Source organism: Drosophila ficusphila, unplaced genomic scaffold, assembly GCF_018152265.1.
Source record: "Drosophila ficusphila isolate 14025-0441.05 unplaced genomic scaffold, ASM1815226v1 contig_286, whole genome shotgun sequence".
NCBI lineage: Eukaryota > Metazoa > Arthropoda > Insecta > Diptera > Drosophilidae > Drosophila > Drosophila ficusphila.
The window spans coordinates 2,900,143-3,124,132 of record NW_025064189.1 but is presented as its reverse complement, the minus strand read 5'-3'; the positions used below and the strand labels follow the sequence as shown (position 1 = coordinate 3,124,132).

Genomic DNA, 223,990 nt, shown 5'->3' with positions numbered 1-223,990 from the left:
ATAGGAAAAAATTGTGTTCTGAACGAGAAAGTTATTAAAAGCAGCAGGTAACCAATAACATTGTGTTAACTGTTCGGTTAAAGTTTAACACAATGCCAAACTTAATATTTCCTCGGATCCCTACTGATTATGAAAGTTTTAAATGTATTTTGCAAAATTCCCTGAGTAGAACCTTAACTTGAACTTAATTCAATTGAGGTTGAATGTGCCCCAAAGTAAGGGCTACAATTTGTGTGTTTGAATCCATTGTGTAACTTAAGTGTTCCAATACACCTTGCTTAAGTTTGAACTAGCTTTTTGTGCTATAGAGCTGTTAAATCAAATTGGTGCCTTTGGCATTAAGGTACTTTACTAAACTCCAACATAAGCTATACAAACAACCATGTATTGAATTTAATTTTACAAAAGAGTATTTTACCATTGGTATTAACTGACAACCTTTTAATCTCGATAAAAGTAATTTAACATTCCTAGACCTCCTCATGATTTGTTTACAAATGAAACCCAAGCCGAAGCAATTGGAAATGCAGATTGAATGGTTTTGGACATGGCAAATTAATTAACACCTGCTCTCGGATTACATTTCGGCAGATTGCCGATTATGTAAATCTGTAAGAAGGCGCATTTAATGAGGAAACTTAATTGCTTATTAAATAACTCAGAGGCAAACACGTGAGCCCGGCGGGCTGGCAAAATTTGAGATCCCGCGGCAAGTGCTTCCCCAGCTGAAACTCAAACACGAACTTCTGGGGAAGAAACCCAAGCATAAACAGCACTTGGCCAAAGACAAATTCTGAGATGGAAACTTTTGCCAACAGCAACAAATGCAGCTGCAGAGGAAGAACTTCTCCATCTGGGAACAACTACAAGTGACCCATGTCCCGGGCATCGCAACTCAGGCATTCGCTTATTATATTTACAACTCTCGTCGGGACGTCAAAACAAAGTTCACCACTCTGCCTTTTGTGAACCAACCGCTGAAAAATATATATGGTAGTTTCGCTTTGAAAACAACGTACTTTTCCCCCCATTAAATATCACTAATTGGCCAATTGAAATTTGTCTTTTGGGGGTCATGTTCCCACAGAAAAGGGGAACTAGCTTTTGTTTTCACTTCCATTCCAACTGAATGCAAAACAAATTTGGTTGAAAATCAAACGCGATTCGCAAAGGAGTCAAGCTGTGGCATTGGGAATTAATCATTCAAATAGGATATGGGTCTACAGTCCTTTCCGGCAGAATTTACTTGCTCGTTGGCCGTCAAAGAGCTTACACAGTTCTGTCAGTTGATTTGAAATGTGCGCAGGCTGCTTTTGAATGCTCGTTAAAAGTACCAAGTTTAGAACTTCCCAAATTGTGCCCTAGACTTATTGGAGAATTTCAGCCCCCTCCTAAAACGCCCAAAATAAAATTATATATCATTAAATTGTGATTATGTGCGCATAAGCAATTGTTATTCCATTATCATTTTCTAATCGTATTTATTGAAATGGTGTTTAAATGGTGTCAAATTCCCTCATTGAGAACTTTAGTAATTTGAATTTTATTCATATATAAATGTCATAAGCCAGATCAACAAGAATTAATTTTAAGAAAATATAATAAAATTATTTCAGTTTAATAAGCCTGAAGGAAATAATTTGTATTTAATTACATTTTTATATTTGAAGTTTAGTTTGGCTAATAATATTCTTTCTGCAACATAAAAATTCAACCTTTCTGCTTATATAGCTTTTATTAGTTTTATTTTTCATCTGCATTTCAATTTAGTAGTTGTTCATTCAATAGTGTTCTGAATGAGTTCGAGGGCAATTGAGCAAAACCTGTTGATTTTCAAGTTTTTCATCTGGCTATATATCACTTTCTATGCAAATTGAAAGTGCTTAAAAATGCAATTTAAGTAATCAATTTTGGTTTCTTTATATTCCTTCGGAATAGCCTCTTCTCAGCCATTTAGTCTAACTTTTTAGAACCTGATTACGGCATTCGAGGGTCATTCAGGATCATCAAAGGACCCAACTGAGCACCGAGTGCTTTTCGCAGGCCCCTTGTTGTTCGAGTAAAGGCGCAAGTAGGCGTGACTTGTTTGGGCCCATCTGACATTTATTCGATTATGCCAAGCTCTCTCAACAACGGCCAGGGCCAGACTTTCGCAAATTATCCACTCCTATCAGCCGCTTTTGGTGCGCCAAGGCCAACTGGTGAGCACTAAACAAAAACGGAACCATCACTTAGGCGCTCTGATTTTTGTATGACGGATATGCGCTTTTTGGCTGGATGCACAAACGTTTCGCTGGCAAATGTATTTGTGCTTTTTTCTTTTTTTTTTTTGCCGCCACAAATTCATCCGCTGTTGAAATTTAATTACGAGTGCAAATGGTTTAAAGTGTGCGGCTATGTTCTGCTTGGCAAATGTTCGTCCTGCGGCAACTGGAACCGCGAGATGATTGCGCGGAAACAATTACCCAGCCACTTGCTGGAAAAACGCGGAAAATCGCTAACAACCACCGCGAAATAGCAAGAAATATTTTATTCAAATTAAGTTTCGATTTTTGTTTTTTTTTTAGGACTTGCTGCTCGTTTTGACAAGAAGCTGTCACAATAATTGCATTGCAAATTGTTGGACTTTAAAGGGCAGAATAACAACACAAAAAAGCGGGATTAATTTTAAATATAAAAACGTATGTATTACAGAATATTTTTGTGTTCTTTAAGTTCAGATTGCCTGATAATATTCAAGGGGCTTTTGAACAGATTAAATTATAAAAACAAATTTATGTTATTGAATCCTTTGTGCTACTACGTCACAATTTTTTCCTTGCTTTAAATGGCTAAACATTTATTTTTATATGAATAAATTTAATCTTGACGTTTCACGTTACACAGCTAATAGATTAATTGGCATAAATTCAATTACGAAATAAAAAGTTTTACGGAAGCTATAAAAGTGTTTGGTAAAATTAAATTCAGAGCAGAGCAGAACTATATTGGCTAAGAAATAGCTTAAAACCTATTTCTTAAATTAAATTAAATTTTATTGCTTTGTTTAAAAGCATAACAATTTAATTATATCTTATCTTGATGACAAAATCAAAAGAGTGTTACATGTGGATACAATATATATAGGCAGGGGATAGACAAAGTTAGTAAGTGTCCAAATATTTATTAAAAAAAAGTATAAGGACATGAATTTAGGTACAAATTCAAGAATATGTTTATAAAATAAGCTCTGGCTGAGCAAGCCAATCCACGCATGCAATAACATGTGTCCGGATCAGACATGTAATCTGACACCGCTTTTCCAGCGAATCCTGTACTTGAAAGATAACACCAGTTGGAGGGCCACGTTTCAAAGTCGATCCATAAACATGAAATCGACGGCTTTAAGGGAAAGTAAATCCGAGTTGGGAATATTTTTTCTATGTTGTCTTTGTGCTTTTCTTGCCATGGGAACAACCCATGACCCCCCTTGGGTATATTGATTTATGCTCGCGCAAGTTTTCATTTCACAATTTTCACTTATGTACGGCAGTTTATTGCAGTCCTCATCTGCACTCAGCCTTTTTCCCCTGCGACGTCCCTAAATCCCCCTTTTCCTCTATCCGCAGCTGGTGCTCCGACGGGTCTGCTTTTCCCACCAAATGCAAAACTGGCGCCCCAAGGCTGTGACAGAACAGAAAATTCCATGCCGCCATCATCAACAGGCTCTTAGCGCTTAAACGTGCATGGAACAAAAAATTAGCACCTTGTTTAAAAATTTAAACGTGTTTAGAATATATTTAAAGCAGGTAAACATTTAAAAAAAAAACTATCATTTCTAGCAGAATGTATTCGGAATGTGAGTTTGAATATTTCTATTATTACATTGTTTATTTATGGTTTTGAGACACATTTTAAATGTGAGGTGATATCGTCACCTTTTTTGAATATTTTTATTGTGTAAATATTTGACAGAAAATGTAGGAATGTTTAATAAACTAATATGCTAAAAATCAAAAGTTTGACAGCTGCAAGCATTCCATGCATATATAAAAAGTGTAAACAACATGGTGGAGCAAGGCAATTCACCTTTTCACCTTTTAAATTTAAGGGTCATTCAGTAAAAAAGATTTGTGGGTATCATAAACAGGAAAATGATATATCTTTTAAAGAAATAAATCTTAAAAAATATATTTGATAAAATCTATATTTTGGTTATTATAACATCATTCTTGTAATTTTAATTTCTTTAAATTTTTATGAAATGAGAAAATTTCTTATATTTATTTGCATCACAAAAAGTTATTTTTTAACAGCAGCAAATTTTTCCCCCTGTGTAGCGGCGATGAATACTAATGCTGATGGCTAATGCCGCCGAGATAGGAACAGCACGTTGCTGAAACTGAGATCTGCGCCGCATTAGAGCATGTCAAGTACTCAATCTGGGCCGAATAAAGCCACGGCGCCTTTAAGATGCGAATTCCCATTGTGACCGGCCGGCGAAACATCAACGAACCGTTGGTGCAGCGGCCAGAATATGTAGGCAAAACAGTCAAGAGCACTCGGCACTCGGCTGCATATATGGGATGGGTTGGTGGGTGGTTCAGGGTGGTACAGTTGGCAGGGCAGAAATGGGAAATGGGAAATGAAACGGAAAGGATGAGCTGCATATCTCGGCAAGACATGCAAAGAGCCATCTCCGAGGCCAACTGCTCGAGAAGCGCCCCAAGAAATGCGGCTGACGTCCACTGAAGACCACTTCAGGTGGCTTACAGTTTGGCCAATCTTATGAGCGATGCGAGTTGCGAGATGCCGGGTCCTATTTGCTTGGCAAGTGCCTCACTCAGGTGTGTCAGTGCCTAACAAAGAAACCGGGGGGCCCAAAGCCGAAATGAAATCAGCCAAGAGGACGAGGACTCTGGTTGCCAGAAAGAGAGCAGCCTGCACTTGTCCATTAATTCCCAGGCATTTCATTTTTTCCCATTAAGAAAAGCGGCTTATTGCCACCCCAGCTGCCTCAAGTGTTTTGTCTCAGTCTTATTTCTGCTAATAAAGGTAATCCCCGCCTAAGTAGACCCTAATCAAATTAATATAAATGCAAACAGAGCTTTGTTAGGATAATTTCCAGTAAAAATAAACGATAAAATAATTTCAAGCGTGAAATGAAAATGGGTTAAATCCAACAAAGGGCAAAAATGTCTAAAACATTTCGAAGGGGTATTTCAATAAACGCCCCTTGTCAAAGGAATTTTATTGAAGCTCTCTGGCCAAATTCATTTTCTGCATTTCAATTTAAAATTTGACTTCTATCGTTTGTAACGCATTTTGCCAAACAACAAAGGCAAAGTAATTGGAAAATTTTGATCAACTGATTAAAACTTTGTGTTTGCTCTGCTCGTGATAGTAATATAATTTTTCGAAATCCTTTGGCAAACAAATGCGGGTTAAATTGACAGCTAGTTCGTTAGCGAATCACATTAAATGGATTCAAAAACTTTTCACATTGAACAAAACGTTCACAATGTAAATAATCGTTGAGTTGGCTGATTTACAATACTCTTGATTTTGCGAAAAGAATCAGTGAAGGTAAACAGTTTGTTTGTTGGCAAGTAAATAAAACAACTCCAGTTAAACACACAAGTTCAGAGGAAATTTTGCTAAAATTGTTATGAGAAATGTCGGTGCTCACCTGCCGGGATTATTGAGTTATATTTGTTTTCGCAAAGTTTGAGGTCACTCTATTTCCAGTTGTTTGTGCATTTGTGCACTTGAACTATTTTTCGGAAGAATCGTGCCCTTTACAATTCAGAATTTTTTATTGCCGCGAGCACTTAGTTTTGAAAAGAGCTGAATCTTTGCAAAAGTCCACTTTTCAGTTTATCATCCGTTCGCTTCGAAGTTGGCCAGCGCCTCCAACTGCCAACTGGCGCCAACCGGACACAAAACTTTAACTCAATTTCCGGCGATTACACGGACAAAGTTATACGTCCTGAAATGGTAAGCAGCTTTTAAGCCGTTCCTTTGACGACTTAGCGGCTTTCGGCGCGCAATGCTAAAGCTATTACTTGTTGACACGCGGCGTATACGCAACTTTTAATTAAACCGCCAACGGCTTTTCGGGGATTATGAAGCAACCGAAAAATCCCAGAGCTGCCAACCAACTGACTGAAGACTCGCGTGCGACTGAGTCCCAGGATCCAGCAGCTGGTGTTTTTATCAATGAAAATTGTTGCTTGCCTCCATCGGCATCGGCATCGGCATCCTTTTCCCGAACGGAGGATGCCAACAAAAAAAAAGAGAAATTCCAGCAGCGAGCAGGCGCGAAAGAGAAAGTACTTTCCCCGCTCTTAAATGCATTTTGCGGTTTTAGCGTCCAGCAAAAGTTGGCTTGTTGCCTTGTTGCCTTGCTGGCTCATATTTGCCAAGGCTATTCACATTTCATTACTGCCACTTGTGTGTTGTTCTTGAACTCGTCAGACGAAGACTTCCCCGAGATTGTGGGTCTAGAAACACGATATCGGTCAGTCATTGGCTTCTGTGATTTTCGGGTGGTTCAGGTGATGCGGTTTGGGTGCCTAAGGGTTTTTAGCACCACCGAGTGGGTGTTCATTGATAAATTCGAACTATTTTCAGCGCATTTAATCCATGGGGTCTGTTTAGGTTGAGGTGTGCGTGTCAAAAGAGCCGCAGTCCAACAGCATGGCTCTTAATTTAATGTACCCGAATACCATTATGCTTCTGTTGAGTTCCGAAAAGATGATATTAGTTCGGTCATCAACGAAGTTATCAAAAACGTAAGGGCTTTCACATTGAAGTCTTTCAATTTCTTTTTATGTCTGGTTCCTAATTAGTTACTTTATCCTTTCCTGCGTCATAAATTGATTAAATTTAAATGCAAATAGCTTCAACGTTTTGATCCAAAGTATTTAGCTTATAAATATTTGGTAATTAGCAAAGTGGCGTTAATTTTATTAAATGCAAGACTAGCTTTAATTTTCGACAGCATGTGAATTTTAAATAAGGTAAACCAATTACCATTTTTATAAAATCAAAAACGGAACTAAAGATGTTTATTTGCATTAAAATTTAAAAACATATTTTTTAGCACCAACTAAATTAAACATTCAATTGCACTTCAGCTTAAACTTATTTACGAGGTTGAGTTGGCAAACATATAAAAAAGATAATTACAGAGTATTAACCTGCCCATAAACACCTTGTTCTATTGTTTTTCGAGGAATTTATGCGGTTGACTGCGGTACAAAATAGTAGAGTTCGAACGGCGATGACAAACTGGCAACATTTTTCTGGTTTGGCATCGTCATGAACCATTTGAGAGCCCGTAAATTGAGCAAAGCCAGCCGCAGCCAGTCGGCAGTTGCACTTTAATTAAAAATAAATACGGATAAAGGCCGCCTTCCACCGACCCCACACCTTTTCCCCCCTTTATAGTATAAATGCCAACAAGTCTAATTCTAATGATTATTGATGTGGCTGCTGATGGGTTGCCTGTTTACTGTCGCCTGGTTTTTCTGATCTGAGCTCTCTGACCTGTCCAACAATGATTTTCCGTAGTCTGACTAAGAGGAGACCCGGCCACAATGCCGGTCAAATCTCTGGGTTAGCCACCTTTGCACGACCAAACTTTTTACATTTGTGCCGATTTCATCATTTGTGTATATTTATTTTTTTCGTAGTTGCATGTTGTTTTATTTTTTGTGTTAGCTGTTGGCAAGTGCTCTTGGTTTAACTTGGCCAAAGTGAGGTTGTAATCAGTGAAAATAAAAGCAACCAGCTCTTAATGGATGTGTACTTATGGGTCAGTGCGATATTTCAATACCCTAATATATCCTAAAAAATATTTGTAAGCTTAGAGAAGATATACAAAAATATTCAAAGCTTCAGGAATATATAAACAAATGTTTTAAAGTTTTACCCTAGTTTATTTTTATGCTCAACATGTTCCAAAAACTCCATTACAAAACCCAAATTACATTTTTATTAGCTTAAGATAGCTTAGGAAATGTGACAAAAATATTTATGGCTTTCTGAAAGGGCATCGCAAAAGATTTCGGATTACAAAAACTTCCCAGACACGGGTTCATATTGTGTATTTCACACAAATCTCGCAGGTTATCTTCCCGGGTTAGATATTAAAACTTTTGCTTTGTGGCACTAAATTATACGACATTTACGCATCCGCCGCCGGTTGGTAGTACATTTTGTTTTCAGTTTGTAATGCGAAACACGAAAAAAGCACTTACTCTCTCTCTGTTTTGGATGGGGTCTCTGTCTCTGTCTCGGAGTCTACTACTTCTGGTTCCATCGACATTGCCCTTCCCTTTTTTGCCTAACCCAAAAACCCGAGCAGAGTAATTAGTGACTTGTACGAAAAATAAGAATACAAAAAGAGTTCATTATAAAGCGGGCATAAGCGTAAGCGTAAGTGTTCTGTGCGCAACTTTTCTAGATTGTAGACTTTGTGCTCGGGGAACCAGACATTTATGTATGTTGCTCCCGCCTGACAAATCACGGAGGTCGTTTTAATACACGCCTCACTCGCTCTTTCGAGTCTCCCAGTTTGCCCAGATGAACGACAATGCAAAATGCTTAACAGCTCCGCTAAAAAATTTCCATTGCTGAAGCCGAACTTCGCCGGATGACTCAGTGGGTAAGAGCGCTACAAAAGTACCCACCGATTGTTCCCCAAAAAAATAAACAACCCAAAGATCCCGAGCAACCAACGCTTGAATAATTGATTTCCTGTTTATTAATTCGTTTATTTGTTGATTTTGTTAAAAATTATGATCAACAATTTTGTCGTTTATCTTCAATTTGTTCTTAAAAATTCAAATTCAATTCTTACAAAATTTATAGGATTTATCAATGATTCTGCAATTAAAAGAAATTTTTTAGTTTAACAATTTTTCTGGTTGAGCTTCAATCTGTGTGATAAATAATTCTGATCTCTTTAACTATGTCTCTTAATTTATGCAGGTTTTGCCTAGACTATTGTGATTTTAAATTATATAGATTAATAGTTTAGGTAACACATAAACCTGATAAGTGTATAAATTAAGGGTTACATGTTTAAATTCTAGACAACAAATATATGTGTTAATCCATTTGCCACTTTAGACAGAATGAAGTCGAGATCCTGTTTGGCTAGAATAGATAAGTCTTAATAGAAATTTAGTTCTAAATTCCAGCCCTTCAACAATGGCCCTTAATTTATGCAGATGGCTGTCTAGACGCAGTAAATAACTCAGAAATAAAAAACCATAGTAAAATTCAAACAATCCAAGAGATATCAAAAATCTGTATATAAATTAACATCCGCTTTTTAAAATCCAAAACTATAATAATTGAGAAATTTTGTTGGTCGGAGTAAAATATAAATTTAGTTAGGCTAAAATAGATTTATCGTTTAGCATCATGTAATTATGGTTTAGAATAAAAAAGCAGATCAAAATTCAACCATTTCATTGATCTCCGGCATTCAGAGCTCAATAAGCTGAGTTGTGTACAAATAAAGGGCTCGCTTTTTAATTTACAAAGAACAATTATCGTAATGGCGTTGCGTTAATCTGTTTGCCAGTTTTAACGGAATGAGCATTATTGATCGGTTCGAGTGTCACGGGAATGGGAATTGGTTACGCAGTGCAAAGCAAATAAGCTGCACAATGCGATTAGCATGCAATAGTAATGCCATTTAATGTGCCTTGTGCATTGCCATTGCCCTGCGATTTGTGGCTGCGACATGTGATGCCAAGATAAACAACAAAGCAATCAGGCTAAGTATCGCACAGATGTGAAGATAAGCCCTTCAACACCCTCACATTTCACATCGCCAGCCACATTTCACCAGCCACATTTGAGCAATTGAGTTGATCATCGAAAACCTGCGGTTTTGTAACCTCCTCGACTCAAGTCCTCACTCTCTTTCGATTTCGAGTGTTTGGCCGCTCGATTGTCGCTCAAACACTCGTCATTTCGCTTTCCAGTCGCGTCTTTTGGTCTTTCCCCGGCTTTGGATTACCATCTTCATCATAGTCATCCAATTTGTTATTTACTCATCGCCGCTTTGCCCAAGCACGCACGCAATTAGTCATTCAGCTATAAATTAATGGGGTATTCGTTCACCCGAATAGTTCATACCCTCTGCTACCTCAGATTCCTCGGCATATAGAAGCTATCACAGAGACATAATGATATAGGGCCGAACTAAACTAACGGAGAACTTCAAAAGCTTATAGCGATAGTGTAGAAGTATACCTATGGTTGATGAACTAGAAACCATTTACAAGAAATAAAACTTTCATTAATGTTTTTATTACCTACTTACTTTAGTAATTTGTTTCTAGGAACTTCTTTAAAGATTGTGTAACCGTACAGACCTAAAATACTTTTTGATGGGTAAAAGGTTTTAAGCGCTTTCACGTAACTCTTACGACCAATAAACTTTATAGTTTAAGTAGAGCTATTTCCAGCCTTTTTAAGAGGCCAATATTTTCCGTTCTGTTAATTAAACATTTTAGTAGTAAGTAGTCTATTTTTGAGAGATATAAACGCGTAATAAACGCTCATTAGTAGGGGATGTTTAGAGGTCGATGATTTATAGTAACACTTTCGTGTTGTTGGAAAACTTTACCGTTCATAGAACAAACTTGAGTGGAGAAGCTTTACGAGTTTACCCAAAACCCAGTGATTCAATGGCAAGGTTAGGGCAGCATAAAGTCAACCGGATGGTTAACCTTTTAAATTTTCTTCGGTCGTCGGTTGAATTGGTCGCTTCTTCGGCGGTCGAGTGGATAGGAAAGTTCCGTCCCCCGGGCTCCAACTCGATTGGCAGTCAAACATCAGAGGCAATCGTCGGCAGACACAAAACCCACGACGAGGTGGCGATATAAGTTGCGGGTTCGTCGAGGGCCCAACCGCAGTTGTGTGACCGCGTTCGGCGGACGAGCACGGAAATCAAGACAGCTGGACAGTCGGACAGTCGGACAGCCAGACATTTGGATTTGTGCATTACCTTAGATAGTTACAGTTCGTAATTTAGTCGCGGCCCGTGACAGTGAATCGAAAGCCTCGAAAGATAAGGCCTGTGTTCCGGGAAAAGTGACACCCAATGCAAAGTGAAATCATGGGGAAACCGTGTCGCAACTCTACGTTGGCAATTGTCATTGCCCAGATCTTGATTTGTGGTGAGCTATATGGCAAAATAAAGGTGTAATTTGATAATAAGGCAATGTTGACAAAAGTGCGTCAAGCAAAATACGAGGCATTTGCCGGCAAAGTGTTCTCATAACCAAGTGCAGTAAATATTTAGACAATTGTCAGGATCGTGATAAGCATCGTTACACGCAAAAAAATTTTATAATAACTATATGATAATGGAATTCAACTCCAAAGCAAATGTTATAAATTTTCGTTTTGTGATGTCATACAACAAATATGTGAATAATTTACTGTGTAGACAAATACTTATGATTACACCGTATCTAACATCGTCGTTAACAGTTGTTAAATCCCAAACAATGTGTTGAATATCGTTCGTATCATTATCGACTCATTACTCCCACGATTATCTGTGCTTTAAATCAACTGAAACCCGCAGGAAATCACGGTGTGAAGTTTTAATGATCTTACTATCAACAAGGGCTTAGAATACTTCCACCATGGAATTTTTAATATATTTATAGCCACTTACAAGTTGGTCACCTGATTGATCTTCGACCTTCTACCTGCCATTCGGGTTTCTTGATTATTCGTCACTATAGCCAACGATGATCATCAAAATCAGACATGCCCAAAACACATGATACCTATCGTAAAAAAATCACAATGAGTAAAAGAGAATTTTTTTAATGGGAGGTGTTTCAAATGAGCTTTTCAATTATCCCATTTATCTTTATTTAATAAGGATGGGAGCCGATTTGGGGAACAATACACTAAACTTGCGGCTAATAGAAATTAGCCCATAATTTACTTAAATTTGCCATAAATAAGGTAACTTGTTAATGAGAGATAATTCGGTTTAGAGGTTCTGTTAATTTTGTTAGCATTTTTTGTGGCGCACAATTCGGCTGATAGCCTCGTCGAACATAAACCATTTTTTTTTTTGGCTTTTTGTATGCTAATTAAAACAATTGCAAATCGTGTTTACAACTGACAGCTGCGCCCTTTTCTATGGGTGGAATAGTTCAGAGAAATTCGCCGCAAGCTGATATAAACTTTACACTGTTAATTGTTGCTCGATTAATGATAATTGAATGAGCAATTACCACTGAATGTTTGAACCCGCTGAACTGATTCCCAATGACGACAGACGACGCATTAATAAAAAGTGCAAAATTAATAGGACACACATATAGCATATTTATAGCTTTCGCTGCTACCAAAAATAGTTGATGGCTTGATTAAACAGGTATCACTGATTACACACCCACTCGATGTCGCAAAATGTCACCGAAGATATCTTTCAATTAACACCTGCTGGGGGTTCGATTAACTGTCTCTGTTTGTTTTTCCAAATTTAAATATCATTTTAGATTTGATTTCTGTGATAAAAGCTTAGGTTTCCAGATTTACTTATTTAATTAACCTATTTGTATTTTATTTAATACAAACAAATCTATATTACTCGTATTATTATCATTTGTTTAGCTTCGGTTGCCTTGGCCCAAGATTTTGGCTATGATGGCAGACATGGACCTGCGCATTGGAGCGAAGATTACGCAAAATGCAGTGGAAAGCACCAGAGTCCCATAAATATCGACTTGGTTAACGCCGTGGAGAGAAGATTTCCCAGGCTGGATTTCTATAATTTTCATGTGCAGCCGGAATCCATTCAAATGTCCAATAATGGACACACAGTGCTGGTGAAGATGTCCTACGATGAGGATAAAATTCCGATTGTGAGGGGAGGTCCTTTGGCGGAGAAAACTCCTTTGGGCTATCAGTTCGAGCAGTTCCACTTCCATTGGGGCGAGAACGACACAATTGGCAGCGAGGATCTGATCGATAACCGGGCTTATCCCGCCGAGCTTCATGTGGTGTTGAGAAATCTGGATTATCCTGATTTTTCTAGCGCTCTGGATAAGGATCACGGAATTGCAGTAATGGCCTTCTTCTTCACGGTGAGTGTTGATTATTTGGCAACTAAAAATTATAGGTGCTAAATTGCTTTCTCTTTTTGTTTTAAGATAAGCAATAGGTCCACTGGCGGTTATGAGGATTTCACTAACTTGCTTTCCCAGATTGATAGAAAAGGCAAATCTGTGAATATGACAAACACACTTCCCCTCGCAGAATTTGTCTCGAGTTATTTGGAGAGCTACTACACCTACACTGGTTCTCTGACGACTCCGCCTTGCAGTGAGGAAGTCACTTGGATCGACTTCACAGTTCCCATCGACATTACGGAGCAGCAGGTAAATATTATATTATATAATTTAGAAACTACAAAAAAAAAAAAACCCACAAAAAATCTCATATATGATAAATGTATAAATTTGATCCTACATTTGTGTATAATAGTGCAATGTGATATGATAGTAGTAATACTACTTTAGTAAAGTAATAATACTTTGTAAGGTGCGATGCAATACTAAACAGATTGCCAGGTTAATAAAAATTAGCACCACATTGGCAAGCATCTGATTTAAATCTTATTATTCTCTCACTTATAGGCTTTCATTAAACATTGATTAAGCTAAGACATTAAGTAGACATTAACCAGACATTGACTAATAATTCTGAAACTAATTCTCGACTTTGTTTTTTCCAGCTGAATGCCTTCCGTCTGCTGACAGCCAACGATGACCATCTGAAGAACAACTTCCGACCCATCCAGCCGCTGAACGATCGCACCGTGTACAAGAACTTTATTAAAGTGCCGGTGAACAACATGGGCTCGATTCCATTGGTGAATGCTGAAAACGCGGCAGGAAACTGGAGGCCCCTTTCGCTGGCAGTCCTGCTTTCCGGCTTCGTCCTCGCAGCGCTGTCAAGGACCTCGGCTATTAGTGGTTTTTAATTAGAGTTCTGCGGCGGGGATTCGAAGGTTAAATCGTTAAATGCCTAGCATGCGCTTAGGCGTCCAATTAAGCGCTGTAATTTACATTTTCCGCTTCTGTTCGTCGACGCTCTGTTTGTTGTTTAAACACGGTTGCCGGTAATTTCCCCGGCATGGGCACGAACTCCTGCCGGCAGGACACCAATATATCTACGGGTAAACAAACCGAACGGACGGACGGACAGATGGGGGAAAATTATTAAACGCAAATGGGCGAGGCTTCAGCTGGCACGATACCCTAACTCATCAATTATGCAGCACCTCGCACAGGAATTGTCAACCCAATCGCATCCGAGCAAAGAGACCTGTCAGTGCGAGGGGTTCGGACCCACTTTGATTGCACATTGTGATTTTAAACGCTTGGCACAAGCAAGGCTTTTATTTGTGTACCGTAGGCTTAAGACCTGTAAACATGGCACTGTAATTGTTTTGTTGTTAAAATGTATTTGTTTGAACAGTCAGAATAATAAGAATCCCTTATTATTAGTACTTTTAAATTATTAATAATGTATTATGTATTATAATGTATTTATTTTTATTATTGATAAGCGTAATAAAACCTTTTTTTGTAAAAGTAATTTTATGTATTTGTAAAATAATAATACTTTTAAATACATATTGAATCTTAAAAGAATTGTTTGTTTTTTTAAGTGCCAAAAGTCGCTTTGAAGTACCAGGCAAACAGAATGCAAGAGTTGGTGGCCAATTTTCATATTTCTGACTCGTTCCCTAAATTATGCTACATATTTTAATGGAAAATTTAAACAGCCAAACAACGCCAGCTAATACATTCTGTTGGCCTGGTATTTAAAATCTAAGTTTCACAACATATTCCACCAAACTTCACTTTAAAGTACCAGGCGAACAGAACGCAATAGTAGGATGCTGCTTTTACCTCACTTTAAAGTACCAGGCGAACAGAACGCAATAGGAGGGTGCTACTTTTAAGATTTTCCAAATGCTTCCAAAAGTGTGCTCCAAATATTATTGAAAGTGTGTAAGACAAGAGCAACACCTCATTTTGTACGAGCCCCCAAAAGAATGATACAATTTTGAAAGTTTTAGTTTATTTTACATAAATTTTACCCCTTCCGAAATTCCCCCCTTTCCAAATATCCACCAGTTCTAAGTCCGTAACTTGTCTTATTTTAATCAGATTTTGATGTGACAAACCTCAAAATGTTTCTATTTTTATTCTATAGCAAACTGCATAATTAGAAAAAGTATCAAATAATTTGATAGTCTAAATATAAAAAAAATTAAAATTTGTTTCAATCTTAAAATCAAAATAAGATGTTTCAGGATAATGTAATTAACTTTTAGGATGTGTATGTATCCTCACAATTCCATTTTAATTCCATGTTTATTTACTTTGGCACAATTTGTAGTCGTGAGGGCAAGAGTATTGTGCTGGCAGAGGAGTGTACTTTCTGATGACCCCATGACCCCGGCTGTCAGTTGAAGCCTAATGAATTATTGCAAGCATGTGCACAAATCTATCAGCAAAATATCAACATTTGAATCCAAGTCGAAGAGTTCGTCTGGCGAAAGTCGAGCTCGCCAATATGATTTATTATTCATTACTTGTGGCCGTAGTAAAAACGGTGCGGCCTTCCTACAGTAGAATGCCATAAAAAATATGGGTAAAAGAAAGTCCCAGGATGTTCTACTCAGAGGACACTGTATTTTTAAAAACGGATTGATCATTGTTGTTTGTCATTTTGCGTCTAATAGCCTTGTCCTTTCGGAGCCTTTGAACTTTATGTACGACCCCTGTTTAATTATAGAATAATTTGTGGCTTTTTAATTAGCTTATCATGGTTGTTTGTTAATGTGATCGATCTGCCTGATATAGACTGTAAAACATGGCGATATTGCCCTCGGCCTTCTGAGCAATGCTGCGCAGTGGGAAATCGGAAGTTTATCTAGATATGAAATGAAAATAGCAATACTATTAATAAAGACCCGCCAGTTTCCGTTTGTTTTCTATTGACTTTCAACTCTCTCTCTGGTTGCGATTGCATTCGCTGTTGTGACTTAATTGATGGCTGTGGCACATCGACATCGGAATTGGAATCGGAATCGGTGTGAAATCAAAGTATTACGAAACTTTTCCATTGCCGCCCAGCTTCCCCGGAATGGCCGTACTTTGTGCGAAACGCTCCCCTAATAGGTGATAAGGTTTATTGACGGCGATCGTTACAAACTGACCCCTGATGGTGACGAACGGCGATACTGCGCCTCGGGGAAGCTTTGGAACAAGCCCCTCCGGCCCAAATCCCTATAGATGAGCTATAGATGGGCTACAGATGAGCCAATCCATATGGAAATATTCTCAAGTGGCTGCGATCAGTCCGAACCTTCGTGGGCAGTGTGAAATCTCAAGCTTGTAGTTCGCACTTGAGGCGTGTGCGAATCCGAATCGAAATCGGATTTGGATCGAATCGAATCAGAATTCAGAATGAGAACGGAGGGGATGGGATCGACGTCATGTAGACGGACTGATAACTTTTCTTTAGGCAATCCCCCCTTGATGGCACATTAAGCCGCAGCTTGATGACTGTGTTCCCAGATTGCGGGGCGATGTTTCTACTTTTAGACGTTCGCATGATCGCTGGATCTGGAGCGTTGGCTTTTGGCTACGGATTTGCTACTTTCCTGACGGTTGTTCAAGGTTAGTCCGAGATCTCTACGAGGAATTTTTGGGTGCTTAAGGCGTGACATTTGATCCAGGCCAAAATGATTGCCCGATCTCCAAGGTTTCAAATCCGCCAAAGTCAGGTTGACATTCCTCAAAGTTGTACTGCACAAAAACAAGAAGAACAGGATTTGCTTTGTAAACAAAGTTTTTTTTGTTTTTGTGTAATGAATTTATGAGATACAAAGATATATCATGATAAGAAGGGGTAATAAGAAATATCAATTTAGGGTCTTTAAAAAAATGATATGTTAGTTGATTCCAAATTACTTTTTAATTTCAAGACTACCATAAAAAGGCTTACTAAATGCTTACTAATAGTTGTGTGAATGTTTCTAAAATATTTGTAAATTTAAGTAATAACTTAAAACTACTACTATTCACAAACTGTTCCTTAAAAATCATATTTCCATTCAGTAAATCATGTTCTTATCAGTCGAGTTCCCATAATAATAAAATGCACAAGTCCTCGCGCAACGAACCCAATAATCAGAGTAGTAATTCATTGCCATGGCCTTGCACTTGATCCAGATATTCATACATAAGTGCCACAAAGTCGTTATTTATTTTTATAGTCTGCTCTTCGATGATATCAGAAATGTGCAGCTTCCATTTTTATGATTTTATGGAGAAAAAATGCAGCTGAAGATAATTTAAGCAGACGTTGTGTAGGCGTTTGAGACTCCTGATAAGGCGTAATAAAATGTAATGCAACACATGGCATATAGTAGAATAGTATAGAATACTTGAGCCGAGTTTTAGGCCCAAGATTGATAGTGATTGGGAGAGAAGTACGGGAAGCGGTGCAGGCGACTCTCGTGTTTTGAAAATAACAAACGTACTATAAATCAATTTCGAGTACATTTAGAATAGAAGAGAATGTACTATATGGAATTTGATTGTGAATTCCGTTGAATTTCCGATGGTCGGCAGACTATAAAAGTGCGAGGTCTCAGAGCCAAGCGATTTAAAAGTGTTTTGCTCGCTCAAGTGCGCGGTACTACCTTACAAAATATCAAATTATTTTTTGTTATTAAAAAATAATTTTTCTTCAAAATGAGAATCCTGGCAGAGGTATTATCAAAGTTTTTAAAATGTTTTTGATTGTTTAAGTAAATTAAAAATGTAATCATTAGCACAATGTCCACCTTCTGGATCCTTCGGAGCTGTTGCGCCCTGAGCCCACATTTGCTGACAAGAATCCTTCCAAGTTCCGCGACTACAGTGTGGATACCACAGATCCTTTGAAGGAACGAGTGCGTCAAACATACCGCCAAATGCATTTGAACCAAACCGTGGACTTCGTCAAGGGTATGTTACAAAACAAATAAAAACTAATAATAACAGAGCTATAATAGAAATAAAAATTAATAATAACAGAGCTGTAAAACAAATAAATATTAATAATAACAGCGGTATAAATTTAAGCAATTAAAAATGTATTTAGTAAAATTTAACAACAGCTCAAGGTCTTAAATTTCAATTTTGAAAACTTAGAAATTAAAAAAAGAGATATTTTTACCCAATTTTGAGCTTTTTTTAAAATATTTTCCTCGGAAATCCAATGACACCTAGACAAAAAATTAATTTTAATTCGTGGCTTTACGGATCTGTTGATAAAGAAATAAACAAGCAAGAAATAAACTTTAGTCCTATCGAGTTTGAAAAGTTTAGAGTGTCCATCAAATATTTTAAAATCAAAGTTGCAAAAAATATTCTTTTAAGTGTTTTTTTAGCTCAAGGAAAAAATTTCTTACTAAAGCTTGTTATTTATAAATTTATTATAAAATATTATTCATATTAATAGGGCGCCGCGATCGCTGGCTGAAGTTCGACACGATGAAGATGACGGTTCGCGAGGCCCTGGAGAAGCTGAACGACCTGGTGGATGAGTCCGATCCGGATTTGGATCTGCCCAACATAATCCACGCCTTCCAGGCCGCCGAGCGTGCACGTGCCGAGTTCCCGGAGCACGACTGGCTGCACCTGACGGCCCTCATCCACGATCTGGGCAAGATCATGGCCTTCTACGACGAGCCCCAGTGGGCGGTGGTCGGAGATACCTTCGCCGTGGGTTGTCGGTGGGGCGACAGCATCGTTTACCGGGAGGAGAGCTTCGAGGGCAATCCCGATGGGGATAATCCCGCCTACAACACCGAACTGGGCATCTACCAGCCCAACTGTGGTGTGGACAACCTGCTGATGTCCTGGGGACACGATGAGTACATGTTCAATGTGCTGAAGCACAATAAGACTAAGTTGCCCCATGTGGCCTGCAACATCATTCGCTTCCACTCGTTCTATCCGTGGCACAATGGTGGGGACTACAAGCACCTGGAGGCTCCCGAAGACGAGGAGACCAAGAAGTGGGTCCTAATCTTCAAGTAAGTTAATTACTATATCATGTTTATCCTGTTTATTAATTATCCTTTCTGCAGTCGCTACGATTTGTACACCAAGAGCGAAGTGGTTCCGGATATTGAGGCTTTGTGGCCTTATTACCAGACTTTGATTGACAAATATTTGCCAGGAGTCTTGGAGTTCTAAATTAATAACAATGATGTCTTTTTAAAAAAAATCCTATAATAATTTACCGGAAACCGTTCATTTACCAAACGATTTCCTTTTATTCTTAGATAACAAATATACTTGTAATCCTATATAAGACTTGTTTATATATTATATATATGATTGTGTTAAAAAATTTCGCTAATATATTTCGCCTACTTCATAAAGAAGAATCATAGGCATTAGCTATTTTGGATGCATACTACACATTGTTTGTTGTAACTCCAGAAAAACCTGGTCATCATTACCGTTCTTTCTTCTTTGGAACTTTTTTGGGATTTCCCCAGGCGCAATCAATATTTATTCTGGTTAGATTGGAGAGGTTGGGAGGCTCACCAAGATTCTACGACCCAAAAACGGCCAGCTCTTTTTGCAAAGTTCCTAAACATCGATCGCCCCTCCCTCGGCCAAATTCTATTATGCCGACGAAACATATTTCATTGATAAGAACCTTCATGACTGCACAGCAAAAATTTGGACACAGTTTCATCGTTGCTGTGTCGCGATACGTTTGGTTTCTCCGCTCATTATTTAAAATTTCAACTTATTATATAAATATATATATATATTAATTTATATATATGTATAACTAAAATACGTCAAGTAAACTAAGTATTTTAATTATTATGATAGAGTTAGATAGAGTAAGAGTTAGACCTTCCGTTCCATTTTCGGATGAACAATACAAATTTGACTTTAGATGTACAAATTATTTATTTGTTTGTGATTATCAAATTAAACTTTTCAGCGGCGAGATTCAGCCCTTTTGTTTTTGTACACAATCACCCGCCCATAAATTTTGGCACAGTTTCGGTCTTGTGGTCCAGCGATAGATTCGGTTGCTCCGCTCAACAATATCACTTAAGTCAAGGAAGTACCTAAATATTGCAAAATGACGAAAAAAGTTTGTTGCTTACGGCCGGAAACCTTTGGCGTGGTAATAGGTTGTCTTAGCAGTGTGGCGTCCACATTTGCAACAACCATGTTGCCCTTTTTTTTGGCAGCAAGAGTTATAGGTAAGAGTTAGGGTAAACCAACAGGCGCATATGACCTCGAATGTGTGTGTTAACCTATAACCTTTGTGGCTTTCAGAATTAACGATTGGCGTGATTCTTCTGCTGTTACTAGTGACGAACATTGTGACATCGTTTATACTTTCAATAGCTATTTTAAAGGTAAGTCAGAAAATATACAACAAAATATTTTCCAATCGGAAGTCCAGTATTTGTATCACATTAAAAAAATCTTTAGCCTCTGCGAAACACCAGATAGTCTTTGGTATAGTCATTTCTTATTTGCTTTCAGAAACAATATCATAAAATGCTTCCCTGGTTGATAGACAGTGGATTGCTTTTGTTCTTCCTCACTATTCTAGGAGTTTATGGATTGATAATGTTTATCCATATGAGTGACCGTATATTTTTCATAATTTACAGTAGCTAAATTGGTAAGCTTAACTCTGACCACACAGTATTACGCTCAATCCCAATACACACCGCTCTCCATTTTTCTCTTCACAGTTCTCTGCTGGTATATTTACTATAGCATGTATTCGCTATATAAGATTTTCCAGGCCTCCGAAAATTTACAAGTTCAGAATATTGAACTCGTCGATGTTCCCACAGCATAGCATCATTTTTTATTCATTATTAAGTCGATTTTTTATGCCAGTCTTATTCTATCAGTTCGCACTAGAATTTTGCTTGAATATTTCCTTAAATATAATATAAGATTCTTTTCGGGGTGCGCACTTATTAGGAAGCTGAATTTAAATTTTCTCTTTGTTTAACTTTTGTTTTGATAATATATTTTTGAAAATATACTTCCTAAAAAGCCCACTGTTTTGTAACGAAATATGGTAAAGGTCTTGGTTTCTTGACCTTGAATTTGAACATATTCGTAAATAACTAGAAACAATTTTTTCCAAAGTGTAACTCGCTCTCTCCTTTCCTATAAAGCTTTCTTATCAATAGATGTTATTGCAGCTTAATTGTTGACAAAAATTGAAAACACTTTTTAATACCCTGTCTCCACCTAAAGCTAAAAACAGTTTTTCCTCCAAAACAAATTATCAGTTCTGTACTGAAATACAAAAATGTAATTATATTTCCCACTAAAATTTGATAGGGGAAAAAAAAATTAAATTTACTTTTTTTTTAAATTGGGACAACTTAAATTGCATTACGCAGCTTGCATGATTTTTAAACGGTTTCGCTTAAAAGTGCATTTAATAATGCCATCTGTGTAAATATATAAATAAAAACTACAGCATGCATGTGAAGTAATTAATAAAGTTGACTTGAGTGCTATTGTATAATATAGATAGGCACTTTCGGTTGGGGTGCATGTCTTAAAATAAAATGTAATCAAATCAAATATTGCGCTAAAAGTGGAAATGTAACAAACCTAATTTGTATACGCCTGACAAGGAGGAGTTATGCCAAGTCAAAGTCAGGCATTAGAAATCCAATCTCATGGCGTGCATAGATCTCAAATGGGACTGGTTGTTCAGGTGGCTGATAAGCCAGCAGATCGAATAAAAGCGGTCGCAGTTGCCACTTTTCAAGATAGTTGCGGTTTGAATTCAGCGGAGTGAGCAACATGAACTGCGTGAGATTGTTCTTGGTGATTAATTGCCTCTGGCTGGGTTCATCAGCAAGTGATCCGGATGATGATCCCCTATTGGTAGAGCTCCCCCAGGGCAAACTACGTGGTCGTGATAATGGGAACTACTTCAGCTACGAGTCGATTCCCTATGCCCAATCCCCCACGGGCGACTTGAGATTTGAGGCTCCCGAACCGTACAAACAAAAGTGGTTGGATACCTTCGATGCCACTCAGAGTCCAGTGGCATGTCTTCAATGGGATCAGTTCACCCAGGGAGACAACAAGTTGGCTGGCGAGGAGGATTGCCTAACAGTGAGCATCTACAAGCCAAAGAATAGCAGTAGGATTAGTTATCCGGTGGTGGCCCACATCCACGGAGGTGCCTTTATGTTTGGAGGAGCTGCACAAAATGGTCATGAAAACGTGATGCGTAAGGGAAAATTCATTTTGGTGAAGATCAGCTATCGTTTGGGACCTTTGGGATATATTAGCACCGGAGATGCGGACTTACCTGGCAACTATGGACTCAAGGACCAACGCCTGGCTCTCCAATGGATCAAGCAGAATATAGCCAGCTTTGGTGGAGAACCGGAGAACATTCTGCTGGTGGGTCACTCCGCCGGCGGAGCTTCGGTTCACCTGCAACTCCTGCGAGAGGATTTCAGCCAGTTGGCCCGGGCAGCGATCTCGTTTAGTGGAAATGCCCTCGATCCTTGGGTTGTCCAAAGTGGAGCACGAGGACGAGCCTTTGAGCTGGGACGCATTGTTGGCTGTGGATTGGCTGAGGATTCGGCGACCCTCAAGAAGTGCCTTAAATCCAAGACGGCCAGTGAAATAGTAACCGCTGTTCGAAGTTTTCTTATATTTTCCTATGTGCCCTTTGCTCCATTTGGAGTTGTTGTGGAGCCAGCAGATGCTCCAGAAGCTTTTCTTACCCAAGATCCCAGTGAGGTAATCAAGAGCGGAAAGTTTGGACAAGTGCCCTGGGCTGTGACTTATGTGACCGAGGATGGTGGCTACAATGCCGCCTTGCTCTTGGATGATTGGAACAATTCCGGAAAGACATTGCTTGAGCAACTCAACGATCGTTGGTTTGATTGGGCTCCGTATCTCCTATTCTACCGAGACTCTAAAAAAACCATCGAAGAAATGGATGATTACTCTCGGAAAATTAGACAGGAATACGTGGGCAACCAGAGGTTTACGGACGATTCATACTGGAAATTCCAGCAGATGTTCACGGATATCCTTTTCAAGAACAGCACACAAGACTCGTTGGATCTTCATCGTAAATACGGAAAGAGTCCCGCCTACGCTTTTGTTTATGACAATCCAGCGGATAGAGGAATTGCACAGTTTCTGACAAAGAGAAGGGATATTCATTTTGGTAAGAAATCCCCACTTGTTATTATAATATATGAGTAAACATTAAAATATATATTTTTTTACAGGAACGGTGCATGGAGACGACTACTTTTTGATTTTCGAAAACGTTGTAAGGCATGTGCAATTACGTCCGGATGAGGAGAGGATTTCGAAAAACTTCATCAATATGCTGGCGGACTTTGCTGTTAGCGACAAGGGCACTTTAACCTTTGGCGATTGCGTTTTTCAGGATAATGTGGGCAGTGATAACTTCAAGTTGCTATCCATAACTAGAGAGGGATGCGAGAATAAGGAATATGCAGAATTTCCCTAATAAAAGACAGCCAAAATATGCCCGATTAAATAATTGTTTTATTATTATAAGAAATTATAACAAAAGGCCCACTATACCTTAGAATAATAATAATAAGAATAAGGGATAGAGACAAAAAGTATAGTCAGTGCCGGATTTACGGTGGCGGTTTTTGGGGTTAAACACAGTGGAATATCGTTATGAATATTTAATGATGCAATAATTATAAATATATATGAACTGATATAAAGTTAATTCCCGAGATTAACATATAAATTCCCCAGACGAGATTTACACTGAAACATTTTTTTTCAGTCGAAGTACTGTAATCATTTTTATAAGATTTTAAAGCGGTTAGAGTGTCTTTACCATAGACAGTTTGTAAATTAACAAAAAATAATTAATATATTGAGATGTAAACATGTAAATGATCGCTTTAATCTTGGCTAATTGGCGCTTACCTGTGTGGTTTCTGCTCTCGGATCTGAGATCGCCAATCATCGTGTTGACCCCACTGCAGTTCGCATTTGGCGCTGATCAAGAACGGATGATGGATAGTCGCAATCTGAGTCCCAGTTCCACATCCACCTGTGTGTATCTGCATCTTCTGGTGCTGCTTCCATTGCTGGCAGGTGAGAGAAGATCCTCGAATAATAAATAATACATTTAAGAATAGAACGATTGAACGTTTCAAGTTCGCTGTGGTTAAAAATTGTTTTAAACAAATTTGTAATTACGCCTATCGTTCACCAATATTTATTTTTATATATCATTTATATAAATAATTTGTCTAATAGTTTTCCATATTTTTGACTATTGTTCATATGGCAGCTACAGTTGGCCGTATTTGATCAAATTTAATTCGTAAAAGCAAAAGCTAATATACGTTCCTAGAAAAAAGTGTATCGTGGTTTTTTCTAATTCCGAATAAACTATTTTATGGGATTTCTAGATTATTGTGACTCACATCTATTTCTCACCTAATGGTTTTTTTTGGTTTACAGTTGAGGCCTCACCAAGGCCTCACGGTATCATCTTCCCCAAGTATTCCTTCGATGGGTGCTACCTGGATGAGTCCTACAGTAGGATTGGATGTTGCCGGCGCCTGGAGGACTGTCCTAGTGCCCTAAAGGCTTGGCTGGAGAGGCGCGAGGCACCCAAGACCTGTTACTTTGTCAATTTCGACCAATACGTGTGCTGCGATGTTGCTGCGGAGGCTACGCCGCCACCAAGGGCGCCACCCACTCCCATGCCCTACTCGAGTCCGCTGAAGTTGCGACCCAGTGTGCAATGTGAGTTTAAGTTTATGTCCATAAACATATCAGAAAAGTGAATAATTGCCTTTAGTGTATATTGGGTAATATTATAGGAAAAATATTTATTTTGATCACAAGTTTAGTGGTATTCTTGTACATAAATTAAAGAAGGAAAGCATGTCTTTAATAAAATCACTTAAAATTGTATATTTTAAGGATATTATTAGGGTAGTGAATATATGATTTTTCAATACCATCAAAACCAAGATAAAAACAAGAAAACTTTATAAACACGGTTTTTAACTCCTAAATAATATCTTACACTTAGCCTTCTAACTGATTGATTTCAACACATGTCACAATTCCATTACAAAAAGCATTAAATTTGTTTTATCAAAAAAAAAATCACAATTTTCAGAAATTCCTTGAACAACTTAATGTCAGCATTGTAATCCCGAATTTATTGTAAACAGCATATGATGTAATCCATGACTAACTAACATAAGGTTTTCCCTCTCACATTCGCAGCGTGCTACTGGGCCAACAATGTGCCGATCGTTAATAACAAGCCAGTATTCGTTTTCCCGGCTGTGTTAGCAAATCCCACCGGTTACCGGGAATACCCCTCCATGGCGGCTCTTGGCTGGCGCTCAAACTTCGATGAGCAGATATTCTATCTATGTGGAGGTGCCCTGATCTCCAGCACATTTGTTTTGACGGCAGCCCACTGTGCCGATTTGGGCGGGTAAGAGGAACCCACAATGTTATCTGATAGCTTATGTCTTATATCTTATTTAATATGTGACATTCTTAATTTTGATTGCTTTACAAATGAGAGACTAGTTTACCAAGAAACAGACAGAAGGACAGATTCAGTTCGTGATGCTGATCAAGAGTATATATATTTATGGGGTCTGAGGTGTCTCCTTTACTAGGTTGCAAACAAATAACCGGATAACTAGTTGATAAGAACACTTATAAAATCTAATTAAATACAAAGTGATTATTTCATAAAATACTTATTTTCCCAGGGAACCGCCCAGTCAGGTTCGCCTCGGTGGCGACAACTTAACTTTAACAGAAGGCGAAGACCTCTTCATCCGCCGGGTGTTTGTCCATCCGGAGTACAATAACAAAACGCCCTACAACGATATTGCGCTCCTTGAGTTGGAAACCGCTGCCAAGCCGGAACTCAAGCCCATCTGCCTTTATACGGAGAAGGAGCTGGAGGACTCGCTGGTCACGGCCATCGGATACGGACAGACGAGCTTCTCCGGACCCTCCTCCGCCCAGCTGCTCAAGGTGCGGCTCCAGACCGTGAGCAACAAGGAATGCCAGGACTATTACCAGGTGGACCAGCTGGCCCAGGGAGTGCTGAGCACCCAGCTGTGTGCGGTAGATAAATTCGGTGGACAGGACACGTGTCAGGGTGACTCTGGTGGACCGATGATCATGCAGGACGGGAAACTCGACTACATTGTGGGCATCACATCGCTGGGACAGGGATGCGGGAGTGGACCGCCGTCGGTGTACACCAGAGTCTCGAGCTTCGTCGACTGGATCGAGGGCATTGTCTGGCCAGAAGGTTTTAAGCCTCCTCAGGAAACTCAAATCCCAACCGATACCAAATTAAACACTTTCTAAAAATCAATCAAGTAATTATATAATTTTTTTCTAAAGAATTGTAGTCTTACACAAATTTGTAGCTTCCACATTTTAAAAATCTACATTTTTAAGATATCATTCATAATAGGATATCATTTAGAAAAATTTGATGAAATATAATACTTACTTTATATTTTGAGTTTTCTAATTAAAGAATTGCGAGAATAAAGAATATGTAGAATTTCGTGAATAAAATACAACCAAAATATGGCAGATTAAAAAATTGTATTATTATTTTGAGACATTATAACAAAAAGAAATAATGGGAAGAAAAGTTATATATTTATATAAATTATAAATTTATAAAAGGCTTCATTAACAAACTACTCGTAAAAACAGAGTATTATTTAAAAATTATAATTTAATTGAAATCATATTGGTTGCAATCTTTTCTCGGTGTAATACTAATTGAATGAATGAACTTAGTGCTAATTATATTATTCTCAACTGACCGACCGTTTGTCATCATCATGTTCCCCCAAAATAATCTCAAAACGTGTTTAATTTGGTTGGTCTTTTTGAAGGCTCGTTGCTTGCGGCTATAAAGTACGAAGCGCTCTTGTTTTCAACGCAGTCGCGTTGGTAATTCGTTGGATTTTGGAGCATGTATACTTTTAAATGGTTGATGTGCTTCAGTTTGTTTTGGATAACACTCACGGGCACTGAGGCAGAACTTTCTTCGGATCCCTTGATTGTTGAGATTCCGAACGGAAAACTCCGAGGAAAGGATATTGGCCACTACTTCAGCTACGAATCGATTCCCTATGCCGAACCCCCGATTGGTGAACATCGATTTGAAGCTCCTCAACCATATAGTCATCGATTTGAGGGTATTTTCAATGCCACAAAGCCACCAGTAGCCTGCTTACAATGGAACCAGTTCGGAGCCAAAAAACTGCAGGGAGAGGAGGATTGCCTGACCATAAGCATCTACAAACCGAAAAGCAAAACTCGGAGCAGCTTTCCCGTCGTGGTTCTCCTTCATGGAGGTTGCTTCATGTTCGGTGGAGCAGCTTTAAATGGACACAAGTTCATAATGCAGGAGGGAAATTTGATATTGGTAAAAATAAGTTATCGTGTTGGACCTTTGGGATTCGCAAGCACTGGAGATAAGGATTTGCCAGGGAACTACGGCCTAAAAGATCAACGACTGGCTCTTCAATGGATCAAGCAGAACATCGCTAATTTTGGTGGAATGTCAGATAATATTGTAGTTCTTGGTCATTCAGCAGGCGGTGCCTCAGCTCATTTGCAGCTCCTGCATGAGGATTTCAGCCAGTTGGCCAGGGCTGCGATTTCAGTGAGCGGAAATGCCCTTGATCCTTGGATTTTCAATCAGGGTCACCGCGGACGAGCCTTTGAACTAGGTCGCATTGTGGGTTGTGAACAACCGAAGGATTCTGCGGAACTAAAGAACTGCTTAAAGTCCAAACCAGCTAGTGAAATAGTCTCCGCAGTACAGAGCTTCTTGATATTTTCGTATGTGCCCTTTTCGCCTTTTGGACCTGTTGTGGAGCCAGAAGATGCTCCAGATGCCTTCCTTACTCAAGATCCCGTCGAGGTAATCAAAAGTGGGAAGTTTGCACAAGTTCCTTGGGCTGTAACATACACCACTGAAGATGGTGGCTATAATGCTGCTCTCCTTTTGGAAAAGAACAAAACAACCGGTGAAACCTGGATAGAAACACTCAACGATCGATGGTTTGACTGGGCTCCTTACTTGCTTTTCCATCGGGACCCAAAGAAGACCATCGAGGACATGGATGAAATTTCGAGGAACCTCAGACAGCAATATTTGGGAGATAGACGATTCAGCGTGGAAAGCTATTGGGATGTGCAGAGGATGTTCACAGATATTTTATTCAAAAATAGCGTTCCAAGTGCAATAGATCTTCATAGGAAACATGGCAAGAGTCCTGTCTACTCCTTTGTCTACGATAATCCTGCTGTTACTGGAGTAGCTCAGGTGCTTGCAAAGCGCTCTGATGTATTTTTTGGTTTGTATTACCTTACATTTAACAAATCATTCCTTTAAAATATATTCTCTTACAGGAACGGTTCATGGCGATGACTTTTTTCTCATCTTTGAATTTGCTCCACTAGGAAGAAGAATCCGTCCTGATGAGAAAGTTATATCACGAAAGTTAATCAAAATGCTGGAGGATTTCGCACTTAGCGATAAGGGAGCTCTGACATTTGGGGACTGCGTTTTCCAAAATAATGTCAACAGCAAGGAATACCAAGTACTACGAATTACAGAAAACGGATGTAAGAACGAGCAATTTGATCAGTTTCCCTAGGGAGTATGGGTTTCAAATGTGACATTTATAAAATGTATTAATAATTAAAATGTAAACAATTTATAAAAAAAATATAAAATATAATATTATATATTCATTATCCAGACAACATTTTTTTCTGTGCAATAATGAATGAATAAATTAACTCCACGCCAATTTTATTAATTTCAACTGAACGTTTGTCACCATCATTTACCCCTGAAATACTCTCAAAACGTGTTCAATTGAGATGATCTGTTTAGAAGGCCCGTTGTACGGGGCTATTAAAAAAGAAGCAACCTTTGTTTGTTCACAGTCGCGTTATTGTTTCGTTAGATTTCAGATCATGTATTTACTTAAATGGGTAATTGGCTTGGCTTTGCTGTGCACAGCATACGCATCAGATCCCTTGATTGTTGAGATTGCGAATGGAAAACTCCTTGGAAAGGATAATGGCCACTACTACAGCTACGAATCGATTCCCTACGCTGAACCTCCGATCGGTGAACTTCGCTTTGAAGCTCCACAACCATACAGTAATCAATGGATAGATATTTTTGATGCCACAAATCCACCAGCAGTCTGCATGCAATGGAACCAGTTTACAGCCGAAAAACTGCAGGGAGTAGAGGATTGCTTGACCGTTAGCATCTACAAGCCGAAGGATCATAATCGAGACAGCTTTCCTGTGGTGGCTCAAATTCCTGGCGGAGGCTTTATGTCCGGTGGAGCAGCTGTGAATGGACATGAGTTTCTAATGCGTGAGGGAAATTTACTGGTGGTGAAAATTAACTATCGGGTTGGACCTTTGGGTTTCGCAAGCACGGGAGATATTGATTTGCCAGGAAACTATGGACTGAAAGATCAAAGGCTCGCTTTACAATGGATCAAACAGAACATCGAAAACTTTGGTGGCATGCCGGAGAATATTGTGGTCGTTGGTCACTCAGCTGGTGGTGCCTCAACTCATTTGCAGCTCCTGCACGAGGATTTTAGTCAACTGGCCAGAGCAGCCGTATCTATGAGCGGTAATGCATTGAATCCTTGGATTATCCATCGGGATCACCGAAGGAAAGCCTTTGAACTGGGTCGCATCGTTGGCTGTGGCCAGCTGAAGGATTCTGCGGAGCTGAAGAATTGCCTAAAGTCCAAACCGGCTAGAGAAATAGTCTCTGCAGTGCAAAGCTTTTTAATATTTGCGTATGTGCCCTTTGCCCCCTTTGGACCTGTTTTGGAGCCAGAAGATGCTCCAGATGCCTTCCTTACTCAAGATCCCGCTGAGGTGATTAAAAGTGGGAAGTTCGCTCACGTTCCATGGACTGTGACGCACACCTCTGAGGATGGTGGATTCAATGCCGCTCAGCTGTTGGAAAGAAACCAAACAACCGGGCAGACATTGATTGATATACTCAACGATCGCTGGTTTGACTGGGCCCCTTACTTCCTCTTCTATCTGGATTCAAAGAGGACTGTTGATGAAATGGATGAGTTCTCGAGCGAACTTAGGCAGCAATATTTGGGAGATCGAAGATTCAGTGAGGAAAGTTATTGGGATGTGCAGCGAATGTTTACTGATATTCTTTTTAAAAACGGAGTTAAAGCTTCAGTAGAGCTTCACAGGAAATATGGCCAGAGTCCTGTATATTCGATGGTTTACAACAATCCTGCTGTTAATGGAGTAGCTCAGGTGCTTTCCAACCGCACTGATTTGTTTTTTGGTTCGTATAATTTTGATTTTAATAACCACTCCGCTAAAATGAATTCTATTAAAGGTGCCGTTCACGGAGATGACTTCTTCTTAATCTTTGATATTGGTGCCCTGCGTCCAGTTATTCGTCCTGATGAAGAAGTTATCTCAAAAACATATATAAAGATGCTTGAGGATTTTGCTCTTGGTGATAATGGAAGTCCAACGTTTGGGCAATGCATATTACAGAATAATGCAAACAGCGAGCAATACCAAGTGCTTCGAATAACACAAAATGGTTGCACGAACGAGCAATATGATCAGTTTCCCTAATGAGTTAAAGTTTTAAAGCAAGAATATTAATAAAGTGGTTTACAAAAATATATATAATCGCAAAAAATAAATTTATTCAACCTTCAGGTAGCTTCAACGGTCAAGGGCTCCTCAATCAGTTCTTCGTCATCCTCCGAGTTTATTTCTTCTCCTTCCACATTGCCGTACAACTCAAGCTTGCTGTCCAGGAACCGAAAGTCCTTAAGGATATGCAGTTTGTTGCTAAAGCCAGCGATTGACATGAGTTTAATCGGGGAGGTTTGCCAAACGGCGGAGTAGCAGGCGGTGTGCTCCACGGGAATATTGGCTTGCAGGGCTCCATTTAGAGTATAGGATTGCACATGATTGTGCTCTCCACCGATCAACACGCAGTCATCCACAAAGTCGCAGAGATGCACGCGTCCCGGGAAATCAAAGACCCGAGTGCACTCCAAGGAGCGCAAGTGGTAAATGGACGCCTTGGGTCCACCGCCGCAAAGTAGCCAATCCTCGTTGACAGCCACAGCTCCTATCCACTTGCCCCAATCGGGTCGCAAAAGATTTGGGTTCTTGTACGGCTCTAACATTGCGGTTTGTTCCTGCTGCTTAGTACTCCACACCCGCACTGTGCCATCTTCGGCGCCGGAGAAGATCTGACCGCTGGAGTTGCCCACCACACTGTGCACGTAGTCTGTGTGACCTCGGTAATCCCGCTGAATGCGACCATCTTCCAAACTCACTTGGTAGATGACCCCATCGCCACAGCCGGCGTAAAGTGTGCTGTTCTCCGCATCCAGCCACATAGAGTTTACATCGGGCACTTCGACGGCGTCAACTTGCATGGGTATCTTCACCTCCCAGGAGCGTTTCGTGGCCAAAGATTCCTCCTCCTCGTTCCATGACAATCCGTAAATCAGACCCACTGCACCCACAATCAGAAAATCACGATGGAAAGCCAGATAGTTGATGTCCACATCGCTTCCCTGTGGAAAGATCTTCAGTTTGCCAGGAGGCTCCTCGGAACCCTTATCCAGTTCTTTAATCCTTTAAATATTGTATTTACTATTAACATTTGCTGAACATGCTTTAAAACTTGGCCTCTTACCTTAGTACAAAAATATCTCCAAACAGATTACCCGCAAATAGGTATTGATGAGAGGTGGATATTGTCTGTGCCAGAACATTATTATAAGCCCGTTTCAGATCCTTTTCTTTCATATTTTAAATGATATCAAGAAATTTATTAAGTTTCAATCTTTTGTTTACGCCGGCTTCTTCAGTGTGGCCGTTTCTTTATGATACACGAAAATATACCATGTACATTTTAAAATATACTAGTTCTTTTCTAAGGTCATACTACGTAGACGGCACTTTACGTTTTCTTACGTCGAACCGTTAACCTAAGTAACGTTTATTTTGAATATGCTGAGGAACCTGTTTATAATCTTCAGAAATTTGTTCGAATTTGAGGAAATACAGTAAATTGCAATTGTAATTATCCGAACAAAATCGCTCGCCAGCGATCGCAATTTGCATCATTTTTAAATAATGGTATTCGCCATGTGGATTCCCTAAATTATCGAGTGACAGATGCATTGTGGAAAAAAAAAGTACTTACCGTAAATGTTTATTTACGATTAATCACATTAATTGGAATTCCTTATGCGGTCTAAATCGGAATATGTGCTTTAATCAGGCACAAAGTTCGATGGCTTTCCGCCGAGACAATATTTATTTGCATTGTCACAGTGAGAGATCTTTGAGAAAGTCTGAGACCTTTGAGACGATCGAAATGTTAGTTGACTAATCGCCTAAAAATATGAATTTGTAAAGATAATGATGACGTTTCATAAAGTCTAATACCGACATGGTTAATTGGATTGGATTCGAGAATGAATCATCATAACTCAGATAAAGGAAAAGCCGTCAATATGACGTCAAGTTTAAGGCACTCTTAAAGTTTGAAGAGCGTGCTCGTAGTCATGTTTGCTTATAAACGAATGGTTATTGCCCACTTATGATTGGAAAACATTAATAGACATCTTCAAATTAAATGGCTATCAACATCAGGTTTCTGTTGTTTACCAATCAAACATAACATAATTTGGTTGGGCCTTTATTTACCAAATAAATTCTGCGATGTTATGGCTTCATCAGAAATAATGTTTTTGAAAATTAAGAAATACAAATTTCAATCTTGATTTTCGATCTTTTTTTATAAGATCTTTTCCACGGAGAACTGTAAAATAAGATCAAATATTTATTTCTGATCCAAATTATTTTAATCTCAAAAAAGTTTCTATTATTTAATTTTGAAGTATTCATTAAGTTTATAAAGACAGTAATCTTTTAAGAACTGTTAATAAATTATGTAATTAAATTTATTAATTTGTAAACAAAAAGTAAGAAATTAATAAATGAAACCAAACAAGTTTTTATTAATTAACTTTTAGGTACACAAATATTATCTCGACTTAGTAGCTTAAGAAGACAGTAATCCTTTGAAAATTGTGAATATATTTTAATTTTATAACTTTTAACGTTTCCAGTTTAATATTCTATTTTGTTAAATCTTACGAACTAATAACTTGGATTCGATATAAGCCTTGCATTATCAATTTCGTGAGTTGTTGATACACATTTATAAGGTAAGGCTGTTGTTCTCGGCCGTTCTAATCGTTCTAATTTATATGCAAATTCCAATGGCTTATTAATGTCGAGACAGTCGAATTATAATTAATTATTTCGGCGCCACTAAGTTGTTCGATATGTCGCAGCATAATTCACAAAGTCGGATCCAACGATCATCGATCGGTAAATTCCCAAATTCCCATTAGAACCGAGAACTTCTCTATGGGCGTGATTTCTTCTCTACAAGTTTTAAAGGCGGTTTTCCGGCTTAATCAATTCCTTATCTGTGAGCAAAACATATCAAGTTTTATAAGCGGCTTTAGCTGCGCTTCATTTGGCAGCATATTAATGGCATGCAAATTTAATTTGACAACTTGACGTATTATGCGACTTCGAGTCGAGATGCCAAGACGATTTGTTTTGACGACTTTCTTAGCTTTTTTATTGGACATTTGGATTGGCATTTCGCACGTGTTTTTTGGGAATTCCAGTGTGCTCGGAACTGCAGCTAGTTTTTTATTATTTTACTAAGTTAATACCATTAAGATACGATACATAATCCGTCGCCGTCGTCTGGATAACTGGCGCCAAAAAAGTTTCTTTAACTTTTTGGCTAACGGCTATCAAGCGATCAAGCGATCATCTTTCTTTCTCGGCTAATGATAAATGCCTTTGATGAATTTCAGCAAATTTTGTTTGCTACACAGTCAGGTCGTCATGGGAGTTTGTTTTTGTGGCCCAGTATTCGTGTTCGGTTATTTTTGGGTAATCCCCAAGCGCTATAAATTTCTTCTAAGCGGCTCTTTCTTCTTTCTTTTTTTGTTTGCCGTCCCCTCTGGATTCTCCACTGATTCTCCTTCTTGGTTTTTTGGCATAAAATTAGGTCCAACCGGATCTAGTTTACCCAAAAACTCTCTGGCCGAGAAACATTTGGAAGATCGAGCCCTCGGGATGAGTGGGTCGAGTGGAACTTTTACTGCCTGGCGAAAAGTGGTATAACGACTACTGGTTCTACGCCGTTGCATATTAAAAGCTCATTCGCCGGCACATTAATTAATTTCCGAACACCAAACAAATGGCATTAGCTGACGTCAACGGACGATTTGATTTGATATGGCCATTTCGATCCACCGACGCCGATATCTTGGTCAATGCACTCCACATGCGTCTTACTCTGTTCGTCAGTCGGTTGTATTAATTTAATCCAGCTTTCTAGGTGATATTTCTCTAATTCCGAAGTCCGTCAAGGTCGGCTACTTTCTCGGACAAGGTAAGCAACATTTCTGTGGCGCCAATGACGAGAGCCGCTGAACTTTGCGGACGAAAACAACGATCTCTTATTATTTTTTTTTGGGTGTTCCCAACGCCTTAATTTGCATCAATTTACATCTCGGATTCCCGGTCGCGTAATTTAAATGTTGATTGTCAAATAAATCTCGCCGGTTCTGCGGGGTAATTTATTCAAAGCATTCGGCCAAAAAATGAAATATGCACTCTGTCGGTGGCACTAAAACTCAAATTGGCCCGAAAAAGCCAGAAAGTAAAGTTCTAAAACCTGTCCTATAAAGTTTGACGATGTGCTGAAAAGTAATTGGAAGATTAGCCTGTCCATCAATAAAAGACACCTCCCAGAACGGGAAGTTATATAGTTATATATCCTACACGTGCTGTTTTAGATTCCTAGAAAGGAATTTTATTATAATATCCAGGGGATTCATCTCGTAAAAACTGCTTTGCACTTTTATGTCCAATTAACTTTATTAGTGTTTGTTTATTAATAATCTTCAACCTGCCAATGAGTAATGCAAATATGACGATCTTAGAAGTAAAATAATCCCCGATTTCGGTTTGCTCTATCGGATTTAAAGGCACGTGTAATTGCCAGGATCAATTAGAGATATCTTTTTCCACTCCTCGAGATTAACATATCATTTACGTACTTAATTCCGCTAAAAACAAAGGCATTCTCGAGGTGTTTTTTACAATTCGGCTGCTAATTAAGTAAATAAAATTAAGGCGATCGGCGATCTCCGTTGATTTTTATTAACAACACAAACGGCTGGCGCCAAGCAAATTAACTCCCATTTGAAATGTTTGTTTTTATTGGTTTTTTGGAATTTTTTTGGCAACGTAGATCGAGAAAGAAAACAGGAAAAGCGCAAGAAAACATTAGAACACAAAAACATTGATTGAGTCAGCATTGTTGTGATGATTCTGATTTGGAGCGGAATCCGCATATTAATTTGTTGATAAATAATAAACCGACTGCTAACTTGATTCATCGCTGTTACCCCGAATTTCGTCCGAAAGTTTTGCTTGAAATTGGCAAAAAATTTCGTGGACTTTGAGGCGTAAATGAATAACTTATTTGAGACAAATTCTCGATGGCGCCACTGAATCAAAAAATTTCGGAGTTCCCGCTGTTTACGGATGAAGATGCGCAAAAGCAACTTTCAAATTAAAAAAAAAAAAAATTCCATCTTTTTCAGTTGAATGAAACATTTCCAACTCTCCGAATTGCTGAGACTGAGCCAAAGAAAAACGACTATGAAAACGGGTCTTCTAATGAGAATTCCACTGAAGTTTATACATAATTAAAATCGTATTTGTCACCCAAAAACGTTCTATCCACCGAAAGGGGCGGTGGTTTTCTGTCCGAAATCCATCTGGAATACCTGTTCTATTGTCTGCCGCCAAGTTAACTTGTATCTCGATTTTCTCTGGCCAACAAAAAATATGAATTTAATAAGCATTTTGAAAGCCTCTCCATCTGATTTGTGAAATTTGATATTTCGGTATGGGACGCAATCGAACTAACCCAGTTCCCACTTCCGTTTCCCATTTAAAAATTTGAACTTTGCTTGGACTAAGCGCGCCAAATGAAAATCGGCCGACTATCAGCTTTTATAAACGAGATTTTACGACTTGTTTGCTGTCATAACAACAGGCTACCGGAGAAGAGTCGGCCGATCGGTTGAAATGAGCAGAGAGATAAATCCGAGAGCCCAGATAACCGGCGAAATATTTTTGCTGAGCGCGAGCGACGAGGTATAAAATATCACGGCTCCATCAGAATGGATTTAAACTGAAGCGAACGTTCAAAGCGCGCAGAACTCAACAAACAAGTTACGCAAAAAATTCCCAAAAAAACAGACTCAAATAAAATAGAATATATAAAGATCCGTTAAGAACGAGAAAAGTTAGTGACAAGTGCAGTAATCAAATAAACAGAGTTAAAAATGTTGAACAACAGAATAGCCCAGCTGCTGGGATTGGGAATGATCTTGATGCTGATTTGGGCAACCAAACCCACAGAAAGTTACGCCGTGGGACACTCGAAATACGGACGGATCGAGAAGTTCCCCTACCAGGTGATGCTCATTGGCAAACAATTATGGCGCAAACGCATCCTGTGTGGAGGAACTTTGTTGGATCGCCGTTGGATCCTCACAGCAGGACACTGCACCATGGGAGTGACCCACTACGATGTGTACTTGGGCACCAAGAGCGTGGAGGATACCCAGCAGCTCGGAGGATTGGTGCTGCGATCGAATAAGTTTATTGTTCACGAGCGTTTCAATCCGGAGACGGCGGCCAATGACATTGCGCTGGTGAAGCTGCCGCAGGATATTGCCTTCACCGCGAGGATTCAGCCCGCTCAGCTGCCCAGCAGATATCGCCACGATCAGTTCGCGGGGATGAGCGTGGTGGCCAGCGGATGGGGCGCCATGGTGGAGATGACCAACTCCGATTCGATGCAGTACACCGAGCTGAAGGTGATCTCAAATGCGGAGTGCGCCCAGGAGTACGATGTGGTCACCGCGGGAGTGATCTGTGCCAAGGGTCTGCAGGATGAAACAGTCTGCACCGGCGACTCTGGTGGTCCTTTGGTATTGAAGGACACCCAAATGGTGGTGGGCATTACGAGTTTTGGACCCGCCGATGGTTGTGAGACCAACATTCCCGGTGGCTTCACGCGGGTAACGCACTACCTGGACTGGATCGAGAGCAAGATCGGTGGACGCAGTGCACCGCATCAGCAGTATCACCACCACCAGCAGTACAGTGATAACAATCTCATTTAAGATGGATCCTCGCACTCCATTCGCCACCTCCGACTGAATCTTATAGCTTTATGTTCGAAAGATATTCTCCAATCTTGTGATATACCTCTCATTGAAATCTGTACATTGTTTTTTAGCTTTAACTATTTAAACATCTATATATTTATTTTAGTTGTAAGAGTGACAAGCGGTTACTAAAAAATAGTTGAAAAACAACAAGCCGCCAAACAAAAAGAAAGCAACAAATGATGCAAAATAAGAAATTGTATATGAAAATAAAAGAAAAAAAGAAAAAAAAAAAAACAATAATACCACCAAAAACCTGCTTCGAATTTTCTGTCTGTTTAGTCATGCTGATTTTTGTGTGGAATTGGAATTCCCGCATTTGGGGATCTGATCTCGACCGGCGATATTCGCCCGATAAAAACTTTTACGTCGTCGAGTGATAATTTCCGATGGGTTAACTGTTTCGTTTTCTATATAACAGCCACGAGTTTTCTGATCGCTCTGTTTGGTTTTACATAACTCACGAAACGCACAATTATCAAGCATCTTTTTATTTTGAAAACCACTTACTTTACATAATATTTGTGTGTTGACTTTACACTCGAGTCGATCTTTGAGAACGCGAACCCACTCCACTCCAGTTCGAAGTCGAAGGGGAGCTCCTCCGTCCGATGGATGACGTTCGTCTGTCCCACTTGGTATTTAGTTCCGTAATAGATCGACGATTCTGACGATATTTCTACCAGTTTTTTGAGTTGGAGAGGCGTCGGATTTTCTTTTTGGCCTTTGTTATGCGAATTGTGTCAGATCTATTTTGCTTTTTAAACTGAAGTGACGCACTTCGGAGTTAGAAGATTCTTTCGATGGCAGATTTATCATTTATTGATATCATCTAATGGCCCGAAATACCTCTGATTTAACTGGGCTCAGAAGCAATTCACCCTGCGGTCATAAAGCTGTTCAAGTCGATCAATTAACCCGATGACTCGCTCTAATTTAAATTCGCCAGCGAAGCCATTTAATTTATTATGACTGGAGGAGCAGTTTATCGGGTGCAACTTGTTAATCTGTATCGGAGATATATTCACCGATTTGGGAAAGTTCCTCAATAATACTCTGATATAACCATAAGTAAGAGGAACATTCTTGTTTGGACTTAACTCACAAAACAGTAGGAGGTTTGAACATCAATTTAGTGCGAAAAGCCCATGTAAATGAGATATTTAGATACGAGGTTAAGTTTGTTCTACTTCACTCCCACAACATTTAAATGCTGATAGCAAACTGGTTCACTGAACTAAACGAGCTTATAGTTTTCGATAATAAATCACGAGGCTCTCACAGCAGCAGCACATTCAAGGCAAATGATTCGAATGTTTTCCTTTCAAGCACACGCGCCCTTGGATCGTTCAATTAGTTTATGAATAATTGGCCAGAGACTTGCTAAATAAAATCCCTAAATCGTGGCAGGTTAAGATTTGCATTGAATAAAATTACTAACAGCATGCTAACTACTTAATTGCAGTCATTAATTTGTAAAGGTTTTATGACCTTTCTGACTCAGTAATCGAAGGGTACAAAGTTGGCAATACAGAAGTTGTAATATATCTGTAAGCCTTACAAAAAGTTTATTCAATTTGTAATGTGTAAATTTATTTAAAGCACTAGATCAATTATTGCTTGCAATCGATTGAAGGATAATGCCATTAAATATGGTAACATAATATAGATTTAAACTAATTTATTTGGTGTTTCGCTTTCATTTGTGCTCAGCGTTTTAAGATTGTGAGGTTCGCGCTAAAAAGTGCATTATAAAGTTTGGTTTCGTTGCTTTGCTAACTTTGGTACCGGTTTCCTAATGGATTCCCAATTTACTAGCACTGGGCGGCGGCTGCCTGCTTCTTCTTCTTCAGCACACAGTCAATGGCCTGGACGACTTCCAAAAAGATATCTTCCACGTCACGTTCGGCATTGATCTGCGTTATAAAGTCGTGAATTAAAAGGGGAATTTTTTTTCGATCTCAATTAGGTAAACTTGCCGTCAGGGTTTTGGCCTCGTAGAGCTCCAGGATGGCGTTGGTGTTCTGCCTAAAGGTCTGCAGGCGAGCCCTGATGGTCTTCTCATTGTCATCCTCCCGTTTCACCGATGAAGCTGCGGCACGCGCCATAATTCGCTGCAACATCGTGTCCTCGGAGCAGTCGAAGTACAGAGCCAGATCGGCGGGAGCAACGCGGGCCTCGAACTCCACGCCCTGGTTCTTCTCCCGCGGGTATCCGTCGATGAGGAATCCCTTCGAGCTTCCCTTGGCGCGGACAATGGCGTCGTTGAGCAGCGACAGCACCTCGGCGTTGGACACCAAGCCTCCGCTGGACATTATCTCCTGCAGCTGGCGACCCTTGTCCGATCCAGAAGCCACCTTGAAATATCAAGAAATATTAATAATAGTATAAGGTATAAAGAAATAAAATATTCTAAGAAAATATTGTTTATATACGAATATGACAATTTTAAATCAATTTGTTATAATTTCAAAACAATTTGTAGAAATGGTTGGATAAACTATTCCATTAAACATAAACTTTTCTCTCTACAGAAAGACCAGAAAATTGTTATGATCTTATATGACTCTAGTTACTAGATTTATTTTAACAAATCGTAAAAAAAAGGCTGTACAAATATTGTTAAAATTGCGATTGTTTTTACTCTAATAATATACAAAAAGTGTTTTTCAATTTAAATAAATTGTGTATGTTTCTAGATTTAAATGCATATCCGCAGCCAAAACGAATTCCAAACAGGATAGAAAACGCTTTCCAAGACAAAAACAATATCTCCCTGGCATTTCCGAACAGAACAGCGGAACTATTCCAGTATTTATGACCAAATTACCTCATTGCGCAGCAAATCACCGCTGCTCAGATGTGTGAATCCGTATTTTTCCACAATTTTGGCGCACTGGGTGCCCTTTCCGCAGCCGGGTCCACCCAAGATCCAGATGATGGGAATATCAGACTGCAAAGACAAGAAAAAGGTTAGTAAGGTCACAACACCGAGACGAATTAACATCTACAATTAGCCGGGGTTAGAGTTCACATTTAGCCAAGCTTAGTTTGGTTAAAAGGGGGAATTTTGATATTTCTCGGGTCTAAAAACTTTTGGTGATGAAGCGGCGGCCAGACAGAACATGCCATACATCAAGTAATCCTAGTAGAGGATATAGAGTACCCATCGATTTGGCCTTTCAATGGGATACTTACACTGGCCCGAGCCTTTCGGAGCTCCTCGGCTTTGAGCTTCTCCACGGCCTCCTTCTTCATTGCCATTTGGTGACACATAAATAACTACACAATCGAGACAGTTGGTTGGGGTTGGTTAGATTTCTCAAAGTTATAGTGTTATTGAACTATATGTTCGAGATATGTATTTGCCTTTCGGTTAATATGTAGTTATTAGTATTTTGGGCAATCTGCCAGCAGCGAATGTACCTCAAATGTTTGCCGACAACAAAGTTCGCACGCTACTGTGTGAAATGCACACATGTACTATATACGATTTAATTATTACATCTGCCCATGACATTGATCATGAACAAAAACCACTGCGTAACACACACATCATCACTATTATCCATTGGTTGTCTGGTAATTCAAAGCAATTGGCACCTCTTCTCCATTCGCGCAAATGGTTTTGTTAATGGTTTGATTTCATCAAAAAATCCCAATTATTGTAAACAATTGAATCGCCCCCGTTGTCGGCCCGTGACCATACTATATACTATATAGCTATAGAGCGTGTGCGTTCGGATCAGCTTTTGATATAGTGTTCGAGGCCCCCGTCGATTTTCGCCTGTTCCGCATTGTCGCACTCATCGAGAAATTTTTGGGTGCAAAAAAATAAAACATTGAAAATGAATGGATTCTGGCTGCTTGATAATAATATTCAGGTTGTTTGCTGGCACCTTTGTTTTTCCTTAGAGCATAAATTCAGTGATTTTTATTTTCTCTGACGTTGTTTTTAGCTGGCTTTTCTCTCAGCACATTTCTACGCATTCGAAGCGTTGCGTGTGAGAATTTATGATTTTCAAACTAATTTACGTAATTTGGTGAACATATAAACTAGTTCAGTGACTTCTCAATGTCATTTCCAAGGAGCCCCGTGGTTAATAATTAAGCACTGACCTGTACACATTAGTTGAACATTTGTTTCGGTTCCCGAGTAGTTAGATTTAATTATAGAATAAGAGCTTCACACATGCTTTCTGTTCAAACGGAACTGGAAAACTATCCAGTCAACTCGAAGGAATTTTTATGGAAGCCAACTCTTGCTCTTGCTATTTCTTTTATAAGGCTTTTTGTTTCTTTGTTTTGACAATTTAATAATGCGACGCGACTAAGTCAAGACAAAAAAAAAAATAAAACCGGCATGACTGTCTAGTTCGAGTAGCGCCAATAAACACATTTTAACTGCTTTTTGGCGACGAGGTTTGGGGTTTGGGACTTGCTAATGAATCAAGCCCCGCCAGAAATTCCTGTGTATCGGGGCAACTGGTAATAAATTTATTCAAATCGGGATTTTGACGTCAAAATTCGACGGGGCTTGGAATGCGAATTTCGTTTTTTTATTGTTTGTTTGCTTCGTTTGGGTTACTAATTTGTGGCTTTGTTTGTTTGTTTTCGGGGAATTTCACAGGTTCGTAATCGTTTTGAATTAGGAGAGGCTCTATTTTAAAACCGGGAGACGTAAACAGTGAACAGCTGACGGGGGAGATTCTCGGCTTAAAAAGAGAGTAACTGTAACTGAGAGTGTTAGCTTCTCGGCTCAAAAAGAGAGTAACTGCAACTGAGAGTGTAAGCTTGTGCCCCCAAAAAAACACTCTCGAGTGCATCGCAAGGTCAAGTGCATTACAAGTGGCTCAAGGTCTAGCTGCCTGTTCTCAATTTTAAACTCAAAAAATAAATAAAACAAAACTTGAAATTAGCAGTTAAAGTGTTTGTAGAGATTTCAATCAGAGTAGAACTTTTCGTGTAGGTTACATACAAATAAAAATAAACTGGGCAATAAGCAGAAACGGAAAAGAAACATAAAAATCACTGGGGCACCCGCACTGCGAAAACCACTCACCATGATGATGTATACTAGATATACACGTCGCTGTTGCGGGCCTTTGGCTAAATAAATCGCGAGATTTGCGGTAGTTTGGTAGCAGCCGATGCCTGACTAGCCCTCCTTCTGCCAGTTGCCGTTCAAGTCGATTTTCCCAGCGATTCGATTGCTCCGCCCGACGAGATTTTCCACCGCCCTCTGTGCTGCGTGTGTTGAGAGTGACTGAATGAAAAGGCTTTCGATTCGATCCGATTCGGCTAACGGCTAACGGTTTCACTGCGCGTACACAGACGCTCACGCGAGCTTTCCTGCGAAGCTTTCCGACTGCCAGTGCTTTTGTTTTGGCCGGTCCACCAACAACCCGAACTTTTTCAATACGAATTTTGAGTATTATAGCCGCTGTGTTTCATGTTTCCATTATGAAGATTGGTAGCGCCGTAACTATTCCAACTTAAATTGATCCAATTTCAAATTGTTTTTTCAGTTTTAATTTTTTGAGTATTATTTCTGAGGTGGTTCATTTTGCCATAAAACAAGGTACCATCTTTTGGAAAAGAATCTTTTTGCTTTTTTTGCTTTCATGACTTGAAATTTCTGTAGATTTGCATTTTTGGGGTGGTTTTTTTTTAAAGATTTAACATATTTTTACTTTACCGATAAGCGCAGTTTTTGTTTTGTAATAGTTCAAATTCGGTTTTTATATAACACCCATCATAAGTAATCATCTAGCGAGCGATTGACAATTTTGACCTATGACGAACAAAGTGGTTCATGCTAGCCTGAATTTCTTCGAACACTTTATCAGGTTCTTGGTCGCCATTAACGATCAGGGTAATGTCTGCATATCTTTCTATTACAGGCCTCGAAGCATTTACGTACGCTGGATACCTGGGACGTGATGCAGTGGAAGATTGGGAACTGCGTTGATTGCCGACTTCCTCTTCCATTTCCAAGGCAATGATTATGCTGGGCGAACCGAGCTTGTCCTCTAATATTTCAGCCTCCTCCAAATTAGCAGGGTATCTATAAGTAGACATAATTAAATATTTTCCAAGCAGCGCTGGCTTTTCCTACCCATCAATTACAAAACCCTTATTATTTCGTTGGGTTATCATTTGTTGTTCGATCAAAGGTATAATTTCTAATAGGGGAACTGCGTTTCCGGTTGCTTGTATATCTGCGAATTTTTCTCCAATTTTGGTCTTTGCTGACATCTGAAAAGCACACAAATATTTTATTTAATATACATCACTAAATTTATCAGTTAAGTTTACCTCATAATCCATCAATTCGACGGGGTCAATATGCGTGTATCCATACTTTTGTACTATTTTCTGAGTCTGAGTTCCTTTGCCGCTTCCCGGACCGCCCATCATCCAAATAATAGGAATATCCTGTAAAATAGACGGCCTAAATGATCACACATCCTTATTATTATTAGTTATCAACTTACCATATTTATTTTATTATTTTAATCAAAACACGTCCTAAACATTCATGTCAAAAGCTACTTTCTTCTTTTTAAGGTTTCCGTTTTTTTGGTAAATAATTATTAGTTATATTGAAACTGTGTACAAAAAATGGCCGAACTTTTCGCTTACTAATTTTCCGAGAAGGAGCACATAAGCTAAAATATAGCTTTATGAATTGGAATAAAAAGAAATTTAACTATAATTTACCAGTTCCAGTAGGAACAAGGCCTCGTAGTATTCCAAATAGAGCTTTCCATGTTCACTATATCCGAAATTTTCGAATTTCCCATCCTTTCGTATGAGTTCTGCCACTTGTTGCTCCTCATTCCAAGTGGCAAGAGCTCTTCCTCCATATCTTTCTATGCGGGGCACTGATAATTGAGCTCTTAAATGATCTAACATTTTATAAATATATCTTGGAATGATTTTAATTATATATTATTTATGTTTACCTTGGGCTTGTTTAAGCTCCTCAAGTTCCAATTCAGTTCCTTAATTTTCTGTACGTTTTAAACCTCCACTCAGAGCTTCAAACTCCGTGCGACGATGCGCAATTAGTTCTTGAGCACTGGAATTGCTAAAGTTTGAGCTTCGTGATGGTAATTTAATTTATAAAATACCTTAAATACGAGGTTTTTGGATGAATTTCCACAAGTTCCGTATCCAATGTTTTGATGTCCATGTCAGTGTGACCGAAATAAGACGAAATATTAATTGCTATCGATGAATCTATATTCCTTTGGCGGCTTTTAAACATATTCAAAAGCTTAGGTGATTTGCCAGAATTGGAGTAAACTAATTTTACGCTGGTTGAAATCACCAAAAAAAACAATGAAAAATTTTTTTTCAATCAAAAACCCCCCTCAGATTGAAATTCTAAAATCGCCACTGTCCATAGAATTGATTGCTCCTTTATTTTGTCGATCTCGTTAATGCCTTCGAATTGTTAACATTGTTCACCCCATTGGTCGTTCCACCAATAACCCGAACTTTTTCAAATCGAATTTTGAATATTATAATCGCTGTGGTTCATGTTTCCATGATGAAGATCGGTAGCGCCTTAACTATACCGATTTAATTCAATCCAATTAGCAATTGTTTTTGTCCGGTTTGATTTTTTGAGTATTATTTCTGAGGGTGTTCATTTTGTTATAAATCGATGTACCTTCTTTTGGGAAAGAAACTTTCTGCAATTTCCATCATTTTATGCCGATTTTTAACTTTTAATTTTTGCAGATATCCAGAATTAGCTTATGTTGCTGGGGAGGTTTCTAAAAATTGAACTTATTTTTACTTTCCCGATAGGAGCAGTTTTTTTTTTTTTCAAAGTTCAAATTCAGTTTTTATGTAACACCCATCATAAGTATTCATCTACCGAGTGACTGACAATTTTGACCTATGACGAACAAAGCGGTCCATGTTAGCCTGAATTTCATCAAACACTCTTTCAGGTTCTTGGTCTCCATTAACAATCAGAGTAATGTCTGCATATCTTTGTATTACCGGCCTCGAGGCACTTACATACTCTGAATAACTGGGACGTGAGGCCGTGGAAGATTGGGAACTGCGTCGATTGCCGACTTCCTCTCTCAATTCCAACGCAATGATTTTGCTGGGCGGACCGAGCTTGTCCTCTAGTATATTAGCCTCCTCCAAATCAGCAGGGTATCTATAAGTAAAAGTAATTAAATATTTCCTAAAGAACGTTGTCTTTCCTACCCATCAATTACAGAACCCTTATTATTTCGGTGGGTTATCATTTGATGTTTGATCAAAGGTATAATTTCTAATAGGGGAACTGTGTTTCCGGCAGTTTGCATATTTGTGAATTTTTCTCCAATTTTGGTCTTTGCTGACATCTGTAAAGCACACAGATATTCAAGTAAATATGCATCACTAAATTTATCAGTTAATTTTACCTCATAATCCACCAATTCGACGGGGTCAATATGAGTGTATCCGTACTTTTGCGCTATTTTCTGGGTCTGAGTTCCTTTGCCGCTTCCCGGACCGCCCATCATCCAAATAATTGGAGCATTCTGTAGAATAGAAGGCCTAAATGATACCTGTCCATATTATTATTAGTCGTCAACTTACCATAGTTACGCTGGATTTTAATCAAAACACGTCCTAAACATTCATGTCAAAACACGTCCTAATCATAAAAGTCAATACACGTCCTAAACAAACAAGTCAAAAGCTACTTTCTTCTTTTTAAGATTTCCATTTTTTCGTAAATAATTATTTGTTCTATTGAAACTGTGTACAAACAATGCATAGTAAATAAAATAAATTTTTGGGGGTTTGCTCACGTTCTCACGTAAAATTTATTGACATGGCACCTCCGCAGTTTTTGGTAATCATCAACTTATATAGTATAAAAAGGCCTGTATCTGTTTGGATTCACTAACGGATACGACAAGCAATGGTGCGGTGTGAAGATTCTGATTCTGAATCTTTGAAATTTCATCATGAGTAGGAAAAGCCTCTTGATTTGAAAGAATGATTACATTAAAGTTGGGTGGCTTTGGTAAGCTCTTCTTAAAACCATCGTTGTGAAGATGCAGATCAAAGGTTATTTTGAAAGAAGAGGGTTTTATGTCTTCTCTTTTGGCAAAGCCTTGACTTTCAAGTTGCACAATATCAAACTTTTCAAAGATCTTTTCAAATTTGGAATATGAATAATCTTCTTTAAGGTGATCCACTAGACTTCGACCGGTTATGGAAAACTTTATTTTTTTGCTAGCAGGTTCTTCGATTAGATCTTTACTTGCTCTTTGCTTTCTGCCGTTGAATTTGAAATCTATGGATTCTTCTGTGATATCTGGCTGTACTTGCCTTTGAGACACAATTTGTTCCCTCATGTCTTCCATTTGTTTTTTTATTACCGAGTAAAAAGGTGAAATTTTAATGTGATCCGGCACTTGTTGATTTCCCAGTTTCTCTTTCAGAATTGCCCAAACACAATCTTCACTGGTTACTGTCTCTGATGTTTTTTCAGGCGGCGTGTGTTTGACGACTATATAGCCAGCACGGGATAATGCGGAATAAACCAGGTAATGGCTGAACCTTTCGCTTTCCAACTTTCCAAGAAGCAGAACATAAGCTTGTTCTATCGAAACTACTGAACCATAGAACTCCAGTTGTAGCCGACCCTAAAATATAGCTTTATGAATTGGAATAAAGAGGAATTTAATACTATAACTTACCAGTTCCAGTAAGAACAAGGCCTCGTAGTATTCCAAATAGAGCTTTCCATGTTCACTATATCCGAAATTTTCGAACTTCCCATCCTTTCGTATGACTTCTGCCACTTGTTGCTCTTCATTCCAAATGGCAAGAGCTCTTCCTCCATATCTTTCTATGCGGGGCACTGATAATTGAGCTCTTAAATAATCTAACATTTTATAAATATATCTTGGAATGATTTTAATTATATATTATTTATGTTTACCTTGGGCTTGTTTAAGCTCCTCAAGTTCCAACTCAGTTCCTTCATTTTCTGTACGTTTTAAACCTCCACTCAGAGCTTCAAACTCCGTGCGACGATGCGCAATTAGTTCTTGAGCACTGGGATTACTAAAATTTGAGCTTCGTGATGGTAATTTAATTCATAAAATACCTTAAATACGAAGTTCTTGGATGAATTTCCACAAGTTCCGTATCCAATGTTTTGATGTCCATGTCAGTGTGACCGAAATGAGACCGTTGAGAAATACCATCAAATTCCAACAAGTCAAAATATAAATTTGATATCGACGCATCGATATAATTTTGGCGGCTTTTAATCATATTTAAACGACTAGGTGAAATGCCATAATATATTAATATAAAAGAAACTTTCGCTTGGTCAAATCCTTCACTGTTTGGCTTACGAATAAAAAAAAAGTTAGATACCCAATTTGTCAAATAATAACGACATATGTCAATCTTCTCTATTTATAAATCTTTATTCTTTGTATAATTGTAGTTTTGTTAGTTTCGCATAACATACGCTTAACATTTTGCTCTCTCATGCAATGGAGCTTGTCGAAATCTCGAACTCGTTTTAATTGATGTCATATAACATTTTACACCTTGAAAATACACTTAATGGTAGATTTTATGAACATTTAATACACCACATTGTTGCTTTTAACTCTTACACTGTTAACATTTCTCGTCCCCTTCGACAATTTCAACTTCACGTATATTGCAGGATATTTCTAGTTGGCTTTTCTTTGTTTCTTCGGTTTCTTACTACACCGCAAATGTTTTTTTAAACTCTGAACTGCGAAACGACTCCTGCTGTTTCTGCTGTTTTGTAAAAACTTAAATACAAAAATTATACACTATAACTAACCGTACATTGTATATGTGTATCATTATGTATATGTACTTATAATTGATTTATATGTATGCGTCGTGTATTGTATAAACAGTTTCTCCATAGTATTGGTTTGCTCCTTTATTTTGTCATTCTCGTTAATGCCTTCGAATTGTTAACATTGTTCACCACATTTGTATTATACATATGCATACATATATCCGTAAATGCTTTAGTTATTATCCATCTACATATATGCATAGATATATATATATAAATATTTCTGATTTGAACGCGTAACGCTTTAAGGTAATATTTTTTATCTGCCTGCTGATAGGTAGTTTCTCTATTTCTCCCCCGAAACACCGCGTTACACATACATATGTAGTTTTTTTTTTTAAATAAAAAAGGTCATAGTTCAAGTAAAAGCACGGAAAAATAAATAATACTCTCCCCCTTGACATGATTATCTACACTTATGTACAGGACAGCAAGGACCGCTTAGACTATGGCCACGTTCGAAGAGGTGGTGGCAGTCGGTTTGCCCGACTTCACCAGACAGGACTGCGAATTGTTGCCCATGCTGGAGCCATCCAGGCTGTCCAAATCGAGAGCGGTATCGATCATCGTGGTGTCGTGCAGCATCCTCAGTCTCTCGGCGGACTTCACCTGCTCGGCTCCATCTCCCAGGGATTTCCTCTTCACGTGACACGATGCACTAACCGGATCGTCCAGGTCGAGATCATCGCAGAGCAGAGTGGAGGACAGCACATTGTTGGCCTGATCCAATTGCTGTTGCTGTTGCTGCTGGCGTTCATCGATGATGTTGGAGTAAACATGCAGATTGGAGTCATTGGAATTACTTGCTGCCACTGCAGGCACATTGCTGTACATGTTCTCCGTTTTGCCGGTGATGGCAGCAGCCAGTAGAGCTGCTCCCGCCGAGGGTTTCCCCGAACTGCTGGCTCCTGCCTCAGCTCGAACATGGTTGTCCGCTAGCGAGGAGTTAACCAGAGCCGCCTCGAAGTCCGCATCGAAGAGGTTGCTATAACTGCCGCTGCGGTTGCGCATTTCCCTCGCCTTGTTGGAGGCAATTGCGGCCACGGCGGCCACCACTTCCGGACTGCCCACCACCACCACATCGGGATCGTCCAACTCATCCTCACTGCTGGCGGTGGCCAACTGATTCTCATAGCTTACGGTGCCGCCATTGGAAATCTGGCGCTGTTTGTGATGACGATGGCGATACTGACGCGACTGGGTGGCCGTTTGGTGGGTGTAGGCCGGAATGTCCATTTGGGCCAGCGGTATCTCGTTGTCCACCAACTGAGCTAGACTATTGGAATTACCTGGGAACAAAAGCAGAGAGCCCTGATTAGTGAATGGCATTTAATTCGCTTCGCTTTTGTATGTTTAATTAATGCATGTAAAATATTCAAATGCTCATTACAACAAATTTGCCAACTAATTTAAAATTCGAATTTCAATTTAGAGCAGTTTTTTTTTTTTTTTTTTTTTGCTAGTGGTTTTACTGCTCTTTTGCTAGTGGTCAATGATGGTTTGTTTTGATTCGGTTTGGTTTTAGCTGTGGGAAAAATAAAACAATTTGAATATGCAAATAATCATAAATGCTGAAAAGGGCTGCAAATTAAAATCGTAATTGAATTAAACGGGATTTTTGTCAGTTGAAACGAACAAATACACGTGTAATTGAATCGGGGAAACGCCGCCAGTCCTTTTCCGGAGGACTCTCGGCTGCCGGCTGCTGGCATAAGTGGGCGAAATCAACATAATTCGAAACTCATCAGTCGATAAGCTCTTGAACCAATAAACAACGATAACTGAATATTAAATGACAAACGGCGGAGGAGAGTTTGCGCAAATAAAGAGCGAAACTAGGCGCTAATTAATGGACTCAGAAGAGGATTGGATTCAGTGGGTAAGTCGGTGCCAATTGAACAATTTAAAGCATGCTTTCAAAATGTTGTGAGTACAATAATAATTAGGTGTATACAACAACTGCAGCTTGCCAATAAATAATCGCTAAATACCATATTAAACTTTGATTTTTTGGGTTGTTGTGTTTGGTTGGTGTTTTTTCTTTTTTTTTGGTGGTGAAGATGATTCCTTTAGGTTTTTGATGGAAACGAATTGAGATGAGCAATATAATGGATGGTCAAAAGAATATTTCGCGCTGGCAGGTTAAGCAACAGGAAAATCAACTCAAAGATATATGGTTATGCAGTGTAGCTAAGTTCAAACGAAACTCTAAAGCTTTAATTATATTTCAGGTTTTTTCGGTTATTTTTGGTTACATACAACAATTAAATGTTTTTGGCATTAGGAGAAAACTCACCCAATTAAGGCTTAAAATGCATTTTTACTCTAGTCTTAAGCGGCCCTCGACAACTTTCGCTCAATTGCAGTTTTTGTTTTGGTTTTTACGGTTTGGTTTGGTTTGGTTTGGTTAGTTTCACAAAATAGTAACAGACACAAATTGCAAGTTTTGTTTGGTTTTTTGTTTTTCCCAGAGTCAAGTTGAAAGATACAGAAAGAGTTTGACATTAGTGTGCGATAAATCAAGAAGAAGAAGGTTATAGCTTTTTTGGTGGATGTGTGCGCGCTTTGCCAGTCAAAACCAAAATCGGGGTAACCTGAAGATAATGGAAAAATGTAGAGGAGAGCAGAGATTCGCGAACGGAAACCAAAAAAATCAGAAGCTGAAAGCTATAGCTTCCGTTTTGTGTATATATAGTATGTGTTCGGGTGATTCGGGGGATTTATAGTTCCAATAATCGATCAGGATCGTAAGTAGGTCTCACGGTCTCTTCCTGAAAGTTAGCGATACGCTTCAACATCGGGATTAGTACTTAAGTTTAGTTATAGATCTGACGATCCGCAATCGGATCAATTTTAAACATACGCTAGATACACTTTATTGCCCAACATTTAACCATACATATGTGTATATATAAGTATATAAATTTACTTTTTCATCAGTTAACACTCGCTTTCACGCCCTCAATTCGGCATGAAATGTATATATATATAATATATATAACTACCTACAACGTCAATTACCTCGCTAATGCGCATTACACTTGCAATTAATTATAAAAGGAACCCATAATATTGTTAATGCTCAAGATTTAAAGCCTTGGAGGCGGCGTGCGAACCGCAATTATTTCTTTAAGCTGCCTTAAATACCTAAATACGCTTTACGATTTTTTCACCTCCCCAAAAGTCCAGCAATCTCCTGCCCGAGAAATGTTTTCCTCTTTCAACTATTACAACTAGGTATAAATATTTCAATTTCAATTTCATTTTCAATTTCCATTTCAATTTCAACGCATTGTTTGGTATTTTTGTTTATTGCTAATTATTTGCAGCAGTCACTTGGCAATGTTCCAATATTCAAGATTAAGACATATTTCGATATTTGATATTCGGATCCGTTTGCAACAATTTTCTCGTATTCCACTAGTAGTTTAAAAATGACATAGTTTTTATCAAATTCTTATTGAATCTCGTGTTTAGTTTACGTTTACATATAATTTTTGTTTTCATTGTAAAAATGAAAAAAGTCCTAACAAAATGTTGTTGCTTCGATAAATGGCAGTTATTTTGGCTCATTACGTGTGTTTTGCTAATTGTTTTTATTTCCGTTTCCTAATTGCAAGTTAAAGTTTTCGTTCGTAATCTATATTCGATTGTGAAACCTTCCAAATTATTCAAAAATAATAAACAACTTAAGGCCCAAGTGACTGCGATCGTTTAAAGGCTTTTCCAGCCTTGGGAAATCTCACAAGGTTCCCAAAAAACAAAAATCAAAACTTAAGCATTTTACGAGGCGAACAAAGTCAAACATGCTTGGTTTTTTTTGGGATTTTGGTTTACTGGTTTCAAAGGTTTCTTTTTTGGTTTATGGTTTTTGGTTTTCTGGTTAGTAGGTTGCTTGGTTGGTTAGTTGGTTGGTAAGTTGGTTGGTAAGTTGGTTGGTGTCTTCACTATTTTGGAGGTGGCGGCGCTGGGACGTAGACCAAGGTGGATACACATACACGGGTGGCAAATTGCGGCCCCTGGCGCCGAATCTCCTCTATTGCAATCGCATTTGCAGCAGAAGAGATCCGACGCACTTAGCCTGGGAAGCAGGTGCTATATAAACGCAAAAGTTTCTATGAACCAAGTTCTTTTTAAGGAAAAACAACGAACGGGGAACTCTACAGTTGGTTTGGCAGGGGGAATTACTTAAACATTAAACAAAAATCATACAAGTTCGACTTCTACGAAAAGGGTGCAAACACAAATTCGGATTTCAGGCTGCAAAAAGGAGGTTTAGCATTTTAATTTGCTCTAACATCTAAGCGCATCATGGAAGCCAAGTGAGTCTCGCAAATGTGCCACAATCAGACTGTGAGAGGAGATTCCCTCAAAGTTTAAAATCAAGGCTGCAAACTTTTAAATTTATTCGGTCCGTTGGCTCGAACATTCAGTTGGGGGAAAATATTTACTTTGCAAATCGAAGCCAAAGAATTTCCTTTGATAAATTGCCAGAAACAAAGTGCTCAAGCAAAGCTGTTCATTTTTAACCAAATTAAAATTCAAACTTTCTTGTTTATAAATCCAAAATAATCCTTAAGTGCTTCTTGTTTACATTTTAAATAATACTAAGCATATAATTGGTGTGTCTTTTTACCAAGGCAATATTACAACTTAAGATTTAATGCCACGTGCAGTTGAAATTTTCCAAAAGCCGAACCTTTTGAAAAGAGTTCGGTTACAAAATCGGTTTGCAGCCTTGACAAAAGTATATATACAATGCAAACTATTAAGCCCTTATGATTAGATCCTAAACGAAGTAAACTAACTAACTAAATCATATTTTTGCTTATTTTTTCTCAAATAAAGAGAGAGGAGATTCCGGAAAGTGGACCCTTAGCAAAAGCGTGAAAGCAGTAGGAATGGGGCTGGCCAGTTCCCAACCTTATGTACAGCGCCTAACAACCGATCGAGGAGGAGCAGCAGGCTAAACCCTACTATATCCCTACTATATCGGACCACCAAACGGACCGAGTGGGCGTGGCAGCTGCTGGGTAGTGCTGCGTACTATGACGAATCGCTGCCCGCCGCATCTTCGATGATCGAATTTAAATCGATGTTGAACGAGTACTCGTAGAGATTCGAGTAGCGATCGCGCTCCTTCCACGGCGACCGGTGATTCATATAAAGATTTCGTTTACTAACACGAAAGATCTGGCTGTCCTTGATCGACTGATCGTCGTCGCAGGGTTCACCGCCACCGCCAAAGTCACATTCGCGGATGGTCAGTCGATTCGTCGGCGACTTCAGTTCGAACATCACCTCCTGATGCTTATACGGTTTCCTCATTGGCAGCGGTTGATAGCCAGCTATGTTGACCTTCTGCGAATCCACCGACATCGTCGACTGGCGACGCATCCCGCGCGCCTGCTTCGGAAACGGATAGTTCCGCATCAGATTGGAGTCGGTGCTGCGCTGCGGCGAATAGTACTTGAAGTCCGTTGGCGCCGGCGGCTGGGGCGCCGAGGTGTGTATGGTGGTCAGGGTGCTGTTGCTGGCGGAGATCGCTCCGCTGGCCTGCAACTGCAGCGTCGACGGTCGTCGCGGCGCCAGCGGCGGAGGAGCAGTGGCCAGGGAAACGGACACTGAAGTGGGTGCTGTTGTGGTGGAGGAAGAGGAACCACCACCACCACTGCCAGCACCACCTCCTGTATTCGTAGCCGTCGTTCCTGTACCACTGGCGCCGGATGCCACTGCTGCAGCCGCTGCTGCCACACTCCCAATGGCGGTGGTCTGCTGCGCGTGGACATGGTGGTGCAGCAGCGGCAGCGGCGAGTGGCGCACATCATCGTACGACGGTGTCAGCGGCAGGTGCAGCGATCGCTTCAGGTTCAGTCGATAGGAGGAGGACGTGGCCGGTGACCGGAGTAGCGATGGGGAGTTACATGGCATGGCATCGTAGTGATGCTGCTGCTGCTGCTGCTGCAGTTCGGCGGCAACGAGATGCTGCTTGAGCTGCTTGTGCTTGTTGCTGTGCTTCTTGCTGGCCTTGAACTGCTGCTGCGCACTGGCGGGCAGCAGGGTTTGCAGGGAGCAGCGCTGCTGGTGCTGCTTGCGTGACTTACCGTTCTGGACAAGATCGTAGCTGGGCGGCGAATGGTCGAAGCCGTTGCCATGGCCATTCCCATGGCCATTGATGGCACCTCCGTTGCCCTCCAGTGTCGAAGAGGAAGGATTTGACTGGTTGGTTGGTTGGTTGATTGTTGATTGTTGAATCGTGGTGTGATTGTGTCGATTTGTGGTGTATGATTCGAGTAGTAGTAGTAGTAGTAGAAGTAGTGGTGGTTACCAAAAAGAACATTGCATAGAACACAAAAAAAAAGAAGAATTCGAATTACAGATCGTCAAAAATGATGTGCAGACAAAAGGTTCTTCGTACGAGAGTTTCAATTTTCGGTACATAAGTTTGTTAATTAATTAAAAGGATCAAGCAAGCAGAGTGCCCAGACATTTAGATATTTTTAGATTTTGGTGGTGAGAAGGGGTGCGCTTGGATTGGCTCAATGTGGCCGGTGAGTTCACCGCTTACCTCGTCGTAGAAGCGGGGCTTCAGCTCCGCCCCACCGATGCTAATACCGCCGCCGGCACCACCGATCCCACCCATTCCGCCGCCGCCGCCGCCGCCCATCATCGGCTGCGAGGTGGTGACCATGTGCGAGGCACTCAGGACATCGCTGAGTGCGTGCCGCGGACTCGACTGGTGCTGCATCTGCTGGATGAACTCGTCGGTGGCGATTCCCCGTCTGTCGTGGTGGAGTTATTTAATATTATTTGAGTAACTCCGCTGGGATATTCTTACCTATCAATCAGCGAGGGCGTCATGGGTCCGCACAGGATGTGGCAGCAGTTCAGACAGATGTTCCCCCGCGAGTAGGGATTCTGGGTGCGGGGACCGCCTTTGGAGGAGAAGGATCCCTTGAGCTGTGGAGAGCAGCGGATTTAATTGGGATACAGATTCATTTTATTAGAGGATTTAAGTTGGAAATCGTTTTAAGTTTATCTTAAAGCTGTGTTGAATGATTTTGCAATCTGTTGTTTTAAATAATTTTAATTAATAATTTTAATACCAATATTTGAAATAAAGTTAGGCAATTAAATTAAATTAAAAGAGAAAATTTCAATAGTTAATAAAAGCTAAGCTTTCTAAAATTTTCATTTTAATTTTACTAACATTGTTACTGTTAATATTAATATTAATTAACGTATGTATTGTATGCGATGGTCACACTTCTAATCTCTGGAGAGAGGATGTGCTCTCTCGAGGGAGGAAGAAGCTTAACCATAACGGGGGTTTTGGTCAGTTCTAATTGAGCGTCACGAGGAGAATGAATAAATAGGTCCTGATACATATTGTTACTATTACTAATAATTCTAAATGTATGTATGTATGTATCGATATATTATACTCACATCCTCGTTGGTTGTCTGATCGCTAGTCGTCAGATAGGTATGGAAGCCGGCCAGGCCGATCACGGACCATATCGAGAAGAAGCAAATGAACACAACAATCACAGTGAAGGGCGCCTTCTTGATTACTTCGAAGACCTCCTGCTCGGTTTTCATCACTGCAGGCGGTATAAACATGAATAAATCATCTAGTTTATGGCATGCCATGGCATTCCATTGTGTACTCACATAAAACTAAATGCGTCACAGAGCACGAGAATATAAATACAGCTAAAAATGCCAATGAGACTAGAAACAAATAAAAGAACCGATAATTCCGCTTGCCCACGCAGTTTCCCACCTGAAAAAATGAAAACATTTACTTGGTTATAAAGACAAAACAGACAAAATAAAGTCGGTAACAAAAATCTGTGTTGAACCCGCCAGCATAATAAGGTTAATTGCATTTTCACGAGATGTGTGTGGCATTACCAAAATTACGACCGAGAAATGCCTTAATTTTCACCCCCCTTGTAACGCCATCCAACCATCCAACCAAACCCTTTGAATTCGCGAATGGCGGACGGCGAACTGCGAACCAAAACCCCAAAAGGCTCGAGTCGACCTTCAAGCCGTCAGTTGCGATTGTGTCGGTACTTTCGCTCCTCCAGGGCTTTAAATTACGCCCGAGCACAAGTAAATGAAAAGGGGCGAGATGGCAAAGGCATGACAGCAACACTAACTGAGGAAGACTTGATTTCCAGCAGACAGCGAAGTTTATACTCTTTATTTAAAGAGATTTTCCTTTTGGAAAGAAAAGCAAACAGTTGAAATTGAGACATACTTCAATTAAAAATAATAACCTGAATATTGCAACTCTAACGATGTAAATATCAACTGCTTTCTGAAAAATAGTTCAGGTTATGGAAAAGAAAAAAGTTTGTTGTCTACCAATAAGTTCTTAAAACTTTTTCAGTATAATTTAAAGCGCTTTAAATTTGAACACTTGATTCCAGCACATTGCTTTAACTATGGTCCCCTTAATGATGCAATTATTTTCATCATAAATTAAGTACTCATTGCACAGAGATCACAGAAAATGTGAAAATTTATCAGGTTGAGTGGAAATGAACGCTCAACTTAGCGTGAATTTTTAATGGCCTAACTGACCTTCCTCAAGTTAAATGGTTTGCAGGTCAATATAAATTGATTGTGAGGGCTAAAATCAAGGTAAAAACCATTTTCAAGCTGAAAGACACTGCAAATCAATATTGTCGTGGGACACGAAAGAAGAAAAGCCAAAAGCAATCAATTAGAAAATAATCACATAAATAGTTAAAGTGATTTCTTTTAAGGTTGCACAACAATTGATAGAAAGGACAATCAATTAATGAATATTAATATTTAAATAGCCGAGCTTAATTTAAACGCTCCATTTAACTGTGAATGGCGAGTACTTGTTCATAATCCGTAAGGGTATGTGCGATGATTTGGGTCCCCTGGGGATATTGGGCCTTAAGTAAGCACCTACCTCTGCCCCAAAATGTATGCTACACTCCCCCCGAAAACATAACCATCACAAATATGAGTGCGGCTACTTAAGTTAGTGTGTGTGTGTCTGTGGCTGGGGTTTTTTGTGCCAGTGTGGTTTGTTTGCTTGGTCCTGTCCAAACACACACCACCACATCTTGTTGCATCAGCGCGTCGCTGGCGGGGATAAAAAAAAATCAGAAAGAAAAAAAAACAGCAAAGGAGCGGGGAGTCCGAGTGCGCTTTTTATACGTTCCAGCTTGAAAAACGTGACGTGCGCTCGACTGAAATTATTTTTGCTAAAAAATTAGCAACCTCAGCGGTTGCAGCTGGAATTGGGTTAAAGTCAGCGACGACGACGAGAGGCTGGCAGTTGGTTTTGTGGCCCACTTTTCACCAGCCAGCGTTTCTAATGCGGCGCGGCGCTTGGCTCAATGTCAGTCGGCCGAAAAGGGAGGAGGTGCGTTGGAAATCTTTGGGGACAGGCTCTGTCGCCAGCTTTAGCTGGGAAGTGATTAAAATTGCGCCATTCCTAACGAGGTACCGGGTGTCCTTGTCAAGGATACCTTCTACTACTACTAACTAAGAATTAAAAGCTACTCACCCAGGGACAGTGGTGATCGAAGCGGTCCACGCAGTTGTCGCACAAACTGCAGTGCGAGGCTCTTGGCGGCCGGAAGATCTTGCAGGTGAAGCAGTACTTCAGCTTGACCGTCTGGCCCTTGACCAGGACCTCCTTGGTCCTTGGCGGCGGTCGATATGTGGGGCTGTTCAGCGAGTTTGGCACCTCTGCACGTGGTTGTTGTTCCATCAGGGATTCGGGTTATCCACACACACCAAAACACACACACATACGGGATTTATCCAGAACGACAACGCAGAGGAAATGCAGCATCATCGACAGCAGAAGGTTTGTTGACATGCAGGGGGAAAGAGCAAAAGTTTTCTCATTTTAAATATTTTCGTACAAAGGCAACAACAGCAACTCATTAGTGCAAAGGCAACGCAGCGTTCGCCTTTGATGGTGATTTTTATACGGCATATATATTTTTTACCCATTCCTTTTTTTTCTTATTTTTTTACGAGCGCGTTTTATTTTTTCATTCTATGTCATGCCACGCTCATTACTTTTTACGTTACGTGCTCCTCTTCTTCTTCTCCTCTCCCCTTTCTCTCCCACACACACACATACAAACTTAATGAAGTGAAAACAAATATATACATGAGTGTCTGTCTCTCACTCTCTCTCTATCTGTGTGTGTGTGTGTGTTTAAGTGGGCGAGTGTTTGGCAAGGGGCGTGGCAGTTAAAGGAAGGAAGAAGGAGAAGGAGGATATTCAGGCAACAGGCAGCAGGCGACGACCTTGGCCACGTTTCCTTTTGGATGGACGCGAGGACTTCGACTGTGCGCCCGCGACTGTGATTCCAATTGCTACAACTACAACGGGACAACGGGGCGGATGAGTAACGTACCAATTTGCTTTTCGATATAGGCGGCCTCATCGTTGGAGGCACGCGGTATGACGCCCGGATCCGTGAAGGTTGTGCGCAGCAAGGAGCTCATCGTGAAGAAGTAGAGGACAGCTCCCACAATCGGAATGGCCGGATTTATGCTGTCCGCCAAAAAGGGACAGCTGCAACGATAACGAAAAGGCACAATGGAAATATATCATTAATCTAATGATGTTTCTGTCATCAAGGTTGTGGCAACATCTTGATTCGGGTTGATTGTTTCAGTAAATGGAGCAATAAACTAAGGGCATGTCAATAAAAGAAGATATATTGAAGGTTTTCAGTAATTATGGTAATAAAGTAGGCATTTATTTATAAAGGTAATATGACTTTTTAAGATTTCTTAAATAACTTTAAATGAAGCTAACCATTTAGGCGGTTTAATATTTGAATTTTTATTTAAATTGATGTAGGATATACAAATAATACCAAAAGGTTTCTAGACTGAAGAAGTATTTCTGGTTTAATCGATGTAATGGAACTAAATTGATTAGGTAGCTCCGATTGAATGAAACATTTTTAGCCTCCCGAGCATTGAATTCTGTCTAAGCTACAAATAAGTTATTTTCGGGAAAGCCCCAATTTGAAACTTAATTCCCTGAATCTACGGCTCGCCTGCATAATGCCAGAAGTGCATCAAATGTCCCAAATGCAGGCACTGGATTCCCAGCACCAGTTTGTGGGCGACTGGCCTGCTCAAAAATGCATGGAAATGTCTCCGGTGATTTGGCAATGCCCCAAATGTGGGAACCCGAGTAAATGTGCCCCCGAAACGCGGAAAGTCCCATTGGGGAACAGGGTGGGCAGGATGCGGTGGATGAGGGGCCAAGGGACCAAGGGACCAGACAATACCCGGCCCAGCATTGTTACTTAATGCCCGATGCGTGACAACGATTTGTGAATAGCAAAAGTCGCCGCAGCCACCAGCAGCGACTTTCACTCTCCATCGCCATCATCATCATCCCACAAAGGACCCGGGTGCTCAGTGACAATTATGTGTGACAAGTCCCAGATGTACGCGGGTGTAGGCTTCATTTCGGGAACAGTCAGCAGAACAGAAGAACTGAACACCAGAACGGACCGAAAATAGTTAAATACATTTGTCATGACAACACCACTTTCGCCCTGCCCCGCAGTAAAGCTTAAATAGGAATGCATTCAAAACTGCTTTTCTCGCATTCAGCTGGCAAATCGCTGACAATGCCATAGAAAATAGAAAATGGGAAATCCGAAGGAGGGCTCCTCCCGCATTGTGTGCTACCTTTTAGCGATTTGCATTGCCGGAGAGCGTCGAACGAAACACAATTTGGGGTTGCCCACACATCCTCTACATACAAAAAAATATTTTTATTTGCCTAAATCTATCAATGAATTTGGCCAATTTTTACACTTTTTTCTATATTTATTATTCAATTCAATCAAGAACCACTTGCATTTTGTAAAGTTGCAAAATTGAATGTACATCTAGTAAGGTTTAAATATTTTTAGTAACAAAGAAATGTTTTTAGTTAATTAAATAGATTTTTAGCTGGTTGTTGGTATGAAATTACCAATGAAAAATATTACAGGTAAAATTCCAGTTTAGTTTTCCTACTTTGAAAGTTATAATAATGCAAAGTAAAAATCCAAATCGATTGCCATTTGATAAGAAGTAATTACCATCTTAAAAAAGTAGGTTGACTCCTATTTTTATTTAGATCTTCATTATCCAAACTTGAATCCATATTTGCCTCGTTTTTTCGTGTGCAATCGGAGAATGTGTGCGAATATCTAGAGGAATAACTACGCGAGCACTCAAAGGCATTGCAGATATTGTAATGCCCATCCATACTGGATACTGGGGCGCCTTCCACTCGACTGTGCGCTAATGTAAAGCAAGCAATGAAAATAAAATCGCGCTGCAGCCGCCGCTTTTGCTTTTGCTTTTCACCAGCGAATAAATTTGGATCGCACAGAAGGAGCCAGATGTACACATACTATATCCTATAGGTAGGTTTGTGGGGGCGTGGGAATTTCAATTTCTTTGTGGGAATATAGTACCATTGCCGCCGCGCACATGCAATTTCTTTCTGTGGTGCTGAAATGATTTCGTGCAGAAAATGTTGAGCATAATTTTGTCTAATCGCCCTGTCGGTTGTGAATGGGATGCAGCTTTAACGTTGGGTTCCATTTTGTATTTGCACTACGTGACGTGTGCGTTATTTTGTCCAGTCTCCGGAAAAAGAGGGCGAACACACACACCGCCCACGTGCAACAAAATTGAATGTAGTTAAACGTTTGTAGGTCGTTGGGTTTCCATCTACGCACGCCTCCTAGATAGATATTTATTCAGTTTCCATACTGCCCAAAAGCAATCAATTGGACTTTGGTATCATTATTGGAGCAACGTGATAGTTGCGACCAATAATAATATGTTCGAAAATATCTGATTTTCTTTTTTATCATTGTGCTTTTCCCGCATAGGAAAACCTTTTTTGCTTCTTTTACTTCTGTCAGACTTTCGAATTGTGCTTTTTGTTGCTACTATAATCTCCTTTCAGGAATGTAAAAAGGAGAATCGTTTGACTACTTAACATCACAAAGGAGCAAGTCTTTGTTCACTTTCGCCACTATGTGAATTGTTGAAATGTAGCATATTCTTTGGGGCAAAAGGTTTATGCAAAAAAATGAAAACAAAGGAGCTTAAATATAAGGGTATGTTCGAAATAGCAGTAAGTAAGCAGATATTTATAATTTATAACTTTAATTTTCCACCATTAAACACGACCATCATTGTTTAATAGCGGAAAAGTTTAGCAACAGGAAATATAAATGTGTCCCGGATGAACGGGTTTAAAATGAAAATTCTGTTTGAAACTAAACGGAAGGGTGGGCGACAAATTCCTGTGGTTCGCCGTGGCAGTTAACTGGGAAAAGCGAACATGAGAGCATATTTGAATTCCGCACGACCAACGGACAGATTGACAAATCAAAAGCTGAAACTATTTGTCCAGCCATCTCCGCCATCCACTTGGATACCCGTAATTCAACGGATTCAACAGGGACAGAGACATCAAGTTGAAAAAGTAACAGCAGCAGCGGGAAGAGGAGCAACAGCATCAGCAGGAGTCGCAGCTCGGATCACGATGTCCTTTGCCAGCCGAAGCATAACGCATACGCCACGTTGCACAGCAATAATTACATGCCATTGGATACGGAGGAGACGGACGGACGACAGTCGGCAGATCGACGGGCACAAAAGCCGGATGAGAAATCCGTTGGATCCGATGAAACCAGAGCCGGAGTCCAAAGTCAGAGACCATTAATGTGGGCGTAATTGGAAATCAAGCATGACCTGCTGGGACGACAGTCGGTGGCTAGGGAATCGGGGAAAGAGGGGATCGGGGGATCGGGGCATCGGGGATCCGGTGCCACGGAAGGGTTACTGGGCAATGCTTAATTAGCAGCGTATACATTCTGCACACAATGCAACTTAAGGGAGGCCAGCTTCACCCAGACACTCGAATGATGCCACACGGCAAGAAACTTTTAAAACATTTCGATATCTTATCGATTCTATTAATTTTGCCTGGTGAAAATCAAAAATAAAAAATTCATATCAAGTGCAAGTGTGCCTAAAATTGGAACTTGATGTGTATCTTTTCTTATCTGCTGTGCTAATTGTAGCTTTAATAAATGAGCTCATTTATAGATAATGTTGTCATATGCTGCTCATTTTGAGTCATTGAATAAGATAGGGATTTTTTACGAGAATACCTAATTAGCAACTAAATAAAAGTTGGCAAAATGGACAAAACTAATTAAGGCTTTTCAGTGAAAATATGTTTTTCTATTTAATATATAAATATTTTATATACTCATACTTTGGAATAAAATAACTAAAGTTTGTTTTTTTCTTAAGTAGAATATGCAAGTAATTTATGGTAAGTTTCCTATAAGCTTTCTCTCTGTGAACAGACAAATGGGTGAATTGGGGCACGGGGCGGTTACGGGGCGTATACTCACTCGAAGGCAAAGAAGAGCGCACTGGTGCCGGTAATCAGGATGCACGTCAAGTAGAAGACGCCTGTGTGCGGTGCGGACATTAGCAATCCATCGCAGTAGAATTTATTGCGTCCGGCAAACAGTTCCCATTTGCGTGTGACGCGCTGGTTTGGTGCCATGTTACTGCAACAACAGCAGCAGAGCAGATTCATCTGGGCGGTCCTCGGAAATGGGTTTTAAGTTGGGTTTGGTTTGGTTTTGGGTTGCTCTATTCCTGTTCCTGCTTGTGTTCCTGTTCCTGATTTTGATATTTTTCCTCGGTGACAACAGTTCCACTGACTGTGACAGCGACGCCTTTCCTGCTGCTGCTGCTGCTGCTCCTTCTGATGATGATTGTGATTGTGATGATGATGACGTGCGTGGGTTGGGTTTTCGGTTGGATCCTGGGGAAATGGTGGGTTACGCTCTGCCGCCGACAGTTCACCCTGGCTGCAGTTGACGAAATTATGCCGTTTTGCTTGGGGTCCCGACTTCGCCACCTCCCTTCGCCGTCGCCTTCGCCTCCTCCTGTCACAGGGACGTGTTCATGTGTGGCTGTTGCAATGCCTGCGGCACGCAAAACCGACTGCCACGAGATGCCTCCTGCTGGTGTTCCTCCTCCTGTTCCTGTTCCTTCTCCTTATCCTTCTCCTGCTTCCTGGCTGCTTCAAGGTATTTCATGCACACCGGGCCTCTGCTTGTTGTATCCGCTGCTTAAAATGTGCTGTTTTCTGTTTTGGGCTAATAATAATATTTCACTCAGTCGTCGTGTTGTTTTGGGTTTTGTTGTTGAATGCGCGGATGTTTCAGGTGAATTTAATCAAAATTAATGCTTTCCCTTTTGCTGCTGCTCCTGCTGCTTCTACTACTCTTTCTATCCCGTGCTCTTGCAAAAGCAATTTCGTCCACTTTGTTGCGTTGTCCACGGTCCGCGGCATCAGCCACATTGCGTTTCAATTCCCTTCGTTTTATTGCAGCGCACACTTTCGGGCCTCGGCGCCCACTTCCCGGCTTTAATTAAAGCAGGACGCCTGTCATTTCCCTGCAGCCGCCTTGCTTTGCAATCCCTGCCACGCCCCTCCTCCTTCCACCGGAAGTTTGAGGGGGAGTTGTGGAAGTGGAAATGGACCACCACCACCACCAACCAGCACGTTACGTGCGCACACTATACAGCAATTATTTGCTCGGCTTTGTTGATCCTGAATTCGGGGGATCCTTTCGGTGGCCCCGTCCGTGTCCTTTATGATTCAATTATTCGCTATTCGCTGCTGGCGCCACCAACAGTAGTTAAAATTGGCGTTGGCGTCGAATTGGTTTTGGCTGAGTTTTCGGCTTTGGAGTCCAGTTCAGTTTGAGTGGGTCGTTCTGCAAAAAAAAAATAGAGGAGAAAGAGAAAGATGAGAAACTTGTAAAAGGAGTGAGCAACTGTGGAATTGCGAGCAAATATAATCATTAAGTTATTTTGATTAAGAACTTTTGTGCGGGCGCCGACAAAATGGAGCAAAGGAGAAAAGTTCCCGTTCCAGTTATTCCTTTGTACCTTCTTTATTATCGAATTTTAATCGCATTGCCATTGCCCGAGAATTGTCAGTTGGCCAAGAGCGAATGCGTCCGCAATGGGCCAATTCATAAGATAAATTTTATCTTCCTTTTATGCGAACACAATCGATTTGTTATTGCTTGCCAATAAGTTTTCATCCATAATTGTTTAAGGCAAATCGAAAGAAGAGCATTTCCTTATTGCAGCGGAATAAACTTTGCTTTATTAACATTTACTTTGCAAATTTAATAAAGATTTTAAACCCATTTATGTTATTGAATTGGCAATCAATTGCATTTTAATTGAATAAGTTGGTATTTATCATTACACTTGATTGACTAATTAAACAAATTAAGGTCTAAATTGTTCAAAATTGAAACAAAATCAAAGATATTTATTCATAAATACTATTCAACCAAAAGCATTCTTTACAAATGAGAGCAGTAATTTAAATTTTAATTAAACTATGTTTTATTTCAAATAAATATATTGCCTAAAATTGCCAAACATTTTATTGATATTAATTGCCAAAAATACAACAACTAAATTATGTTTTTAGCAACTGCGGGAACATTTTTCCTATTTAGAAACCATTGAAATTAATTCCCGTGGCATGTTTTTCTGGCAAAAGGCGCACTAAATTTGAAATTCACAACCACGATAAATCCAGATCGTTTATTATTTATGCTTTTGCATAAACCGACCAAAGGATTAGAGAGGCGTAGATTATTCACAGCTGAAATGCGCTAATTCGCGGCTTTATGCGAGACGACGACGACGACTGTCGACTAATTGGCGCTAATCAAGTTAAGCATACGCACTGTATGCCGCCATGGCAACAGGAAGTTGTTACTCCTTCTCCTCGACGTCGCTGCACGGTGACTGCGTTGCATTGCGGTTCCAGAACAGAGTCCTTATCTAAGCCAAACAGGCGCGTTTTTGGGATGGCAATAAAACAGCACAAACACACAAACTGGCGAACTCACGAGGCCCCCCGAAAACGAGTGAATGGCTTTTGCATTCGCAATTTGCGTTAATTGGGCACACGCCGCCCATTTAAAAGGGACTCGCAGATGCTGCGGAGTTGGCCTTTCTCAGGCGGCGAAAATGTTTATGCAAATTGTGTTGCAATTATAGCGCCAACGACTGTTCTAATATCCACTGGCTGCGATTATTTGCATGCATTGAAGCTACTCGCAGGCGGGGTGGGCCTCAATTAACATTAACAACAGCTGATGACATGCGCCAAGAAGTGCCAATTAAAGGCACACAAGCGCTACGACTACGCTACGCTGTTCTGCGAGCTATTCAATAAACTCATAAATTGCCTGAAATGACGCAAAGTGCCAGCAACAATGACAACACACTGGGTCCCTGGCAAAAACAATAACCATAAAGTAGCGCCGGCAAAAACAACAGAAGGGCCAAGTTTGAAGTGTGCCACTCAGCGCAAATATGTAAATAAATGGCCACTTGCGGCAATTTAATAGAGAATGTGTGCTGGTGAAAGAGTGAAAGTGAAAGAGTAGAGCCCATTCTTTGGTAATTATCGTGTGTGCTATTAATAAGCTGCAAATAAAAACAACCAAGCGTGCGTGGGTATTAATAAAATGCAGTGCAAACTATTTTATCCGTTTGATTACATTTCTTACACATTATTAGATTATGCTGGAGATTTCATGGATTCAAAATTTAATAAATTTAAATATTGTTAAGCAACAAAAGTCAATCATAAATAACTAAATTATTTTAGTTTAAAATACCATGTCATTTTTAAAATAACTAAAACTAAATACATTTAAGGGACCTCCATGACTATGCATTTAGTTGAATTTTCATTCCGTAAGCTACAAAATAACTTAGTTGTATAACACAATATGTTTACAACATTACATGAATTCTTTCCTTGCAAAAAGCCGCCGCATAAACGTGAATTCACAAACACTTACTTAGCGGAGATGAATGAGCGACCGAGAGAGTGAACAAGAAATACCTAACCGACACTTGGCATTGTAATTGTAGGTTGTGGTTGCGTATACGTATTTTGTAATACATCAAACACTTGAACACCAGTGCTCTTGACGCTCTTGCCCCTCTTACCCCATCTTACCTCTTAGCGCTAGCCGCGGAGCAGCCACTGCCACGCCCTCGCCGCCCACAGCAGCCGCCCACTTTAGCCCACTCACCCGTACTCTCACTCTCGTTACTCATACGCATGCATGGCGAGCACACTTAACATTCAAGAGGGGCGAAGGGGGCGTGGCAAGAGTCTACGCCAGCCATGCGTGCGCGGCGTTGTTGCACGGAAAATTAAATGTTAAGATGCGTTTTAACATGGTTCAACACGAAAGGAGACGTTTATTTAGTTGAGAGTTAGATACAAACTAAATATAAAATATTAATAATTATAAAAAATATTTAATTCCTGAAAAGTTTAAATAAATATGATTTTAAATCAGCTCAAAGCCCAATAGCAATAGCACTTCCCTTAAATAAAAAAGATACTTATTATGCTTTTACTTATATATATTAGGTAAAATTTAATTACTTTATTTTCTTTAAGTGCAATCTTAAGTCGAGACCCTGGCTGCCCCGCAATGGAAGTCGGTTCAGTTCGACTCAACTCGACTGGGATCATTCATTTACGCAAACGCCCCGCTTGCATTCACATTCGCACTCGCCCGCTCGTTCAGCAAACAAACAAACAAACGAACAAACAAACAGCAGACACACTCACATCATGAGTGTCGGACTGCATATGAATAGTGAGTTAGTGTGCGGAAAGATCTTCTATATGTTTGCCAATGGTTTGGTTACTCTGGCATACTGGATGTCGATGTGTCCAGATTACGAATACGGAATTCCTTAAGAACGGAATGAATATATGATAAAACTGTCAATTTCTGCAACGCGAAAAAAATTGAATTCAGTTAATAAATTACCTGATTGTAAAAAGAACAAAAAAATTATAAAACAATGTTCACAAAGGCTAAGTAAATATTTAAATTTAAACTGTTTAAATTAAAAAACAATGGAACTGATTTCTGTGTATTTTTCCCGTTGCATATTTAATAACTGAAACTTCAAATCAATATTTATAAAGCAGGAAACAGTATTATAAACCAATAAGGCTGATGTTTGTTTACTTCTGCTTTGACCCGAAAACTTCAATTAAATAGAACGTCAAAGCCATAATTTCCGCCACATATTCCAATTAATTTCGATTGCATGAGAGTGGAGGCAGGCGGCAAACTAATAACAATCGGAATAGTCGACAATGCCATTCAACTACTACTACTCTTTCAAACGACAATATAATTTAATGTTTTAAAACAGTCGCCCAACTAATAGACCACATCTATGACTTTGTAGAGCAATGGGGAAACGCAAACACATTCTCGGCGATGCCGTTACAACTACACGAACATTTCCTCAAACATCCGACATGGCGTCCATTTCCGTTATGGCAACAAAGCTCGGCACATGAGTACAGTATGGCTGTATGTGTGTGTGAGTGTGTGTGTGTCTGTGTCTGTATTTGCCTTAGCGTTTCCCCATGCCTCTGTCTGTGTAATTGTTGCCGTCACATTTACAGTCGCCGACGCCGCCGCGGCCGTCAAGTCGCCGGCATTGTGACAGTCAAACCTAAAGTCGCCATCAACGATTGCTCCGCGATTCTCCTCCATTTTATTACAAGCACTCACAGAAATAAGGACATGCATCCTTTTGTAAAATATGTTTTATACCTTTAAGGCCCTACTTTGGTAACCTGATTTTAAGAAAGCAATAAGCAAAGCATTTTTAATTCCTGATGTAAATGAATTCTACAAATTTAAAAGATAAAAAAAAATCGTACTTTTTCTTTGGTAAGAAAAAATATGTAATTGCTAAAATACGAATACTTTTTATTATGCAAAATTATAATTTCTCGTTTTATTTTATAATTTATTTTATGAAACTTAACCTTTACAATGTCTTTTATATCGTCTTATAAATTTTTAATATTTAGAAATTAAAAGCTTAATATGGTTTTTTATAAATTCACCATCAAAAGAAATTTAGTAAAATATATGATTGCTTGCTTTAAAATTTCTTTTCAAATATTTCATATTTTTCTTCTTTTAGTGCACATAGAAAAGCAAAAAAAATAAAAAATGTTAACTAAACAAACTATCATTGCCATTGTCACCGAAATTTCAGTTTTATACGACGCTTTGACGGTTACTGTTGTTAATCTTTGCTCATTGTTTTGGTTTAATTTATAAATTCCTGTCCATTTGGCAGATGGCAAGCAACTTTTGTCTTTCTATTTGCTATTCGCTGGAGCTTTTGTGTTTTTAGAATGCTGTCGTTGGTTCGTTGTTTGGTTTCCCTCTCAGATTCTGTTTCAGTTTCTATTTTCATTTCCATTCCTGTTTCTATTTTTGTTTCAGGTTGAGCTCGGTTTTGGTTTGTTTTCGTTTTGGTTAGTGTGTGCAGAGCAGCAAACTGTTCAAATGTTCAACTGTTCCCCTGCTGATGAACTGAGTCAGCGTTTGTATTTTATTTGTGGCAAGTCGTCGACTTAGATGCGACCACCGTCCACTGCAGTAGTGGGCAGAATTAATTGTCGTTTGCTTTGCCATTTGCCATGTTTGCACAGATGCAGCAGTCTGCGAACGATAATGATTTGCACAGTTTTTGCTTAGCCACAACCTACCCCAGTGTGACAATTGTTATGACAATCAGAGATAAGTGCTGGCAAAAGTTATAGAAGCAATGTGAAATATTAAAATTGCTGCCCCACCAAACTATCAGTCAAGTTTTTAGTGTTTTCTCTCATTTGAAATAAAAAGGTTCTGAAAATTTGTCAACAACAAAGACATAACGAAGTGTCATCTAATATTTACGACTACTTTCAAAAACAAGAGCTCTGCGATAATCACAATTTGTTGTTTATAATCCTCAAAAAATATTGATTTGGGAAATAAAAAATATCTTATTCATGTGAAAATAATGGGAGGGTCGGATTCAAGATAAGAGATTTTTTATGACTAAACCAACAATAAGGAAAACACGCAGAGGCAAAAGAAAAACATATTTGCCGCCCGCATTCAATTCACCGAAAGAGACGCCCCACTAAAACTGCTTATGATGTATAAATGAGAAACAGTTGGCCGATAAGAAGGAAACGGACCCCCGAAACGATTTATATTATGTACAAATGTTTATATTGCCCTGGCCCTTTCCTTTGGGGTTATCTTTATCTATTCCACGCCCATCGCGCACGATTCACAGTATTTTTCTTTTTTTCTTGTGGGGGGATTATTGCTTATTCGAAGCATTTATTTATCTTCGATTTCGCATCGCATCGCATCGCTGTGAAAAGTTCTGGTTATTGCCTCGCTCATGCTCGACTGCTCCCCTGGTGGAATAAAATGGCCAAATCCCGTGGGCTACTTTCAGTGGCAAATTTGAATTATGATCCAATTGAATTTCAATCGAAATTCAATGAATTGCCAATGTCGCAGACATGCACACATTGGGGAAATAATGACGGGCGACTCGTCATTATTGTTCATGGCACAATTTTCGGTGTATAATCGACAAAATTTGCTTTTACATGTAACACAAACACAAACACACACATATACACATATGGCCCGAAAAAGTGTGCTATGGAAAATTGCAAAAATCAAAATTGCAACACGGGCAGCCTGTCTTTCCCCCTTTTCCCCGCTCCCTTCAGCCCACCAATTGCTTTCTCTATCTCTTCGTGTGACACAAATTGAGTAGGACACGAAAAACTGCCAAACATTTCAATAAAGTTCCGCAGCGGCAACGTCGACAGAGTGCCATAAGATTGCCAAACGCAGATTGTTTAGAAATTTGGTTTTATGAGCGAGCCACCATGCACTCACAAACATTGGAACGAGGACTAAGGACTGTGGACCGAGGAACGAGGACTAAGGACTCGGAGACACGGATACGGAGTGACAGGAACATCTGTCCGACGGAATGCGCCACCAGCTGTGACCAACCAGGCGCTATTTGTCAAGAGTTCCCCCATACAAGTCGGGGCGATTGTTCGCCTTTGCCTGCTAGTTTGCTAGTTTGCTAGTTGGCCACTGCCGGATTGTCGGATTGCTGGATTGTCGGATTGCCGGATTGTCGAGCTGCCGGATTGGAGGATTGCTGCTGGCCATCCTGGCCCACTACCACACCACCAGACACACACACAAAAGCCAGGCTGTTGCGGAGCATGTGCAGCGGACAGCGGCGTCTTTTGTCCGGCAACTTGTTGTTGACAGCTTTTGTTTTGCCGCTTCAACATCAGCAACATCTGCATTTGCAAGTGGGTTGGCAAAAGTCACGGCATGTATATTTTCCGAAATGAGCATCTCCATGTCAACGTTTTGGAAAAGCCAATGGAATTAATATGATAAGACCGAGATTACCCGTAGTGCTGCAAAAATATAAAATATTTTTTGCATTGCATGTTTATTTGAATAAAAGATTGGATTTCTTTTGCATGACAATAAGCCTGTGTGTTATAAACCAATATTTGGACTGATCTCCTTCAGAGGATAAAGTATGAAATCAAGAGTCCTTTTTCAACAAATGGAAATATTGCAAAAATAAATGTATAACTTTTTAAATAAGTTTTTTGAACATATAGTCAAATCCAACATTTAATAATTTTGGGATTTTTGTACTTGCATTAAAACTTAGCATGTTGCATGCATATTCTTTATTAAAACTATTAACCCTTCATCTACATATTACAAGCATTGCTACTTCTGTAAACATTGCTACTCTGTAAAGATATTTAAAATTCTGATTTTGTTGTGTTCTCCGGAATCCTCGACTGTGTAAACCACTGCTCGAAAGCATTTAACCTGCATTGGCTGCTTGACTCCCCCGGCAGAAGACCGCAAAACGATAACTCACTGGGAATGGCAGAAAATTAGACTTGCTTATGAGGCAGCTTAAAATAAACGAGCTCCCGATTTGTGCTAGCCATTTGCTTGATTAAGCCCGTGAGCAGAGCTTTGTAGATCCCTGTGAACCGAGCCACTTTCCACTGCCATTCCGTCTTGGGATGATTTATGACCCAGTCAGTCAGTCGGCCAGCGAGTCAGAACCTCCAAAGGACGAATGGCAGATGGCAGAATGGCAGGGCAGAACCAATGGCTCACGCAGCTAATTTGCCTAAACGGACAGCGAAGCGACCTTTGGCCCAGGTCATGCCCGAAATCCTCGCGAGCAGCGGGATTCGCTCTTTTCGGTCTCTTTTTTGGCAACAGACAACAGCGAACAGCAGCAGCCGAGTGGCAAAACGAAAGCCACTCACGTTTAACCAATTTTGACACGCGCCGCACTCACTCACACTCCCAAACACACACACACACATACACACAGACAAACACATTTGCAGCAGCATAAACAAACAGCAGCATCCCGCTGAAATTGCTCAAATGTGCGCATCAAACAACTCGCACACAAACTCACATTCACACACACACATTTAGGTAGGGTAGGGGGGATGGGCGGGATCGGGGGGCGTGGCGTGTGGCTTGTGACGTGAACAGACAAAAAGGGCAACTCTTTGAAGGGAGCTCCATTTGTTATGATGCCACTGTTGCTGGCGTGGCTTTTATTGTTGTTGTTGCCGCCGTTTTTTTCCTCGAAATTCGCGCAATAAAATTGTAGAACAAAGTGGCAACACTCAAAAATCTATTGTTTTGCAACATTTTTAGGGCTTCCGACTTTGCTACACTCTTTCGCTAATGGGTAATGTTGAATTTTTAATTATATTTAATCAGTTTTTTTATGATAAACCACAAATTGTTGTAACTTTAGTTTGTTATAAAATAACCATTAGGAGAATTTATGCAAAGCATCAAGTAAAAGTAATTAAAATTTCTATTATTCTAAAATAGTATTAATAAATTATACGCCAAAGGTTTTTAAAGAGCTGGAATAATTCCTTTTTGTGTTGAAACTAAACACTAAAATGTATTTCTATCACGTGTCGTATACGTAATAAATTTTTACATTGAATTAAATTAAACAAATAATAGGTAGTTATTAATTCGAGATCTCAATAAAAATCACAACTTGTGACCATTTTAAGAAGCTGGAATTATTTCTTGCATGAAAATTAAACACTAAAATGTATTTGTAACACGTGTCGTATACGTAATGAAGCTTTGTATTATATTCAATTATACAAGTAATATACATAGTTATTAATTCAAGATTTCAAAAAGATCAGTGACACAATTTGCGACAATTTTAAGGAGCTTGAATTACTTCTTGTTTGAAAGTTAAACACTTTAAATTCATTTGTAACACGTGTCGTATACATAATGAATGTATTGAATTAAATTAAAGAAGTTATAGTTTTTGTTTTTTTTTAAGATCCTCAAAAAAATCACTGACACATTTTAAAACCTCAGTAAAGTTTTTCAAAGGGTATTTAAACTTAAGCTTTGCATATTCCCCCTTACTTTGTTGCCATGAATTTATCAGCGTAAGTGTATGCGTAATTACATTTGGCAAACATGTTGAGCTTACCCAGCAAAACAAAAAAAAGGGTGTACGTTAGGGAGTGAAGGGAAAAACGAATTTCCCAGCGTCATCATGCTGAGTTTTTGTGCACGATGAGTCAAAGGCGCAAGCTGGGAAAAATATAAAAAGAAAACGTCGCCCTCGTCTCCTTGTTGTTTGTTATTGTTGTTATTGTGGGCTTCTTTTTCTTTGTACGGACCGGCTGTTTTTAAAGGAGTGAAGCAGCAGGGCGGTGGAAACCACTTCGTTAAACTCATGAAAATCACTTAACGGCAGCATGCACGCAAAAAAAGTTGATGGAAAAACGAGGAAAACGGGAGAGGAAAGACGGGAAGACGGGAAAAGAGGCGTCGTCTTAGCGAACATTTTCCCTTTGACTGACGCTGATGTGAAAGCCAAAAAGGTGCTCCAACCGCCGACAGCTGGCAGAGCTTAAACAGCAAATTGATTTAGCGCGTACAAGCGGAAGCAGCTGTGCCCCGGATGAATCAGTTGGGTTATGCTGGTTTGGAGGACCTCTGCCAGATTTACAGGAACCATCAAACAGAAAGAAAAAATTCGAAAGGCGGTGGAGGAGAACCGGCTGCCGCACGGAGAAAAAGTTTTATTAAATTTAACAAACCATTCAAGATTGTAATCAAATGAAAGCCTTTTGATTTATCAGAAAATTGTATGGGAATCATTAATTTGAATAATGCGAATTGAATTTGCAAATAAAAATTAAACATTCATACTTTTCATGGTCGAGAGAAATATTATTCAAATTTACTGTGTGATTTGTTACCTTCTTCTTTAATTGAGAATTCACAGCTTTATTTATTCGCAGTTAAATCACAAACCCAATTTAAATTAAATAGGAGCGCTCAGATAGCAATTGCTTTGTTTGTGGCTTGAAATAATTTAAAACGGATTACGATTTTTTCTCACTGGAGTTTTTTTTTATTTTTTGCTGCGAAAACAAAGGTCGGAGAAGGTGAAGCCGCTTGTAGAACAAGCCAGGGCAATGAAATGAGATTAATGCAAAACCGCGTTCACAGGCGCTGTAAAAAAAAAAGAGCAGGTCGGAATAAAGAGCGGAGGCAGGAGCACACGGCAAATACGACTCCAATGCAACCCGCTGCATGCTCTGCAGGGGGGCGGCTGGAAAATGGTGGAAGAGGTGGAAAAATCAGGGGGCCAAAAGACCAAGAGGAGTTGCCAATGGAGATGGGAAATGGGGGGTGGGGGGTGGAAAAGCAGCAGAAGCCGTTCGGCGACGACGACACTCAGCCAAACAAACAGTGAACGGCGCGTGGAGAGGCGACTCACTGGCATGGAAAATGCAATTTATTATGCAAAATGAAAAACAGACGGCGCGGGGGCAACGCGGGAAGACATAGCGACAGAGATCATGGAGACATTGCTATATAGACAGATGGACAGACAGACAGATAGAGAGACAGCGAGACAGGCGAACACACTCGAGGATGGCAAACAAAGCGCGCTATTATAGAGCCAACAATAACAGCAACTGGCGGATATAAACATAATTCAATTTTTATTTAATTTCGCACAACAAATACAATAAATTCAGCACGACTGCATTGGCGGAGGAAAATCTCGGGGAAAGCCCCACCCACAACCCCTTCTTTTTTATCCATTGGATTGGGGCCAAAAAGCGTGGCGTCGCTTTGCATCGAATTGCGTTTGCATACTTCCAGGCGTCAAGTCGACTCGAGCCAATCGGGGAAAATTCGCCGGCTACTCCGGCGGAAATTTTTGAGCTGTGTGCTCGAGCCGACCGACAGTTTCCCACGTTGGCCACCAAACTGTTGACTCATTTGTGTGCGGACAGTTGGACGGCTCGACCGACCGACATGATGAGGGAGTGACCAAAAGTGATGTGGGCGAAGTGCAAAGAGAACTGCGATTCCCCCGAACTCTTTGAGCTTTCCGGCAACTGAAGGGAAAACACTCATACGCCGTGTGGGTTTTCAAGGGACTGAGTGTGCTGCCACAAAGTGAAGGGTGAAGGGCAAAGGCAAAGGCAGAAGGGTTGATGGACGTGACCCAAACTGGACCTTTTTAGCAATTTTGTGGCGTTACACATGACATCTTGGCCACTGGCCGATTGACAAACGTATTGAAAGTGAATCGAAAGTCGAGCAAAGTTGATCTTTGGCCTTTGCGGAGTTCAAAGTTGGTTCAGTGTCAAGGAGTTTGGGTGCCAGTTACTTTGAACTTACTTGGCAATTACATGAAACTTAAGCCGAAAGAAAAGTGTGTCAGCAATATGTACATCTACAAAAATAAAACAAAAAAAATGGTTTTTCAAAGAAATAAATTACTACTTTAATGAATGATAAAAGGAGAATAATACTCTTAGATAAAGTGTGAGTTCAGAAGTTTAAAAGATAAATGTTCAAGACATATATATTATTTTTCTTTTACTTTACTGAATATTCATAAAATTAAAGCTTTAATAATTTTGACAAACTCTTAGCAAGTAAACAAAATTAAATGCCTTAAAGCCACCAATAAGCAAAACAGAACACAATAAGCTCTATTTCAGCACTGGCAAATTTACAAATTCAATGGCTTAAGCCAATTAAATGGTTTTACAGCACTTCCATCGAAAGCCATCAAGTCATTAGATTAATACATTTCAACAGAATGGGATGGCCGTAAAAAGGACGGACGAACGGAAAAGCCGAAAAGCCCTCGCTAATTGCCAAACCCAAATCAAGAGGCGGAGCAGCAAGCCCTTTTGGGTCGGCAAAATGGCATAAAATATTTACACGTCAAGTGCCACGGGGCTGAGGCGAAATGCTCGAAATACATGCGATGAACCGAACCCAATGGTGGCCAAAATTGTTTATTTTTAGCACGTTTATAAGGCCATCAGAAAAGGTTAAGTCAGCGCGAGCCATGAATACTGTGGGGGAATTCCATGGCCCCTTGTTGGATTAGGTCACATTTTGCATAATTAATTCGGATCCTTTAGCGCCGGCATTAACGCAAAATAAAAACAAAAAAAAAAAAAAAAAAAGGGGGGAAGCGACCACAAAACCAAACTGAACCCAAAAATTGAAGCCACATTTTGTACAGCTGGGAGTTCAAAGGAGCTATGCAAAGCTATTTATGCGTAAACACGCGCCTTTGACATCGAAATTTGTTAGCGGCGAATGTCAACAATGCGAATTTGGCCAAAGTTAAATATTTGCCAATGGGGCCGACCGCTGAAATCCTTTTTGACCACAGGACAACACACTCACAACACTCGCGTCCTCTCGCACACACTCGACGTCTAAATAAATTGCTGTCATTTTTAAAATTTCCCCAAGGTGGCATGTTTAAAACGCTGCCTGACCATTTGAAGTGGGAAAGGGTTAAGTTGGGTCAGAAGTAATGCCAATTCGACTGAGTTTTAAATATGTCAGATGCAAATAATATGTTGAAATTTACTGGAAAATGCGATATTAAATTGCATGAATTTATTGTGAGTTAAAAACCAATTACGATCAATTACAATACAGCAATTAAAGCTGTCTTTAAGGTTCATTAAACAAATTTCTCTTTTTTATTTAATTTAATGGAAAACTTTTGGTTTAAGAGATAATGAATTTTATTCTACCTTTAGACTTATTAAGTTTTTAAAGTTTTTTAAATGAGTTGTTGGCATCACTGGTGAACTAGGTTCATGTGTGTTGACTTAAGCTTAAAATCAAACCATTTGTCAGGGGCAGAAGGCAGTAAAGGCAGCAAGTTCCAGACAAGACAGCGTTGCATGTTTTACACATTTACCCACACTATTGCAGCAAACACACCCAGACACATTGTCACCCAGGGGGATTGCGACCAGTGTGCATGTGTGTGACGCATGGATGCAATTTGGTTGCATGGCCTCCCGGCTTGCCTGCTGCACTTTAACCGCAACATACGAGTGCAATATTTCAGGCATGATTTCTTATATGGCTTACGATGGCCCGTTGGTCCTGTCAACCGCCCAACCGCCCGCCACCCACAAACTCCTGCTTTTCTACGATTTTACAGAGAAAAATTATGGCTATATTTTATTTCTGTCTATTTAAATAATCTTAGTGTCGCAAAATGATTAAGATAATATACATCTTTCTTTAAAAATTAAAAATAAAATTATTGAGAACACCTTTAAGTTGTTGTTGTTGAAATAGTTTTTTTTTTTAATTCTAAATTTTTTTCTTTTTTTTTAAAGTTACCTAAGTAATTTATTTTACTTATTTTTTAAGCTTTGTTTAGTTTTTTAAATACAACTGGAAAAGTGTTAATATAACAAAGCTACAAATTCGTTTTATTACACTTTCTGCCAAGAAACTACAACTTTATTTAGTGTTTTTAAATCCAAAGTGGTTTTGAATAGTAATTTATTTTTAATTCATCTAATAACTGGAACATTTGGAAGTGTCATGCTGATATGCCAAAGATAAGATAAGATATACTCGCACACACTTATTGATCAATTTGGGGTAATATTTCCCTGTGTGTGCTCCACATTGACCCTCAAACGCTGGGAGGCTCTGCAGCTGCAGCCGTTGCTGAACTGGCTGCCTGTTTGGTTGGTTGAAAGGCAGAAAGGCTGGCTGGCAGAAAGGCTGGCTGACTGGCTGAACGGCTGGCTGCATGGATGGCCGCCCTTCGTTGCCACGGCTCTGGGTCAAAGCGAAAGTGGCACATTTTGGGTGAAATTTTGTGGAGCTATCTAGGTTACTGTGACAGTGTCGTCGTTGTCGAGCTGCTGCTCAGCCTCTTTAGTTGTTGTTGTTGCTGTTGTTGTTATTGTTATTAGCGCTGCCTGCTGTTGCTAGTGTTTGTTGTTGTTGTTATTGTTTTTCTCACTGCTGCAGAATGGCCTACACACACACATACAGACACTGACACACACAAATATATGCAGAGAGATCAGTGTGCATACGGCAGAGGCAGACCCAAATAAACATTTCAGGTCCTCTCGGACGACTCACGTGCTTCGAGTTCTGAACTTGTGCGCCATTTTTATTGCCGCGCTGCCTGCAACCATTGTTTTCTCTTTCTCTTTCACTCTCACTCTACCACTCTCGCTCTCTTTCTCTTTCCCTCTCACTTTCTTTTGTTTTCGCTTTTTGTTGATGTTTTTACTTTCACAAGATTCTCTGCTCTTTCAGCCAGTTTCAGTTCCTGGCCATCCTTACGACCACGTAAAAACCCCGCATCCTCACCGCTTTTATCCTCACACCTTGCAGGACTTTGGTGCTTTTTGTTTATCTGAGCACTTAAACTCTTTGCTTGTGGGGTGGAAAAACTTTAAGATAAACTTGCCAAGTTCTTAAACCAATTAATTGCAATTTCATGCGTAATTAATTTGAGCTGCACAACGTGTTCGAAAGTTCTCAACATTTAAGGGGGTTTGGTTTGCTGTTCTGTGGTTTTGACGGACAAAGCCTGCTTTTTGAGAACCGCCGCGGGCAAATCCCCAGCTTATGTATCGGATAAGCCAAATTGGGTTCACTCAGGCTTCTCGTAAACGCAAACGGGAAGCCAAGTAAGGCGTTTTTGTAAGCAAAACGTTTTCAATTTCACTCCATGACCCACTTCGCAAACTTTAACCCGAACCCAAACACACATACACACACACACAACCCCTGTAATTGCCAATTGCCAATCGAATTTCCTCTAATTTGCCATCAATTTGGCTGGCCTTATCGCTCGTTTTCCACATTTTCCACACTCCTCTCTTTTATCGCTCGGCAACTCATTAAAAAGTGAAACCCGAAATTAATCCATGTCCTTGCGGCAGGAGTGTGAGTTTGACTGTGTGTGTGACAACCACCCTCCCCCCCAAAAAGCCGAAACGATTCTCTTCGTTGACCGGAAAGCGGTCCATAAATTGGGTCATTTGCCAATAGCAGTAGAAAGTCACTTGCACTTTCAATAGCAGGTCGCCTGCAGTCACGTTCCATCCAAGTCAGCCCGTTTGGCCATAATTTCGCTTTAACCTTATAAATTGGAAGGGCGGCCAGTCGACGTTCGGTGGACGACAGAAGCTGCAAAGGCAAAGGCAAAGGCACCAACCAGCTCTCGATGCCATAATTTTGCAAACTTGCGTGCCACCAAAGAGACAGCCAAATGACACCAGCAGGCGAACGACGTCCGTGCATCCGCAGCCAGTCGGAACACTGATGTCCTGGCCCCAAACCGATCCTTCCTAGGCACCACCTCCACCTCCACCTTCGTCTTCGCCATCGCCCACTGCCACCCGAATTTCCTGCTAGACCAACAACAAGTTAAACTGACAAAGTAGCAGCCAGGGCATTTCTTTTTGTTTAAGCTGCCTGACACTGGTCCTGAGCATGGAATAATGGCGGTATGCACATCCTAGGCACATGGAGAAAAATTCAGTGGACCACTTAAATCATTTTCAATTTTATCAATATAATAGTTAGCACTTAAATACCTTCAAGGTGTTTATTTAAAGTGTATCTTGCAAGAAAGGAAAGTTCTATTAAATGTGCTAAAAATCATAGCATACTTTTTAGGATACAGTTTGCTATGCACATAATTAAAAGATTTAAATTATAATTTAATTCGCAATATACTTATAATTAAATTTATTATCCTTCTTAGAATTGAATTCAAGATAGAAAAATTGTTTTTTATTTTGATTGCTTTTTATTTATGAAATTAAAACCAAGAGGTTATTTTCCTAAAATCTTAAAAAACAAAATATCTAATTCCAACAATTTTAATTTTAAACAAAGAAGCAGAAAATTAGTTTTTAACTGTTTTGTATAGCTGCTAATGAATGGGCAATTTATGCAATGTTTTTTTTTCCACGTGCAACTATCTCTCTTGTTCTCCGCAGCACCCACAATTGGCTGGTGGTGCGGCAGCCTGCTCGTTATAAATTGACCGCATTATTTTGCTCAATTTAACTTGAGTCAGGCAGCATAAAAGAGGCAGAGAGGCAAAGACACAGTGGCCATGCATACTGATACTGGAAAGGCTGGAAGAAGGATTGGGGGGGATCGGGCAAAGTTTTCAACTTAATATCTCATAAGTGCTGAGTGCGCATATCGGCCAATGGCTGCCACCATTCCACAGTTCGTATATATAATACTTCCTGTCTCCGTTTGCCCCTTCGGCGGTTGTAAAATTTGCACAGGGTCAACTCTCGATTCCCCTGCAACTCGTTTGCCATTGGGCGTTCACTTTCGTTTGGCATAATTTTTTTATTAGGTCACACCAGGGCGACCACTGTAGCAACAGAGCGGAATGCATTTTCACCCCCGCCCCGAATATTCAACCCTTTCTTCCGGGGGAAAGTTCTTTTTTTTTTATTTTAATAGCCGAAAGTATTTAATTGCATTTTTCATGGCACCAACGAGAGGAGCATTTCACGGATGCGAGTTTATTAAATAAATGTCTATAAAGATGACTGCCATGCAGAGGAGTTGTTTGCGGGGAGAAGGGGACCCGCCCAGAAATCGCATAATTACATTTCGAGAACACTTAATACGAAACTGTAGGAGCGAAACTCATTAGGGAAAATGTGCGCTACGGAAAAAAATATGGAAAATTTAGAGCACTTCAGGGCGGGCCATTAATTTGGGAGCCGCCAGGTCAGCGTGACCTGTCAGCTGAAGCACGGGCCTCTAAGCTCGACCTAACTAAACATTAAACGAATTTAAGAGGTCGGTCAAGTGCTGCCAGCCAGCAAGGTGGAGGAGAGGACAGGTCGGAAAATCCAACAAGCAGGGCGGCAAAATGGGCGAAAAATCAATGTGAGAAAGGCACGTAGTCCGGGCTTTTGCTTGTCGTTGTTTACATGCACAGAGAAAAAAAAACTTAGAGGAATTACCGGTTAAACATTCATTTATGTTCCTTTACTATAAAATGAATTAAAGTCTATCAAGCCTTACTTAAATTCATAGAACTGATCAGACTAAAAAAGGTATTTGATAATGTATTACATATTTATTAAGATTTTTAATTTTGATTTTCCTTAAAGAGTTTTCAATCATTCATTATTATTATAACAAGACAATAATAACCTTTTAAAAATTAACTTATTTTTATCTCATAAATTCCCATTTATTTCTTATATTTCTCCTGTGCATTTCGTATCCATTCCTTAACCTTTTTACGAGACTATAGACAGCACAAAATGGGCGACCAAGCGTCACGTGGCAGTTTCTCCGAGCGAGTTACTTGCCACTGGGCAAATGAAGTTCAGTGCAACTAATGCCGAAGATTACTGCGGCCGAGTGTCGAATTACGAAACGCCACAGCCCCCTTATAATGGGAGTGGGGCGAAAGGGTAATTCAGCTTAGCCCCCACTCTTTTTTTTGTGGGGTAGCAACAAGCGGACAATGCAAATAGCGTTGGACCTTAACGGGGTCGCGATTTCGGGGAGCGAGAGTTTATTTCTGCAGCCTGGCTAACCCGCCGCCACTCGTAGTTTGTTAGCCATTTTTCATATTCATCCTGGCTGGAAGGCTCGGTCCTTTGTTGGGCGCCAGATAATGAAAAAGCAAGGCAAAGGAACACACAGACGAAAGTTTTTAATATAATTTGGAATTAGCTAGAGTGGCAGATGGTTGGTCTTGTTGTTGGGCGGCCCGGGAAGAGCCTCTCTCACTTGGTATTCAAGCAAGCAAGTCCTGCGGGCCTGTGGCACTTCCTTTGTTGCGTATACGCAACGTGGTACAAGTTTTGCTGCCAGAGAGAGAGCGCAGAGCCAAAGTTTGTCCCACATTTCAGAAGAATGGCTGAGGGAAGGAACAGTTTGTCATGTGAAATTAAAAGTGCACTGAAGGAAGGACCCTGGGCCGCACATAAATAACTGGGCGAAGACCATCCATCCGGCAGGATGTATATAGTTGGGAATACCATGGATCATGGACACCACAATCTGTTCTTCATGCAAATCTAGCGCAAGTTTCGCTCGGACTTCTGGCATCGATTACATTCCGGCCCGATATCCTCTGACCGCACCTTATCTAGGCCCATCCTCTCTTTGAGGGGGGCAAAACTTAGCCGACTTATCTGTAAGCCGCATAACTTTGCATAAATATGAAGCTATTCAGCAAAACTCCGGCAAAAGCTCAAACAGCCTGCCGCATAAAAACATTAAAAACTGCCCTTAGACCGCTGAACCCTCTTCGAAGTCGAGGAAACTGCGAAAAACTGTTCCGATGTCAACGTCAAAAACAACAACAAGGATATAACGGTAAAACTAGTGTACGCACTTATATATGCATGGGTTCGCGGGACCGGGAATCCCATTTTATTTATTATATTAATGACGGCAACAAAAAGTCACGAAGAGGAGGCTCAAAAAAATCCTAAACAGACTTTGTTGATACCTCTTGCAAATAGTTACCAATATTTTCTGTATCTTTAAATTAAATAAATATTTTAAATTTACCACTTCCTAGTTAAATCAATTTTGGAATCCTACATCTGGTAACAACATATTTTATATGCGCAAATAATACTACATCATATGCAAATCATAAACTTTTCACATTTTATGTTGAGCCAACTCTGGTTAGTTTTGAATTCCTTTGCTCTCACAACCCACAAGACAACATAAAACCGAAATCAGAATACCAGATTTGATGTGTTCAATTCAATTCCCAGAGTCTCGTACGAGACAAACGCAAATTGAATATACACTTCGGTCCCCCTACAATTTTCTGAGGAGCAGCATACCATAAAACTATGCAGCGCCACTGACAGCGGCAACTTTCCCGATGACGGCAAAACTTTAACAGATTTGCATAAATTATACCCAAGCAAACAAAACGTAGCAAAACAAGATGGAGGAGCACGAGCCACAGGCGGACCAACATACACAGCGGCACTCTGAAAAAAAGTCTCAGCTTTTTTCTTCACCCAAGAGTCAAGAGAACTCATCGCTCTCTAAACTACTAAACAGCATTTTATAATCAATTAACACTTTTTTGAGCGAGCAATTTACAAGCTAACAAGCTTCAAAAGATGAATAATGTAGGAGTTTTTTGCCGAAAATTAATATCTTTGATGGTTTTGTTATTTAATACAAATTTGTTTAAATTGGAAGAAGCGTTTAAAATGCTTAAACAAAAGTTGGATTCAGTTCATGCTTCCATTTATTTACAGTAAAATTATTGGCAATCAGTTAATCAGGTTATCTAATTAATCAGCTTAAGTTAGGAAATTTTCTTGTCATACATTTAATTGTAATTTTTTAAACAGCTAATAATGTATGCATGTTATGAGTAACTAATCCTATTTCCCACCTGGAAATAACTGATTTACTTATGGAAAAAATTAAAAAGTCTTTACATTGGTCCCCTTTATTTCTGTGAGTGCACAGACACCGCAGCAGGAACTGAAATCTGAAGGAGGACTATCCTCAGTTCCGGCTATAGCATCGGCATCGGCTTCGACTACGGCATTGCCCCCATAGTCATTCATTTAACTGTCAATGCCGTTGTTATGCTGTGGTTGTGGCCACGGTTTTGCTTGTGGCAGAAAATGCGGATGCGGATGAGGATGCGGATGCGGACAAGGATGCTCTCGGTCGGGGAGAATTTATGAATTCATAGCGATCTTATGTGTAAGCATTACGTATAAATTTAATATATTTTTATGATTTTTTATGGCCACGCGTCGACGTCGACTCGAAATTTAATTTATGCGCCACTGTGCGTTTAAGTTTTTTCTTTATTTTTTTTCTTTTTGCTGATGCGATTTTCAGGGAGCTACAACGACGACGACAACTTATCGATAAACTTCGACACAAACAATATTGTTCCGCCCCCCATGTAAGTTGTTTGTTGTTATAGTTGTTGTTCTTGTTGTTGCTGTTGTTGTCCTGCTGAAAAGTGTTTTGTTTTTTCCACACACACACACATGACCCCGCTGGTTCAAACATCCAAGCTCACACACATATGTATATTGACTAACTGGCGAGATATACTTCATTTTATCTGGCAGACGCGAGACGAGATTCGAGTGGCAGGGAACCGCCGAACCACCAACCATCGCGAATCCATCGCCATCGTCAATATGTTTGTCTGCCAGTCCGCCGACTGCGGTTGACATGAGAGCTTTTTCGGTCCGCTACTACTATGTCGTGTACCGCCTGTCTGGGGACCTCTTCCCCCCCTCTCCTTCCCTCCATCGCGGCCCGATTGAGGGTTATTTAGTTCATTGGCCGCCAAGCTGACACTCCCCCGAGGGCCTGGAGTCTGCACAGTGAAAAATGGCATCTAAAGTGCTCATAAAAGGGGTTATTCATCATTTCAGCAAAGGTTTTTTCCTGGCTTTCTATCTGTGATATATTATATTAGCTTTGAAAAGGAAATTGGATGCTTTGAAAATACTGTATAAAAATCGTTGGCTTTACCTGTCTAAAATTACGACAGTCCTTTATTCCTCTTAATGCAATTATTTTAAAATCTTTTATTTTTTATTTATTGTGTAATTTCTATTACCGAGTTTCTGATAAATTGTTTTTTGCGTTCTGCAGTAAACAATATTTATTGTCCTTCCCCTTTGCGAAATGCATTTAAATATTTAATAGCCTGCTTTTTGGCACTACATATATTATTTTGTAATCTCCAGAGATTTCAGGCAAACCACGAATTACTGGTTATTCATATTACCACTTGCAATATTGATAAGATTACAATTATTTTGTGGCCAAACAAATTGATGGGAAAAATATCAACCTGCGGGCTTTTCTCTATGTGGAACGGAATCCTGAGCGACGTCACATGTCGCTGTAGGTCGTACAACAAACTGTTTGTTGATGTTGTTGACGCTCGGTTATGGATTTATGGATTTATGACACTTTGGTCATTGCGGTTGTCAGTTTTCGTTAAAAGTTTTACTTTGCCACTGGCTTACGTGCGGTCTGGTCGGCAGGGCATCAGGTCAGATGGTCAACTGGTTTCGTGGAATCCTCCTCCTGCTTTTGGCCTAATCATGCCCGGGAATCCTGGGAGTGATTACGCTTGTCTGGGCCAACGATACGCTACGCTTGTCAATTTCGACACGCCTGGGTCGTAAATACAAAGGGTTTTCCCTCTTTTTTTCTTCTTTTTTTTGTATTTTTTTTTTTGTTTGTTTACCTTTATCCGAGTGCTCGCTGAACTGCAAATAGAGACAAGAGCAAAAACAAGTTGAGATAATTAATGATCAGGACGTGACATCAACGCACAAAGCACAAGCCCACATCTGCTGGGCCAAATCATTTATCATAAAAGTACGTGTGACGGGAATTTCGAGCGGGTTTCCGCCGAAAAGCGCCGGAAAAGCGGAAACGCCACGCTCTTCAGTTCGCATTAATAATGCAACAGCTGAACGACCAGTCCACATGTCAATATTACCTAAAACCAATTATTCAACCACGGACGAACTATTAAATTACGCAATCAGCGGGCGGGCAGCAACAACGAAGCGCTGGAGTGGAAAATGCAATTATATCAAAAATACATTTATGCACATATCCTGTCGCCTGTGTCGCCTGTGTAAGTGTGACTTTGATTTCATAAATTTCACGCCACTATTGGCCCTCTTATTGCTCTTATTAATGCACTAACCGAGGGGGCATGAAAACGGTCGAATGAAAAAGAAGAGAGATCTGCGCAAATTCAATGAACTCGAAATGGAATCGAGTTCAGGCCAGCCAAAGGACTTTGCTGGCCAGGACCACAGACATGTGTGTGTAGTTGTATCTGCAACTGTATCTCTATCTGCAGCTGTATCTGTAGCAGTATCTGTATCTCTATCTTTCTGTATGTGACGTTATGGCTATTCAGCCATGGCCAAACGGCTGCTGTCGTTGACGGCCAGTCATACTCGTAATTCCCGGCATGAGCACTCCGCCATTCGCCATCCGCCATTCACCATTCACATGTTTACAACGAAAATATTTACATTGCTGGCATAAAAACTGCATAAATGTGATTATATTTTCATTGGCCTTTATGCCTTCAGCCGCAGCAGTTTCAGTCGCGTCGAGTAATTCGATTGCAATTTCAATTAGCGTAAAATTCAGAGCAGTATTTCCGACACGTGCACTCGTTACCAGTAACCAGGAAAGTAGGCAACAACAATGTGGCTATATCGAATGATATTATCCAATATCCAAATCCAAAGAGCATTCAATTAATGCCAGCAGCAGCTATCGATCAACTTTCAGGAAATTGTTTGTCAGCTTGCAGAAAATCGGGTGTCAAGAGTCCTTGACTGAGTGAAGCTCTTGGCTAATATCCAATAATTAAGCACTTCCGCCGGGGAAATTGGATTTTAATTGAAATGCCGAGCGGTGTGAACTTGACACACCCTCCGACTTCTGAGTGCTCCCCCTTGGAACTTGGAACTTGGATGCTGACACAATGGAGTCCCTCTAATTGCCGTTTAATTGACTGGCGGAAACTTTTCCGAGACATTTGTTTATAAACCGCACACACAGGAAGAATGGAAGGAAGGAAGAATGCCAGCAGACAAAGGCACAATACAAGCACTTATAAGATCATTACAAATTGATGCTATCACCCCAGCTATATATATATTTCTTGATATATATATATTTCAAAACTTCAGAAAGGGCCAGCTTAGCAAACGCTTACAGCACTCTCTCCATTTTGCCGTGCTGTCGTCGCAATGCCATCTCCTACGCTCCACTGCAAATCCGCTATAGTAAATGTTATCTCTGCAAACATTTGACAATCAAAAATGCTCGGGCCATTGTTTAAAGAAAAAATCGAGCAGCAGCAGCAGCAGCAAAGCTGCAGAACAAACGCACAAACAATAGTCGTCACACAGTGGTCGCTCAGAGATATATCAAAGCAGATAAGATTCCATTGGGCTGAGAAATCGTTTGGCCATCTTTCAGAACAAAGGAAGTCTTTGCTCAGAGAAAATGCCTTCTTTGAGTTGTTCAAAAAATAATTACCTTGTGATGACTTTTTAAAGAAATTTACAACATCTTAACAATACAAGTGGATTATCCTTTCTTTTTAATTCATATCTTATCGGTGCTTTATTGTTCAAAATAAATTAATAAAAAGCTGGGATTCTAAAGTCCATTAGAAAGATCTTTTAAGTCAGTTAAATTATAGAAACAATTAAGATACAGAAAATACACATTTATTTTTTGATTTAATTTAGAAATACTTTCTTTTAATGATTGTTTTCAGGACAAAGCTCTTAGGGGAAAACCCTATTTCGAGTCATACTTCTATGCAATTATTTAGCTAATTTCCTATTTCTAATGCATTTATTTTGAGACCCACTGTGCTCTTCCTGCCTCCAAATGGCTGCTCCTCTGACGACAATGGGCAGCAACAACAACAACAACAAGAACAACAACAAATGGCACAGCCGGGCGTCATCGAGGACTCGATGCCATCCTGGCAGTCGAGGTTAAGTTGACAAGAGAATGAGATTGCATTCTACTGCTGCTGCTTTGCTTTTGCTGCTGCCCGAGTTCAATTCATTTCCACTTGAGCAAATGCACGTCTTCTAGACGTCGAAACTCTGTTCTTTTTGTAGATTTTCCTTTTCTTTTTTTTTTTTTTTTTTGGCCATAGCCAAAGGATATGACAGGGGGCATGAAAAAAATAGAAAAGGATGCGGGAGCAAAAGTAGCTGCAAAATGTCGCCCCGGGGCGCACCTAGTGGGATGTTGTCAATGTTTCGCCTTGAAAGAGCTTAGTTGAACCCGGCTCAACTCGACTCGTCGTCTCAAATCATCCGAACGCAGCTCAGTTCGGTTGTTTGTTTTAGATTTGGCTGCGATGTAGAATGGATCCTTTAGCTCGTCACAGCAGCAACAGCAGCAGCAGGAAAAGCAGATGGAGCAGCTGGTGTTTTTCTGCTCCTGCTGCTGCATCATCAAATTTCAGCTACATGTCCTGCCTCAAGGACCGATGCAAAGGCTGCTCGAGGGGACTGGCTGACACTGTTGACATTTTACAGTAATGAAAATGATTATTGTCAAGGGTCGTCAGAGCCAAGAGATCTGAAATTTGTCCTCCGCCCGCATATAAATGCGGTCAAAATAATCGCACTGCAGCAAGTGGAAGGTTGTTTTCCTTGCCCATTGAACACCAACACCAAACAATATCAGGGGAAAATATTTGGCAACCTCAAACTGTTGAAGGTAGAAATTGTGAAAACAGAAAGCTCGTATGGTTTTATATCGCTTTGCATTAAAATCTTTATTGGGGTAACTTTTGCATTTTAAAAATAGTTAAAATTTTACGTTAGTTGTCATAACATAAAAAAGTTTTTAATCTTTAGTGCACTTGTTAGTAGTTTAATAGTTTATAATAATAATTCCAACATAAAATCTTGATTAGGAAATCAACGTTTAAAAGCAAAAGTTTAAAATTTTAAACTTAATTTTTTGTTTTATCTTGATCAGGTTAATATATTACAAGTTATCGGATAGTTTCTTTCTAGCTAAAACCGCAAAAGATTTAAAAAAAATACTTTGTTTAATGGTATCGATTCTCCGTGGCCAATTCCAAGCACTTTTTGGCAAAAGACCACGTGAACAGGTTGAAAATGCTCTCTCGCTAATCAGAAAGTTATCCACCTGCGATGGCGGATGTCAGCTTCCGTTTGGAAAATGCTCCATCTTCGTTGCGCATTTGCTTTAGTTTTCAGCTGGCACATACGACGACTTCGAGTGACATCCTGGCTGGCAAAAGGAGGAGAAGAAGGAGGAGGAGGGTCCTGCGAACTGACTGTCATTGGCCGTGCCAAAATCGCAAAGGCTAAAATGTAGGTTAATTGATAATTGATAAGAGAGCGGCGAACGTTCGTTGCCGGCGAACGCAGCGAGTGAGTGGGCTGCTCTTGTGTCATTTAACTCGACTTCAACTCTGGCCCATGAATATTTAAGGGGCTTTTGTGGCATGCCATTCACTCAAGTGGGGCAATGAAAATTAGCAAAGCACTGCAAATAGTTTGAAGGGTCGTCGCCGTTCCGTTTTTTTCCCTCCTGCATTGCGTTGCGATTCATTCCTCTGATTCCCCTGATTCGAAATCGAAATGCAGGCGGATAAGGTTTAGGGTTAACCCACAAACGAGGTCACCGCTGCTGTTGACCCATAAAACGCGTGGGGTCACCCCCCTTCGCCCTTCTGAACAGCCAATGAACACGCAATGGGAAAGGCAAAAGGCAGGCAGGCAGGCAGGCCGGCACACACAAATCATTTATAATGCACACGACAACGGTCTGACAATGCGTTGTAAATTAATTGACGTAACTATTTAAGCCAGACACTCGGCAAGGACACTCACACACACTAGAGAATCGAACTCAAGCCCAGCAATTCCGCAAATTGAATGCCATTATCCATCATCTTGAAAATGCCTCAAGTCAGAATACATTGCGGAAATGACTGTGCCACCCACATATTCCTGCTCGAGTCGCACACAACAATGTGTGGTTTTGGCGCAAAGGGAAGTCGATCAAATATCCTTGCTTAAAATGAAACCAGTTGAGAATATTTGTATTAAAGCTTATCGGTTTCTGACTATTGAATTTGGGGTTAAACTTTTATTTGACTTTTGAATGCATATACAAGCTTCATTTTCTACAATTACTGGGATTTCTTCAGTAAAACTGAATCACTAATTGGCTTCTTTAAAATACTTAAATATATATTTAAATTATTGGCCCAAAATTATCATTTCAGTTAATAAAAAAAGTAAGTACTCTTAATTCATTTAACCAAACCATTGAGAACTTGAAAAATCTTACATGAACAGGGGTCAAAATTTAGACCATCGGAAAATGAAAAACTTTGAATGCAGTTTTATTAAGGATGCGATTACAAACGTTTAGAGGTATGCCACTTTGGAATCAGATTAAAATTAACAAAATTATAGGCTGTGAACCTCGAGAATTGGGTCTCCTATCGGCAAAATCCGGAAATAAATACGGGAAAAATCTTACATGGTAACTATTTTAAACATGTTTTTCAGACTATTAAATGAACTGTTTAATTAATTTGGAAAACTAAAATGGAACAAAAATTAAATTTGTAAAGCCTACGGGGACGTAAATCGAATCGAATTGCCTTACTTTGAATAGATTAAGTTCTCAGATCTTCTGTCCAGAAGTTTACCGGTTACACAAAAACTGCATTAGGCAGCGAACAGCTGGATGCAATGCCCCCAAGTTTCGACGGCATTCTCATTGACAAATTGCATCTCAGCACGGCCAATTGAAGGGTTTAAATGTTTTACCACGGCCACATATGTGCACATGTGTGTGTGGATTGTGTGTGTCAAACAAAGTAAAGTTGGCTTTTAAAACAATCGAGTGACGACATGGAAAATAGTTTACGCAACCAATGCCAAGAGAGCTGAAGAGCCGAGGAGCTGGGGAGGATCTACTCGTATAGCCGGGCCAATAAAGAAAATGCCGTGAAGAAGAAGCTGGGCTAAGTCAACTCGATGCAAGTCAATCAGGCGGAAGTCGGGGAAAAGTGGTAAAATGCCACTAAAACTTTGCCAGCTCACGTGTGCGGGGGATGGCTGTGATGGAAAAGGACAGGGAGAAGGAGTCCTGGGAGCAAGGACAGTGCCAAGAAAGTGGCAACTTTTGACGGGCCAGCTGCTTCAATTGTTGGCACTCACTCGACTTTCCACCCGTTGTTGCTGCTTTTCTTGTTTGCCATTCAAGTGGATTTGCTTGCTTTATATTTTCGCTTCTCGACATTCCCTTCCCTTCCCTTTTTTTTTTGTCCATTTTTGCTCAGCGAGAAAATTGTTTTCCTTAGCTGTTGCTGCCGCCGTAGCTTTTTCGAAGCGAAGCTGCCTTCATCACGCACTTGCAACTCCGGGCACAAGTCACTTAATTGAGTGCAAAGCTGGCGATGCAGTGCGCGGATTTAACTTTCGACAACTTGAATTGATTCAAAACTTTCTTTGTTCGCTTAGCGCATAATGGAGGGGGACGTTTATATATATATATATACTATATAAATATATATATATAGAAAAAAGGGAGTGAATTGAAGGATGGACCTGCTATTGACAGACTTTTTGGCCCGGCCAAGTTGATTAATGTTCGGGCCACTGCGCAAATTATGAATGGAAACAGCAGCAACAGCAGCAGAAACTGAACTCTGAGCTCTGCTTACATATTTTTTAATGGCCGGCTAATTAGCGAAATGCCTGCACATTTAGCGGACCGGGATAAATCCTGTGATTCAGAGTCGAGTTTATGGCCTGGTCGAAACTGGAAACTCGGTACAGGCCAAGTTAAGCGATATTTCAAAGCGACAATCGCACGGCGAGCCGGCGATTTATGGTTATTTGGCCAACTCAAACACTCAGTGTGCAGTCGTGTGTGTGTCTGTGTGTGTGTGTGTGTGGGCATCCTGACAGCTTAAAAAATTTATCGATGTACAAATTAAACTGCAACTGGAGCAAAGGATGCCGAGTGCAAGTTCAGGAAATAAACCCAAGCAAATAAAAATAAAAGCAAGAGGGCGGCGGAGCGGATTGTGCTGTGTGTTGTTTAATTTTCTTCTATAAATTGCTCCGACTGCAAATACAAATAAACAGAGAACTTGCAACTCGAATTGGAAGAGGAGTTTCGGGACCACAACTGAACAACTGGTAAGCATTTTGCGGTCACTTTCTAGTCGGGAAAATATATATATATTTGCCAGACGCCCAGCAAATTGGTTTAGGATGCGGGGTTTGGTTTTCTCCCTCTCCAAAGTCCAACTATTGAAATTGGAATTACTCGTCGATGGCTAATCAAATGGCTTAGCTGTGGATACCCAATACTCAATACTCAATGCTTGACAGGCGAAGGCGAAGAAGGGAATCGAGGACGAAGGGCGTCTGGCATTGAGTGGATTAGGGCCAAGTGTGTTGGCTGAGCACTTGGCTCATTAACAGCTTCTGGCACGCACAAACCTTTTGGCCCAGGTCGCAGTGAATGGCACGGGTCCATAAATAAGACGTCAATAAATAAAAATGCCAATGCCAGCAGACCCCAATTCGATGGTCTAAATTAGAAGTTTCCCTCGAGGATGTATTAAGAAATTGTATTCTTCCCCTTAAATTAAAGTACCATACTTTAATGGAAATAAAGTGTTATAATAAAATACCTAACCGAATAATTCACTTTCTCTAAAAATATATTATTGATTAAATCAGAACAGTATAAATTGAGCAATAATTCCCCACATACAGTATAGTATTTTCCCCTCTCAAATAAAATCTCCAAAAAGTTAATTGACCCACCAACATTGTTTCCGTGTTCGCCTAATAAAACGTATCCCCCAAAAATTCTTCAACTTAATTAATTCCCTAAGAACTTAGGATAGGCACATCGTTAACACATTCTTGGCATCGACTTAGGAAATCCTGAATGGTGCTCCACAGTTTTCGACAATGTTTACGGCCGAAACATGGAATTACCCACACAAAATTAAATAACGAAATATTTGCGAACCGAAAACAACGCAGGACCCTCGACGCCCCAAAGGCCTCTCTCGTCGACCACACCGGCTTATTTTGCTCAAGGTAAATAGAATTCTTGAAACAGAGCGGCGCATTATGCTCTTGTGTAATTGTGGGCTGCTAGGATGCTGCTGGGATGCTGAAATGCTGGGATGCTGTAGCACCAAACGAAAACAAAAACACGAACAGGAAGAATAACATTGGCCTGCAGCAAAACATAAATGTCCTTGTTGCGGTCGGCGGTCAGAATCGGAAACTTTTTGCGCACGTTTGCCCCGGAAATTTAAAGGGGCAAAGGACGAAGGACGAAGGACCGGCGAAGGGGGGGGCCCAAATTGAGAAGGGGTGGGGCCACAATGAGGCGGTCGGTCAGGTCATTGCAGGCAGGAATGGCTGTAAATCACAGTGGACACTGCAGCGCCAGAAAATTGGCGAGTGCTCGCAAGGTGGCCAAAGGAAACTCAAAAGGCTGCACCACAAATTTCCTGGCCAAGGTTACAATAATAAATTACTATCGTCGTGGCTGCTTGACTTTGTAGAGCTTGGATAAACTATAATAAAATCATGTTTACCACTATTATACTAATTTTGATATAATTTAAAACATATAAACAACAGACTGAAATTGTTGGAAATTATTTGTAACTTTTAAACATTGCCTTTAGTATGTTTTAGAATTTATAAAATGAACATATGATTATAAAACATTACCTTTCCTCAAATAATTTACATAAATGCTTTACTTTACATGTTGTAACACATACCCATTAGTTTTGAAAACTTTCAGAAACTTTGTAAAGTAATTAAATATTACTTTTGCAGTGAGATACCTAAGTTCTTTCAAATTTAAATAATTGAATAATAAAAGAATGCTAATAAAAGGAAAACAAACATCCTTGATTCTTTCTCTGCTTTTTTAGAAAGCCTTTAAAGTCTAAGTAACTCTCTTATTGGGCACAAAGTTGCGCTAATAAAAATCTGGGCAGCACGTAAAAGTCATTGACACGACGCAACTGTTCAAACATTGTCGCGGCTTATCTGCGTTTACAACGCCTTGGGCTTGGGCTGGCTATCTCCGGAGAATCCCCGGATCCAGGGGATCCCAATTCGCAGCGCCATTCTAGGCTGGCAAAATCAAGTTTGCGAAAGTATCTGAAATTTGCATGTTAACTCGATGTGCGTGGGTTAGTGGTAATGCCTTCCGCTGCAGCCTCTTACTTCTGAACTTCCGAACCGAACCGAAAAGCAAACCGAAAGCAGGTTGGTTTGGTTGGTTGGCGAAAAGTTTTTGGGAAATTGAGCAATAAACTTTGCGCGCACTCTCTCACCCACATGTGAGTTAAACAAGCGTGACTGTTTGCTATTTGGGGTGGGTGGCTGCTTGTTTTGGGCGCTTTTTCAAGGAGGCCACTCATCGCCAGCTGTTTCCTTTCGTTTGCCGGAGGAGTAATGAAAGAAATATGCAAATATTGCGGTTTAATTAACTCGTTTTTGTACCCCCTCCTCCACTCCTCATTCCACACAGTGTTCGGTGTTCAAACGATTTTAATTGCCGGCCCACCTGGCGTATGAGTGATGATGATTTTGCCACTGTTGCTGCTGCTGCTGCTGATGATGATGATTACGATGATGATGGTAATGGCGCTCTGTTGACAACCGAATGCCAAAGTCAATTATAAGAATGCCTTGATAAACTGTGAAAATTACGCATACGCCGCGTACGCCCGCCAGCCAGACAGACAATCGCCATCGCCGCCCATTAATAATTATGCACAACAAAATACTTGAGCCAGGAGTAAACGTAAACAACAACAAGACACTCGTCAGTATTTGATGGAAGGGCACTTGGGAAATTCACAACCTAATTTCCGCAAGGAGAGAAGAGTGAGAGTGAGCCTTGAAGAGTTGAATTCCGACAATTAGCCGGCTAGCAAAAGTAATTTCCCTCATTTAATGCCACCCCAACCCGCATTCAAAAACCCAACACTAACAACGAAAAAAAAAAAGAGGGAAAAGCGCAACGCAACAAGGAACGACTGATGATGATGGAAATTGCTTCGCTGGGCGCCACAGTTGAAAGTGTAACCACAAATGGCAAATGCTAGACGTCGTCAGCTACGTGAGCGCATTTCGAGAGGGAAATTAAATTGAAATGAGACGCGTTGCCGCGTGCGGAAAATGCGATGGCGCTACAAGTTGTTAAGACTATGGCAGCAAACAGAACAACAACGAAACAACAACAACAACAGATGGCAGGCACACCGGGAAAAGCGGGAAATGCCGAGGCAACCGAAAGGAATTAAAAACGGAGCAACCGAGCAGCGAGCGGCGGCAGCGGCAGGCGGAAATTAAGTTTACGGCGTCGCCTTTCCTTCACGACCCAACAACTGAAATGCAAGGCCACCGAGAAAAATATGCTAAAGAAACGCGAGTGCATGCATAAAATTATATGAAAACAGCAACCGGATCCCCAAACCGTATCCGCAGTGAGCCAAACTTAAGAATTCCCGGTTGCATTTCCACTTGGTTCTCAAAACGAAAGTAATATGATTGCTTTTACGAGTAGTTTTCATTTAGAGTATAAAGCATTTTAAATTGTGATAAACATGAAACCCGGTCCGAAAAAATTAAAAAGAAAATATTAAATAAAATAATATATTTTCAGTATTTAAAAAAATGATGAAAAATTCTATTTTGGTTCTGTTGATGAACAACAAATAAATAAATATTTTGCGAAGAATGTTATTTTAATTAATCAACCGAGTTTGTGTTTATTAAAAGCCAATTTAGTTGAGGCATATTGAAAAGCAAATTGTTCTTTAATTAAAGCAGAAATTCTTTTAAAAACATTATAACCAAGAGGACACAAATTCAATTGCGTTCAAGACTTAAATTAGTTATTTATTTAAGGTGTTTTTCTCAGGGAAACATTTGTTTATTTGCTAGCTGAGTTCCACAGTTAAAAGTGTTTTCTTTTGCATAAATTTGCGAACAGCTTGCCGCAGCGATTCCAACAAATTCAGTTAAAGCGACTGCATTAATGTGAAATGAAGTTGTGCACTTTGCCCGCGCCACAGTTGTCAGTCCGTCACGGGGATATATGTACATAAATACATATATCATTGTATATATATCCCCTTGACACGCCTCCTTTTTGCCGCATCTTCATCTCCAGAGGGAGAGAGCGTTTAAGGCAACATGTGAAGTGAAATGAAACGAAACGAAACAAGTGCATTATTTGCATTAAATTATGCATACGGCGAAGGTGAGCGAAGGTAAAAGGTAAAGGGTGCCAAAGGGAAAAGAAAAGTGTCAGCAGCCGCGCGATTTCACACGCAAGTGGGTGATGGGTGGTTGGGTGGTGGGTGGTGGGTGGGCGGTGGTTTAAAGCGTGCGAAATTCAATGGGTGGTGCTTCGAGGGCCGCAAACAATACGAAAATAAAAAGCAGATCGCGTGAACAAGTGCGGGCCCACAGACCTCAGAGCCTCGGATCTCGAGGGGCCTCAACGAACAACGGCCCTCAAGTTGATGCGCAAAATTTGTGCAATTTAATTTGAAACTCTGTCGGGGAGTCACTTATTCATGGCGACAGGTGAGCGAAGGAGTAAAAGAGACAGACAGCTCGACCGGACTGATAACGGAAATTAGATAAAAAGCAGTTGAGGAAAGCGAGATTTTAATAACAAATGAGGTGATAATTTCCGCTTTTAGAACGCAACTCACTGAGACACAAAGTTGCCACAAGAAACTGGATAAATATTTAACGCGTTCGCTCGCTACTCATCATAAAGATATTTTAAAAATGTATAACTTGGCTGAGTATTAACTGAGTATAATTTAAAAAAAGCTATATCATAGTTCGGCCATTAAAAATTCCGTTTTAAGCTAAATATTTTTATAAATATTTTTTTGTTAAGAATTCATCTCTTATAAACTCATTAACGACTTGAATATGGATTATTGCTGATTTGTTCTAATTTAAAGGGGTTTTTAGTTTAAGGATTTGCATTCAAATATTTATATTCTGAAGCAGTATTTCTTTGATATTGGTAGCTAAATCCTATTTTATGATTAATCCCCCCTTAAGCATGCATTCTTTTGAGCAGCTGATAGTAATCATACCACACACAGAGTACATAAAGCACAAAACTGCGCAATTTGTCAAGCTCTGGGTTGGCCAGCAATGCCTTATCCCTTCCTTTTATGTCCAGCTGCATGACAATCAAATTAGTTTTGTTGCACATCCAAACGGCTTCCTCGGGGCGCCCCCGCATATGTTTACAAATCCCAGGGAGAGCCAAACAGCGAGCATTCGGCAGAGATGAAGAGATGGAGAGACGGAGGGAGATGGTCGGCATCTGGTCCCTAAGCTGTTGCTTTTGCGGGCAACCAAAGACCGGAGTGGCACCACCGTTTTGACCACTGGCTCTGTGGTTCCTTCGAGACTCGGCTAAGTTACAACCGACCAACGAAGGAAAAGCTAGCCAGCCGGAGCAGAAGAAATCGCTTGCCTTTTCCGAAACGACCACAACAATGGCTGACATGCAGCACATGCCATAAAATGCAATGGCCAGACATGGCAACAAATGTCCTGCTCTTTCCCCCAATTTCCCTCTCGCTTTCCCCCCCAATACTTTCCAACAACATCAACTTTTCATCCCCTTCTGCTTTGCATAGTCAACTGATTTTGATGGCATTTTCGCACAGCTTAAAACAATTTGCCATAATGCTTTTACTGCGTAGCGACGTCGTGATGTCATCGCCAGGGGCACAAGATTGTGATGGCTGAGGCTGCCGCAGGCGTGGTTCGTTTGCTTTTTGCTCGAGAAACACCCAAAACCCAAAACCCGAAACCCAAAAGTGAGCGGAAAGTCAAGTGATTTTAAGTGGCTCTAGGTCAGCCAAAATCGTTAATATTCAAAGGCAGAATAATGGTGATTACATTTTATTAATGATATTGCAGAAATGAACTGTAGAAACATTGGTGGAGTTAAAAGTCAATTAAACGATTTTTGTATTATCTATAACCATTTAACAAATACTTTTTCAATTTCAAGCCAAGGGACCACGTTAATTGAGGATTTGTATGGATATATGGTATTCTTACCTTACTTAAAGAAATACTTTTTGTTTTTATTAAAATCCGAACTTGGCAATAATATTAAATTTTAAGATCGGAAATCATTGTATATAAAATAGAAATAAAATAAAATAAAAAATATATAAAAATAATAAATAAATATAAAATTAAATATATATAATAATAATAAATAAATATAAAATAAAATATATGTAATCTCTTTTATTGAGCGTGAGCTTATTTAATTTATAGTGGGACCATATCCGATTCCAATATAAAAACCAATTGAATCTCAACGGACTAAAAGAGATTTCGTTGACAGGGGGAATTCTTTAAAATTCGGTTGTAACGGGACTATCCCCAGAAGAGCCTCCAGCAGAGCCACATCCGCTGTGATTACAGTTAACTCCGCGAAAATTGAAACGGCTAGAGGGAATAAAACGGTTACGTCGTGGGCGCGCAATAAATGCTCGTAAAATAAAGTGAAATGGCTTTCTCTTGCTTTCTTGACGGCCACTGAAAATGCATTTCCGATAGTTTTGTGTGTGAGTGTGTGTGTGTGTGGGTGAGAGGCCTTACTGGTGTGTACGTGGGTATCTGTGTGAGGGCGTGACTCCTGCTGCAACATGCAACGCTAAAAGCCATGACCGTGCTGCACGCAATCATCAGGAGTTCACGCCAAATCTGCAGCTACTTTTGTTTAAGAGTTAAAAGGTTCCGATCCCCCAATTTTCCGAGGGGCAACTGAGAAGTTCGGGGGGAATTGCACACGCATCGAACAAGGCAGATATAATAATAATAATAACGAGCCCTTTAGCTTTTTTCCTCTGCCTCTCCGCCGGTTTGTTAGTTTGGCTGTTTGCCGACTTTTGCAACTTTTGCAACGGGAACAGGAACTTTGCCGTGTGGAAATTCTATGGGGAATCGGGCGTTGCCTCGTTGCCACGTTGCAAAGTTATAAGCAGGTCAGTGCCGGCCAAATCAGTGGCAGCTCGACTGCAAAGGAGAGATGATTTCAAAATGTGCTGAAAACTACTTAAGTCCGGGGCTTAAAAACTATGCAACGGTGGAAAAAGAAAGGCTTTTGTTGGGTGGGTCAAAACCGAGGAAACGGGGCAGGAAACATCTAGCAGCAGTTCGAACTCGCCACACAATAACATAGATATTTCATGGGATCCCCGTTAAATAAAGTTGAATAAGGAGCTTTATAGTGCAGAAGCTATATTGTTGTACAGTCAAAGTGGCGATAAAATCTTAACAAAAGGAGACAGCATATTTTCCTGGAGTGTTATTTGAATAACTTGAACTCAAGAGAAAAAAACTATGAACACTTAAATACCCCAAAGAAATGTTCTTTTAAAAAGTACTTCTGAAATAAATTGTCTGAATGGTAAATAAAATTATTTAAATATCTTTGAAAAGGGAAGACATTTATTTTCTAAAAAAAATAACTTTGGTTTACTTAACACCTGAACAATTTTATCCAGAAATCCATCGAAAGATGCTAATTATGTGGCTAATTTCTTTACCAAACCCAACCTGAAATCAAACTTTTGAGACTAGTTTGCTCAAACTTTTCCCAGATAAGAGTGACGACAGGGAAAAATAAAAGAAAATCCTGAAGCCAATGGCAGTCGCCTGGCAAATGTCTGTGCCACACGAATCACTAAAAATTTTAACAAAAGTTAAACTTCCGCTTCCTGGCTCCGCTGGCAACGGAAGTGAGTAAAGCTTTTCAACATTAAAAAGATGTAGAGGGCCCGCGACAGCGCCAAAAAGCTGAGGCAAAAAAAAAAAAAAATGGAGGAAAGCGGCGGTGTGGCAGCGGAAAATTGTGCAAAAATACTTATATTATAGCTATGATGATGGCAGGCCATCGTGGGGAGCATGTAGATAAGCTGCGTAGATTTACCCAGGAACAGGAATACCCCGACCTCCGGCGCAAAAATGCCACGAATATTCAAAACATGCGCTTAAAAGTATGTATTTTCCAGCACATGGCATCAGCAGAAAAAAAATGGGGAAAACCTGGGGTAAAAAAAAATATGGAGAAAACCTGACGAGAAAGCCTCCAACAAAAATGTGCAGTATGCTTAGAGGGGCAGGCGAGTCACGTGCTGACCTCCTCGGAAGGATAAACTTTTTTGCACAAAACCAAACCGACCAGGTGGCATGTGGCTCACCAGGATGTTTGCATATCATTTGGGGGCAGGCAGGACTCTCTGGGAAATGTTCAACGCAGTTAAGGCAAGCAAATTACGGCTGATGGAGCAAAAGGGAAGCAAATCAGTCAATGCGAGTTTCATTTACTTCTGAACAGCAAACAAATATCAATCATTTTGAACTACGAATTATTTATTTCGAGCAGGATAGGGATCAAAGATACTTCTTTTACATTAAGACTACTTCATTCCACATTCAAAGGAAATATTTTTCATGCAAAAGAGTCAATTTGTATTCGGTAAATGTCAAGGTAGAATGAAATACGAATATTATTACAAGATATAACACTTTATTAGTTTCTGCAATGCAGTGAAAAAACCGCATGGAAAACAAGCAAGCAAATGAAAAGGGAAAGCTACTCTGACTAAAGTAGAAAAGCGGCCTAAAGCGAGTGCAGCAAAATCAAATCGCCCAGAAAGATTCAATCAAACAAACAAGCCCAAAGGCGTAGCTTTTTGGTAAGGAATAAGGCTGTGGGAAGGTCAACTGCTCCACCCCCCTTCCACTCCCTCTGCTCTTCATCAAGCCAATGGCAGGCGGCAGAAGTATAGAAAAGTAAGTGAAAGATGGCAAAGTACTGCTAACAAAAGCTGCAAACGTGACAAAATTAGTGAACAATGGCCCGCAGTCTGCGGATGAGATGAAGAGAAGGAACTGGCGACGGGAAAAAAGATTGGTGGGCGGAGGCCAAGCCAAAGAGGTTGTGGGGCCCGGGGGCCACTACCTTATGAACTCTCGACAACGGCGGCAGGATGTGATCCTCAGCCGCAGGCACACAACGACTAAATGTGGTCAACGATGGCGAACAAAAGGAAATGAGAAGAGGCAAAGCTAAGGAGAAAGTCACGACTAACGGATCCCTCAGCTTTTCAGATTAGAAAACTATAAATTTGGAAAATTATTATAACACTTTTGCTTGCCTAAAGTAAGCATTAAATATCCTAGCTAAAATGTTAGTTAATTGTCTAGTAGTCGGAATAAATTTAATTTCAATTTACATACTTCTTAAAAAGAGTTGATACCAAATAAATATGAGACTGCTTCTTCAATTTGTGTTTTCTAAATGCTTTTTTTGTTTCGGAAAATGTTTAAACTTAAAAAATAAATATTAGATAAATAAACAAATAATTCTATTTTGCTCATCATACTCCTAATGCCACTTTAATAAGCGGTACAAAACATAAAGACGCATCAGGCAAACAAAGGCGGACTAGTGAAAATGCACACATAATGGCCAGCGCACACAATGCCACGCGCCAGTGTGCGTGGATATGAATGTGCGTTTTCCGCAGGGCCAGGGAAAATCTGCGAAGGAAAAACCCAGTGGCCAGTGGCGAAGAAGGAGAAGGAGAAGGGCCCGCGGCGGAATAGATTGACGAACGCCTCAGTCAACTGTCAACTGGCCATGGACAATTTGCGCCCTGGCAAATTGAAATCGAAACGAATCGCAGCTAAACGAAGACAGAGCTCAGTGTTTGACTTTCGATGACTCAATCGGGAGGACGCAAATATTTGCCGAGCCTTGAAGGCGAACTTTAAAGGTGCCGTGCCGTTGAAATAAAATGACGGGGGAAAATACCAGGCCAACGACAAGGACTGCAGGCCAAATGCATTCCAGCTGCTCTCGCCTGGAATGAAAATGTTTGTCAGGCCAAGTTCTTTACAAAAAAAAAAGAAAAATTGAAAAAGAAAATGCAGGAACAGTGCAAATGGTTGGCATAGCGCAAAAGTTGCTCAGCTAGTGGCACCTTCGCTTGCTGTGACAAGAGAAAATCACAACACTAGAAAAATAGTTGGGCCAACTTTCAAGTAACATCAGAGTTCAGGTGATGTTCCGGCCTCGTCCTTTCCACTCCACCTCTTGTCGCCAAGCAACTTTTTCCCCGGCTGTGACACAAGTATGTCAGGACATTATAGGAGCGCAATGGGCGGAGCCAGGAGCTGGCTAAGTCCCGCTCGATACGGGGGCACAAAATATTTCAGGCACGCACACAGCTCCGGCAAAATATGCATTAGAAAATGTCATAACATAAATTTAATAAACCATGGCAGCGACAGCCAATCTTTGGCTTCGGCTCTCAGTTTCAGCGACAGTTTTAGCAATGGCACAGCAAAAAAATCCGCATCGATATTGGCTATCAATAATGGTTTTTAATTATTTAATAATTGGATATTATGATAATAGCATAATTAAATAAATTGCACATTTGAATTTAAAATACAAAAGCTAAAATTGTATATGAATTTATTAACATATTGCATTGAGAATTAAAAAGCAATAAATAGCAATTATATTAAAACCGATTTAAAATAATAATTGGAGTGTTAAATTGGTTAAATCCGTTTTATGATTTTATTTTCCTAGTGAAATCAGCTAATACTCTTTTTTTATCCTATTTCTTTGTGTGCTCGCTGTGAAATATCTTGGCATGCTGCATGCAGACTCCACTAAGCCGGCAAAATATTGCGTATACGCAGGATGGGCTGTGCGCTGACTTAGCAGCACAGCTCGTTCGAAACGAAACGTATGCTTTATGATGTGCATGTCGGGAGTGGTGAACCAAAACACACAGCTTTGTGGAATACATTGCTTTTATAGATTTCAACCAGCACATTTGTCTTGCTTATCGGGAAGGCTGGCTGGCTCCTCTCAAACTCTAACTATTATATTTCCACCGCCCATGTGTCGACGTAATCGCTCATGTCGTTTGGCACATGAATGATTAGATTCCTGGAGAGGAGCTGGCCATTTTCATTGGCTCAATGGCGGCTGGAGCTCAGGCTCAGCTTGTCGGCCAATTGCTGCATAATTCGCTCAAAACATACGTTCCATTTATGGCATCTAATAGATATTTAATCATATGCCACAACGTGAGTGCTGTGCATCAAGTGAATGGGTCGAGATTAGATTAGATTTATCGTGTGCTTTGCGTAGAGCACAAGGATACATTGTCCCAGGACATCGGCATTGTCCTGCTGATAAGCTGTGAAATATTCACAAGCTTAATGCATTTGCCTGAACATTTATTTATTTAGATTTATGAAAATCAATTTCATTTATTAATTTTCCACTGTATTTGCTGACCTCTTACTTTACTTTTAGCCAGTGCAAATTGGGTTATATTTTATGTGGTCAATTAAAAAGTGAATTAATTATAAATGAACAACACTCTGGCTGTAATCCTGAACAAATTGCTGCCAGTTAATAAATTCAGTAATTATTTTTATAAAAAAGCTATTTATTTCTGTTCGTATTAAAATTTTGATTAGTTTTGAATTAATAACTATCTACCTCCTTTTACTCCACTTCACATATTTTTTTCTAACCTTTAATTTAGTTTTAGTAAGCTTAAAAGACATCTAATAAATAAACGCAACTGTTTGTGAAATCTTTTTTCTGTCCCACGTCATCCATCAAAATTTTCTTCTTTCCAGCAAATTGATTAACATTTTCCAAGTGTTGAATAGGTCTCGCAAATGACATCCTCACTCGACGGGGGTTACTGACTAACTGCCACATAAAAGCGGTTTATCGGAGCTTTACTTTGTGCCTGGTCATGGCATTTTGTCAACTTAATTCTGGCACTGATTAGTTACCGATGACTGCGGCTGCTTTTCTTACATCTACGTCACAGCATGTGTTTTTCCCCCAGTTTCTTTTTCCTTTGTGGGTGCGGTAAGGTAAACAAGATAAACGACCAAAGAATGTGGTGAAAAAGAAAAAAAAAGCCAGCCAAACAAAGGCCGTAGGTAAAATAGGAAAGCTTTAAGCAAAAAGGGAAAAAAGCGAAAAACAACTCTGGAAATTGCACTAAATTATTTCAATTAAGAAACTCTCGGCGCACAAAATCAACTTTCTCTTGACTGGAAAGAGGGGAGCACAAAATGAAAATCTAATCAGCAAATTGTTGGAATAACAGCGAAAAAAAACACAGAGCCCGATTACGTAGAGTGGTGGCAAATGGGGGCGGCGGTGGGTTGGAGGGTCAATCTCAGGCAATGCCTGATACGAAACCCTCGGCATACGGAATATTGTATACGAAATACGGAATATATCGTGGGTGTGGGTGTGATTATAAGCACTGCCGATAAGCGTGTTGATACACTCGCCATATCGGACCATCTCACGGTGAATGGTAAATGTTGAATGGTGAATGGGGCACGTACCTGTACCGGGTGGCCGCCACATCAGTTGACAGACAGACGACGATGGCCCAGTGTCGAGGGCGGAAAACGAGTTAATCAATTGCCATTTGTCAAGGACTTCGAATAAATGCACATCTCATTGAGCGACAGGAGGAGTCACTTCAGCCGGGAGACAGCTGGCTGCAAAATGTTTGCTCAACAATGCTTACAAATTTGAGCCACAGTCAAACTGCTCTAAAGCAAATTTAAGTAAACTTAAAAAGCTAATAATACAATAGCCTTACAGAATGAATTTTTCACAATTCAAACTTTCATAATTCGAAATTAATGTGCAAAAATGTTATCTTGAAAAACTCTTAAGGGATTTAAGGGGAAGCACTTGTTTCCGTGAAGCAAACAAATGTGATTAAACTCTAACAAATGTTAACAAATAAAATAAATATTTGTGTTAATTAATAAAAAAATTTGTATTAAGAGCAGATTTTAAGGAAGTAATAGTTTTCAGTTAAAATTCATGCAGTTAAACTACCTATTAAACTTTTGGAAATGAAATTTGTTTTTTTTTTTAATATTGTTTCAGCAAAATAAAATGTATAAAAAAGGGGAAGTCATAGCATTTATTTATGCAATCCACTTTTCCTTGAATAACTTAAGTGTCAAATGGAAATTCAAGTTAGGGAAGTTCAACTGTATAAAATGCAATGCACACATGGCGTATGCAGAAATATGCAAAAGGGATGTTCACATTGCGTATACGCGGTGTTGCCAGCCCAACCAGGCAGATGGAAAGACAGTGAGGCACACCGATGGATAGATAGATAGGTAGATAGAGGAGAATGATAGACCGAGGAGTCAGAACAGACAAATACCCGGCGCTAGAAATCAATCTCAGATAGACGGATGGATGGAGCAGCAATCGACATGTGAATTTTTGTGCAAATTGAAACACGCTTCTGATACGTGCAGGCAAATAAAATAGTTCACGGCGGACAGGGGAGCGCCGGAAAAAATGCAGAGAGAATACGGGGATTGAGCAAACAAACAAAGGGAACGCAAACAAATCTGTTACTGGAAAACACGCAATAAACTATGCAACGAGGGCCGTAGAATGGGAAGGCAAAGCTTTCGGCCAACACAACTGGTGGAGTGACCCTCGTAGTTCGTAACTCTGGTGCAACGCTGCCCGAATGAGTGACAAACAAAGGTATGCAAGTGCCGTTTGCCTCTGTAAACATTTCACTTATTCGGTCTATAGATACTTCAAAGATTTTCTCTACCTTGATTCCACTGCTATCTTAATTAATTTGATAAACACAATCTATGGGAACGTCAGTAAAAGTCATTCCCTTATCTTTTAATCATAAAATCACATTTGACATTGTTCCGATTCGTACTGGATTATTCTGAATGATTGTGAAATTCGTGATTCTGAGTTTGCAAGCTCTCATTTAAATAACATTGTATAAATTATTATTTTTCACATTTTTTTTAGAAAATTGCTAATCAGAATGGAAAAAAAACAATATATTTGGTTTTTGATTAAAATGACATAGCTCAACAAAATTAAAAAAAAAAATTTATTTACGAAACATAGTATGAGTAATATTATGATTAAATAACGTGTTAATCTTCATTACCAATATTTAAATAATATTAAAATTACCCACTAAATAACACAAAACCTCTGTTTTTCTTAATGATTTTAGATCACGTGTTTCCAGCCAATGTTATCAATTGAAAACCTGCACTAATAGGCCCCTAAAAAAGCATATATACTTTATAATCGCCGTTTCTATGACGTGTTAAGGTTCAAAATTAATGAGCACTCATGCCAAATAAGCTTCTATACCAATGTGCTTGGCAAACGAGAACTCGAAGCAGACTGCACGCTTTGGTATTCTTAAAGCCCTCGTGTGTGTGCATTGCATTTTTTGGGAAAGGGGTGAGGGACTCGCCAGCTTGTGATTCATTCATTTCATTGGCCGGTCATTCAGGTACTCCAACTAGCCAACCATCTAACTATCCAACCATCCATCCATCCATCCGTCAGTGGGGTAGTTTTTGGGGGGCTGTCGCAACGCTCGGACCGCATTGCCAGGGCCATGCATCAGAATGGCAGCCAAGCGTTTTGGGCCAAGTGTGGGGCTCTAGTAAAAAACTAGAAGCATCCTAGGAATTTTGTTTTCATCTCCATCATTTTTTAGAGGGGCCTGAAGAGGCGAAAGGTCGGTGGTCGAAAGAGCGGAGTTCGGGGCTGAATAACAACCAATTTATTTGGCCACGCTGCAAATTGTTACCCAACGTTCGCATTCGATCACCATCATCATCGTCATCGCCTCTCCAGCTGCTCCTCCTGACCCGCCAGCTCCTCCTGCTCCCAGCTCCTTTGGCCTCTCCTTTTGGCTCCTGACCGACCACCAGTCCACCAGTCCAGTAGTCCTCGTCGTCATCATCAAAAATCGTTGATTGCAACAAAACAAATTGCATTTTAAGGAGATTACTTGTCGGACCGTCTGCTCTAGATGAATAGTCGAGTGCTCCTGCCATCGAGAGTGGGTTCTCGTGGCCACTGTCCATCCCATCCCCCCATCCCAATCAGTCCGCTCGGGCATTCGGTCATGTGTGCGGTGGAGTGGCCGATTTTTTAATAAATCATGGCGCATTAGTATTGGCTGCACAAAAAAATGCACTTTCCCGAATTTTTTTTTGCAGCAGCGGGCTTTCGATAAATTGGCAAGCATCAATCGAGTAGCCAGTCGATTCGGGCTTTTTTAGGTCACATATTGTGAAGCCTAATAGGGATTACGAATGATGGTCGCAGATGAATTAGAAACAAATTAAATTCGCCAATCTCCTCCAACCGAAATAGCAAGAAACGGTTTGAATACATAAGGCAGTATCTCATCCATCATTGAAATGTCCGAACGTTTTAAAAACAAAACTGGGACAAATGAATAAATCGCTATAGCAATTTAAACAAGTCGACAGCCAATCCATCATACTCAAGTTGAACCCTAAAGTGCATTTTAACAAAAAAAATTGAAACATTTAAGTTTGAAGGCTGTTGAATTTAAAAGCTTTAAAAAAAATTATTAAAAATTAAACTGGGGCTAAAATAAAGTTGCGCTCGTAAACTTTATAATGTGTGATACAGTCGTAAAGGGATAAAAAATATGACCACCTGATTGAAAAAATAAGATGTGATATTACCACAACGCATCTTAAACAATTACACTAAAAGCAAGATAACTTGAGTCTTTCTTGCAATATGCGTGGCAACAAAGTGCCCCATTGGTGTAGTAAAGTCGTTTGAATATGGCATTATGGTCTGTGCTAAAGCTGTTTACAAAACGCCCGCCCGAGACCCGCTAATAAAAACAAATCCACGCCAAGCTAAACGCATTCACATCGAAAAAAGGCAGCCAATAAAAAGTCAAGAATGGTAAAAAAAATGCATGATTCAAGCCATAAAAAAAACACCAAAACGACCGGGACAGCCGTCGTCCTCGGATGTCCTTTTCCGCGGCAAACATTTTCATGAGTCACCAGCTTGCTTGGGGGACGTACGCACGCGAAGGTAAAGCTAGAAAGCCAACAGAAAACCAAAAAAAAAAAAAAAAACCAAAATAAAATCAGTTTAGGCCGGGTCCGAATCGAGAATTGTGTGACTCGTGGGTTCTTTTCTTTTATTTGGGGGTTTCAGCCCCTAGCATAAATTGGCGAAAATAAATGCAAATGCCTATGTGTGTGTGTTAGCGTGAATGTGACCTAGTCGCGGACAACGCGGCGCATTAGTAATGTAATTTGATTTGATTTTTATGTTCTGGTGCTTGCGGGCAGCCAGCATTGAAATGGATTGCGTTCCGTGGGGGTAAACAGGATTTTTATGTCCGCCTAATGGCCATAAACACACGAACACGATATTATCGCAGCAGCCCATGCTAATTGTGAACAAGTGATTAAGTTTAATTGCAGGAGAGATAAAAGTACAGCACTTGTGGCCATTCCCAGATCGAAGTGCCCTATAAACCCGTATCTGTATACATATATATATAGTACGCACAGAGCCATCAATCATGAATACAAAAATATGCCGCCAGCACTCAACAGCTAAGCGGCTTTGTTATGCAAATTTTGAACTCTGCCGGGGAAAAAATTGGAGTGTCAAGGGGTCGGGCTTTAATAAAAATTCACAAGTCAAAAGTCTGCAATTTGCAAACATTTCGAAAGCCACTTTGCAGTACGGATTAAATATCAGAGTGCACAATGACCGAAAGTTATTGCAAAATATTTCTGTGCACCACACACAACAACTGGCTTTCAATTAAATGCATATAAATACGGAAGTTTTTAGTTTTGTTTTACTTGTGTTCAGTGTCTATTTACAATTAAACCGACCAGGCATATTTCTAATTTATTTTTGCTAAAATTGTGTGAATCAAAATATTGCACATTGTTCATGCTGCAATTTGATTGCACAAACTGAAATATAATTTTGCGAAAAATATAGGAAACTGAAACGGCAAACAATTGCTCGAACATTTTACCACTCTGACCCCGTCGATATCTCGATGGCGTGCGAAAATTGAAACTAATTAAAGCTGAGTAATGAATTTATATCCAACGTTACGGAGGAGAACTCAGCAATTGTTGAATGCGGTTTGATTCGGTTCGGTTTTGGATTGATGCTCCTCCGACGGGAAAGTCTTTTTGCAGACAAATAGATCGACAGACAGGCAATCGCATTTCCAGTTGTTAAAGCGGTTTCGATTTCAATCGATTCGAGGCTTTGATTAATTGCATTGTAATTTGCAATTACAGTAAATTTAATAATTGCCACTCAATTTAACTCAGCAGTTGCCATTTCTCGACCAGGCATCATCGATGGAAACTCTATTACGTGTGGCAAAATTAACTTATTAAAATCGAGGAACAAAAGAAATACCTCTTCACTCTCCCACGTCGTGTTAAGTGCATTAATTATCTGCCAGTGACAAAGATGCAAAATTAACGTAATTCCATTTAAATTATCTATTTTTATTGCAGAACTCTGACAATAAAAGAGTATAATAATGATTGTTGAGCTTATTATTGCTGAATGGAATAAATAAACGCACTATTTGTTGACTTAAGTGTTAAGAGGATTAAAGTTGTCAACATAATGTTTATTAAAAGCGCTATGAGTACATTCTCTTTTCAAGTTCAGTTATAAAAAAAGTTAGATAAGTTTTTATTCTACACTCTCAAAGTTTAATCTTTTTTCGATAAGGAGAAACATAAATTTAATTTGCTCAACAACATGGCGAAATATCGGAGGAGATAAGTAGCAATATGTATTCTAAATCAGATTTCAGAGTATTTATTACGAAAAGAACTAAAGAAATAAACTAATTAAATGACTGGAACCATTTGAATTACTTATATGATTTTTAAAAATGTTCCCAAAAGATAATATCAATCAAATAGCTCCGCTGTTTGTATAATATATTTGCAAAGATAATACTGCTATCTGTATAATGTTTAGCAGCTCTATTGAAGTTACTTTTGTATGTGCATAGCCTACTTGTATTGAACTTACTCATCGCACATTATCGGCAATATCGCAAGTAAATAAGTTCACACGATTCGCAGACAGAGACGGGGAGTTACTAACTCGTCTACGAGCAACTCTCAATGGAGCAAATACAAGTGGGCGGTATTTCGAAATACTCCAAAAGTGGGGCCAGGGTCAGGGGAATGTTATATTACACGACAATAGCAAATATAGCCGAATTAAACTCACCTCGCTGCAGATTGTGTATTTAATTTAAACGATGAGTTGCCAGCAGCAGAAACAGAAACATTGACCTCGGAACACTTTTCGACATTCGCCTTCGATGATGATTAAATACTCGTACGTTTTTCGATTACACGCGTTAATTTTCACGGAAAATATAGTTTTATATATTCTTTACAGGTTTTCGGTTAAAAGAACGATTGGTTTACACACGTAGTTCATAAAAGAGCATATTATATTTTACTTGTTTGATGTGTTTATTTTATAGCTGTGTTAGATGGCCAAATAAAATTCAAACTGTGCTGATTTAATTCTTTCAATATAGAGTTTAGAAAACTTGTGTTATAAGGGCAGCAGCTCAAAAATTTTGCATTTTCCTGATTATGGGTAAATGTAACAAAAAAACCAAAGGTTGTTAATTGGTTTTTTTTTTTTATTCTTTTTTAATAGTATAGTAGATACATAGATATCATAAATTAACTGCACACGTAAAACGTAGTAGAACTGTAAATTCCTTTTGTTTTCACATATTTTAGTTGTTTGTTTTTAGGGTGAATATGTTAAGTGGATATTTGCTTTATCATTCTCTCTTTTCGATAAATATTTACGAACAATTCTTCTCGAAATGAATTCCGAATTTAATGTCTTTTTGGGGTAACAACCTAAACAAGTGAACTCCCCGAAAGTGTAATAACTTTTCAACGACCTACAAAATTCGGGTGGAATAAAAATGATTTGATTTAATGGGTTAGTCGCAGCGACTAAATAAAAAGCACTGAGCTAAAGGTGTAAAATGAGGTAATTCCGAATTTAAAAGCCTGAGCCGAGGCAAAAAAAAAAAATAACAAAACAAAACAGGTTTTTCGATGATAACAAGATGGAACCAAAAAAAAAAAGAGGAGAAAAAAGAGAAAAACCGGAAAGCTAGAAGCAAAAACAAAAAGCTAGTCCAGAAAGCGAAAAGCACCGCATAACTGTATTCCTATATCGCATTTTTAAAGAAATCAAACCAAGCACATGTGAATATAAACGTACAAACATACAGACGCATGCATCATCTGTTTGTAAAATAAAATAAAATCCAGTCACGACCCGCCGACGCAAAGTCAATTCGCAAAGACAGTCTCGCAACCGCAAAGGCAAAACAGGAAAGGCAATGAAACACAATCGAAGAAGTTAAAACCAATTAAACAAAGTTGCACAAATTCTTTTAGAACCGTCGGCAATACGAAAATAAAACTTTAATAGGCATTATTGATATTTTTACATTTTTTGGCGTCACTGACACAATTCGCGCTCTCTCGCTCTCTTTTATTTGCCTTTTCTTTTGTTGCTTTGCATGTGTGTTTCCCCATTTTTTTTTATTTCTGTGTTGTTTGTTGCTTCTTTTTCCGTGTCTCTCTCTCTCTTGTACAAATGAGAAACAAACTCAAAATTCTCTGAATTTCTTTCGTTTTTTTATTGTCTGTCGAGGCAAAAACAACAACAGGCAAATACAAGCGCCAACGCGCCTTCACACACATACACTAGCACAACTCAAATTAGTTGAGGCAACCACAATAAGCGATGACTATTGTTATTTAAACACTGGGGTTTTCTTTTCTTTTCCCTGCAAAAGCCACGCGACAATTGTTGTGTTTCGAATGCAGTTTAAAGAACAAACATTTAAGAAACATTTAAATCAGCACAGTTTCGCCAAGCAAAGGCAATTACAAAACCAAACACTTGAAGGCGCCGCGACGCGTGGAACAGAGATGGCATGACTAAAGACAAAGACAGCTGAGTACGTGGAAGCGGCGATTTTCGATTTGTTTTGTTTTTGGGTTTGATCTCACTTTTAGTCTTTTGTTGAATAAGAATCCTTTTTAATGCTTACTTTAGCCACAGAATTATATTGTATAAAACGTTTATATAAATAGTTGTTTTTAAAACAATTTAAATATCAAAACAGTGTGATATATTTCCCGGCGATTTATCGAACTGCCCGATTTTTCTCTTGTCACATTTCTTTATATTTTGAGGTCTTGTAAACCACAAATATTTACCAATGTTTTTTCGTCTTTATATTTTTGAACGGTTAACGAAGCAGCGTGCGCAATCACGCTCTCACGAATTTAATTGAAATGCGCGCCTCCGGACCAAAAAATGAAATGAACCCCCAACGCAAAGTTGAAACGAAAACAAACGGATTGAGGGACCGAACTGTTTTGGGGCGGAAATACTATCACCAAAGGCCTAGTAAAGTGAAAAAGTAAGACGTTGTTTTGCGATACTCATATGGTCACACTCTTTCTAAGCCGCATATAGCTATATGACACTAAATTGTTGTGCCTATTTCGTTAAATGCGTTTTTCTCATGCTGTGGCATTTCTGGAAAAAAAAGGCAATAATTCCAATATTTTACGAAAACTTAAAAAATCGAATTAAACAATATACGATCCCGGCTCACTTAAATCTGCTCCCAAATGTGTGGCAACGCTCTTGGGTGGGGAGCTCCGCTAGGGGCAGCGCTGAAAGAGCCGCCAAAACTTAAACTTTCCAAAGCGATATTATTGTAATTACAAGTTTCTGGTGTTCTTTTAGCTATTTTAAAAATGCGTTCTTTTTAAAGGATTTCAAAGATTTGATTGAGGTCTAAATGTCTTTCCATAAAGATTAAAAGACACCATTTGTCTGGCTGTTTAGGCCTAGACCTTTTCTGTAAACAAATAATTTTTGGCTTGTTAGACCCCTCTGTTACTTATATTCAAGTGCCAAAAACTTTCCCGCCCAAAAATTAGTGAGACCACTTCAAGTTTTTCTCTTTTATATCCGTTTTGATTTTTACACTCTTAAGAACGGTGGGCATACTGTAACTCCAGCTGATCGATCAAACAAAAAGATTGATACACAGAATTTGAAGAAAAAATGCTCTACATTTAGAAAGAGAAAGTATTTATTAGCTCGCACGCAATGGACAAAAATCTGGATGAGGTAGGTGTACATCTTGAGAAACGATTTTCTCCATGAAACACAAACGTTTGGATTTTCCTTCGCCTCCTATGACACACGCCTTGTTTTTCTTGCAGGTCAAAGGCACCGTACAAAAGAAGTTCAATGAAATCCGTTCTGCACTGCATATGCGCGAAAAGCTGCTCCTCCGGCAACTGGAAGTCATAGCGAATACTAGACAGCAGCAGCAGTTGCTTAAAAAGTCCTCCCCCGATGTTGAGAACAGAGATTCCAAAAAAGAACAAACTGGAGTGCAATTTGTTCCTGGCGAAGGCGACGATGCGGAGGAGAAGCTGCTGACCGCCATCCGGAGCTACGGTCACTTCCTGCTGGATAACAGTGACTTGCAGCTGGCTCTGCAGGACTACCGCACCACGGGCCTGAGGAACGAGGACTACATAGAGCCTCTCGATGACCACGAGACCATGTATAAGTGCCTGCAGGGCGGGAATGTCTCGTATGTTGATCTGGACGAAGATGGTGTCGAACCAGAGGCCATTGTCGTGGACTTTTCCCGCAACAGATCCCTCGTCGAAGATAATGCCAAGCGTTCCATCATTAACATCACTCTACAGGAGGCCAAGGATCTGATAAAGAAGGCCAAAATCAAGAGGGAAACCTATGTGCCACCCTTGAATCTGGAGGAACTGGACGACGAGCTGGAATCTTCGATAGCGGAAGCTGTATCCAGTTTGGGTCGCGAAACCTCGGCAAAATCAAAGAATAGTCTTCAAGAACCACCGAAAAACAAGAGTCGCAAGCAGCGCTTCAAGCCAAAGATCACCATCAACAATTGCAATGGGACTATTAACCTCCGCAACATAGCCAGCTTGACCATCAATTGCGCCAGTGAAGAGGCGGTCAGTGCTGAGATTCCGCTGGCCAAATCCGCTGATTCCAGCACCACCGAGCCCTCGAATTCCACGCCCACAACCACCGCCTCCAGTTCGAATTACTCCAGCAATGCCAGCTCCCGTTCGCAGTCGAAAAAGCAAAAGGCAGCCAAAAAGCAGGAGAGGATTAACCAAGAACCCAGCTCCGATTCCACGCCCACACCAGGGCAAGCCCATCGGTACGAGGAAACGGAGATTCACGATGTCACCTGCGATTTCTACAATCGCCTGCTCAACGAGATCAAGAAGAGCATGGTGGAGAAGCCGCGCAGGACTTACCACCAAGCAGCAGAGCCGGTTCAAGCTGCAGCTGCCGACTCCAGCTGCGATGCCAATTCCAATCCCAGGCAGTCGGCTACCAAGCAGGAACCAGTGTCCACCACCACATCGGTCACACAAAGCGAATCGGGACCACAAGTGCAGCCGGGCAAGCGACTAATCCTCAAGAACTTTGAGAACCTCAAGATCATCCTGGAGGCGAACAGCGGCGACGAGGATGCCTTCCATCCCGTACAGATCGAGCAGTGGCTGGCGGAGATTATCTCGGAAACGGATCTGGAGCCGATGCAGAACACGGATATCCTGGAGCACAGCCGCATCCACAGCAGCGAGAGCCCCTAAACGAGGCAGTGCACCATATTCCAATCTACTTATCCTTAATGCACTCAGTATTTTCCTGTAGCTATAGTTTCCTTAACTCGTTTTTAGTTTACTTTTTACTCTTAGTTAGTTTTGATTTATCAGAAGACATTTGATCATGTTTTATTTTCAATTTTTAACTAGTTTTGGCGGAACTGGAGCTAAAGAATGTTTATAGAGATCCATTTCGCTTCCCATATGTATATGCTCATTTAGTTTACATTAACAAAGAAATCGAATACCTATTGTACCTATTTAGGTATACATTTCCAAGATTTCATTGTTTATAAAGGATTTTAACAATAGCTTTCATTCGAAACTCCCTTTCCGCCAAATTTTAAACAGAAACAAGAATCTACTTTATTGTTTTATGTACTTAATTTTTGATTTTGTGATTTTTATCCTTTCGTAAGACTTGAACTCGTACCAATTTAGCAAGTAAGCTCCAGGCAGTGTTCAGTGCTCACCGTAGCCCATTTGTAAATGCAATCGAAGAGTCCACATTATTAAAGTGTTAATTGCCATCACAAAACGAACAGCTTTTGCTTAGCACTTTTAATCGGTTTGTCAGTGGATCGACCGGTTGGACAGCTCGAATTTCGCCATGCAATTGAAATTCGGAGTGTACCCCGACCCATTTGAATTCCAAATCCATGCGATTGATAAGACCATTAAAATATACATTCTAGTTTGTGTGTGTATTTGCGCGAATGGAGCGAGCCACTCTAACAGAAAGCACTTTTAATGGTGATGAAGATTAGAGTGGACCTTTGCAGCTTATCAAATGGGAGCTAATAAATGTGTAAGTAATAGCCTTTAAGTCTTTGTTCATCAGCTTCATCTCTTAATTAAACGTTGTGGTCCCTAAATCCAACTAAATTACTGGTTTCCTATACAAAAGTTTACTTAATTACCATTGTGTTCATGACCTGCTTTTAAAAATATATATAAAATTATTGTTATTACAACTTGAAATATTGCACTATTATTTGTATTTGAGAAAGTTATGACTGCTTAATTATAGCTTTAGGAAGTCCACTCTAATCTGCATGAATATGGTTTTTAGACATGGAAGGTTAAGCATTTGAGGTAGACAATTATTTCCCCCTGCCGATAATGTCGAGCAGGAAGGGCGTGTAGTAGGTGATGATGCAATCGGCCCCAGCTCGTCGGAAACCCTTCATGGCCTCCAGCACGGCCTCCTGGAGGTCAAAGGCACCCGCCTTGGCAGCGTGATACAGCATAGCATACTCCCCGGACACCTGGTAAACGTACAGCGTGTGATATGGATAGGAATCCTTGGTGGATCGCAGGATATCCAAATAAGGCATGCCCGGCTTCACCATCAGCATGTCGGCTCCCTCGGCAACGTCCCTTTGAATAGCTCTCATGGCCAAGCTGCGGGAACCACTGGGCAGTTGATAGCACCTACGGTCTCCAAATTTCGGTGCGGATTGAGCTGCTTCCCGGAAGGGTCCGTAGAAATTGGAGGTGAACTTGGCCGAGTAGGCCAGCAGGGATACACTATTCATTTTCGCATCGATCAGGGCCTGCTTGATGGCCTTCACCCGGTTGTCCATCATGTCCGATGGAGCCACTATGTGGGCACCAGCCTTGGCATAAGCGGCAGCAATCTCGGCTATCCGCTTGATGCTGGGGCCGTTCTCCAGGCCCGTTTCACCTAGGAGACCGCAGTGACCGTGCGAGGAGTACGGACAGATGCACACATCGCAGGCGATCAGGAGATCGGGGAACCATTCCCGAAGTTTCGGGAGAGCCCTAACCACCGGATTCTTGGCGGAGTCCGCATTCGAGGCCTGTTCGTCCTTCAGTTCCGGCTCCACCACGCCGAACAGCAGCACCGAGGACAGTCCCTTGGCCACCAATGGCTGCAGGTGCTCCCTCAGGCGATTCAATCCGAATCTCGAGATTCCCGGCATGCTGGCAATCGGCTGGACATCGTCATCGTTGCTCACGATAAACACCGGATACATCAGATTGTGCGGCGCTATCTCGCATCCGGATTCCTGCAGAAGACGCAGGGTGGCATGGTGCATTCCACTGTGCAGTTTTCGCTCCATGGTGACCGGTTCGTTCCAGGTGAAAATTAAAACCAACGTAACAAGTGAAACTAACGTCCAACTGCTCGTCGGGGGGTCATAATTAGTATCTTCTGTATTTCGTGGTTTTACAACACTTAAGGGTTTTAGGGTAGGGTGGTTCTCTATAGAGTGAAGGAATAAAATGTAGAAATATGCAAGAAAACAAATTTATGCAAAAATAAAGTTAAAAGTTTGTGGGTTCTTGCGGGTATTTCAATGATAATGTTCAATGAAATTAAAGTCTTGCGGCTGTGTTGGCGCTTTAATTAGATTTATAAAATTAACATCAAGTTCCATTTGTGGTCTGTAAATCATTTGCATTCCTAAGGAATTTATTATATTTGACCATGGATAAAAAAAAACAATGTGTAATTATATCTGCATACGACTATTTATTTACTTTGTAATTCTTCTCGTTTAAAATGTTTGGTATTAATCGTTATTACAGCAATAAAAGTTGGTGTTCTCTGCTACGCTTCCTCACACCCTCATGCACACATTTCTCGATCGGGCGGGGGGATTCCCCGCATCAATTTGCTCGTTAATGGATAACTAAACATATGCTCTACATATATAGATTTACACGTTATACGAAATATTACAAATAGTTGGCCAACATGCTATGCTTAGGCGTAATTCAAATAAACACGAATACATAAGTTATTTTATTTAGCCTGCCCTTGCTTAAAGGTTGTACTTTTGACTTAATTTTAGCTTTGAAATCAGTGGACGAGAAAACGGAACTAAAGCCTAACTTAAGCGTAAACGAATTGGGTTCAGTATTTGGTTTGGTTTTCAATTGTAAGTAACAGCCATTGGAAGTGCGTGTTTCCTTTTTGTTTTTTTGGGTCTTGTTGCGATGACTTCGATGGTGGCATTCAGCTTGTGCTTTCGATTTCACGTTTGCTGCTGGACTAAGAAACCAGTGTGTGGTGGTAGTGCACACGCTTCTTTCGACGCCTGGGTCTCGGTTTCAATTGTCCTCCCACGCTTTCCTTCTCCTTATCCTTCTCCTTTTCCTGCTCCTTAACTCCGACTGCTGCTCCATGGAGAGTGACTGTGTAGGAGTGCAGCTGGAGCATCTCTCCGATGGTTAGTGCTTCCTGACTTATACTGTGTGATGCTGGTGTGTGGCTGGCGTTTGTTGGTGCGCTACAAGTAGCTACTGCTGCTGCTGCTGCTGAGGAGTCCCCCTGAGCTTGTCAGGCGAAGGTCACCTGGTAGAAGAGCCACTCTTCCATGAACGACGGCACAAACGCCTTGGTGGTGGTGAACTTCACCTTGGGACGCAGCAGCTCCAATTGCTCCTCGAACAAACGCAGCTGCGTCTTGCAGGTGGATCCATTGCCATGGGTCAAATACTTTCCATCGGCCTTCAGCACCTTGAACGAGTGCTCGAAGATGGTGCGGATAAAGTCCCAGGTTTCGCCCTCCGGAGCATCGGTTATGGGAATATCCGTGAGATCCCCAAACACGTAGTCGAACTTGCGGCCCTCGGCGATGAACTTCTTCAAGTACTCCACACAGTCGCCCACAATAATCTCGTACTGATCGGTCTTGCGTTTCTCCAGAACATCACCACAGATCACGTTTAAATACTTGTTGCAGGTCTGCATCACAAGCTCATCGATCTCCAGCATCACCACATGCTTGGGATTCTCCTTGAGCAGCTCGTACAACAAGGCACCATCACCGCCGCCCAGGATGCAGATCTCCTTGCCCTCATAGTTCTCCACGCCGCGACACATGAGGGTCTCCGTGTAGATCAAATCGGATTCAGCAATGTCTGTTGGAGGAAAACATGTGATTAAATATTAGTTTATAAGTTAAAAAGAGTTTGATATAGTTAAGTTACTTAAATTTTTTTAAATTGAATAATAAACTTCGGCTCAAAACCAACTGTCTGTCATATTGAATATTTATGTTTTTAAATCAGTAGACTTGAAAATATCATATCCATTAAGTAATACATCAAGTAATTAAAAAGAAACAGTACAATGGTAACATATTTGTACTATTATCAACCAAATAATAAGTTCAAAACAACGACAAAACATAGACAATTAGTTCCTCTTAGTTGTCGTCCTTCATCAAGTTAATGCACTCTTATGTTTGTGTCCTGTTTTCAGGCAATTGCACGTGACCTTTACTGCGGCATCTCTGCCAATCGATGGGCGACCATGACACCGTTCGCCTTCCCATGTGTAAAAACTAATGTTTTAAAATATGTACTCGTATGCACTTACTTTGCAGCTCGTCCAACAGCAACATATTACCCAGCGTCTTCGAGTGCATGATTTGGATCTTCTGGAACGGCGAACGAGCCTCGAAGACCACCTTGTCGATGTCGTACTCGATGATGCGCTCATCTGCGAAAAAGTGCAATAGATTAGTGATGCCTCAGTGGACACATTAAATGTTGTATTGATTACTAGATTACTGATTTCGGCTCAATTGTTAGGCAGCGCATGCAAAGAAACGAACGGATGCACTCCTACACTTACGGAAAAACCAAGAAGGAGATGCGGTAAAATCAGAAGACTGAATACTGAACGGAAAATGGCTGAAATGATCTATCATGCTGGGTGCCACTAGAGGAACTCTGATAACATCAGCTCGATGGTGCTGCATACGCTCAACGATCATACGTTCACACATTTCGGATGACATACAGTACAGTAGCGGTAGTACGAGTAGTAGTAGTTGCTCTATTTTGCAATATGGTTAACCAAACGGATTGGGATTGGCCTTACCTGACGACGGGAAATACCTGGAGACATCGCCGCGCTTGAGCGTCGGTAGCTTCTGGGCCTTAATGGCCTTCAGTTTGATTGCCAGGACATTCTCCAGGCTCTTACCGCTCTGCAGTTGTATTTTTTATATTTTTTTTTTAGAGCGTGATTTGTTGTTGTTTCGGTGTTGTTGTTGTTGTTGTTTCAGAATTCAGGAACCAATTTATGAGCGAGCGTACGACGAGGAGCGAGTACGAGATCGATTTCGAATACGATTTCGAGGCGGGGCAGGTGACACATGTGCGTTGGGGCGTAAGTATAGTTCAATAGTTTACACATTTATTCACAATTCGAGGCAATTTTGGTGAAATTTGGTCCAGGAGATGTGGCAGCGGTTGATCATGATGATCGATGATCGGTCGAGTGTCGATGGAGTATATATGAAAATAAAAAATTAATTCAAATTAAAAATAACTTTAAATAAGTGGGTTTAGGTAATTAGCAGTGATGCCACGAGATGTTTTTACAGGTAAATACAAAAAAATTACCATATTTAGCACTATCTAAAATAGTATTGCCAAGATATGATATTTACTCAGATGACCAAATATTGTTGATTCTTAAAAATAAAGAAAGTTTATCTAGTTTTTAAAAAATTGGTTTAAAAGTTTTTCTATTGAAAATAATTAGGGAAATTAAGATAAAATATCTAAAAAAAAATATATAAAAAAAAAAAATTAATATTAACCCATTTTAGTAGGTTATAAAAATATTGGCATCACTGGAGGAAGATACAAGGACCGTCTGAAAGATTCGACAAACTAGCATGCAGGATCTGCCTAGAGAAGTAATCCCCCTAGGAGGTAGTAACACTATGCTAACATGATTTCGTGGGTGTGGAAATGTGCAGAGCTTACTAGGCGGTTCGAATTCTTGGGTGGGAACGACAACTTGGTGAATTTACAGCGCCAGAGGTTCGGTGACTCAGGCAGATGTCCAATTCAGGTGATTTTCATGAGTATTTTTAACATTTTTTTGATTTTTGCAGTGGCAGCAATCGGAAAAACTAGTGGAAAAACTGCATAGGTGTTCTAGATTCTGCAGTGGAATTTTGAGAGAGAATTTCGGCATATATCTTAGGTTGTTTATGTAACGTGAGTTTGGAGTAAATAATTATTGCAATGGAACTAGCAGGAACTAAACTGGAGTTGGTTGATTGTGAGTTTGCAATAAGTTCGACCAACCTGAGCTAGTCATGTATATGTCGATATATCCACCGCGCTTAATCGGAGGCAAGTACTTGGACCGATCAGAATCAAATTTCTGGCGCAAAATCAATTCCACTGTGCGCATGGTCTGCAATGGTAATTTCCTTTATTTAGGTCCTTGAACAACAACGGATGTATGTTTGTATGTACATATATGGCAACTGGCAGGGCACGATGACTAAATTAAAATAATGGAAGGTGACCTTCAACCGCCAAGCGGGAAACTCTTCGAACGGCCCACCACATCATCATCACACCAAGCGACACAGGCAGCCAGGCCCAACAAAACTATTTTTAGTCGAAATACTTGATACTTATGAAAAAGGAAAGTGAACAGAACGAAAAAGGGAATATATAGCGAGCCATGCAAATATGCATGTGGCGATATTTGTGTGCAGGCATATTGCAAAATTGCAAAAATTACAATAGAAGGCTTAACAACACGCGGTTTGCGAAATCCACCAACTAACGGCAAACTGTCGTAAACAAAAAACACAGAGAACGATGCCGGCTAGATAAGGAAAGTTCCGCACACATTTACATACAAAGCTAAAGAACAGCTGCGCTCATTAAAATAGCTCATTGGTAATTTAAATGATTTAATTATGTTCCTAAATCGTATTATTTCGGATATTTTCGTATGTATATTTCTATCTTAAAAAATTATGTTTAACTTGACGAAAAGTGAAAAACGGTATTTAGCTAGATAGTCTTTATTTTTTTTTTATTTGATTAATGCTATTATTTTATTCCCTATTGTTTGGCTATAAGTGTATGGCATACATACATGGGCCTATTTTTATTTTGTCGTATTTCTGAAGTACTTTAATAAATAAACTATTTTTTTTATTCTCTTCCTATGTATGTATGCAAGTGCAAAACCCTAAATTTTATTTAAAATAGTAATAACTATCTCAGTAAATTGTGAATTTACTTTACTTCCTTTTACTGTTAAATCTGAGTTAAAAAAGGCGGGGCCCTTAAAATATAAAACTCAATGCTTATTTTCCCCTAAAAAAAAGGATAGGCTTTAAATATCGCCCTGATAATTATTTCATTTATTTATAGGCGGATTTTGTTTGTAGTCGTTGTATAAGAACCATGCCCATAGGCACACCAATCAATAGATCTCGGATCGGACCCACGTGCAAAAGAAAAAAAAAGCCGAGCCGCGAGTTAACCTAGCAAGCCCAGCTAATAATGCGGTGTGTTACAGAGGTGTTAGATAATAGAACTAGGGAAAGTGGCGGCTGGGGGTCTCTTGAGGCCAAGGACGGACGGACCTGACCCTGACCAAGTGCCGGGGATTTGAGAACGGAAAATGGTCAAGTACAACACACCCGCCCCCCACCCTTGTCATACATACACACCCACATGCATCTCAAACCAACAATACTTGAGTGTGAGTGCGCGGAAAATCAATTTCACTTGGTGGGTGGAAAACCCTTTCCCCGATCTAATCATCCGCAACACGGAAGCGGGTGGTTTTCAGGAGGGCGGGGGTATGCAAAATGTGGGTGGTGTTTTTGGGGGTTTGGTTGCATTTTTGCAAGGAATCTACACAGGACTTCCTACGTACGTCGAAGGTAATGCTCGGCTCCTTTCCCTCGGGCAGGAAGTACTCCACGTTGAGCGTCAGCAGGCCGTGCTGGAAGATCCTGCAGGTAATCACGGTGTCCTTGTTCTGGTGCAGGACCGCGAAATATCCGTTTTCCGGCGACTCCATCAAGTAGGCCAGCTCCAGTTGGGGGAACACCTGCTCCAGCTCGTTCCGCAGGATCTTCGCAACCTGCAGGCGCGACTCCTCATCGCAAGTTTTGTCCTTGTCCAGCGTAAAGTCAAACAAAATAGTCTGGGCCGCCATGGTGTTGAAATCCCGCAATGCCGTAGAAACGTAAAACCGTATAGCCGTGAAACTAAACCGCGTACCAACCGAAACGAAATACTAGTGATGCGAGTTCCAATTTCGATACCAAGTCGATTTCGACTGCGCTGTAATGTGGCCAGGTACGGCAAGAGGTCGATTGCCAAACAGTTAATACCAAGAAATATAATTAAAATAATTCCTAATTAATATTAGAGAGTTAAAGAGCAAATACATTTGCGTCATTTAAAAGTTGGTAAGTTTCTTTTCTTATCACTGAATTTAGATTTTTTTATTCTGACCAATGTTTAGCAAAGCCCCCTTAAGTGCAACTTTGCCTTAGTGAGAATGATTACGAATTATTAAAATTTATTTTCACTGGGGTCTTAATATTGTCCTGATGGTGTGTTTTTAAATATAAAGACTAAAAGCATTTAACAATCTACATACATTTGTATAGTCGATAGTATCGATTTTCGTCTTATTTAAATATCGTGAAGAATCGATACAGCGAGTCATGTATCGGAGTTGCGCTATCCACTTTGGCCACCCCTAAATCGCAGTTCCCACGGCACGGGCCGCACTTGTTCCTACTTTTCTGTGTAAACAACATCCAGAAGCGGTAATACAGCGGAAATTACATAAATTAAATTGCATAAAAACAAACAAGGCACAGTACGCGACATGGGGAATACAGCACAAACGGATTCTTTGCGTACCTGAACCTGAACTTGAAAGTCGCGTTGCGTTGTTGCTGCTTTTATGCTAGACGTAGGCCAACAAAACAACAACAAGGCTGCTGGCGGCAACAATGGTCTGCTAATTATAAATCTCTCGATCCCAGAGAATCGAGACAGACGAGTGGTATTGTGCTCGTGGTCAGATGTTGAGTGCTCATAGAAGTGATGTGTGGGCGCCGCAGCATGCCAATGTTGTTACGTCGTCGGCAGCAGAGCACCCTTCTCCTTTTCCGCGCGCCCAACCACCCCCCATTTCGCCCACAATCCTCCCCTTTTTTTATTTCGCGGTGGTGTCGCCACATTTATTACCCAGCATATTGATTTTCTGAATCCTTTCAGCTCTCGCGCAAAAAGGAAACCCTATTGGCCAGCAGGTGAGTAAGTGTATTATACCCTTGGTATTTTGAACCCACTTGAATGTTTGCCTTCATTAAAATCTTGCAGGCCCGCACACGCAATCCCCGCCAGTCAACCCAATTAGCCTGATTTCGTGTACGTCATCGTTGGGCCCAAAATAATTTGCATTGCGACCAGCCAAATCAACGGACCAAAGTCGCATTTGCATTGTTTCGATGACGTCCGCCTTTACTATTTATATGGCCAGCGGCCAGAGGCCATAGCACAATGAGCTGTTTCGGAGAGATCTCTGTCAGATTAGCGCAAATTAACTTGACAAAAGGCGCGCATGATGACCACTTAGCACCTTAGATGATAGACTCGTTTCGGTTTCGGTTTTGACTAAAGCAAACATGCAGCACAGCAGCGCGGGAAGCGAGGAGCGGATTACCAGTTCCACCAGCAGCCCAAGGTCTGGGCACAAATCCGCTGGCACTTTGTTCGGTTTGCTGAGCAAACGACCCAGTAAAGTAGAGCCACATCCCGTGACCCCCGAATCTCCGAGACTCCAACAGAGACCTGTGTCCGCCTGCGGACAGTATGATGTGAGCTTTGCCAAGTGCAATGCGGAAACCGCAGGAAACCACGTGAACAACAATGGCAGCACCCACAAAAGCCAAACCCTGCCTTTGGAAAAGTCGCACAGCGGTCTGATCAGCTTCCACAGGCGCGCCAAGCCGAGTTCTTCGAAAGGAAAGAATCACTCGCATCGCCACAGCACCGATGCGGGTTCCCAGAGCGATGGAGGAGCCGATGTGGTAATGCGGCACAAGTCCCCCAAACATCGTTCACCAAATCACAACAGATTTAGCCACCAGTTCAGTCTGTGCTGCAAGGCGGAAAAGAAACCGATGACGCCGCCGGTCACCGTGCGTTACAACTCCATACCGGATAGCAACAGTGTGCTGAGGCGCGATAACCTCTCGCTCAGCTTGAGCATGGTGGACAACAACTCAGTGTCGCTGCACTCCAGCGAGGGATCGTCCCATCGACCGCGTCCGTCCAGCGAGTGCGCCAGTGCCCCGGAATCGCCGGTGGCCAGCAAAACCTTCTTCGCCCAATGCAGTCCGGCAGCAGCCAACGCTTCGGTGGTGCGGAGCGAAAGCCTACAGCATCGGTCGCCCATTAGACCCATGGCAGTGTCCGCCTGTCGTTCGCGACTGCGCTTAAAGCTGTATCCACCCGGTCAGGAGTTGCCGCCTCTGCAGGCAGCCGAGGAGCCGGGAGACATTAAAAGAGCCACTACGCCGCAACATATGTCCTCGCCCAATATTGCTACCCAACCAGATGGAGTTGACCACATGCAGGAGGAGCCTGGTGTGCGGTTTATGTCTCACGAGAATATGACCCTCCAACGACAAGGATCGGGATCCAATCTGGCGCGTCAAACTCTAATGGCAGCACATGCATTGAATCTCATCCCGGCGGAGAAAGCCAGGGAACGAAGCTATCTGGATGGCAGACTGGGATCGTCTTCCCTGCTGGGACCCAGTGAGCTAAGTCGCGTGTTGCCCCAAAAGGAGGTCACTATTTTCGTAGGCACATGGAACATGAACGGGCACAGTCCACCCAAGTAAGTGAAATCAGTAAAAGCTAAAAATAAATAATTATTAAGACGAATTGCTTAATGCAATCCACTTAACCGAAAAATGGCACGTTTGAATTTTTATATCAGGTTCAAACATTTTTGTGTTCAGAACTTGTTTACATTTTAATTTATTTTTAATTGCAGGCAACTGAACGACTTTGTGCTGCCGCCCAATGTGGAGCACGTTCCAGACATTGTGGTAATGGGCACACAAGAATCAAGCCCAGATCGGTTTGACTGGGAAGTCACCATACAGGAGACCCTGGGACCTTCCCATGTGCTTTTCCACGCCACGACTCTAGGCACTCTTCATCTGGCTGTGTACATGCGGCGGGATCTGATCTGGTACTGCTCCGTTCCCGAGGATGCCTCCATGTCGGTGCGCACGGGATCGGCCTTTCGGACCAAAGGAGCCGTGGCCATATCCTTTTGCCTGTTTGGCACTTCCATGCTGTTCGTGACCTCGCATTTAACAGCGCATCAGCAGAAGGTTAAAGAGCGCGTTTCGGATGTGAAGCGGATTATCAATGCCCTGGACTTGCCCCGAAATTTGCCCAATCAGCGGCATAAGAACAAAGATGTCACCCAGAACTTTGACAACGTATTTTGGTGCGGTGACCTGAACTTTCGGCTGGGCGAGCCCCGCGAAAAGTTGCTGGAGTGGATTCAGAACACAAAGTTTCCTTTGCCGTCGCACTTGCCCCACGGCTACATGCACACGGATCAGTTGACTTCTGTTCTGGCGGATGGCGCCGCCTTCCGAGGATTCATGGAGGCCAACATCACATTTCCACCCACTTATAAATACGATCCCAACAGCCAGAACTTTGACACATCCTCGAAGCAGCGAGCGCCCGCTTATACGGATCGGATTCTCTATAAATATCGCCAAATGCAGGGCTTAGTCATCCGACGACAGACTATTGTGCCCGGTGTGTCCACGCCCACGCAGCCATATGTCCAGTGCCTGTTGTACGATTCGGTGCCGTCTATAACCACCTCGGATCACAAGCCTGTGTGGGCGCTCTTCCGAACACTAATTCGGGCTGGAACCGATGCGTAAGTAGATCCACAAATCGTTTTCTGTTAAACTATTTTGACCCACTATTCCTTTACAGAATTCCCCTCGCTGCTGGCCTTTTTAGTCGTGACATTTATTTGGAGGGAATGCGTCGGCGCTTGAATAACCAATATACCGGCGCCTCGGCCGTATGTGTGCTTCAGTAAACCACTGAGATGCTAACCAAAGCTAGGAATAGTAGTCTTTTAAGCTGGCTTCCTTTTAGCCACCCACCCACTGTGGAATCTGTTTAGTCATTTACTCGAATCTCAAAGTGCTAGTCAAAGCTTTCCTACGGTTGTGTGACGCCTTTGTATTAACCCGATTAGATTGTTATCTAGTGCGCTGTCGGAGAGCCGAATTAACGATTTAACTATGACTTACCCTGCGATGCTGCGGTAGTTCTTAGGCGCTGCCTTTTGCCTTGTGGCCTTAGTCGTAATACGTTCCTTATGAGATTACTGAATACATACTCGAGCAACAAATATGTACCTCTACTCTGAAGCACAAGCTTAGTCCGTAGTTAAACTAAATTTGTTAGTTAAAGTTTAGTCAAATATTGAAATGAAATCCAAATAATAATTACTTCGAATGTGTAATCTAAATTAGCAGTAAATATACTTTATGAATCTGGCGAGAGAGCTTTACTAACTGTTGAAATACTTTACTATTTATTGTTAGCTTTATTATTTAATTCTTATTTAGTTTTTATAAGAGTTATTGTTGAATTATGTACAGTGAAGTTGAATTTTTTTATAATTTGCGAATCTAATGAAGTTTTTAATTTGTTTTAAGTAAGTGTTTGCAAACCAAATGAAGTTTTTAATTTGTTTTAAGTAAGTGTTAAGTTTTGTTTACTTTCATTAAACGATTGAACGGCTGAGTTTCACGGTTCCTTACTTAAATACCAATATTGCGGAGCAATTGTGTCGACAGACAGAAAAGCCCGTATGCTGTGGGGTCGTTTATTCCCCGAAAATGCGCCAAAAACGAGAGGAACGACCAACTCCGATCCCCATCCGCGGCAACCAATCCGCCCCTCGGACACACACACGCAAATATGTTAAACTTTTGACCAATTTCAACTTGAGTTGGTTGCCATCGGACACAGTCCCCGGTGGCAGCAATTTATCGGATGGCGATTGGATGGCGCTTGATGGCCATGCTGCAGTCGCACTGCCACTGGCATCGCCACTTGTGCGCCATACAAGTGGCCTCGCGGTGTCCTACCTCCCGGCATCCCACCATCCCACCATACCACCATCCCACCATCAACCTCTACCACCCGTTTCAGTCCACCTTTTCGTGCAAGTGCAACGCCACCCAGAAAAGCTGGTTGCCATTTGTGGTTACGGAAATGTGCGTGTGAGAGTCCGGCTTGCGAGGGCAGATCGTGGAGTTTCGTACTTTTTTTAAGGTAAGAGATTAATTTGGTTGTTGATTTTGATTTTTTTATGACGTACAAAACGGTTGAAGGTTCTCCTTTACTTCTGAATTTAAAGCGCAAGAAAATTTTTAAGCCTACACTCATTTTACGTCTAAATAAATTCGAGTGAGAACATTTTATTAGTATGTTTCTATAATAAATTCCATCTGTAAACATTATGTTTTGTATAATAAAAAATAGAATTATAAAAAAATGACTTAATTAAATATAAAATATAGAATGATTAGATAAAAATTTAAAAGTTTTTAGTGCCCTTTTTAAATTAAATAATAATTATAATATTAATTTATAATTGATGCTTATGTAATCGCAGTCTGAAAATTTCCTACCCTTTTGTATGATCCCACCTCGATTATGGATACTCAGCCATTGAAGTGTTTCGACCACTTGTCCAAAATCCCTTTTTCGAAAGCGATTTTGAAGAAGTCAGTGATTAAAAACCCCTGCCAGGCGAGCTCGAGTCCGTTTGTATTGGCCATTTTCGCATTGAGTGCCCCATGAGAAGCACGAAACTCTTATGGGACCCAGGGAATTTGTTTAAAAAAATGAGAAACAATTTCGGATGCAGTTTTTTGCGCTGCGGTAAGCGGATGGCATTGCCTGGGTGCCTCTGTTATTGTTTTTTCTGCTGCTGCTGCTGCTGCTGTAATTCATAAAGTTTTTGGTGCATTGCATTCTTTTTGGTTTTGCCTCGGGCATTGGTTGAAATTAGTTTGCAACGGTTTGCGAAATAAAATTGTATATGAAAAGTGGGAACAAAAAATAAAAACTGAAGCTCATTTCCTTTTCCGACTGCAGGGCCGGTGCGAAAAATTTAACCACAATATATGAAATTATATTAGCATTGGAGTCGGGAAACTTGGCGAATATAAAAACTATGCCCCTGCCGACTGTCTTCATGGTTGAATGTGTGTGCACATTAATATCCTGTGCGCATTCGTACGTGTTAATATGACTTTATGACTTCATATGTGTCCATATTTTTGTCCTCGCCGCTTCACACTAAAAAGTTTTATTGTTAGTTACGCTGCTGCCGCCATCAAAGCAACCATTTTCATTCGCAGCGCCAGAGAGATGCAGAAATTATTAAAAATTTTCCCTACTCGTATATCAGACACTCGTTTGCACCGTCACAGACTGAACTTTTTCATATGGCACTGCGAGATGCCACGGATGCACCAAGGAGCGATGAAGGGAGCCAGCCTGATGGATGGGAGTCCCTTAGGTGTCCTGCGTAGAGAGACAGTGGGTGTCGGGTGCGTATACGTAATGTTTCTTTTAGATTTCGTTTTTATGAGTATAAAGTAAGGTAAAATTTTGCACATTTTTTAAATTCTTTTTAAATTAATAATTCCAAAAGGTCACTATTATATTATATATTATATAAAGGATCACTTTAAAAAGTTTGTATTTCCTTTCCCTTTTGTTATCATCTAAAATATAAAAAATTACTATAAGAAATTGTAACTTTAAAATGTTATTTAAAAATAAACAACCTTACCTTTAAATAGACTTATAGATTGTCTTTTGCTTTCAATTTATGCTTTAATTTTTGATCCAACAAATGTGTCATGGATCCCATTTCCCTTGACTCAGTTCCTCGACGAAGTTCCGGCTCCACATTAACGGCAGTTCCCATACGCGATGCCCCATTCTTAAGGACTCCCCCAGTGGATAACCCCCTTTTGAATATACCCGGCATTCGCGAAGCCACTTGAATGCTTATTGTACATTTCAAACAACTCTATTACGAATATTTTTCATATTTTCTTCGCAAGTGGGGCACGGAAAAAGTTAACATTAAAAGCGACGGCGGTGCCGAAAAGGCTGCCGAGTGACTTTTTCCCTTGGAAGGAGAAAGGCGACCGAGGATGGGGGCAAGTCAAAGCAACCAATTCGCATGCGGCACGTTACATTTTCGCAATAAAAAATGAAAACCGCTTTGCATGCATCTGTAGGAGACTGCGAATCGCACTTGCTCCCAACAATTTTCGATGTGTGTGTGAGCGGGGAGAAAGGGAAAAGTAATAAATGTACGTGCCGCACTAACAACAACACCGGGAAAAGGAGATGGAAAAACTCTCGCACAACTCGCTTTTCGACAGCGACGCTTCGTGTCAATTTAGCATGGAAAAATCTAAAAACTCCGAGAGTTGATGTCTCAAATATACTTTTTTAAAATAAAAGGCAATCGAGTAATTTTTTATCTTTGTATAAACATAAGACTTATTTGAAACTTATTTTAAATCATTCTGTTTTTGTAATGATTGTAAACTTAAAACTTGAAAATTTTTTTTAAATTGCTTATACTTCTTATATAAATAAAAATCAGAAAAATCTAAAATACATTTTTTTACAATCAACAAAAAAGGATTAAAAGTTTGCTTTAACATTGTAGTATAAAAAAATTTCAAGCTTCAAATATAATATATGTATAAACTATTATTTTCATTTGATCTTCGGTCTTAGTTATGCAATTTTATAAATTTTAACTTGTTATTGGGTTTCACTTGCCAAAATTCGTACCGAAACAGAACTACCTTCTGTAAGGTTTTATAAAGATGGTTCTTTTACTACTCCTCAGTTCTTTAGCGTCACGTCACGATCGCAATGGATTCAAATGCATGGAAACGAATGTGTCCTGAAATACGAGTAAATGTAATAAAAATAAACTACGATTTTCGTTGACTATTCTGGATCCCTGCACCCACCATATTGTTCACTTTCTTTCTTTTGGGGTTCCCTTCCCCTAACCAGTTCCTTCTATTGCACGAGTGTCCTGGCTTTTCCTTGGGGTGTCCTGTCTCCTCAAAAAGGGCTGGGGATTCGACATGGAAGGGCGGAGTCTGCGGCGACGGGTCGCAACTGCTTCGCACGCACCACTCTCGCGTTTGAAGTAGCTTTGGATTGTATAAAAGTATCCATAGCTACCATAATTTAATGAAAACATAATCTGCATTCAGGGAAAAAAATAAAAACGCAGAGCCAACGCCAAAGCCAAACTCGCGAGTGGAAAGCGCTCAACAAAGGAAAAGCCAACGGCACGGAGATTCTGCAGAAAAATCGTATTAAATGGCGACAGGTCTGCTCGAGGGCTTTTGTTGGTCGCCGAATTCCGCAACCCGATGTCTGATTGCGTTCTCAGTTTCTCAAGGGGATTTGGCCTGCCAATATTTCTAGATGTTTTTAAGTGTGGTCATAATTGGCTAAAATGTGACTTAAGCTTTGCTTATTAAAAGAAAAAATTAAAACTTTACCTTGAGAGAAATTTAACAATATTTGTGTAACAAGGAATAAGTAAGTAAAATTTTTGAAACTTATTTTGGGAAGAGATATATTTATAAACTTTTTTGTATGTATATTTATTTAATTTTTTGTTCTTAATTTTTGTTATTGAAATTTTCTTTCTCCCAAATCATGTGTTATCATGTTTAAATGTTTCAAGTGTTCTGTTAATTTCTTTATCCCAGTAACCACGCAATCATTTCAAACACCATTTAAATATCGAGTGCAACTGAAAACCTCCTTACACAACTTATTTAAGCAGCAGTTCATATATTGAAGGCTTCCTTTTTACTATCCGATGCGCGAGGCATTGGCAAGTATCTGGTTTCGTTTTATTTATCTTCAACCATTTTATTCATTTTTCAGTATTATTTTTTTTCCCCAGATTTTTTATGATTTCTTGGCAGCTTCTTGTATTTGCGCGGAGCAGAACCAACAACTCGAGCAGCGACTTGAGTGGCTGGCAGCAAAGTTTCCTAGACAACTCCTTCAGGTCCGCGGAAAGAAAGAAAGTCGAGGGACTGACTGCCTTGCTAAATATCCTTTAGCCTTTGGAGAATCAGTAAGGCGCAGAGAGGACCACTTGTGAATACGCTTTGATGCGCGTGGCTTTGTGCGGGAGTGTGACTGATGCCTTCGTTTTTTATTTTCCACGGTCGAGGGGGTTTTTTTTTTTTTTTTTGCTAGGTTAAGGCTTTAGAATCGCGCGGCTCCCTTTCTTGTGCGCCTTGGATATTTATTTATTTTTACTCGGTGCTCGGTGATGCCTTTCAAGTATTTCGTGAGTAGCGTAAAATACGCTCGCGAAATGTAATAAAAACATTTTTTCCAGCGGCTGCAGCCCAACATCTTATTTCTTCCGTATGCTGCAGCCGATTTCTAGTGGCGCCGAGCTCAACAACTTCTACGCTTTGAGCTACTGAACTCGCTGTTGCCGCTCCTAAAGTATCTACAAGATATTTTTAATACATGCCCCGCGACTTTCAGTGTGTGTGCGCTGGGTTCACCCACTTAGAACACTCATCCGTCCTTTTGGCATCCATTTGATGTCCGCTCTCGTCGTTTTTTTCTTTTTTTTTTTTTTGACTTTTTATTGGCAGCATAATGAAAAACATTCCAGTCATATGCAAAAATATGCGATGCATTCTCATGCTTTTTCATGATTTTGTGTTTACCCAAATTACGGCTATGAAAATGTTGCAGCGAGCATAAAGAACACGATGGATTTCCCTTTAAATATGTACTCGAAATTTGCATATTAAGCGACTCCCTCTCATTTACATTTGTCTCTCGGATTTTGGCTTTGAGTCGGCAACACCTTGCCTCGAAAGTCAATCTTCATCCAGCTGGAGCTACACATTCATTGTCTTGAACTACGCCCCTTTGGTGTCTGGCCTGTCAACTGGTCCTGAATCCTGGATCCGGATTCTGATTCCCATCCCATCCCGATCCTGCCGAACTCAGCCGGCAAAAGGCGATGATGAGCAGGAGGAGGACGCTGGATTGGGGCTACCACACATTCCCGTAGTTCGAGTTCGATTCGCCAGCTGTCGAGCTTTGCAATTCAAATTTCGCATCCTGACTTTATGGGCAAGACCAGCAAGGACAAAAGTCTAGAGGCAAATTCAGACACAATTAATTTCAATAGGGGATACCAACCTCATTAAAAAAAGAAAGATTTTTTAAGCAACTTCTTTGATTAATATGTAAATAAAATGTTTGAGATACATAATATGTAATAATCGCTTCTTTAAACTGTTGCTAAAAAGTGAATATCAAATTTAGCTAAGATATAAATTTGTATTTAAAACTTTTAATGTTGGCTTGACAAACCAATTAGTAAATTTAAACAAAGTTTGTATGCAAATATCATAAAAGAGGCAAGAAATTTCCCATATTTGTAATGATTACGGCAGCATATGGTCAAATAAAGACCTTTTTCATTAGATTCCGATGCCTGTTGAAGGGCCAAAAAACTGTGAGGGAATCACTTTCAGGCCTATTAGAAACTCATTAGTCGCACTAGCTGGCCAAGTTTGAACTAATAATGTGGTGGCCTCGTCGGTTGGCCATCGGCAGCTCCATTGAAAGAGATTTCCAATTTAATGGCAGAGCGAGGACCCGGGTCATTCGAAACCTTCTGGGAACGAAAAGAGTGGCAAGTGGCAAGTGGCAAGTGGCAAGCAGCAAGTGACGCCATCTCAGTGGCTTTCCGAGTCGGCAGCCAAGTGGCCAATTACGATTCAGCTGGCTCGAACACAGGGCACAATACCAATCTCAATCTGTGGCATCAAGTAGACAAATATAGACTATTGTATGCCTATGCACGTAATGCATTCCCATCCTGGCTCCATTTGGCATTCAAAAACTGTGCGTCTGTGCGATTTTGACGCATATTTGCCAGGCCCAAAACTACCTCGCCCATCTCCTATTTTCAGTCATTGATACTCACATTTTTACAGGCCAAAAAAAATGGTTTAAGTTTGTATTATTTTGTAAAAATAAATATGTGTTTCCCAACGTACAGCAGTAAACTGCGATTGTATATACTTTCACATTTGATAAATAAATATAAGTAAGTAAGTTAGCAAAGATTGAGATGAAAATCAAGATAAGAAATATTTCAACATTTATTTATTGAAAATCTTTAAAGAATCAAAATGGACAGCTTCAGTCAATATTAATATATTTTAATAAAAGAAAATGGAACTTAGATATGTTAAAAATCAGCTTTTTTAAAGAGTTGATATTCCATAGATGGTTGAACAATTCCATATGTAATTATATTTTTTTCAGTGGGCTTTTGTATGTGTGCGAGGCAGCAGCAGCAGGCTGAAATGCACAATTGCTTCATTTTGCAAAAGGATTTTATTAAACCCGAACCCGAGTGAAGTTGAAACCGAAGCAAAGTGTTGGTCGATAAAGGCAAGTGCCAGGCTGTTTGGCGATGAAGGGAGTGGGCTGTGGAGGGATTGGATTGGGTTATGGAGCGAATGTCCTGGCTGCTGCCTTTCCAAGGATCCCTGGCAATCGAAGTCGATTTGCCTTGGAGCTTGTGACTGTGTGTGTGTGTCTGCGTCTGTTTGCGTAGTTATGGTAAATATTCATATTTGTAGCGTGTGCGCAATGTGTTGAAATTAGCATTTATGAATTTTGTGCCAAATGTCGAACTCAAACACTTACGTGGCACGTACACATGCACATGGCAATGCCAACGGAAACTACAATGAGTGAGACTCGGCCCCCAATTTCAACCCATTCCCATTCCCATTCCCATTCCCATTCCCATTTCGCCTCGTCTCTTTGGTTTCTCTCTGTATTATGCGAGAGATTCCTGGTTATGGCTTTGTGGCTTTTTGGGCCAGCGGCTCACATTTAGTCATTGGCCGTCCATTTGCATTTAGATTGCGCACCCCCATCCTATAGAGAAAGTCCATTCCGGCCCACAAAAACCCCTTAACCCAATGCTGCGCTGCCAAACAACCAACTGCCACAAGTGACTCCTTCGAACCGTTTGGTCAGGAAAAGGCCAACGAGTGACATCTGCCGCTCGACAATTTGTGCAGCCCTCTGCGGTAAGAAGTTCATGTTCGTGGGCACCGATTTACATAATTATAAGTGGAAAGTTTGCAACAAAGAATCTGCGTTTCCCTTGGCTTCACAGCAAATAGTTTTACTGACTGCTGGTGGAATAATACGATTTTAGTTACTTTTGATGTTAAGAGAAACCTTTTTGGATTAAAAAATATTTCCAACTACTTATTTGCTGTAAATAAACATTTTATTACAAAAAGGTTTCTTGCTTACTTTATTTGTTAGTGAAATTCACTATCCATTTTGGTTGCATTTTACAAAAAAACTTGCATCAACAAAAATATAAATAATTCCTTTTTATCAAATACCCAAAACCGTAATTCCAAACTTTCTAATCTGACAATCGTGCAAAAACATTTCACAAATTTAGTTCCCATGTCAGCAGAAATTTATTTTTAACATTCTGTTGCCAAAAACCAATTCATTTTGCACTTCAATATGTCCTTTTAGCCTTTGTCAACACATGCGTCCTATGAAAATAAAAGCAAATGCACATTTATTTTCACGAAATGTATATTGTTTATTAAGTGATTTGCCCCTCTTTGTGAACAGAGTATTTTGGTGTTCTTTTATGGGAACATGAAATTGATTTTTGATTTTTATTGCTTGCATAAAGCAAGTATTACGAGCTGGAAATTCATAAGTACCATATAAAAATCAACTTTTGTCAATGTTTTTTTGAACTGATTCAATTTTAAAAGCCTTTCCTCAGTGTTTTACCCATAATAATCATTGTGCGATTTCAAAGACATTTTAGGGGCCATAAATTTGTGTTTGATGTGCAATATGAAGACGTCAAACATAAAACAAATTTTGGAGAAAATAATTCTCAATAATATAGGTAAAGAATAAAGAGTTATTATAAACAATACAGAAATATTATAATATTACGCAATAATAATGTTAGAATAACAATTCAAAAAAATTGAAGTGAAACCAGTTCAATTATATATAATATTGTACCGATAATTTCAGGAAAAAAAAACCTAAGTCTTGCGGATCATATTACAAAATTTGCTTTAGAAAAATATATATTTTTGATATGATTTGTAGCATTTTGAAAAATGCGTATTTAAAAATTAAGATACAAGCAATAAAATAGATTTACATACATTTTCTTTATTCTTTATTTTGCAAAAGCATAAACTTCATTTTACTTATTAATTTATTTCCATTCAGTAGCATTTCGAATTCGGGAGTTTGTTGCACACACCTGTCAATATCAACAATAGAGAGACAATCTTTAATTAAATTTTAAAAACTTACCTGGAAAACTGGAGAGGACTGCTCCCAGCAGGCTAAAAAGGACAGCTAGTAGAAACACCTTAGTATACATTGCTAATTGTTTTGTGCCAGTATTTAATACTTATTCCCTTTTATATACCATGAAAGTATTGGGTTACATAAGCTAGATATGCCGTAGCATGCCTAAAAGCCGAGAAATGTTGCAATTACCTAACATTTTTTTAGGGTAATAATTTTTTAAAATTCATTTGCCTACACAAAAAAAAAAAAAAAAACTAGACTTTGTAAACATTCAAAACGTATTTTTTAACAATTTTTGCTTTGCTTAGTTGTGGAAAATTTGAAAGAGTTTTTATATATTATAATATTATACACATTATTTCAAGGGTCGAATAGATTTCCTTCTACTTGGTAAAGGAATTTGCATGGATACTTAGCGTGCCTCTTGCAACTCTTTCAAGCTGCTTATTATGCTAATCGCAAAAGTAGACCTAATTTAACTTAAATTGAAAAAAATGCACTTACTAGACCGTAACCTAAAAACAGTTCGTGCTTAACGATGTCAAAAATTCCTGAAAGCGTTTGTCATCAATTTTACGCTAGAACAAGAAAGGAAGCCAGCTTCGGCCATTAAATACATATGCCGAACAAAAGTCATACATAAGGGCTAAACAACAAGCTATGACAATTATTCTATAAATTTTTCATATTTGTGACTATTGTTCATATGGCAGGTATATGATATAGTCGTCCGATTTTGATGAAATTTAAATCGTAGTTCAAGAGTCGTTAGAAAACTCCATATTCTCAAAAATATATATATATGCAAAAAATTATATGCACAAAAATTTATCTTTAATAAAACTTGTTTAAAATATATTTTCAAGCAAACCAAACCAACTGTAATATTTGTCTGATAATTTTATAGACTCGACCTTTACCTTCCTTAGCTTTTAGTGCATTCCGATGCAGTTCCTCCTGCGCGGCCAAAACAAAAGAGGCGGAGGAGGAACAGGCTGCCGGTCAAAAGTCCGGTCCTTGGGCGGCATTCGCAACACATTCACGTCGAGGCTGTCCAACGGCCCGTCATCGTGGGGAGGATTCGGCTCTGGATCCGGACTCGAATCCGAATCCGAACGTGAACATGAATTCGAATACGGATAAATATTACGCAATAATAATGCTAGAATAACAATTCGAAAAAATTGAAGTGAAACCAGTTCAATTTCTTCCATTTTTTTGTTGTATGTCGACTGTTTCTTTAAAGTTTTTATAAAGAATTTAACCATTACATTTTTTTGCAGGCTCTACACATATAAAACTCATTTTATTAAACAATCTATATGTGTACGGTGACAAAAAAATGCCCTTGAATTTCGTGGAAGACCATTTGAATAGCTAAACCATCCACAGTCGTCGCGGTAATTAATTACGTAATTTACACATTTACGAGCGAAAAGAAACATTTCAGTGAAGGAGCACGTGGTTGCGTGGCTCGAATGTGGTGCAAGTGGTGCTCTGGACTGCGAAAGGACATTGCAGGAAGCAGGACTTTACCTCGTCATTCGTCAGGCCAGTTTTCTTTTTTTTTTTATTTCGACTGGCCCCTTGCACTTGTTTGGCCTTGTCCGCTTTTGATTAATGATGCGGACACGGGATCTGGAACTGGATCTCTTTTTTACGGCCGCTGTTAATGCGTGTATCTGCAAACGACTTACATGCCTAGAAAGGACATGAGGGGTGGGTGCGGATTCCTCGGCGGTGGTTGCACTGCCACTGGCAGTGTCAGAACTCAATGGTGGTTGAGTCGCGCGTCTCTGTTTTTGCCCACTTTTGCTGCTGCGACCCCTACCACAAACATCCCCTTCGAGAGTATCCGTAAGGATATCCTTGGTATCGTATCGTATCGGTGTCGCGATTGGGGTTTAATCTGGTTAGCGGTCCTGATGACGACAGCCCGGGTAAGGAGGCTGGATAACCGGATACCCGGATTCCCGGCGAGACGGTGACGTTTAAGCACAATTGCTGTGGCTAATGTGACACATATTGTGACAAATTGCACGAACTTGTACGGAGCTTCGAGGAGTGGAGGTTATACTTCCTTCCTGGCAGGGTTGGATTGGGCCGGAATTGTGTAAACACGTGTTGCAGTTCCTCGTAAATCAATTAGCCACCGATTGCCCAAGTGTTTTCCATTCAAGTTTTTTGGAACTGATTCGGATTTATCATGAATGGATAAAATCTCTACAGCAGATAGAATGTCAATTTGTGTGCAAACATGTCGAAATATTTTTAAAAATTAAAATGTTCAGTATAATCTAAGGAACGAACTTAAAAAACAATAAAATAGCTAAAGTTTTGCCCACCTTTTTAATTAATTCTACTGGACCACCAGTAGAAAATTTAATTTAAATTAAATAATTGTATATAATATTGTACCGATGAATTCAGGAAAAAATACCTAAGTCTTGCGGATCATATTACAAAATTTGATTTGGAAATATATATATTTTTGATATGATTTGCTGCATTTTGAAAATTATGTATTTAAAAATTAAGATACAAGCAATAAAATAGATTCACATACATTTTCTTTATTCTTTACATTGCAAAAGCATAAACTTCATTTTACTTATTAAGTTCTTTACCTACTTTCAATGCATTTCGGAGGCGTGGATCTGTGGCACACAACTGCAATATTAACAATAGAGAGACAATCTTTAATTAAATTTTAAAAACTTACTTCCTCTGAGAGGACTGGAGAGGACTGCTCCCAGCAGGCAAAAAAGGACAGCTAGTAGAAACACCTTAGTATACATTGCTAATTTTTTTGTGCCAGTATTTAATACCTACTCTCTTTTATATACCATGAAAGTATTGGGTTACATAGGCTAGATATGCCGTAGCATGCCTAAAAGCCGAGAAAGGTTGAAATTACTTAACTTTTTTGTTAATTAAAAATAACTCGACATTGTAGATATTCAAAGTGTTTTTTTTTTATAAATAATTAACAATTGTTTTAAAAAGTGCATTACTTCGTTGTGGAAAACAGTTTAAAAAGATATAATATATACATTTTTTGAAGGGTCGAATACCCTCCATTCTACTTGTTAAAGGAATTTGCATGGATACTTAGCAAGCCTCTTGCTAACTATGGTCATTATGGTAATCGCAGGTGCAGACCAAATTGAACTTAAATGGAAACTCTTAAATGCACTTACTAGACCGTAACCTAAAAACAGATCGTGCTTAACGATGTCAAAAATCCTGAAAGCGTTTGTCATCAATTTTACGCTAGAACAAGAAAGGAAGCCAGCTTCGGCCATTAAATACATATGCCGAACAAAAGTCATACATAAGGGCTAAACAACAAGCTATGACAATTATTCTATAAATTTTTCATATTTGTGACTATTGTTCATATGGCAGGTATATGATATAGTCGTCCGATTTTGATGAAATTTAAATCGTAGTTCAAGAGTCGTTAGAAAACTCCATATTCTCAAAAATATATATATATGCAAAAAATTATATGCACAAAAATTTATCTTTAATAAAACTTGTTTAAAATATATTTTCAAGCAAACCAAACCAACTGTAATATTTGTCTGATAATTTTATAGACTCGACCTTTACCTTCCTTAGCTTTTAGTGCATTCCGATGCAGTTCCTCCTGCGCGGCCAAAACAAAAGAGGCGGAGGAGGAACAGGCTGCCGGTCAAAAGTCCGGTCCTTGGGCGGCATTCGCAACACATTCACGTCGAGGCTGTCCAACGGCCCGTCATCGTGGGGAGGATTCGGCTCTGGATCCGGACTCGAATCCGAATCCGAACGTGAACATGAATTCGAATACGGATAAATATTACGCAATAATAATGCTAGAATAACAATTCGAAAAAATTGAAGTGAAACCAGTTCAATTTCTTCCATTTTTTTGTTGTATGTCGACTGTTTCTTTAAAGTTTTTATAAAGAATTTAACCATTACATTTTTTTGCAGGCTCTACACATATAAAACTCATTTTATTAAACAATCTATATGTGTACGGTGACAAAAAAATGCCCTTGAATTTCGTGGAAGACCATTTGAATAGCTAAACCATCCACAGTCGTCGCGGTAATTAATTACGTAATTTACACATTTACGAGCGAAAAGAAACATTTCAGTGAAGGAGCACGTGGTTGCGTGGCTCGAATGTGGTGCAAGTGGTGCTCTGGACTGCGAAAGGACATTGCAGGAAGCAGGACTTTACCTCGTCATTCGTCAGGCCAGTTTTCTTTTTTTTTTATTTCGACTGGCCCCTTGCACTTGTTTGGCCTTGTCCGCTTTTGATTAATGATGCGGACACGGGATCTGGAACTGGATCTCTTTTTTACGGCCGCTGTTAATGCGTGTATCTGCAAACGACTTACATGCCTAGAAAGGACATGAGGGGTGGGTGCGGATTCCTCGGCGGTGGTTGCACTGCCACTGGCAGTGTCAGAACTCAATGGTGGTTGAGTCGCGCGTCTCTGTTTTTGCCCACTTTTGCTGCTGCGACCCCTACCACAAACATCCCCTTCGAGAGTATCCGTAAGGATATCCTTGGTATCGTATCGTATCGGTGTCGCGATTGGGGTTTAATCTGGTTAGCGGTCCTGATGACGACAGCCCGGGTAAGGAGGCTGGATAACCGGATACCCGGATTCCCGGCGAGACGGTGACGTTTAAGCACAATTGCTGTGGCTAATGTGACACATATTGTGACAAATTGCACGAACTTGTACGGAGCTTCGAGGAGTGGAGGTTATACTTCCTTCCTGGCAGGGTTGGATTGGGCCGGAATTGTGTAAACACGTGTTGCAGTTCCTCGTAAATCAATTAGCCACCGATTGCCCAAGTGTTTTCCATTCAAGTTTTTTGGAACTGATTCGGATTTATCATGAATGGATAAAATCTCTACAGCAGATAGAATGTCAATTTGTGTGCAAACATGTCGAAATATTTTTAAAAATTAAAATGTTCAGTATAATCTAAGGAACGAACTTAAAAAACAATAAAATAGCTAAAGTTTTGCCCACCTTTTTAATTAATTCTACTGGACCACCAGTAGAAAATTTAATTTAAATTAAATAATTGTAGGGTAAGATGGGGTAAAACCGCCGGTGGGTAAAACCGCCATTTGGATTTCAAATTCAAATGAAGCGCCGAAACGATTAACCGTTGATAATGTAGATTCTGATTGATAATGCGCGGTTTTTGAAGTCGGTCGAAATACTGCAGCTTTATCGTGACAATTTCTATAGCGCCATTTTTGTTTCACTCGACGGCGTCAAAAAATTTTTGTTATAAAGATAGCTCAATCAAGTGTAAGTGAACGGCTTAAAAAAAAGAGGTAAGTGTCCGCTTATAGTACGAACCTTGATACTGATGTACATGTATCAAGTTAGTCAATATTTCCAAAGTTGTACAAACTAAGTGACCTCGAAAAAAAATTGGCGCGTGGGGTAAAAACGCCGCGAAAAGGTGGGGTAAAAACGCCACACAATTTGATAACGGAAAAACTCGTTTTAATCGAGAATGAATGTCTTTCAGCATCATGCCTCGCAATTACGCAAGAAAAAAATCAAAAATTGATGAAAATATATTTCAACGGGCAATCGAGGAAGTTCAGGAGGGCAGCAAGGTGGCAGTTGCTGCCGAAAAATATGGGATTCCCCGAGAGACTTTGCGAGACCGAGTCAACAAAGCGCACAACGCTTATTATGGCCATCATCCCCAGGTAAAGTGTCAAATATTCACAATTTTTGATTTGAATTGAAACAATATGTAATGTCATGATTTTGAATTCAATTCAATTTAAAAATAACAGCCTTTCTTTTTGAACAGATAATTGCAAACAGTTTTGTATAAAATGATTTTATCTTTTAAATAAGAATATTTTAATTTTCAGTTTCAAACCTTTGTTAATGCGACATTTCTTCTTAGTTTAAAACTATTTTAACCACGTAATTCTTATTTTACAGATTTTTACTGACGACCAAGAGGCATCGCTTGAGAAATATCTAATAAAAGCATCAGCTATATTTCATGGTTTCTCTCGGACAGCAGTTCGACGACTTGCTTATGACTTCGCTTCAATTTCTTATTTTTACTTTTATATAATATATTCGTTGTAACATGTAATATCCATTTGAATTAAATAAAAATTTTTCTCAGAAGTTATTGACATTATTTGGGTACTTAACTACACTAAAACCAAAATGGCGTTTTTACCCCACTAGGTGGGGTAAAACCGCCGTTTTAAACTTTTCTTCTGAACGATCACAATTCTTTTAAAATAAAAGCTACATAAAAACTTTCTAAATGAATTATGTAGCCAAGGGATTAAACTTTCAGAAATATGATTTGGATCATTGATCATTTTATAAATGAAAGCTTGACATCGTCAAATATACATTTTTGGCGGTTTTACCCCATCTTACCCTATATAATATTGTACCGATGAATTCAGGAAAAAATACCTAAGTCTTGCGGATCATATTACAAAATTTGATTTGGAAATATATATATTTTTGATATGATTTGCTGCATTTTGAAAATTATGTATTTAAAAATTAAGATACAAGCAATAAAATAGATTCACATACATTTTCTTTATTCTTTACATTGCAAAAGCATAAACTTCATTTTACTTATTAAGTTCTTTACCTACTTTCAATGCATTTCGGAGGCGTGGATCTGTGGCACACAACTGCAATATTAACAATAGAGAGACAATCTTTAATTAAATTTTAAAAACTTACTTCCTCTGAGAGGACTGGAGAGGACTGCTCCCAGCAGGCAAAAAAGGACAGCTAGTAGAAACACCTTAGTATACATTGCTAATTTTTTTGTGCCAGTATTTAATACCTACTCTCTTTTATATACCATGAAAGTATTGGGTTACATAGGCTAGATATGCCGTAGCATGCCTAAAAGCCGAGAAAGGTTGAAATTACTTAACTTTTTTGTTAATTAAAAATAACTCGACATTGTAGATATTCAAAGTGTTTTTTTTTATAAATAATTAACAATTGTTTTAAAAAGTGCATTACTTCGTTGTGGAAAACAGTTTAAAAAGATATAATATATACATTTTTTGAAGGGTCGAATACCCTCCATTCTACTTGTTAAAGGAATTTGCATGGATACTTAGCAAGCCTCTTGCTAACTATGGTCATTATGGTAATCGCAGGTGCAGACCAAATTGAACTTAAATGGAAACTCTTAAATGCACTTACTAGACCGTAACCTAAAAACAGATCGTGCTTAACGATGTCAAAAATCCTGAAAGCGTTTGTCATCAATTTTACGCTAGAACAAGAAAGGAAGCTAGCTTCGGCAATTAAATACATATGTCGAACATAATACAAACATAAGGGCTAAACAACAAACTTGTTTAAAATATTTTCAAGCAAACCAAACCAACTGTAATATTTGTCTGATAATTTTAAAGACACGACCTTTACCTTCCCTTAGCTTTTAGTACATTCCGATGCAGTTCCTTCTTCGCGGCCAAAACAAAAGAGGCGGAGGAAAAACAGGCTGCCAGTCAAAAGTCCGGTCCTTGGGCGGCATTCGCAACACATTCACGTCGAGGCTGTCAAACGGCCCGTCATCGTGGGGAGGATACGGCTCTGGATCCGGACTCGAATCCGAATCCGAAAGTGAACACGAATGCGAATACGGATGCGGGGATACGGGGATACGGATACGTCCCTTTGAACTATGCATGACGAATCGGCATTTTACGCCCATTCCCTGGATGAACGAGGAATCCAACGAGGGGTTGCGACTGCTGTGGCAAATACTTTTGTGCCTGTCAACCGAGCGGAACTAATTTCGAGGCTGCACCTGCAGGGCCACCAATGCCACCGATGCCACCATCGATGGTGGTGCAGCAAGTGGTGGGGTGATTACGCAAGTGGTGCAGCTTCCGAATGGAAAGAGGTGGGGGAGAAAATCTACCTTGTCGGGGTGTTTAAGTTCGATTGCTAGCACATTAACATTCTTTTATTTTACAAGGTCTAATTTTGATTTGGGCTTAAAATTCGATGGCCTCGCAAGGCCAGACTAGTGATCCATGGAGTCCTTGACGCCACATTCGCCGTAGGACTGCAGCTCTTCGGGTCGAAAGTAGGAGCTCTGCATGCTATATAGTCGGTCGATCGGATTGATCATGGGCGTCTGGGCGAAGGGTCCCATTAGCTGCTGAAATGTGGCATAACTCAGTCCCAGAATGGTGTTCAATATGGGTTCGCTGTTCTTGTTGCAGTTCTCTGTAAGGTACTTATTTAATTTCAATGGATTTGAATCCTTAGTGGATTACTTACCCTTATTGGTCTCCATGCAGTTGAAGGGCACTTGCTCCTGTTCGTCCTTGATGGTGCATCGCATCCGTGTCAGTCCTTCGGAGGTCGTCGAGTACGGCGATTCCATCTGCGATTCGCTGTCGCTGTGCGCCTCGTCCTTGATCTTGGTGGCCAAACTGCTGTCCAGGGACTCCTGCGAGTCCTGCGAGTCACTCGCTCCCTTGCTGGGCGGCTCCTGTTTGGCCTTCTTCTGGATCTTTTTGACCTTCGCTCGCTGGTTTTGGAACCAAACCTAAAGGTGAGATAAATGTTGTATAATAATATTATAATTACTGGTGGCACAATAAGTTTTCTCACGAGTTTGTATAAAGTTATTATTAATCTTATCTATTTCTATTTCTATTTCTATTTCTATTCAATTTTGTATTGTTTTTTGATGATAATTTTACCGAAAAATAATTTGGAGCTACTTATTAAAATTCGGACGCACTGATAATCGAAACTATTTATTTTGTAATATAAGATAAAAGATATTGTATTAACTTAGTTTTTTCGTAGTATTTACAATGGAAAGTAATCGTTAATAAGTCACGATGTTTTTTATTGTTTTGTACTTGTCTTATTATGTATTTATTTTTATTCTATTATTTATTTATTCAAAATATACCTGCACGATCCTCAGACTCAAGCCAGTATCCTTAGCCAGATTTTCCCTAACTTTGCGACATGGCTTCGGGGAAACTTCGAAGGATGCCTTGAAGGCTCGTCTTTGTTGGGTATTAAGAATGGTCCTCGGTCGCTTTGGGCCACGTCTTCCGTCCAATTTGGGCGGAAAAAGCTCATCGCCATAGAAATCTGTTGTAAAACATTGTTTTTAGTCCCAACTCAAACCAAAAATAGCTCAGACTTACCGTATCCCTGTAGCATCTCCACCTCCTTCTCGTAGTCGAAGCGGCAGAAGAGCTGTCCCTGCTTGACCACGTACTGCTCCCCCTTCTTCAGAAGAGCTCCACAAACCACACAGGCGAAGCACTTCAGGTGGAAGACGTTCTCGTGGCATCGCATCACCAGCTCATCGGCGGCGATTTTGAGGCCACAGCCAAGGCAATGGTTGCGGATGTAGAGTCTGTGATAGGAAAAGGGATCACGTTTAGAAAACTAACATATGTTACTTTTATAACCATGTGCATCAATTAAGTGTGGACTTAAGAACTTATAAATTATTATAAATTTGGCACCGAACAAATTATGTTTCTCAATTGTAGTTGAATATTTATTTATTTATTTATTTATTTATTTAATTAGGTAATGGCTTTAAAATAGTGTCAAACTGTATATAAACATTTCCTTAAATAACATTAATTAATTATTAAAGAAAACGCTTTAACGTTTTATAATAAAAAGTAGAGAAGAACTGTTTTCACTCAGGCTTTTTATTTAAGAACTAAATGAGTTTCTTTAACTGTAAAAAAATCACAGAAATTAAAATGAATATTATAAGATACTAAGCAGTGCGTTTTTTACAGTCTTATTTTCCCTTTTTTGACCGAGCAGTCTACCCTTGACTGAAAGTTAATGTGATTTTGAGGAGGTGCATTGTTTTTGAGCGCCCTTCCCCATGTCAAGGGTCACGCGGGAGTCATGCTTTCAGGAATCAGGAAACCCCTGAGGAGTACTCACCTCTCGTAGTCGATGCGGCAGTAGAGCTTGCCCTCCCTCGCGTAGCACGAGTGCACCAAGTGCAGCGAGCAGGCGGTGCACTTGAGGCATCCCTCGTGGAACGAGTGCTCCACCACGCGCATTATGTACCGATCGCAGATGGGCTGGCAGCAGTGGGCGCACTGGCTGAGTGGGTTGCCCATTCCCAAACCCAACTCCAAACCCATTCCGTTGCCCATTCCCTGAGGCACTTGCGGTGTGCCGGATGCCGATGGAGGTGCTGCCGGTGTGGCAAAGCCGTCCATTCCATTGAGGCTGCACTCGCCCAAGGTGATGCGGCTGCATAAAGGATGAGTGGTGGGTGGTCCAGGACCAGGTCCTGTCCCTGAAAGAGGTCCTTGCCCCGCCATTTGGCCCATGCCCATCGGTTGCTGTTGCTTGTTTATGGCCATGTTGCTGTTGTTCATGTTGCTGCTACTGTTGCTGTTGCTGTTGTTGTTGCTGTTGTGGTTGTTGCAACTTCCGTTGACATTTCTGCTGACTGACGCCATTTTGTCATTGTGGGCTACTCCACCGGCTTTGCCACTCGATGTTGCCACCGCACCTCGTCCGCTTGCCGCTGTCGCAATTGCTGTTGCTGTTGCTGGTGTTGTTAACATGCGTTCATTTCCGTTCAACAGCAGTTGATTGAGGCCCCCCAGTTTGCGGCTGGCTTGCCCCCAGTTGTTGCTGCTGCTGTTGTTGCTGCTGTTGCTGCTGCTGTTGCTGCTGCTGTTGACATTTTATGTCCATCGGAACTATTTTGGTTTTGCGGTCGTGTCGTGGGCCGAGGTCCATTTTCCCCCGGAGGCACATGCAAATGAGAAACATTTCAGATATTTTTATTTTCACTTTGGCATGCACACTGCGGCTTCAGTGGGCGTGGCAGCCCCTCCCCCTTTCCACTCCCCCTTTTTTGCCTGATATTTACAACTATGAAGGGACTGGTGGTGGTCTGGGTGAAAAAAGGGATTTGTATTTGCGGCGGGAGCTGTGTCCATCTGCTGGGCACTGTGACCATAACCGTTTCGAGTTGTAGTAAATTTGTGGTTTTGCAATTATTGAAATGACTTTTCCACCAAACAAAAGAGTGGGAAAGCGAGTGAGTGTGTGTGTGTGTGTGTGTGAGTGTGCGTGTGCGTGCGTGTGCGACTGCACTCGAAATTCCCCGAAATGCCATGCAAAATGGCATGTGGAAAAAAAAGACGGCCAACGCTGCGTATGCGTAACCGATGCGTGTGTGTGCGATTGTTCGGTTGTTGTTGGTGGCAAAAAATTACTGTACATTTGCGGTGCTGACTGGTTGGCTTTTTGTGCCTTGTTGTCTCAATTTATGGCAAATTGTTGAAATTTCACCGTAATTTGTTTCCCAGCTTTTTCCTGCATGATTGTATGTGTGTGTGATCCGTTCACTTTGTTTGGTTTTTCACTTGTTTTCCTTGCATTTCCCTACAGTTTGTGTGTGTGTGTGTGCGTGAGTTTGTCATTCCGCATTTGAGTGATTTAAATGTGTGCGTTATTTCATTAAATGTTTGCAAAAATTATATCTGGCATGCCAATTTATGCCAGAAATATGCACAGAATGTTAAAGTATTTTCCTGACATCGTTCACATTAACAATTCTGATACACCTCTCTCACCGATTAAAATGGATTGTTTTACTTCTGTTTGTATTTATTTTGGCTTTCCGAAAGTTTAACAATTGCAAAAGCGTTCCGTTGCAGTTTTGACTGCATTTAATTGGATTGAACTTAATTGCTGTTCAAAACTGGGATTAACATTTTAAAAACGAAACGATGGAAGTAATTTCTTTGTAAATTAAGTAGGTGACTTTATTTTCTTTTAATTGAAAATTAAAAGAAATATTTGTACGCAGATTTCAAACTTATTAAAAAAACGTTATGAAAAATATGTTTCTGTAGATACTAATTGTTTTTGTTTTAGAATATTGATTATGAACTCTATAAATTTAGACTTTTATTGCGTTAAGTACATTTATTAACTTATAATGATTTTTTCCTATTATATGACATTCCGGCCACAGTTTTTTCCAGAGAATAACGAACCACAAGAAATCCTTTATGTAGATTATTTATAGAATAAAGAAGAACTAACCAAAATGTATTTATTTTTATTTATTAATGTTATCTCAAAGATTGCCGTTACTCTGATTTCTCTGATACCATCTAAAGTAAATTACAAAAGGCTGACAAAATGAATTTGTTTTTGGGGTGACTTCGGGGTGTCGTAAACAAACTTTTCAACATGCTGTCAATGGTAACTACAGTCTCCAGCAGTCTGTCACCCAGTTTCAAAGGCCAAACAGTGAGTAATCTACTTGCCCTCACTAACTTCAACTTGTGACACTTGGAACAACGGGGAGTTATTTACTAAGAAGTGCAGCGGAATAATCAGCTCAGTGGCCACACCTGTTAGACTTTTTGTGCTTTGTCATTTGGCGTTTGACGTTTTGGAAAATATTCCAACATGTTTGCCGGACATGTCAGAGCGTAGACCTCGAGGATTTGCGACGACAAGTGGAAAGGCGACATTGATAGTCCACTTCTTCCACGTTTTCCCCCGCTCTAATTAGATTCTAATGTGCAGCAAGAATCAAGGGGCGGATTGAGTTGGCAGCGAGGAAATGCCACCCCGAGCACTGCTTATAACTAGATTATAAACGAATTTCATTGAATCAGGGGCATTTAGCAGGAGGATTTCCACCCCTGTGCGTGGAAAATATGCTCGGGCTTAGCAAAATAACCGGAGATGAGGCAAACGGCTCATGATTTCGGTTTTCGGCGGCATATGTTGGCAGTCGACAGTCGAAAGTCGGCAGTTTGGTGAGCGGAAACCCTTGAGAACCCTTGCCAGGATGCCGGGCGGGGATCACAGGATGCCGGGATGCTGCCAGGAAGCTGTGTGCTGCCTCCGATTCCGATTCCGCTGTCAGTTGCCAACAGCCAACAGCTCGCTCGGCAGCAACTGACAGCGTTTTATTTAATCGGATTTGGATTTGGGCAGACAATGAAGCTATGGCGCCGTTTTGTTGTGCCAGCAATCGCAGCATAAATGCTTTGTTTTGGCCTAATCTCCGACAGAAGTCAAATTTACTTAGCACTGGAAAATATGTTGTAATTTTCACTGGCTTTGAGCCAGTTCCTCTGGAGTGAGTGCAATTATAAATACTTGGCACTATCGGTGTTGCATTTAAATCTCAGGAGGTAGATAAATACAGAAGTGCTGATATGCAATATTTAAAATGCTGTATTGTGTTTTGGGAATTAGGAATGTTTAAGAATTCCTTTATTAAACAAAAAACTTTGGCGCTAATAGCTTACAGCTGTTCATGAAAAACTCTATTATATTTTAATTTAATATTTGAATGAAAAACGTGATAACAAGTTGGATGGAAAGGTAAAGAAATTTTTTAATAGAAATATGTAAACAAGTTAATTTAAAGTATTTGTCTTAATCTGTTTGATTTTCGTTATAGTTTCTTCAGCCCTTTAAGTAAATCATGTAAATCTACAAGCAGAAATTTACAAAGTTCTTATACAAAACTCCTAACAAATATTGAGGGTTTCTAATGACGTTGCAATAAAATTGTTGGTGATTAATAAAGGTAATTGTGTTTGAAGTTTGAGCATTAATTTTCTATTTAAGTTAAAAAACAAAAGTTCTTTGAAGAAAAATGCCGACGGCATCTCCTCCATTTGGGCGTGAAAAACCCGACGGCTTTAGGCACCAGGACAAAATTCCCATTCAATAAGTTCCTTGATACTCACACATTCCAATTTGCATTGGGTGCTGTTCGTCGATCATTTCAAAATCGTTTGGTTAAAAAAGAAAAACTATAAATTCACGTGCACTTGCTTTTACATAACTTTCGCGAGGCTTTTCACGGTGGTTTTCCTACGTGTCCTCAAACATTTGGCGAGTCTCGTGAGAAGAACACATTTCAGGACATAAAAGGACACATTTAAAACTCGGACTGTCGATGTAATTGCAGTTGGCAACTGTTTGGGCGGCCAGTATATCGGACTTCTGACCTGTCCCTGTTACGAAACGCGATGCTTGAATGATTACGGACCTCTGATGTTAATGAAATTTGTTAAAAATCATTTGCTCTTCCTTGGCAAAATGCACAAGCATCGCTAGGAAATTCTCTCTCCGATAACGAAAGGAGAAATGGCCAACAACAAGGTGGCTGTGTGCGTGTGCGCCATTTTAGCCAACTTCACGAGCACATCCTGTGTGCTCCAACCCCTGAAAGCCATTTGCCATTTCCCCAGGCTCTGTGAGATTCGCCAGCTTTTGGCGCATGCGTTAAGTTGCATGCCCCCCGGAATCCACCGAGTCTGTTATTCCGATTCCGAATCCGGGTGGCACTTCTCAGTTGTTTTGCCTTTGTTTTTGCACTTTGTGACTTTTGTCTTTGTCTTTGCTCGTCGTCGTGGGACTCGTTCGGTTGGGGTCTTTTATTTGTTTTGTTGTACTATACGTATTTTGTATTGACAAAAGGATGTTTGGCTCGGCGATTTCTTGCTTGCTTTGTCGCCTCAGCAACAACATCCCCCGAAAAAAAAAAAAAATTGACTCTCCCCCAATGGCTGGAATTTTGTTTTCCTTTCTTTTTTTCCAACGTGTGCTGGCTACGATTTTATTCCCTTTTTCCGCAGTGGCTTGTACATTTTAAATTTATTGATTTTCGAACGCTATAAAAAGGACTAAGATTAAAGACCATGCTGGAGTGTCCCGACTTTAATTAGGACTCGGGTGATTGTCCAAGGGGAAATTCCGGGGGACGAAGGCTGCTGGTTAATGACGGAGCCTGGCCCCTTTAAACTTGCCCCAAATGAATTGCTGGTCTATTAAGGCAGCGCGCCAAACTTTAATGTCTAAGCACTTGCCGGCTGACTGCATGTCTAGCTGCGAGTTCCCAGCTCCCAGTTACCAGTTCCCATTTCCATGTTGCGAGATAAGGACTTGTCTGGCCGAAAACTCCTGGCTCTTTGGGTCGGCTGCTCTGCCTGCTTTTCCGACGAAAATTCCCAGAAAGTTTCGTAAACGCGAACGTGTTACTCACAATTAGTGTGCAGGCGAGCCATTTAACTGCCAGCACCTTTCGCTTTCCCAACCCCCGCTATTCCTATCCCCCCACTTTCCCACCCCACCAATTTCCCACACCACTTTCCCCGACGCGATGATGATAATAATTATGTGCGGTAATCTTTGCGATTCATAATCGCTACACGAAACACTGGGATGTGCAAAGAATTTAAAGCACAATAAAGCTACATTAAATACTTGATCCTTTTGATATGGAGCTGGGGATTGTCTCGCATTCTTTTATGAGTTATAAATAACACACTATTCATAAGTAAATGAGCAATAAATTGATAAGGGAATAACTAGAATATGGTTAGGTGGATTACAGATTAGTTATGCAAATAGCTTTTGTTACTCATAAATAAGTAAACTTCTGAGAAGCTACTTAGGCTTGGAAATTAAAAACAGATTTTTCTGTGGTTTTTGTTTTTTTATTTTTTTCCCCATTTTAGTTTAAGAGTTTTATACTCTTAAATCAATTAATTTGGAAGTTGATGGTTTATATTTATTTTGTAAATTTTGGATTATTCTCAAAGTATTTTTTAGGTCTTGGGTAAATATAAAACTATTTCTAAAGATTGCTAAACAAGCCTGCCATATTTGTATAAATGTGTTCTATTTTGGAAACCATTTGATCTAATAAATTTTGAATATAGCTCTATTTCTACCCCATTCCTAAATATAATCTTTCACCCGCGAAGAAACTTTTGGCATTTTGTCTACGCGCAGCCGAGACATAGAAACAATTCGAGGGCGGCAGTTTTGAAAGGTCTCCCCTCCTTCGTCCCTCATCCCTCCAGTTCCCATTTTGGGTGTCAGGCGATGATAGGACCTTGAGTTCGCATACCGCTCGACACTTGCAGTTGGCTCCTGCTAATGACTAAGATTAATTTGGGTCACTGTGCTGCCGACGGCACCCCGATATTGGGGACATTTGCGGGATGGGGAGAAATAGAGTAAAGGGAGGGGGTAGGGTGTGCCACAATAGGGTTCAGAGTGCACTGGCTACACACACACACATTTGTAGGGGAATTATGCGCGTGCCGTTTGTACTATATTTGTATGAATGAATATGCAGCCAAAGGCATGGGTTCGTGTGTGCATTTGGCGGAGGGACTTTGGCGGCGTGCAGCGGAAACAGAAATTGTTCGGGGTTAATTAAACACGACATGTGTGGCATAGCGTGCATTTGCTGCATTTGCTGCCGGGGCGGAGCACTGGTGACCCGCAAGTGTGAACTGCGAAATGGGGGCCAAGCGCTAATCAATGCGCCATAATAGACAAATGACCCTACGCACCAGCATCGAGTTCATTATGCTCGCATTTGCATCGTGTTGATGCGTTTATGAAGTTTCAATTCATAGTGGCAGTCGCTGTTTAAGCGGCCTCTGGATTATTTTGGCTACCTGATTTATGAGGTGAGAACTGATGATTTTTACATAAGTATAAAATAGGGAAATCTATATTAAACGTTTTAATTCAAATGCACATTTTTTATCTAAATACAAACTGTGTTTGAATTTCAAGTGAAATGGTTGAATTATAAATAGGATTTTGTCTTATTTTTTAAAACAGGACTGGAATTTTTTTATAAATCAATTAATTGTAATAAATTTGTTTTATAAGAGTTATTTTAAATCAATTTAACTTTTAATTTTTTGAACTCAACAATATGCAAAAGATTTCTGCAGTTAATTTCAATTAAACATTCGCAACAGTATATGTTCAATGAAATCTATTTACGAATATTATCCCCACTTAAAAACAAAAATTTTATGAAAAACCAACTTGCATTAATTGTATTTTAATTTAACAAAAAAATTGTCGGAAACAGGAACAAGATAAATAAACATTTTTGTAATCATTTGGCAACAATTGACATGGACAAATTGTGAATAAATATAATAAAATATATCCCGGTAAACTGTGCTTTACTAATGGGGTGATAAATTTCTGCGCCTCGACTTTTCCGCTTTTTTACGGGCCCCGGGGAAAACGAGCTGCATTTGTATGCAGGAAAAGCCGCCCCATAAATGTCCTTCTCATGTGTGGAAAGAGCCGCGAGGGTCCTGGGCTCCCGCTGTTCTGACCTGTTGAGCCAATCGGACCGACAGGGCTAAAAAAATAAATACAAATATGTATTTATTTCTGTGGCCCAAGGAGGCGGCTCGGCAAACGCTGAATGAATAAAATATTTGGCATTACAAATTGTTGCGATTTTTTGTTGGCCGTCGGCCCAAAAGGGATGCGGATGCGGATGTGGATGCGATTGCGGATGCGGATGCTACATGCTGTATGCTCAGTGGGTGGTGGCTGTGGGTGTAAGTGTGTGGCAACAAAATAACGCTGAATTATGCGTTGACCAGGACCGACAACGGAGGCCCAAGCACCAAGGACGAAGGACAAAGGACGAAGGACGAAGGACCCTGTGCCGCTGGCGACGCTTGTGTCGTTGCTGCGTGGCTGGCGACAGGCCTAAAAAATAAATAAAACAATTTACCTTAAGGCATAATAAAAGTTCATGGCTGACAGTGCGATGGGGAAAAGCAAAATGGGGGAAAGTTTCCACGGTTACCGACGTTACAGAGTGCAAAAAAAATTACTTATATATTATATATGGTCTGAAAAGTAGTCAATCTCTATTATAGGCAAGATTAAATAATTCCATTTGTCTGAAAATGTGTCTGAAAAGATAATAAAGTAAATATTTGGAATCTCAAATGACTTAGGAACGGAAAAGAAAATATAAACGACTTGGAAACCACTTAAATCATAGTCTAAGTTTAAAAAGTTTTCATAAATCAATGATTTAATAATTCATCTAAAATGTTTAAGATACTAAAGGCTGCTAAATGGTTGGTAAAATGATTCTATTAAATATTTTAACCTTTAAAAATTACAAAAGTAAGTTAATTCGGTAATTTTTTTTAGAGGAATTTCTTTAAGTTTATGGATTGTATTAATCAATTGAATTACAAAAGTTAAGATTTTTCTCCGTGCACAAGATACAACCAAATTGCAAATAGCAACCCGGCCAGACAGAGTAAATATTTGATGGCAATTTTCGGCTGCGTTTCCAATAACCATTACGGATGGCAGATAGCAAGAAATTGCGAACATTTCGCTCATCGCACCGCACAGCGGGTTAAAACAAATAGTTTTTAGCACTACAAATACAGCACTTCCTTTTGCGAAAACGCCTTGGCGATAGAGACCTCATATCATATCGGTGACATGGACTCCAAACCAAGTCGCAAGGAAGCCCCGCTGATTCCCAGCAGGCGGCTTATACGGATTTCAGTTGGCATCTATTTCACCATACTTTAAAGCCTCTCCCCCTTTTTTCCCCCATTCCGAGTAAGCCTCGTCCATTCGCCCGACTTTGTGTCCTTTGCCACTCCCCCAAAAAGTCCTTGGCCACCCACACCAAGCATCTCGCAGAAATTCCAAATCCGCTCTTAAAGGATTTGTGCATCATCGTTTTGTGCGCTGCGCTCATCATCGTCAGGATGGCATCAGCATCATCATCAGCCTCAGCTTTTGGCTTCTGAATCAGAATCGGGCGTCAGCATTGTGCTCCTTTTATGTGGCTCCGCTCTCGGCTCACTCTTTTCATATTACACGGCATTTGGCTATGACGGACATTCAAATCTTTTCTGAGCTCAGAACTGTTTGCTGATTCCGCCTTTTCCATTGTGGTGCACAAGAAGTGATTCTGGGGGATATGGACACTTAAAGGCGAATTATGCCCAGCTTTTAACATCGGCTTTTATATGGGTGGGGTTTTAAGACATTTAAATGGATTTAATATACAAAACTTGAAGAGAGAGGTTTAAGCCAAAATATTAAGAGAGTAGCAAGTCACAAATATATTTTGTTAAACGTTTTGATTTTAATTAGTACGATAAAACTTTGCTTTAAAAAATACAAAATGTTTTCCTTGTAAAATAAATTCATTTACAAATAAATTCACTTAAGTAAACATCAATTCCATGGATACAAAAAAAATTAAACTCATAGCAAAAACCATTCACACTTTTGACTTCTGAAGCGTGTGTTTTATTTCAGCATATTTATGTTTGCTCTTTTCCATTTCTGCCTTAAACAAGTTTAAAGAATTTCCCAGGAAAATATGAAATAGTCCTTCCCTAACCGCTGACAAGGTAATCTCGAGCTAATAACTTCGACCATAAGTTCAAGTTAAGGCTCACTTGATCCGAAAGGAAACTTTAAAGCACGAGCGAGCCGAGGCTGCTACTGTTTGCAAATGGATCAAGGATATTTACCAGAGGCACGGGCTAGATATTCCTGAGAAATGTAAACAGCACAAAATGCAAACAGTTCAAATCAAATAACACACACACACACCAACACACACATACACAGGCAAAGGAGCTGGAAAAAGGCAATGCACATCCACATTTTGCTCTGCAAATGCGAACGAACATTTCTGCAAACAAACTGTTGGAGGCGAAGGAAAAACGGCAGGGCACGAAATGAGCAAACGACTAACCTAAGGACAACAAAATAAACATTTTGAACTCGACTGAAGCGCCAACCGAAGGCCCCAAGGACACTTGGAGCGAAGGCAAACCCCCTCCCGAACGACTGGACAGCCATCATGGGGCGGTGAAATGGCCCGCTTTTGGGGGCCAAAACGAGTCCCTCCGAGGACTAAGCGCAAATATTACAAGCATTATATGAATGTCTATGCTTATGCAAGTGCAAGTGTGTGTGTGTTGGTGTGTGTGTCCATGTATTTAGACGCCAGCAACATGCTGAGCCAACAACAAAAACGCCAAGCGGCAATGGGGAGCCAGCCATCCCATAGTCGTATTCCCCCATCTGCGGCACCCAGAAAATCCGGCCAGGCACAAAATCCGGAGTCAGCACTTTCGGAGCACAGTGCACCACAGAACCCCGGCCATAGATCCTTCTCCTCCTCCTGCTCCTGCCCCTGTTCTATTCCCTCCTCCTCTGCCCCATTCGCATCTCCATCTTCGAGGCTCAGCAAGTCATCAGCACACATAAAGCTGGCAAGATTATGTAGCCCACGGCACTGCCAGCCGCACCCATTCAATGCACTGCGGGAAAATACTATAAGATTGCATGTTTAAGCAGATATTTTGCATTTATTATATTAAATATTATGAAAACTTATGGAAAAATATAAGTTATTTTTAAAAGTAGTATGCGAATTGTATATATTTAATCTTTTGCTGACAATGCTAAAGTATTTTATCAATGAAAAAAATTATTAATGCAAATGGAAAGGTTAAGAACAAAAGTTAAACAACTTGTTGATCTATCGAAATTCATTAATAGTAAAAACCTATTTTATTCTATGAGATTTTAGAAAAAAATCTATTTAATCTTTTTAATAAGATCATGTGAATTTATTTCGAAAAATGTATGAACACTAGTAGAGTAAAATTTTGCTATAGAAAAAGGAAAGCTTTCTATGCTATGGCACAAATATTAAATAACTATTAAATAAACAATTTTCCAAAAATAGAATCGTATGTCCTTTTTTAATCATCAATATAACGTTTTTAATCCACTCTTTTGCATATTATAACTGATTGAAAAAGTTTGTAAATTCAACATTTGGTTTTGATTCAATAGTATGACTTTTAATTAGTAGGTAAGTAGCTAATATTTTTTGCTGTGTGGCAAACGAGAGCGGTAGTGGCAGCGGCAGCAGCAGCAGCAGCAGCAGAAGGCAGAAGGCAGCGGAAGTGATGTGATGTGATGCATGGGGTGCGGTCTGCCAGGAGCTCGGGACCGGAGTTACGGGTTCGTCTCCGGATTGGGGGTTCCTGGGTTCAGTGTTTCGGATTCCGGGTGCTCCGGGGGTTCTGGGGGGGAACCGGGAATCCGTCTGTTGGACCGTCAGGTTGTCGGGATGCCGGGCTGTCGCTGCGGTATTAGACGACAATAGCTCGCCTTTTTGCGCTCGCAGCCCGTGACGTTTGACGCCATGTTTGATGGATGAAAAAGCCATTGATGTTACCAGCTGGGGCGCAAAGGTTGCCAGCAGCGAGTGTGTGTGTTTTTTGTGGGTGGCTGCCTGTAAGAGGGTGGGTGTGTGCGTGTGGGTGTGGTTGGGGGTGGGGTGTTACAACCGGGTTAGACGCTCTAACGGTTCTCTGTGGCTCTGCATGCAAAGATGGCGCAATAGACGTGAAGTAACCGCCTCCTGCGGCGTAACTAAATCCTTTGGATTTGGCCAAGCCGGCAACAGTTTCGAGCTGCGTGTGTTTAATGCGCATTTTATGAGTGAGGACGGTCGGTTGGAAAATGGGAAATGGGGAATGGGGAAAATGCGAGGGGAGTGGCCCGAAAAGAGAGAGGGCATGGCTTTAAAGTGCAAATGGGCGTGTTAAAGTTCGTGGCGTTTGCACCTGGAGGTTGACTCTTCGCCACACTTCGCCACACTAACTGCATGCTGTTGCCAAAAACGGTTGACATTTGGCCAAATGCCCCCACGGATCCCACCTGGCATTAGCATAATTTTGCATAGCTCTGGCACTTTTGGCTTTGTGGCGCATATTTCACACAAGTGCTGCATATTTTTGGGGACCACTTAAAACGCAAAATGAAGTCGCAGCTTTGGGATCCCTAAGACCCCACTTCATGCAAATCCGACGTGAGAAATGCGCGCATTAATAAATGTGCTGAAACTCGACCATTTCGTCAAACGAACACAATAAGAAATAGAGATTTACAAGAAAAATATATAATTTTTGTATCCACATAAACTTAGTTTATTTTAAAGAGTTGTTTTATTTTTTGGAAAAACTTTTCTGAAGAATTGTTAAATATTATTTGAAATATAATACAATGCTTAATACCTATATTTTAAATTCAATAAAATCAAACGAGTTCTTGTTTAAAGGTAGTAATTAGTAGTAGATAGTAATTTTAGACAACTATTGAGAACATTTTTCCTGATCATGGCTGATTAACAAACTATACCTACATTTTTTTCTCTGCATTCATTTGCCTTGACTTTGCCTTTTGGGACTTTTCCTTCTTTTATTGGCCGCCGCTTAGCACGGCAATTTACATTTCAAATTAGCGAGTTCATTGCTAAAAATTCTGGAATTACTTTTCATTTTCATTTATACTCGCCGTTGGCCAACAAACTTTTTGTGTCAACTGCGGCGATTCGACTTAAGGCTAACACTTAGCCGAAGGCTGCGCTTTTCCTATGCTAATAAATTAATATAAATTCAAATTTGTTTGCCAACTGCTGCTGCTGCAAAGTGTTATGCGTGTCAGGGAGTAAAAAAAAAAAAGAAAAGCAGAAGGGAATACGAAGAAAGCCCGAACAAATGGCCAGTTCAATTTGCCTTCGGACAACATTTTTCTAAATGGCTGCCAAAGTTTCATAAAAACCGCCAATGAAACAAGGCGCCTCCCCAACTTCTCCCAACCTTTTTGAATATTCAATGGCAGCTTCCGCCCTTCGACTTAAAGTAGCACTTGGGGTCGCCAAAAGCCAAGAGCGCTTCCTCCCGTGAAGTGACTCGAGCACCCAAGAAATCCCCCTTCGAGAGTTGTAAATACAAAAGAAGAAAAAAAAATTGGGAGCCCCCCATTGCATGCGATATCGAAAATCAAACTCGCAAACGTTCGAAAAAATGTGAGCGCATTGCTGGAAAATGCTTGGAATTCGATGCGAAAAACCCAGACTCACGGACCCAAACAACCCTTGCCAACTGAGCGGAAAAGTCGGGAAAAGAAAAGGGATAAGGGAAAATATATGGAAATGGTATGGTAGCGAAGTAAAGTAAGCAGGGGTTGCTGATGCCAAGGCATTAGCCACGCGCATTTAGCCGGCAATCATTTAACAATTTACAAATCGATGTTTAAAGACAACTTAAACGGTCCCCTGTGGAATTCTCATCCCATCCCCCTTTGGATGAAAGTTCGCTTTAATGTCCTGACTGATTTCGAGCTGTGCGGTCGTCAAATGGCCTCCTTGCTGTCATAACAATAACGGCATTTTTAGCACCTCATTAAAAAAGAGTTCATATCGTAGCATTTTGACGGAGTCGTCGGGCATTTCGCCGGATTTTCTTTTTACTGGCTAGCCGTAAACGTTAATGTGGAGCAGCCAGCACCGAAGTGCACATCAATTTTTACAACAATATTTATTTGCCATTTTGGCTTCGACCACAGAAGATAAAATGGTCTTTTAATAAAAGCATTAATTGATTGTATTAACAAAGGAACAATGACCAGTAGAAATATTTTTGATGATTTAAATGGGTTGCACTTTCTATCGCTTTTACCAAGCATTTAAAAAAAAAGATGTTTAAATGATGAATTCAAAATCTTCAGGTGCCAACTGACTATTTTTAATTAGACTAATCATTTTTTTTCTCACTATCAGGCAATGACTCTTTTGTTATCGTTAGTGACAATATTTATAACTAAGCACAAAGCCGAGGTAAATACTCGATTCCATTTGCGGAGCATAATATCATCCCACGAATCGCTATCCTTAAAAAAAAACTTCTTTTGAAATCTGCATAACAAACTTTTCTCCGGCAAAATGAATCTGAATCGTCTCCTTTCCGTTCTCTGTTATATTCTTTTCAGTTTCAGAGCCTCGGTTCAGATGGTCTCCGCCTCCGTTGGATTTAAGGTATTTATTCCAAGGAGCGGGGGATTTGGGGCTCGGGATCCAAGGGACGAGGGTCTGTGTGGAGATGGGCCGCATAAACAAAGAAACTCTGTGTGCAGCTTTTGCTGTCTTTAAGTTTGACTTTATTGTGACAGTTAAAAGCGAAAATAATAGCAGTTAAAATCCCATAAAATGCGTCTTAATCATAAAAATGCGATTATAAAAATGGACGAACCCGAGGAGAACTCTTTCTCCTCTCCTCGTTTTGCTGATTTTGTTTGTTGCCTTGGCTTTTTATGAGCTGTGCTTATGGGTCGGGGATTTCCAGCTTACGTTATTATGCCCTCAGCTGGGAAAGTCTCTCTGTGCCTCGATGCGACATTTCTAATTGTTTATCATGTCGCGGTTGGGCTGCTTTAAGCAAACGGCTTTCGGTTGGCCGCCATCAAGTGATGCCTGTGATTTTTTTATTAATTGCCCTCGCTCGTCGTGTCGTGCGTCTGCAACTGTTGTGCGAACCCCAAAAACGCAAATCCTATAAATTTTTTACTACTTATTTACGCCACTACGGCGCATTTAGCCGTGTCAAGCAATCGCATAGCCCAGGTCGTAAAAGTCCGGACCTCGCCCCCAATTCGATAACCTAAGGCACTGAGAGAAAACTTTTCGACAAGGGGAATAATTTTTTTGTAAAAATGTAAATTTTATTTTCTGTATTAATAGTGTGGATATTTTGATATAATTTTATGAAATTAGTAAGGGTTCATGGTTTTGTTATCATATTTATTGCTTTACATTGTCATAAGAAATAATAAACAGGAAATCTAATTTACAAGTTTTCTTTTTTATTAGAAAATTATATAAAGAACAAAATGTTGTGGAGTATTATAAACATTTTTTTCTTTGTGCTATTGGCCATTCTGGTTGTCACTCGAGGTCGGGAGTCGTTTGTCGGCCAGGAACCGTATGGGCGAGAGCTTTTATTTTTGTGAAATTTCATCACGTTTTTATGTTGTGACCACGTGACGCCAGTGCCAGTTTCAGTGAAACTGCCGTGACTCTGTTATCCCAGCTCCCTGATGTTCTCGTCCTCGTTCTCCTCCTCGTCCTCGATTTCGTCCTGGCTTTCGTCCTTCTGCCAACTGCTTGAATTCTGTGTACTTGTATCTGGGCCAGGAGGCAAGGACAGGCCGCCACACACCTGCTGGCACGTAGGAAATGGAAATGGCACAAAAGTCCGGCTGCGCAGCCAGTCAAAGTGTCAGTGTGTAAGCTTGTAGCGTTTTCTTGGATTGCCTTTACCGTTACTCTCGCCTTTGCCTTTACCGTTGGCTTTGCCATTGTCCTGCCTGCCTGCCTGCCAAAATGGCTCTGCCTTCCTTTCGGTTCGTCCTGTCCTGCTTGGCCGCTACTTGAGCTACATATTAAGTGCACTCGTTACGGGGAAAGGAACAGGGTGACCTTTAGGAAATTAGAATACATGACGTCAAATTATCAATAAACTCTTTAGTTCTGTATTTTAATTTGTTTGAATATATCTCTCTATTTTAATGGCAGTCTGTATATAGATAATATGATATATATTTACCTTTGAATAATTAATTTAATATAAATAATAATATCATTTAACACTTTAAATATAATACAATATAAATATATTAATTTTACCAACTTTTCTTGTACTGCGATTTATAAAATAATTTACGAGTTCACATCAGATATACCATATTACTTTTAACAGTAATAATTTAAAAATTTTAACAATGTATGTATTTAAATATGACTAAAAGATATTTCACCTTTTAAATTTTCCATCTTTAAAAAAAGAAACCCTGTACGAGGAACCGGCTTAGATAGGAATTAAAAGCGTCGATGGCTGCCTGTGCATCCCGTGGAGCTGACATGGTCTTCTCCTGCTGCTCGGCCTCCACTATATAGTATTTATATAGGAGTGACGCAGACCTGCCCCCTGCCTGCCAATATGTTTCCATTGAACTGCAAACGGCGGCAGATGTTTCCCAGGCGCCCCAACGTAGTTGTCGCAAGTAAAAATTGACGAAATTTATGTTGAAATTGTCAAAGCAGAAGGCGAGTTTCGTCACCTCCCCTTAGGAGGAAATTGTGGATATGGAGATGGGTGCACGTGGCAGTGCAAAACTTAACCATAGAAACATCTCTGGCTGCCTTTGATATCCTTTTTTCAGGTAAAAGGGAACTCGCTCGTTGGCCTGACAACACAGAAACCCAAAGGCAAATACACACAATTGTGGGCAACGGACTCACTTCTATTTCTGTGCTTCTTTTTCTATTACTTGCCATTCAATTGGACCACACAACGTGCAATTGTCAGCAGAAACAGCACCATCGAAGTATTTTATGCACTTTCATTTCATGGTCAGTTGGCGTTATGGTTTCGGGTCGAGCAACATGTGTAACCAATGTGAATGTTTGCAGTTTGGGAGGACTCCTGCCACATTCCCATCCCAACCTCCTTTGAATGTGGCCGAACAGAAAATAGAAACAAATAGCTTAATATTCGTGTGGGTTTATTGTAAAGTGCCACCAGAAATGGAGTTTCAGTACAAAACCAAATATTCGATTTACTTTCCATAAAATAGTACTTTATTCTTATCATTTTTTGTAAATATTGGATAGTGTCAACTTTTTTAAATAATCAGCATTATTAAAATTGTAAATATTCTTTTATGAATTATCATTTCGAAATCAACCTTTTTGTGATTTTTAGATATAAAATTATTTTTTTTTTAATTTGCCAATTAAATTCCACTTATGTGTTTATTTCGACTAATAACTTTGTTTATATGCAAGTATAGCTGATATCTTTTTTTATAAAATATATATATTGATACAGTTGCTGAGCAATATATATATTTTCAAATAAAAAGTATAGTTATAATTATAATTATGTTTAATGAGATAATTTTTACGCTTGAGGTCAGTAAAACTGCGTTCCGTCATTTCAGTCAAAGGACAAGTAGTTCCCTATAAATAGCTGCCTATTTATAGAGCGTTTAACCACTAGTATACCGATTATAGTTCCAGTGGGGACCACAGACGAATCGCTTATTAAGCTGCTCATGGAAGCCGCTTAGTGGCGTGCGTAGGTGAGTGCTTTTATTGCACAAATATTTGCTGTTCGCGTACACGCTGGCAAACAAAAAGGCACGCGACTTTGTGCCAGCGTCGAAAGTATGCAGACAATGTGCAAACACACACACACACACACTCACACACCCACATCACATAGATCTATGTGCATGTAAAAACTAATTTTTCATCAGCAAAATAAAAGAGAAATGTGCGGGCGAGGCGAAAAGGCGGGAAAATGGAAGCTGCAGCTTTTGTTGCTCGCAAAACAAACGATATTTTAACGCCGCTTTGTAAATGCGCGAATTTTGTAGCAAACCAAACAAAATGGCGGCAGCGGAAGTCTCGATGCGTGGCCAACGGTCCACGCCCCCTCTATTTTTTTTTGCCCGCCCCTTTTGGTTGGGGTGTGGGGAGCCCTGGGATCCGCGTTTTATGCATCACATATTTGAGTCTATTAAAAATGCGTTTAAAATGCTTGCTGTGGTTTTTCGGTTAAATTGTTAAATTCAAATAAAATTGATTTTTGTTGGCTTACACCACGAGCGAAATGCATGTGTGTGTGTGAGTGTGTGTGTCGGATCGCTTACGCGCATATTGCGCATTTTTGCCCCATTGCATAGTTGGAAAATTAAATGCAAAAGGTTTACAACTAACCGAGCTATGCGGCACAACAAAATCATTTGCAAAATGAGGGCTACATGTGATCGAAATGTTTTCCCTGGCTGCGAATTCTTTCGCCGGTATTCGGATTAGTCGGAATCTTTTTGCTTCACTCAGATTCAGGTAAAAGGGGGACTGCAAGGTAGGAGGAAATTCAAAAAGAATGTCTTAAAAAATATTTGAAATTTATTTAGAATAAAACAAATATAAAACAAAGGTATGTAAAAAAAATTTAATGTAAAATTTATTTAAGATCTATTAAATGTAAACTTATAAAAGTATCACATATACGTTCATAAATCCTTAAACCTTAATTATTTTATATTAATTACTTCAGTCACAACATGTTTTAGAGTGGGGATAATTGCAGTACTTATATTATAAGTATTTATTATTTTATTGTCTAAATTACAACTGCTTGTGATCCTTACACATTAAAAATATACTTATAGTTATCGCTTATAAATTATAATGTGGTGGATTTGAATGACACATGTCGGAAATGAGCCTTATCATGCCCGAAAACTTAAGTTGCACAATTTCCTGGCTGCATATCGGCGATTTCGAGATGGAACGCCAGACGATAAATGCCTCGGAGCTCAAGTAAAAAGTGCCAGCCAATAGCTAACAGCTGCACTTCGGTGGGGAACTGGTGACTGGGCTTCCTCAATGAAACATGCAACGTAATTTCCATGTGGGTAACCAGCAATTTCTGGCATGTAACATTTTTCAACATCAACAACTCCAACAATATGGCGGCGTTTCCGCTCGGCAACTTCCCTTCGTGGAACCGCTTACACAGACATCCCGTTCCTGGTTGAGGGATATGCAGTCGAGCGCAAACACTACAAGAAAAATTGTAAGTGAAGCGAATAAAATATTATTTTCTAATGCTCGAAGACACAAACAAAAGCCAGTAACCGTAGGGAAAAATGGATGGCTGGGGCAAAAAAAGCGAAAAAGGCGAAAAAAGCGAAGGCAAAGAGCCAGAGCGAAATCAAGAAAAATTGTTTAGTTCTTTCGCTCCACTCTCGTGCGTTTCTGAGAATAATGGCCTGGGTGCTCTACTTGGGGCTTAATCCATCTTAGTCTAGTCACATCCACTACTAAGGATATGGATGGGGATAAGGATGGGGATGACGACAACGACGAGGACTTTGAAATGTTGCCGGAGCTCTCGGAGATGGAGCGCAAATGTAAACAAAAAACGAAATTATTCTGCAGCATTTGTTCGTTCGCCTTCTTTGTGTTTTTTTTTTGTTCTTGCTATTTTTTCTTATTTTTTTTTTTTTTTTTTTAAAGCGCTCCATTTTTTTGTGTGTTCATGCGAAAGCGCCTTAAGTTATGCTGCCATTTTTTTCGTTTCCTTTCCGCTGCTAGCAGCTTTCTTCTATTTTGAGCAATATTTTTTGTAATAATGTTGCCTCGCAGCGAACGCGGCTAAATGAAATGAATTGTGAAAAATGTGCTCCAGCTTCTTTTCTTCAGGTCCTTTGGCTGGGCGCACTTGTGGGTGGCGTTTCCCCTTCCCCTTTCATTTTTTTTTCAGTGGTTGAGCTGGCCGCTTTCGAACTCAATTACATAAGCGCAGCAGCAGCAGCAGTAGCATCGTGCACACACAGTTTGGCAGTTTGTAATTTTCGGCAAATGGCAAGTCACATTGCCGGGTGAAAAGAGCTTCTGGCCCCGGTCCAAAATCACGTAAAATGTCAAATTGCGAAACGTCAGGGAAAATGGCGCGTTTGTTTTGTCGTCGCTCCCTCTTGTCATTCGCCTTATCTACTATTTTAACGCTCAAGTATTTGCTGCCTTTCGAGCCCCCAATTTCCCAATAGCACCCATCCCTTCGAGCCCCAAGGCCCGTCCCATCCTCTCCGGCATTCAAAGCACACAACAAAAATGCCAACAATCCAAAGTTGAGTTTTCTTTGGAATTTCTTGACGTTTTTTCTGTTTGGCTCAGTTTACTTTTTTTTCTGCTTTTTTTTTGACATCTCTGCTGGGGAGGCAACATGCGCGCGCCACAATGACAATTGCTTATTTGTGTGTGTGTGTGTGTTTGAGTGTGAGGCGGTGTGCGTGTGTGGGTGGGCGGGGTGGTCCTTTACGGGGGTGGCACTGCCACAGTTAACATGTAACTTCAACGTCAAGTCAAACGAATGTTGTCCTCGTCCTCGGCGCCATTTTGTTTTTTGCCAATGCCGAAACACTGAGAAAATATCGATTAACAGACTTAAGTTACTTTCTTTATTTCTCAAAATGTAATCCACCGATGAAAAAAATAAATATTTATATGATGCCCAATAAAGTTAATCATCCTTATATGCACTTAAAATTGTACTGAAACTTAAATATTAAAAATAAAGGATTTTATTTTCAATTTTCGTTCTTAATAAAGTAATGTACATTTTTAACTCTGCTTGTGATTAGCTGAATGGTAATATTCAACAAATCAATTTTAATTATCAGCAATTATTTATGTATAATTTTTGTACCAAATTTCGCTCAGTGCATGCCGCTTTTCCATGGCTTTCATGACTGCTGACTGCTCTCGCCTTGTCTGTGACTCTTATGGCCCTGTTTTGTATGTTTGTGGAGCTGCGTTCTGCTACGCATTCCGTTGGTATTCTACCATTAATACTTGTCTACTTAACGGTAAATTACAGACATTAAACGCACGCACACACACACACTCAGCTCCCCATCCGAGCCGAAAAGAGTGTGTGCGTGTCTGCCAGTGTATTGGTGCTGGGGTGGGGGACACTCGGATGTGCTTATTTGTTGTCAGTACGCGTCAAACATTTGAAAACATTTATTTTTGCCCCGTACGAATGCTTCAATACTCGTAAAGCTTTACCCAGCTGACAGCTCGTCGCCAGTTGCCAGTTGCCACTTGCCAGTTTCCAGTATATTTTTTCCCCATCCTCCAAATCCTCTGGAGTTCCTCGTTCCTGCCGTTGAATAGGTCCTGATTAATGGAGGCCATTGGCAGTTTGGTAGGCCTCTATTCGTTCCCACTCGTGGAATGTATTATTCTTTAAAAGTTGAATTTCCACAAAATATATGGAAAATATAGTTCAATCTCTATGGTAAAGAAAGAAAGAAAGGCGAGGCTAATAATTACCAAAAAAATATTTGAAAAGTCTAAAAGTTATTTAAAAATGTGTTTCCATATTGCAAACAAAGAATAAAATGTTTTTTTAATATCATAAAAATATAAATATGTTAAAATAATATATAATCAACAGCAGCATTTTATTCAGCAAAAAGACAGAAAGTTATTTTAACATTTTAAGACTCTTTTAATCTTTTAATTATATACTGTGAAAAAAATATTTCAAATAAAAAGAATCTCAGACTAACTCCCAATTTTCGGATAACTTAGCATGGTTCAATTTTAAATCTCCCCGAAATTTGCTGGCCACGTTGAAAAGCAGCCAGATATTCTTTTTATTTAATTCAACTTGAGTTTTCTTTTATGCGGCAAGGACGAAGAATCAACAAAAGTAAAACAATACCAAAAATCAAACACACAGAACGACTGAAAGGTGATGTACGTTTCCATCTTCAGTATCCTGGCCAGGACCAAACTCAGGATATATATATGGAGGGTGGGCAGAAGGACTTGTAAAATACTTTTGTGTAACTTTGGCTGAAAACTTTATTTTGTGTATTATATATCCTGTTAACAATATACTTCAGTGCCGTTGCTGCTGCCGCTTCAAAGGAACAACAAAGCCCAAGAGTCACTTAGCACTAGAAGGATATACGTATATATATGTTTGTGTGTGTGTGAAGGCAGTGCCTTTGACTGTGTGCGTGTGCGAGGTATGTGTGTGAGTGCGGTTTCCGTTAGCCAACAGCCTAAGTTGGTTTGTCTCATGAGCAGCGCCGAATGCTTTCAGCTTTCTTTTGTTTAAAATTTGGTTTGTGTCAGCAACCACACAAACGCACATCCCCACACACATACACACACACACACATGCAGCACACAAAGCCAAATTGTTTTAAAAGAAAGTCAAAGGTCTTCGCAGACAAACAAGAAAGATGGGCGGCATGGCAAATAGGTGGCTCGGGTGGAAAAAACTTTTTCAAACTAAACAAGTCATGCACATTTTTCGGCCTCGCTCTGTGCGTATGTGTGAGTGTGTGTGTTTGTCTGTTTGCCTGTGTGCGGTTGTACTTCGTCGGAGTGTGTGTGTGTGTGTGTGGGATCTCCACACTTCCGTTTCCGCTGCCTTGCAATACAAGTGCAAAGCTTCGACCCCAAGTACCGTGTGCGTGCTCACACACATATGCTAATTTTTTGCTGGCTCGTATGTTCTGCTGGTTATTTTGAGGAAATTTGCATTAGTCCTTTCGGAAACTCTACGCACATTTACATATTTCACTTGAAAACTTCTTTGGATGCACAGGGAAAAGAATTACCCCTACTGCTATTTTCCGTGAACCTAACCGATTAAAATTCAAACTCGGAAATTGGAAGATATAGGTAGTAAACGAATACCAACAGCTTAAGTATATTAACAATAGATTTTGGGAATTTTAAATGACATTATTTATATAAAAAATTTTTAAGTCCGGCCTGATTGCATATTTCGAAGTACCTATATATTGTTTTTTCTTATCAGCTTGTATCCATTCTTTTTAAACATAAATAAATACTTTAAAATCAGTTTGTAATAAAATACAAACAAGATTAAACTATTAAAAATCAAAGGATATAAATCTTCAAACCATCTTCTTTGTATTGGCTTGTATTTAGTTCGGATAATTATCTTTAAGGTTCCGTTGTAGATATTCGGCATAATACAAATGCTCACAGTATTTAGTTAATTGAGCTATTAAAAATCGTCGGATATTGCCAGAATTATTTGAATCCGCAACCCCCGAGCTTGACTTTCAACCCCCCTTCTTGAGTATGCCGTGGATGCCATCGCTTAAAGGAGTGAACACAAATCACTGAATGGGGCGGCCAGCCAAAGGCCATAAATACCAAATTGACACTATTACACGGCCATTCACAGCACCACCCCTTGGTCCACGCCCACGAATCCTACCTGTACGTTCCGTTTTCACAGCCGGCGAGCGCGTGTCTGCCTTAATGGACACCTTCCAGATTAATTGCTGCCAGCTTCGTCGGCGTAACGACGATGGCGACCACATGAACCGCAAAAAGAACAAAGCATTAAGCCCGGACCAAACCGGGCTAAAAACGGGGAAAGGAGACGGGGAGGGGAAGGTCGTGTGTTTAACCAGTCAAAGTCACGTGTCAAATAAAATGTCAACAAAACAATTGAGTTATTTATTTGGGCATCAATTCGCCGAGGGCGGCAGAGCGTTTAATTTTGGCCGCCCACCGGAGCAAGGAGAGCGTGTGCTGGGTATTTAAAAATCCATTGGCGGTCATCCGACCAAAGCCGAGAGTTACTTTGTCAGCCCGGCGGCTCAAGTGTTGAGTTCATTGCAATGCAAGGCGCTCGACAATTTTCGGGACGGCCATAGTCACCCCTACACTGAAACAAGGATGCTAAAAATATCCATAAATGCAATTAATTTTTTGCTAAAAATATCCAGAAATGGAATTTATTTTTAGCTAAATTATATAAGGTAATTATTATCGTAAGGGAATGAACAATTAAATTACCTTTAACTAATTAAAAAGAATTTGCAAATGCACATTAAAATTTATATGAATTTTACATTTTAAATAGTTAACTTGATAAAATAGAGATACTTTTGTTATTAGCTATTGCACTTTTAGTAATACAAAATCCATTATATAAAATTAATTTACCTTTATAATCTTATGTATAAGTTTAAATATTTTTAAGCCAGTTCAGGATTAACCCAAAAAATGTATAGAAAACTAAAGTAATAAACTGTTTACAAAATCGTTTGATTTTTATGTTGGATGTGATTAAAACCATAGTGTTTACACACTTTGTATTACATCTTTATTTCCATAGGTTTCGGAAATGATTAAAACTATTATTTTCCCAAAAGAAAAGGAAAGTTTTTGTCAGTGTGGAACTGCGCCTTCAGGTTTGCTGAATAGCCACGTGCCGGTCGGTCGCATCGTGGAGGATGTGCTCGCAGTGGCATCCTTGTGGGATGTGCTGCTAAATGATTTTCTAGTTGCCAGGCAGCAGGAGCAGGATTAGCCGATGACGGCGAGTGTCGCTCGGAGTCCTGCGAATCCTGGGAGGAGTAATGCCCTAAGCCGAGATGCTCAATTGAAACGAAAATGATATTTGCACAGGCCGACCCGCTGGCTGTGAGTCTGAGCTGGGAGCATCCTTTTCGGGGCTCGCTGCTAAGCAAATACAAATAAAGACCTTTGATGTGAATTTATTGGCAATCGCCAGAGATGAGGAGGTCACCGGGTGGAGCGGGAGGCAGGAAGGTCAGAGGGTGGGCAAGGGCGTGAGAAACATACCAGGGAAATTTGCACAACAAATGTTTATGAATTTTGTGGCACGTATAAATGCATAAATAATGCATGTGCGACCGAATGGCCATTGAATATATTTCAACGCCAATGCCTTCTGCATTTATATGCGCATAAATAAATATTTAAGTATTCCAATCAGAGATGACAATCCCCGTGACGGACTAGTGTTTCTTATTGTAATGTTTTTCATTTAAAATGGCTTTGGCCATTAAACCTGAAAGTCACTCGCCACGTGGAAATTATGAGTCGAGGATGTCATAAAGTGAGATATGGCTTGCTCCGCTCCTTGAATCCATCTCCAGTTGGAACTCCTTTTTCAGTGGCGGCATAAATTATGTAAATGCTGCTGCTGGGAAAGCTGTCTCAATCCGGGGAACCCACTCTGTCTATTGCCGTACTATTAGTGCAAGTCTCGGGTCGTCGGTCCATTAGGCTCACCACACGCGCCACCCGAGGAGAATCCCTGGCCCACACCACATACATGGTGGCACCACCCAAAGGAAGGATTTTGGTGCTCCAGAAATTTCGACAACATGTTGCGGGCCGGGGCCAAAAAAGGTCAACATTTTACGGTTGATTAAAGTGCGCCAGGCTGCTTCAACTTTTGCCCAATGCTCCAAGCGCTTTTGGGCGCCCCAAAATTGCTGAAATATTTAATGAAGTGCATAAAAATAATTTGTACAAATATTTCATGCATTTCGGTTGAAAAAGATTAAACATTTATTTCGGTTTTTGGCCTGCCCATTTTTGACAAATATTTTTTTTGTGCTATTTATTTGTAAAACCGCCGATGGGCAATTTGCGCATATTTGTTAATGGAAATTGTTTAAATGGTCCGAAGTATTTGCCCAAATAGACTGCTGTTGGTCCAAATTGGTCGGGTTTCGGGGCGAAATCCCGCGGCGTGTCCGCCGTAATTGAGTGAGGGAACAAAAGGAGGCACAAAAGGTCAACTTTTTTTACATGCACCCACATCGGATTTCCCCCCTTTTCCCCTTTTCCATTTACCCCTTAACTCGCCTGCGAATTCATTTAAATGTGCCACACAACGCTGGCTCATCTCTTTCCCTGGCAACTTTCTCCGCTTTGGGTCTTTTTATTAGAGCAAAAAATATTTCAATTATTTGCTGGGTTAAGCCTGGCCAGACTTAGCAAGGTGTTAATTTGGCTAATTTCACTGCGGGCTCGAATATTTCGAATTATTCTATATAAAACAATTTGCGACCGAAGGGCTACATTTTGTTAGGAATATCAAGACCTAGTGAGGTTTGAATTTGTATATAACGAAGTATGAACTGGGTAAAGGGTACAATAAATGAATAAATAACAAAACATTGTGGTTAGGGTTTTGAGTATATCCGACAGATTTAATTCCACAGAAATAAAACTGATATTGCCATTTCTTACTATTTGATTATTTTATAAACTTATTATTAATATTAATGGATACATTGGTTAAACAATTCTTTCATATTGCCTCCTTTATAAATTTTACTATAAACATTTTTAACTTTTAAAATTTTACCGCATATTGCACGGACTTTCTATTGCTTTCTGCTAATTTCAATTCTTCTGCTGATAGATTTGGAGCATTAATTTAGGATTGTTTTTGTTACGGCATATATCACATCGTGTTCGTCTTTTTGCTCATTACAATGCGACTGGTGACAGATTGTGTTGCCTGACAAGCCCGATTTTTGCCTCGATGTAAGCGTCATTGCAAACCACCCGGGAAAACCCGGCGTAACCCCTGGCCAAAAACAAAAATGAGACCTCGGGTGGTTGCAGCCCGCATCGTAAAAAGCGAACCGCATAAATGACGAGGCTGTTTTCCAGCGGGACAGTGCGGAACGGAGCTGTAAGGCGGGCAGCTAGCAGCTTGTTGGACAAGTGGCGCCCTTGTTTTGCGGAAAATGTTGTTTCACTTCTTTTCTGTTTTGCTGGCGAGATTTTATGGCGCAGAAAATTGAATGATTGATCGCCAAAATAGGCGCAACTAATTAATTTTCGACCCTGCAACTTGGGGGTGTTGAAGGGGGCGTGGCTGCATCGATGATGTCAAACCGGTGGCCACCTGCAAACAGGACGATCCCATTTTTTTACTTTTTTGAATCGGGGGTGCAAAATGGAAAGAAAAGGAACTCCCGCATTTGCATAATTTGCAACTTAATTTAAATGACTTCGTTGGGTTGTATGGAATAGTTTGCTGGGGATTTTCACACGTGTGTGCCACATATTTTTTGAGCTTTGGTCCTGCCACGCCTTTTCTGGCAACCGCAATGCCACCTTTTGCGGTTCACTTCGTTTTTGTCATTAACTTGCGGTGGGATAAATCCCCTTTTTGCGTTAACGCAACGCCCCGCCACGTGGAGATGATTTAGCTCTAGCCAAGATTGTAGTTTTCCAGTCATCCCAGTCACATCCCGACTAATTTATTCATGACATCATCATTAAGATGTCGTCGCATCCCGAGTCCTTTGAAGCGCCTCCTTTGCTCACCTCGTATTTACTTAATCGGAGCTCCGGCTTTCAGTTTCCGTTTGCTCTTATTTATGTTTACCTTGCGTCGAGCCGAGGCAACTACTTTGTTTATGTTTGCCTCCTTCGAGGGGGCTTTGGGGTCCCTCAAAGGAGCCCAGGAGTATCCTTGGCGAGGCGTTCCGGTTCTCCTATGAATTTTAATAAGTGTTGGATTTCGAAACGTGTGCCGTTCGCCGGGTTGTTTTCCCTTTGACTTTCCAAAAGTGGCTTGTAAAGTTGAACTCGCTTCGTGTTCAACAACTAAACATAAACCTTAGCTGACAATAATGAGTGCGGTTTCATTCGGGAAGAGTTTTCTGTTGAGTTTCGAAAGGAATCGATTCAAACGAAATTTGATAAATAAAGTTCGAATTCTGGAGAGTCCAATTGGAAACAAATGGTATTAAATTGTAAATATATTAGTATTTATTTTAAATTCTAAACAAAATGCATATAAACTACTTACCTATTTCAAGAAGCACATTCTAAGCCAAATAATTATTTAATAAATTTGTTTGGATGATTGTAAATTTAAGAATAGTTTTTTCGCAAAAGGTGCATTTTGAGTGCTTTGAGGTAACCAAAAAAAAAACACAATACTCCTTTTTTCAAGTTTTAATACAAGCCTCTTTTACACTCGATCAAGAAAGCATTAAGCACACAAACGGTTGACTTCGAAAAGGCGTACCGCTTCAATATCCTGAAAGGCTGACGAATGGCCAGCAATTTGCGTGTCCTTTGACAACCTGCCATTGCAACCGTAACTGTGGCACTATCCGAATCTGAAGTCGAGTTGGTAATTAACTTTGCAACACTTGCAGTGGCCGTAATGGCCATGAATGGTAACGTGGCCCACACGCAGCATGCAGCATGTGGCACGGAGCTTTTGCGGTGGCCGTGGCAGGAGCAAATATGTGTGTCCTTGTCAGCCGGTCGGTGGTCAATCGTTGAAATGTCAACAATGGCCAACGCTACGAGTTCCTTTGCAGCCACTGCCGCTGCCGATGTCATGCGTGCACTTCATCACGGTCGGAGTCACGACTCCCGACCCGAAGTCCACAGTATGTAGTCCGGAGTTCCAAGTCCGAAGTCCGGAGTCCGGAGTCCGGAGTCCAAAGTACACCACAGTCGCACAGCGAGTCACAAAAAGGCGCAAATTTACATTTACATTGACTGAATGACGCCAATGGGCTGGGCTGCCATGGAACATGTCCTGCTCACAGAGCCTGATTGATTTCGAGTGCGTGTCCGAACACGGAGAGAAAATTCATGTGCTTACTAAAATTGAGCTAAATTTATTAAACAGTTCAATTACAGTAAAAATTGTACCAAAAAAAAAAGGAATCTTAACAGAACTCATGGGACCGATATAAAAACCCGAATTAACGATTTAACTTACATTAATAAAATAATTCCTATAAAATTAAATATAAATTATATTCAAATAATTACTAACGATACATACGATATACATCCTTCATATTATAAATTGTCCGGATTCAGTAACATTTTAGTAGTCTATTGGATATCTTTTACCTTTTTAATTGGCTTATTAAGAGTGTTACAGAATATACATTAAATATATTCAAGCTCTAGGTATTTTTCCGAACTTTCATGAAACAACCAATAAACTGATTATATAGACTTCGAGTTCCTGTGTAGATGGGTGGAACCCAAACTCCTTTTGATGGCCGGCAACGAGTCTAGCGTAAAAACCACGAAACATATTTGGTTTGTCATTGGACGCAGTGAAGCGTCCGCCGAATGGACACTGGGAGGGGTTCGCCAAATGTGGGGGGAGGGAGTGTGGGAAAGGAGTGGCTCCCAGGTCCTGGATCCGGGATCCTGGAGCCTGGGCTTCTGTAACGCCGAAATGTAACCAGCCATATTGACATGGGATGGCCGGCAGTGTGGGTGTTTCTTTTCATGTCCGTACGTGCATGACAAGTGGAGCCTCAATTGGTTGTCCTGCCAGACACACACACACACACACACACACATGCACATGCATACTCACCCATACAAAGGCAAAAAGCCATGGCCGTTTAACTGCTCTGGCAGTGAAGCCATGTTGATTTTTTTCACTGGTTACACTTCGTTTCGTCGGGTTGTTGTTTGTGTCATTTGCCTGCCATGCGGTTGAACGAGTGCTTTTGCATCGGTGTGTGCCTGCGGATGCAACTGTATGAGTGTGAGTGTGCCCAGCGGGAAAGTGAGAAGTAGGTTTTTAGAAGTAGGTTTTCGGTTTTAAGTCTACTGGAAATCCTGCTTCTTTTAGCAGGCGTAGGGGTAGGAGTTGAAAATTTCGCTCCGCTAAATAAGGGTGGGTTTCTGAAACCTGTGGATTTTTACATAGAAACCTCCTTTACCCCTTCCTTTTGTGTGTCACCCCCGTGTATTTTGAAAGGAGAGACGGCAAAAATGTAAGGGGTGAAGGAGGTTTTTGCCCTTCCGCTTGTATGAAGAAATCTCTGGAAAATAGCATATCTTCCACATCGTTTTCCCGCTGGGTGAGTGCGAGTGTGTGTGTGTTTGCCAGTGTGTAAGTGGGGACCTTCATATCCTTGTGTGCATGCATGTGGTGTGCATGCAATGTCCTTGTGCAAACTTCCCGCACTTTGTCGTCGTCGTTCTCGTTTTTGTTGTCGCTTGTCGTTGGTCTTTTATCGTTTCCTTGTCGTCCTTGCCCATCCTGCCATCGTATCCTTTATCCTTTTTTTAAACTCCATTTCGGTCCCTGTTTTTCTTATTTCTCCTGCGGCTGCGCCAGTAGTTTGGCTGGTTTTTTTTTCAGGGTTTTCCTTTTCTTAATAAGTTTCTGGATCTTGAAAATGGTTCTTTACCAAAAAGGGGCATTTTTAAATTTATTTTTTTGAGCTTAATAACTAAGTTAAGATACTTTGTCAAACCAGAAAATTAAATATAAGTACCTCAATCTTTAAGGAATTAAATGAATTACTGTAATGGGAAACTTTTCTGGGAAAATGTTGAATAATAGTTATCTTCAAAAGAAGAAAAAAGTAGTCCCCCACTTTTTTTTCAAGAATTTAATAAATTAAATATTTGATGATATTTTAAAAATCTAGCAGCTGGAGGTTTTTGACCAAAAAATATGCATAATTTGATTTCTTTGTAAGTCCTTAGGATATCCAAAGTAGAATTTATGATAGAATACAAACTCAAGCCATAAATTATTCATTTGTTGTATGGTATCATCGCAGTTCCCTCGCATTTCCTTTTCCCACAACCTCGATGACAAGGCACTTGTCCTCAAGGACCTCAAGGACTACACATGTTAGACCCGCGCAACTTGAACTCTTGATTAGCTCTTTGCATTTTTTATCGCTGCGATCAGCATCGACATCAAGTATCGTCGCAGCCCTCCGCTCAATCGAGCATCGAGTGCCGGGTATCTGTATCTGTATCTCTATCTGTATCTGTATCTGTGTCTGCCTTTATTTGAGTTCATATCGGTAAGCGATACCTCGCAATAAAAAACTCCCATGAGCACACACACTTGAAACGTGGCAGCGCGTGTCGCTACTTAATTGTTAAACATTTTGTAACATTTCGCCGAGATTAGCATCGCGAAAAGCGAAAGAGGGAAGTTCCAGCGAACGGAGCTCTCGGGGTGTGGTCCTCGCAAGTCAAACAGGTCCTCACAAAGGGATTGGGAATGGGAATGGAGGAGCGGGACTTCGATGCAGATCCCAGATTGAAATCCTCCGCCGCGGGTAGTTTGTTTGTTTGTTGCTGTTGCGATTGCGATTCGCGGATAATCTCCGTCGAGGCACGTGGGCACTGTTTGTTTATTTGTTTGCCGGCCAGCCAGTCCGCTCCTCACTTCACTTCACTTCACTTCTTAACTCGGCGATTCCACGGTGCCTCAGAAGTAGAAAGGTGTAATATGTTAAAGGCAACAACGGCAACAAGGAGCGCGTGCTTTGGACACGCGGCACAGATTTTTCACATGGATAAGCTTTCTGCCTTTGCTCTTGCCCAATTTCCCAATTCTTGTTTCCAATTCGCGGGTCAAAACTTTGCGGACATACTAAAGTTGGCTAAAATCGTTTTAAGGAAGGTGCGCAAACAGTGCCCACTGGTTTCCAGACTTGTCTAAAAGGACGGAAAACAACATTAAAACAATAAAATATGAGATATTATTGTGTACGGATTTATAAACATTAACAACGATTTATTCCAGAAATGTAATAAAATGAAACTAATACAATAATTTAAAATCTATTAGAATTTATATCTTTTCGAAATTATTTTGAATGTGTATAATAGATTTAAACTTGATACATTTTCAATTTTGAACACATAAAAATATTGAATTTGAAATATTGCTATGATTGCTTGTAACTTATTTCTATTGAAATTAAGACTTATCCAAAAGGATTTGGACTTAAGTTCGCTCTACCGAAAACCCTGACTGTAGTTGGCTATTCTCATATTGCCGTTGGTTGTTGGTGGCCATTTCGCTAAACATTTTGGCATGTCCTCGTGACCATTACTGTGTTTCTGTAGATGTAGCGACGTGTTCGCTTGGGTGTGTATGTGGCCACTATTGCTGCGCTGCCTTTTTGGCCGGCGGACGTTTTTTCCTTCTAATATTTTTGGCGACTGCTGCCGCCTTTTTGCGCAGCCATTTTGTTGGATCCCCCTTCCCGTGCAATCACCACCCCACCCCTCCCCCTCCCCTTTCCCCTTCACCCGTTGGCACTCAACTCGGATCGAGTCGCTAGCATTTTTCGCTGGCATCGCATTTTTTGCCCTGCTCCTTTCGCCACTATCCAGTATCCAGTATCCAGTATCCTGGCGCTGCCAAAAACCATATCCTGTGCGCTATTTGCTTTCCTCGATTTCTATTTGCGCCCCAGGCGCTCGTGTGTGTGTTAGCCAGTAGTGAGCGTGTGTGCTAGAGTATTTCTAAGTATGCCGAGCATGTAGCTTTTGGTATTTATGACTATTGTCGGAAAGCAAATATTTGTCTGCAGCGCATAAAAACAACAGTTAAACGAACGGGCTACGTATACGGAATATGTATGAGATGGAGCCTGCCTGTATGTGTGTGTGTTAGTGTGTGCGTGTGTGTGTTGGCCATGTATTCGTATTTTTTCTGGCCATTTCGCCATTGCTTCCCTTTGAACTGGGAATAATAAAAACAACTCCAACAACCACAACAAGTGCTACATGGCCAACGGAGGAAAACTACTGTCGAAAGTGACGTCGTTGGTTTGGTATTTTTCCTCTTTTTTTATTGTTTATTCACTCTTGGTCAGTATTTTTATGCTTCTGCATTTTATGCTGACCTCAAGCTGGTTTGGTTCCTATAAACGATGGCCCTCCATTGGCCAAGTTTGTAGCGCTCTAGACGGTTTGGCTGGTAATGCCACTAAATTGGTTGGCTAGCATTTAGAAATGGTAAAAATTAATTCAAGCTAAAAGAAAACGAGCAGTACTGCTTTTCAAATAATACCAATAGTTTATGAAAATAAATTTGTAGACGAAAAGCAGAAACATTTATATTTATCAAAAAAATATACTTTGGTATTGACAGTTCAAATACATGCAAAAGACATTTTAACAAATTGTTTTTAGTAAGATTGTTATAAAAATTATTTATGTATTTGATATGAATACTCCTTTTATTTAAGCAAAAATAAATTATTTAGTTTTTCATTATTCAAATAAAACGATATAACATTTCCTTACTTTAACGATTTTTGTTTTTAATTTGAGCATGAAAGCAATAAATTCAATACAAAACGCAGTATTATTTTGCTAAAACACTCATTCAATCGTAGAGTCAAAAATCAGACTTAAATTGGGATTATCCTTAATCCATTTCACCGCCTATCAAATTGTTTTGTTTTCCCGCGGATAGGAACTATCTTTCATCAGAAGAGCCCGTGCCACCCAGGGTTATAACGATTGTTTTCAGAGCCCAGCCCTTGTTTCTGCCCCTCTGCTCGTCCTCATTGAATCCACACTAAACAAACCTCGAAATCGTTCCCATGAGCCGAGTCACACACACAGAATCTCGGGGACAGATTGAAATGACAACTTTTAGTATCGGAGATTGGCCATGAAGTACGGTTAACGGCTGGGCGGACACAGATGCGATCTGGATTCGCATTCGACGACGGCAATTTGTGTAAATATTGAAACGTTTTCGGGCTGAGAACGAGTCAAACAATCAGAGATTGTGCGGCTGATTGGAGTTGCCGAACTGAAGGACTAAATAGGGGGAGTTATTGGGGGAGGATAGTGCTGTGAAACTTTCCGTAACAGCTCTCCTGTTTGCCTATTTGCCCTGTTTTGTGTGAGCCATTAAGGCCAAAGCGATATAAACTATTTGCCAAGTAGATTTTCCCACCAATTCGCAGATAACTTTTCCCGCTGTCAATGGCTAATAAGTAAAATTCACACCAATCGACGGGGGGAAAATGTAATGACTGACCACTGACCCAAGAAATGCGCAAAATTCAAATATTTTTCAAATTAAAGTTAAAACACTTTTGTTGTTCTCCGCTTTTTTGGCATAAACGCTTTTTACACTTGACTTCAAATCGCTCAAAGGACGCGTTTTATGCGTTTGCGTTTTGGCCAGAACCGAACAAGAACCAAAAAAAGTGGCTAAAATGGAAGGCAAGGATGGAGTTCCAAAGAGCGGTAGATAAAGTGGGTGGCCGGGGGGCATTTGGCGGGTTACGCATCAAAGCGCCCGTATGAAAAATGGCCAAAGCGCGATACGCCAAATTGAAAGCAAGAAAAATATGGCTGAAATGTTGCTTTTTCAAACGGCCAACTGGCTGGCCATGATGATGATGCTGCTCCTGTTCGTTCTCTGGGGGAAATGGGAAGTGGGGATTTGGGGGGAAGGGGGAGGGGGAGGGGTGTGGGAAAAGCGGCGACGATGATGGCGATGATAGCCTAGCCTGCAACTGAACTGATGATGGCGCCCTGCCAATGATGAATGCGCCCAAAGCCCCTTCGCGCTCACATTCCGCGTTCTCAACGCAAATGAAATTGGAAAATGTTCTGGCAAGCAAAAAGAAAATTCTGCCCCACCGGCGGGCGGTGGTGGAGTGGTTTTTGAGGGGGAGGGGCGGAGCATCGCGGCTGGATTGGCGACTAGCAAAATGAAAAATAGTCAAGCAGAAGCAGCACGCAAACAATTTGCGGGGCCATCGATACTGCGTGGCACAGTGTTCCCTAAAGCAGCAATATTTTTCATATTTTTTTAGTAATAAATATTAAAGGGTTTAAGAGAGCGTTGTATGTATAAAAAAAAGAAATAGATAGGAATTAAATTTTGTTTTTACAACAATGTAGGGCAGTGGAATGCCCCACAAATCTTTTCCAAACATTTTAAAATCTTAAAGTCCAAACGATTTGTTGATTTTAAATTTAAATAGAAGCATCGCCATATATCTTTTAAATATCTTAAAAATACATTTAAAATTTATACATAAGTTATATGTATTTAGTATTTAAATAAGTTTTAGTTTTGTTTGGTATTACATATTATATATACAATTGATTTCACAAGTTAAGAATTTGTTTGTCTAAAGAACAACCTAAAGTTGACATTTTAAACAATATTTTAAATTTATTTAATGTTCAAAACAAATGTTTAATTCTCTAACGATTACATGAAAATATATAAAACTTTATTTGTGAAATAGAAGTAAGCACTAAAATATTTTTAATTACGAATCACAGTACTCGATGGCTTTTGACGTTGGCCATTTGGAAATATAAGTTTTATGGCTTATGCCGGACGGCTCTAAACACGCGTATGAATCGCGTATACGCCCTGGCATTGCCCCATAGCCACTCCCCCTCCTCCTCCCCCAACTGAAGCCCCAACCCCTGACCTTTGGCAGCCCCCAAATCTGGGAAATCTCCGGCGTAGCCAGTCACTGGCAGCTGAGCAATTTATTGCCGCTCCAGCGCACGCCAAATGAATATTGGTTTCGGTTTGGCCAACTGGGGGGGTTCTATTTGATTTTGGCTTTAGCGTATTGCCAATATTTGTATTTGTCTTTGGTGTTTGTCGTCGTCCAAAACTTCAAAGTATCATTTTCATTTTGACAGAGAGTTCGGGGAGTTTGGCAAACGGCGAAGGGCGATTGCCCACAGGCGCTTAAATATTTTTGGAAAAGTGAAGGGAATCGGGGATTCCGAAACGATTCCTTTGACCACAGATTGCAGTTCACAGAACTCAAAAATTTCACACCATCCAGCAACTGTTTGTTTTTTCGAAGGGAATGCACAAATGCAGATTGAATGTGATTCGAGCGCTTGACTCATTCATTCCCAGCCTCATTAAAACCGAGTTAGGTCTTAGTATAAACAACTTGTCCGAAGTGCAGCGCTCTGAACTCCTTTGATTCCCGATTATAAACAAAGCCTGTGACCAAAATCCAAAGACAAATAAACCGCAATGGCCAATAATAAACAGAGAATCAGTGGGAGTCAACGTGGCCATTCAAATTTGATTGTGGGGATTCAGATTCGAATTCGAACTTAAAAAAGTCCGGGATGTGGGGCAATAACAAACAGCACTAAAATTGACATTGAACAAACAGGGAATATTACCCGAAAAGACAGACGATATTCAAAACTAAATTGAGCACATGCTGCGCCACTTCACATTCCCATTCTCCACTCGAGTCTCGACTTATTCGTCTGGGGTCCGTTTTTGGACTCGCTCCCGGCTGGAAAATGCCCGTCCTGCGTGTCCTTCAGGTCCTCCAAGTCCTCCATGTCCTACATGTCCTGGTTATGATTGAGGCGAGACAACATGTCTGTCAAAGCCTGCCTGCCACTGGAATCCGAGCACAACTGGGAGCCGGAGTTTAGAGGTCGGAGATGGACACGATGGGTTGAGGCTGTTGACACAGATCGGCACACCAGGCAGTAAAATTATTGGGTTCAGGTGCACTGGGAGAAATGTTAGTTTCCAGTATTCAAAAAAATATAACTAGGAATCGTTTTTATCTTGAAAAATGCAAATTAACATATTTTATATTCACATATTTATTACAATTTTATTTATTTTATTTTAGTTAAAACATAAAAAACTCAAGTTACACAAAATCTAGTTTTCTTTGATCATTCTGATATAAGTAATGAATTGTATTTTTTTCTCTTTTTTCTTTCGGTGCATTCAAGTAGGATCGAGTTGAGAGCGAAATCCAAACATCTGCAAAATTACGCGCATAAATCCTTTAACACTTTTCCTCCGGCTTGGACACTAGACAAGCAACCCATTGTTGGGGTTGCATTCACCACGCGGGGCACCGTCAAATTAGCCCACTTCAGGGTCGATCCTGCTGCGTGCCTCTTCCCTCCCTCTTAGTGCTCTCTGCACTCATTCCTCATAGCGGGTGCAGTGCAACATATCATACCCATTGTTTACACACTTCGTTTTCGGTGGGGGAGAAAACGAGAAGGCACACACGGCAAAGATTTTTTCTTCCGCAAATTAAATATAAAAATATTATATCATAAATTTAAAATCCCTAAAAGGTTTTTATATTTGTTTTTATATCGTAAATTTTTGTTTTGTAAAAGTAATTGAAAAACAAAAATTTAACAGAGATTAGATAAATTTAAACGAACAAGAAAAACTCAAATATTAATGAATACAAATGAAGGATTTATATTTAAATATTTTCTTTGACAAAACATTGTCTTTAAAATGCATTATATATTTATTTTGCAATCTGTTGAATTGGGTATTCATTAAAAATGTTATTCAAAATCTTTTAAAATCTGTAACTGATGTCTAGTAAAATTAGAACCTACCGAAAGATTTGTGAGATTTTCCCCCTGTGTAGTAGGCGCGTGTGGCGTTGACAGTTTGCGGAGATTTTCCAGTGTCTCCTTGAGCAGCTGCAGTGATGTCCTTCTTGTGGCTGGGTGCCTATATACACTATATATAGAGTCTCGAGCCGACTGCCTACTATTGCCAAAACAAACAATGACACCACCCGCCGCATCTGGGCAATTTCTCCTTGACTGGCCGCCAACAGTCGAGAGTCGTTGGGTTTGGGTTCGTTCTTGGGTAAATGTTTCCTTCTAATGACCCCTATCCCTGCTGCAGGATGGTGGTCCTGGCCCGAGGTCCTGGGGCATATTTTCAAGCAGTCTTGTGCGGTTTCTTCTACAGCAAGGAACCTTCTTTCTTACCGCCCTTGCCACTTACTACTTACCACTTACCGCTTACCACTTTCCAATGGCAATGTCTTCATGCCTCTTTAGCGCTTATCATGCTCAAATGGTAATTAAAGGGCCATACAAAAACTATTTATCCTGAGGCTGCCGAGCGTGCTCTTGTTGTTGTTGTTGTGGTTGTTCAATATTACTCACTCGTTGTCCATTGACAAAGGGCAAAGGGGGAAGAGAGGGGAAGCGGGATAGACACAATGGATGCACTGAACCCAAACCCGAATCAGAATCTGAATGCCAACCCATCCGTACCCTTTGCCATTTGTTTTCTATTTTTTCTTTCCCCTGGATCATGATGTTTTATTAAATTTGTTTCCAGTGCCCTAACATTATATTTGCTACCCTTTTTTCGGTTCTTGTTTTCGCCGACGAGTTTTATGACAATTTCCACTTTTTGCCATTGTCGATTTGATTTTATTACCGCTCTTGGTTTTGTCTATTTCCCCTCTGAACTTATCGAGTGTATGATGTTGTCATCATTTCGGCGATTAGTGGATGGGTTTGTCGGTTTGCGAACACCCGCCAGTTGGCCAGTTGTCAAGGTTAATTGAATTTTCGCTTTGCTGCATTTCACTGTTGCTATCTTGCAGATATGGCCGGAAAATATGAGTCGACTACTCGTACCCGGCTATCTTTATGGCGGCCAGTAAACCATAATTTCGCCACAGCAGTGGCCAGGATACTAGCGATGCCCCTCGCCATTAGCCTTATCGCCCTGATCCCCCCGTCCAATGGGTTTTACTGCAAAGGCTTAATTATACACACGCCTCCGAATTCTGGTCAATTGCCGCCATAAAGCCAGCCAGTTGGTGGACTTTGGATGGAAAAGTTGCCGTGAAATAACCGTGAATGTTATGCAGTGGATAGGGATTTGCTCTTTGACATATTGTTTGACGGAATTTTAATAGAAGTAAAATAAGTATAAAGTATTTACAACTTAAAAAAAATAAGCTGAACATATAAACATAAGTAATAAGTACAAATCAAACCATGGAAAATGTCATTTTTTAAGTGCAGGATTTTGGACATTTTTGGAAAAAGCTTATTTTCAGGCACTTGGCAAGGAGGTACCTCATAAAAATGACAAGAAAACCGATCAAAATATCGAAATAAAACCAATGATGCAGTTTCTTAAAGGTCATCATCATAATCATATTGAGGTATAGCAATCAAAAATCGGACATAATTTAGATATGTTATGGTCTTTGAAGTGAAGGTTTTCCGAAGTTTTTTTCATTATAACATCATAAAATTTTTTAAAAAACGACCTAAAAAACGAAACCCAATGCAGTTTCTTAGGAAACAAATTAACAAGCATTTTAAAGTTAACCAATTTACCAAAATAAAACTTTTGTTTAATATAATCGATATCATATAATATTTTTCCAATGTTAAGATTACTTCAATTTGCTGCACTTGGTTTTTTGTTTGCAGCGGTTGATGCCACCGATTTGGATTCAGATCTCGCCAACTGCCTTCCCAAACTTCTAATAATTGCTTTAAATTCCGCGCACACTTGGCGCCGACTTTGTTTTGTGGATGCGAAACGGAAGGCATTCCCTTCAGATTGAGGGAAATTCGTGCAGCAGATACTTTTTCGCTGCTTTGTTATAATTCCAGAGCCAGTGCGCACACTGCTCCCGCTTCGGTGGCCTTTGTGCCGAAGTCGAAATCGGTAAATAAAGTTTTCAAAGTTGCACAAACTGCCGGCAACAACAACAACAATCCGCCGTAGAGGTGAAGCAAACCAGAGCAGCGGAAAAGCCCCGAAAAACAGGACGAAAAAGAAGCACGCTATGCCAATTCCTTGTACAAGTGCCGCTCGATGCCAACAAGCTCGCAAAAATTCTCCCACTTGGCTACTTGGCTTCTTGGCCAACTGGCAACTGGCAACGGGGATCCCAACTCCCAATTCCCAACTCCCAGGTATCCTAAGCCGGCGAAAACATATCCAACTTTTGGGCCACAACTTGCACGGCTGGCAGCCTGCTGAGCCAAAGCCTAGTCTTAAGCCGAGGACCAACATGAAGTTACCAAAAATCGAGGGAAGAGGGCCAAGAAATCCGGCTTCGACTCCAGAAGTAGCGCCAAACTTTTGTGCACAGCACCATGTTTGGTTTGTCTTTCCAGCTTCCGCTTTTCTCCTTGCCGCTCCGCTTTCCTTTTGCCTTTGTGTGTGTGTTAGTGTGTAAGTGTGTGTGCGTGTGGGCGTGTTTGCGTGGGCGTATAGTTGGCTTTGGCCTTTTTGGGGGCGTCGGAAATGGGGTTTCGGCCTGGTTGCCTGTCAGTTGTCGGTTGGCTTTTGATGCCCATACAGGGTGACATTCTAAGCATGAAGTAAAAACCACTGCTTAAAAAGGTTAGATGCTTACTAAATTTGTAACAGTGGTAAAGGATCTGTTTTTGATCAATTTCCCTCTGAATTTTGTTGAAAACTAATATTTGATAGGATAAGAATTTAATATTAAAAGATCTAACGGCAGAAAAAATTGTGATTTTTTAAGCAGTTATGTGTAGAGCATCAAACGCTAATTAATTAATATAAAATAAAATAGAATTTAATGTAAATATGAAATATAATTTATAACAATAGTTTAAAATTTTTAAAACAACACTGAAATTTAATTATTTAGTACTAATATATTAGGTATAATCCGTTTAACCATGGTCATAAATAAGTTAAGAAAATCTATGGATAATTATCCTAAAACTTTCGGTAATTGTTATATTAATTTTTCTTAGCTTGCAATGGTGGAATAAAATGTAAAAGCCTTTCTTTATATAAAAATTCTACACTTCTTTAACATTTATTGTTGAAATGAACCAATTCAATTACTTGGCCAAGGGATTGAGGAGCACCCTTTCCCGGCTTGTTTATCGCCAACTTTTTGCACCCGCAAAAGTAAAATGCAAGTGCAAAAAAGCACAAAAGAAGACAAGGCCGTTGTTTTTTTCTGCCGCTGCTGCTGATGTTGCTGTTGCTATTGTTGTAGGTGTTCATTTTGTTGTTTCTGTTGTTGTTGTTGGCATTCTGGTCCAGTCGTGCCACTCAAAGCACCAACAGCAGCAGCAACAACTCGAGGAAATTGTCGCCGTCAAGCGGCGAACACGCCAAAGTTGCCGCGAGTGCAAGTGCAAGTATGTCTTTGTGCCCCAGCAGCAGCAACAACAACAACAGCAGCAACACCAACACCAGCAGCAACAGCAGCAACTGCAACACCAGCAACAACCAGCAACATCCAGCAGCAACACGCCCCCTTGTAACCGCCCAAAAGCCATCGCTTGGTGTTGAATTAAAGCCAAGACATCAGGGAATAACAGCAAAAAAAAAAAAAACGCACTTCCCCTGCGCACATGCGCAATGTAAAAAAATGGACGCCGGGGAAGCGGTCGACCAATCAGAACGAAGCTGAGGTGTGGCCTGCGATTCGCGAGGGACTTCCTCTCCACGGAAATTTCCCTCGCTGCTAATAATCACTTGAGACGTGCGCACTGCCAAAGGAGAGGGGGTTGATGCAACCCTTGCACCAAGGGGACAACCCCTGGCGTCACGTGCAACAACGCCAACGTTGCTGTGTTGCCGCGGGCACAAATGCTATTGTTGTTGTTGCTGCTGTAGTTGTTGTTGCCGCAGTTGTTGCTCTGCTGCTCCGTTGCCTCAGTTGCTTTTGTAAACAGGCGCAGGCGCACTGCGCGGGGGTAAATTTCAGCTCATTTCAGCTGGGATTTTCTCGGCTGGGCAAAGTGAAATGCTTTGATTTCGCTGATTGTCCGATCACACGCCAACTGACAGCGAACGCGGCTGGTTGTCCTCGCTCCTCGAAAACGGAAACATAAACTTCAACTCGAACCCAAAGCGAACAGTGAATATACGAAGTAAAATTAAACAAAGACTCGAATTCGCGAGTGTGTGACGGGGAGTTTTTCTAAGTGTGTGCCGTGTTGCATGTTGGCTTTTGGAGACTCGAAACTGAATACTAAGTAGTGTGTGCTCGTGGTAACTTGTATAAGATGCTGGAGTTTTACCCAATGCCCACGAATCTGAATCCAGTCGGTGGCAGCTTGTACTCGCTGCAACAGAATCATGGCGGGGCACGCTTCCTGGACAATCCCAATCCCGGCAGCATGACAGCCAACGGCAGTAATTCCCTGCACCTCAGCAATAACAATAACAACAACAGCATTTCCGGCAACAACAGTCCCACAACAACGGCTTCATTAACGGGGCAGCAGCAACAGCATCAGCAGCAACACCCCCACCAGCAACATCAGCAACACCAGCAGCAACACGCAGCCTCGACCACGCCAGTGCCAATTAACAGCTGCCCCACGCCCACAGGACACAGCCCCCTCAACAGCAACAGCAACAACAACAACAGCAACAACAATAATAATAATGGCAGCAGCAACAACAACCTCAACTCCGCCTGCAACACATTAACAGCTGCTGCTGTTGCTGCTGCTGCCGCTGCTGTGGCAGCTCCATCGGCGGCAGCAACCTCAGTTGCCACCTCGCAATTAGGCGGAGCAGTTGCTGCTGCCATTGCTGCTGCCGCTGCGACGACAGCAACATCGGCCCCCGCGGCAACAGGAAACGGAAATGGCAATGGGGGAAGCGGAAGTGGAGGAACTGCTGCTTCTGCTGCTGCTGCTGCCGCTTCTGCTGCAGCAACGGCCTCGGCAGCAGCGGCATCCAAATTGTCTGCCGATTGTAGTGGACGCACAGGTATGTTCCAAAAGTATTTTGCACCGGCAGTCGAGGCATTTTTGCCGGCTCGTTCCGTTTCTGGGGTTTTCACGCTTTTCGTTTTTGGCATAGTTGCGTGTGCCCGGCCTGCGGCTCCGAATCGCAGTCGCAGTCGCAACCGGAATCGGGAGCTCCGTGGCTCCAAGTTGGCCGAAGAACGGGGCTCCAGATTGTGTACGACCGCCCACACCTGGCGGTGTTGGTAGTTTGCGTGCGATTTCCTTGGGTTTTCCGGGCCGAAGGAATTTTCCTTTTGGGGGAAAATATATTTCTTGATTTTTTGCCACCGATAAACTTTATTTCGGGGTGGTTACTTTAATTTTTGAATCGCTTAATTTGCATTGCGCATCAGATTTGTGATTGTTTTATATTTTAAATCCTTTGAACGAAATTTTAAACAAGAAAACTCGAAGTTAAAGAAAGAAAGAAGACTTACATTTTTGCAGTCAAAGATACTAGCGAATACATTTAATATTTCACTCCCAAATTATTATTTTGTGCATAAGCCATTATTAGCCTTTTATATTTTCTTAAAATCAAATAATAAAGCCAAATTAAAAATGTAACAAATATTTATTTCGAAGCTTCATAAAATTACTTTTAATATTAGTTAACACTTTAAAACTATTAAATCTCAGATCTGATATTACATTAAATTCTTACACTTATTTCTCACGATTTTGTTTAGAGTTCTTACGCTTCGTTTGTTGCGGTTTTTAATTCACATAAAGTAGTGTTCATTATAAATTTTAACAATATTTACCTAATATTCTGTTTGATTAAGGGACTAATTAAAAATCCGGGTTGTGCGCTATCAAAGAGTCAGAGCTACTTTGCGAATTAAATTGCCAGAGGAATACTTCCATTTAATCTGGCTTTGATTTAAATTTGTTTCTGGCGTTTGGCAAATAAAAACACGCAAATGCGAATGCAAAACTCGGTGCTTAAACGTTTATTGACAAAGGCTATAAATTATGATTCTGTGACGTCGCACACATGTTGGGGATATATAGTTAAATGGGCGGATGTGTGGATAAGTGGGAAGTCGGGCGAAAGTATTTCCAAAAGTATGAACGCAAGTTGACCACAAAATAATTTTGACAATGAACCTGGCTGACATCCGCCCGGCCAGAGGGCGTGGCTCGTCCAATAAAAGGCTATTAAGGCATGCCGCATCCTTAAACTCACACACACACATGTGCGTTGGCATGCACACACACGAATACACACACTCTCATCAACTTGTACGACAGCCTCAAAATAGGCAACACTTTTCAGCTGAGCTGCAACGAAAGTGTTGCTGGGAAAACTTTTGCGAATTTCCCTCCGAAATGCAAAGTGTGCAAACAATGTGTGATGCATATGTGCAGACCAGACCGAGTCTCGTCCGAGGCTAAGTGGATTGTGTTTTTTGGCTTTTTTAGGATCCTCTACTCAGTCAACCAACCATTCACCCATAACTGCTCCTTTTGCCGGCAAACTTTGGATTTGCCTATGAAATTTCTATTAATGCTCGCATTCTGCCATTTGCCATTGCCAAAATGGCAGCAAATAGTTTCCGTTTCCGCCAACCCCACACTCCCATTTTCCCATTTCCTGCGCAAACACTTGGCTGCCTGTCGACTGCTGCTAAACTACTATCAGTGGCCCCACTTTCCAGAGGTCGAGGAATTTCGAACGGGTGAACGGGCGCAAGGCCTTGTGGGCTGGGTATCCGAGGGCAGACCACGGAAATGAGCACACTCAGTGTCAGGTATTCCACCGAGCGTATCAGCATACATATCTGGCTTCTGCGGTGGCTCCAACTTCTCCCAACTGCGGCCGCCTTCTCCAGTAGGTGTGCATTTGTGTGGTGCAAGTATGCGCCGAACGCATAGCTCTCTGTCACTTTCCCGTCGAGATCCACCTACACTGGGGTGAAAATCCTGCATATTTCAAGAACTTGTTCTAAAATAGTGTACTTTATAAGCCCTTGGTTTAATATAACATTCAACAAACCCTATAGAACTTACAAAAATATTTTAACTACTCATTGAAATTATTTGAAAATATTCAAACTGAAGGTTTAACTTAAGATAGATAAGCGCATTGTTACCTTAAAGATTAATATTTTATATTGCGAACAAGCATTATAAATATTTACTTATGCATCACATTAAATACACTCTTTTTTCAAGAATATTAAATATTGTTTTGAAAATGGCTTTTTTTTAACTCCCATTAGATATTTCAAAAGACAAAGCGGTTGTTAGCTAATAATAAATCCGTACTTTGCCTAACCTTTCCCAAAGATAAAACCATCCAGTTTTAAAGAGGCAGTTGTCAGGCGTAATTAAAGCTGTCCCATTATGAGCTGTCTGTCAACGAAGAGTTGCTGCCAAAATCCGCGTGGCACGTGGACGGGTCTCCAGTTGGCAGCCGAATTAGTGGCAGAAGTTCGGCGCTGTCCCCCAATTTATCTCCATAGACCTCCGCCTGCCTGTCAATGTGTCAATAAATGCACCATACTATATAGTGCGACAATCGAGCGAGGGGCGCTCAGCAGATAGATGATAAGCCAGTTTATCGGCGATAAGGCCGAGGACATTGCGACGCTGTCGACTATTAGCTGGTTTTATTTTTTATTTTTCCTGTTTATCATCGAGTTGATTTTGGAATTATCTGCTGTTTAATCTATGTATTTGACATGAGTGTGCCGCACTTGTTTCAACTGTTTGCGCTTGTTGTTTGTTGATTTTCGGACAAGTTTCGCCAAGGCTTCAATGAAAGCCAGCCAGACTAGAAAATCCCTAAAACACACACACACACCCATACACACACCCGCAATAAAGCTTCCTTTGATAACTGGAAACAAAACAGAAACTCCGAAAAAACGAGGATAGGCATTCATAAAACTGCAGCCAAATACCATAAATTTCGATTAGATTACACAAACGAAATCCCGTCACAATATCGATGCTCAAAGCTCCGGAAAAAAGGGCCAGAATTCGAAACGCTGCACCCTTTAGGGCTTTCATCGAATGAATCATGCTTGATTTTTTGTTTTGAGCTGCAAAAACCTTTATCGCCAATGCGATTGGATATGGAAACTGCACAATGGGAGGATGGGAGTGCAAAAAAAGCGTCGAGGACATTGTCAACCATCCGCTGCACTGGCTTAGCATACAAAGAGCGATTTTTGTCCCTATTCCCCTTACTATATATATACACACACACACACACAGAGAAACACACGCACATCTGCATAGATATAGCAACTGAGTGGGGACGCCATTGTGCCAACCATAAATCATGCACATTTTTCTGCCACTGAGCCACAGCCATATAATATAACACTCCACTCTCCCAGTCTTCCCCCGCTTTTCCTCGCTTTCCTCGCTTTTCCCCAACTCGCTGCTCATTTTTCAAATGCTTCCATACATTTTTCGTGGCGGTCGTCATATATTTTTTATGTTTACTGCAGGCAGCTTTTGTTGTGTTTTCGGGTACTACTTTTTATGACTGGTTTACAGTTTCAAGAGCGCGTCTACGGGCGGAGGATTAGAGGCGTTCCACTTTGGCAAAGGGGAGCTAAAATCCCGAAGCTCCTTAATAGAAGATTAGCACTTTTTAAGGGTCTCCGTTTAGGAGTTAAACATCAGCTTTAAATCGGTAGCGTAAGCGAAACCAATTGAGTCATTGTGGGTGGAATATGTACAGATAATCGAGGCGATTTCGTTCGATGATAACAAGAAATACAGGAAACTTTACGTTTCAATTACGCATCAACAAGCTTTCAATACAAGCTGTTACCGAACGGCGACAGATAATTTTTTCCCTCGAAGAGTTTCTTTCTGTTTTTCCCGAACTGCTAAACAGCGAACGGAAAAACAAGGAGACGCTGAAGCATTTTCACACGATTCGATTGTCAGCGCGGTCCTTGCGCCATTGGCAGCACATGTCATGATAATTTCGCAGCGACATGTGCTGCCAGCACGTATACGCCACGTACGCCCATCACTGCCGGAATAGGGGAATAACGAACGCAGCACTGCGGGAAATGAACTTACAAATCGTGTTTTTAAACGATAAAAATTACTTTCATCCGTGAACCATATTAAAGCTTATTAAAAATATTATTATTATAATTTGCATTCTACCTGGCTAAGAATTTAAGAAGTTATTATTAGTTAAATTGTTTTTGTTTTATCATCATTCTAATTATTAAGTGAAATTTGTAATTCAATAATATTGTTTTTGTTACTCTAACAAGCATTACAACTGAATCAGATAAATGCAGATTAAACATAGTAAATGTTATTTTATTGAATTGGGGCTTCACACTCTTTTTCTCTAAGTACATAAGCTATGCTAAATCGATTGTGCGACTTACTAACGCTGCTTTTTCCCCCTCTCCTTATTTCCTCCCCAGAAGTGGGTCACATCAAGTGCGAGAAGAACTTCGAGCTGTGCGAGGGCTGCGGCCAGAAGATCCACGACCGCTTCCTGATGAACGTGGGCGAGGCCAACTGGCACGAGCAGTGCCTGGCCTGCTGCTACTGCGGGATGCAGCTGCACCACACCTGCTACGTGCGCAACTCGAAGCTCTACTGCAAAATGGACTACGACCGACTGTTCGGGGTGAAGTGCGCCTCCTGCTGCCACGCGATCCTGCCGCAGGAGCTGGTGATGCGACCCATTCCGAACTTCGTCTTCCACCTGCCCTGCTTTGTGTGCTACGCCTGCCGGTTGCCGCTGCAAAAGGGTGAGCAGTTCCTGCTGCGGGATGGCCAGCTCTTCTGCTACCGCCACGATCTCGAGAAGGAGATGTTCCTGGCCGCCGCCGCCGCTCAGCATTGCGGGTTCGTTGGCCTGGACGAGGAGGATCTGCTGAGGCCACGCGATGGCAGGAGGGGCCCGAAGCGACCCCGCACCATCCTCACCTCGCAGCAGCGCAAGCAGTTCAAGGCCTCCTTCGACCAGTCACCCAAGCCCTGTCGCAAAGTGCGAGAAGCCCTGGCCAAGGACACCGGACTTTCGGTTCGCGTGGTGCAGGTGTGGTTCCAGAATCAGCGGGCCAAGATGAAGAAGATCCAGCGGAAGGCCAAGCAGAGTGGCGGCTCCGGGGGATCTGGCAGTGGGCGTGGCACGGGCAACTCGAGTGCCAACGATGACAAGGACACCAACGATAAGGACGACAAGTGCGTCAAGCAGGAGTTGGGCGGAGACAGCTCGGGATATCTGGGCGCGATGGACAACACTTTCGCAAGCCAGCCACTGAATCCCAACTTGCCCTTCTCACCGGATGGTAAGTTAAAAACTATTGGATTACTTTTTATTTCAAAAAAATCTGTTATATCTTAAAAGTAATCATATACTAACTGGATATTTATAGATTCGTTTGATGTAGAAAAGTTCTAGTTTAACTGCAATCTTCAAGTACTAATTAATTTTTGTATTACAGACTATCCGGCTAACTCGAACGACAGCTTCTGCAGCTCGGACCTCTCGCTGGATGGCAGCAACTTCGACCCGCTGGACGACGATGCGGACTCGCTGTCGCTGAACAACCTGGAGCTGCAGTCGACCAGCTCCTCGGGCAACCAGCATTCGCACTCGCACTCCCACTCGAATCCCCACGACATGCTGGCCAACCTGAACAACAGCCTGATAAACCCCATCGACAAGCTGTATCTTATGCAGAACTCGTACTTCAGCTCCGAGCACTAGGCACTAGCACTCGATTAAGCGATCGAGGGATAGAGACGAATTTATTAGCGTTAGAGTGGCAGAATCCGAGTGGAAAGGACACCGGGTCCTTGCTGTTACTTTACACGTAGCGCGTAGTTTTCACCTCCGCATTCGGCGCTTGAGGCGGCGGCATTAAGTTGGAGTTGTAGAACCAGATACAAGATACATCAAATGTGATTTTTTTAAGCTAATTGAAATTTTAAGATTCTTGGCGATTTGAACGCGGCGCAAAGAGGCGGACAGCAAATTTTGTTGTTAGTCTAGACTCTAGAGGCAAAGGAATGTAGAATACCCGAAATGGTTAATCGGTCAATATGTGCCCCCTATGTTTGTAAATAGTTTTAGCCCCCCGAGAAAATTGTTATTAAATGTAATTTAAAAGTCAATAATTGTATTAGCAAGTGCAATTTAATCTGTTCCCCTAAATATACATCTTAACCGAATTCTTGCAAAATCTTTGACTTTTCTTTGGGATTTCACAGAGCTGTGGAAATTGTATTACATTAATAAAAGAAATGGGGCTAAAGAAAGGTTATGAAATTTTGATATATCTTTTTTTTATTTTATATCAAGTCTTTTTATTTTGACTTAGTATATTTTAATGTTGATTTAAAATCTTTAAGTTTTTTCTATGCATTTAAAAATGGTTTAGAAAATAATGCAGTATGTTTTATATTGCTTCATATTAAAATAATTTTATTTGCACTCAAAATAAATAAAATCATATAATTCTAGAAACATAATTCATAACATAACATTCATTGGTATTAAATTTATACATTTTATTGCTATATAATTAAATCACCGTTAACGGCAATATTTTTTTTCAGTTGAAATTCAAAATCGAATTTCCCGCTTTTTTGCTGCCTGTCTAAAGCTAACAGATATGAAATACAACCTACGGCATCTCACAAAGCCTTACCATACTGTCAAAAATAGAATGCCGATAGCATTACACCCGATAGCAATTTGTTTGTTATCGATTTTGCCAGAGTTGTCACACCTCTAACCACACATCGAAAACAACGCGTTCTGCAGAAATTGCAATAAACAATAACAATGGTAAGAAATTGCAGTTTTTATAGAATGTAATAACTAACTTAAGTTTGTTTTGTAATCCGTAGCTCTTTTACTCGTTCTTCAAGTCGCTGGTGGGCAAAGAAGTGGTCGTCGAACTCAAGAACGACCTTAGGTGAGCAACGTTTACTTTGCCGGCAAAATGAGACTTATCTCTAAATATATTTGCTTTATATAGTATATGTGGCACCCTGCATTCGGTGGACCAGTATCTGAACATCAAGCTGACGGACATCAGTGTCACGGATCCGGATAAATACCCGCATATGTTGAGCGTTAAGAACTGTTTTATCAGAGGCTCCGTGGTTCGCTATGTGCAACTTCCTGGCGACGAGGTGGACACCCAATTACTGCAGGATGCGGCTCGAAAAGAGGCTGTTGTGAGCACGAGATAGAATCCCATCCAAGGAACTACCCAGGATCTAAAAATAGTGACCTAGATCTGCCCTACAAACTAAGTGAAATTCTGTTAAAAGCAAAAACCAATAAGAGGAATCGCCGTAAGAAAGTGCCGCCTTATTTACGGTCCATCAGTTTTTGATGAGTCAGTCTTGAGGTTTTCGGGGTTTGAGCCTTCTTTTATGTGTGTTCCCGCTCTCTTTTTTTATCGCTCCACGCTTGAACGGAGCATGTGGAATGTAGGCCAAGTTTGCGTCATGTTGATAATGGTCCATAAATTTGTATAATTGCTGTAACGACATCCTGATGTCTTGTTTCTTGTCTACACATCACCGAATAGATACTTACATGGCCTCCGAAGTGGGAGGCTATATATACGAGCGTATGTACTCGCAGCCCGCTTTACGATTGCTATTATTGCTCGGCCCTCGAATTCAACCTTTTATCCCCAATAAAACGGAGGAGCCTGGCGGAATGCTTTTAATTTCTGGACCTCGACCCGCTCGTTAAGTGCCGCCCGGTCGGTCCGCCATCGAATCGCTTTGTTGGCTGGAATGCGTACTTAAAATGAAATACGCACTCGTGGAACACTTTTGCCCGGCATTTACATTTCGGAATGGCCACCGACTCGCGCTCTAAACTTTGCCAGTTGGTCAGCGGAACCTTACGGAAAATCAAGCAATCAAAAGTTGAAGGTTTACAGCGAGAAAAAATATTTAACGCGCTACTCCTCGTTTTTAGTAGAATTTTAAATTGAAGCAAAAACAAAATGACTCAATGGAATTAAATTTTATTTAAAATCTAGATAATCTTGGGCAAATCTCTGTGAAACTTGTTATCCTGACATTATCAAGGCTCAAAAGATTTTTTGATCAGTGTGGTAAACTCGGAGTTCGTCTGCCTGCGCATAATTAAGGGGGAGGTTTTTAGGTGGGGAGGACATCGAAACCACCGCAACGGAGTCCATCTTTCATTATTCGTGGTAATTGGGTTCCTGTTTCCGGCACGGCCTCAAAATTCTAAACTTAGTCTTCTAGGCGCATTTTCGGGCGCATTGTTCGTCTGCTCGCAGAAATTGTTTTGCATTTGGGCCACAAACTTTTCTAGTGGAATGGGTTCTTATTTCTGAATGGGTGTTTTGGAAAGGGCGAGTGTCCCCGGCTTTGCCCTATCGCGATGGGCCATGGGTGCTGGGCGACCTCCGCCTGTGCTGGCCGTAAAATTCCGCAATATACCCGTGCTCGGGGTGGACGTGAGCCCCGCCGGATTTATGGCGAAACAGCCAGCTAGTTCATCAACGTGTTGAGCTGTGCGTGGCGCGTAAAAGTTGGCTCGTAAAGCTTCGCAAGGATCGTTTGGGTTTTATTAAAAAATAAACTATACAAATTTGACACAGATTATTTATACATAAGTACGCACCGAAGTGCGGAGCACATGAATATGCAAACGGGATGACGGGATAGATGGGCGCAAAACATGCGGCATTGTGGAAATCCAACCATTCCGCCGGAGGATTCGCATAATGCAGTGGAATCCTTTAATGACACATGTGCGTATGCTTCATCCTCCGGAATCGCCAGGAGCATCCGTTCGACTCGAGGGACTTTTCGACCAAATTGAATTGTGGTGTTATTTGTAATTCGTTTTGAGTCCCTCCGTCTTCATCTGCAAGTTGGTATTTCCAGTTGGTCGTAAATTATGGATTCCTTTGGGAGAGTGCCGTTTACAAACGAGAAATACGATTCTAAGTGAAGTGAACTCGAAGGATTAAAAACTAAAATAAACCAAACTAACATAAGAAACTATAAAATATGAACATGAGTTAGGATTAGTTGTTAAGTTTCTTAAATTATGTGTGTAAAAGAACAAGGAATCTTAAAGTTTTAGGTCTTAATGTATTTTTTTTTTTTAACGAGAACTCATTTTTGTTTAAACTTTGTACAGTGATTTTAACACTATTTTAGGTATTGTTTGAAAAGATGAGGTAGCCACAATTTCTTCACAAATTCATTAATTAAAGTATGTACAATTGTTTTGTTTACCCTGTTTTTGGCTGTTTATTTTTCACACATTTAGACAATTGATTTTTGGGTTGTGTACTAAGAAAAACAAAATGGAAAACTGATATTTGCTTTTAATTAACTTCACAATGTTGCCCTGCTATTAAGAGAAACTCATATTTAGTCATAAATTTGTTATCCAATTAAACAATCATTTAATCTGAAATAGCATTTGAACTGCCTTTGATTGCACTTTGATGTTAATTGTTTGTGTTGTAGGCTAGGAGATTAAAATGGAAAACATGCGAGGGATTAAGAATCTGGCATTCATAGTGTTATATTTAATTTCACAACCTGATTTGACAGCGGAATTTTAATGTGTGCTTAATTACCTACAGGCTAGTTAGTTGGATAGACTTAGTTATAGTATTGTATAGTATTGACTGCGTATTACTTACACTTCTCAAGATAGTGTATTTAACATTAGTAAAAATATATATAAGACTATCTTAATCAAAGTGAACATGTTTTATTTCAATAAACAAAATTATGAAAAATGTTTTTGATTTAAGAAGCAACCAAAAATAAGAAAAAGAAGAAACTAAAGTTTATCTGATCATGAGTTTCTCCCAATGCCCGGCAACTTTTCCATACGAACTATTGCTAAAATCTAGTCTAAAATCTACTCCTAAGTACACCCATTGTGTTTGAAGACTTAACTCTCGATTAGCATTATCTAAGCACAAGTTGCACGTGTTGCCCCGGTGATCTGATCATCGACGCCTCCACAATATCCTTCTCCTCCTCCCAAGGAGAGAATCAAATCCGCTGGCAGTCGCCTCACTGCACTGGAAGCTCTTGGAGTTCTAGCTGCCGTCGCACCAGCTCCCTGCTCAGGCAATGGCAGCAGGAGCAGGCGTCCTCCGTCGCCACATCCGCTGTAATGTCCGGTGCATCCGCCACGTAAGCCGGTGCATCCGTTGTCGCCAACGCCGCCGCCGCCATCGCCAGCTGCTCTCACACGCTCGACACCCGCTCGTTGTTGTCCAACAGCCCGCTGGCCACGCCCACCCCCACGCCGCCCCTCTGGCTGTCGTAGCTGAGGACCAGCGTGGTGGGCTTGTCCTGCAGCAGGAGTCGCTGCTGGTGCTCCTGCTCCCTCAGGCAGCTGGGATGCCGGGCCAGTAGGGCGGATCCCTTCCTCAGCAGCTGTGGTGTCGCACTGCTGGACACGGAGCCACCGGAAGGACCTGTTCCGGGACCCACGTGCAGGAGGCCCACCTGCTCTTTGAAAGCGCCACCGCCTCCGATGGCGGAGCCACCCGTTCCGTTGCTGGAGCTGCGGTAGTAGCTCTGCTGGCGGAAGGCCCGCATCTGGCGGGAACTGCCACCTGTGCCGTCCACTTGCGTCACCGCCGTCAGCATGGAGGGAGTGCGCTGCGAGTCGCCCCTGGAAAGGATGGCAAGTGGGCGGGGGAATGGACGATGCGTGAAGGTGATAAAACCAGACGGAAAAGAATTTATCAGTTTATTGCCAATCAGTTTTTGTGTACTTTTTTGTGGTATCAAAGTAATCATATGCGTGTGCGAAATCATAGCAACCCAAACAGTTTGCAAAATCTCTACATGAAATTACGTAACAAATAATTAAATAGTGCAAAATAATAACTATAAACTGCTTTACGAAATTTAAACAAACTAATTTTCAAAAAGGTTTGAAGGTGTGAAGTTTTTATAAAAGTCTAATCATCATTTTTAAATTGTTCATTTTTAATGGCATTTTATTGTGTTTTTTTTTCCTATTTACAGCTTTAAAATTGTTTTACTAATGTCAGAGCTTATTTAAAATAATTAATCACACTTTGAAGTATTATATTTCACCAAAAAATAAGTAAGTCCATGGTAGGTGCTGTAAAAACACCTCAAAATATTATGGTTTAATTATTGGCTTATCAGTAAACAATAAAGTTTGTAGTATCGGAATATTGTATAATCGTTTTTTATATTTAATAAACACGCAACTATAATTTAAAGGTCCCCCATTCAACAGCTGTGAAAATATTTAGTTATTCATGTGTTCCCCTAAAATAAACGATTTTAAGGACGCAAAAAATGTTTAAACGACGTGGATGTGTATTGTCTCGGCAAACAATGACTATTTTGATACGAAAAAGTTTCAATTTGAAAGTGTAATTTGTTTTAAACGTTTGTTGCTTTTATGTGCGGCTTGACCACTCACCTATTCAGGCTGTAGGCGTTGTTGTTGCCGCCTCCGCCGCTCGACTTGCTTCCCTTTCCGGGACACAGGTGGAAGGCTCCGTAGATGAGCGGGTTGACCAGGCTGTTCGACATCCCAAAGAAGAAGATGGCGTCCTGCAGATCGTCGCCCAGCTGCAAGCAATGCGGAAAATTCAAATTAATTTCCTCATTCAGACCCTTTTGTGGTGCTGTTTTTGTTTGAGCGGCCAGTTTGTGGGCGTTTTGCGGTTCGCTTGAGTCTTTGTTGCCTCTGGATACCCTCAGCTGAAGGTGTTTTTAACCGAGCAGCTTTAACAGATCCTTTCTGGACTAATTCCTTTTAATTTTAGCACTCTTCACAAGCGGAATAAGTAAACAGAAAGAGGTTGGGGATTTCCAGGAAAGTGCACGTAAATAAGTTCCCCTTTTATTTGCATTTGTTGAAAATATTTAAAGGTCAAAAGTCAGTTATCCAGAATTACTAACCAAAATGTGCATGTTGATTACATTACATTTTTAATTGGAACATTTAACAAACAGACTTATTTGAACCCAAAATAAATGGAATTTTAATTAAGTAAAATTCTTAATAATTATACTTTAATTTGTAATTAATTATTTGCACAAGAAATATAAATGATATTTCCACACCTTTTCTTTTTCTACGAAAAACCTTAATAAATAGTGCAAAAAAAGGAGAATAATCTGTAATGACAAATACCTTCGCAGGAAAAAACGTTTCCTGATTAATTATTTCTCTAAGCCCCTAGAGGATTCCTAGGGTCTGGCTAACCGATGCCATGTACTCGGCAATTCCCTTTCTGGCCAAGCGGCCATAATCTTCTACCTCCGAAAAAAGCTTTTACGGGCAATCTCTGGCAAGTCATCAAATTTGGGTAGCAGTTAAGGAGAAATTGCGACCGGCCGGTCGGGTGCCGTAACGATTAATTAAAAATTGAGCATAAGAAATCATTTTTATGTGCGCCGGTCCGTTGAAAAGCGTGGAAAAGATTGTGGCCCTCAACGGATTTAGCATCTGCGACTAAGCCGAGTACTCCTACTCGGATTCCTTCACTTTTCAACGTCCCCGCAGGGCCATAAACACGGGACAGAAACAACAAAGGGCTTCTGCTGGCACAGCATTCCAATACCTCGAAATAAACTGACAAATCGACTGCTGATTGATGTGCGTTCGGATTTAGTGGATGCCAGGAATCGCTATCTGCACGTCATTCGGCCCGCCGGAAATTTCGAACCAACGGAAGGCGCAGCCTTTTGAAAGCGACTCACCCTTTTGTCCGGATTGAGAAACATGAACATAATCATCATGACGTAGTAGGGAGTCCAGCAGATGAGGAAGGCGATGATGATCACCACCGAAATGCGAAGCGACTTCATTTTGGCCTTGTGTATCAGCCGCTGGCGATTCGTCTGTGTTGGCAACTTGGCCGTCGAATAGTTGGCCAACTTGGATCCCTGGAACATCTTTTCGCTGCCTGCCGTTGTGTAGGGAATTCTAAGCTGTGACCTTGACTTCAATTACACGTTACTCACTCGAAATGGTGCGGAATGTAGACATGTAGGTGCCGAACAGGATGCACAGCGGCAGTAGGAAGGTGAAGACGAGTGTGAAGGTGGCGTACATCTGCTCCTGCCAGTCGGCCGTGTAGAATCCGTGGGTTACGCACTGGTAGAACTCTTCCACGAAAGGACCCCGGGCGACGTGGAATATGAAGAACTTCAGCGCCATCCATCAACATCAAAGGGAGCAGCGATAAATAAACCAGAAATTAAATGTCAGCTTGTAATTGCAAAAAGATTTTAGATCTCATATGAATACAAGTCAATATTATTTGTGGGTAAGTATTGTACAATCTTAGTTTCTAACTATTTAATTTTACTATATTCAAATCTTTCTTTGAAAATGCCCACCAAACCTTTAAACCTTTAAAAAGTAACACAAATCGATTTGACCTATTAACGCATAAATGTCGTTGAAAGTGGTACTTGGTAAATATTCCGTATTCCTTTTGCAATAAAAAGGAAATGTAAACACAGACTTGTTTACATGGAAATCCACATGCGAGCCATAGTAACAAATTGCTGACGCAGAACGCAAAGCGACTCTTTGATCTGCTCCTCGTTGGGCAGGAAAAGGACTTCAGTTCAGACCTAAGTGAAAGCCTATTTGGTTGCCTTCTTTATTTTGATTATACCCGTAATTGAAGGAGCATTTTCGGGAACTGTATTCCGTTAACGAAAGCCTAATCCATTGTTTGGAGTATTCTGGGAAGAATATCTTCGGGGAAAATCCCATTGGAAAACCTCGGGGCTGGCCAGAGCTGATAAAGCGGGTGTTTCCCCAGCGGATGGATGTGTCAGCGCATAACTAATACGCTAAAAGTCTTTTTATTTGCACTTTTTATGGGTTTCCTGTCAGCCGCTGTGTCAACAGCTGACCCGAATGGAGGAACTTGGCACGCACAAGTAAGCAGCGTAGTAAAACTACATAAAAGCCACGGGACTAACGAGAAACGGATAAACGTATAAATGGCTGGTTTTTATTAATTTCGCACATTTATAACTTCCAAGCCATTGCCCCGGTCAAAACAGAGCGCGATGTACAGCTCAATGTTACCAGGGGATATAGATCGATATAGGTCAGGGCCACGAGGAAAAGCAGATGTGAAAAGCACTTACTAGTTCAACTTATTTGCTTCTCTTGAACACTCAAACACTGCAAGCTCGGTTGAACCTACTTATTCAACCAACCTTTTGCCACTGTTCATTTGTTTCAGTTACTCTCCTGTTTGGTTTTCATTAAGAGCTAGAAAGTCCAAGAAACCCAGAACTTTGCAGCACTTCCCCGCAAGCCATGGGAATTATTTATGAAGAAGCTGCAAGTTGCACAGAAACTTTTTACAAAAGCATTCTGCAAGTAAATTGAAAATGGTTTTAAACAGTATGCCCTTCTGGATAATTGCCTTTAAAAACATTGAGAATTTCATGTTTTTCAGTGAATTAATTTTTAAATGTTGTATAGTTATTTAAATACATATTTCATTAAATTATTTCAAAGCACTAAAATCTATTAAGACACTGTTTAAATAAAAATATAACAAAATAAAAAAAACTATCATAAAATATAAATATTTTATATTATATTTTTATATGATTACCTATGTATATATTTCATTTTTCTTTTTTGGTATATCTCATGCAGTATGTATGTGAATAAACAAATTGAAAAGCGGAATTTAAATGCAAGGTGTTGGAATAAGTCAATTCAAAAGTTGATATTGATTCCGAGAAAATTCTAATTTCTTGTTCTTGAATGTGGTACTTTTGTTGCTTATTGAATTAGGGTAACAAGAATACCTCCTGGAGACCTGTGAACTTGCGACTGAGTCTATTATGCCAGGGTGTTTTCTTTGTGCCAACTTGAGTTCACATTGGGCTTTATTGTGTCGGGAAAGTCGCTACGCGCTGTCCCATACAAAGATGTTTTCCGGGCAGAGGGAGAAGGAGTCGAATAAATGCTGCTGTTGAAAACATTTGTTGTTTATTGGCAGTCGAAGTGAATTTTCATTTCGCTTTTTTATTTGAAACCAACAAGCTCAGCGATGCGTCTCATATTGGATTCGATGTGGCTGCTTACCAACATGTGCTGGTTGGTGCATGGACGTGTGACAACGGCAAAGTTGTCCGGAAAATTGTTTCCGATGCTTGCCTCACTTTTGGCCAAGAGCTGGGCGCTTTTGGCCGCTCCTTTTTGGCCGTCACGTCTGTAAGCCGCATAAATTTTATGTCGCATGTTCAATAAAACGAAATGAAGAAAGTTTCTCCATGTTTCTCATCTCGAAAGCGAAAAGTGGACCATAAAAAGTGGCATAATGATTGCAAAGTTTCTTTTAATTGGGTGACAGTGGCCCTTTAATTATGTAACAATATTGGCATCGGGCAGCTAAAAATGAATTCTGCAATGTCATAAGGACATTGGAATCCGCTCATAAAATATTTACGACTCAACTGACAGTTGAACAAACTTCGAGTCTCTTTTAAAATGCAGACCATTACATTATGTCCTTTTTATTATGGCTTGTCGGGACTAGAAGTCAACTTCAATTGACCTCAACCTTCTTCAAAATTTGCCAAAAATTCAGCTGAGGCGGAGGTGGGGCTCAGAAAAAAACATCAAAATGTAATTAGGATATTTTCTGTGGCATTTAAACAAGTCAGACATTTTGACGAGCTGGCACGCACTCGCTTTCACACCCGGAAACCCACACTCACACACACACACTTACACACACACATACACATATTGGGGGAAGCGTGGCAAACATAATCTCGCCTCGGATTTGGCAGTGCTCCGGAAATTATTGTTCCACGCCATATATTATTCAGATAAAAGAAAACCAGGCTCACGAAAAATGGCGTCAATGTGGTTAATTCTCCTAATTAAATGCGCAAAATTATAGCATACATTTGAGCGCGACGCCGGAAGAAAATAAAAGAGGAAACGTAGGAGTTGCACGGGAAAAGTTGAGTGGGAAAATAAGGACAACTTGTAACTGTCTCTCTTCCCTTTTCCTAAGCCTAAGTACCTGTCTATTTAAAGATCTCCAAGGTGGGTGATTTGTAAGCCGGAGGTCAAGCCTTTGTGCCCACTTGATTTTATGGCCAGCCGCCAACGCTTAACTCAATTTGAATATCAAACGAGCAGAGCTAAGTTTTCAGCCACTTTTCAATCAAACTAAATTAGTTCCCGCCTCCTGGGAGACTTTGAGTGCCCATTCTGTCTAATTACCTGCTGTAGACACCGCCTAAAGTCGAATTTCCTAGAAGTTGCTCCTCGAGGAGCAACAGTCAGGAGCATCGCACTCCGGTTAATCTGATAAATGAACGGACTGCGCAGGAAAAACACCCGAGGCCATAAATCAGGGACAGCGAATCAAGTATGAAATCGGGTTGCGGGGACACACGGCATATATTATACAATCAATGTGCCGGAAAGCTGAGGCCGAGTTCTAGAACAAAGCGAGGGATTCCCATTAATGCAGTCCCATTCAGGCTTATCCGCCGGCTGGCAGGCAAAAAGGAATATATCACCCGGCCTATCTGTTCACAATGAATCGGGGAATCGGGGAATATGAATAATGTCTGTCGTCAGGCAGACACTTGCCGCCAGATCAGAGTTTCGACCTTTTTTTGTCGCTTGCTGAAAGGAAAACCCTTTGTTGTTCGGGCGCCCGGAATTCGATTGGCTGACTGTCCCATCCGCCCAACACCAGAAAAAAAGGCACGTGTGTGTGGGCGTGGCAGCGGCCTAAAGCCACATTTAGTGCACACTTATTGTGCGAAAGGCAATCATTTTTAATGTCTGCACACATTCTGGCGCCTACTCAAGACTATTTGCGCCCAGCCACGGGGCGTATACGTGTTATAAAGTAAACATATTACACATTACTCCAACCTCATCAGCATGAGGGCAAAGTGGATTGGAGGAGGGCCTTCGACGGCTGAGCCCCGGCTTTAACTCGGCGTAATGGAACGCCCTGGGAAAGCGACTGCAGATTATTTTCATAAGCGTGCCATTCCCGCACTTATCTCTCGGATTCCTTCACGCGAAATTCCTCCCTGCGACTGCCTTTTTCTCGGAAAGAAATCAGCTGCGCCCAGGTTAATTGAATCTGATCGGAAGTAATTGCATTTTAAAGCAAAAATGTTCTTGGAGATATAGATTTAAGTGAGCTAAGCAAAAAAAAAAAAAAAGGTCCTTAATTTTTAATATTTATTCCTACTAGGAATTTCCTAGCACAACAACTTGATGGAAGAAGTATTCAAGCGAAGAACAATATTTCCCTGCCGCGAAACTCCCTCTGGGGTCGGTTATTTCTGGGAAAAAAACTAAGTGCAGACGGTATGGGTTGCAGCACCCAAGTAAAATTCGTTAAAAAATCTTATTAATTAAAGTATGATTTCACCTGCTTTGCTTTTATGCATTAAATTTTGTTTGACACTGAAAGAAGACAGCATTTTCTGTAGGGTATTTGTGTTTAATTACTTGCAGATGTTTTTAAATATTTTAATTTAATTTATATCTGTCTATATCTATTTATTTATTCCAGTTAAGTGGTGACTCACCTGTGGCAAGCTGAGCACCAGCGAGAGGATGTAGGTGCCGCCGAGCAGCCGATGGCACCGCTTGGCCATGTTGAGCGACTTCATCGGGTACTTGACCGCTATCCACCGGTCCACGCCGATCAGGACCAAAACGTAGGTGCTCAGGTAGAGGCTGAACATCTGGAAGAGCTTCACCAGCTTGCAGGTGAGCTCGTTGGCCAGCCACTGGACTGTGTAGCACCAGGCGGCCTCCCCGATGATGCAGAACCAGGTGACCAGAACATCGGCAATGGACAAATGGAACATCAGCGAGTAGATGGCGCTCCACGTGTGCCGTGAGTTCCGTCTCGAGATGCGGGTCTTGTAGATGTTCCAGATGGTCAGCAGGTTGCCCAGCAGCGAGAACAGAGCCATCACCGCCAAAACATAGACCTTGAGCAGTCCGGAGCGGGAGAGCTGGGGGGCGTGGTCCATCACGTGCTCGGGCACCTGCTCGGCAATCGGTGGGGATTCGTGGCGGCTGTTGGTGTGCGCCAGCGAGGAGCTGTTGGCGATCGCGTAGGCGGGCAGGGGCGTGGTGCTCACACTCAGATTGGACACTTCGGTGGCCACGCCCACACTCAAGTCGAGCATGTTGAGCGTGAAGTTGGCAATATCCGGAACGGCAGCCACCACGAGTCGGGTTAAGTTGGCCGCACTTGACCAATTGCCGGCCACCTCGTTGTCCGTTGTCTCCAATTCCATCGGTGAGTCGGGAACGGAGGCGGGCAGGCGGCCGAAGGAGGTGGAGGGGTCATCCAGACCCCACTCGGTCTCCATTGCGGTCCGAATCTCTATTTAATTAGCTGATTCACTGGGTTTGGACGGTGGTCTGGGGTTCTGTGCTTCCATTCAGACAGTGAAACTTTTGCATGTTGATTTTCTTGTTCAGCGGGTGACATTTAATTTCCATTCATCCTTCACCGCCATTATGAAATATAGACAGCGTAAAATGGTTTAATCTGCAGGCAGAGAGAAAAAGAAAAAACATTTAGTTAGCTTACATAAATATTTTAAATTCATTATGGAAAGCAAGTGGTGTCTCCTATTTTCCTCATTTTTTAAAGCTGCTTAAAGCTGTCTGCAGCAATAAGCTCCTGAATTCTATATAAATTAATTGTGGCATAAACAGGCAACCTGGAATCGAATTAAAAACGCATTATTTCCAACTTTTCGCAGAACATATTTTTAATGCTGGAAAGATTAAATTCAACTTATCTGCGTTTACCATGAAAACATTAAAGTATACAGAGGATGCTTTAAAGAACGCAGTTTGTTTTCAAATTAAAAACATTTTTCCCATCCGCTGTCAAAGTCTTTCACTCAGCTGTCTTGTTTACTTAATTGCCTTTAATAAAAACATTTATTGCCTAGGTGCAATTCAATAAACGATTCGGAGTGGCAGACTGATCGGTAGCAGAAATTGGTTAAAAATCCTTTTTAAAATCCATTAGGAATGTCAATTATTCACCAGACATTTAAGCAACCATGTTGATTTGTCTTCGACATTAAAAAGCTTTTATCTCAGCTTCGAACACTAAAACGAATCCTAATGGCTGCTTAAATTGCTGCAAAGAGAGCATTGGAATTCAGACTGTTACCTTTAAGATATCCTCAGCATAATTACAGAAAATACTTTGCATAAAATTAAGGGACATTGCTTGTCCCTGAAGCAATAGCCCCATTGATAAGTCTACAATTCAAAGCAAGTTACTTGCTTCTGGAGTGGAAGACACTTAAGTTAATTCTATGGATTCCAGTTGGTTGACTTTATATTGCAGCACTACAATGACGCCGCAATCTCATAATGGTGGCCGTTGCTGACCTGTGCAATTGTAATTGCCGACCGGCAATTACTCGCCTTGGATTTCTGCGATTAAGTGCTGCTTTCGCGGAAAAGTTCGCTGCGGTGAGTAGAGTGCAATTTGATTTTAATAGATACAACGATGTTTTCAGTTTCGCCTTCGTTTTAGAACTCGACTTTGGCCATGTTGCCGTTCTGCAGTGTGGGTTCAAAGTAACATTCCATAAAATTTCATTTTCCAAATTAATTTATGAACATAAATTAAATTGCCCGCTCGGTTCGCCTTTTGTTATTGCGATTCCCCGCCAATGGGAAGGCAATAAACCCAATTAAGCGAAACGCGTGTCCAAAATATACATACTTTCTAATGGAGTCCCTGAATATAAAGCAAAACAGTTTTCGCCAATAGAGTCCGATCAATTGCAATCAATTGGACCAAATGATATGATATTAATTGGACCTGTTCGCTGCGCTGTTGGAAAACATGGTTAGCGGCCTTTCATCGCTAATTGTCCGTGTGCAATCTGGGCACTCGATTATGGCAGATTAATAGCTCATGACCTGCGCCGCGCGGTGTCACCGAGGCAATTTGTATCTGATTGGCCCGGCCCGCATCTTAAAGTGAAACTTCCACTGCCATCTGGCGTGGCAGCCTCGTTTAATCAACGCGATTAATACACAAATGCGCATTTGATTGATCAGCAGCCGAGGGCAGCGACTGGGGTTCCGAAAAAGCAGCCAAAGTGGCACATCTGTGCCATGTTCCCGGGATCTGGATTATAATCCCCTGGTGGCGACAGATGAGCAGAGCGAAGTTGTGCGAAAACTTTTTAGCGAATTGTTTGCACGCCTTTTGATTGATTTGCATTTCTGCAATGAAAGCCTTCTACGACCCCAAAAAAAAAAAAAAGTAATCCCTGTCCAAACAGTCTAGACGATTGCTTCCATGGAAATTTGAGCCGATCTGACAAAAAAGTGCATCTGGTTTTGGTGGAGGTACACAAAAGCTTAAATTTAATTGATTTCCTACAAAAAGTGCTTCCATAAAAGCTTTTTAAACTCAACAAACCAATTTTGTTTTTCAAATGAAATGTTTGCATTTCCTTCCACACGCAAAAAGTTAAGGAAAAAATAACCAATAAAACAGGAATGGACAATAAAAGTGTCCAATTAATACAAAATTGACAGGCAGCTACATTTTTTTTGCAAGTCTGAATCAAATAAACTTTCCGCTTTTCATGTTCCTGGCATCGAATTTCGCCAGAGGCAAAAGGAAATGTTGATATATAGTACTTTAATTGTACTATTTTCTTGTTGGGTTATTATTCAAAGTTTGTCCTTTAAACAATGCTGCTGCGAATGGCGAGCATTTTAGTTGAGTTGCTTTTGCAGCTCATTTTTTCCTCGTTGTTTTTACGAAAACTTTGCCCATTTACGCAGATTAGATTAATTCCTGGAGCAGTTTTCTGTAATTCTTACGGTGTTACTTTGTAATTACTTGGCGAGTTCATAAACTGCCCAGCAAAGTGCGGGGATAACGATTCCTCACACCCGATACAGAGTCGATTCTAAAGGGAAATTCCATTCCGAGAGGCATTCTCGTTAGGGGTACAGTGTCCCAAAAGTTTTCCACGATAAGAACACGCACACTACTTCCACTGGCGGGGATATTTGCAATCAACTTGGCCCACACTCGAATTCAAGTTGGCGCTCTTGTTTGTATTCACATTTCACATTTATTTGGACACTTTGGGCTTTGTCTAAGCCGAAGCTGCGGTGTTTGCACAGTTGGGCCGCTTCTTTAAATACGCGGCAAATACACTGAAAGACTTAGAGACTGAACAACTGAAAGACTAAACTCCGCGGGCTACTTGTCTTGCCAGCTTAAATATTAACATGTCATTAATTTTTCGGCAGCGATGTCAGAACTCTCGGAGTTTGGTCGGTTACTTCGAGTACTTTATTATATCTCTGTATCTCCGATGTGTGCACAATTCACTGTTTGCCTAACATCACATAGCTTCCATGAGCTCTTGAGCACTTGATGCCATTTTGATTATTGCCCTGGGTTAACCACACAGATAAGCCAGCGAGCACACACGCATAAAAAGAGTAATTTCGGCGTTTGATCAGATGCAAAATTTAATTGAAATTTATGTAAGCGTTCTCACAAAAAATAAGCCTTTCCCTTATCTCCAGAACAAAGCGCACTGTATTAAAATGTATTGAAAATGAGTTTTCATTTCTATAATCAAAAATATTTCTTGGTCTAAAAAATAAGGGATTAAGTTCATTAACATCCAAACACGAAACAAAAGCTTATTGTTTTATATGGGTGATTTCTTTTACATAATTATACTAAATTAAAAAAAGTCTGTAAGATAAAATCACTAATGGATTGTTTTAATTAACAGGTAATTTAATTGTGTTTTTTCTGGTCATCAAAAATGAGCCAAAAAACTTGCCTTGCTAATCTTTAATATTATTTTTAATAGACTTTTTCGTTGCTTATCAAGGACGAGTGTAAAGATTCAAAGTATTTCACTTATTAAATGCACATTTAGATTTTTTATTGAATAGCAGAATAAAATTGTAGATTACACATATTCCTCAAAAAATTCACTTAGATCGGTAATTTATTTGGATTGAAAAACTTCACTTGTTTAACTTTGGCCTTTATTTGCCCTTTTTCGCTCGCTTTTCTCGTTTATCTTATCACTTGGTTGCAGGAAATCTGAAAGCGGGATTCTCTGGTTTCCACTTCAAAATTGTATTTGAGCAGCTTGTGGCGGATAACTTTTCAATTGAGTTTTCCGCGCTTTTCAATTTCAACCGTTGCGGACCGTCGAGTTCTAGCAACTGATTTTGAAAAAAAACCGAAGCGGCCAAAGTCAAATCGTCGCGCCATTCGATCGAACAGGTTCGAGTTCGCTTCGAACAGGTTGCAGGCGATTCATTCATAAAACCCGGCCACCTGATGGAGCGACCCTCGCTCGTGCGACTCGCAACTTGTTGGTGGTGTCCCCCGTCAAGGGCAACGCTCGGCAGACATAACTCATACGCAACGTGGGCTTATCCTGCCTGCACAACCATAAAGTTGGCCATTCCTCCGCTGCTTTTTTGTTGCCGTTTGGCTCTTTGGCGGTGCTAACAAGTTGCTACTGCGATAGTTGCGACCTGCGACTGGCGACTGGCGTGTCTGGATTTAGTAAGAAATGTTTATCTTTCCTTAATGGAGCGCAATGCTATTCGGCCGGTGTATTTATTTTATATACCCTAATTAGCTAATTTACGCACATGCCCAGGCAGGCAATTTGGGTGCGTGGGATATAAACGCTAAACGTAAACCCTTTCTCGGCAAATAAGAATGCATTAAAGCGAGAACACGGCACATTCCATTGGCTCTAATTGAGTTTACACAAAACAAACAAGTGGGTACATTCCGTGCCTTTTGGAAAGGAAACCAAAATCTGCGGAAAGAATGGCGGGAGATGAATGCCGCCATCTGTGGTCTTCACACTGGAGGCGGGACTTTTCCCGGTTACCTGTCATTAGGCCGAAAATGGAGTACATTTTGCAGCCAGGTGGAAAAACTAAACAGAGTTGCCTGAGAAACACAAGCGTGGGGCATGAGCACATGCGAGTAAATACCGCTGGCAGGATACAAAGGAGCACGCCATGACAAATGACGCACTGAGTGGCAGCCCAGTCACGTGTGATGAACCGAGAACAATGTCAGCCAATGTGAGATATATAGCCAAAAAAATAAAGGAAATAAGAGGAAGGTAGAAGGGAGAACTCTGTCCCCGAGGACATTGTTTCCCAGACACTTATGTGAGCAGCGGATATCGATGGCAGGACTCGTGGTGGCAGCTGTCAGGACTCGTGAGCGCCTCTTCAGGTTCACTTCGTGATCTCATCAAACGAGCTGCGACGACAACTGATGACTAAATAATTTCATCTCCCGCCTAAGCATATTGTTTGCTCACCGATAAACAAAGTACATATCGCTCGTATCGCCGAAAATGATTTATGCAAATTGAACTGGGGAGGAGGGGAAAGCACTTTGGAAACGATCGCATAACCTGCTCAAAGGCAACCAGCAATTTCTAGCCGAAATTCGTGTATTGCGTTGCGGCCAACAATCAAAATAAATTGTAATACATTATGACCCCGAGTGGCTTACCGCGTGTGTTTACAGAAGATTCCCCTCTTTGAGCTGGCAGATTAATCCCCGCATAATGGCATTACAAAATTGGCACGAGAAACACTTTTGAATTACCCACCATACAGGAAAGATGAGAATTTCTGCGAAAATGCTTGGCACATTTTCCAGGGATTTTGGCAAGCTAAATTAAAACTTTCTGTGGCTGCAACATAATGGAATTAATACTTAAATTAACTTATTTCAACTATCATGCACGCGTGCCTTTATCAACTTGAGATATTTTCGAGTCGCAACCGGAAGAACTTCGCTCCGGTTTGCGTTGTGTAATCCTCGCAAAGTGCATAATTTGCCCAAGAAAATTATGGCATCGAGTTGGGGACTCACGCTTCCTGTTTCCCCGGTGATTTATTTCACTTTTGCGCCAAGTTGTCGTGGAATTTTGACTCGGATTCCTTCCCCATACGGAACATGTATGCTGGCGAATTATTTTGGGACCCGGCGGGGATGTTATCCGGCGACTGGCAAACTTTGTCACTGCTGCCGAAAATCTTTCGAGTTTTGTGTAAAGCGTGTGTCTGTTCCAGCTCGACACAATAAAGGAGGCCAGCTTAAAAAGTGAAATCGCTTGGCGGAGTGGCAGGTGGGGAGGAGCTCCCAGGAGCTGGCAGGACCTCGCAGGAGCTTCGAGCAACGCATCTAGCATCGCAGCCATCATTAGCTTCGGATGCCTCGCTGATTACGAGGAGCCTGGCAAAAAATAAACAAGCATTCCCCAATATTCGGCGAGGTCCACGTCGTACACGTGCCAACGACTAATGTGCTGCTAGAGTGTGCCGCATAAATAATAGAGTTTATGAGCAACGGCACGAATGGCACGGCCACGGCCACGGCACCCAAATCCCGATCCCAAATTGGCACAGATTCGAGTTTCGAACAGGCCGAACAGGCTGCCTTCTGCCGATATCTCACAGTGTGGTCCATTGACCCAAATCAAAATTTTGGATTGCAGAAATTAACTCAGACCCTCTGCTTTGCTCCCCTTCCGAAACGGCAATCCAATAAAGAACATCTTGAGACATGCACGTATAATGCAAATCTTATTAGGCATTTCTCGAGCTTTGCCAACCAGAAAAGTTGCTTAGGTTTTGTTCCACCGTGCGGGTTTTTGGGGGAAAATGCCGAACAAATTGATTTTCAGCTAGCTTTTGGCTGCGGCGTCCAGCTTTCGGCGACTGCGGTGGCTTCGAATGTGGTGGCCATATCCACTTGAGGCTGTTGTCTCATGCCCGGAAAATGGTCGCACAGCCACCCATGATTTTCCGTTCGCTTTTTCCCCGCAACGCTTTTCCGGCACGACGTTCGTTGTTCATTTTGAAAAGTATTCGAGCACATTTTTTATGTTCCCCGACGTGGGCTTACGCCGGTTTGCCTCGGTTTCCCTCGATTTCCTTTCCTTTTTTTCCCGGCTCTTCCCTCCTGAGTGCTTTAAACTACTTTATTTGGACATCTGGCTGTTTGAAGTGGCTGTTCTCGTTGAGGCTGCCTTTGGAGAGGCTTTAAGCCAAAGCAAAGGAAGCGTTCTCGAGGACACATGCCAAAGCGGAAGCATAAATTCCCCTCTGGTGGAATGCCTCAAATTGCACTCCTCGGGGACGAAATGTAAATACGCCGAGTGTAATAAGTATCTTGTATTAAAAAAGTTTGGGCTTTAAATGACTTGGAAGCGGACGTACTCAAATTCGTTATTTGGTTAGTTGTGTACAGAAATATTTATTAAATAATTGCAAGTCCGTAGTCGCTAGGTTACAATTCTGCAAAAGAAATTCCCTTCTGCCAACTGCTTAACTTACTTTTGCTTGAGTTTGCTGAAATCCACTTAGGTTTATTAAAAGTCTACTCTAGGCAAGTTTTCGTCAGAGATATTTAAATATTTTCTTAGGAATTCGCACAAATAGTTCTTGCAGTAGGGAATTGATTTCTCGGGGGAAAAACGAGCTTGTTATCCTGTGTCATGGTGAGCACTTTTATGGGATTCCAATCTTTCCGTTGTCAATCAAAGTTCGAAACTTCAACGGAGCATTGTTTGGATAATTAAAGAATTTATTGGTTGTTTTTGTTGGCCAAACTAAACATGTTTGAGGCAAACAAAATTTCTCAGCCTAATGAACAGATACCATACATTATTGAACAGTATATATGCATATAATGTTCGAAATATTCCTCAAAGTTGTTTAACAAACATAAATTGAATAAATTATTCATATTGAAGTCAATGTTTTTGTTTCTTTTTCTAGAATTTTGCTGAATCCATGGAATTTGATTGGCCCGGAATTATTAATAGAAAATTGGCCATACCTTTGGTGTTCTGTTTTTAGAACTGTGTTGTGTTAGTCATGTTAATATCTTCGGTTGTTTTGATTTTAGCACTGAACATTTTTTAAACAAATTTGAACACAAAATTTAAAAACTGTGGGTTATCTTTTTGGGTGGCGTTCGTGCAGCTCTGCACGAAAAATATGCAATTAAAAACTGTAGAAGCAATTTGAAGAGCAAAGCTCAATTACGTGCCTATATGTTCGTGATGACTGTGTTCTCGGGCCCATGAAAACATTTGCCAGAATTACTTGTGAAGCGCTAATTAAACATTTTTACGAGCCTCGAATAAAAGAGCCGTAAACGCATGCAAATATATTTGCGTTTTGGGATGCGAGATGTGAGACGATTCCCGAGTGCGTGCCCAGATTCCAAGTGACTAATTGTGGCTAGATACGGATATTGGGGCCCTCAGAACCCCACCAAGGAACGTGGACTCCAATCTGGATGGAGTCTTGATGCACGGGCGGCCACTGAACTCGGCTGTCATTCAACTCTGGAGTCCGGACGGTCCACGTCCAGGCAATTGACAATCTTGTAGCCATAATTTCTGTCTGGTCCTCGTTGAAGTCCCGCTGACCCTTTTCCATTTATGTCGAAACAAAAGGGTTAGTACTTTGGCGTTGCCAAGAAACAGAGTAAATGAGTAACTAGATACTGTGCACTCATTTTGTACATGAATTTCAATCAAATTAAGCGGTTTTAATTTGCAAAATTTGGTAACCACCAACACATTAAATTACACAGGCTGAGCATTCCAAGAATTTCAAAAATTGAAAATTGAGAAATTCCTTACTCAGATGATTAGATGTTTTGAATAAGAAGCTGCTTTTTGGACACTGTCCAGTATCTTGTTTATTTTACTTTATTGTCGAAACAAAAGAAAATAGAAAGTAAGGCCTCATTTCTTTGTGGCAGCATGTTTTTATTAAACATTATTGGGAAAATTCAATTTGCAGGCCAACCCGATTGTCACGGCTTGTGTATCCATTCATTTACTTGCTGGAATAATACACTTAAGACGGAAAGTACCTCTGGGAAGTATCCACATTCAAAAGTCAAAGGCAGTCATTTCGCTCCGCGCTCTGCACATTCATCAAACATAAAGCTCCAGTTGGTTTTTTTTTTCTGTGAGCTGTGAGCCGTGCGCTATGAGTGTTTTTATTGATTTAATCAAATAAACACGGTGGCTCAAGCGGCGAGCGGTTGAGTGAAGTGAGCAGCCCGGGAATTGATCCTGACTGCTTTTGACAGGCAGTTTGTCGGGTTTGTGGGTCCTGCGCCTGCCTGCAAATGAAACAGCCTTCAATGGGAAGACCTTCTTCCTTCTGCCCCTGAGTTGTGGGCTGCCACGCCAAGTAACGTATAACAATGCCGGTGGGCAGGTGTGGCTTTCGGTCTAGTCGAAGGATAAATCGGAGGAGGTCCTCCAGCCCGACAACTCACTCCTGGCTGGCTGGCGTGTCAAAAGCCATGCAAACAAGCAGCAGGACAAGCTGCAAATTGTTCGACATAAAGGAAACAAAGGAAAGCCCCGCTCATAAAGGCTCTCCTCGCACGGGAAGTTTCCGTTTCGGAGGTCGTAAAAGGAATTGGGCTTTAAATACGCAGCCCCATTAGGCATTCGGTGTAATTAAATTTGAATTTCAGCCCCTTCCTTTGGGCATCCATAACAATTAGTTGGATTTCGCCGCTTGAAATATCACACTGTGAACCGATTAATTAGCCGCCTACTTGTCCGTTGAACTGAAATACTAAATACCGAGTTGGTGGCTCTCCTCGACTGCCCAATAATATGAAAAAATTATTAAATGCCACGACTGACGAACTGACGGACTGACGGATGCCTGCAATTAGGGGCGAATTAATAAGCGTCACCGGTCATGTGTACTAATTAAGCCGAGCGCACTAACCGCTGTCAAGGCATTGTCTTATTATCCTTCAGCCCTTGAATGCTTTCTTCGCCTTTCTGCTGGAGGACTATGCATAATTGAATGCGTGCCGGAGTCACACAAATCTGTCGGATACACATACGCTCCGCCACTCTTTCCGAACACGAACGGCCTAAATGGGCCGGCTAAAAGGCAGGAGTTCTAGCCAGGACTTCAGGCCAGGACACTCCCACGCCAGACCGCCGAAAAGCGGAATGAATACAAAATTATCTGGCATTCTAGGCGGGCAATGTCAGGCATTTGTCGCTTAGCCTTCGGCTCGGTTCTCTGTGGACTTGGACACTCGAATCCTCGAGCGGCTCTGTATGCATCACGTGCTGCCCAATGTGGCAGAAACTAATGTCAAACTGGAGGACCACTGGAGGACGGCTGCTCCCAACGATAATTTCAGAGGGAGTTGAACACAAAATGAACCGCAACCAAATGACTGCGGCTCAAAACTTTCCATGCAGAGCAGAGGATTTCGCAGACAGGCCCGCCAAGTGCAAATAAATTTTTATCTATGCCAGAGCAATACATGGGAAATAGAAGCCATCGAGGATGGGCCTAATACGAATAGTGAATGCAGGTGCTGTTGATTACACTAAGTAAAATTTAAAAATTTTAAGCAAAATTTAAGTGCCAAATATAATTTATAATACGTGTCACAAATTATAGAAATATTAGAAAATGATTCAAAATAAATTTTTTTTTTTTAAATATTTTTAAATATTTGTTTTAAATAATTTCATATTTAAACAGTGAATCAAGGCAAAGGACAATCAATCTAAAGGAGAACTAGAGGTTTTAACATTAGGGTAAATTTAATAAAAAGTCCTTATATTACTTAACAAATTAAAGCTTGTATTTCTTTTCAATAAAAAAGGTAATATTTTAAGAGTGTAGAGAATTTAAAACCTCCCACCCACAAAAGGATAATTGTTACAAATTCGTTCACAATTTATCCCGCCGTGTAAAGGACTATCCGCCCAACACACAAAATCCACACCCACGAGGACACCGTGTACAAGTTTAATCAGAGGAGGAAAGCGCCACGTCAGCTGGATTTGCTCCATGGGAAGAGCGGGAGTGCGGGAATGCGGGAAAGCGGGAAAGCAGTCCCTAATGCGCTTAAAAATGTGACTGTTCGACGGGAAGGCATCGGCATCAACGGTCAATTCACACAATAACAAAGGAATCTGTAATGGCATCACCTTTGTCTGCGCCCCTGAGCTTGGCTTAGCCTGTCATCGGCTCCCCAAATTCGGGTATTAGCCCCTGCCCCGCGGCCAGCACACAGGTGTTTTTGGGGTCAGAAGTGATACACAAATATTGCTGTACACGCGCCTAATCCGATTTTGTTTTTAAAAAACTCAAAGGACAAGCCGAAAAGCCTTTACATAGATAATCACGAGCAGAAGCAGAAGCAGAAGCAGAAACTTTGTGTTCAGTGTGATTGACACATTGTCTGGATGTCTGGTTGTGAGAGCGGTCCTCTAATCCTTCGCCCACTCCGAGGACAGAGTTAATCTAGTACACGTTTCCATCAGGGCGACACTTTAAAATTCAACTGCTGCAGGATGCGGGTAACACAAATCAGCAGCAGCAGCAGGTAAGGCAATTCACAAAGCACTTAACTTGGTCCACAGCGAGTTTCGAATCAAAGAGATTGGATTGCCAGCGATATATTAATGGCGGTCGAGCGTTGGGGGTCCAATCAAAATCAATACACTTGGCAAATTGCTGATATATTAAGTATACGCCGTGTGGCCACGTCCATTACACACAGTCAATTGGCCCACGCCCCAGCAGTTGTGCCCTCGAGTGGGCTCACTACTATTTTAGCAAACAGCTTAATCAACAGGCCTAGATCGAGGCAAATCGAAGGTGTTCGAGCCTAAATTAGGGTAAAACGTGTTAACCAAACAGTGCGGAAGTGCGGAAGTATCCCCCAAAAGGAAGCTCCAGGAACAGAGTGTGTTTCGTGTGGCATAACGACTGCTGCGGAAATAGAAACCTGGCTAAAACAGAGCCCTTCAGTAAGGTGAATACGGATGGAAAAGCAAAACACGCGCTTCCGATTCCGTTTTTATGCCAGTGAATGTTCGTGGATTTCGGCAGCATTAAAATTATAAATCACCCGAGCAGGCAAAATTCCCGATTAAACGAGTGCCCAATGGAGGGCACGAAATTGATGGGGCGTCCGTCGGACTCAACCAAAGCAACCAAAGCACCTGCTAAGGTGTTAAATCAAAACACGGAAAACGTATACTTAAAATAATAAAGCATTCTCGGCCAGCAGAGGTTGAGTGCCGCCCATTCAAAGCTGCCAATTTGGGCAGCAGGAATTCAATGGTCGTTCCGAATGCGTCAGCAGTGAAAGGTGAGTAAAGAAAATATTTATGTATTCCCTACCTAACCGAACTAGTTCTTTGAATGAACGCATTTAGCATTTAGGCAGATCTTTTTGGAGGCACGTGCACTAGTGTCTGGCAGTCTATTGATTTTGGCCACCTTAAACGGTAGGCAAACAGTCCGAAAAACAAGGACATTCTAACGAGAGGCACAGACACAGACACTTGTGGATGGAGAGGATGCCCGGTGCCCGGTGCCCAGTGTAAACAAGCCGATAGAATCTTACAGACAGGCGGGTACATGGGTACATTCCAGATAAAGCCATGGAGTCGTACGTGAACATCAAACAAATGTGTGTTCGGCGTAGGGATATTCAATGCTCCATGAATACGCCAGGTGTCAGCAGGTCCGAGGGCAATGTAGCTGGGATTTATTTTCCAACCTCTCCCGCTTTTGTTTGCCAGTGAGGTTCAGGGACACGCAAGTTCAAGAGCACTTGCAACTTACAGATATTTAAGTGTCACTAAGTTGGCGCCCGGAGTAAACAAGTAATCAAGAGTCATGACAGCCGAGTGAAAATGTCTAATCACTGCTGATACAATCGCTTAAAAGCCGGCTAATGGAGTTGATCACTCAAAGACTCAGAGGCAAAAGGTGTCTGTCTGTCTCGGCAATTGATTTCTTGTGTCTCGGGTGGCAAACACTTGAATATTCAGGCGAAATCGCTTCAGTGAGCCACGCATTCAATTAATTACATGTTCTCCGTAAATTGAATCAGCGCCCCAGAAAGTATGCTATGATTTTTTAACCGAGCTTCAGGCTAATTTTGTTGGCACAATAAATAAAGGCAACGGGTTAAGGAACCCATTCGTTAGGCAAAACAACAAGCCGCAAAGCATTTGTTCGCCGTCAGAAGCGACTTTTCAACTGGCAGCAGGTGAATATACCTGTGAGTGAAATGACAGCCAGTCGAAAGCAAAGTCTGGCGAGCAGCGCTTTATTTATATTATTCCAGCGCGGATTGTTGTTCTTTTCAAGCGTTTTCCCAGAGATTCACATCTGCCCCGCATGAACTCTCGAAAGGGTTTTAATATTAAGCTGCGAAGTGCAGCACTCCCCGAAAGTTAAACTCTTTATCAGTGTCTCGCGTGAAAGCTGCGGCATTACTCACATGCTGAGCTCGGTGTCTTAAAAAACAACTTGTTAACATTTCTCATTTAAAGCTCTGCGGATGGAAACGAGAGTTTCAGAAGATTTATAGTGCATGGCAGTGAAAGAAAACTGGGTGGCTACATTTTAATTGTGGGAAAAGAACTTAAGTTTCTTGTTACTTGTTATTTAAATCAATACAAAGCATACGTATATGTATATTAATAAAGGTAAATAAATCAAAGCTTACATTTGTGCAACAAATCACAATGTTCTTAAAATGAAAACACAAGCCTTAGGTTAAGAGTTTGAATAATTAAACAAGCTCAGAAAGACTTTGAATTGCAGTCGAAAGCCGAAAGACATACAGCACTTAAACTATCATTTAGAGCTTTAAATTTACGCCTTAGTGGATCAGAGGATTGAATGTTTATTCGACCACAAGTAGAAAAGCCAAATACCCGAACAAGGTTATTTTCCGCAAGGCAATGATTGAAGATAATTTATTCTGCGTTTGAAGCACGCTTTAAATTGGAATTGCTTAATATCCCGATAAGCGCTGGCTTATATTTACAAACTCATACGGAGAATGCTCGAAGCAAAGCCAAACATTTCGCAACGGAGGGAACACATGTTGCGGTCTTTAGCTCGAATCGTCGAGCACCGCAAATTGTGATTAGCAGGGCCAATTAGACAGGAGCATAAATAAACCAGCAGGACGAAGGACGAAGCTGGGAGGACTGGGAATGGCAATGGCCAAGGCAAATAACGATAACAATAAGAGCGGCAACGGCACGATAATACATTTAATGCAGCGATTTAATTAATGGAATGTGCACAACTCGGCTCACCAGTCGGCTACGTGATTTATGGGCGACGCTTAATTATTAAGAAGTTATGCAGAGTTTAAACATTTATTGCAAACAAAACGGCGACAACGCTGTGCATACAAAGTGGTTTGGTAGCTGAGTGTTCAGTGAGTGGTTCAGTGGCTCAGTGGCTCTGTGGTTCGGTGGCTCCTTTTTTGGCCCTTTAGGCCATCGGTGGCCAGTGATCCAGCGAACCCGCTCCGCTGTCAAAATTCACCCATTGGGCATCGCCTATTGGGGTTTTATGGCTTTTGGCGAGTGTTTCGGTATTTTGGCAGCTCCGGCCGAGGCCCAAAAGTCTGGCTTTTTATGAACCTGGCCAGTCATAAATATTTTATGCCATATAAAAACTGCTGCTGGCCACGGCGACCCACTCGTTGGGGCGTTTTAAGCTACTTTCGGTAATTAGTGGCATTTAGTTGAAAAGGCAATAAATACCTTGTGCGAGCCGGCCGACTGTGATTTATGCCCGAGACCATTTATATCGAATGCACTGCTAATTAGTAATAAAAAACGCTCCCAAATAGTTCGTTGTTCGGTGGAATTCCAATAAATTAAGACACCGCAGGATTTCCCTAATTTGCCCAATAGGTTTACCGCTTACAGCCACGGGCAGTTGATCGCAATTACGGGGATCAGACAAGGCCAAGTGCTTTTAAAATTGCAGTTAACACAGAGAAGCCGAGCGATTCTGAAAGTCATTTACACCGACGGCCGAAAGAGATGCGGAAATGGGAAGTTAAGGCTTTGCCATTAAGGACCTCCGCCACGGAAATTATTATTGCGGGCGATGCCCGCAAAACTCGAGCACTTTAATGACTTGATGGCCAGCTGGCTGGATGGACGGCGGCTTAATCCATGACTGCTAGCGGTAATTAATTTACATTATTATCATAACAAACTGCTCGAGCAGCACGAAGAGGCGTCCACCTCAGTAAAGTGGAGCGTGAAGCGTATGGGAGCCCGAGGTTCCATGGTCCTTGGTCCTTGGTTCTTGGTTTTCGGCACTTGGAAGCGTCTTCATTAACGCCGGCCGATTCAATTAAGTTGAATGAAATGTACATAAAATTTTCCATTGTTTGGAGGGCCGCTTTCAAGGTCACTCTGGAGTGTTGTTTGGTAATGCCTGTGGGTCCACCGACCCGGCTTAAAATTTAATCCGCAAATAAATACAGTTGTTGGCCGAGAGCCATGATTTATGCATCACTACTTTAACAATATTCGGTTGCCTAAGCGTGTGTGTTTTCCCAAAAGCTTTCCCACATCTGTGGCCTGATGGCCTTATAATCATTACCGAGTAGTTACCCCTTTGGGCTCATTAACACATCATCATCCTCAGGAAGGAGGAAGGAGTAATGGAGGCAAAGCACTATCCTTAAAGCCTCATAGGCAACCAATTACTCTATCACATATTCGAGTGGCAAAAGCTTTGGGGGGAAACTTTAGCAAATGACTCGGAAATGGGAATTAGAATTCCTGTATCTGTGGCTCCAGTGCAAATAGCAAATAGAAAATATCCAAGTGTTCAAATAGTTTGTTTGCCTTATTTTCCGTTCTATCGAGTAATACATTTTGCCACAAAAACCATATGTTTGTGTGTCTGTCTTCAATAAATCCGACTTTTGTGTTTGCTTTTCTCAGGCGAAGAAAAAGTGGCAGGGAAGCTTACTATATGTGTGGCAGAGCTTAGGCTGCCACAAGCCAAGTAAACATTTTATGTGCACGATACCTTTGGCAGGGCGAGTGCGGCTTGCCACACATGCTCTGACCATGAAAATGAACGTATCATCAAAATTCTTCAAATCATGTCATAGTCTTGTTGTCTGCAGATGGAGCAGATGCGTCTGCCCGAAAATAAATGGCACAGAATGTGAAGGAATCCTGCTTTTTCCAGCGGTGTGCGGTGTGGTGTTGTGGGTACTCGCTCGTACTTACGAATGAATAACATGCTAATGCCTCATGTGAGACCGGTTTTCCTGTCCAACTCTCCGGCGGATTGTGTGCTCGTCCTCCATTTCTCCCAGAGGCTCCTCCCTCACTCTCACATTCTGCCACTTTTCTAATTCCCGGCCTCCCTGCTCACACAAAACTCAACAAATTCCACTCGTTATAAATAAGCTCGACAATTTATTCTCGCTTTGCCGTTTCGCTGGGCTCGTCCCTTCCAGTTTTTCAGTTTTTAAAGCCCACACGTGACACCCGACGGGTCGAGTTTGGCGGAAAGCGTTCCCCGGGGAAGTTCCAGCCAGCACGAGCATTCGATTTCAGGCTTCATTAAAAATGTTTAGTGCTTTATTCACGCATCTGCACAAACGCAAAATGCGGCCAAAGTCCAAACAGGGAGATGAGGCCACTGGCCAAAATAGCTTTTGGCCGGAAGCCATCGCCATGACGACTTGATTAATAATGCAAAACATTCGGCCCAGTGCCGCAGGATAATTATTGCATTCTGACCGCCTGACTTCTGATTTACTGCACTTGCAGGGCTTTTTAAAATGGCACAAAACTTTCATCATCTGCCGCTTAATGGCGATATTAAAAACAAAACTGAAACAATGTTCATCAGTAGGGACTTTTGGTTGACTTTCATTGTATTGCTTTTTATTTTGGCTGTCACTTAAGGGCATCTTGGGGATCCCAGGACCGCAGGAGAGTGTCCTGTGACCCATTTCTCGTTTTTGGCTCATGCAAATTTATTTCAGACAACAATTTATTCCGATGCCAACGGCCGTGGGGTCGGGGCAATAAAATATTTATTATATACTTAGTCAAATTTCTCGATTCGCTGTAAGCGAAATCGTTTAAGCGTCTGTTCAATGAAATTGCCAAGTCAGTGGCTTCCAATTAAAAGCAGCCCTAAAGTATCGCAAACTTTACCGCGAAAAGTTTCGCGCCTTTTCAAAAGTCATTGCCAGTATTTATTTGGATTTTGTTCCCACGCAACTTTTCAGACTGCCGGGCGATATATTTAATTAAAAATTTGGTGGGGGAAATGTTGCACATACGCCGTGTTGTACTTCCATTTTCGGATGCCGCAGGCCATTGACACGGAACCTTTGCGAGTAGGAACTTGAAGAGTTTCCTCCCCGCTTTCATCGCTGACTTCACCGATGACTTCCATTGGCTTTTCACCCCGTGCTGCTTGGTGCGTGATAATTTTATGCAATTGCGGTCACATTAATGGTTCGGTTCGCATTCGGTTTGATTTAGGACTCGAGTCCGTGGCATGGAATTTGCAATTACACCGCCCTCGGAACCCCGGCCCCGCCCACTTCCGGTCCGTACCGCTGACAGCTCAACTGCCTTTACGGCGGGCACGTGTTGTTGCTGCGTGTGATTTATGCTTTATGGCTCCATTCTCCCCCCAAAAAGTAGGCAACACTCCTTAGGCGGCGCAGGATGGCCAGGATGTGCGTGCTGCCAGTTTTTAATTGCTTTACCGCTGTCGGGCCCACAACTGAATTATTGATGTAGGTCAGAGAGCACACGGTATCGCCGGAAATAGCCTGACAACTTTGAGTAACTGCCTATGAATCCCAAGTGCACGGGGTGCACACTTTGATGTATCAGTCACTCGACGGCGCATTAATCCAACAGTTGAACTCAGTCAAACACGCTCTTTGAAATAATCCCTTTAGAATAAATCTGATTTCTATTGCATGTGCACTTTCCGTTTTCAATGAGCAATTTGTAAGCCAATGGATTCAATTCAAAAGCTTTCAATAAATTTTCCATTAAAGAGGAACTTAACTTTTAGATTCTTTTACCTTCAGTTCAATAGCTATTTTTTGCTCAGTTTTCCTTTGATTTAACTGTGAAAGCATAAAAACCCTTGTAAACTGACCATTTTAATAAAACAAAAGTAAAAAATAAATGGACTTTGCTAGACTGAATTAATTTGTAAGTCACTAAATGATTCATAAAATGAACAGAGCTCCTTTCTCACAGTTCACCAGCTTTTATAACTTGTAGCTCCTTTTTGCATACATCCGCTTTTCCTTTTAGCCGAAAGCAATGCATTTTAATTGGATTTTTCTAGTGTATACTCCTACTGAATCTCCACGATGGAAATCCGTACTCGATTTGCTAACTGGTTTGAGGTCGCGAGGAATGTTAGAAAGCAAAAGGCTTATCGAACGAAAGACTGTCATTAACTTGGGGCTAAATTCTGTCATTACGGCATTAATAACTTTCGAAATCGGCTTATCGAGCAGAGAGACAACAATGGAACCAGTCAAGTGACTGACATTCTTTGGCTACTTACAATGGATTCCAGGAAAAACGGCTATAAGCCTAAAATTCGATTCTAGGAAATTTGCCAGTGGAATATTTTGGCAAACGTGTAATTTGCCGCCGATAATCAATGAATCAGCTGCATGCGAATAACCGACGAGGACTAACTTTTTCATTTGAAAGTAATGAAAGACATTCTGTTGCGAAAGTACAAAGTGAAGGAGCACCGAATAACAAATAACAAATGCCCCACCCTCAGAATGTTCATCTGCACCACACACATTCAATTTGAGGGCCAACGAAATTTGTGATGAGATTTATGGAGCGTCCTCCGAGAAGGGGAGCACTGCTGTTTCCAAAGCGTGAATCTCATAAAAAGACAGTGACAGCCACA

At 40.7% G+C, this 223,990-nt stretch overlaps 22 protein-coding genes and 3 long non-coding RNA genes across 37 annotated transcripts; 12 read left to right on the top strand and 13 right to left on the bottom strand.

The window, feature by feature from the left end:
* The first annotated feature begins 10,847 nt into the window (after positions 1 to 10,847).
* Positions 10,848 to 14,634, top strand: LOC108089609 (carbonic anhydrase 2). Its single transcript, XM_017187970.2, has 4 exons — positions 10,848 to 11,183; positions 12,646 to 13,118; positions 13,185 to 13,412; positions 13,769 to 14,634. The coding sequence occupies exons 1-4, from the start codon at positions 11,108 to 11,110 to the stop codon at positions 14,015 to 14,017; spliced, it is 1,026 nt and encodes a 341-aa protein (XP_017043459.1). The 5' UTR covers positions 10,848 to 11,107; the 3' UTR covers positions 14,018 to 14,634.
* A 3,090-nt stretch (positions 14,635 to 17,724) lies between these two features.
* LOC108089642 (inositol oxygenase) lies at positions 17,725 to 19,529 on the top strand. Its single transcript, XM_017188010.1, has 4 exons — positions 17,725 to 17,828; positions 17,891 to 18,065; positions 18,562 to 19,138; positions 19,193 to 19,529. Exons 1-4 carry the CDS (start codon positions 17,811 to 17,813, stop codon positions 19,299 to 19,301), a joined length of 879 nt encoding a protein of 292 aa, XP_017043499.1. The 5' UTR covers positions 17,725 to 17,810; the 3' UTR covers positions 19,302 to 19,529.
* Positions 19,530 to 20,171: 642 nt separating this feature from the next.
* Positions 20,172 to 21,158, top strand: LOC108089353. Its single transcript, XM_043207764.1, has 4 exons — positions 20,172 to 20,338; positions 20,415 to 20,497; positions 20,628 to 20,769; positions 20,843 to 21,158. The coding sequence occupies exons 1-3, from the start codon at positions 20,215 to 20,217 to the stop codon at positions 20,763 to 20,765; spliced, it is 345 nt and encodes a 114-aa protein (XP_043063699.1). The 5' UTR covers positions 20,172 to 20,214; the 3' UTR covers positions 20,766 to 20,769; positions 20,843 to 21,158.
* A 749-nt stretch (positions 21,159 to 21,907) lies between these two features.
* On the top strand, positions 21,908 to 23,655 carry LOC108089600 (esterase 6). The gene is made up of 2 exons (XM_017187957.1): positions 21,908 to 23,316; positions 23,381 to 23,655. Exons 1-2 carry the CDS (start codon positions 21,924 to 21,926, stop codon positions 23,626 to 23,628), a joined length of 1,641 nt encoding a protein of 546 aa, XP_017043446.1. The 5' UTR covers positions 21,908 to 21,923; the 3' UTR covers positions 23,629 to 23,655.
* Positions 23,656 to 24,155: 500 nt separating this feature from the next.
* LOC108089601 (serine protease snake-like) lies at positions 24,156 to 26,709 on the top strand. The gene is made up of 4 exons (XM_017187958.2): positions 24,156 to 24,239; positions 24,612 to 24,899; positions 25,392 to 25,608; positions 25,895 to 26,709. The coding sequence occupies exons 1-4, from the start codon at positions 24,158 to 24,160 to the stop codon at positions 26,505 to 26,507; spliced, it is 1,200 nt and encodes a 399-aa protein (XP_017043447.1). The 5' UTR covers positions 24,156 to 24,157; the 3' UTR covers positions 26,508 to 26,709.
* Positions 26,710 to 27,097: 388 nt separating this feature from the next.
* LOC108089340 (esterase P-like) lies at positions 27,098 to 28,828 on the top strand. The gene is made up of 2 exons (XM_017187521.1): positions 27,098 to 28,525; positions 28,581 to 28,828. The coding sequence occupies exons 1-2, from the start codon at positions 27,133 to 27,135 to the stop codon at positions 28,826 to 28,828; spliced, it is 1,641 nt and encodes a 546-aa protein (XP_017043010.1). The 5' UTR covers positions 27,098 to 27,132.
* Positions 28,829 to 29,153: 325 nt separating this feature from the next.
* Positions 29,154 to 30,827, top strand: LOC108089634 (esterase P-like). Its single transcript, XM_017187999.1, has 2 exons — positions 29,154 to 30,525; positions 30,580 to 30,827. Exons 1-2 carry the CDS (start codon positions 29,154 to 29,156, stop codon positions 30,825 to 30,827), a joined length of 1,620 nt encoding a protein of 539 aa, XP_017043488.1.
* On the bottom strand, positions 30,754 to 32,084 carry LOC108089635 (THO complex subunit 6). Of its 2 annotated transcripts, XM_017188001.1 has the most exons (3): positions 31,912 to 32,084; positions 30,909 to 31,850; positions 30,754 to 30,823 (listed from the first exon to the last, which is right to left on the bottom strand). In XM_017188001.1, the coding sequence occupies exons 1-2, from the start codon at positions 32,022 to 32,024 to the stop codon at positions 30,911 to 30,913; spliced, it is 1,053 nt and encodes a 350-aa protein (XP_017043490.1). In that variant the 5' UTR covers positions 32,025 to 32,084; the 3' UTR covers positions 30,754 to 30,823; positions 30,909 to 30,910. The 2 variants fall into 2 exon arrangements, with proteins under 2 accessions (XP_017043490.1, XP_017043489.1); XM_017188000.2 differs by lacking the exon at positions 30,754 to 30,823 and having other exon boundaries at positions 30,880 to 31,850.
* Positions 32,085 to 36,511: 4,427 nt separating this feature from the next.
* On the top strand, positions 36,512 to 37,820 carry LOC108089310 (collagenase). Its single transcript, XM_017187487.2, has one exon. The coding sequence runs from the start codon at positions 36,677 to 36,679 to the stop codon at positions 37,520 to 37,522; it is 846 nt and encodes a 281-aa protein (XP_017042976.1). The 5' UTR covers positions 36,512 to 36,676; the 3' UTR covers positions 37,523 to 37,820.
* Positions 37,821 to 39,107: 1,287 nt separating this feature from the next.
* On the bottom strand, positions 39,108 to 42,941 carry LOC122319702 (adenylate kinase isoenzyme 1-like). 2 transcript variants are annotated; one of them, XM_043207770.1, is made up of 5 exons: positions 42,630 to 42,941; positions 40,766 to 40,849; positions 40,398 to 40,520; positions 39,547 to 39,924; positions 39,108 to 39,483 (listed from the first exon to the last, which is right to left on the bottom strand). In XM_043207770.1, exons 1-5 carry the CDS (start codon positions 42,630 to 42,632, stop codon positions 39,382 to 39,384), a joined length of 690 nt encoding a protein of 229 aa, XP_043063705.1. In that variant the 5' UTR covers positions 42,633 to 42,941; the 3' UTR covers positions 39,108 to 39,381. The 2 variants fall into 2 exon arrangements, with proteins under 2 accessions (XP_043063705.1, XP_043063706.1); XM_043207771.1 differs by lacking the exon at positions 40,766 to 40,849 and having other exon boundaries at positions 42,630 to 42,838.
* A 175-nt stretch (positions 42,942 to 43,116) lies between these two features.
* LOC108089408 (adenylate kinase isoenzyme 1-like) lies at positions 43,117 to 44,854 on the bottom strand. Its single transcript, XM_017187605.2, has 7 exons — positions 44,704 to 44,854; positions 44,536 to 44,651; positions 44,291 to 44,478; positions 44,065 to 44,238; positions 43,886 to 44,005; positions 43,686 to 43,825; positions 43,117 to 43,634 (listed from the first exon to the last, which is right to left on the bottom strand). The coding sequence occupies exons 4-7, from the start codon at positions 44,065 to 44,067 to the stop codon at positions 43,337 to 43,339; spliced, it is 561 nt and encodes a 186-aa protein (XP_017043094.1). The 5' UTR covers positions 44,068 to 44,238; positions 44,291 to 44,478; positions 44,536 to 44,651; positions 44,704 to 44,854; the 3' UTR covers positions 43,117 to 43,336.
* Positions 44,855 to 44,967: 113 nt separating this feature from the next.
* Positions 44,968 to 46,294, bottom strand: LOC108089409 (adenylate kinase isoenzyme 1-like). Its single transcript, XM_017187607.2, has 4 exons — positions 46,181 to 46,294; positions 46,003 to 46,122; positions 45,803 to 45,942; positions 44,968 to 45,752 (listed from the first exon to the last, which is right to left on the bottom strand). The coding sequence occupies exons 1-4, from the start codon at positions 46,181 to 46,183 to the stop codon at positions 45,455 to 45,457; spliced, it is 561 nt and encodes a 186-aa protein (XP_017043096.1). The 5' UTR covers positions 46,184 to 46,294; the 3' UTR covers positions 44,968 to 45,454.
* A 143-nt stretch (positions 46,295 to 46,437) lies between these two features.
* LOC108089406 lies at positions 46,438 to 47,791 on the bottom strand. Of its 2 annotated transcripts, none has more exons than XM_017187602.2 (4): positions 47,706 to 47,791; positions 47,538 to 47,653; positions 47,293 to 47,480; positions 46,438 to 47,238 (listed from the first exon to the last, which is right to left on the bottom strand). In XM_017187602.2, the coding sequence occupies exons 1-4, from the start codon at positions 47,765 to 47,767 to the stop codon at positions 46,447 to 46,449; spliced, it is 1,158 nt and encodes a 385-aa protein (XP_017043091.1). In that variant the 5' UTR covers positions 47,768 to 47,791; the 3' UTR covers positions 46,438 to 46,446. The 2 variants fall into 2 exon arrangements, with proteins under 2 accessions (XP_017043091.1, XP_017043090.1); XM_017187601.2 differs by having other exon boundaries at positions 47,538 to 47,662; positions 47,706 to 47,782.
* A 223-nt stretch (positions 47,792 to 48,014) lies between these two features.
* Positions 48,015 to 111,935, bottom strand: LOC108089405 (palmitoyltransferase app). Of its 6 annotated transcripts, XM_017187600.2 has the most exons (12): positions 111,793 to 111,935; positions 109,754 to 110,015; positions 85,149 to 85,170; positions 62,921 to 64,303; positions 58,877 to 59,037; positions 58,009 to 58,193; positions 56,124 to 56,235; positions 55,899 to 56,053; positions 55,288 to 55,409; positions 55,018 to 55,231; positions 54,554 to 54,668; positions 48,015 to 49,738 (listed from the first exon to the last, which is right to left on the bottom strand). In XM_017187600.2, the coding sequence occupies exons 4-12, from the start codon at positions 63,109 to 63,111 to the stop codon at positions 48,891 to 48,893; spliced, it is 2,103 nt and encodes a 700-aa protein (XP_017043089.1). In that variant the 5' UTR covers positions 63,112 to 64,303; positions 85,149 to 85,170; positions 109,754 to 110,015; positions 111,793 to 111,935; the 3' UTR covers positions 48,015 to 48,890. The 6 variants fall into 6 exon arrangements, with proteins under 6 accessions (XP_017043089.1, XP_017043084.1, XP_017043087.1 ...); XM_017187595.2 differs by lacking the exon at positions 48,015 to 49,738 and having other exon boundaries at positions 50,749 to 54,668; XM_017187598.2 differs by lacking the exon at positions 48,015 to 49,738 and having other exon boundaries at positions 50,749 to 54,668; positions 109,754 to 109,919.
* A 650-nt stretch (positions 111,936 to 112,585) lies between these two features.
* LOC108089498 lies at positions 112,586 to 114,846 on the top strand. The gene is made up of 2 exons (XM_017187801.2): positions 112,586 to 112,720; positions 112,816 to 114,846. The coding sequence occupies exons 1-2, from the start codon at positions 112,700 to 112,702 to the stop codon at positions 114,250 to 114,252; spliced, it is 1,458 nt and encodes a 485-aa protein (XP_017043290.1). The 5' UTR covers positions 112,586 to 112,699; the 3' UTR covers positions 114,253 to 114,846.
* Positions 114,847 to 114,949: 103 nt separating this feature from the next.
* Positions 114,950 to 116,437, bottom strand: LOC108089500 (delta-aminolevulinic acid dehydratase). The gene has a single exon (XM_017187804.2). It carries the CDS (start codon positions 116,349 to 116,351, stop codon positions 115,368 to 115,370), a length of 984 nt encoding a protein of 327 aa, XP_017043293.1. The 5' UTR covers positions 116,352 to 116,437; the 3' UTR covers positions 114,950 to 115,367.
* A 307-nt stretch (positions 116,438 to 116,744) lies between these two features.
* On the bottom strand, positions 116,745 to 122,330 carry LOC108089499 (spermine synthase). Of its 2 annotated transcripts, none has more exons than XM_017187803.1 (4): positions 121,952 to 122,330; positions 120,349 to 120,460; positions 118,619 to 118,741; positions 116,745 to 118,158 (listed from the first exon to the last, which is right to left on the bottom strand). In XM_017187803.1, exons 1-4 carry the CDS (start codon positions 122,234 to 122,236, stop codon positions 117,575 to 117,577), a joined length of 1,104 nt encoding a protein of 367 aa, XP_017043292.1. In that variant the 5' UTR covers positions 122,237 to 122,330; the 3' UTR covers positions 116,745 to 117,574. The 2 variants fall into 2 exon arrangements, with proteins under 2 accessions (XP_017043292.1, XP_017043291.1); XM_017187802.1 differs by lacking the exon at positions 120,349 to 120,460 and adding an exon at positions 119,126 to 119,234 and having other exon boundaries at positions 121,952 to 122,329.
* A 453-nt stretch (positions 122,331 to 122,783) lies between these two features.
* On the top strand, positions 122,784 to 126,925 carry LOC108089587 (inositol polyphosphate 5-phosphatase E). Of its 2 annotated transcripts, none has more exons than XM_017187944.1 (5): positions 122,784 to 122,858; positions 123,316 to 123,350; positions 123,421 to 124,945; positions 125,105 to 126,019; positions 126,079 to 126,925. In XM_017187944.1, exons 3-5 carry the CDS (start codon positions 123,726 to 123,728, stop codon positions 126,185 to 126,187), a joined length of 2,244 nt encoding a protein of 747 aa, XP_017043433.1. In that variant the 5' UTR covers positions 122,784 to 122,858; positions 123,316 to 123,350; positions 123,421 to 123,725; the 3' UTR covers positions 126,188 to 126,925. The 2 variants fall into 2 exon arrangements, with proteins under 2 accessions (XP_017043433.1, XP_017043434.1); XM_017187945.1 differs by having other exon boundaries at positions 123,316 to 123,354.
* Positions 126,926 to 135,445: 8,520 nt separating this feature from the next.
* On the bottom strand, positions 135,446 to 135,817 carry LOC122319896. Its single transcript, XR_006245370.1, has 2 exons — positions 135,613 to 135,817; positions 135,446 to 135,559 (listed from the first exon to the last, which is right to left on the bottom strand). It is a non-coding gene; the product is annotated as an uncharacterized LOC122319896 (long non-coding RNA).
* Positions 135,818 to 138,165: 2,348 nt separating this feature from the next.
* LOC108089349 lies at positions 138,166 to 138,487 on the bottom strand. Its single transcript, XR_006245375.1, has 2 exons — positions 138,335 to 138,487; positions 138,166 to 138,282 (listed from the first exon to the last, which is right to left on the bottom strand). It is a non-coding gene; the product is annotated as an uncharacterized LOC108089349 (long non-coding RNA).
* Positions 138,488 to 142,207: 3,720 nt separating this feature from the next.
* Positions 142,208 to 142,529, bottom strand: LOC108089355. The gene is made up of 2 exons (XR_001771276.2): positions 142,377 to 142,529; positions 142,208 to 142,324 (listed from the first exon to the last, which is right to left on the bottom strand). It is a non-coding gene; the product is annotated as an uncharacterized LOC108089355 (long non-coding RNA).
* Positions 142,530 to 143,603: 1,074 nt separating this feature from the next.
* Positions 143,604 to 149,703, bottom strand: LOC108089644 (LIM homeobox transcription factor 1-beta). 2 transcript variants are annotated; one of them, XM_043207720.1, is made up of 7 exons: positions 149,411 to 149,703; positions 146,332 to 146,380; positions 145,605 to 146,291; positions 144,836 to 145,050; positions 144,592 to 144,779; positions 143,946 to 144,216; positions 143,604 to 143,891 (listed from the first exon to the last, which is right to left on the bottom strand). In XM_043207720.1, the coding sequence occupies exons 1-7, from the start codon at positions 149,445 to 149,447 to the stop codon at positions 143,686 to 143,688; spliced, it is 1,653 nt and encodes a 550-aa protein (XP_043063655.1). In that variant the 5' UTR covers positions 149,448 to 149,703; the 3' UTR covers positions 143,604 to 143,685. The 2 variants fall into 2 exon arrangements, with proteins under 2 accessions (XP_043063655.1, XP_017043501.2); XM_017188012.2 differs by having other exon boundaries at positions 145,605 to 146,380.
* Positions 149,704 to 186,150: 36,447 nt separating this feature from the next.
* LOC108089648 (LIM homeobox transcription factor 1-alpha) lies at positions 186,151 to 193,256 on the top strand. 2 transcript variants are annotated; one of them, XM_017188017.1, is made up of 3 exons: positions 186,151 to 187,084; positions 191,520 to 192,392; positions 192,549 to 193,256. In XM_017188017.1, exons 1-3 carry the CDS (start codon positions 186,370 to 186,372, stop codon positions 192,812 to 192,814), a joined length of 1,854 nt encoding a protein of 617 aa, XP_017043506.1. In that variant the 5' UTR covers positions 186,151 to 186,369; the 3' UTR covers positions 192,815 to 193,256. The 2 variants fall into 2 exon arrangements, with proteins under 2 accessions (XP_017043506.1, XP_017043505.1); XM_017188016.1 differs by having other exon boundaries at positions 191,517 to 192,392.
* A 568-nt stretch (positions 193,257 to 193,824) lies between these two features.
* Positions 193,825 to 194,453, top strand: LOC108089584 (U6 snRNA-associated Sm-like protein LSm2). Its single transcript, XM_017187941.1, has 3 exons — positions 193,825 to 193,897; positions 193,960 to 194,027; positions 194,091 to 194,453. Exons 1-3 carry the CDS (start codon positions 193,895 to 193,897, stop codon positions 194,305 to 194,307), a joined length of 288 nt encoding a protein of 95 aa, XP_017043430.1. The 5' UTR covers positions 193,825 to 193,894; the 3' UTR covers positions 194,308 to 194,453.
* An 895-nt stretch (positions 194,454 to 195,348) lies between these two features.
* On the bottom strand, positions 195,349 to 209,360 carry LOC108089583 (gonadotropin-releasing hormone receptor). The gene is made up of 6 exons (XM_017187940.2): positions 209,120 to 209,360; positions 204,697 to 205,676; positions 200,104 to 200,287; positions 199,840 to 200,045; positions 198,551 to 198,702; positions 195,349 to 197,761 (listed from the first exon to the last, which is right to left on the bottom strand). The coding sequence occupies exons 2-6, from the start codon at positions 205,492 to 205,494 to the stop codon at positions 197,329 to 197,331; spliced, it is 1,773 nt and encodes a 590-aa protein (XP_017043429.1). The 5' UTR covers positions 205,495 to 205,676; positions 209,120 to 209,360; the 3' UTR covers positions 195,349 to 197,328.
* Between the last annotated feature and the right edge of the window lie 14,630 nt (positions 209,361 to 223,990).

Coding starts and splice junctions, on each gene's coding strand:
- LOC108089609 (XM_017187970.2), top strand. CDS start 11,108: ATGCAAAGTGAAATCATGGGGAAACCGTGTCGCAACTCTACGTTGGCA. Junction 13,119..13,184: donor TAATGGCCTTCTTCTTCACG/GTGAGTGTTGAT, acceptor TTTTGTTTTAAG/ATAAGCAATAGGTCCACTGG. Junction 13,413..13,768: donor TCGACATTACGGAGCAGCAG/GTAAATATTATA, acceptor TGTTTTTTCCAG/CTGAATGCCTTCCGTCTGCT.
- LOC108089642 (XM_017188010.1), top strand. Junction 18,066..18,561: donor AACCGTGGACTTCGTCAAGG/GTATGTTACAAA, acceptor TCATATTAATAG/GGCGCCGCGATCGCTGGCTG. Junction 19,139..19,192: donor AAGTGGGTCCTAATCTTCAA/GTAAGTTAATTA, acceptor TCCTTTCTGCAG/TCGCTACGATTTGTACACCA.
- LOC108089353 (XM_043207764.1), top strand. CDS start 20,215: ATGACGAAAAAAGTTTGTTGCTTACGGCCGGAAACCTTTGGCGTGGTA. Junction 20,339..20,414: donor TTTGGCAGCAAGAGTTATAG/GTAAGAGTTAGG, acceptor TGTGGCTTTCAG/AATTAACGATTGGCGTGATT. Junction 20,498..20,627: donor TTTCAATAGCTATTTTAAAG/GTAAGTCAGAAA, acceptor ATTTGCTTTCAG/AAACAATATCATAAAATGCT.
- LOC108089600 (XM_017187957.1), top strand. CDS start 21,924: ATGAACTGCGTGAGATTGTTCTTGGTGATTAATTGCCTCTGGCTGGGT. Junction 23,317..23,380: donor GAGAAGGGATATTCATTTTG/GTAAGAAATCCC, acceptor ATTTTTTTACAG/GAACGGTGCATGGAGACGAC.
- LOC108089601 (XM_017187958.2), top strand. CDS start 24,158: ATGGATAGTCGCAATCTGAGTCCCAGTTCCACATCCACCTGTGTGTAT. Junction 24,240..24,611: donor GCTGCTTCCATTGCTGGCAG/GTGAGAGAAGAT, acceptor TTTGGTTTACAG/TTGAGGCCTCACCAAGGCCT. Junction 25,609..25,894: donor CACTGTGCCGATTTGGGCGG/GTAAGAGGAACC, acceptor TTATTTTCCCAG/GGAACCGCCCAGTCAGGTTC.
- LOC108089340 (XM_017187521.1), top strand. CDS start 27,133: ATGTATACTTTTAAATGGTTGATGTGCTTCAGTTTGTTTTGGATAACA. Junction 28,526..28,580: donor GCGCTCTGATGTATTTTTTG/GTTTGTATTACC, acceptor ATTCTCTTACAG/GAACGGTTCATGGCGATGAC.
- LOC108089634 (XM_017187999.1), top strand. CDS start 29,154: ATGTATTTACTTAAATGGGTAATTGGCTTGGCTTTGCTGTGCACAGCA. Junction 30,526..30,579: donor CCGCACTGATTTGTTTTTTG/GTTCGTATAATT, acceptor ATTCTATTAAAG/GTGCCGTTCACGGAGATGAC.
- LOC108089635 (XM_017188001.1), bottom strand. CDS start 32,024: ATGAAAGAAAAGGATCTGAAACGGGCTTATAATAATGTTCTGGCACAG. Junction 31,851..31,911: donor GGAGATATTTTTGTACTAAG/GTAAGAGGCCAA, acceptor CAATATTTAAAG/GATTAAAGAACTGGATAAGG.
- LOC108089310 (XM_017187487.2), top strand. CDS start 36,677: ATGTTGAACAACAGAATAGCCCAGCTGCTGGGATTGGGAATGATCTTG.
- LOC122319702 (XM_043207770.1), bottom strand. Junction 40,521..40,765: donor TCCGAAAGGCTCGGGCCAGT/GTAAGTATCCCA, acceptor TTGTCTTTGCAG/TCTGATATTCCCATCATCTG. Junction 39,484..39,546: donor ACGAGGCCAAAACCCTGACG/GCAAGTTTACCT, acceptor TTTATAACGCAG/ATCAATGCCGAACGTGACGT.
- LOC108089408 (XM_017187605.2), bottom strand. Junction 43,826..43,885: donor TCGAATTGATGGATTATGAG/GTAAACTTAACT, acceptor TGTGCTTTTCAG/ATGTCAGCAAAGACCAAAAT. Junction 43,635..43,685: donor AAGGGTTTTGTAATTGATGG/GTAGGAAAAGCC, acceptor GTCTACTTATAG/ATACCCTGCTAATTTGGAGG.
- LOC108089409 (XM_017187607.2), bottom strand. Junction 45,943..46,002: donor TCGAATTGGTGGATTATGAG/GTAAAATTAACT, acceptor TGTGCTTTACAG/ATGTCAGCAAAGACCAAAAT. Junction 45,753..45,802: donor AAGGGTTCTGTAATTGATGG/GTAGGAAAGACA, acceptor TTTTACTTATAG/ATACCCTGCTGATTTGGAGG.
- LOC108089406 (XM_017187601.2), bottom strand. CDS start 47,767: ATGGACATCAAAACATTGGATACGGAACTTGTGGAAATTCATCCAAGA. Junction 47,663..47,705: donor CCAAGAACTTCGTATTTAAG/GTATTTTATGAA, acceptor CTCAAATTTTAG/TAATCCCAGTGCTCAAGAAC. Junction 47,239..47,292: donor CCTTGTTCTTACTGGAACTG/GTAAGTTATAGT, acceptor GCTATATTTTAG/GGTCGGCTACAACTGGAGTT.
- LOC108089405 (XM_017187595.2), bottom strand. CDS start 63,111: ATGAATCTGCTCTGCTGCTGTTGTTGCAGTAACATGGCACCAAACCAG. Junction 56,236..58,008: donor TCGATCACCACTGTCCCTGG/GTGAGTAGCTTT, acceptor TCATTTTTTCAG/GTGGGAAACTGCGTGGGCAA. Junction 55,410..55,898: donor ATCAGACAACCAACGAGGAT/GTGAGTATAATA, acceptor TGCTCTCCACAG/CTCAAGGGATCCTTCTCCTC.
- LOC108089498 (XM_017187801.2), top strand. CDS start 112,700: ATGGACAAAAATCTGGATGAG. Junction 112,721..112,815: donor TGGACAAAAATCTGGATGAG/GTAGGTGTACAT, acceptor TTTTTCTTGCAG/GTCAAAGGCACCGTACAAAA.
- LOC108089500 (XM_017187804.2), bottom strand. CDS start 116,351: ATGGAGCGAAAACTGCACAGTGGAATGCACCATGCCACCCTGCGTCTT.
- LOC108089499 (XM_017187803.1), bottom strand. CDS start 122,236: ATGGCGGCCCAGACTATTTTGTTTGACTTTACGCTGGACAAGGACAAA. Junction 118,742..120,348: donor CATATACATGACTAGCTCAG/GTTGGTCGAACT, acceptor ACTTTTTCGCAG/ATGAGCGCATCATCGAGTAC. Junction 118,159..118,618: donor GCTGTTGGACGAGCTGCAAA/GTAAGTGCATAC, acceptor TTCCTCCAACAG/ACATTGCTGAATCCGATTTG.
- LOC108089587 (XM_017187944.1), top strand. CDS start 123,726: ATGCAGCACAGCAGCGCGGGAAGCGAGGAGCGGATTACCAGTTCCACC. Junction 124,946..125,104: donor AACGGGCACAGTCCACCCAA/GTAAGTGAAATC, acceptor TTTTAATTGCAG/GCAACTGAACGACTTTGTGC. Junction 126,020..126,078: donor ATTCGGGCTGGAACCGATGC/GTAAGTAGATCC, acceptor ATTCCTTTACAG/AATTCCCCTCGCTGCTGGCC.
- LOC108089644 (XM_043207720.1), bottom strand. CDS start 149,447: ATGATCGACGAACAGCACCCAATGCAAATTGGAATGT. Junction 144,217..144,591: donor TGAGTCTGAGGATCGTGCAG/GTATATTTTGAA, acceptor TCTCACCTTTAG/GTTTGGTTCCAAAACCAGCG. Junction 143,892..143,945: donor CTGCATGGAGACCAATAAGG/GTAAGTAATCCA, acceptor AGTACCTTACAG/AGAACTGCAACAAGAACAGC.
- LOC108089648 (XM_017188016.1), top strand. CDS start 186,370: ATGCTGGAGTTTTACCCAATGCCCACGAATCTGAATCCAGTCGGTGGC. Junction 187,085..191,516: donor CGATTGTAGTGGACGCACAG/GTATGTTCCAAA, acceptor TTTCCTCCCCAG/AAGTGGGTCACATCAAGTGC. Junction 192,393..192,548: donor CTTGCCCTTCTCACCGGATG/GTAAGTTAAAAA, acceptor TTTGTATTACAG/ACTATCCGGCTAACTCGAAC.
- LOC108089584 (XM_017187941.1), top strand. Junction 194,028..194,090: donor GAACTCAAGAACGACCTTAG/GTGAGCAACGTT, acceptor TGCTTTATATAG/TATATGTGGCACCCTGCATT.
- LOC108089583 (XM_017187940.2), bottom strand. CDS start 205,494: ATGGAGACCGAGTGGGGTCTGGATGACCCCTCCACCTCCTTCGGCCGC. Junction 200,046..200,103: donor TACATTCCGCACCATTTCGA/GTGAGTAACGTG, acceptor ACACAACGGCAG/GCAGCGAAAAGATGTTCCAG. Junction 197,762..198,550: donor AACGCCTACAGCCTGAATAG/GTGAGTGGTCAA, acceptor CATCCTTTCCAG/GGGCGACTCGCAGCGCACTC.